Genomic DNA, 288,358 nt, shown 5'->3' with positions numbered 1-288,358 from the left:
TTGCTGGGTCGTATGGCAATTCTATATTCAGCTTTTTGAGGAACCGCCAAACTGCCTTCCACAGTGGTTGCACCCTTTGACATTCCCACCAACAGTGGATAAGTGTGCCTCTTTCTCCGCATCCTCTCCAGCACTTGTCATTATCTGTTTTGTTGATAATGGCCATTCTGGTGGGTGTGAGATGATATCTCATTGTGGTTTTGATTTGCATTTCTCTAATGGCCAGGGACATTGAGCATCTCTTCATGTGCCTCTTGGCCATCCGTATTTCCTCTTCTGAGAGGTGTCTGTTCAAGTCTTTTTCCCATTTTGTAATTGGGTTGGCTGTCTTTTTGTTGTTGAGATGAACAATCTCTTTATAAATTCTGGATACTAGACCTTTATCTGATATATCATTTCCAAATATTGTCTCCATTGTGAAGGCTGTCTTTCTACTTTCTTGATGAAGTTCTTTGATGCACAAAAGTGTTTAATTTTGAGGAGTTCCCATTTATTTATTTCCTTCTTCAGTGCTCTTGCTTTAGGTTTAAGGTCCATAAAACCACCTCCAGTTGTAAGATCCATAAGATATCTCCCAACATTTTCCTCTAACTGTTTTATGGTCTTAGACCTAATGTTTAGATCTTTGATCCATTTTGAGTTAACTTTTGTATAGGGTGTGAGAGATGGGTCTTCTTTCATTCTTTTGCATATGGATATCCAGTTCTCTAGGCACCATTTATTGAAGAGACTGCTCTGTCCCAGGTGAGTTGGCTTGACTGCCTTATCAAAGATCAAATGTCCATAGATGAGAGGGTCTATATCTGAGCACTCTATTCGATTCCATTGGTCGATATATCTATCTTTATGCAAATACCATGCTGTTTTGATCACTGTGGCTTCATAATATGCCTTAAAGTCAGGCAGCGCGAGACCTCCAGCTTCGTTTTTTTTCCTCAAGATGTTTTTAGCAATTTGGGGCACCCTGCCCTTCCAGATAAATTTGCTTATTGGTTTTTCTATTTCTGAAAAATAAGTTGTTGGGATTTTGATTGGTATTGCATTGAATCTGTAAATCAATTTAGGTAGGATTGACATCTTAACTATATTTAGTCTTCCAATCCATGAACACGGTATGCCCTTCCATCTATTTAGGTCTTCTGTGATTTCTTTTAGCAGTTTTTTGTAGTTTTCTTTATATAAGTTTTTGTCTCTTTAGTTAAATTTATTCCTAGGTATTTTATTCTTTTAGTTGCAATTGTAAATGGGATTCGTTTCTTGATTTCCCCCTCAGCTTGTTCATTACTAGTGTATAGAAATGCTACAGATTTTTGAATGTTGATCTTGTAACCTGCTACTTTGCTGTACTCATTTATTAGCTCTAGTAGTTTTGTTGTGGATTTTTCTGGGTTTTCGACGTATAGTATCATATCGTCTGCAAACAGTGATAGTTTTACTTCTTCCTTTCCAATTTTGATGCCTTGTATTTCTTTTTCTTGTCTAATTGCTCTGGCTAGAACCTCCAACACAATGTTGAATAATAGTGGTGATAGTGGACATCCTTGTCTTGTTCCTGATCTTAGGGGGAAAGTTTTCAATTTTTCCCCATTGAGGATGATATTAGCTGTGGGTTTTTCATATATTCCCTCTATCATTTTAGGGAAGTTCCCTTGTATTCCTATCTTTTGAAGTGTTTTCAACAGGAAAGGATGTTGAATCTTGTCGAATGCCTTCTCTGCATCAATTGAGATGATCATGTGATTTTTCTGCTTTGATTTGTTGATATGGTGTATTACATTAATTGATTTTCTTATGTTGAACCATCCTTGCATACCTGGGATGAATCCTACTTGGTCATGATGTATAATTCTTTTAATGTGTTGTTGGATACGATTTGCTAGAATTTTATTGAGGATTTTTGCATCTGTATTCATTAGAGAGATTGGTCTGTAGTTTTCTTTTTTTGTAATATCTTTGCCTGGTTTTGGTATGAGGGTGATGTTGGCTTCATAGAATGAATTAGGTAGTTTTCCCTCCACTTCGATTTTTTTGAAGAGTTTGAAGAGAATTGGTACTAATTCTTTCTGGAACGTTTGGTAGAATTCACATGTGAAGCCATCTGGTCCTGGACTTTTCTGTTTAGGAAGCTTTTGAATGACTAATTCAATTTCTTTACTTGTGATTGGTTTGTTGAGGTCATCTATGTCTTCTTGAGTCAAAGTTGGTTGTTCATGTCTTTCCAGGAACCCGTCCATTTCCTCTAAATTGTTGTATTTATTAGCGTAAAATTGTTCATAGTATCCTGTTATTACCTCCTTTATTTCTGTGAGGTCAGTAGTTATGTCTCCTCTTCCATTTCTGATCTTATTTATTTGCATCCTCTCTCTTCTTCTTTTTGTCAATCTTGCTAAGGGCCCATCAATCTTATTGATTTTCTCATAGAACCAACTTCTGGCCTTATTGATTTTCTCTATTGTTTTCATGTTTTCAATTTCATTTATTTGTGCTCTAATCTTTGTTATTTCTTTCCTTTTGCTTGCTTTGGGGTTAGCTTGCTGTTCTTTCTCCAGTTCTTCCAAATGGATTGTTAATTCCTGAATTTTTGCCTTTTCTTCTTTTCTGATATAGGCATTTAGAGCAATAAATTTCCCTCTTAGCACTGCCTTTGCTGCGTCCCATAAGTTTTGATATGTTGTGTTTTCATTTTCATTCGCCTCGAGGTATTTGCTAATTTCTCTAGCAATTTCTTCTTTGACCCAGTCGTTGTTTAGGAGTGTGTTGTTGAGCCTCCACGTATTTGTGAATTTTCTGGCACTCTGCCTATTATTGATTTCCAACATCATTCCTTTATGGTCCGAGAAAGTGTTGTGTAAGATTTCAATCTTTTTAAATTTGTTAAGACTTGCTTTGTGACCCAGCATATGGTCTATCTTTGAGAATGATCCATGAGCACTTGAGAAAAAGGTGTATCCTGCTGTTGTGGGATGTAATGTCCTATAAATGTCTATTAAGTCTAGTTCATTTATAGTAATATTCAGATTCTCTATTTCTTTGTTGATCCTCTGTCTAGATGTTCTGTCCCTTGATGAGAGTGGTGAGTTGAAGTCTCCAACTATTATGGTATATGAGTCTATTTCCCTTTTCAGTGTTTGCAGTATATTCCTCACGTATTTTGGGGCATTCTGATTCGGTGCGTAAATATTTATGATTGTTATGTCTTCTTGTTTAATTGTTCCTTTTATTAGTATATAGTGTCCTTCTTTGTCTCTTTTAACTGTTTTACATTTGAAGTCTAATTTGTTGGATATTAGTATAGCCACTCCTGCTCTTTTCTGGTTGTTATTTGCATGAAATATCTTTTCCCAACCTTTCACTTTCAACCTATGTTTATCTTTGGGTCTAAGATGTGTTTCCCGTAGACAGCATATAGAAGGATCCTGTTTTTTAATCCATTCTGCCAATCTATGTCTTTTGATTGGGGAATTCAGTCCATTGACATTTAGTGTTATTACTGTTTGGATAATATTTTCCTCTAACATTTTGCCTTTTGTATTATATATATCATATCTGATTTTCCTTCTTTCTACACTCTTTTCCATATCTCTCTCTTCTGTCTTTTTGTATCTGACTCTAGTGCTCCCTTTAGTATTTCTTGCAGAGCTGGTCTCTTGGTCACAAATTCTTTCAGTGACTTTTTGTCTGAGAATGTTTTAATTTCTCCCTCATTTTTGAAGGATAATTTTGCTGGATATAGGAGTCTTGGTTGGCAGTTTTTCTCTTTTAGTAATTTAAATATATCATCCCACTGTCTTCTAGCTTCCATGGTTTCTGCTGAGAAATCTACACGTAGTCTTATTGGGTTTCCCTTGTATGTGATGGATTGTTTTTCTCTTGCTGCTTTCAAGATCCTCTCTTTCTCTTTGACCTCTGACATTCTAACTAGTAAGTGTCTTGGAGAACGCCTATTTGGGTCTAATCTCTTTGGGGTGCGCTGCACTTCTTGGATCTGTAATTTTAGGTCTTTCATAAGAGTTGGGAAATTTTCAGTGATCATTTCTTCCATTAGTTTTTCTCCTCCTTTTCCCTTCTCTTCTCCTTCTGGGACACCCACAACACGTATATTTGTGCGGTTCATATTGTCCTTGAGTTCCCTGATACCCTGTTCAAATTTTTCCATTCTTTTCCCTATAGTTTCTGTTTCTTTTTGGAATTCAGATGTTCCATCCTCCAAATCACTAATTCTATCTTCTGTCTCTTTAAATCTATCATTGTAGCTATCCATTATTTTTTCTATGTTTGCTACTTTATCCTTCACTTCCATAAGTTCTGCGATTTGTTTTTTCAGTTTTTCTATTTCTTCTTTATGTTCAGCCCATGTCCTCTTCATGTCCTCCCTCAATTTATCGATTTCATTTTTGAAGAGGTTTTCCATTTCTGTTCGTATATTCAGCATTAGTTGTCTCAGCTCTTGTGTCTCATTTGAGCTATTGGTTTGTTCCTTTGACTGAGCCATATTCTCAATCTTTTGAGCGTGGACAGTTATCTTCTGCTGCTGGCGTCTGGGCATTTATTCAGATTTCTCTTGGTGTTGGACCCAGCAAGGTTGTAATATTTTTCTGTGAAATCTCTGGGTTCTGTTTTTCTTATCCTGCCCAGTAGGTGGCGCTCGTGGCACACGTTTGTCTGCGGGTCCCACCAGTAAAAGGTGCTGTGGGACCTTAAACTTTGGAAAACTCTTGCCGTCCTGGGGGTTCGCTAGCCGAAGCAGCTTGAGCCGGCCCGGGGTCCGAACGCAGGGAGGGTTGCTGGTCGCCGCAGCCAGGGAAAGAGCCCGTCCGAATTTCCTAGTCGGCCCTGGGCAACAAGCGTGGCGGGAGGGCACCAGCGGCAGCGGCCCACCCAAGAGAGTGCACGTTCCCCGGGAGTCACGGGGTCACCGTTCTCCGAGGGTTTTCTGAATAGTGAAAATGCTTATACTAATAAAATCCAACAGATCTCCCTTAAAGTAAATCTCATGGTTGATTAATTTCAAAAGAACTATGAAATTTTGCAGACATATATGCATATAATAAGACAACAGTTTGGTTGTGCAGAATTTGGCGATAACCTGTTCCATTAATAAAGTATTTAAATGGTAATTTAAATAATTTTGAGGCAGGTTAAATAAGGAAGGAAGGAAGGGGAAGCTACCCTAAATCCTATAATAAAAAGTTTCTTTTGGTGCACACACCCAGCACCCATACACCCAGCCCTCACACACCTAGCCCTCACTCAGGTCAGCACCTGTGAAGAAACAAAGAAAAAGTTCTGTTCATCAGTCCCTTATTAGCATAGCCAGAAGGGGAAGGGCCCCTCCAAGTCCTTATAATGCAAGGTTTCTGACCTCATAGTGCTTCTCCTCCTTTGCAGAATGTGCTCATCTCAAGTGTGTAACTTCGCTGAACTGTACTGGCTAGTCTTTGGATTCTTTGGCTCTACATACTGACTAAGTCCTCTAGTTCTTTCCTACTACTGAGTTTCCTGTGACTGAATCAAGAACCTTCACAGCATCAGTCCCTGGTCAGGGTCTATACTTCTTGGAGAATTTCTGTGGCTCTCTTGCATCAAACAAGGAATTTCCATGCTTCTCTGGCATCCCGCCAAGAATTCCTAGGGGTCTCCAGCATCCAGCAGAGAATTCCTGGAGCTCTACAGCATCACAGCCTAGACCTTCCAGGGCTTTCCTACATCCAGCAAAGAATTTCCACTTCTCATTGGTGTGCAGCCAAGAAATCCTGGGGTTCAAATGGCTCTCTCAGTTTCTTCTGTATCTCCAGATATCTGTGTGAGCTTTCTTCAAAGTGTTTCCTTCCTTGAAGGACTCCAGTAAGTGAATTAAGATCCACCTTGAATAGGCAGAGCCATATCTCCATGGAAGCAACTAATCAAAATATCCCACTCACAATAGGTCTTTACGACCAGATTGAATTAGAAGAACATGTCTTTTCTGAGGCTCATAGCAGTTCCAAAGCAGTGCAATCTTATATATAGAAAATCCTGAAAAGTCCACAACAAATTACTGTAGATAATAAATGAATTCAGCGAATTGAGTTCAGAAAAGTTCAGCAAGATCAATGTGCAAAATTCAGTAGTGTTTATATACACTTATAATGAACAATCTAAAGAAGAAATCAAGAAAATAATCCTTTTTAATAGCCATAAAAAAAGAATCAAACATCTACAAATATATCTAACCAAGGATGTAAGGGATATATATATATATGCTGGAAACGTTGATGTTCCAAATGAATGTGTTGTTAGTAAAGGAAAGGAGAATAATTTGGTGGGCAACTAACAGTATCAGTGCCTGCCAAATAGATTACTTTTTTTAATTATACAAATTATCTTGGTTAACCATTTGTTTCTTTTGTAAAAACATTCAGTTATCTGCAAAGAGCATCAGTTAATATTTGACAAGTTTATCAATGATGACATTTTTCTCTATATAATGTTCTTTGTTGCAATGAGAGGCAGTAAAGAGAGAGACAGAGTGTTGGATTTTTATTTCATTTTTTTAAATATACAATGAATTCTGGAACATGTTTGCCATCCCCTTAAGGCTAATGCTTCATCCTTCAGCTCTGATCTTATCAGTTCACTCATTGACAGTGACTGAAAAAACCAACTCAAAGAAACGCCATGCTTAAACACATCAATTCTTTATTAATTTTAAATGGAGAATACATATTTAGTGACCAAAATTACCATTATCCAAGGTACCCTTAAACATGGTAATTCATGCAAAGTACTTAGAATAGTATTTTAGTGTTAAATGCTCATTATATCAGTTTTCTTTTCCGTTCTTGCCAAGTCTTGTGATACCTGGGCAACCAAATTAGAAATAAAAAGGTTGTTTATTAAATATGAAAAAGCAGAGCAAAATAAATTAATTGTAGATGTGTGATATAGGTCATGTGGAGCCCAGAGAATGGTCATTGTTCCACAGTACACAGCTTTGATAAGCGAAATGCTTATTTTTCCATATAATCTCAATATCATTTCTCTCTCTCTCTCTCTCTCTCTCTCTCTCTCTCTCTCTCTCTCTCTCTCTCTCTCTCTCTCTCTCTCTCTCTCTCTCATTCTCTCTCTCTCTCTCTCTCTCTCTCTCTCCCTCTCTCTGCCTTCCTCCCACTTTTACTCTGTCTTCTTTTACTCTATGAGGAAAAACTCTAACAATTATGTGCTCTAGTTCCTGGTCTCTGATTTCTAAAAACCCATGTTAGTCAAAACTTACATCTTTTTACAAAATTTCATTGTTATAGGTGTTTTAAAGCTTTCAAAATTTGTTTATTTTTAAATGGATGCCTTTCTTTTTAGAGGCACTCACATGTCTTTTCTCTGTCAATCTGGAGAAAACATCCCAACCTATCAGCAGCATACTTACAATCATATATTATTTTCTGGGAAAATCTTATTCTACTTCCTGGGAGGAAGAATTTCATCTATTTTGGCTTCATCATATCAATTTACATTCAGAGAATGACGTTCTTCTAGCCTGTCTTTTAATTCCAGAATTATTTTCTTATTGGTGTCCTGCTATCCAATATGCTCTACCTAAAATCCTCTATTCTTTGGAAACCATTTAATGTATAATCATAGAAAAAACTCACAGTAATTGTTGTTCCAATGGGAAAAACATTTGGAGCTGAGGGATGTGAATTTCTCTTGCTTCATTTCAATAGTAGTAATCAAACTTCTAATTAAAATTTGGCACTCAATTGCTTTCTAAATGATTCTGGTGACTTCATTAATCTGCGATGATGGGCTAAGTCTGTAATATTTAATAGTCTAACAAGACAAGTCACATGTTTTAAAGCCTGAATCAAGTTTCAGTCAGCTTTCTGATGTATCTGGACACCAGGAATCCATTGCATCTCTTGTACAAGGGGCATTTTTCAGACACAATCCATGTCCTTAATAAACAGAATGCTTGTCCAACATTGTAAACTCCCAGAGGGAAGACACCAGTAGCAGCTATAATGCATTTTAGCTCACTTGGAGGAACACAAAGAGGAGGTGACAATGCTTCTCATCAATGCTCCCAATCACTCAACTGGAGCTTTTTGCTTTAAAGGGTGAAGAGGCTTAGTAGTGCCTCTTCCGTGAGGTGAGAATTGCTCTCTTACGGAGATAATGCCCCTAAAGAACAACTTTATTGCAACACGTTCAGAAGTTGATTTTCTTTCATAACCCCTGTGTAAACTTGTCCATGATCCCTACATTGTCTTAAACAATGTCTTCAGTCCTGTCCTCTTCCTTGTGCTCCAGACTCAATCAACCAACTAATTTCTGTACACCAGTTGAATAAGTAAGAGTCAAGACCAACTTGGCATGTTCAAAGGTAAACTCATTATCTTTACTTAGAAATATACCTCTTGTCATTTAGGCATCCACGTTTTCCATGTCAGAAAGTTGAGAACCCTTTCTCAGTTCCTTCCTTTCCTTCACCTTCCATATTCAATCAATGACCAAGTTTTGATCCTTCCATCTCTTTAACATTTCTCTGTCCTCTCATTTTCTTCAATCCTCATACTTCTTTTATTCAGTCTAATACCATCCAAGGTAGCTTTTGATGCCTGTCTCTCAAGTGCCCTTTCCCTTTCCTAAACATTGTTCATTAGAACACAGGGATAGGTCTGACTATCCAATGGCAATTCCATGCTCCTTATCCCAGTAAATGCTTCAGGAACTTAGGTTTCTGCATTCCCATGAACAAAAGACTGGATGAAGATGTTGTGATCCATTTTATCAATGAGACGTGCATTAGTTAGGGTTCTCTGGGGAAAAAGATCTAACAGTTCTTATAATATCTGTAAATATTATAAGATTTTATAAAATTGTCTCATATAAGTGTGGTGATACAAGAGTCTAATTTCCATAGGGCAGGCTGCAAGGTGGGAGCTCCAAAAAAGGATTTTGATAAATTTCCCAGGAGAAGCTGGCTGACTGAAGTACAGATGAAAATTCTCTCCTCACTGCTGAAGTCATCATTTCTCCTTTTAAAGTATTCAACTGACTGGATGAAACATTTCTTATTGCTGAAGGTAACCTTTTCAGTTCATTATAGATGCAATCAACCATAGATACAATCAACTTACTGATGAATTAAGTCCACAAAATGCCCCCACAGTAACAGGTTACTTTAGTTTGCTTGACCAAACAATTGGGAACAATATCTGGCCAAGTTGACATATGAGTCTAACCATCACAAGATGCAAAGGAATGTTTGCTGGGAGCATTTCTTCCTCAGAATACTGTAGTATATGATATAGAGCCTGAAAAAATTTCCATTTGCTGCCATCAGGGAATCCAGCATCCTATCACTTTTAGGATGTACCTAGTCAAGTGAAGAGAAGAGAAATGGAACTGGGGATACTGCATTAAGCCATCTTCAAAACTCACTTCACCTCACTACTTTTATTACATGAGCAGATAGGTTTCCTTACTGAGCTGAATTTGACTTGGAGCTTCTCTCATTTACAACACAGAAATCCCAACTGATACATTCTCTCTTGCCAGGGTTATCACAATGGTCTCACAGCTGGTCTTTCTATCTATGGTATGTGTGGTCTAAGCCACCCCAGTTATACACCCACTCTTCTTTCAGAGCAATCTTTCAAGAAATCCCACATGAAAAATGTGCTCTTGGCTTAATCCTCTTCCATAGTAACCTATTATCTTCAGAATAAATTAAATCTCATCAGCATGATACCCAAGACCCACACATCTCACTTCTTCCTAATATGAATTCTATGCCACAACCCTGCTAAGATCATTTTAGCTCTCTGTCTTTTTACATGCAGCTTCCTCATCCTAGAATTCAGTTCAGTTCCATTTCATTCAGCAACTATCTACTGCAGGCCTACAGTGTGCCCATATATGCAGAATTTGCTGTTAGCAGAGCTCTTTCTCTCCCTGTTTATCTTGTGAGGTCCTGCTGTAAAACCGATGTGCTCCTGAGAAGACTGGTTTCATGCCTCCTTTCCTAATAGCAATTACCACAATCTCTGTCAATGGTTTCTCATAATTACTACCTCTTTAATTCTTCCTGTGAAGGCAAAAAAAAAGGGGGGACATTAGTTATTTCTTATTTTCTTCTTAGAATTGAGCTTGGTAAATTGATTTATTCATGATATTAAGTAAGAAGAAAGAAATATTATTCAAATTGGGAGGGAAGTTGGCTAATACTAAGGGTCAATGTGGTAAGGTGCCCTTCTGCCTTATGAAAACATCATCTGAATGAGCATCAACATAAGGAAGCCTTAGCAATTGAATGGGACCTGGGGTGACTGGAAACTATACACATAAATCAAGGGATATCCACAAACTCAGCTCAGCAGATCATTGCCAGGAGAAAAAATGGGGTCAGCATTGCCAACATTTCAGGAAAAAACAGAAACCCACTGTACAGTCCAACATGGTAGACCTCCCATATGTGGAACAGACATGACCCATGGTGGGTAGCATCCTCTCATTTATTCCATCCTCTTCATTTCACAGGTGAGAAAACCAAAAGTAGAACCCAAAGTTTTCCCTAATAAATCTTTCACTCCAGGGTATGTACCTCTCCTGTGTACTTTCATGGCCACCTATTCAATTAACTCAATGGTTTATAGCGTCTTTATTTGTCTCTCTCCTCCATCACAATAAATGTTCCTCAAGTGCAGAGAATGTCCTTATTTGTCCGTAGCCTTTCATAGGGTGAAATATTGACTAAGTACTCAGTAGAAGCACCTTAAATGAACAATGAATGGAAAGCATCCTCCTGGCAGATAACATTTGACACTTGACGCCTCTGGCACTTTTAACCTGTGAATTTATAGATTTGCCCTGCAGGAAATTTAATAAAGCTTTCTGTGATGAACTCTTAGAAGTTGGGAGTAGGATGGATGGTGGCTCCTAAAATACTAGGGCAAAAATATATGTCACAATCTCTATAATGAGGCATAAATGTCAGGTACGTTAAGAACAGTGTGTTTTGTTTGGCAAAGAGGTAAGAACCTCTAGTTACAAAGGGAGAAGGGAAAACTCCCTAAAAGAGGTCGCTTTGAAATTTACCAACAGAGAATATGTAAGATTTTGACAGGTGGGGAGTTAGTTACTGGTCTGGTGGGTTGCTGGGCAGCTTCCAGTGAGCCCGGGTAATACTTTCACACATTCTTGCCATTTCAATTTTCTCTTCCATGAGCAACTCTGCAACTGTTAACCCAAATAGAAAGACCTTCCATAGGGCCTAAAACAAGGATATAAATCAAAAGTCCTCCAGATACAGTCATTTTATTTCCTACATAAAGTTGTGGGCTTGGGAGAATTAAGCTAAAAGAAACAAAACACACACAAAACAAGCAAACAAAAACAACAGTATCAAACTGAAAGCTCATAGAGATTACTTTCTTTTTTAATTAGGAAGTTGTGGGATTACAGAACAATTATACATAGAATACACCATATTAGTAGCACGTTTCATTGGTATGGTGCATTTGTTAAAATTGATGAAAGGACATTTTCATAATTCTACTATCAACTAGTATATGGCTTAACTTAGTGGTCCCTGTTTGTGTTGTGCAGTTCCACGGAATGTTTAAAAAATTTTATTCTAATAACATATATATATGGCATAACATTTTCTCCTTTTAGCTATTCAAATATCTAATTAAGTACTGTTAATTTCATTCACAATGTTGTGCTACCATCACCACTAGCCATTACCAAAACTGTTCCATCATCCCACATAAAAATTCTGTACATTTTAAACCTTAGCTCCCTATCCCCTATCCACCCTTACCCCTTATAACCTATATTCTAGGCTCTAGATCTATGAATTTGCTCATTCTAATTATTTCCTTTCAGTAGATCATGCAAAAACAAACATATTGTCTTTTTGTGTTTAGCTTATTTCATGCAGGATGTTTTTAAAGTTCACAGTCCCATGTATCAGAACTCCTTCCTTTTTATGTCTGAATAATACTTCATTGTGTGCGTATATCACATTTTGCTTATCCATTCATTGGTGGAATGACATGGGTTGCTCCCATAGTTTGGCAACTGTGAATAATGCCGCTATGAAATTGGTGTGAGAATATCTATTCAAGGCCTGCTTTCGATTACTTTGGTTATATACCTAGAATTGGGATTGTCAGGTCATACAGTGATTCTATACTTAGCTTTCCAGGAACAGCCAAACAGTATTCTACAGTACTGGCACCATTTTACATACCCACCAGCAATGAATGAGTGTTCCGTATAAAGGATCATTTCAAGTAGGGGGAGTTTTACTTCTTCCTTTCCAAATCATTTGGCATTTTTTTCTTTATGTGTTCTTCATATATATCCTTTATTATACTGAAAAAGTTTCCATCAATTCCTAGTTTTCTAAGAGTTTTTATCTATAGGGGATGCTGGATTTTGTAAAATGCCTTCCCTGTGTTAGCTGAGATGATCATGTTTTTTTCCTTCATTTTGTTAATGTGGTGTATTACATTAGTTGATTTCTTAAGTTGAACTACCCTTGCATACCTGGGATAAATTGCAGTTGATTGTGGTGTTAAATCACTTAGGGTGTTGCTGGATTTGGTTTGATAGTATTTGGTTAAAGATTTTTGCATCTATATTCATAAGGCATATTGGGCTGTAATTTTCTTTTCACTTGGTATCTTTACTTCGCTTTGGCATTACGGTAATGTTGGCCTCATGGAATCTGCTGGGGCATGATCCCTCTAATTTTTTTGAAGAGTTTGAGCATAAGGGTGTTAATTCTTAAGGGAAATTCACGAGTGATGCTGTCTAGTCCTGGGCTTTTCTTCATTGGGAGATTTTTTATTACTTATTCAATCTCTTTACTTGTTATTGGTCTGTTGAGATTTATTTTTTTTTTAAGAATCAGTTTAGGTACGTTATGTGTTTTGAGGAATTTTTTCATTTTATCTAGGTTATCTAATTTTTTGGCATACAGTTATTCATAGCATCCTCTTGCAGTCCTTTTGCTTCAGTAGGGTTGGTGATAATGTCTCTTTTTTCATTTCTGATTTTAGTCACTTGTGTCATTTCTCTTTTTTTTCTTTATCAATCTAGCCAAAGCTTTGTCAACGTTATTGATCTTTTCAAAGACCTAACTATTGGTTTGGCTGATTCTCTCTATGTTTTTTTTTCTTTCTTTCTTTCATTTATTTACAGTCTAATCTTTGTTTTTTTCTTTCTGTTTCTAGTTTACTAAAGCTGCCAAATTCAATATACCCAAAATGGATTGGCATTACAAAGGGGACTTATTAAGTTACAAGTTACAATTCTAAAGCCATGAAAATATCCAAGTTAAGTCACCAACAAGAGGATACCTCCTTAGAGGAAAGGCTGCCTGCATATAGGGTTCTTCTATCACATGGGAAGGCACATAGTAATGATTGCTGGTTCTTCTCTCCAAAATGTCCCTGTGGGCATTTATTTCTCTCTTATCTTTTCTTGGTTCTAAACTCTCTCCAAAATGAATCTCCCTTAAAGTACTTCAGCAAGTGGATTAAGACAGGCCTTGAATGGGTGGGGTCACATCTTCATGGAAACAACTTAATCACAAGTTCCCACCCCAAAATAGGTCTGCCCCACAAGACAAGATTAAAAGAATATGGCTGAGTGGACCACAATGACTCAGCAGGCAGAGTTCTCATCTGTGATGCCAGAGACCCGGGTTCAATTCCTGATGCCTGCCCATGCAAAAAATAAAAATAAAAGAATATGGCTTTTCTGGGGTACATCACAGATTCAAACTAGCACATCCCACCTTATGGACCCCAAACAGACATCTTCTTTCCACATGCAAAATACATTAATTCCATCACATTATCACAAAAGCTTTAAATCATTTCAGTACCAATATTAAGTACAAAACCTTATCAAAATCAATTACAAGCATGGCTTGTCCTGAGGTAAAATTCTCCTCTATCTGTGGACCTGCGGAACTTAGAACAAGTTATCTGTTTCCAATATACAAAGGAATTCATAGGATATACAGTCCCATTACCATACGAAGAGATTGAAAGGAAAACAGGGGTCACCAGACTCAAACAGTTCTGAAAAACTGCTGGGCAAACTCCACTAGATTTTAAGGTCTGAGAATCATTTATAGAATAATGTTTGATTTTCAGGATTTGAGAGAGCAGCAGTTCCACCTTCCCCTAGGACTTAGATAGAAACCTTGCTCTGTCAAAAACTGGGGTGAGGATTTTAACATTTCCAAACATGGGGGACACCACCTTCCTCTTGGCTCCACCCTCTCCAAGCATCGGGGTGGCACATGGACTCTCTGCCATCTCTTGAGCACATGCTCAACCCCTTGAGAACAATGGGTTGTTGGATAGGTTCTCCCCAATCCACAGAGAATGTACTCCACTATCTTTGAGGCATAGGGAAGCAACAGTCTTCCTGAACAATGGGGCAGCCAGGCTCTCCTCTGTGAACTCTGGGGCAAACTCACCCTTTTCACGAGAATAAGTGGGTCTGTTCTCTGGGCCCTAAGTATCAAGCTCCAGACCTTGGCTTCCATGGGTTTGCCTTCATTTTCCCTTCAATCTGTCCCTTCTCTGTCCCTTTTAGTCAAGACTGCAATGATTTCATTTATACAGATCCCACAACAAACTTGTTAGTTTTCCATGCAGCCTATAGGGGTTAACACTATTTAAGACAATAGGACTTTCCATAACTCCTTCCTTGATAACTGCATTTCCAATCCTGGCATTTTCTGAAAAGGCTGACCAGTTCCATGTTTGATTTTCTGAAAGCTCAGAATTTTTCAAACGATCAGTTTCTGGTTTCTTTGTACTCAAGAGTTCAGTTCTCAGATTATCCATTTCTTCTCACATTTGACTATAAGCTGCAAGGAGAAGCCAGGCTATATTTCCCACATTTAGTTTGGAAATCTCTTAAGCTAAGTAACCCAGCTCATTGCTTTTAAATTCTGCCCTCCACTCAAAACCAGGACTCAATTTTGCCAAATTCTCTGCTACTTTAAAACAAGGGTCACCTTCTTTCCTGCTTGCAATGACACATTCTCATATCTGAATAAGGCCTCATTGGGAGAATTTTTATTTATTTATTTATTTTTATTTGCTTTTGTTTTATTTTTCTTGGAAGTATCTTGAGAGTCCATATTTCTACCAATAGTCTTTTGAGAACAATCTAAGCCTTTTTAATCATGCTGCTCACAATTCTCCCATAATCTTCCCCTTATCCATTTATAAAACTGTTCCAGCATCTTTGGTATTTGCAAATCATAGCACCCCACTTCTCTAGTACAAAAATCTGTTTTCATTTGCTAAAGGTGCCAGAATGCAATATATCTAAAATGGATTGGCTTTTATAAAAGGGATTTAAGTTACAAGTTACAATTCCAAAGTCATGAAAATGTTGAAATTAGCAGGCCAAGAAGAGAATACCTTCTTGGAGGAAAGGCGGTTGGTATCCAGGGTTCTTCTGTCACATGGAAGTCACATGGCAATGACTGCTGACTCCTCTCTCCAAAATGTTTCTGTGGTAATTTTCTTTCTCTCTTAACTTCTCTTCATTCTAAGCTCTCACCAAAATGTCTCTCCCTTGAAGTACTCCAGCAAACATAGTAAAACCTATCTTGAATGGGTTGGGTTACATCTGCATGGAAATAAACTAATCAATAGGACCTACCCAACAATAGATCTGCCCCCACAAGATTGGATTTAAAAAGATGGCTTTTCTGGGGTACATAACAATTTCAAACCAACTCACATTCTTTATCACTTTGGGTTTAGCTTCTCTTCTTTTCTAGTTCTTCCAGTTTTGAGGCTAGGTCTCTGCTTTGATATCTTTCCTTGTTTTTATTTTAAGTATTTGAAGCTACAAATTTCTCTTTCAGCAATGTATTTGCTGCATCCCATAAGATTTGGTATGTTTGATTTCACTTTCATTTGCCTAAATATATTTCCCAATTTCCCATGTTAATTCCTCTTAATCCATTGGTTGTTTAGGAGTATGTTCTTTAACTTCACATATTTGTGAATTTCTCATTTCTCTCTCTGTTATTGATTTCTAGCCTCATTCCACTGTGGTTGGAGAGGATGCACTGCATGATTTCAATATATGTATTTTAAATTTATTGAGACCTGTGTTGTGATGTAAGCTATGACCGGTTTGGAGAATGATCCACATGCAATGGAGAAGAATGTGAATTCTGTTGCTGCATGGTGAAATATTCTATCTATGTTTTAGGATTACTTGGTTTAGTGTATCACTCAAGTCTTCTATTTCATTCTTGATTTTCTGTCTAGATGTTCCATCCATTATTGAAAGTAGTATCTTACAGTCTCCAGGTATTAATGCACAACGATCTATTTATCCCTTCAAATCTCTCTATTAGCTTCATATATTGGGGGATCTGCTGTTAGATGCTGTGCCAGTTTGAAATTATAACATACCCGCAGAAAAGCCATGTGTTAATCTTGATCCAATCTTGTGGGGCAGCCATTTCATTTAATCCTGTTTCAATATTGTAGGGTGGAAACTTTTGATTAGAGAGATGTGGCATGCCTAATTGTGGGTATGAACTTTTGATTAGATGAACATGTCATTTCACTCATTCAAGGTGTGTCTTGATTATTTTATTAGAGTCTTCTAAGAGGGGAAATATTTTGAAGAAACCTCAGAGCAGCTGAAGATGCCTGGAGAACAATTGCTTCAGAGCTGGCAGAGACAAAACAAGACCAAGATGTTTGTAGATGCAGGGCCCAGCAGATGTTGCCTTATACTTTCCCATGAGATGCTAAGCAAGCCAGAACCCATATTGTATCCTGGAGGAGTTAAGTAAAGGTCCACAAATGCCGAGTGATGATTCTCCCCAAGAAACAGAGGCTGAAAGCAACAAAGCCCAGGGCCAAGGGACCAGCAGATGACAGTTGACAGAGGTGTTCCAGATGGCATCAGCCTTTCTTGAGTGAAGGTAACCTCTTGTTGGTACCTTAGTTTGAACATTTTCTTGGCATTAGAATTATAAACTTGTAACTAATTAAATCCCCTTATTAAAAGATGTTCCATTTCTGATATATTGCATTGTGGCAGACTACCAAACCAATATAGGTGCGTGTATATTAATAATAGTTATGCCTTCTTGTTGAATTGACCTCTTTATTGGTATGTAATGACTATCTTTTCCCTCCATAACAATTTTTTATTCAAAGTCTTTTTTACCTGTTTTTAGTAGAGCTACCCCAGCTTTCTTTGGGTTACTATTGAATAATATATTTTTCTATTTTTTGACTTTCAACCTATTTATTTCTTTAAATTTAAGGTAAGTATTTTGTAAACCCCATATATTGGGTCTAGCATTTTCATTAATTTTGCCAATCTCTGCATTTTGACAGGAGAGTTGAATACATTTACATTTAAATTACTGCTAATAATGCAAGAGTTTCTTCTGTCATCTGCTTTTTGATATTTTTGATTTATACCTTTTTTCCCTCAATTTTTCTTAATGCCTGTTTTTCTTTGAAAGGATTATGTGCCATAGAAAATCCATGTTTTAATCCTAATCCATCATGTGGAGGCAGCCACTTCTTTTAATCCCTATTCAGCACTGTATGCTGGAAATTGATTAGATTATCTCCATGGATATGTGACTCACCCAATTCGAGGTATTAACTTTGATTAGAGGGAGATGTGATTCCACGCATTCCAGATGTTTTTTTTTTTCTTTTGCATGGGCAGGCCCCGGGAATCTCCAGCATGGCAGCTGAGAACTATGCCTACTGAGCCACCATGGCCCGCCCTCCAAATGGGTCTTCATTAGTTTACTGGAATCTTTTAAAAAGAGGAAGCATTTTGGAGAGAGCAAGAGAGCCGTGATAGACCCACAAGATGAGAGAGCCACAAGACCCACAAGAGCCCACGTAGCCAGAGACCTTTGGAGATGATGAAGGAAAATGCCCCTGGCATTTTCATGAAACAAGAGCCCTCAAGAGAAAGCTTGCAGATGTTGCCACATTTATGATGTACTTTTCCAGTGGAGAGAGAAACCCTGAACTTCATCGATCTTTCTTGAGTGAAGGTAACCTCTTGTTGGTGTCTTAAGTTGGACATTTTTATAGACTTGCTTTAATTTAGACATTTTCAAGGCCTTAGAACTGTAAATTTGCAACTTAATAAATTCCTCCTTATAAAAGCCATTCTATTTCTGGTATATTGCATTCCAGCAGCTAGCAAACTAGAACAACCTACTTTCATATTTATTTATCTTTTTGTATTGTACCATATTGAGTAACTTCTCATTTCTATCTGGATATATTTTTCATATTTTTTTTCCTTTCAGTTTTCATAAGGTTAAAACTAACCCCCCACTTTATATCCTACTTGTTACAAATTATATCTTTACATGTTGTATATCCAAAGCCATACATTTATCATTACTAAATTCATTTGCATTTTAGTACCTTTAGGAAGTAAGTAATGGAATTACATACTATGATGGTTAGGTTCATATGTCAACTTTGCCAGGTGATGGTTCCCAATTGTCTGGTCAAGCAAGCACTGGCCTATCTGTTGCTTTAAGGATATTTCATGAACTTAAATCATGAGCACACTGGTTGCATCCATGGCTGATCACAGCTTCAGGTGGCTAAAGGAAGTATCTTCAGCAATGAATGATGTTTAATCTAAGTACCCAAAGGCTTTTAAGGAGAATTCAGAAGAGAGAATCTCTCATTCAGCTTCAGCCAGCCAGCCTCTCTTGGGGAGTTCATTGAGGACCTTCATGGGAGCTGCCAGCTCATAGCCTGCCCTACAAATTTTGGACTTTTACATCCCCACGGTTGCATGAGTCACTTTTATAAATCTCATATTTACAGATATCTCCTGTTGTTTCTGTCTCTCTAGAGAACCATTAATAAAGCACATACCAACAAATACAACACAAGAGTACTGGCATTTAATCATCTAAATGATTGCCTTTACCATAGGTCTTTATTTTTTATGCCATTTTCTATGACTGTCTAGTGTCCTTTATTTTCAGTCTCAACAATTCCCTTTAGCATTGTTTGTAAAGCAGGTGAACACCCTCATGTTTTGTTTGTCTGGATTACCTTAATCTCTCTCTCATTTTTCAAAGGCAATTTCACCAGATGTAATATTTGTGGTTGGCAATTGTTCCTGGCAGCATTTCGAATATTTCAACTCTCTGCCTTGTTGCCTTCATGGTTTCTGAAGAGAAATTGGTGCTTAATCTAAACGGAAATCTCTTGTACACAATATGTTTCTTTTCTCTTGCAACTTTCAGAACATTCTCCTTTTTTTTCTTTGCATTCAACAGTTTGGTCAATAAGCTACTGTGTATATTTTTCTCTAAATTAATCATATTTGTTCTCTGGGCTTCTTGGATGTGCATATTCATGTACTTTGCTAAGTTTGGAAAGTTCTATCATTTTTTAAAAAATTCCTTCTGCCTCTTTCTTTTTTCTCTGCCTTGGACTCTTATAATTCGTATATTGGTACTCTTGATGGTGTCCTAAAGATGTGTTTTTTCCATTTTTTAAATTATTTTTTCTTTTTGTTACTCAGCCTTTCTACTTTTAATTGTCTTGTCATTGAGTTTGCAGATTCTTTCTTCTGCCATCTCTAATCTGCTGCTGAAACCCTCCTGGAATTTTTCATTTCAGTTATTGTTGCTTGAACTCCAGTAATTGTGTTTAATTTAGAAAATTTATTTCTTTAATGAGATTCTCATATCATTTGCTCATTATTTTCCTGCTATATTTTATTTCTATCTCTGTATTTTCTTTCATCTCCTTGAGCATGTTACTCAAACATGTTAAAAATTCTTTGTCAAGTATATCCTTCACAATCTGGTCTTCTTTGTTGATGCTTCTGCATTTTTATTCTCTTCCTTGGATGGTCCATCATGTTTTATTATTATTATTTTTTGGTTGTTGTAAACTTTTGCTGCACACCGTATATTAAAATGTTAACCTTTGGATTTACTCCTGCAATGTCTGTTTCTTGAATTTACTCCAGCTATTGGTATGATAGAGATTTTCTTGAGTGTCAAAAAACAAACCTAAGCAAAAAAATACCTTTCATTGTCTTTGCAGTGACAGTGGAGCACCAGAGGCTTTTAAGCCTCTTGCTGATTATCTGAAACACAATTAAATTCTCTCTCTAGTGCCCCTATAAGGAAGGTCAATCCAAGGTAACCATTAAGTACAGAATCTCAGTGTCCTTTCTATGCCTGTGTCTTGTCCTGGGCTCTTTCTTGCTAGTGGCCTTAGGAGTCCCCTTGTATAAAGGAGTTTAAATACCCTTTCTATGTCTGAGGGAATAGAATTTCTCTATTTCTGGGTGTTCCACTGCAGGACTCACTGCAGGTGAGCTTTTGTCCCACACCACCTACCTCATTTGTTTCTTCCACTGCTTTCTTTGTCTCAAACCACTTTGATCTTGAGGGCAATTTCTGGGAAAGGAGGAATGCCAGAGAGGAGTTTCCCAAGTCAGTCTTTCTGAGCCAGAACAAGCCTAGGGAGTCACAAGGGGAGCACCAGACAGCTTCAGTATATCCTGGGGAATATGAGGAAGGAGTCAAGAAGGGCGTCAGTAGTGTCTTCCATGGTTCCCCCAAGCTATGCTTACTTGACTCAGCTCCTTCCCAACAAATGCAGTCATTCAATTTGCCTGGGTAGCTCTGAGGAAATGTGTCTTTAAGTCTTCTCTGCTGCCTTTGGGCCCAGATTGTTTTGGAACAGTGACTGTCTTAGAACCAGGTGCTCTGTGATCCAAAATATCTAATCAAACGTAGTGAAATAGTGACCAGCTATTGGATCACACCCCTTCTCCATCTTGGAGGACTGGATTTTATGTCCCTCTCTGGCACAAGCAAGCTACGACAGGGGCTGAATCCCACTGCTGCCTGCTGTGAGAATAGCTGATGGGTGATGGTAGCTACCACATGGAGAGAGCAACTTACTGGTTTTAACGTAATTTACCAGCTTTTTCTTTCCACTTCTCGCTAGATGCTGTAACCTGATCTCCTGGACTCTAGAGTTTCAAAATAGTTCATTTAAAAATTCCTGCCTATTTAATATTTTTTCTGGTGGAGGGACTGATTCTTGGAGCTTCCTAATCTGTCTTCATCCCAGAATTTTCCACCTCAGTGAGCTTTTAAGCCTCTTGCTGATTATCTGAAACTCAGCTAAATTCTCTCTCCAGATGTCTTCCAGAAGGTCTTAAATAGAGGCTGCTCTTCTCCAAAGAAACAGATTCTTGACATTGAACGAGTATCCTTCTTGAACACTAGGCTAGATGGCACTAGCTGCACATTTATAAAAACTTTATCAGTAGTAATTTGATGTCATTCTTAGAGCAGTTGTGAAATCAATTGGAAATCCATGCTATGATAACTGCCCATAATTATGATGCCTCTATTGTTTGCCAGTTTTATATATATATACTGTTATTTATCCTAATAAGCTTACAGAGTAGGTGTTCTTGTCTTCCATTTACAGATAAAGAAACAAAGATTCACTCACATGCCACACATCCAGAACGTGGAGGATATACATATTGAGTACAGGTCTAAAAAGCTTTAAAACTAGTGTGCTTTCCATATTTTAGGGAGAAGTTTGCAGACACTCAGGATCAACACTTCAGAGTCTGAGTTGGCTCTCACTTACTAACGGAGAAACTCTATTCATGACACTTATTTTCTCTGATTTCAATCCCTAAAATCAGAATAATTATAACCTTTCTGCTGCCCACACTGTGCTGTTGTTATAATGCTCAAATAAGGTCATATAGTGTCAGCAGTTTGTGTACAGCATAAATGTTCATCATTGAGATTATTTGGGAAATTGGACCTAGTGGGAAAGCGTGAGAACAATTCTATCATTTCATTTTTAAAATTTTTTTTATTAATTTTTAAATTAAAACATATGTGACAATAAAGAAACACTATGATCATTACGTTCTACATATATAATCAGTAATTCACAATATCATCACATAGCTGCATATTCATCATCATGATCATTTCTTAGAACATTTGCATCAATTCAGAAAAAGAAATAAAAAGACAACAGAAAAAGAAATTAAATGGAAACAAAAAAAAAAGAAAAAGAAATTATACATACCATACCCCTTACCCCTCCCTTTCATTGATCATTCACATTTCAAACTAAATTTATTTTAACATTTGTTCCCCCTATTATTTATTTTTATTCGATATTTTGGTATCATATAGTGGCTAAGAACACTGTTTTCAGAATCAGATATGTCAGATATATTTGGGTTCCAATATTGACTTTGTCTACTTCTTATTAAGTATGGTATATCTTATTAAGTATGCAGAATAATGACCCCTAAAAAGAGTCATATCCTAATCTCCAGAACCTTTGAATATGTTAGGTAACATGACAAGGAAGTATTAAGGTCGAAGATGGACTTAAGGTTGTTAATATGCTGGTTTTGGGATGGAAAAGTATTCTGGATTATCCAGATGATCCCAACATAATGACAAGGGTATACATATAAGTGGAAGAGGGAGGCAGAAGAGTCAGAGACAGAAAAGGAGATGGGACAACAAAAGCAGAGGCTTGAGTTGTGAGTTTGCTGGCTTTGAAGATGGAAGAAAAGTCCATGAGCCAAACTAACCCCTAGAAGCTGGAAAAGGCAAGGAAACACATTCTGCCCTAGAGCCTCCAGGAGAAAATGCAGCACTGTGGACACCTCAGTTTGACCTCAATGAAACCCACATTAGACTTCTGACCTCTAGAAACATAAGAAAATAAATCTGTGTTGTTTTAAACCCCTAAATCTATGAAAATTTGTTTGAGCAACCATATAAAACTAATAAACTAGCTACATGACCTTGAGCAAATTACTTAGCTTGTCTGAGCCCTACTTATGTGACATGGTAAATAACTGAGTAAAGATTAGCTTCACTGTTGTGCTTAATATAATATAGGCAATATTACTAGAGTAATGCTTAATTTAATGGGGTGGAGAGCTCTGCTTTATCATGATTGGGGTGAACTTGTATGCATCATTTTCCTGTTTTCACTGTGTTGTCAATCCTGAGAAGCTCTGGGCAGAAAAATCTGGCTGACTCATTGTAAGCATAGCTAAGCTACCACTGCACGTTGCCACGTTAACTGATTGAGGTTTCTGTTGGAAATATTTGTTGCCTAGTTAAGGAAGTGTTCCCCACATTGGGAGCCTAGGCAACTGCATATATGAAAGTTTCTGATTTCCTGGAATTGCAAATTAAATGTCAGAGAAGATAAAAATGCTGTGAAACGATTCCAAGAAGCAGTGCAATGAATTAGACAAGGAGAAAGACCCCAGTCTGGCTCACGAAGCACTTTCACAAAACCTACTAATAGCTTTAGATGGTGGTGTTGGCCTAATCCACAGCACCTCATATATGAAGACAAAACTGTAGGTTGTCTAGATAGACATCATGCCCCTTTGCTCTTGTGCGAGATTGGGAGTGAGAATAGCCTGGATTTGTGCCATTCTTAAGTTACTTAACTTTCCTTTGAGGTTTTATTTCTTCCTATGTAACATAAGCACAATTAGAGTAATAAAACACACTTTGAAATTTAAATATAGTATTGATAACTGACATTTATTGGGTGCTTACTATAAACATGGGATTATTCTAAATCCTTTAGATGAAGTATCTTGTTCAGTCTTCACCACAATACTATAAAGTATTCTAATTTTATAGATTAGAAGACTGAAGCATAAGGAAATTTATTTCCCAATGTCACAAGGCTCTTGCTAAATTCTATTGCCTCCCTAAGTTTCAGTGCTTGGCATGGAATGGGCTTAATAAACATGAGCTGTTAATACATGTCTACCTTGCAGTATAGTTAGGATTAAATAGGAAATCTTTAGAAAATAAAAGAATAGTATTGAAATAGATTCTGTGAGTAAAATGCTGCCATTTCTTCCTCCTTAGTGTACTCCTAGTTTCTCTGGGTTTTGGAACAATCTCCTAACATTCTTCCTCCAATATGCTTCTTGACGTGTTGATGCTGTGAGAGTGGCCCTTTCAAAATACAAATCAGAATATGGCATTTCCTGATCGAAAGCAGAAGTGCCTTAAATTCAAAGTTCTAAAGTGGAATAATCTTCCTTTCTATTCCTGCCAGGTGCACTAAAGATGACTTTTCAAACTTAGTACCTAACCTGATGCAACATATTCACAGAAAGAAAGTCTTCCATCCATTGATCAGTTTCCTTATTTAGTGTCCTAGGTCATCCAACTTCCCTCACTGAATCCTTTGTTCCTTGCTTTATTCATGCAAGCCCCCCCACATCATTTCCTACCTTATCTTTATCTTTCTGCTCGGTTTGTAATCCAGGTTCATCCTGACTCCAGGATTCAGCTTCCTTTCTAGCTACATTATTGTTACTCTCCTTCCTGACAATCTCTTGGAGCTTTGCTTGGCTTCAAGACCTCCCCTTGACAAGTGCTAGATGCTGGGACCATTTCACAATAAGGGTTGCCTTCTCTTGAGAAGCTTCTCCTTACCTTTCCAGGAAGAGTTTTACTCTCTTCTCCCAGGTCATATACAGTCTTGCTCATTGTTGTATTATGGCATCTCTCTTGTTGGGGCAACTATTTATGCACTGATTTTGTATCCAGAGTAGGCTAGGCCATTGGAAAGAAAGGAGAGCTAGTTACTCCTGTTACAGACCAAGCCACTTAGCCTTGGATGGGCCCTTTAATCGTCTCTTAGCTTCATGTCCCTAAGCTAAAAAAAATGGGCATGATTATTATTCTTAAGAGTTGTGAGGATTAGAGATAGCATATAGAAAGGGCCCAGCACAATGTCTGGCACATAGATAAAGGTGATAATGGTTGCCAATATAATTATTTCAATCCATAGAGACAATGGGCAACTCGCTCAAGAGTGGAGATGAAGAGGAGAAAGAATGTTAGCTTTTCTGCCTCTAGCCCTCCCCAGGGACTATAATTTAGCCAACATTAACTACAGTTTCAGCTTGAACTGCTGGGGTGAAGGGCTGAGGCATATATATTTGTCTAATTGCCAAAGCAATCAGTATCTGGCCTGTCTGGAGTGGATCCTTGGCACCTATTAATCCACAGATGTTGAGACATCTCCAATCCATCTTTGTAGTGTTGGTTTTAACTCTTCTGTCTGATTGGCTTTCCAGACCTTCCCTGACTTATGTTCTTACCTGCACCCCAGCTGACACCTGATGTGAACTTTGCCAGGTCTCTCCTCAGAGGGCTTTGTAGGTCTTGGCTGAGGACTCTCCAAACCCTGTGTTTGCTCTACCCCCTGAGCACTGTCATTTGGACTGATGGCTCAAGGGGGCACAGTCCTACAACTGGGTCAGGCCCCTCACTCCTGGCTCCCTCCCAGTACTCATCTCTTGGTGAGTAGGTTTCAGAATTTCTTGCAATCCAGAATTCACCTAGCTTATTTAATGAAATGAGTCACGTCTTTGCAAGGATTAGAAAAATTGGTAACAAGTAGCTAGATTCTGATGTGCTATTCCTTTCCAAGCTGATTTATAAATTTTGGTGGCATACTATTATCAAATGTTCTCTTCACTTCAGTAAGCCCTATGTGCTTAGTGACCATCACCACATCTTGCAAGAAGGAAAGCTATTTGATTAAGATCCTGAAATTACTTGGTTTCTTCAAATGCCTTTAAAAAAAAATCAGAGAGAAAAATGTTTTTTCTCTGAGAGACATGGTTATTGATAGTTTGAATGTAACTGGTAGTAAGAACTGTTCATTAATACTAGATTAAAAGTCCACCTGGTATCCAGATTCCTGCTGTTCAATGAGCTTTTACATCAGGAAAATTGCCAAAAGGCTTTTTATGTAATGAAATGGGGTATAACTATTAAATTGAAAGCGTTCACCCAAGCCCACATTTCCCTTTCTTTCTAAAGATACTTTTCAATGCAGCAGTAAGTATTCATCATTTTGCAAATGTTTGAATACATAGATTGCCTCTTTCTTCTGTATCAAATAGAAAACCTCAAGTCAGGGGCCAGATATCAGCTGTACTAATTACATTTCTCATTCATTTGTAAATTATTTGAAAATTCAAAGAAAGCTTGCCCTTGACACACTGAGTTTCCAAAGATCTTAAAATGTAACACCTGGAAATTTTTTCCTAGTCAATTAACTTATGAACTGGACAGTGTAACTTATCATTGTTCCAAGAGTTTGGCCTGTGTGTCTATTGATAAGAACTGAGGGTAAACTATAAATCATCAAAAAGAAATGACTGCAGAATTAAGTAGCCAAATATAAGGATCGAGATGAGTTGTAATGCAGTCCTATAACAGATTTGTATGACTGTTATCAAGGAGCGCTCCTGAATATATTGGTCTTTTTCACACTTATTTTGGGCTTTAGATATTATTTGATGCTGACTTCTACCTGTTATTCTCTTATTCTTTAAATTTTGAATTCATATTCTTTTTCCTCACCTTTAAACTAGTTTATTTTCCTTGATTTCCTACCTTAGGTGACAGCAGGAAAATCAAAATTATCTGTACCTTTTCCTTCTCCCATGCTTTGTAGTCAATTAGTCAACAAGCCCTGCAAGATTTACATTTAAAATGCCTCTCTAAATCTAGTCTACTACCTGTTTCTGTAAATAAACTTTTTTTTTTTTTGTTAACTCAGCCACTTCCATTAGGTATGTATTGAATATGGCTGTTTTGATGCTAAAAGACAGTGTTGCATAGTTACAAAGCCAAAAAGTGCTTGTGGAACCTTATTCTAGTTCATATTTTCTTCCTCTCTCACCTGAATAATTATAAACATGTTTCCAGTTGGTTTTCTTGCCCTTAGACATTCCAACACCATGTTCCTGCCAATATCCCTTTTATCTCAAACCCTAGCAAACTTCTAATCCTTCGGGACAGAGATTGATTATAATTATTCTTTTACCTACGTATACTTTTAGACCCTAAAGATATGATGTGAACAAGATAGTTCAGATTCAGATTATTTCCCTGACAGCTTTTGTTTTCATTCTAAAAGAGTAGATAGATAATGAAGCACTCAATAACTGCAAGTGTAAGGGCCGCCCCTTTCAAGATGGTAGAGTAAGAAGCTTCAGGGCTCTCTCCTCTCACAGAAGTTTTGAAAACCAGCAGGAACTGAAGGAAACAGCTTTCTTAAAGCCCAGGATAAAGTATTACAGTAACAGGAAAAGCACTGATTTAAGAAAAGGCAACATAAATATGGTAGGATCATGTGGAGCCCTGCCTGGCCCCTTCCTTTTCCCCTCCCCTGCTCAGTATGGCACTGGCCCATGCCCCAGTGCAGGTCCTTGTCACTGTTCTGGGAAGACCAAAGTAACCTTCATGCACAGTCTTGAAGTCTTGTCCAAGTTGGTGGTAAACTGAAGGACTGAACCAGGATACTTTTCATGGGCTTACTGTCCTAGAACTTGCCCTGCTTGTTAAGGCAGCTCATATAACTTTCCTAAAGAGCATAATGGGAAAGCAATCAAGCCATGCCTGCCTGGGGCAAAGAATTGCTGGTTGTGGGACATAAAGTGCAATGGCCAGAACCAGGAGGAAACTGTTTCCTAAGGAAGAGGGGACATTAATGTCTGTACAGGGGCACACATGCATGCCCAACACCAAATACATGCACAGGATTCAGGAAGCCTCCTATGCTTTGACTTCCATTTATTCTATTCTCTAAACTTGTATGGACAAGCTTTGAAGGAAAACAAACACAAAGGTCATTCTGCAAAGACTTGTAAGATTTAATTGGTGAGCAGAGCTAAAATGCTCATTATGTCTGCACATAGCAGACATTTAATAAATGGGAGCTGTTATTGGTCACAATGTTTTGTTTCTAATTAATCTAACCAGAGTATTTCCACAAATGAACTGAACAGCTGAGAGGTACCAGCTGACTTCACAAAGTTTAGTTCAAACAAACCCAGGTTAGTGTCTACTTCTTTCTATTTCATTTAACAAATAATTACTGAGTAGCTACTTTACAGTAGATACTGGCCCAGGAGGCAGGACATTTGTATTGAACAAAATATAACCAGTACCTGCTTCTTGGAGCTTTCAGTCTAATATAATGTGATTGTCATGTATTTTGCCTCTAGACAGTTTTTTGGAGAAAGAATGGATTTTGATGAGTTCCCCATAAATATATATATATATATATAACTATCTCTGTCAATACTACACTGTCTTAATTAACCTACATTTATTGTAAGTCTTAAAATTGGATAGTTTGCAATACTAGTAGTCAATAAGAGGGAGAGGTGAGGGTATGGGATATATGGTTTTTTCCATTTGTCTTTTTATTTCTTTTTCTGCAGTAATGCAGATGTTCTAAAAATGATCATAGTGATACACAGCTATGCAATGATATTGATGAAACTTGACTTTATTTTGGATGGCTTGTATAGTGTGTGAAGATATCTCAATAAAAATACATAAAAATTATTTTTTTAAAATTAAATAAACTCTAAGAGTCTTTGATGGAGGAGGTATTCGTTGGAGCCAGATGTAGCATGTTTTATTGCTCAAATAAAGTAGACCCACAAATGTAAGGATTTGTCTTGTTATTTTGATTTCCTGACTTATCTTTCCAGGAAGTAGTCCATTTAAAAATAATGATTACTTACCTCTGGCACCAATTCCAAGACTGTATTGAAGGCATCTCCCATTCCCACTTTACTTTCCTTCCTATTTCTTTTATCTATATATGGTGATTTTATAAACAACTAATTAAATGTATTTGGTTAATATATGTCCTGGAAAAAAGTAAAGAGCAAAGAAAATTTTATATTATAATTTAAGAATGATAAGAGCTATTTTAGATTTTCTTTCTAACACGATCCAGGCATTTTTGTATTACTTCTAGTGCTCACAATGATCTTTCACATTAGGAATTTTTAATTGCATTTTACCAATGGAAACTAAGACTCAGAGAGGTTAGGTTATCTGTCCAACTCATTCCCTTGCTAAGAGGCGGCACTGTGATGCTAGTACAGACACACCAACTTTAAAGCTCATGTCCTTTCTCTGGTGCAGTGCCTCCTGCGGGAGGTAGAATAATCCCCTCTCCCCCCAGCCCAAAATATCCACATCCTAATCCTTGGATCTGTGAATATGGCACTTTACAGGACCTAACAAAAGGGAATTAAGGTTGCAAATAGAATTGTCCTGGATTATCTAGGTGGTCCCAATGTAATCACAAAGATCCTTAAAAGTGGAAGAGGTGAACAGAAGAATAGGTCAGAGTGAGAAGGACTTAATCTTCTCTGCTGGTTTGGAAGAGGGAGGAAGGACCTATGAGCCAAGAAACATAGAAAATCTTTAAATGCTGGAAAAGGCAAGGAAGATATTTTTTCTCATAGCCTCCAGAAAAGATTGCAACCTTGCTGACACCTTGATTTTTTTTAAGACCTGTGATAGACATCTGGCCAGTAGAATTTTAAGAGAATAAATTTACATTATTTAAGTCACAAGGTTTGAGGTAATGTGTTGCAGCAGCCATGGAAAACTAATACACCACCTCCCTGGGCACAGAATGATTTAAAAATATTTGCAAAGAAATGATTATTTGGTATACTTTATCATTGTATTAGAATAGACATTAGAAGATCAGAACTCAGAAAATAATACATTGTGTCATTTTTGACATATAAGTAAGACTTCATGTAGCAGTAGGAATTGTTCTAGGTGAATTTAAATCCAGGCTTATTAAAATAGAATGTGATTGCATGTTACAGCTGGGAGTTACTTATGATTGAGAGGGAAGAACAGGAGGGAGGGAAAAAAGGATAAAAGCAAAAGGAAGAAAAACCTTTAGACTGTGTACCATTAAAAAGAAAGAACAGATTTAAATACTGTATGTATTTTTTTAATTATTGAAAAGGGAGCCACATGAAAACAAAAATTATCAAGCAGGAAACATCTTTTATCATTCCTTTCAGTTCTCAACCATTGTATTAAATTAATCTAAATGGGAAAGTTTTCCTTTCTACATGCCTTATCTAAGCAATTATTGAAGCTTTTTAAAAAATAAACAATGCAAATAGACTTCATGGAAATCTTGTATTCATTCATGAAAATAATAGACAGAACTGAATTATTCATAGAGCCAATTATTTTTACAAAGACAGTGAGTGACAGGTATGGTGAAGGGAATGCTTTGCTGGTAATTTAATTTTTAAAGTGTGAAAAAAAATCTGTGCCAGGTTTTAAAACTTAACAGTAAATCTGCAGTGGGGAGTCGAGGCTCTTGAAACGAGGCCTGTCTGGTTGTGACTCCGATCAAAATCGGAAATCTGTTGGCAACTACCAAAATACAGCGTTACCGGTATGAGACCTTAGGTGTTTTGTAGTATCATTGGGAATTTGGTGCTAAATATCATAGCCTAGAAGGGTCAGGCATAGGTTGAAAAATTTTTTTTTTCTTGGAGAAGATACAGTTGTTGCCAAACACAAAGGGATAAGGTAGATAAGAGGTGAGTTTCTTGTAGTGCTTTAAAATTCTCTCCCAACAGGCAAAGGTAAAGGAAAGGCTCTTGGTGCTCTGGTTCTGGGCTCTGGCATCCACCTAACCCCAGCGTGTACGTATGGTCCACGTAACTAACAGATTTGTGGTTACTTCCTCTTGTTCTCCCTCTTCCTCCTCCATTTTAATGCAAAGGGGACAAAGCCCCCAAATTCTCAAAAGTTCTACTTAAGCCAAGCGGTCAATATGTAAATCTTACATATATGAAAATTCACAGTTTAAGGAGGTCCAAGGAAGGGTTTAAGGTAGTACAGCCTTTTCGTCTTCAGTGAACACTTTTTTTTTTTAAAACTAATAGTGTTTCCTTTTGGACTTTTGTCTGAGAATGGTGTAAAGATGTGGAACTATATTAACATTTTTCTGAATCATATTCTAGAGGAAAGGCTGAATCCCAAGGCTATGGCATATGGCCATAAACTCTTAAGGTTTACTCACTTTTCCCCACATTCTAAATTGAGATAGTTTCTTGTCATTTGAAGCTTTCTTTAGTCTCCTATCTATAATTTGTTAGGGTTGCCTCTTCTGGGTCAAAAAAAAAAAAAAAAATTACCAATGGTTACGTTTTTGCAATACAGCTTTTTACACCCTCCCATATCAATTGAAAACTTTGATTGGGTGCTAGATTTTGTTTACTCATAAAAGTAACACAAGCATGGAGAACAAAAATAACTACAACAAGATGTTCAGTGAAAGTAAATTTTTCCACCATTCCAGATCTCTAGTCCAGTTTCTGAATTATCCTCTTAGAAACCAGGTATGCATTCCTGAACCACACAGTTCTTATTTACACATCACTTTATAAGGTGCATTATCTTGCACCTTGATTTTTTCATTTAACAATACGACTCAGAGATATTTTGACATCAGCACTTATAGATTTTACCTCGTACTTGTCAACAAAGGCAAATTATTCCACCGTGTAGATGTATTATAATCCATGCAATTGATCTCCTACTGATGGACGTTTATATTATTTCAGGATTTTACTCTCACAAACAATCTTGCAGTGAATATACTTGAGCATATATTTCTTCACATGTATGAATACATCTGCAAGTTAAATTCCTAGAAGTAGACAGGCATGATGAAAGGGGTATGCATTTTAATCTTTTAGTCGAGATTTCTAAATTTTTCTTCAAAGATAATGTACCAATTTTCACTCCCGCCAATGGAGTTGAAGAGTCTTGTTTCGCCATGGCTTCTCTCCCATAGTATTATCCATCTTGCTGGTCCGGCTAAGGTGGCAGGAGGAGAATGGAGGTTCATTGCTTTAATTTGTACTTGTTCAATTAGACATTCATTCAACAAACACTTCTCAACAAATATATCTTTTAGAAAAAGCAACTATGAGGAGATTGTTCCAGTTATCTATTTCTGTAAATAAACTACCTCAAAACTTAGTGGCTTAAAATAATTTATTATTATCTTATCTCATAATTATGTGGGTTAAGGATTCAGAAGAACACAATGGGAACAGCTTGTCTCTGTTCCTTGATATCTGGGGCCTCAGCTGAGATGAATCTAATGGCTGGGGACTGTAGTAGTGGAGGGCTGGCAAGGGATTGCATTCTCTCTCTCTCTCCCCATAAGCTCTCCATGTGGCTAGGTTGGCTTTTCATACCAACACACACACGCACACACACACACACACACACACACACACACACACACACACAAGCATAGTGGGTATGGTAAAAACTTAGTTATGCTTCACAGACTTTCCTTATCTTTTTTGAAGCCATACAATAAAAACTACCTATAATTATGTTAATTACAAGGCTTGCAAGGAATTTTGTTTATTGCAAATAGGTCTTAAAATACGGCTAGCTCATATAGAAGATAATGTTGGTTCACAAATGAAATCTTTTATTTTCTTCTGAGGCTGATATGAACAAGAGAAACTAGATTTTTCCCTCAGCTTCTCCCAGGTTTTCCTTCCCCAAGCTCTATACAACAATTAGTAACAGAGAAAGTTGGTTTCTTTGTTGAAATGCAAGCCACAGTTTGTATCTACCTTTAATTAAAAGTGAAGCCTTGGCATGCCCTGGGCTGGACAGGCCTCTGAAGCTGGCAGGTGGAGGCTGGAGGGTGCGTGTGCTGAGAAGAAATGGTGTGAGGCAAACGGAAGGTAAGGGGGTAGCTTTGAAGAGAGCCTTGAGAGGAACCTATGAAGGAGATAAGGAAGCTGGGAGGAGTATGGGGCAGGTTGAATATTAGGATTTAGGGAATTTAAGGTAGAGAGGGGTGGCAGGCAAGAGCTGCTTCCTAACCTAGTTTTAGAGCTAGCACAGTATTTTAAAGAGCAGAATATTGATGACCAGAACCACCCCCAGAGTGGGGCAAGGAGGGAGCTCTGTCCCTCAAGGCATTGAGCTCAGGTCCCTTTTTAGCCTTCCAGAAGTCCAGCACAAGTTCTTGCAGTGCCCCACAGCTTGAGGGAAGGAATGAAGATATTTACTGCTTGATTTGCAATGGAAATGAGAGACAGGACAAACTCCAGGGGAAAAGATGGGAATTAGAGGAAGCTTTACTCCCCCAGCCCCCCTTGGTGTTTCTTGATTGAATCCCAGGACCCTATTCTGGAATGCTGGATGTATGTAACCTCTTCCTGATTCCTTATTAACTTCTTCAGGAAAATGAAGTGAGATACTCCAAAATTTTTCTTGTCCTAGAAGCAGGTTCCCCAAGCCTAGGCTGAATCCTTCAAGATACAGTTGAAGTATAAGGATCAGTAAAATTACCATAATATGCTCTAAAATGTAGAAAATGCTCTTCTTGCCTTTGAAACTTTTCCCCAAAACTCCAATTTTCCCTTGTGCATGATGGGAAAGTTCTTTCATTCTCAATAGACATCAGGGGATTTTTGCCTATTCTGGAGACAACTAGGTAAACAAGCTCAAAGGACCTGAGAAAAAATTGAGTTGGACTCCTACATGATTCTCCCACTGCGATAGGGTGATTGTGGGGTGGTGCACAGGGAATCAAATCCCAACACTCTAGTGGAGAATAGCTGTGGCATCTCGTGGCCCACATCACTGTTAAGACCATTGCATGTGGTTCTCCTCAGCATCCTGTTCTTCAGCCTTCCTGTTTTCTGGACCTTGACCAGCCATAACTTGGCTATGTCTTTCTGCATACGGTAAAAGGGACACCCATTGAGACCCCTGACCAAGGGCAGGCATGGCTCCTGACACATGGGGAGCAAATGGACTATGGGCTCCAGTTTACCTTTTCTTGCAAATTCTTTAGGATCTCCCTTATTGTACTCTACCTCCTGACCAGCTTCTACACCAGATATGACGCTGCTCACTTCCTCATCCACACAGCCCATTGCTCAGTGTTCTGATGCCGAAGTTGCCCCAATGCCTTGGGGGTTGTCTCTTTGGCATCAACAAGTACTGAGGAATGGGACTGGGGACAGCTCCACAGGCATGGAGAAAACATGGGAACAAAGGGCAGTAACATCCTTCATTCTGTTCTTCTTCATACTATCTTCAATATTTTTAAGGTCTGAGAACAGTACAATCTTTTCCAAACTGATTTTTTACTTAGGGAAGGCGGGGAGACGAGGTCCTAATCCTTCTTGCTCCCAGGAGGAAGCCATGTTTAGACATCTTGTTTGGTGATTTAGGTTTCTCCATATCTTCCATACACACTTCTTTTCCTGCTCTGTTTTGCTGTGCACTGTCCTTTTGCTGGGTTGAAAGGATGTATGGACCCTAGAAAAGCCATGTTTCAATCAAAATCCTATTTTGTAAAGGCAGAATGATCCCTATTCAATGCTGTATGTTTGAATCTGTAATTAGATCATCTCCCTGGAGATATAACCCAATGAAGAGTGGTTGCTAAGCTCTTAGGGAGATGCGTCTCCACCCATTTGGGTGGGTCTTGATTGGTTTACTGGAGTCCTATGAAAGAGGAAACATTTTGGAGAATGAGAAATTCGGAGCGAGCAGAGAATACTGCAGCACCACGAAGCAGAGAGTCCACAAGCCCGTGACTTTTGGAGATGAAGAAGGAAAATGCCTCCCAGGGAGCTTCATGAAACCAGAAGCCAGGAGAGAAAGCTAGCAGATGACGCCATGTTTGCCATGTGCCCTTTCTGCCAAGAGAGAAACCCTGACTGTGTTCGCTGTGTGCCTTTCCACTTGAAAGAGAAACCTTGAATTTTATCAGCCTTCTTGAATCAAGATATCTTTTCCTAGATGCCTTAGATAGGGCATTTCTATAGACTTGCTTTAACTGGGACATTTTCTCAGCCTTAGAACTGGAAACTAACAACTTATTAAATTCGCCTTTTTAAAAGCCATTTCGTTTCTGGTATATTGCATTTCAGCAGCTAGCAAACTAGAACAGTCCTTTTAATAAAGATAATTTTTTTTCAGAAAAAAATGAAGCCTTTTTAGCAGATATTAATAATTTATCTCCCAACAAATCTAATCCTGGTCTTCACTGGACCCATGTACTTGTGGAGTTGCAGACAATAGTTAAATAGTTATACAAAATACAATAAAAACCTGCAATAAGTTTCATGAAATATATAGCATGTAATCCTTAATTGTTTTCTGGGATCTGAAGAAAGTTTACTTGAAGTCTTTCAATTTGAAATGAGATCAGAAAAAAAGAGGAGGAATTAAGTAGGTCTAGACTAGAAGGGTGGGGGATGGCAGTGAAGGGAAGAGGTGGGGAGGTGAGGGAAGAGGAGAGCGATGGTTCAAGGATCTGAAACAAAGTCATAGAGCTAGAGAAGAGAAAGCTGGGAAAGAAGGTTGGTTCATAGCCTTTCTTAGAGGCTGAATGAATTAAGGATTTTGACCTTATTCCTAAAATCAGTAAGTAATAACTAGGAATTGCCTCCTAACTCCAGACTTCAATTTCCCTAATGAGTTCACCCCATCCAGCAAACTCAGTCCAGGCTCCGGGGACAAATGTCTTCTTCTCTCTCTTTCCAGTCTCCTGTTTTATTTATGGAAAGAAATCTGGCAAAAGATTTTAGTTGCTGGAAGGTTCCTGGAAGGTTCCATTTTCAAATATAGGAGGTAACACAGAAAAAAGAAAGAGTTCTGTTTCTTTAGAAGAAAGGATTTAATGCAAGAAATTAGGTGCTGTAATGGTATAAGGACACTATATTTGGTGCTTCATCATTTTGCCTAGCCTAGTCATAAATTTCCTTTCTGAGTGACCACTCCACTTAGCCCTGCCCTGGGGATAATGCAATTAGCAAGGCCTGAACCTCTATTTGGTTAGGGATGATAAAGACCCCTGCTGCTTCTTTTCCTGAAAGTCCCTGCCCCTTCTACCCTTTCACAGCCACATAATTTACTAGCTGGGCAGGTATCCCCACACGATTCGGATGATAAGAAACTTCCCTCAGTTTTCCAAATGACCTTTACAGCTTTAGCTTTTTGCAATCTATAGTTTGAAACTTCCAATCCCAAGTATCCACGTGTGCTCTTCCCCACCCCTCCTCCAGGAGCCTAGGTTAGGTAAGACAGGGCCCTCCTTCATCCCTCTCCTCCTCCAGGCTCTTTGATCTAATAAAACTGTCCTTTCATGTACTCCTGGCTCATTGTGTTTGTGTCTCATCCCCCGAGGAACCCTCCTGCACATAACATCAGAAACAGATGCTTACAAAATCACTGGGAGGCCTGCGGAGGAGTGGAAGTCAGGAGTTCTCCTGCTGCACTATTGATTTCAAGATCCGGTTTCTGTAGCTGCAAACCAGGTGTCAGGACACTGCTTCTGCTGCCGCTCTGACCATGAGCACAGCTATTTCACTTCCTGGAAGCTGATGACTAAACAGTGAAACAGGATGTTCAGCCACCTCAAATAGTGATGCCTCTTGGAACTTGAAGAGAAGGCCCCATCTCTTTTCCACCTCTGTTTTAGTTTGTAAGCTGCCAGAATGTGATACTCCAGAAACAGAATAGAATAAAAGGGGATTTATTAAGTTGCAAGTTTACAGTTCTAAGGCTGTGAAAATGTTCAAATTAAAGCAAGGCTATAAATATGTCCAATCTAAGGTATCCAGGGAAAGATATCTTGGTTCAAGAAGGCCGATGATGTTCAGGGTTTCTCTCTTAGCCAGAATGACACATGGCAAAGTCTGCTAGCTTTCTCTCCCGGCTTATTTCATGAAACTCCACACTAGGGCATTTTCCTTCTTCATCTCCAAAGGTCTCTAGCTGCGTGGGCTGTAAAGCTTTTTCCAAAATGGTTCCCTCTTAAAGGACTCCAGTAAGCAACCCCACCTTGAATGGGTAGAGACACATCTCCATGGAATCCATTCAATAAAAGTTACCACCCACAGTTGGGTGGGTCAAATCTCCCACTTTTCGAAACAATCAAGAAGAGTCCACCCAGCAATATTGAATAAGGATTAAAGAACATGGTTTTCCTGGAGTACTCAACAGATTCAAACTGACACAACCTCCAGGTTCTTGAATGTGTGCATCTTGTTGACAGACCCTAAATTGCATGCAGAGTCCTATTTGTGAAAGAGTCAGGATGAAGTTATTTTCAGTCTTTCAATTTGGGTAATATATAAAAAAGCAGTGGGAATGCATGCCAAGAGACAATAGATAACATCTAGTACCCTTGCCAAATCTTCCTTTCCTGAGAAATGCTGACAATAAGCCAGATGAGGAATGAGAGAGAAGTCCTAGGAAGTGCTCAATGATTTCCAGTCATAATTAATGGCTGTGATCTGAGGTCATAAAATTCAAAATATCTCATTCCATCTTGGCCATCATATATACTTCTGGGCTGGATGCCCCCAATAAACAGTACCTTGCTTCCCTGATCTGGTTATGAAAAAGTTAAGAAATATTACAAAGAGTAAAGATGGAAAGCAATATGTTTCATTCACAGTCCACAAAAGATGAACATTTATGCAATGGATTGTTTTGCAGGGAAAGATGTGTTATGTATAACAGTCATCTCAGTTATGATCAGAGATTTGACTCTTACCTCAGTTTTTATATTTATTATCCTTAAAACAGTGTTTCTAATTGTCTTATCTGATTTTAAGAAATAGCATAATTGCTTGCAACTAAATATGTCATAGTGAAGAAAATGGTAGGTTGCATTGGAAAATGTGTGTTCTAGTTTTTGCTACTTCCTTGGAAAAATCACAACCTCTGGCCACTTCCATTTACTTATATATAAAATCAATTTGAGATTAAGATATCTAAGGTGTCTTCTGCTCTGAAATTCTATTTTATTATAAATTTTGAGTATTTGTAGTGTTATAAATTGACTGGTTTGAGTTAGAGGTACGTAGAAATATACTAAAAAACATGATGTTCTTAATGGCGTAGATTCTCTTCCATTTAGTTTGAAGTCTTAAGCTTGCTTAGGAACTTTTATCTATTATTCTCTTGTTCCTTTAAATAAAACAAGCCTTTGTGGGGCTGCGGCTGCTTTTCTTTCCATGTCTCCCTTCACAGATCCCTTTCCAACCCCAAGGTAAAAAGCAATCAGTGCAATGTACCTATTTTTCAAGTAGAAAGTTTGCGGTCATGAAAACATCCACTTAAATCACCCTGTGTGACCTTTTGCAGTGAGCAGAATGTCCTGCAATTCGGCATCACTAGCACAGTCCATTTACAATCTGTCACTGATAGATTTGCAAATACCCTGGGAGCAGTTGAGGGCCAGGTTCTCATTCAAGACAATGTAACCATTTTGACCTGCCGGGGACTCCATCCACATGCCATCCATTCAGCCCTCTCAGAAGCCTCTTGTACTGCTGCCAAACAAGAGAAACTCCTTTCTGCAATGTAAGACTTCTTATTTGAAAAACCGATTTCATAAACAATAAAATTTCATGTTTTTGGTCCTTCCCGATTGAAATTGCTTGAGATTGATGCTCGATTTTCATGGGCTGCCTTTTTGAAATACAAAGAACAAAGGCCTCCTAAGCTTTGCCGGAGGTACCAGCTGTGGCCCTGCTATGAGGACTTGAATAATGCTGTCTTGTTCCATGAAAGATAGTGGAAATTTGAATTTGTATTGGGCATTTTTCCCTTCCAGCTGCAGAATTATCCTTTTTTATCCGAATGCAAAGATATGTTACTTATACTGGGGCTTTCATCCTTATTTGACCATTGAAAGCAATTTGCCGAATGCCATCCTTCTAGAAAGATCTCAATCTCTCCAGAATTCACATGCTAGTTGAGAAGCTGTCCCCTATATCCACTGATAAAAAGCATCAAAACTCCGGAATATGTTGAGCTTACCCCATAAAATGAAGAAATAGTTACAGAATGCCTGCCAATTGTTCTTCTTTCAGAGAAACTAATATAGTATTTTTCTGTTTGATGAGCAGATCTGTTTTCAAGCAGATCTTGAAACTCTGGTTCACCAAGTTGGATGTAGAGATGATAGACAACTTTTAGAGAAAGACAACATGTGTAATCGTTACAGGCTGTGAGGAGAGACGCCCTTGAGGGCCATTAAAAAAAAGTGGCTCAGAGGTGGCCAGAGTATGGAGAGTATAGAGGTATCCTGGAGTTGCCTGAAATGGAGAGAGGAACTAACAGGAAAAAAACCTGAAATTTCTTCCTCTGAATTCCATGGTGATATTCTGCAGGTGGAGTTGTAAAGAGAGAGTGGGAGAGGTATGTTAGGATTGAAAGCTGGTGGATTCATGGAATAAGAGAGGTCCACACCTTCATAGAATCAGGGACAGGGAGAAATGGGGGAGGATTTGGAACAGAGTGCTGGATAAGGCTTAAGGAAATATTGAGGCTCACAAAGGTAAAGGTGGGGTAAGAATCAAAGATGATTCAATGCTAAGAGATGGAGTGGGAGAATGGGATAATAATCAGAGATACCTGTTGTGTCATGTCTGAGTAATATGGTGGTTGTGTTGCTGCCTCCAAATGTTCTTCAGGCAGTAATTGAGGCAGGGGAAAGTGTGGGGATCAGAAAGGATTTTCTGCTTAGAGTCAATGTTCCTTCTACCTGGGAAAGGGACTTTACTAATTAATTCAGCAAAATATTCTCACTTGGAAATCTAGCAAAGGAAAGAATAATCATTTGCCCTGGAGCCCTAGGAAATTAAAGAAAGTTGTAGTGTATTGAATTGTTACCCCAGTTTGGACATGTTTTTGGTCTTGGTTTGCGTTCTGGTGGGTGTGGACCAATTATAAATAAGATCTTTTCAAGATGTCACTTGAGTTGAGGTGTGGCCCAACTGAATCAGGTTGGGCTTTAATTCACATTAGTGGAGTCCTTTAAAATCAGAGTGAAAACCAGCTAGAGAGAACAGCCATGGGGAGCAGCCTGAAGCCAGAAGTCAATGGAACCTGTAGGAGAAAGAAGAAAGCATCTTCACTGTACATGTGCATTGTCAGGTGATGGAAAAGCCAAGGAACCCCAAATACTGCCAGCCAGAAGAAACTATGAATCATAGTTTCAGCAAGCTTCTGAAACTATGAGCCAATAAATTCTTATCGCTAAACCAACCCATTGTACAGCATTTGGTTAGAAGCTAAGAAACTAAAACAGAAGTAGAACTCGAGATATCTAGCCAGGAAATGCAAAGTATTTGTGGATTGGATGATTAGTTTTATAGAAATTCTCAGCATCTTAATATAGTCAACATACTTAGTGTTGATAAATATTCTCTGTAATATTTCTGTTAATTATTTTCTTAATATAATTGTTCAAACATTTTTTCACTATGAAATGTAACATATATACAAACAAAGCAATGCATTTCAAAATGTATTGGAACAAGTAGTTATAGAGCAGATTTCAAGTTTTGTATGTGTTACAGTTCCACAATTTCAGGTTTTTTCTCTAGCTGCTTCAAAACATTGGAAACTAAAAGAAATAGCAACATAATGACTCAACAGTCATACTCATTTGTTAAATCTTATCTTCCTTGTTATAACTACTCCTCCTTTGATCCTTCTCTCAATCTTTAGGGGTATTTTGGTTATGCTCATTCTAACATTTTCATGTTGGAAAGGGGTGTTGACAGTATGGGACACAGAAATGGAACTAGTTAATGTTCTCGGAGAGGTTGACCCCTCTGGGTTTCAGGACTTAACTGGCCTAAGAACCATCTGGAGGTTGTAGGTTTCTGGAAAGCAATCTTAGTGCATGAAACTTTTGTAGAATTTCAGATAGAGTCCTAGGCATTCTTTAGGGTTAACAGAAATGGTGTTGGTTGTGGTTTGGAAAACATGGCAATTAGTAACAGCTAGCTGGAACTTGTATAAGAGTGGCCTCCAGAATAGCCTTTCAACTCTATTTGAACTCTCTTAGCCACTGATGCTTTATTTTATTACATTTCTTTTCTTCCTTTTGGTCAGGAAGGCATTGTTAATCCTACAGTCCCAGGGCCAGCTCACCCTGGGATGCCATCTCCCATGTAGGGAGGAGGGCAATGATTTTCTTCACAGAGTTGGGCTTAGAAGCCATGTCTGAGCAACAAAAGAAGTTTTCTGGAAGTAATCTTAGGCATAACTATAGGTAGACTTAGCTTCTCCACTGCAGAAATAAGTTTCATAAGAGCAAGCTTCAAGATCAAGGGCTTGGCCTATTGACTTGGGAGTCCCTACGGTTTGAGAGAGTATCAGTGATTTTTCCAGTGTGAAAATTTAACAGTTTCATATTTTTTTCTCTATTTGCTAAAAGGATTTTGCCAATACTTTTAATTATCTGCCCTACCTATTCTGGGATGTGTCTGGGTATTACCTTAAGCTATACAGAGTTATAAGCCCTCATTCCCGTTCTGGGCTTCATGTGTTCAGGTTGTTTAAAAGAGTTATCTGAACAGGCTGAGTTAGATTATATGCTACAGAAAACTTAGGTTTTGGACAAAATAACCTTTCTTTCCTTGGCCTCATACAGTAGGTGAAGTTCTAAAATACAGATAATATCATCCCTTAGCCTGTATTCTGATTTACCTTAGTCCTGAGCAGGTAAGGACTTTGTTCTTATCTCTAATTGAAGTTGATCTCTTTTTCAGTTTCTTTAACAGTTGTTGTACGTTGCAATGCTGACTAACTGAGCTGTAGAACTCTAACTCTCCAATTCATATAATACAAATTTATTATGTTAATAATGCTTGCCTAATATTTCAGATATTCCCAGGAAATGATAGGGTGGATGGCCAGCCTCATTTTTTTCACGAAAATAATTGCATAGAAAATTTATGAAGGGTTTCGTTGTTTAAAATGCTATATAATTTTAAGTTCACAGTGAGCAAATATACCATATTGACAATGTTGTGAGCAAATAAGCATTTTGCATGCACAAACAAGCATTTTGCATAAGCAGGAAATCATCAACAAGAAAATTTATGTTGTACTTCTAAGAGATTTGGCACGTGCAGTTTCAGGATGTCAGTGGGCCAGTAGTGGGAACTCGGAAGAGCAATTATCACAATGGGTTACAGGAGGGCAGCATGGAAACCAGAGTTCTGGAGAGGATCATTCATAACCTAACAGTTAAAAAGAATGTATGAAATTAGGGGAAGCAAAGCTGGCCAGAAATCTGAAGCATGGTTATAAGAAGATCTAATACACAAGGATAATAAAACTTGAAGCCATAAACCAATAGCCATCGTACAGAAGAACAATATAGGAGGAAGAATAAGCTCAGATGCACTCTTATAAGTGTGCTGCTATGACTCCAGCCTGGTTTTAATGCCAAGGACAATGGAGATATAGCACAGACCTCTGTACCTCAAATAATTTATTCCTTTGTGCAGTCTTCTTGAAAAGTTCATGCAACTGTATTTTCACCAAAGACAATCAACCTCAGGTAGGATGGATAACATGGAGGCAAGGCAAAAAGCCTCTTCATCATAAGGCTATGGATTGGATTGCCAGGGCAAGGTAGCCTGTGGCATGGAGTAAGGCTAGGGAGAATACCACCTCCTTTGATTTTTACTGCAATCTGTCAATGACAGATGGGTACGTATGAACCAAGAACTTCCATTTAAAATTTCATGGAGAACATAATGTGCAGCAATTCACATTTTATCTTTTTTTTGAAATGTTACCCCATCACATATTTATGAGGAGGAAAAATATTTTAAATGTAGTAAACAGTAAAAGTGTGACAGTCTCTTGAAGACATTAACCAGACTCAGACAGCAATAGCTCTTAAGCGTTAAACACTGAAAATGCCTGGCCAGAAAGTACTTCATCACCTGGAAGAGGATTTTAAACTCTACATCTCCACCAACACTTTGGTTTGATTAGGGCTCTTGCCAATAGATTTGATCAATGTCCTGCTTGCCTAGTGGAACCTCCTAAATTCTCATTTGCAGCTGTCAGTTTTCAGTGACTTGCAAACTCTCAGATCATTAAAGTGGCATGCCATGTGACTCAGATTTGACAGACAATCGCTTGCTAAAAATATCTGTCCTGATCAGTGCTGATGTTCCAAAGGGATATTTTCAGCTTCTTGTTCTCTCTTTCTCTGTGATGACATTGTACCCGATGAGTTAAAAGCAGCAGAAGGAAGAGCATTATTAAAGGCAGCAGGCTACTGCAGTAAGCCACCTGCCAATGGGGATTTGGGTCAGAAGCAGGAACCCATGTAGCCCTGTGAAAGCCTATCCTCTGATGATCCCCATGGACCTGTCACTGCACACTCCCACACTTTTCAGACATCCATAACTCTTCTCTCCAAATGGCCTTTAATTAGAACTGCTATTGCTGTTGCTTGGTTGGGTAGATTTGATCTGACTTTGTACGAGGCCGTTATAATCTCTCCTGGTTCATGTTCAATTGGGGTATTGGAGATTCGGGTCTTACACAATTTCTCAAAATGACGAGTAGTGATGGTTATGGGCTAGAAAGGCTAAATACTTTGTGGGAAATGGGTCTCAAAAGGCATCACAAGGTTAATCCGTGGTCTCCTCAACTCCTCTATGGTATATGTCCTAAGTTTTCTTAACAGAAATTCAGCAAGATAGAAACTGGTGCTTCAAGCTGACCTCCGCTTATATGGTCTACCCACTCTGGGCTTTGGAATTCTAACTGCAGCTGCCATTGGGATCTACCCTTCCCAGGATTTACCTTTAACTATTCCTGAAGAAAAGTTGCTTTATAGACATTCTTGACATTTCTGTTGAAAAATATCTACTTCCAAGTTGAAGTAACACAGAAATAAAAAATCCCCACCTGAATAAGATGCTATTCTTTCCTGTCATATTGTCAAAGATCCTTCCTTTACTCCAAATCTAGGAGCTCAAGGTTGTGCTGCTTAAATATTTCACCTTAATTATATAGGTGCTATATTTGCTGACATTTGATTGCAATGAAAACAATGAAGAAGTAATTCTCATTTTTTCCCCTTCAGTCTGTGATTTCTCCAGTATTCTAGAATTAGGCTGAATGATGATCCCCATCAGTAAATTGGGGCCCAAGGACAACCCAGATTCCTGAGCTAATTGAAGCAGGGGCAGAGAACATTGTAATCAGTAGTATTAGTCTCACGGGATGGTTGGTTGGGGTGGAAGACTTGTTTTTAATTGATCATGAGCAAATGGGTCACAGGTAAGGCCTGTGGCATGTACAGCCTCTGGAAGCATAAACTTCTTCTATTCTGGCCTTTTAACTTGGGTTCTTTGTCCAGTGCTCCACATGAACTGGAACATTTCCTGAAATCTTGGGATGAGAATTCTAACTTCTGTGTAGCTCCTGTTTATTCCCTCTCCTAAAGATCTATATTCTGCTCTCAGTAACTCAGTAAATAGCTGGAATGTTTCCATAAATGAATACGGAATTTATCCCCACATTAAACTACAATGAAACTAGGTTCCCCAGGCCCTCTCCTGTTATCAATGAGGGCCCAGATGCCTTTAGCTTTGCGAAGCTAAAGAGGTAAAAAAGGCATATAATAGAAACACAGTTCTCCTGTCCCAGCTCTCCTCTAACCTGAATCTCACTCACAGAGCACAGTTCCTTTAAATGCATATATTCAGCTGTTTCTTCTGGTATTTAACGCCATATTCTAAAATAATATGTGTATTGTCATTTCTTGATTTTTTTTCCAGTTCTAGACATAATTTTAAAACTTCAAACTTACAGATGATGAGGCTTACCATTCTCACTCCTGCCACAACCATACACCCATGTAGTTTTCTCTCTGTCCCCTAAATATATTTATATCACATTTAGTTTGGATAAAATATAATATTTATATTATTCTGACTATTGACTCTGTTCATAGCTCAGCCATGGGGTACACTATGATTGCATTTCCTCTTTTAAATTTGTACATTTTTCTTGGAGTTATTAATTGACCCATTTTTACTTGCCAAGCTTTCTGAATAACCCTCCAAAACAGCTATAAAACTCTTCTCAGTACTGTCAAAGTGGTTGGGTAATGTTATCTTATTTTTCTTCTTAGTGATAGCTCCTTAGAGAGGAGAAGCACTCTCTCCTCTCCTGTTTGAATCTAGACTATTTTCTCTCTGGGTTTCTGCACATCTGTCACTCTGGGATTTTTTTTCAACTTCCTTCTGAGAATTTTCCTAATTTACCTCCTGTTTTTTTTCCAGATTCTATATTTTCATCTTTCTTTGCTTGTTTCATTCATTTTGATAGAACATATATATGGTAGACAGATTCTAAAAATGCCACCATGACCCTTAAAACTTGGTATTCTTGCCTCTGTGTCTGGAGAAACTAGTGTCTTACTCTTAGTCAATAGGATATGGCAAGGTTGATAAGTTCTGACTTCCACAATTATATTCCATAAATTTATAACACAGGTCTTGCTAGAATACTCCCTCTTCTGACATTAAAAAAAGAGCTGCCATATTGTGAGCTGCCTTTTGGAGAGGGCCATTCAGCAAAGACCTTAGGGATGCCTCTGGCCCTCAGTCTGGCAAGCTGCAGGGAATTGAATGCTGCCAAGAAACACCTGAGCTTGGAACAAATTTTTCCTCAATCAAGTCTTCAAATGAGAATCCAGACCTGACTGTCATCTCGATTTTGACTTTGATGAGGTTACAGCTAAGTTTTGCCCAGACTCCTGACCCACAGAAACTATGAAATAGTTAGGTGTACATAGTTTTAGGTCCCTAAATTTGCTGTAATATTATTGCATAGCAATAAAAAACAAATATAGGTATTGGTATCTGGAAATGTGGTATTGTAATAACAAATATTTAAATTGTATAAGTGACTTTGGAACTTGGCAGAGAATGGAGGCTGAAAGAATTTTTAAAATAATGAAGAGAAAGCCAAAATTGCCTTGGCAGACTGTTAAAAATGTCTGAATTTTACTGGTAAGGGATCGATGTAGTGAGGAACATGTATTGGAAGCTGGATGAAGGGAGATCCCTGTTTTGTAGTGACAGAAAGCTTGGTAAAATCATCACCTGAAATTAAGTAGAAAACAGAACATGTAAGTGATAAACTTGGTTATTTAGCTAAGGAGATTGTTCTAGTTTGTAAGCTGCCAAATTGCAATATACCAGAACTGGAATGGCTTTTAAAAAGAAGAATTTATAAGGTTGCAAGTTTACAGTTCTAAGTCATGAAAATGTCCAAATTAAGGCAAGGCTATAAAAGTGTTCAAATTCAGGCATCCAGGAAAACATACCTTGACTCAAGAAGACCGAGTCCAGAATGCTTCTGTCAGCTGGAAAGGCACTTAACAACATCTGCTAGCTTTCTCTACTGGCTTCTTATTTCATGAAGCTCCCCCAGGGGTGTTTTCTTTCTTCATTTTCAAAGGTCTCTGGCTGTGTGGGCTGTCAGTTCTGGTGGCTCTAAAGCTATTTCCAAAATGTTTCCCTCTTAAAAGGTTCCAGTAAGCAGTCCCACCTTGAATGGATAGAGACGCATCTCCATGGAAACCGTCTAATCAAAAGTTACTAGCCACAGTTGGGTGGGTCATATCTCCATGGTAACAGTAAAAATGATTCCACTCATCAATACTGAGTGATGATTAAAGGGCATGGCTTTTCTGGGGAACATAATAGCTTCAAATCAGCACAAAGATTTCCAAACAATGGTATGGAGATGTGGCCTACATTTGTCTTGTTGCCTAGAGGGAAAAATTATTTAACAAAAAGGAACTATAACTTGATGATTTTTAAACATTTCAACTTCTCTAGATGGCAAAAGATACTAAAGGGATGGTTTCTGACTAGTGTCAGAAAAGTGTGATCTAGAGTAAAATCCAAGGATGTGACACTATGACATTTCGTTAAGATATCTGAAAAGTCGAAGAATCAGAGTAATATTCAGTTACATGAGAAACCCTTGCAGGAGATTAAGGGTACATCTCAAGGAATCCCTCAATGAAATTGTCAGGACTCTAGGAAGATTAAGGGTGCTATCCCTCAGATACCTTGATAGGAGCCCAAAATAGAGACAGACTAGTCTCAAAAAAATCTGTGGGTGTGTATTTTGTCTAATAGAGTGAACCATGAAGGATCCACAAGGTTTTTGTAAAAATTATCTCAGTAAGAGCATTGCCATCTTATACTGAAAGGTACAGACAGAATTTAGAGTCTATTAGTCCATCACAATTCCATTGGTAAGAAGCAAGCTTATATAACTACTCAGTAGCAAATACGTATAATGTTTTATGATAAAAAATGTGGAGCTGAAAGCTCAGAGAGAGTGTAGAGCACAGAGCCAAGAAGAAGTGTTATTCCTAAATCTTGAGAGCTAATCAAAGACCTACCAACATTTGCCCAGCTCGATTCTAGAATTACAATGCACCAGTCATTCCTTTGTGCCTTCCATTTCTCCCCCTTTTGAACAGGAATGTCTATAGCTGGTCTCTTTTGCTCTCCCACATTTATATATTGGATATTTGGGGACCCAAATTGCCTTTTCAGTCCTATAGATAAACAGATCAAAATGAACTATACAAGAGTGACCTCATCCATGCTTGAACTTATTTTAGATGATAAGATTCTGGACTTTGAACAGTTGCAATAATGGGATGAGAATTTGGTGACATTGAGAGGGGATGAATGTTTTTTGCACATGGGAGTAGCATGAATTGTTTAAGGCCAGAAGATGTACAGTGGCAGACTGTAAAGGGACTGCATGATCCTCACCTCCTGGTACTCACATCTTCTGTAATCTCCTCCTGTTATCTGATCTGATACAACAAAAATGACGGGATATCACTTCTGTGATTACATTAAATAAAATTGTAACACAGCTTTTCAGGAGGCTCGCTTTCTTGCTGCCTTCACAGAAAACACCTGTATCTTATGAACTTCCATTTATAGAGGGCCAAATGGCAATGAACTGAGAGTACCCTCAGTCACAGCCAAGCAAGAAACAGAGGCCGTCAGTCTGTCAGCCTTTAAGGAACTGAATGGTGCCAAAAACATGTGAGCTCAGAAGTGGGTCTCTCCCCAGTTAAGTCTCCAGATGAGAGCTCAGCTTTGGCTGCATTTGATATTTGCCTTCTAGGCTAAATCCAGCTATGTTGTGGCTCTACTCTCAACCCTCAGAAAATATAAGATAATAAAAGTTTGTGTTGTCTGAATATGTTAAGTTTGTGGTAATATTGCTATATAGTAAAATAAAATGAATATATTATCTTTCAGCACCTCCCTGCGAAAGGGACCCTTAGAGGTTTATATTTTGCCTATGTGGAAGTGCTTTTTTTTCTACCCTCATGCTTGGTAATTTCACTCTCTGAAATTGAAGACTGGAAATCATATTTTCCTAATCATTTTGAAGGCTGCAATGTATTTTAACCCATAAATTTGTTGAGGACTCTGATGTACCATATGCTTTGAACCCTTGTCTCTGAAGCCTGCCCCTACCCCCCACCAAAACCTTTAGGATCTTTGCTAAATTCCAGTTATTCCAAAAGATCCAACTGCTGTGCATTGACGTGGGTCTTTTGGGTGGGACAAGTCAATATGAAAACGTGTCTATCAGTTCTATGAAATTCATTGATAATTTTTTAATTTTAATTTCTTCCATTTGTTTTTCAGTTTTCTTTTTCTGGAACTCCTAATAATTACACTACTAAATTGATCCTATAATTTTCTTATATTTTTCTCTACTATGTCTCAAGGTTTTTATCATTAGCTAGGGTTCTCTAGAGAAACATAAACGGCAGAAGATATCTGTAAATATAAAATAGATAAAAGTGTCTCATGTAACCATGGGAATGTACAAGGTCTGTAGGGCAGGCCACGAGCTAGCAGCTCCAATGAAGGTCTTCAACGAACTCTCAGGAGAGATGGGCTGGGAAACTGTGGGTATGTAAGAGTCCAAGATCTGTAGGGCAGGCAGCAAGGTGGAAGCTCCAATGAAGGTCCTCAAGAAACTCTCAGGAGAGGCTAGCTGGACAACTGTGGGGATGTAAGAATCCAAGATCTGTAGGGCAGCCCACGAGCTGGCAGTTCCAGTGACTGTCCCTCAATGAACTCTCAGGAGAGGCTGGCTTGCTGAAGCAAACAGAATGATTGTCTCTTGAATCCTCCTTAAAATGCTTCTGGTGATTAGATTAAGAATAACTCATTGCAAAAGACTCTCTCCCTAGCTGATTGCAAATGCAACCAGCTGTGGATGCAGCCAAGGTGGTCAGGATTTAAGTCCATGAAATGTCTTCATAGCAACAGACAGGCCAGTGCTTGCCTGACCCGACAACCAGGCATCACCACCTGGCCAAGTTGACACATGAACCTGACCATGACAATCTACCCCTTGTCAACTTGGCAGCTATACACATCATCTTAAATTATACTTAATCTCTAAATATAAAACAACAACAAACACATTTTTTTCCTTGCCTAACAATATTCAACTGTCCTGCATATAACCGGAAATGAATTCAATCTCTCCAGAATAGAGTGCAAGTCCTTGGGAATTATTCACTCTTAAACTTAATATCTTACAACTTAAATACTATAACATGAACAAAACAGCTTATGTCACATGATAAAGGGGATGAAATGACGAGGAAAACAAAGATACTTGATTTATGTAAAAATACAGATACTAATTACAAAGCAAGGAAGAAATATTCATATCATTATAGTCCTCGTTTCTGTAGCAGATCACATGGTCATAGATCATATTTATTACTACGTTTTTCCACTACCCATTCCACATTCCCTTTACCCTCAATAAGCACTTCAGCTGGCTGTGGTTCTTTGCCTGGTGGGGTGACCCAAACCTCCATTCCTAAAGTTTCAGAGCCATTGCTAGTCTTGATTGGATTGGGTTCTTGTGGTTTTCCATTGATTTTAATCACAGGACATGGTAGTACTAAAAGACGCTGTAGGGGATCTCCTATATTCCAGGAAAACTCTTCTTTACCTCCATTGTGTAGTTGGAAGTCCTATTTCCCACTAGTAGTCAGGGTCAATCACCCCAGCTAGTAAAGTAATCACCTTCTTGGCTTGTTGATCCAGAGGTATGAGTAGCCCAAAGTGACCAAGTTGCAGGCTTAGATTCCAGTTTAACGGAATCATTGTTGTTTCTCTGGGTGGAAGCACTCCCCCTTCATCCTTGGTGAATACAAGTCCATGTTGCTGAGCCCATGCATATCCTCCATCCCTACCACCATGACCACTTGGTTCATGAGCTCATTGGGCAATGACAGGAGTTGCTGTGGAAAGAGGCTGACTGATATCCTCAGAATGGGTCATCTTATCCACTTGAGTATTAAAACCTTCCTCTGCTGAAGTCACCCTCTGGTGCACATTCATATGGGACACAAATATCTTTATGTTTTTAGCCACTCAGAAAGTTCTGCCCATATACCTCTTCCCAAGGCCTCTTTGTCAAACCAATTTTCCAATAACATTCTTTCCAAGTCCCTGACCAACCAGCCAAAGCATTAGCAACAGCCCATGTGTCAATACAAATGCACCTCTGACCAAATATCCTTCAAAGCAAAATGAACACCCAAGTGTACTGCTTGAAGTTCTGCCCACTGGGAGGATTTTCCCTTACTGCTGTCTTTCAGGGAAATCTCAGAAAGGGGTTGTAGTGCCACAGCTATCTGCTTTTTGGTGGTACCTGCATATCATGCAGAACTATTTGTAAACTAGGCCTGAGTTTTCTCTTACTCAATTCACTGCAAGGAACTCCCCAAGAAGCAATAGGTCTGATCTGGGAAATTGAAGGTAATGTGGTGTGAGTGCAGACTGTGGGCATTTGGGCCACTTCATCATGCAATTTACTTGTGCCTTCAGGACCTTCTCTGAGCCTATCTTGATTATACAGTTTCCATTTTATGATGGAGCGCTGCTGTGCATGCCCAACTTTATGACTTGGTAGGTCAGACAACATCCAACTCATGATAGATAACTTAGTTCTCATGGTAACTTTGTGTCCCATGGTTAAGCATTGAGCCTCCACTCAGGTCCAGTAGCAGATCAAAAGCTGTTTCTCAAAAGGAGAGTAGTTATCTGCAGCAGATGGTAAAGCTTTACTCCAAAATCCTGAGGATCTGTGTTGTGATTTTCTTATAGGGGCCTGCCAGAGGCTCCAGACAGCATCTCTATTTGCTACTAAGTCTTCCAGCACCATTGGATCTGCTGGTTCATATTGTCCAAGTGGCAGAGTACCTTGTACAGCAGCCTGGACCTGTTGTACAGCCTCCTCTTGTTCAGGTCCTCACTCAAAATTAGCTGTTTTTTTGGTCACAGTTGATCTGATAAATAGGTTGGATGAGAAATATGTTGTCACCAAAATCCAAAGACACCAACTAGGCATTGTGCCTCTTTTCTGGTTGTAGGAGGGGCCAGATACAGCACACCTTAGAAGGATATCTTGACATGTCCCACACCACTGGACATCTAGAAATTTCACTAGGTGATGCAGAGGTGGAAGTTCCCTGTATTTTTGTTGGATTTATCTCCCATCCTCTGACATGCAAATTTCTTACCAATAAGTCTAGAGTCATTGCTACTTCTTGCTTACTAGGTCCAATCACCATGATATCATCAATATAATGAACCAGCATGATGTCTTGTGGGAGGAAGGAACAATCAAGTTCCCTGCTGACCGGATTATAATATAGGGCTGGAGAGTTGATATACCCTGAGGTAGGACAGTGAAAGTATGTTGCTGACCTTGCCAGCTGAAAGCAAACTGTTTCTGGTGGTCTTTACTAATAACTATTGAGAAAAAAGCATTTGCCAGATCAATAGCTGCATAGCAGGGACCAGAGGATTTATTCATTTTCTCAACAATGATACAACATCCAGAACAGCAACTGCAATTGGAGTCACCATCTGGATGAGTTTACAATAATCCACTGTCATCCTCTAAGACCCATCTGTTTTCTGCACAGGCTAAACAGGAGAGTTGAATGGGATGTAGTGGGAATCACCACCCTAGAATCCTTCAAGTCCTTAAGAGTGGCACTAATCTCTGCAAACCATCCAGGAATCTGGTATTGCTTCTGTTTTACTATTTTGCTAGGTAGGGGCACTTCTAGTGGCTTCCACCTGGCCTTTCCTACCAAAATAGCCCTCATTCCATAGAGAGCTGATGTGGGGATTCTGCCAGTTTCTCAGTATGTCTATTCCAATTAAGCATTCTGGAACTGGGGAAATAATTACAGAATGGATCCAGGGACCCACCAGACCCACTGTGGTATGGATCTGAGCTAAAACTCCACCAATCACCTGACCTTCATCAGCCCCCTCATCTACATTATACCAGAGCAGTTCTGGCATTTCAACCTCAGGTAATGTTGGCCACCTTTTGATCCATATTTCAGCCAATCATCCAAATAAACTGTTAATGCCTTTTCTAACCCCTCAAGCTATAATACTGAATGTAGAATCTCTGCTTAGTGGGCCCATGTTGATAAATTCAGCCTGATCCAGTGATATATTCCTCCCACCGTGATCCCACACCCTTAAAATCCATTCCCACACATATTCCCCTGATTTCTATCTATAAAAATTGGTGAACTCATGCACTTCTTTTGGAGTATAGTGTACCTCCTCATGGGTGACACTTTTATGTCTCATGTTTCGAACCTGTTGGGTAGTCTAGTTTTAGGTCTGGAAGAAGAGAGGGGTTGTGGGGTGGGCCATGACTATGACACTTACTAACCCATCTATGATGATTTTTAAAATTTTGGTTATCATACTACTAATTCCTAAGTGTTCTTTCTTTTTATCTGAGTAGGTTTTTACGGAGTTGTTTATTGTCTTAAGTTACTGTATCTTTGTGGTTGAAGTTTTCTTATGTTCTCTGCATTGCCTCTATTACCTCCACATTTGTTTGGCTAATTTATTTTTCTTTGCTTATTTATTTGTTGAGTCTCTGTCCTTCATGTTATAGGTATTCCTAAGATGCATGGCAATATTTGTTTATCTGCTCATATTTTGCAAGGAGGCACCAAACGAAAGACTAAAAGTAGTCTAAAAGTCGATGTTTATATACTAGGGGTATCACTGTGGGGTGATATGTTTCTCCAAAATAATTATCTATGAAATATTTTTATCTTTTCTCTTGTGTTATCTGTTTTCCAAGATAGAAATTTTTGCCTCCTATTTGAGGTCATAAGCTTATCTGTTGGCATTCAGATGGATGATTGGGGGCAGGACTCTGGGAGTTCACCATCCATATCAGAAGGATTCTTCAACTCAGCCTCAGCTGTGCAAGTCCAGACCAAGCTGAGCCAATTTCCTAAGAAGGATACTTCTATTTTCTGACAAGATAGAAAAGAAGTAGTTGCCTAGTTACCCACAGTATATTTTCTACCTATGTTTGAGATACTTTCTCATAATATTTATTGGAAATAAGATTTGATAAACAAAAGGATTGTGATAGAATAACATACAATCATTCAAGTAGAACTCAAGGTATTCTTCAGGTGTGCAGTTGCACATGAGTGTGGTGTTCCTGGGTGACAGGTGTGCTGAGTTACCCAACCATCTCAGCCCTTGGGCACAATAGTCTATTTGCCCTTAAATAGCATATTTATATGATCATTCCCCATGTGCATTATGACATGAAAAATGTTAGGAAGAACTATCCAACACAATATCATTCAGTCTACATTTCTAGTCCTGCCTCTCTCAATTTCCTAGAATAAACTCTCTTTTCTAAGCAATATCTGGATTATCCTATTGCTATACTTATAGTTCTTCTCTCTCATTTTTTCTTTACTTACCTGGTCTGCCCTCCTGTGTATTACATTTACCTGAACTTTAAATCAAATCTCAAATTTTAACCCCTGTGAAGTTTTCCCTGCTCATTTTGGCTGCATGTGATTTTTTCCCTCTGAATTCTGACGGCATTCATGTACCATAATACTCATTATCCCTCATCTTTGTTTGCTTTGTATTATCCTTATTTACACACATATTATTCATGCCTGACTAAACTGTAAGTTTACCAGAGGCTCAAACCCTGCCATTCATTACTTGACCCTTTTATTGTATCATCTCATGCCCCCAATAATCTTTGAAATAAATGAACGAAAAAAAATATTAATGTAGCCAGTACACTATCAGGTCTCTGATAACTTTTATTGCTAAATTTTAAATCTCCTTACAAACCTAAGCGAACTTTCTGGGAACATGCTCAGTAGCGTTTTTTTGGGGTTTTTTTAATTTTTTTTTTATTAATTAACGGAAAAAAAGAAAAAAAAGAAATTAACCCAACATTTAGAGATCATACCATTCTACATATGCAATCAGTAATTCTTAACATCATCACATAGATGCATGATCATCATTTCTTAGTACATTTGCATCGGTTTAGAAGAACTAGCAACACAACAGAAAAAGATATAGAATGTTAATATAGAGGAAAAAAATAAAGGTAATAATAATAGTAAAAACAAAAAAACAAAAAAACAACCAGACAGACAAAAACAAACAAAAAACAAAACAACAACAACAACAAAAAACCTATAGCTCAGATGCAGCTTCATTCAGTGTTTTAACATGATTACTTTACAATTAGGTATTATTGTGTTGTCTATTTTTGAGTTTTTGTATCTAGTCCTGTTGCACAGTCTGTATCCCTTCAGCTCCAATTACCCATTATCTTACCCTGTTTCTAACTCCTGCTGGACTCTGTTACCAATGACATATTCCAAGTTTATTCCCGAATGTCGGTTCACATCAGTGGGACCATACAGTATTTGTCTTTTAGTTTTTGGCTAGACTCGCTCAGCATAATGTTCTCTAGGTCCATCCATGTTATTACATGCTTCATAAGTTTATCCTGTCTTAAAGCTGCATAATATTCCATTGTACGTATATACCACAGTTTGTTTAGCCACTCGTCTGTTGATGGACATTTTGGCTGTTTCCATCTCTTTGCAATTGTAAATAACGCTGCTATAAACATTGGTGTGCAAATGTCCGTTTGTGTCTTTGCCTTTAAGTCGTTTGAGTAGATTCCCAGCAATGGTATTGCTGGGTCGTATGGCAATTCTATATTCAGCTTTTTGAGGAAACGCCAAACTGCCTTCCACAGTGGTTGCACCATTTGACATTCCCACCAACAGTGGATAAGTGTGCCTTTTTCTCCGCATCCTCTCCAGCACTTGTCATTTTCTGTTTTGTTGATAATGGCCATTCTGGTGGGTGTGAGATGATATCTCATTGTGGTTTTGATTTGCATTTCTCTAATGGCCAGGGACATTGAGTATCTCTTCATGTGCCTTTTGGCCATTTGTATTTCCTCTTCTGATAGGTGTCTGTTCAAGTCTTTTTCCCATTTTGTAATTGGGTTGGCTGTCTTTTTGTTGTTGAGTTGAATAATCTCTTTATAAATTCTGGATACTAGACCTTTATCTGATATGTCATTTCCAAATATTGTCTCCCATTGTGTAGGCTGTCTTTCTACTTTCTTGATGAAGTTCTTTGATGCACAAAAGTGTTTAATTTTGAGGAGCTCCCATTTATTTATTTCCTTCTTCAGTGCTCTTGCTTTAGGTTTAAGGTCCATAAAACCGCCTCCAATTGTAAGTTTCATAAGATATCTCCCTACATTTTCCTCTAACTGTTTTATGGTCTTAGACCTAATGTTTAGATCTTTAATCCATTTTGAGTTAACTTTTGTATAGGGTGTGAGATATGGGTCCTCTTTCATTCTTTTGCATATGGATATACAGTTCTCTAGGCACCATTTATTGAAGAGACTGTTCTGTCCCAGGTGAGTTGGCTTGACTGCCTTATCAAAGATCAAATGTCCATAGATGAGAGGGTCTATATCTGAGCACTCTATTCAATTCCATTGGTCGATATATCTATCTTTATGCCAATACCATGCTGTTTTGACCACTGTGGCTTCATAATATGCCTTAAAGTCAGGCAGCGCGAGACCTCCAGCTTCGTTTTTTTTCCTCAAGATGTTTTTAGCAATTTGGGCACCCTGCTCTTCCAGATAAATTTGCTTATTGGTTTTTCTATTTCTGAAAAATAAGTTGTTGGGATTTTGATTGGTATTGCATTGAATCTGTAAATCAATTTAGGTAGGATTGACATCTTAACTATATTTAGTCTTCCAATCCATGAACACGGTATGCCCTTCCATCTATTTAGGTCTTCTGTGATTTCTTTTAACAGTTTTTTGTAGTTTTCTTTATATAGGTTTTTTGTCTCTTTAGTTAAATTTATTCCTAGGTATTTTATTCTTTTAGTTGCAATTGTAAATGGGATTCGTTTCTTGATTTCCCCCTCAGCTTGTTCATTACTAGTCTATAGAAATGCTACAGATTTTTGAATGTTGATCTTGTAACCTGCTACTTTGCTGTACTCATTTATTAGCTCTAGTAGTTTTGTTGTGGATTTTTCTGGGTTTTCGACGTATAGTATCATATCGTCTGCAAACAGTGATAGTTTTACTTCTTCCTTTCCAATTTTGATGCCTTGTATTTCTTTTTCTTGTCTAATTGCTCTGGCTAGAACCTCCAACACAATGTTGAATAATAGTGGTGATAGTGGACATCCTTGTCTTGTTCCTGATCTTAGGGGGAAAGTTTTCAATTTTTCCCCATTGAGGATGATATTAGCTGTGGGTTTTTCATATATTCCCTCTATCATTTTAAGGAAGTTCCCTTGTATTCCTATCTTTTGAAGTGTTTTCAATAGGAAAGGATGTTGAATCTTGTCAAATGCCTTCTCTGCATCAATTGAGATGATCATGTGATTTTTCTGCTTTGATTTGTTGATATGGTGTATTACATTAATTGATTTTCTTATGTTGAACAATCCTTGCATACCTGGGATGAATCCTACTTGGTCATGATGTATAATTCTTTTTAATGTGTTGTTGGATACGATTTGCTAGAATTTTATTGAGGATTTTTGCATCTATATTCATTAGAGAGATTGGTCTGTAGTTTTCTTTTTTTGTAATATCTTTGCCTGGTTTTGGTATGAGGGTGATGTTGGCTTCATAGAATGAATTAGGTAGTTTTCCCTCCACTTCAATTTTTTTGAAGAGTTTGTGGAGAGTTGGTACTAATTCGTTCTGGAATGTTTGGTAGAATTCACATGTGAAGCCATCTGGTCCTGGACTTTTCTTTTTAGGAAGCTTTTGGATGACTAATTCAATTTCTTTACTTGTGATTGGTTTGTTGAGGTCATCTATTTCTTCTTGAGTCAAAGTTGGTTGTTCATGTCTTTCCAGGAACCCGTCCATTTCATCTAAGTTGTTGTATTTATTAGCGTAAAGTTGTTCATAGTATCCTGTTATTACCTTCTTTATTTCTGTGAGGTCAGTAGTTATGTCTCCTCTTCCATTTCTGATCTTATTTATTTGCATCCTCTCTCTTCTTCTTTTTGTCAATCTTGCTAAGGGCCCATCAATCTTATTGATTTTCTCATAGAACCAACTTCTGGTCTTATTGATTTTCTCTATTGTTTTCATGTTTTCAATTTCATTTATTTCTGCTCTGATCTTTGTTATTTCTTTCCTTTTGCTTGCTTTGGGATTAGTTTGCTGTTCTTTCTCCAGTTCTTCCAAGTGGACAGTTAATTCCTGCAGTTTTGCCTTTTCTTCTTTTCTGATATAGGCATTTAGGGCAATATATTTCCCTCTTAGCACTGCCTTTGCTGCGTCCCATAAGTTTTGATATGTTGTGTTTTCATTTTCATTCACCTCGAGGTATTTACTAATTTCTCTTGCAATTTCTTCTTTGACCCACTCGTTGTTTAAGAGTGTGTTGTTGAGCCTCCACATATTTGTGGATTTTCTGGCACTCTGCCTATTATTGATTTCCAACTTCATTCCTTTATGATTCGAGAAAGTGTTGTGTATGATTTCAATCTTTTTAAATTTGTTAAGACTTGCTTTGTGACCCAGCATATGGTCTATCTTTGAGAATGATCCATGAGCTCTTGAGAAAAAGGTGTATCCTGCTGTTGTGGGATGTAATGTCCTATAAATGTCTGTTAAGTCTAGCTCCTTTATAGTAATATTCAGATTCTCTATTTCTTTATTGATCCTCTGTCTAGATGTTCTGTCCATTGATGAGAGTGGGGAATTGAAGTCTCCAACTATAATAGCGTTTTTTGTTTTTTGTTTTTGTTGTCTTACTTTAATGGAATGATTATGTGCTGTCTGGATGTAGGGTATAGTTTTGCCCTTTAGTAAAGCTTTCATCAGCAGCACTGGTTTCTTTTTCAGGTCATTAGAATATAAAAATCAATATGATTCTGTCCATTCTGCTTATAATTTAATAAGAAAATCACTTTCTTTCCTTTTAAAATGGTATGTGAAAAAGGGAAAACCATAGAAATGAGTAAAATATACATCTGTAGCATGCACTTTTTTCTTCTCCTTGTTCAGTTATATTTGCATGTTTAAGGCATAATGAGCGCACTAACCCATTTATATTTTCTTTTGAAACTAGCCAAAGGGGTTGTTTCTCATAGCAAGTACTCATATTAGCTCTTTCTCTAAATCTTGTCCATCTGAACCCATTTATTGCTTTGTTTCTTAATTCATAGTGTTGCATTTTCACAGTTTTCATTCTAGATTTCCTTGCTCAACTTCTCTTTGTTTTCTGCCTCCTAATGTTGGACCTCATCTGGCTCCAGCCTTTGAACAAAGCAGGGGTAAGGCAGAGGTACAAGTTTCATATTCCTTCTGTTGCCGCAAATCATTTTTAAAAGAAATGTGATGTTCTTGGGAAAATAGAACTCAGAATTAAAAGCTCTGAATTTTTATTTTAATTCTTTCAATAATACTCAGTAACCTTTGGAAAATTATGCCCTCTCTCCAAGCATTTTCTTTCTTCTATGAAGCAAATGGGTGAGACCAAAACAAAAGCTTTCAAGATGTTATCCTTGATGACTCCAAAGAGCAAGAAGGTAGATTCCAGGCCAGGGGAACAGAGAAGACCAAGGACACACACACAGGCACAGAGATACAGCTATAGCTGTGATGGGGGAGTTGGGCTGCACAGAGGGTGACATCACGTAACCACATTTCACACCCATCCCTACTGTACACGTGGTTTCAGAAAAGTAAAGTCATCGCTCACTGGAAAAGTCGCTTAAGCTTGTGTTGAGATATTGCTTTAGGTTTTGGCAATAGAAATCATCAAAGAGCATATAAAATACTATCAGCACCCAGTTTTATTTGTTTCATATGTCAGAAAAAATTGTAAAAGTTTGTTTAAAGCAAGGATTCCATTAATAAAAATTAAAAATAACAATTGTTTTATTATAAGTAAATAGATTTTTAATTTTAATATATACTGGACTAACAAATGTTATGATTTCTTTCAACCCTAGATGTCATGCCTAACTCACCAGACAATGCAACAGTGATTGTCACAATGAGGTATGTTTGTTTTCTTCTAGTTGAAAGTGTCACAAAAGGGCATAGGAAGTGCAAATTAAGGGTCCACACATGATAGCCTCTGCCTTACAACATTCTTTGATATGTCCTTATAGGTGTTCTCGTCTTTGGCCTCATTTGATCATAGCAAGTGCTCTGCCAGGTCACTAAGGATACAATCCCTGATGTGGAGCTTGCAGTCATTTGGATCTGGGCTTGAGTCCTGGCTCTGCTACCAACAGCTGTGATATCTTGGGAAAATCCTTTCTTCTCTCCAGTGCTCCACTTCCCTCATCTACAAAATGAGACCCATAATATCTTCTTCAACTAAGTTACCATTAGGCTGAAACCATATAATAAATGTAAATTTCTTAATATAATGCCTGGTAAATGATCCATAAATGTAGCTATTGGTGGTGGGTGGTGATGTTGTTTAACCCTTTCTTTAGAATCACCTGGGCAAATACCTCTTTTAGAAATCCCTTCTTGATTGCTATTGCACCTTTAGGTGTTTAATTTTCTGTCTTCTACTTCATGAATGCATGACCTTCCTGAACAGTTTTTCTTTATATTCTAGTTTCAAACGCAAAGATCCTTGAGGGAAGGCCTCCTATTGTTTCAGTCATGGATTTCAATACCTAATGCCGTGTCTATCACAAAAATGCTCAATAAATAGTTTTTGAATGAATGAATGAATCCTCAAATCAGTTTGGGAACTGAAATTTGATCACTGTCAATTTTTGCTCTGGGTCTCTGCATCCACACTTGTTTCTGAGGCTGTAGATTTAATAGCTTTTAATAACTTAATGTGCTATAAACCGCGCCTCTCAGGCAGAACACATAAAAGCACAAATTTCATTGGAAAATATGTTCAATTTAAGGACATAGTTTCTTTTCACTTTTTGGATATACAAAAATGTAGATGAATCACCTTCTCTCTCCCAAGGACTTTCTCAGCAAAGCTGAGCCAAACAGATTTCCTTTCTCCTCTCCTGTCCCTCCCTTGTTCACATCCTTTCTTTCACATGCATTTATTGTTCACCTGTCTACAGCATGCCAGACATTATAGCAGGTACTGGATATGAAGGCGTAAACTCCATTAGTTATGATCTCTGCCTTTGTGGAACTCATCTTCTAGTGAAGTCACCCAATTACCTTCAAGGATCAAATAAGTGTCTGCATGTTGGTCAGATAGGACTGTGATAGACAAGCAGGTAGAGTTATACCATCATGCCCACTAGAGGGCATCAGTTTGCTCTGGCAGCCCAGCTTCCCGTATGTCAGAGAAAGTCCGTGGACACTGAGAAAGATGCCCTTCCTTTGGTTTACATGGGGCCTAAGAGACAGGACATGAATCTGGTCATCAGTGAGGCTCAGGTATATATATACAAACATGTCAATGTAGGGAGTGATAATGATGAGGGAAATCATCATGAAGAAAAAGAACTCTGTTAAACAGGGCTGCCTCTGTCCTCACCACATCCTTTTTCCCTTACGGCCCCTGAGCAGCTCTGTGAGACTGACTTTCTTCTAAGCATCTCCTTTCCAGAGTGTTCAGGTGCTTTGAGAAGGTGAGGGCAGCGGTAAAGACAAATACCATATCACTTTGCTCTCAAAGGAGCAGGTCTCCAGAAGCAGAGAAGACATCCTGCTTGCCAGAGAGGAAGAAGAGTCCCAGGGGTAGGCAGTCCAGACAAGGTGCTGGGTGGGGCCAGCAGATGCCGTTGGCCAGCAGTAAGCAGTCAGATCATGGAGGCAAGCAGCTATTGGAGCTGAAGGACCACAGAACTGCAAGCAGTTACCCTGATCGTTTGTAAAGGGTTACAACCCTCCCTAGACCCAGGGATTCCGAGCAAGGACATTTAGGGAGAGACATTCTGGGAAAGACAAGAAGACTTCCTATTAATGAAGACAGTAGGTTCTCCGACAATTGCACTTTGGGAGTACTTCTGCAGCTTCAGCCATTTATGTTTGCTGGAGGTAAGACTAGGTGACATATGGGTTACATTATTAAATACACAACTGCAATTACATAATTGTCATAATACCTAACACTCACTGAAGGTTCACCATATGGAAGGTACTTTTCTAAGCATGTTCCATGAATAATCTCATTTAATAGTCATAACAAATTATGAAATAGATACTTTTATCTCCAATTTACAAAGGAGGAAATTGAGACTCAGGGAAATTAAATAACATGCCATAATCACATAGTTAGATTGTCGCAGAACTAGGATGGGAACTCACTTGGGCTGATGCCAGAGCCCGTGCTCATGTTTGCCCCCCACGGTTCACCACTTCGCTTATTGTGTGTGTGAAACCTATTTTTCTTAACTAGATATAAGCTCTTTTTTTTTTTTCATGGGCAGGCATTGGGAATCAAACCCAGGTTGCCGGTGTGGCAGGTAAGAACTCTGCCTGCTGAGCCATTGTGGCCCGCCCGAAATAAGCTCTTTAAGGGCTGGGACTGGCTTGTGCATTTTATATCATTAACAGTGTCCTGGACATGGGGTGGCCCTCTGGTCAAGATTTCAGATAGGGTAATGGGTGATTTATACTCAATTGCCCTAATATGTTAACTGCTGTTCTCCTCTCTCACCCCCAAGACACTTTCATTCTTTAATCTCAGACAACCCAGCCACCAAGGGTTACACTGTCCAGTATCTCTCCAAACTACCTATCCTGGGCAGATTTCCACCCAGTCCAGTTGTCTCATGTTCTAATATTCTTCTTCTCCCCATGGTAGGTTCCATTTCTTTAATGCAATGGATCTTGGAAGAAAGCAATGCAGTTAAGATAATTCAAGCAAGCCTAAAATCATTCATTTTATGCCAAGCACTATGATGGAGAATGTAAAAAGGCACAGTTTCTACCTCAATAACCTTTATATCTGGTCTAGGAGATGCAACATTTGTAGTAAGAAATATGAAATTAGGCAGAACGGATTAAGTGTCCAATTTCTGGTATAATAGGAAAATTCCAAAAAGGGATAAATCACTTTGAACTTGGGATGCTGAGACTTCAAGAAAATGAACCTCAGATGGTCCTTGTCAAGTGTCAAAATACGTAAAGAAAAGTGTAAGGTCATTCCAATAAGGGAGTCCTTTAGCCTCTCCCAGTATTATTTGAAATTTTAAATGGATGTCTTTTAATTCAAATGAATCTGAGTAGATGAAATTGCTGCTGGTTGGAAAAGGGCAACGGAAAACAACTATCAATTATGGGGTTTCTATTATGTATCTGGTGCTGTGGTAGGCACTTTACATAGGTCAACCAATTTAAGTTTCCTAGCTCTATGGACTGGTATTTATTACTTGAATTTATAGATGAGGATATTGAGACCTAGAAGTTAACTTACCATGTGTTAAAAGTTAGTAGGTGACTGAGCTGGGACGCAGATTCAGTTTTGCCTGAATCCTCTGCCAAGTAACTTGAAATGCAGACTATGAAACATTACTTAAAAATAAGGGGAAAGGCAGTCCAAATGTCCATCAATGATAGACTGGATAAACAAAATATATTCATGCAATGGAATCATATTCAGCTGTAAACATGCATGAACTTCTGATAAATGCGACAGTATGTATGAAACTTGAAGACCACCTTTTGAGTGGAGTAAGTCAGAAACAAAAGGACAAATATTGTATCGTTTCACTTATATGAATAATTTAGAATATGAAAATTCATACAAACAGAAATTAGATCAGATTACCAGGCACAGGAGTGGCAGAGGGAAATGGTAAATTAATGCACAAATGGTACAGAGCTTCTGTTTGGTGTGATGGAAAAGTTTTGTCAATGGATGGTGGTGGTGGTAGCCTGACATTGCAAATGTATGCAACACCACTGAATTGTAGACTTGAAAGTGGCTAAAATGAACAATTTTAAGTGTATATGTGACACAAAAATAGTACTATAGCATACAAAGGGTGAATCCTAATGTAAACTATGGATTATAATTAATAATATCAATATAGTAATGCTTAATTAATTATAATAAAAGTACCACACTAATGCAAAATGTTAATAATAGGGAAAACCAGCGGAACAGTGGCATATGGGGATTCTATACTTTCTGCATGCTCTTTCTGTAAACCTACAACTACCCTAAGGAAAAAAAAAAGAAAAAATTTGGGGGAAGCTACTATGAATAAAATAAAGTGGGCGGCAGAGTTCTATCATCAAATGGCACTGGAATTTAAGCAGATTCCATTACTGCAGGTGTTCTTAGAATCTTTATTAAGGTAATAAATATTAAGAATCTCCAAGAGGAGGCATTGACTGAATTATTTCCCCAACTTGGCCAAGGAACAGGACTTTGTGGAGCTGTCTCTGGGATAAGAAGTCATGAAATACATTTTGGAGAATGCTGCATTAAAGCCCATTAGAACAGAGTTTCAGGTGATATAGGGGATAAGAGGATGGGGGTGGCTATTGAGGACCCAGGAAACTTCTTTGCTCTCCTTGAAGCATACCAGGAAGTCAATCTTATTCTCTATTTTTGAGTCGGCTCAACCTTTGGAGCTCAATCAATACCTAGAGAATTGAATTGAATTTGAGAATGCAGCACATCTTCTCATTTCACCAGAGGTGCTGCCAATGGCAGAACAATTTAGAGAGGAGCTTTGCGAGGAGCTGCCCTAGCAACAGCTTAACCTGGTTGCTCTGCAGGAAACAGAAGGTCATGTCATGGGTGTTCTCTTTCTCCGCACAATCCAATAGTAAATTTCACAGTTTCTGTTCCCACTCTGGATCATCTCCCTGTTCCCTAATCCTAGCCCCAAATTGTGATTTAATGCCTTAGGGTTTGTTTTCTCAGTTTTTCCAAGGGAGACTAGCTTCCAGCTCTCTTTTCATCAAACATTTATAGGTAGTTCACTCTGGAAGAGAAAATATTACACTTATAGCTCACCAAGAGATAATTGCAACATTGCAGCCTTTATTTAAGCCTGCTAAACTTACAGCAATTTTGTGGAAAATAAAGCCACCAGGATTTTGAATCTACATATTTTAGTATATTATCAGGTGGACAGAAAATAGAATTTCAGTAACAATGAGGGAAGAAGTCTGGCCTCCGTTATTTCAAATTTTATCTTTTGCCTTTTCAATTTTAAAGGATTGGTGAATTTTATCTTTTTTTTTTTTTTCATTGAGTATGGTAGGGAAGAATAGTGATATCTCCATTCTTATGGCACTTTCAGTTTAGCAGGAAGTTATTTAATTTCCATTACCTCACTAGCCTTGATTGTTATTACAATCCTGTTAAGTAAATAGGTCAACTATTGACTGAGCTCTGAAACAAGAAGAGGAAACTGAGACCTGTAAAAAGAATGACTCTTTTGATGGCCATATAGTTGTTTAATGAATTGAAACATATCTATTGAATAATTAACATATGACAAGCACTATACCAGAACTGGGGAATATGAGAATGAAGATGAACAATGTACTTTCCTGATCCTCAAAGATCTAGTAATCCAAACAGAGAGGCCAACATACCAATGGCAGACTCAATCTGTGGGGATGAGTGCAGCGACAAGGTCAGCTCTCACAGTGCAAAGGGAAGCTTTGCTTTCTCAATGAGATGTGAACATGTGCTGAAATTAGTTCAGGAAAGTTATTTTTTTAACTTCAGGGTGCTCCAGAATCACCAGAGTGTGAGACTGTATCCCCTGATTCTCTGACACAGTAAGTCTAGTGTGGGGCCTGAGAATTTTTTTTTTTTGGTGCTTCGTCCGGGAATCGAACCCGCTTCTCCTGCATGACAGGCAAGCATCCTACCACTGACTCTGTTTTTTAACAGATGATACTGATGTTGTTGGTTGGGAAATTACACTCTGAGAGCTATTAATTTAGGGAATGGTTAATGCAGGACCTTAGAATTGTGAAAAAAATGGAATTATTACTGAAGAGGTTGGGAAAGGATGCCAATTAAGGAACAGGAGATTGTTGTGTTGTATGAAGAGCTCAGTGAGATGGTAGATAATTCATGTTTTAGCAGGATCAATTAACATCCCTACAGTTTCACTACCAGTGTTTAGGAGTACAAGGAGGAAAGTGTAGAATTTGAATGGATGAATCCTTGTTTAAGACTGACTCAGGAGTGGAAAAGCTATGGATGCTCATGACAATGTTTGTTGGACACGTGGCCTCATTTGGGTGGTAGGGACATGAAGACAGAGTGAATCTGATAAACCCACCACAGCTGTCTTCATACTGTGAAGCAATGTGAATAATTCTTAAAGCTGCAAGTCTATGGAGGTGTCTTGAGGAGAAGATGCAAACTTTGGACCCGCCATTCATTATTTCAAACAGGCAGCTATGCTTTTTTCTTTTATCTATTGGGATTCCTTGTAGGCATTCATTTCCAGAAAAGGTTCTGCAACCAAATGAATTTAGCCATAATTGACCTAGGTTCAAAGGAAAAGGCTAAAGATTGGGGGGGAGCTTTCTCAAAAAAGGAATTGTCTGTGTTCTGATCTGATCATAGTTCATGCTCCTTATAAGGAAGGGACTCTGGTTGCCAAGGTGAAATATCTTTTGTGTAGTGGTGATTATGGAACAATGTTTACACGGAGAAAATCCAAATGAGTTATGAACACAGCTCTCTGCTAGGGAAAAGGTTACACACAATTAGTCCCAAGGGCTTTGGGAAGGCATATATATGCATATATATATATATATATATATATATATGTATATTCCTTTTGGCTTGATATGTGTCCATGGGTCATTTAATTATTGGAAACATTCAGTAATTAGTATATTCACTGTCTCAGTTGGCATTTGTCTGATTGATTCCCAGATACTTTATAAATATTTTCATTGATATTCTGCTATGACCTTGGTCTTCTAACATTACTCCGATTGGCTGTTTCTGGAGAATGTGTTTGGGAGAAAGATGAGACAATTACATACAAAACTATTTATATATTAATGTACCCTTTAAAACGATGTTGGAATTTTACCTGGTATTTCCAAAATGTGTTTGGATAATAACTTGTATAAAATTCTAGTTAAAAATAAAATGTCTAGATTTGGGACTATTAAATGAAAATTTCCAGGGAGGGTGCACCTGGAATCTGTATTTTCAACAAGTTCCTAGGTGAATCCTATGCTGTCAACCCATTGTCGGTCATTTAAAAAATCAGAAATTTAGGTCACCTAAATTTACATGTGGCCCCCCTTGAGGCATCCAACCAGGACTGGTCTACAATGTAAATGGTGCCCCTTTAAGCTGTGTACAGTCTTACGGGAAAGCCTAACCTCAGTGCCCACCACTTATCAGCCACTGCCATTTTATTTGCCTTTGTGAGTCATGTCTCCTCAAATATTTGTTCAAAATAAATTTTTGCTAATAATCCTCTGCAGAACAGGCAGCAAAACTGGAAAAGAATATAGAACTACCCTCAGGAAGAAATGTAAACTGATCCCAAGTTGTCTGATCCTTAAGTATTTCTGGTGGGCTTCAGCATTTTGATGACACTGAGGAAATGCAATTGCTGCGCTAGATGAAGAGGGAAGAGGGAATTTAATTACATTATCTTTTTAGATTCTCAAAACAACTCTGCATTGTAGGCATTAGCCCTCATAGTGGGGTTCTGAGACTCAGCATAAATTACCACTCCAGTGTCATATAGCAGATGAGTATCAGAGTCAGAACTCAAGCCCAGAGCTTTCTGATTCCAAAGCCTATATTTTCTTACTTGTGTAGCTTATCATATTTCCTGCTACCATTAACACTGATGAATGCTATGGTGCATTCTGATAAGATATAGTACAGCTGGGATTGTTTGACTATGGCTTCTGATAGGAAGGTGATTGTGAGCATAGAAGCTATGGAGTACAGTAGATATGAGCATGTGTTCTGGATACAAGCTGTCTTTGTTTGCCAGGGCACTATGACAAATATGACACAGTGAGTAGGCATTAACAGCAGAAATTTATTGGCTTGCAGTTTTGAGGTTAAAAAGGATATCCAAAATCTAGATATCGTCAAGGCTTGCTGTATTAGTTTAAGCTGCCAGAATGCACTATACCAGAAAAAGAATGACTTTTATAAAAGGAATTTAATAAGTTAAAAGTTTACAGTTCTAAACCTATGAAAATGTCCAAACTTAGGCATCTGGGAAGGATACTTTAATTCAATAAAGACTGATGGGTCTGGAATACCTCTGTCAGCTGGAAAGGTATGTGGTTGGCATCTGCTGATACCTTGTTCCTGGGCTCTGTTGCTTTCTGCCTCTGTTCCTGTGGGGACTCCTTACTTTGCTTCTCTGGGGCTGACTTTCATCTGTTTACTTCCTTTGGCTCTCTCTAGGTTCTGGCTTGGTTAATGTCTCATGGGAAGGCAGATGGCAATGTCTGCTGGGCTCCACGTATCTCCAAACACCTATGTCTCTGTTCTCTAAAGCAATTGTTCTCCAAGCATCTATAACTGCTCTCTCTATCTGCTCTCCTCTAGCAGCCCTGAACTCTCTCCAGAATGTTTCCTCTTTTAAAGGACTTCAGTAAACTAATCAAGATCAACCTCCAAAGGATGGAGTCATATCTTTATCTAATCAAAAGGGCATACCCACAATTGGGTACCACATGTCCATGAAGACATTCTAATCAGAAGTTCCACCCTATGATATTGAAGCAGGATTTAAAAAAAAATTAATAATAAACCAGCTGCCCCCACAAGATTGAATCAGAATTAAAGCATGGCTTTTCTGAGGTACATAATAGATTCAAACCAGGATACTTGCTTGTTCCCTTAAGATTGTTATGTTCTTTTGCTGGCTGCTAGCAATCTTTGAGGTTCCTTGGCTTTCCTGTCACATGGTGATATCATCTCCTTTCTCTGCCAGGTTCCTGCTGACTTCCTGCCGCTCCCTGTGGCTTTCTGATACTGCTCCCAGTTTCTTCACTTTATAAGGCCTCTAGTAATCTATACTAAGGCCTGCCTTCTCCAGGTAGCCACACTTTAACCAAAATATCATCTCAAGAGGTTCATTTAAAATAGATTAAGATTGAGAATACGTCTAATTTGGAGTATATAATTCAATCTACCAATCCGTCTAAATTTAAATACTCCCAATTAACATTTGTGTGACTTTGGGCAACTTATTTTATGATAGCTAGACCTCAGTTTTTCTTCAGTAAAATGGAGCTAATTATAAAACCTGATCAGAGGGCTTTTATAAGAATTGTATGCCATAGAAAACATAAAGCACTCAGCTAGTAATCACTGAATGCATCAAGCAACGGGAGCTGTCATCATCCTCAGGTGGTCACACAGGCCCAAATGACCCAAGTTAATTGCAAGGGGTCCCTGTTTGCTTCATATACTGGATTCTTCTTACTAAATTATTTCCTTTTTCTGTGAAGCAAGAACTTTTCTTCCTTGTATTAATGGAGTCATGCATGTTTCAGTGTAATTCTGGTTTCATGTAATTTAGTGATTCTTCATAAATATGATTTGTTAACTACATAATTTAAAATAGTCTAACTTTCATATTGTTATCAATTGCAATTGGAAGGGCTGATGTATTGAATTCATACAGGACTAGGTTCAAATGTTTTCACCATCATTCTCTAGTTGTGGACTTGAGCAACTTTATTTTCTTTGAGACTTAGCACTCATCTGTAAAATGAAGATAATAATATCTATGTCAAATGGCTATCATGAAAATTAAGTGTTGAAAAGACCTGATGACATGTAAAATACCTGACAGTAGAAATGTAGGAGCATCATTTAAGAATGTTTTTAGCTGTAAGGAACAGAAACCTAAACTGCAAGTGGCTTAAGAAAATAGGGTTTCATTTTTATTCTAACAAAATTCCATAGAGAGCTGCTGGAATGAATTCAGGTCTCAGTAATGTTGACTGAGACTCTCTTTTCTCTCTACCAGCCATGGCATATTACCTTTCATCCTGATTCTGTTACTTCATGATCACAAGATGACTGCTGCAACTTCAGACTTCCAGTTTCAAGAAGGAAGAGGATAAAAGAGAATTAGAGTCTTCTCCTCATGAAACTTTGTCTTTGTATTCAGGAATAGAATCCTCCCCAGCAGAGTACCCTTTTATAGATCTCTGACCAGAACTGGGTCGTATGTCCACCTTTAGATCAATCAGCAGCCAGAGATAATAAAATTACCATGATTCATTACATTGTTGGGGCAGGAGTCTGATGTCTGTGAGATATGGGATTTGACCAGATCCCTGGAAAAATTAGGGTTCTGTCAGTCAGGAAGGAGGAAGGCAAGTAGAAGAAGGTGACATTGGATATGTCAGGGACCATATCTGCCACAGTAGTCATTTAACAAGGACTGCTTTATCCTTCCTGTTATCTAATACAAATAATACATTTATATATATATTTAAATCTGGTTAGCTTATGAGTCCTGATATTTTGCTCAGGAAAACATGATCTCTGAATCTGAAATCTACTATAGTATCTAGGAAAGTTGCCCTTAAAAATAGCCTGTCTTTCAAGAAACAACCTTATTAATTTGGATCAGATTTTTTTTAACATGGATGCCAAAGAATGGATTTCAATTTAATATTAGAGGAGATTAATAGCAACCGATTGGGCCTCTTTCAAAGAATGCTGATATTGGCTAATAACTTAAGTAATAGAACTATCTGGGAAGGTAAGATTTGCATTGGACCTTTTCCCAGAGTTGCATTAGTAGGCACTGTAATTGGAAAAGGGAAGACTTGGAGACATAGCGAAGTGTCAAGGACTGCCTCTTTTCCTGTGGGAAGATTTGACTTAGAAAGTATGGGCAGTGTGTTATCGAAGGTCTATCGGAAGCTAAGCTGTGACTCTTTCTTACATTTCCAGCCTCCTATCTCATGATTCCCCACTCCACCGCCTCTCACTCTGCACCTCAGCTTCTTGCCTCCATTGATGCCCACAGTTAGGCTAGGTCTCCTTGTTACAAACTGCCCAAGCATCTGGCACTTTCCTTTGCAACCCATGTAACGCCATGATTGATTGATCTGTTACTTTTATAATTTTGCTTTACTATCTCTCCCTCAATAAAATGAAACTTCTTGTGGTGTTTTATCCTCAGCACCCACAAATGCTTGGTTCTTGGTAGACGATCCATAAGCTTTTTTAAATATGCATATTTAGAATGCTCAGATAAAGAAACATATATGATAATCCAAATACACTGACAGCTTAGAAAAGACAGAGTAAATGTTCACTATATAGCTTAATTTTCCAGAGCAGACCTTTAAACATGGAGCTTCTTTCAGACTTTTAAAATAGGATTTAATGTACCAGAATTTGATTCACATTACTTTTCAGGGATGCATACACACCTAGGGCAAAGCCATATACTACACACATGTCTTCTACATTCTTCATTTCCAGGCATGATTCAATGCCAATTAGAAAAAAAAGAAAAAGGCAGGAAAGAGGAAAAACAAGCCAGTTCTAGAATACCACCCCAATGATCAACAGAATAAAATAATGACAAGAAAGATCAGATGTCTTCTGGGGAAATTAGTCCTTACTGTGTGTAGATGGTAGTGTGACCGTAACACAATCATCTTCCACACTTTCTCTTAAGAGCAGGATTGTTTTGAGTCAGTTCTGAAATACGAGTTTGCTCTTTGGAGGACTGGAATGGTCATTCCTCTCTGAAACAAGCCAGAGTGTATTGCTGGCCAAGTGCATTAGCTCAGCACTCGGTTGGGAGAAGATAGGGTAGGTAATGGAATGTCTAGATCTGGTTAACAGTGATTATGGCAGCTAACAGTTCTTGAGTGCTTACCATGCGCCACCCACTGTGCAATGCAATTGACTTAGAACATCTCTTTTAAATTTGAACTCCTGCTGCCACATACTCACTGAGGTAGATTGAATCATGTCTCCTACAAAGACATGTCCATGTCCTAAGACCTGGTCCTGTAGCTGGGAACTCATTTGTAAATGGGATTTTCGAAAAACGCCAAGCTGAAGCAGGGTGGGCTTTTGTTTTGTATGACTAGAGTTTTTATAAGCAAAGAACATTTGGACAGAGTAGTAGGAGGCAGATTGCCAAGTGATGGAGGATTGCCGCAAGCCACCTCTGGAACACTACAGACTTTGAAGAAAACAAGGACTCCTGACAGCTTGAATTTGAAATTCCAGCCTCCAAAACTGGTAGACAGTAAATTACTGTTGATGAAGCCAACTGCCTGTGGTACTTTGTCATAGCGTACTAAGAAACTCAATAAAGTTAGGAAAGTCATTTGATCTCATCACACAGGAAGTGAAAGAAAGGGCCTTGCTCTACCCACATGACAAAATGATCATGAGGTTCATTGGAGATAATGGATATGAAAGCACTATTGAAATATAAGAAATTTAATTATGACATATTTTTATTTACTTATATACATATATTATATACATATTTACTTGTATGTTAAGTATTGAATTATATCTATGCTCAGGATATAATAGTAGCTAAGAGACAGTCCATCTTATCAAGTCTTGAGGATAAGAAAAGTTTTCTAAGATAAAAATAGTCCAAATGTGCCTATTAAAGGATTTAAAGCAGTTGCCTAAATGAAGTGGGGCAGGTGAGACCAGGTTATGGCAGAGGCAATAGAATGAGCAAAACTACAAAGGCATCCAACACATGGCTTATATTGGGAAGTAGAAGCAGTTTAGTATTATTAGATACAGGTTATGAGTCAAGCAGTATCAAAAACTGAGGCTGAAGAACTAGACAAGGGCCAGGTTATATAGGGCATTTCATGCCCCACTACTGTGTTTGAGCCATATTTGTAGTTGATAGAGAACAAATCAACTGTTTTAAGCAGAATGATGGCATGGTCATATTTGTATCAGAAAGATCTATTTGGAGGCTCTATGTAGGCTAGATTTGCAGGGAATCAAATTAGAGGAGAGCTAAGCTGGGAGGCTAATACAGTAATTCCTGCCTGATTACAAGGCTTCAACTAGGAGAAGAGTATTTGGGATGGAGAAAAGGGAATGAATTCCTTAAATATATGTGTATCAAGGAAGCCACATTGACAGTATTTGGCTAGTGTTCGAATATGGCAATAAAAAAGTAAAAGAGAAAAGCAAAGTCCATAAAGAATCTAAGGCCAATAAAGCTTTTATCAGATGGTGGATAGAAGATAATTTAGTTATGTAAGTGCTCAAAGACTCTGGTTTGGTTCTGGGTCTCTTGAGGTACCAGAGATTTTATTTTATTTTTGCTCCTTTTACACTAATTACAGAGTCACTCACACACCAAAGTCCTGTGAATCCTGCCATGTACCAAACAGTAGGCTCTGTGGGAGGTACGAAAATGAATAATTCTGGCTACTCCCTTTATGAGGTTAGCATTCGTGTGTGTGTGTGTGTGTGAACAAACAAGACTTACACTAATAATCTAAGGTAACCTGGGGGCAAATGATGGGTACAGAAGATCAGTGGTTCAAAACTTCAACTGTGAAAGATGTGAGATAGGGTAGCTTGGGTGGTTTTATGGTGCATATTCAAATTTAACTGGACCTTAAAGGAGAAGGTCAATGCAGTCAGATGGAAGTAGCAGGGCAGCAATTCCTAAAAGAGAGAATGGAAGGAGCTAAGGCATTGAGGAATCAGTAGAGCTGGATTTGAAGATGTTCAGTAGACCGGTGTGTCTGGAGATACCCTCCCTTCTGCCTAGCCACATATGGGGTATGCGGGCTGATGCAGCTTTTGCATAGACCTTTTTATCATAGCAGATCCCTGCAGGGGCCTTTGGGGGCTTTCTAAATCTTTTGGCAGTCTAGCCAGTCCCTCTCCCTATTGAGCATTGAACATCAGTATATGAAATAATGTATAACATAGATAAAAGGAGAACTGAACTTCTTGAAGTGAAGGTGAGGAGCTGGCCCCTCATTCATTCAACCATCTCAGAGATAAACCCTAAGACAATTTTGAGGAAGCTCCAGATTCCTTGGGTTTCACAGTTCACAGACCATGGGTTTAGTCCAATCCTTCCATTTTACAGATGGGAAAATTAAGAGCCATAGAGGGGATGTGACTTGCTCAAAGCTACATACACTAATATCTTGGTGGAGTCAAGCCTAAATAAAACTCATATCTCCTGGGGAAAAGGCTGAGCTGGAACAATTTCTACTTCTTGGTTGGAGAGAGGCAGCTTGCTAAATCATACACTGTCCATATTTGGGTCCTTTGTTGGGCATTTGCCAGTTGCCATGGTGCAGGGGAGATCCAAAGAGCCAGCAAAGCCCTGCCTTGTTGCTAATGAGCATGGTCAGAAGCCACCTAGCAGGCCTTCTGTTTGGCAGTGGGCGCAGACATGATGTGCTTGTGCTGCTTGGAGCTCATTTTCCACACCCTGCGTTCTGAGGAAAATATCCCCACTTTTGACAGATGTTCTAATTCAACAATTAGCAGTGACTTTGATGTGCAAAAATTACCAGTTGCTAAAGTCCCACTTAACGAAATAAGAGACATAGTATTTTTATACTCAGCAGCCTTGGGCTGTGTAGCTTAAAGCACAGAGTTGCCCTGCATTTCTCTGGCTTATGTGTTTCACCACTGACTGTAATTTATTTTTAAATGTTCTAAAAATGTGACCATCGCAACAGCTTCTGGGTGGTGGGAGGAGAAAAGAGAAGCATGCAATGCTGATGAAATGGCACCCACTAAAAGGGCTTCCTTCTCAGCTTTTGGTACCATTATACCATGGGAAAGGCTGGCAGTCCTTTAGCTGAAGGGAGATTTATTAATCTCTCCCACAAATGAGTGCCCACTTCTTGGTCACTCTAATTTCCTGGATAAAATCAAGACAGGTGATTTAGTTAGTTTCAGTGCTCCCAGCTCTTCTTTATGCATTCTGTGCCAACTTCTTTAATAGTAATACATTTCTTTCATTTGTCCACTGTTTACCAGGTCTTTTCCACATCTCCTCTATTTCTTCCAACAAAAATTCTCTCTAAAATATTCAGAGTCTAAGTATTTTGAAATACAAGCCCTCAGGTTTAGGAAATCTTTAATAGCTGTGGTGATCAAACCTCTTTCATAATTAATGAGTGCATTTGGTGAAGGTTAGCTTGTTTAATAACAGACAATATAATCTGTAAACATACTTTGTGTAAATGATAATACGTGGCAATGTCCCAATAGAAACCCCACTAGCAATCACCTCTGCCAACATCTCCACCTTGTAGAAGTCCACTCTTACAAAAGGTAATTCCATTATCACCAACTCTAATGAAGAGGATAGTTTCAATCTATATAATAAACATTAGTAAACTTTTTTATTCAATTCTTTTTATAATAACAATATAAAATGTTTTTACTATTTTTTTTATATATATTTTTAATTTCTCATTCCTCAGGGGCTCATGTCAAACATTCCATTTTGGAGGCTGTGTATAGGCCTTAGAAGGTGACTCCCTCTGTCCTCTCTAGGGGAAGTCACCTGTGCATCTGGATCCAATGTGTGATCTGCATTGATTGTAATGTCTTGGCAAAAGTCTGTGCACAATAGGGACAGAAGCTCAGAGGTCATACTCTAAGAATTGAATTGAGAGCTGCACATCATCTAATTCCAGTTCTTCATATCCACATTTGCAGGTGACATGTGCAGCTCAAGATGCCTTGGTCAGCCTGACTATGAGCAGCCCAGATAGGATATTGCCTGACCTGACTTTCTAAGTGCTGAATCCTCAAGCTCAGTGAGGCTCTCTTTCTGCCTTGGTCCCCAATTCCCTCCTAAGAGTTTGTACTCCCTCTCTAATGATGTGCTTGTCTCACCATTTTGGGAAAATTAGGTTTCCTGCTGTTCTCTTCTGTTCACTGTTCAGAAACCCCATAGTACTTCAGACCAGGGCATACCTTGCTCCCCACCTCCACCACCTTACCAATTCCTGTGAGTTCTATCCTGATGTATCTCTCATATTTGTCTAGTTTTCTCTATCTTCACTGCATGCACCCTAATTCAGGCCTCATCATTTCCTGTCTGAACTGACAGAACAGCCCCTCACCAATATCTTTGTCTCCCATCTCCCCTCACTCAAGCTCTTCTGCACAGCAAATCCACTTCAGATATGCCTCTTCTTTGTTCAGAAATTCCCAGTGGCTCCTCCATTTCTTGTGGCATTAATTCATCACAACTCAGGTTGGTATTCACAGTTGACCTACTCTGTCTTCTCTCAATGCTACATTTCTCTCTTAAATTCTTTATGTTCCAGACAAATGAATGTTCCTGCTATTCCTTTAACAAATCTCAAATTCCCATTCCTTTGGGCCTTTGCTCCCTCTACCTGAGATGTGACTCCTCCACCTTCATGCTTTACTTCAACCATTATTTTTGAGCACCTCTAAAGATTTTCAGAATCTCCAGCTCGCAAAATATGTACCTGCTCATCCAGGCCTATATCAGACGTAATCTCCCCCATAAAGCCTTTCTTGTCTTCCCAAAGAAATGCTGTTTCTATGTCTTTTTGTTTTTCTGCATGGGCAGGCACTAGGAAATGAATGTTCCTATGTCTTTTAAACTTCCTCAGGTTGTTATTAGCAGTTTCCTTATGGCATTGTTTTTGTTTTCTTGTTGGTTTGTCTTCTACTTTGACTAAAGCTCTTTAGTGAATACCAAGTCTGTGCCAAGCACTGTGATAGGTCATCTATGATGATATTTCATACTCCTAATATCCTTGTTAGGTCAATAATCTTATCAAAGAGTTAGTAATTGGCCCAAGGCCAAACAGCTAATAGGTTTTGAGTCAGGAGTCAAACAAATCTGCTTTTTCCTGATTAAATATGCTACCCTGATTATAATAATCATTTTACTTGTTCTATACCCAATGGCATATCACAGACCCCTTGAGGACATGGGCCATGTCGTCTTTACCTCTCTGTTGGCCATGTCATATTAAATATATGTGGAACTGAATCAGTGGAGTTTCATTTAATTGGTCTGTAACTAGGGGACCTTGGGAAAGGGAGGTCAAAGGAGTTGGTGGTCTCAACATACCTTTAGATTAGCCAACTCCTCTAGTATGAGCCTTTTCATACACAGATTATAAAAGAACCTGAAGAAGTCAGTCTCAGTCCACATAGGTCTTAATTTTCTAGCCTTCTAGAAGTTAGTGCTGCTTAACTCTTGACTGCCACCCAATCTGTTGTAGCTTTAAATATTCACCGTTAATGCTGATTACTGAATAAAGTGGCAATTAAGTTTTCATGGCATAATTTCCATGTTTTGCTAGAACAGTGCTAATAGTACATCATGTCTGTCCCTTCTAAGAACCCAACTGTTTTGTTTTTAGAGGGGGTAGGGAAGACTGTAACAGGCCGGTGTTGTGAAGCTTTGGTGTGCCTGGTGAAGCATTGGTGTTAGTCAAGAGATTTGATCATTGATTCAAGGCCCACAGAAGACCTGGTCTATAGGAGAGGTGAAAGATGTGTGTGTTTCTTCAACTCTGCCTCTTCAGGAGCTGAAATTATCTTAGACATTCTTCTCTGGCCTTTGCCACTTTATTATTCTTGGTGCTTCAAAGGGCAGATGGAAATACAATTTACAGGTGAGACCACTATGAAATCATTCCTGTGTCTCGAGGATTTTTCTTACATCTTGCTATCTTTGCTTCATTTGGAGCCCTGGCTGCCCTGTTCCCACAGCAGTTTCTCAGCTTCTCAACCACTGTCTCCTCTGTGCTCCATTCCTTTAGATCAGAAAATTCCTTCAGACTGAATCTTAATTTCCTCAGCATGCTGTTACTCAGGACACTGATTTCAGTTCCTCTCTGCTCTGGCTTTAGGCTCCAGAGTCAAGGGCCAGTCCCAGCTCCAGCTTGGGTTAGAGTCCTGGGAACACCTCTGTAGCAAGCTTTGCTGTGAGATATGCTGCCTGCCACCAGGAATAGCCCTCCTTGGGTCCAATAGACACTATGGCTTGCAGGTGTCAGGGTCACAAACAAAGGCACAACTCAAACAGGCCCCTGGGTGGATCAATGCTTACTAGCATAAAGAAGAGAGGCACATCAGCTTCACTAGAGGGCATAGGTTCCTCAAGGTCAGCAAGTCTCCCACTACGGGCCTGGGAGAGAGATAGGATAGGATGCATGCACTCCTCTTGTGCTCCAAAATGAAGGACACTTCTCCCCCTCCTGCTGGGAACAGAAATAGCAGTTGGGTAGGCCAGGTGTCATCAAACATAGACTTCAGCCAAGAAGTCTCCAGTGAATGTTTGCAGATGCTTGGGACAAAAGGGATAGGAATATACCAGCAGACAGGCCACTATCTATCAGGGTATGTGTTTGACCTCAAGGTACTCCTGAGGAAGGAGTCAGCCCATGTTTACCATCCTGTCCTAGGAGCCAGGCTTGTCTGTGGGTCACAGGGAAGGGCAGTGGGCTGTGCTCCCACCACCCTCTACCACAGGGCTAAAATGGAAAAGCCATGGGCTTGGACTGGAGGAACTGGCCCAGCTGCAGAGCTGACCACTGAAGAGAAAGGGCATCAAAACCAAACTATTCTCCCACATGCGCCTGCGGGAGGGAGCCAGTGTCAAGGCCCTGCATGGTTCCATCTGGTGGGCAAAGCATGGATTAGAGTCCTTGTTAATAGTAACACTGAAAATCAGACTGGTGGCAGCTCTGTGTGGTTTATGAGTGGTTTGTATAATTTGGTGAAGTCCATCCTAGCCGAAGTCTGTCGACACTCAGTAAGTTAAGTGTAATGAAAAGGAGTTTGAGCTTTGGAGTTAAAAAAACAAACAGACATGGGTTCTAATCTCTGCTCCATCCCTAACAAACTCTGAAATTTTGAGCAACTTAATCTCTGTGAGCTATAGTTTCTTCATCTAGAAGTGGAGGAAATAATAATTACTTCTTAAGGTTTAAATATGGTATTATGTAGCAAGCACCTCACTCAGGACCTGTCACTCAATAAAAGGTAGTTATTCTTATTGGATGATTAGATTTAGGCCATAGGAAAGCTGAAAAGATGCAGCCAAATAAGAAGCAGTGATTTGAATATCTTAACAGGAGAAATGAAGTATAGATGAGGAAGCAAAGTCAGAAGACCAGGAATATATGGGGCACATAGAGCCAGAGTCAGGGAAAGACAGTGTCAGGGTTCCCTGGCACACTTTGACACTAAGACAAAACATCGTTCAACCTCATTTGCTGTTAAGTCAGAAGCTGCTTAAGTCTTCCCTACCTCGGTCAGATTCAGCCCAGGAATCAGGCAAGGGGCCCTTGAAACCTGTGCATGAACAGGCAAGGGCCTTGAGGACAGGACAGCCTCTCTGGTGAATGAAGAGGGCAACTATCTGAGAAGTAATGGGAAAGGCACTGCCAGCAGCCCCACCTGCCTGCAACCTCTGCCAGGAGCTGGCATAGCCACCTGGAATCCCAGCGCTAGGAGCCAGGGACACAGTTTGCAATGACACTGTATGTGGTTCCTGTGCTAGAAGACCCAAGTAAGGCAGGAAATTACTGATGTTCAGAAAACAACTTGAAACAGAGCAGCACCTCCTGAAACCCATCTTATCCAGGGTGGAGAGATGAGAACTCAGGTCCCCAGATGCTACTGTCATGCCTGGATGGTCCCTTCTTTGTTGTTTCCTTTTGTTAATTTTGCTGTTTCTTGGCTAATTTCTCCATGCCTGGTCCTCCAAGCTGTTGTCACAGTTATAGTGTGTGTGTTTATGTGTGTGTGTGCATGTGTGAGTGTGCATGTACATATGTGAAAAAATTAGACAAAAGTGAGTATCAGTAAATCAATGAGATAGTAATCACGTGGTCTAAATATTTTAAGGACCCCGTGATTTTAACCTTTATTCTCATATGAATCATAATTTCCACAAGTATTCTTTCCCCAGATAGTAAACTCCATAAGGCTGGGAAAGTCTGCCTAACACAAAGTAAGTGCTCAGAAATTGTACAAATCATCTGTATTCATGGCCCTTTGCGAGGCATTTTATGTATATTATTTCTATTCTTTGTCATGATACTGTGACATATCATTAGCCTAATTTTATACATGACAAAACTGAGATTCAGAGAAAGGCCATACAAAATGTATAAGTAGTAGGGCTGGGAAATAAACTGCTCTCTTGCTCAAGGATCACATGATGAGTCCTGATTCTAGATTTGAAAACATGGTTATCTATCTCCATAGTTCTAAAGTAGAAGAGCAAACACTCAGGAGTTCTGGGATCAAATCAGGAGAATCAAGTGTCAGAGAAGGAAAGAGGAAGAATCTGCCATTTCTAGAATGATATAATAATATTAGCACTGTTTGCACTAGTTTAATGTTGCCATGTTTAGCAAATAAAAAAGGAAAATACAGGAAAATTTGAATTTCAGATAAACAATTTTTTTAGTGTACTGCAAATATTTCCTGGGATCTACTTTCAAAAAAAAAAATGTATTTGTTGTTTATCTGAACAGCTACATTGAAGTAGGTGTTCTGTATTTTAGCTGGCAATACTACCTCGGTTGATGTATAGGCTAGTACCCAGAGACATTAGTTCAGAAGGTCAGGAATTGAGTTCAGGCTGAGCAGGTCATCTATAAATGAACAAAGTTTGTGTTGAATTTGAATCATTTCAGGTACTCAACTAATGTTTTTTGAGTACTTGTCCCTTGCAAGGTACTGTGAAAAGAGAGAAATACCTGGGTCTCAGTTAATTTGAATTCGGTGCTTGGCGTCTAGTAGAAGAGAGGAGGGATGTACATGACGTCACTGCGGTATGCAGCTGTGGGAGGCAGGTGACACCTGGCTGGGGGAGATTTCATCTGGCCTGGATACAGGGGTAGCTTCGTGGGAAAGCATTTAGTCCAGCTAGGCCTGACCAGACTCGCTTCCCTGCTTCCCCTCCACAACCTAAACTCCACACTGCTACTGGAATGATCTCTCATAATGCAAGTCTGTACATCCCTGCCCCTGTATTAAATTCCTTTAATGGCCCCTCAAACTTTATGAATTAAATACAAAGCTCTTCCAAATGAAATAAAAGTCCCTGTCTCTGCGTACTGCCTTGGCCTCGTCTCTGCACTATGCTGACTATGAAGAAACACATTGTAGGTTTCAGCCTTGTTCTCCTTGACCTCATGCCTTCCCTAAAGCTGGTACCTGCCCCTGATGTGGCTTCACCTTCTCTTCCTTTCCCTAACCTACTTTCTCATACACAGCTCCCAGTTATGAAGTACCTCCTCTATGCACAGTCCTCTACCAGATAGCTAATCCCCCAAGAGTCAGTTGAAGAGTTACATCTTGTAGAAGCACATGTCTCCATGTCCTCAAGCTTGTGGGCTCTTCCTATTAGCTTTCCTTTATCAGAGTGCCTGTAACTAGCACCTGCAACTAGGGTGGTCATTGCTATTTTCCTTTTCTGTCTTTGTGACAAAGTGAGCTCTATGAAACAAGAGAGAGCATATTACTTTTCTCTGTATCTTCAGGACCTGACACTGGAACAGGCGTAAAAAAACAAAAGCACTCAGACATTTGTTGCATAAATGAATTATTGCTTTAAGGAAATTAGAAACTCCCTGTAATCCTAACATTACTACAAATAACAATAGCTATCATTTACTGTGCTGGGCACTGCGTAAAATGCTTTGTAGACAAGGTTTTATTTACTACTCCCAATGACTACATGAGATAACATTTTTATAATCTCCATTTCACAGATGAAAAAACAGAGGCTAGAGATGTTAGGTAACTGGCCTAAGCTAGTGGTGACATTCACATCCAGGTGTGTCTCATGCAGAGCCCATGATCTTAACCACCAGATTGTCCTGCCTCTCAAAAGTTCCCGAAGACTGTTACCATTTCCCCTAAACTAGGCCTCTTACTCTTTCCCTAAAGAGTTAAAAGCACTTGTCTTGTCTGACTGCTCAGGAAAACCCAGCTGGGCCAAAGACTACATTGGGTGCTTCAGGGCTTATGCAAATATCCAGACTGTGAGGGAGGCCTGTGGTTTTCGTTCCTGCCCTATTTGTAATAAAAAAGCCATGGCAGCATGCTTAAGTTGTTAACAGAGATAGATGGAGCCAACCAAGCCATCACTCCACACTTGGCAAAATGGAATTACTGCTTTGCTCGCGGTGCTTCTCCATTTGTGGAGCAGAGTGGTGAAGGGATTGAACAGCCTTGTGTGCTTTAAGAAAAGGACAACTACACATGAGAAAGAAATAGGATATAGGGAATGTTTCCAAAGGGATTTATTGGGAAAGTCAGTACCATAGCAAGCAAGTGGGGGGCTGCCTAGCACCATACGTGAATGGTCAGGTCAAGTTTGGGAACTACATGCACTTCCCTGCACCGCCTAAATCTCAGCCTGCTCCTCTGTAAAATGGGTCGGCTGTCACCCTAGCTCAGGAGTTTTCATGTTGTGTTTGGATGTGCACAGTCTCTGTGATATGCTGGAAGACGTTACCTAGTGCAAAGTGCTTCATGCTTAAAATAAAATGGGAAATGTCAGTTTAAGCAAGGTTTCTGTTTTCGTTTATTTTTACTGCAGAATTTATGAGCGTCTTTATATGCTAATGTAAAATACTAATCTCCCACAGGTGATATTCCAAACTTGATTGATCACCAAACTACATCTTCAAATAACCTCAGAAGAGATAGAGCCTCCCATGACAGATCACAGCGGAATGCTATATCAGATGGTTTCTGAGGGTCATTTATTGAAGGAGACCTAGACTGTCACTTCTGTTTGTTGGGATGGGGTGGCAAAACTTTCTATCTTCTCCTGGGGGTGAAGGACACTCACAAATGCACTTTCTTGCTTAAAAAACTCTTTGCACATCTGTGTCCCCCAACCTCAACTTAACTTGATAGGGTGTAAAATCTTGTCAAAGACTGTGAGCTTTATGTTGCACTTTGAAAGGTGGTGTTTAAGCCTACTGAACACCTACCCTGAGCTGCATATTTCATATATTTTTATATAAATAATTTTATTAATTTTCACAAGACCCCCATGACAATGGATGTGCCTATTGGGTAGCAGATGACATGCCTGAGATATATGTATTATTGTTCCCATTTAACAGAAAGTTAAGCTGAGGTCCAGAGAGCATAAGTATCAGAATAACTAGTAAGTATCAGAACCAGGATGCAAACCTAATTCTCTTTCTACTGAAGAGCCAAGGACAATTTCAATTCTTTCCTGCTTGTTTCCTGTTTGTTTGGTTTTTAAATGAGGCTGATCCATTTCATATGAGTGAAATCCTTGATACCAATTCAGGATTTTAACCTTAAGTACCAGTTTGGCCAGATGAGGAACAAGGAGAGTAAATGAAATTTATGAAAGCTTGCATCAATTATCCATTCATGCACAAACAACCACCCCCAAAACTTAATGGCTTAAAACATAAGCCATTTTATTTGCTCACAGTACTTCTGTTGATCTCACTTGGATCACTCATGTGGCAGCAGTCATCTGGCAGCTCACCAGGGGCTGATAGGTCTAACATGACTTCGTAGCTGTTGCTGGCTCACAACAGGACTCCTTATACCTGACAGGTAAACATGGGATTCTTCACGTGGTGGTGACAGCATGCTCAGAACTCTTGAGCCTTAGGTTCAGGAACACTCACACCATCACATCCCTCACATTCTGATACTCAAGGTAAGTCATGACACCAGTCCAGATTCAAATGGCAGGGAAGTGTACCTCCCTTCTTGACAGCAAGAGCAAAGTGGCAAGTGGACAGGAACTTCTGTGGCCATCTTTGCAAGCCCTCTACTACTCTTTTAGCAGACAACTCTTAGAGCACCTACAGAGGCAATGCCTTCTTTTCTGAAAGCCTGTCTCCCTGCTACTGCTATGAGACCACTTCACCCTGCCCCCTGTCCCCTGCTCCCTGCTCCTCTGATAAGAGCTTATTAGACAAGAGAAAGATACTTTTCCCAGAAGGAGTCACTCCATTGTTGACTTGAGTCAATCGGATTAGTTTTCTAAGAATTTCGAATTGTGAAACAAAAAGGTAAGTTAGTCAGCCAGCAGTTGTGGAACCAAAATCTATTTTGTGCAGCCACCTTTGCCCCATATACAAGGAGAAGCAGAGATACAACATTGATTCATTCATCCCAAAATATTTATGCCACATCTACTGCATGCCTGGCACTGATGGGTGCAGGACCCACTTGACTATGAGAGAAGAATGAAAGCAAGTAAACCTACAGAGATGAAGGAACAAAAGTCCACAGGCTTCCAAAGAGGCAGATAATCCATTTCCAGATCTCAATGAGGCTGGGTTATACAACTGCGCTTGTTTGCTCTAAGTTATCTCTGGAATTGTGCAATAAAAAAATCCTTATTTTCCTTCAGCTGGTAGAAATGAGTTTCTGTTACTTGCATCTAAATGAGCCTGGATATAGTCTTCTATTGAGAGAAACTGCCAATTGCTTCTGTACTGGCAGAGAGAATATAACATTGAAACAAATTGTCTACCATTCTGGGACTTCTAAGAATTAACACCTGGGTGATACGGTCATTTGTTTTTTGGTGTCAGCAGAACCTCCAGGGGTCTGGCAGATTCTTTATTGTTATATAGCAAGATATTTTCCAAATATAGAATATCTCTGACTTATTTAAGAGGATGAAATGACTCAGGTGGAAATAAAAACCTGGTTCCCTGAGAATTGCTTATTCAACTTGCCACTGATTATTTTTCGAGCGGCTACTATGTGCCAGGCACCATTCTAGATACTTTGCATGCATCAACAAATAGGTGCTTGCCCTATAGAGTCTACAGGTCAGCCCATTGCTCCCCAGCTATAAGAATGAGAAATTATAGCAATCATTTAAAATTATATGGTAGGTTTAAGAATAGATATTTTCTTACTGAGAAAGCCAATTAGATTCCTTTTTGAAAGCATACAAATACAGTTAATAGAGTCAGGATAGAGCCTGTTCTTCAAGCACCGTGTTGCCTTTTATCCTGATGATACAAAAGTTTCCTCTTCTTGCAAAAGCAACATTTAAGAGGTGGTGTCTTATCTTTAAAAATATCATAGTAGAATGCACCAGTACAATACAAAATAAAAACAGCAAAGATATTAAAAATAATCTGATGTTACTGATATCATTGTTACTGTGAAATAATCCACTGATTTACTCTCCTGCAAGATTGGGTTTACACTTCTGGACTGGTGAAGTGCCAGGCTACCCTCTGCATTGGAATAAACTGGTGCTATGTGGGTGGAGCTGGGAGATAATGTAGACGTGGGCAGGATCTGGGGCCCTGTAATTTATCCGCTGTACGAACACTAAAAGTCTGATTCATTCTCATTAGTCCCAGGTAGCAGTCTTTGTTTTTCCTCTGGCAATTATCAGCTTTCAATTAATTAATCAATATACATTTCAAATAGTTGCTTCTTCTGTCTTGCCTGTAACCTAGTGAGGGAAAAAAAAAGCTATTTTGTTTTTTAAAAGTACTTTTTTAAAATAAAGAGTCTTAAACATTTACTGAATTGTTCTTACATGGAGGACACCTCAAGTTATAAATAAATGTGACAACTTTAGCACCGTGAAACTGTTTCTGCTCAGATGGTTAAATAGATTCACTATTCTATTCTAGGAGTTCAAACTTTCATATATTTCTAAGCATTCCACATACTTGGCTAATGGAATCAAATGAGAATATTCATTTAATCAATTGGTGTAACAAACTCTTAACCATCCAAGATATCACAGATACCTCTATAACAGGGAGAAATGGGATATATAAATTTCAAATATATGGCCTCCAATACTCTTGCTATATTTGCAGCCTATCATTTTCATTCTGGTGGATCCTTTGAAGGGTTGTTCAAGACAGTTGATGTGCCTGTGCTTGCCGCCTTGTCTTCACCCAACCTATAGGACATGTCTATACAGTTGACGTGGTTCATCAGAAGACATTATACATAAAACACAATATGTACTAACTACTTTATAAGAAGTATAGGAACTAAGAGCGTAGGTCTTGAAGATCAGCAGATGAGTTCAAATCCAAACTCGGCGACTTACTGGTCCTGTGACCTCAAATAGATTGCTTGACACCTGTAAACCTTGAGTTTTCTCTTCTGTTATGTTGTCATTCTAATAACATCTAGTTCATAAGTTTACTATAAAAAATAAGTGAAATAATTCAAGTAATGTGGCACTGAGTGTAGACTGTTATTGCTAGTGCAAGATAACAATAGAACAATAATGAGACAAAGAGATATAAGTGAGTAATGCATAGACTCGTGGAAATTTAGAGCAGGGAAGGATTTTACCAGTCAGACCTACCAAGTTCTTTACTTCATAGACTTAAGTTCAGAGATGCAGAGAGGTTAAATGACTCACCAAGCATCACCCCTAGAGTCACCAAGTCAGCTGGCAGAAGCAGGATTTATATATGGGTCTACAGTCAGTAAGATGCTTTTCAACTTATGTTATTTTTTTTCCCACCCTCTGATAATAAGGAGGAAATTTCTGTGATCATTATAGTCAGATTACTTGAGTGACTTTAGTAGCAACTTCCATCTGAGTAGCTACCTGAAACTGCTCCTCTTAAAGGTAGCTTTTACAAGAAGAAACTTTTGTATCATCAGGATAAAAGGCAGCACAGGGCTTGAAGAACCAACTCCATCCTGACTCTGTTAACTCTATTTGTGTGCTTTCAAAAGGAAATTCTCTTGGGTAGATAAGAGGTTGGCACACTAAAAGTAATAAATAAATTTCCATGCTCAATAGTCTGGTCTTGAGCAGGTTTGTGTTCAAGGCAACCCACAGTACCCAGAGTTTTACTCTAACTTTCCAGCCTCTGTGTTTTCTCATGACTCTGAGCAACAGAGAAGGGCAATGCTCTTCATTTCTGGTATAAATCCATCATCTGAGGGTGCTGTTCTGAATGCAAATCAAACTTTGCCATGCCATCCTCCCGTATACTCTCTCCTTCAGTATGGTCATGGGATTTGACGGGGGGGGGGGGGGGGGGGGGGCAGCGGAGCAAGGACAGCTGGCATTGTACTGTGTGGGCACTGAGGCTTCCTGCTGGACCAGGTTGCCAGGCTCTGCATGCAGAGTATCTGCAACTTATAAATAGATCTTTAAAAAAAAAAAGTGCTTCTGTAACTTCCCCAAGTAATGCTGTCCTGCACACCTGGAGAGAGAAAGAGGTATGAAAAAGCCATCTTTATTCTGAGTAAGAAATGATATAGTGATCAGCTACTTAGTTGCAGGTCCTTTCATGGGGAAATGTTTGTTTTATCTCTTCTAGGTTGCTAGCCTAGGCTTTTTCAGAGAGAAAGGCAAGCAAAGAAAATGATAATTTTTATTATTAGGTAGCAGCTAATTGTGTATAATTATGTTCCATAAAGACATCATATGTCATTTATCAGAATTGATTTCTCAATTAAAAGCCTTTAATGTTTTATATATGCCTTTTGAATTAAACAACAGAAGGCTATTTTAATAACTGTGATTCAAATAGCTGGGGAATAATTTTAGCATTCTAGGCCCCAAGTTTCCAGTACAGGTTCTTGGAGGAGGAAGAGAACCCACCTCCTTTGCCTCTGATGTTACGGAAAGTACACATACTTTTTTTTGTCTTAATTCTTACAGTCCTTGACTGGTGCTACTTCATATTAATCATAATATTCTAACTGAATTGAAATAAGAAAGGACAGAAAATGTCTTAACTTGAAATCTGATCCCACTTGCAGTGGCTAACATCTCCTAAAGCAGAATATCTATAGGTGGCCATATGTTCTAGTTTGCTAGCTGCCAGAATGCAACACACCAGAGATGGATTGGCTTTTAATAGAAGGGGATTTTTTTGTTGTTGTTGTTAGTTCTTCAGAGGAAATACAGCTAACTTTCAACTGAGGTTCCTTCTTACCTGAGAAGGCTCAGGGTAATCTCTGCTGGCCTTCTCTCCAGGCCTCTGTGTTCCAGCAACTCTCCCCGGGGTGATTCCTTTCTGCATCTCCAAAGGCCTGGGCTGAGCTGCGAGTGCTGAGATGAGGTATGCTGAGCTGCTTGGGCTGTGCTGCATTGAGCTCTCTCATTTAAGCACCAGCCAATTAAATCAAACATCATTCATTGCAGCGGGCATACCTCCTAGCTGACTGCAGATGTAGTAATCAGCAACAGATGAGGTTCACATACCATTGGCTCATGTCCACAGCAGGAGAACTAGGTACGTTCACCTCGCCAAGTTGACAACTGAATTTAACTACCACACCATACATAGCTTTCTTGTTTGCTTTTCTTTTTCTTTGTTACTCAGTTTCCCTAGTCACTTAGAATATCTTAGTGAGGCGTCTTTGTTTGGAACCAGTTACAGTTTTTGTGAACAAGATTGCAGTCTGGAAAACACATTTTTCCCAATGATGTTTAAAAGTAAGGTAACTTGATTTCTTTAAATCTTAAGGCTGAAATTCTAGTTGGCATTTGTAGATCATGGAGTATCTAAAGAGGCAAAGCATTCCCACTCTTCTGGATAAGCATCAGCAACCTTTTCTTAAATGCATTTTGTTATATGTGTTGCCATGGCACTGGAAGGGGGTGGCCTAGATAAAGCACTGCAATACTGAGACTTGTGGAAAAGCTTTGTGAAATATTCCGTCTCTTAGTCAGGCTTAGACTAGCCAGGGATTGCCAATCTAGTTCCCATGACCTGTTGGATGCAATGTCAATGACATCAATAAAATCTTCTAAAGTCTCCTGAAAGATCTCTGTGGTCTTTTACTGTTCAAAGTTCCCCAAATGCCCTGGTTACTGTCTTTATTTCTCTCCCTCTCTTTGCTCTCCATCTCTCTCCCCACCCCATCTCCTGCCTTTTATAACACACAGTATTGTGCCACAAAAGGATGGTTCCTTTTAACATAATCTTGCATCCAATGAATTATTTGACTTTTCTTACATTAATATTTCACCTGAAGCTCAGGGAGTTGAGTACCTTGATCAATGTCACACTGCTGGAATGTTTGGCTCAGCCAAGTTTCCAGCCAAGTTCTCTCTGACTTTAGAGCTCCTGCAGGTTCCCATGCTCCACACTGCCTCAGGGTCTAAAATGATCTGGCCATTATGATGTTCCCAAAGGCTGGACCAACAGTTGAGTTATTAAAATTTGTAGATCCCATGTCCTTATCAATAGGAAAATTTATAGAAAAATATAAAGAGAGCAAATACCTGAGATGGTTGATGGGATCTAATAAGGGTCATAAAAGAACAAATATTAAAAGACCTCATTAAATACACACATATGTATATGTCCATATATATATAGACATAATTTTATTTAATATAATTTAGGAGTATAGTGTCTTGGTTATGCATCATCATTTAAATCTGAATCCTGAAGGAATGATTCAAGAAGCCATGTCCATTTATTTTTTGAAGACAATTCAGAAAGCACACACACATAGTTATATTGCGAAATATTAAAAATAATAAAAATACGTTGTTCTCACCTTTTCATTGGGTAGGAGTAATGATGACTCTGGCAGACCATCTTCTCTCTAACATATGGTTTAAGAGGGTTTCACATTACTTGTGAATGCTTTCTTGATCCTGAAGAAGAAGGAGAGAATAGAACCAGCATTTGCTGATCTCCCATTAAGGGTTCTAGGTTTCTATTACACTTATACATACATGATCTCATTCAATGCTTACATTTTACAGATAAGCAAACTAGGGAGACAGAACACGTATTCTTAGGTGAATAATTGACAAATTTTTGAATATAGCTTATGAAGATTCCAACCTGATCTCTATCTTCCCAGATTAGCCCAGCCCCCACTGATATTTCTCTGCAATTCCTGCAGGATTACTTTTGAGAATAACAAATGTAGTTAATCCCCTATTGCCTTAAATTTGCCTCTGTTTCATTATAGTATGTCTTACCTCTCTGTTTAAACTTGTTTTTTCTGACAAATTTCCTAGAGGGACAGACCTACACCTTGTTCCATTTTTATACCCTACTACAACTAGAGATGGTCTGTCACAGACATGTTCCTCAAATGTCTTTGAACATAGATGAATCAAAGTTCCAAGAATATTGAAGAACAATCAGACTTTGTCATGACATAAGTAAGTATCTTTGAGAAAGCCACAAGATTTTATCTGGGTCTCCAGTGCTCACTTCTAAGAGCAAACTATTGAATTAATTCAAATTTATAGCAAAGTGTCTCAAATTTCTAAGGTTCACCCAGAGGATGTTTGTTAAAAATTCAGATTCCTGTGCTATAGCCTTTCTCTGTGATTTACTAGGTGTTCTAGTTTGCTAGCTGCTGGAATGCAACACACCAGAGATGGATTGGCTTTTAATAAAAGGGGATTTATTTCTTTAGTTCGTCAGAGGAAAGGCAGCTAACTTTCAACTGAGGTTCTTTCTTACATGGGAAGTCACAGGGTGATCTCTGCTGGCCTTCTCTCCAGGCTTCTGCGTTCCAACAACTTTCCCCAGGATGATTTCTTTCTGCATCTCCAAAGGCCTGGGCTGAGCTTCCAGTGCTGAGATGAGATATGCTGAGCTGCTTGGGTTGTGCTACATTGAACTCTCTCATTTAAGCACCAGCCAATTAAATCAAACATCATTCATACAGCAGGCACGCCTCCTAGCGTGTAGATGTAATGAGCAACAAGATGAGGTTCACATACCATTGGCTCATGTCCACAGCAACAGAACTAGGTGCCTTCACCTGGCCAAATTGACAGCTCAACCTGACCACAACACTAGGATAGGAAGGGGACCCAAGAATCTGGATTATTAGCAGTTTTCCTGAGTGATCCTGTGCAGGTGATTTGGGAACCATTCTTCGGTATACACTGCTAGAAGGCAGTGGTTCCCAAAGTGGACAAGACTGAAATCACCTGGGAAGCTTTAAAAATTATAGCTTTACAAGCCTCACACCAGGCCTACTGACTCAGAATCTCTAGAGTGGGTAGGAGATGGGGTATAGAAATCTGTATTTTTAATGAGACCTCTAGATGATTTTTATGTAATCAACCTGATAGCCATTACTTGGGAAATGATTTCAACTAGTTCCCTACTATATTCCATTAGAATCAAACTCTTGGTTCTGTATCTGCAATTTTGACACCTTCTGCCAGGTCTGTGACTATATCCAATCATTCCTCTCTCTAAGGGGTAAGGATATGCTAAAGCCAGAATGCCATTTTGAAGTAAATATCCCCTAGGAGGCAAGTACACTGCAAATACCATTGTGAATTAAACCCTTGATTTCAACAATAATTCTTTTAAAATCCTGAAGCAACATGGCTTAGTGAAACTATTGGAAATTCCTTAAAATTTATCCTACATGACTAAGCTATTTCAGCTTTTTGAATCCAGTTTAACCCACATGGAAAAATGTTAATCACCATATTAACAACATAATCCAGCAGCCTAAATAGCATGACAGTTGCCATGGAAATGTGCCAAAGCCAGGTGGGCTGGCAGTATGTGTAGGGGATGGCTGAAGGGGGAATGTATTATAGGAATACATAGAAGAGAACTGCTATGGACCATTTTTGTACTTAAATTATTCATACATTCAACTGATTTTAAAGGGATGCAGCTGGGTTTTTTAAAATTCAGTCTCCCAACCCTCTACCTTGTCAAGGAGTTGGAGAGAATTATTTAATTGCTGTAAATGCAACCTTCCTTCTTTGGTGGAGACATGGTTATGCCTTCCTTCAGCCAGGAACCCCGAGTTTTCATATACTATCTTCTGGATGCAATAATAAAAATAATGACCAAAAATGTAAAATGCTAATGCATTCCATGTCCTGCAAGGCCCTAGATGAATGAAACTCTGCCTACCTCTCTGAAGTCAACTTACACTGCCATTTCCCCTTTCCATTCTGTTTAAGCCACACTGTCTGTCTGTCTATTCCTCAAACATGCCAAGTTCATTTTTGCACATCAGGGGTTTTTGTACTCATTTCTCTTTCTCCACGATAAGTCCTTCCCCCAGATCTTCAAAGGGATAGACCTTTCTTTGACATTCAAGACATTCCAATTTTTATTTCTTTAGAGGCTCTATGATTATCCTAAATTTTGCGCTGCCAAATTATTCACTAAAGTCGAAACTGCAGAGGAAGTTGCAACTAAATTGTCAATCAGTACAATTTCATCCCTTGAAACAGTGATTCATTCAAGTCCGAGGCAAATTAATCTGCGGTATTGTCTTAGCCACAGAGATTAGTTCATGGACATTCTAATCAGTGCAAAGTGTAGGACTTTTGTTCAGAGACTATAAGAAATGATTGTTCTTTATTGCAACGGTGCCCCTGGCAGCCACTTTGTGACCATAAGAACCAGTCCAAGGATGAAACAGATGCACAAAGGAAGACAGCCAGAGAGACTCATGGGGAGACAAGGCCAAGTCCCTGAATAACCTTGCTTAAATCCAGATTTTCAAGTTATCAATAAAGCCCTTTTACTAAATTAAGTCAACTTTATTCGGGCTTCTTGTTACTTAGACTGGAAAGCTTCCTAACAGATATACTTGCTGGCATATCATTATATATATTTTTAACTTCCTTATAGAACATATTATCAAAAATTATCCTATGCAATTGTTACTTATTTGTTAGCACCTGTTCAAAAATACTTGCAGAATGAATAATATTATAAAAAGGATATATTTTGTGTCAGATACTATGCTAAGTGCTTGATTTGGATTTTGATTTCCCCCGCATCACTAGAAGCGAGCTTCATGAGAATGGAGACTTGTTTTATTTATCATGTATCCTCTGGACCTAAAACAGTATCTGACTTGGAAGAGGCACTAAGTAAATACTTGTTTTGAATAATCAACTCTTATTTGATCTCTATTACAATGACATCCCATACAAGTATTCCCATTACACAGATGAAGTGTGAGGGTTAAAAGTTTTACGTATCCACTTGGCTAGGCTATAGTACCCAGGTATTTAATCTAAGTATTGCTGTGAAGGTATATTGTACATGTGGTTAACATCTAAAATTAGTGGACTTGAAGTAAAGGAGATTATCCTCGATAATGTGGGTTGGCCCCATCCCATCAGTTGAAAGCCTAAGGAGCAAAAACTGAGGTTTCCTGCAGAAGAAGGAATGCTCCCTTAGGAGTGCAGCATTAACTCCTGCCAGAGTTTCTAGCTTGCCTGCCAGCTGGTGCTATAGATTTCAGACTCACCAGCCCCACAATCATATAAGCAATTCCTCGAAATAAATCTCTTTCTATCTATCATCAGTCTCTGCTCACCTATCTATCCATGCTATAAATTCTGTTCCTCTGGAGCAGGTATCAGAGCAGGAAAACAAACCTATTCTTTTGGACTCCAGAGGCCACAACACCGTAATACCTCCTGACCAAAGGGCTTACAGATGAAACAATAACAACATTAGATGTCAAATCTGTTAAAGAAGATTTTTACCCAAACACAGTTGGATTCATTACTAGGGCTGGTTTGGTCAGCTCCTGGGAGCACCTTTGTGGATTTGCCCACAATCACCCATGGGGATTTTTAAAGATGGCAATGCCTGGATACATTCCAGAGCTACCAAATCAGAACACCAGAGGTAAGGAGCAGAGAGGAAACACCGAGTTCAGGCAAAGGTAGTTTTAAAATCACTGTAGGTTCTACTGTTGCCCAACAAGGATTTAAAATCACAGTTGAACTACAGAGATAGTTTAATCTGCCAGTGAGAAAACTGTGCTGTCTGAGAGCTACTAGAGAGGGAATTAGAAAGGTTACTTCCATGTCTTACTTATGTACAGTGTCAGCTCAGTTATAGCAATACTATGAATACTATTAATATTTGAATTAATGATAATAAACTTATTTAAATTGATGACGAATACTAACATGATAGCTCTGTAAAAGGCACTGTACTGAGTTATTTATACATAGACTCTTGTTTATTTCCTCAAACAGCCTGTGGAAGTAGGAACTTAAATTATCTTCTGCATTTTATAGATAGGGAAACTGAGAGTCAGACAGGCTACATTGCTTGCTCAGGTCCCACATTAAATTTTGACTCCGGTTTTCTTTTGATTCTCACTGCAGTCCTACCACTATACCTTATTCCTTCTTAGATGGACTCAGCTAATGTTTGTAGAAGGAAGAGAGGGGTGTTTTAGTTGCTTAAACTGCACAAGCAAATATCAATGCAATGGTTTGGCTTAAGCAATGGCAATTCATTTGTTTAAGGTCTTGAGACTTAAAGAATGTCCAAATCAAACCTTCACCAAGGTGATGCTTTCTGCCCAAGGACTATGGTGGCAGTGACCCTGGGGTGCCTAGCTTGTAAGGCACATGGTGACCTCGCCCCCTCTTCCAGGTTCAGCTTCTTGCCTTCTGTAGCGTTTTCTCTCTGTGCATCTGAATTGCATTCTCCTATAAAGGACTCCAGTAACAGGATTAAAACCCATACTAATTGAGGTGGGCCACACCTTTACTGAAGTAATCTCAACAAAAGTCCTACTTGCAATGGGTTCACACCCACAGGAATCAATTAAATACAAGAACATGTTTTTCTGAGGTATATACGGCTTCAAACCACCACAAAGGGGAAAGAAAGAAAGGGAAAGAGAAAGAGAGAGAGAAAGAAAGAAATGGGGGATAAAGGAAGAAAAAGAAAGAAAGAAAAAAGAGAGAAAGAGAGAAAGGAAAAGAAAAAACACTAGGAAGAACAGAAGGGAGAAAGAGAGGAAACAAAAAAAGAGAGAGTAGGAGTGGAATAGGAAAAGAGGGAGGAGGAGGCAGAAACAGAAGTAAGACAGTACTGATACTATGAAAGCAGAAATCCAAGCCCACCCTGAAGACAACTCAGACCTACCTTCTCTTCAAATGGTGAGTATTGTCTATTTCAGGCCACTTACCAATGATATGCCCTACGTCTCTGACACCTGTGAGTTTGCTGGTTTCTAACTCTCCCTCAAACACCACCCCTGCCTCCTTCTCCAAGGAGAAATACCAATATGGAGAGTCAAGTTCAAGTACATTATTAGGTCATGGTGCTTGGAGTTTGAACTTTTGGTTTGATGTGCAAAGGTATCAAAAACTTGGTTTTCTATGGGGAGTCTCATTTTGGGGAACTTCTCTCTATGGATTACTTCTTTCCCTTGGCTTCCCTGAGTTTCACATGGAACTATGAAATACTGCCTTCCTACAGTACACATAACAGGAAAAAAAATGAACTGTGCCTGAGTTGTACCATTATGGTAAGATTTGGGGGATTGGAGAAGGATTTAGCCAAATGCCCAAGTTTTAGGAGAAAATCTTTTTCCTTGGGTTTTTCTTTCATGGCTTCTTCTTACCCCTGGAGGGTAATATTTCGAGGGCAAAGATTAGGATGTAGGTTGGTGGAAAGCACTGAAGAGGCCATAGGCTTGCTTTTGATCTGAGCCACTCAGATCTACCCACTGTAAACCACATTCTTCTTTCCTCTCCAGCTCAACAATGCTAGTTTCCATACCGAGTGAGGGACCCATGTTCCACAGGTTAATACAAAGCCTCTTTCCTGGAGTGTCCCTTTTATACATCTTATTTTGGAATCTGACCTAGCAACATATGGCTGATCAAAAAATCCACAGATCTTGTATCCTTGCCAAATATCTCCCAGAGCCTGAAGTGAGGAGAGTCCAACTGAATCTCATGAGCCCTAAGCATCTGCAAAATATCAAAGTCCCTTGTGGCTAAACAACAATTTCTTTTGTAAGGGAGATAGCAACTTTCCATAAAGGATTATTACCTGCTTGAATCAGGAAAGCTTTTCTAACCCTTAAGTCTCTTAGCTTGTGAAAAATGCTTGCATTTTCCTTTAATGAAAATCTAGAGCAGAAAACTGTGGCAGAAGGAAGCAGACTTCAGCTTCGGACCCATCCAGGTTTCATTCATGTCATAAGGTGGTAGGAAGCCTTGGATAAAAAAGTTACGTAACTTCCATAAATCCCCATGTCCTCATCTCTGTATTGGGAATACTAACTATAAACTCACAGGGGTCTGTGATACTAAAACACACAATTTGTGGCACATGTCAAGTGGCAATAAATGTTAGCTTCATCAATAATAAGAAAAATCTATTAAATCACTAGACCCAAGAATTGGATTGGAGGGATTTAACTGCATTTTCTTCCTTCTCAAACCTGGCGACCTTGACCTCAAAGGGTTAGAAACCCCAGATATCATCAGTTAGTTTCTCCGGGAGGCCAACTCTGAGATGGACTTCAGTGTATAAGATGTTTATTAGGGGTGGAGGTAGGGGGTTCCTGGGTCCAACACCTGTGAAAATGGAGGAAGGATGCAGCGTTGGACAGAGAGAGGAATCAAGCTGTAGTGGATGCAGAGCGACCTCAGACTTCAGCTGGCACTGTGGGAAACTCTGGACTAAAGTGGCCTATCAGATTGTCCTGAACCAGCTCCATATCACAGGATCTTTATAACTTGAAAGTCATTAGATGAGGCCACCACTGGGAGTACCTGACCTTGGGGAAAGTGGATCTCTAAAGCTGAAAGGACTGGGAGCTTAGAGTCTGTCTACTGGCAGCAATCTCCACAGCTGTGGCAACAAGAACTCCTTGAGAAGAGATTCTGGTTTCCTGTTACTGTCTCTATCACTCCAAGCTCCTGCTATACAGATGGATGATAATATCTCTCAATTTTAGTGCCAGACACGAAAGCACAAATAAGTTAAATCACTTGTCAAACACCAACCACCTAATAAGTGACAGAGTTGTTTTTGAAACAAGACAGTCTAGCTTCAGAATTCACACTCTTAAACACTCGTGCTATACTCTATCTCTTGGTGACTTAGATCTATAAGTCATGTCAGATGAAATTGTGTGTGAGAATGGTGGTTCTCAAAATGTGGTCCCCAGGTCAGCAACATCAGCATCATTTGGAATTTACTAGTAATGTACATTCATGGTCCTATAGGACCCAGAATCAGAAAACTGTAGGAGAGGGGCTAGAATCTGCATTTTAACAAGTCCTCTAGGGGATTCTGAGGCACCCTCAAGTTTAGGAACCATCTTCTAGTATCAAGGGTCAATAGATGCCGTCTGCTATAAACTTTTCCTTTCAATTTTCCCTTCAGCTACTTTAGTGGTCTATCCCTCATGGAACTCTGCTCCCTCCAGGCCATTGGCTCCCAGCCGGTATTATCGTCCCTATTCTCACCTGTTAGCTTTTGCTTTTGGAAAGAAGAGTTCCCCACTGCATGGTGTTTCTATTATCCCCTTTTAGCCTCAAGGGTAGTGATAGATTGGTTTTATTATTTAAAAATCAATTTTGCTCCAATGCAAAGCTTGGCAACTCAAACCAAGTATGATGGTTTAATTGGCAGGTCAAAGAGCACTGAGCCCAAATCCAGCCCTGGGAGTTACTAACAGTGAGCCCTTAAGCAAGTTAAAATTCATCTTTAAACTTGAATGTTTTCATTTGCAAAATGGAAGTAAAAATGCCTGCCTTACAGGCATTTGTCTGCATATTTAATTAGCTAATTAATTTAAATAAGAACCTAATTTCTGACACATAGCATATGCCCAATATATAGTACTTTCGTGCTAGATAGAGCATCTTGATGATAAATCATATATCTATCTTACCCTCCATTTGTTGAAATATTTGACTTTATTTTCTAAAAATATTCTCAGTAAAGTGCCAGAAATGTACTAGGTGCTCAAATGGATTGGTTATGTATATCTTGTCATAAGCATGCTGAGTCTAATATCAACCCTATGAGATAAATGATAAATATAGAACTCTCTATTTTAATGACAAACTACCAATTAAAATGATTAAACATCTTGCAAGATGTTGATAAGGGGAAGTATCAAAATTGTTCAGATACCCAGTACATGCTTCCTTTCACTATACATCGCTGTCTCAAGGAATTCTGACTAGTGATTGAATTATTATTATTTTTTAACCTGAGAAAGATGTTTAGGTGTTGCTGATAAGTACAGTACCCAGACAATTACATTCACCACCTCTAATCAGATCATTACTGAAGTTCTTTCTTTGAATTGCAATTGAAAGCCCAGCAGAGAAAAAGTTCATGTGATCAGTATGATCTGGGAACGCTATAATGTGGAAGAAGGGAAGTTATTAAAATACCAAGAGATTATTATTTGAACCTAAACTAAGGAGAGTGAATGGAGAGAAGAATGAATGAATCCCTCCTGAAACGAAGCCCGTTAACATCCTGGGAAGAGCTAATTGTGGAATAGGGCACAATTAGGAACTAAGCTTTCTAGAGGTTGACCTTGAGGATGTAAACAATCTCCATAGAATCCTTAATCCACGGTAGTCCTGGCTGAGCTATAACTGGGTGGAAGTCAACTCACACAGGCATGACCCTGGCAGTGGCTCATAAGCTAGGCTTCATGTTAGGATCTTATGGGTAGTTAAAAAAATCCTAATGCCCAGATTGCAATTAGACCAATTAAATCATAATCCCTGAAAGTAGGACATAGGCATCAGTACTTTTTAAAGCTCCACATAAAATGTTAGTGTAGCTAAATTTGAGAACCACTGCTATGGAGGTTAAATTGCTTCCCTCTCTTTCTTCCTTTTTGTTCCTTTACATTTCTTACCTTCATCCCTCCCTCCTCTCCTCCTTCCCTCTCATCTTTTAATTCTTTCTTTAAAAAAAAAACGATTGAGAACTTACTACAAAACAAGCCACATGCTAAGGATAAATAAGATGTTATTTCTGTCCTTGCATTTGTTTTCTGTAATTGCAGAACAAATGTACACAGACTTAGAGGCTTAAAACAATACTCATTTATTGGCTAACAGTAGGTCAGAAGTCTGATTTTCAAGCTAGTAATGAGGCATTGAATCATTCTTATGCTTCAGATCTATGACTTCTCCTTCTGAGACCATTGGAACAAACATTTTGCTTTTCATTGTCTCATGTGATTAGATAAGGATATCATTACCTTAAGCTCAACTGATTTGGAAATTTAATTACATCTCCAAAAATCCCTCACAACAACACCTAGATTTGCATTTGATTGAATAACTTCATCACAAATGGGCCTGCAAGTGGTAGGCCATTTTCCTCCTCCTTGGAACCCACTGGAATTAATTTAAATCTGTATACTTTTAAGTGAAGTAGAAGATTTGTACACATATGGGATAAAAATTTGGCAGGTAACGTTAGAATTCTGTTTACCACAGTCCAAGGTAGGAAAACAGGAACTCCTCGTAAAAAAATAAAGGATAGTATATTTAACAGTATATGCACATATTAAGGAATATAGGTGGTGCAAAAGGCTGATTGAAAAAGTGAGTAACTCCAGGGCTTTGTGCAAGGATAAGCATAGGCTTCCTAGAGGGGGTGACACCTGAGCTCCTTCGTTCATTGAACACATGTTTATTGAGCATTTACAGAATGGTGCTGAGTTTTGAAAGAAAAATAGTTATTTTCCAGGTGTACAGGTGAACAGAAGTATTCATGAGCTTTCCAAACAGAGGAGACATTATATGAAGAAGCATGCTTTCAGCAAGTGACAAAGAACAAAAAGTGCATAAGAAATGGGAGGCAGTTAAGTCCTACTAGAACATAAAATGTGAGGGCAAGGTGGTAGGGGATGAGGCTAAAGTGAGGAGGGAGCCTGATTTACAGATTCCCTGTGATGCAGATTTTAGTTTAATTTTTGGAGATAGAGAACCATAGAGGATTTTATCCCCCAATTTTATTGGGGTATAGTTGAGGTACAATGAATTCAGATTTCTATGACTGCTGTAATAAACTAATACCAAATTGGTGGCTTAAAATTACATATATTTATTCTCTTACAGTTCTGGAAGTCAGAAGTCTGAAATCAGTTTACTTGGAAAAAATCAAGGAGTTGGCAAGGCCAACTCTAGGGGAGAAACTGTTCTCTTGCTTTTTGCAGCTTCTAAAGTCACATTCTTTGTGTTTCTCTATCTTCAGGGCCAGCAACATAGTATCTTCAAATTTCTCTTCACATTGCCCCTTTGTCAAAACTTCCCATAAGGACACTTGTGATTGCATTTATGACCCACTCAGGTAATCCTGATTGATCTCCATATTTCTACTTTAACCACATTTGTACAGTACTCTTAGCCATATAAAGTAGTGTTTACAGGTTCCAGGGATTAGGATCTGGACATATTTGGAGTTCATTATTCAGCCTACCACATATTATAAACAAAACGTATTTGATGTGCACACTTTAAAGAATTTTGGCCTATTTATACACTCATGGAACCATCATCACAGACAAAAAAGGAAGCATTTTCCATCTCTCCAAAAGTTTTCTCATGTCTTTTTGTAATCCATCCCTCTCTCCTCTCTGCCCCAGGCAACTACTAATTTTTAAACTGCCATAGATTAGTTTCCATTTTCTGCAGTTTTATATAAATGAAATAATACAGCATGTATGTTTTGTGCCTTGCCACTTTCACTCAGCATAAAAATTTTGAAATTCATCCATGTTGTTTCAAGTATCAATAGGTCATTACTTTTCATTGCTTAATAGTACCGTTGTACTGTATGAATATGCCACAATGTTTTACGTTGTTTCAGTTTGCTAATACTTCTGGAATGCAATATACCAGAAATGGATTGGCTTTTACAAAGGAGATTTATTAGATTACAAGTTTATAGTTCTAAGGCTATGAAAATGTCTAAGGAATCCAGAGAAAGATACTTAGACTTTGAAGAAAGGTAGCCAGAATTTGTAACACCTCTGTAACATGGGAAGACACATAGCTATCATCTGCTGGTCTTTGCCCCCAGTTCATTGCTTTCAGCTTCTGATTCTAGTGACTTTCTCGCTAAGGGTCTGTGAGTCCTCGTTTAGCTTCTCTGGGACAAATTCTGGATTTCATCTCTTAGCTTACATCTCCAAATTTCTGTCTTGGTTTAATCTCTCTATTCTCTGTGCCAGCTTTGATGTCTCTCCCTATAAGATCTTTTAAGGACTCCACTAAACTAATTAACACCCACTTTGAATAGGCAGGGTCACATTTCATGGAAACAATCTAATCAAAAGATCCTACCTTCAGTATGTCTGCACTCACAAGGTTGGATTAAAAGAGCATGGCTTTTCTGGGGGTACATACAGTTTCAAACCAGCACATATGCATTCAACCAATTGCTGGACATTTGGGCTATTCCAAATAAAGCTGCCATGAATATTCAACAGGTTAGCAAGACATAGTCCTTATCTCCAAGAAATTCATTTTTTACTGATTCAAACAACTCAACAACTCAATAAATAATTATAAAGAGGTTAAAACATGCAACAAGAACATATATAATGCACCAGGAGACATAGATTAAAGGAATAACTCCATATGTGAAAATCAAGAAATCTTCACTCAGTAGAGTCTTATCAAGCAAGCTGAGATTTCTGGAGGGCATCTTAAAGAAGGTATTACAAAAGTGAAAGTTTGGAAGTGAGTATACTCAGGTGCCATCAGATCTCTCTTATTTCTTTCTTGCTCCTAACTAGAAGAAATACAATCTGGACATCTGGAATTGGTCTTAAAGTGGAAATGGAGACACTGTTCAAGTTTCCAGCTTAAACTGTGTCAGTTTAACTTCTAATACCAGAGAGTCCTTATTGAGGTGTCAGGTGCTGACCAAGCTTTAATGATGAAATGATACTTTATTTCGCATTTTGGTATTGATCCCTGTGTAACTCTGCCTCAGAAATCTAATGTGAGGAAGTGATGATTACAAGGCAAGATTCAGGTTTTCCTGCATTCCCACAAAACCTTACCAACTCCTAATAATTTTAAGTTCAGGACTTAGCTCTTCTCCAAGCAGACAAGGCTTTGATTAGAAATGTTAAATTTCCAGAGGCTTTTATAATATTATTATTATTATTTGGCTCACTGCACTCCCCTTATATCCTATCTCAGAGCACTGCAGTGTCTTGCATTCTGATGGGAAGAAGCCTTACAGGGAACAATACAGGCATTTGAAATTTCAAGTGATTCAGCAATACTGGGGACATGATGTTCTGGAAAGGACAATCTCTCCATTTCCGCCTGCCAGAAATTTGGGGACCAGTGGCAACATCTCCCCAAGTCATTAATATGATGAATAGCTTTGTGTATGCCCAAGCAGTTATCTTGGAATAATTCAGGCTGAGAAGATGCTTTCCAGAAAGATAGAGTTTCAACTCAAAAAAAACTTAAACATGTTGGAATTTTTATGTATGTGATTTATTTGTTTCAATGGGTTGTATCAATTTCATTTTCATCCAAGGAATTGTTCTGATTACATAGAAAGGGATGTTTCAAAGGGTTATGTTGCAGATTGGATTCCCTTGGAAGCAGGCACTGAGTCGGATTATCATACAGGAGGTTTCTCAGGGAGTACTCAGGTTCATCATTTCTAGAAGGGAAGAGAAGAAAGCAGGACTGAACAGAGAGAGTTGTTGGACTACAAAGCAACCTCAGTGAAGACCCCAGTTGAGGCTATATGGGTATCTGAAGCTGGGGAAAGTCTTTCAGAATTTTCGCAAGTTGAGACCTTTTTATTACCATCTCAACCAGTCACTGGATGTATGTTACCACCAGAGAGAGTTTTATTATTCTCTCTCTGATGATCTGTATGTATTTTAAGGATGTGCAAATAGATTTCTAGGCAGAAGCCATTATATGAGAATATATACAGCTTTTTTCAGATTTTTGCTGTAGATTATGGCTTTGATGACTCACTCCTGAGGGAAAAAATCAAAATGGTAGTGCTTCTGAAGCCAACTGAGAGACAAGATACTCAAAATCTCCTAATTTTGCTTGAAAACACATATCATTAACAAAAGTATATACACTGGATATTCAACTTTGTAATTTACCCACCTTATATTTTCTAGAAATTTAGGCTTGTTGTCTGAGTTGGCTAAGTTAACCTTTTCAGTTCATTACCTCTCATGCTTCTTTGTACATGCTAGTCTTCCTTCTTAGAAAATATTTCGTATCTCTCCACCTTCATATGTTTAGCTACTGCAAACCTATGGGTTTTAGCTTTTCCTGATGTCACAGAATTGAATTAGGCTCCCTATTATGATTTTCTATCCATGTGGTGCTATGTCCTTTGTACTACTCCCCAACTGGGGAATTATCTGGATGGTGCTTGTTTATCTGTTAGAGCATAATTCCACGAAGCTCAGGAATCAAACTTGTCTCATCCACCACTGTATCTCCATTCTCTAGTACAGTGCTTGCACATAGTCATTCTTCAAATATTATTTGTTATATACATGAATGGATGATTGTATGGATGCATGCTTGAAAATTAACAAGGCAAATGTCTCATTTACTATTTATGAATTGGAATCCAAATTAATTCTGTCTACATACTGTAATCTCATGGTAGCCCATGTTAGCTAATTTTAAGAGCTAATTGGTTAAACTGTACATTGTTGAAAACCATCTCAGTATCTGTATTCCTGATATACATCAGCAACAATTTGTAACTATGAAAAAGGTAGTGATTTTATTTGTCCTTTCGTGGTCCCTGAAAACATCAGGAGGCTCACACGCAGAAATGCACACATCTATCCTTACTGAAGAAGAGCCTTTAACATGGGAGGTCGTCCTGTTTGGGTGAAGGGAAATAGGGAATATCTACTTTGCTGGTCAGAACTTCTGCATTCCCTGTTTGTTTCAACTGGTTGACATCTACCGCTTTAGCATCCAATATTCCTTTTCTATTTCAAAATTAAAGACAAAAGGACCTCAATAGTGTATTAAGATCACATAAAGCAGCTGCACTATAAATTACCTTTGAAGAAACCATGTCACATTTGTCGTGGCCAGGTGGGAGAGACTGATGCTAAGTAATGCAAAACTCTTATGCTCCTGAGTTAATGTTGGCCCTCCAGTTGGCAAATCATATCTAATTCATTGGAATCATTGTCTTGAACTTTAAGGAAGTTATTGCAAATATGTGGCATGGATGCTTGTTTTCCCATTCTGGTCTCCATGGGTGGCGTTACTCATTATTAAAAATACTTATTCTTGTAAGACATACAACTTTTTCAGATTCCTTCTCAACACAGTGTTTTAAGCAGCCATCATCAATTATCATGTTGATAAGTAGGATGAAATCTCTTTTTCATTCTGTTTTAAGAGAAAGCATGATATGATTGGGCAAAACTCTAACTTAGGGACACATAAAAAAATGAATGATGTACTCAGGGGAGAGTATAAATACATGGGTGCATAGATTTAGCACATTTATACTTACTCCCCTTACCAGGACTTCCATGTACATTTCTCATTTGATATTCACACCAATTGTGTGGAATAGGCAAAGCCGACATTTTCTTTCCATTTTATGGATAAAAAAACAAAAACAAGACTGAGAGAAGTGAAGGGATCGAGAATCAAAAGATAATAAATAGAAAGGGATTGGTCTTCTGATTCTAAATGATATCTTTTTTCTATAGAATCAGGGTACTTTTAGTAGTTTCTTTCTAATGGCCTAATAGATTGATATGCAAAGAGTATGTGCAAAATTCCTAAGGTTAAAAAGTATAAAGTGGCAAGCTTGCTTTTCCCTGATAAGAAACCAATGAAAACAATCGGGATTAAAATATGACTTTAGTATGGACTTTATTCAAGACAACTGAAAGGTTTCCTGACTCACAAAACTGGTTGTTTTCAAGAGCTATTGTCAAAATATTGGCTGATTATTGTATTTCTGTCAAACAAACTGCTGAAAATCATCTTGGGGTTCTTGTGTTAAACCCTAGCACTGAACAAGAAAAGAGAAGGCATCATGTTTATGTTGCTTCCTTAGCACAAACACACTCACTCTGGGAAAGAAATGAACATTGAGGCTCCCACTGTGGATGGCAGTCTTTTTGGATTTTCCACAGATAATAATACTTCCCTTCTCTCCTGATTGCCAAGACCTCCTAGCCAGGTTTTATACCAGTCAATCTGTTTGTTTGATTTGTTTTTGAAGCTACATGAACAGCCTGAATTTTGCTAGTGTAAAAATATATATTGTATGTGAAGCCAGATGCTGAGAACTGTGGGTCATGCTATATGGGATTCTAAAATAAACTCGTGCATAAGTGTTAAAATTTGGAAACAAGTTCCCTCAAAACAGTCCATGAAATTTACTAAATTCAAGGAGTCTTCTAAATTTGTATGCAATATATTCAAGTAATCAGTCTGGAAAAATGTAAAAATGAAATCATTGGGTTTGAAAGTAAAATTTCTTTAATAAGAGAAAACACTATGTATCTAAAATTCAAACCAACTATGAGAAGTAATTAATTAAGGACAAAGGCATTATTTTAAGAACAGTGACCAATCAAACAAATGCAGACCAGAGGATATGGACAGCACATAATAAAAGAAGTGTCTAAGCCAATGCCTATTGCAGAGACTCATTTTTGGTGACTGATGTTATTGAGTGCAGATCGATAGCCCATCATAAAATAGCCAACATCAATACCTTATACTCCAAGAAAAATCCACTATTTTTAACTTGATGTTCTCTGTTATTAATACTTTGCAAGAATATGACATGTTTTTTTCCTATTATATTTACATGTTACACAGAGATTTTGATTTTCTAGAATCTTTATCATATAGTACCATCATTATTGAACAATAGTGTTTCAAAATTCAAATTAAAACTCTCTAATATGGCTAAATAATTCATGTGGTAAAATGAGATGAATTCTGAACTTTGATTTATTAATTCTGCTTTGCAGTATGAGCATGTAACAGGCAGATTCAGGCATTATTGCAGTAATGCATGTAGTTTAAAATCAGAATCAGGCATTGTCATGGTTAGGGACACATGTCAACTTGGCCAAGTTGTGGTACCTGTTTATCTGATTGGGCAAGCGCTGGCCTGTCTGTTGCAATGAGGACATTTCATAGGATTCGGTCATGATCACGCCAGCTCCATCCACAGCTGATTCCATTTGTAATCAGCCAAAGGGGAGTGTCTTCTGCAATTAGTGATGCTAAATCCAATCATGGGAAGCCTTTTAAGGAGGACTCAGAGGAGACAGGTACCATTCCTGCTTTGGCTGATGAGCCTCTCTTGTGGAGTTCATCCAGGCCATCCATCAGAGTCGTCGGCTTCGCAGCCTGCCCTGTGGATTTTGGACTCTGCGTTCCTGCAGTCACATGAGACACTTTTATATTATAAATTTTATATTTGCAAGTGTTCCCTGTTGAATCTGTTTCTCTAGAGAACCCTAACTAATACATCTTGGTACTGGGAGTGGTTCTTAAGAAACAGAATCTTAAAAACGGGTTTTTATGAATGGTTTTCTACTCTGACTGGACTCAGAGACACTAAGGACTCTGATTCCCGTAATCAGAATGACACTCCCAATCCATGGAGTGAGTTGGCAAAGGAGATAGTAAAAATATCATCATTCGATTCTCCTAATGCTTCCCTTGTATGAAGCCAGACTCTGGCGGATAATGTTTTTGACACCTTTACAGAGTTTTGTAGAGATAAGAGTTATAGAGATGTTGGTTGGTTGTTGTTAGATACACTGTCTACATTAAGGGGTGAAAGGGATGGGCTTAAGGCTTCAAATGAGAAGCTTAAGCGCCCTCTGAAAGATGTAGATGTTTCTATGAGTATCCTGAAGGAAAATCTTATTTCCTGTAGCTGTAGACTTGAGATCTCTGAAAATCAGACTCAGAATCTTATTGTTAGAGTAGCAACTTTACAACATAAACTGAAATCTCAGTCTTGCATGGTGTCTGCCGTTAAAGTGAGGGCATTGATTGGAAAGGAGTGGGACCCTGAAAAATGGGATGGTGACATATGGATTGATAATGATATTGGGGGCGAGGTTGAAACCCTAGGCCATGCTGAGTCTTTTCTAGATAATCCTGTAATAGTCTGCCCTGAGGACATAGCTGCCCCACCTCCAGCCTGCCTTGAGGAATTGGCCACCCAGCCTCCTTCTGAAGGGATTAGCCCTAGAGTTAATAATCCTGTTTCATCAGATGAAACTGCAAATGAAGGCCCTGAAGCAAATGGTTTAGAAGATATTTGTAATTCTTTTCATGACCCACCCCCACCACCCCTTCATTTCTTCTAGACCTATAACTAGACTAAAGTCCCAACAGGCCCCTAAAGGTGAGGTACAAAGTATCACACATGAGGAGGTATGTTATACTCCAAAAGAACTGTGTGAGTTTTCTAATTTATATAGACAGAAATCAGGGGGATATGTGTGGCAATGAATTTTAAGAGTGTGGGATAATGGTGGGAGGAATATAAGGCTGGATCAGGCTGAATTTATTGATATGGGCCCACTAAGCAGAGATTCTGCATTCAATGTTATAGCTCAAGCAGTTAGAAAAGGTGTTAACAGCTTGTTTGGGTGGTTGGTTGAAACATGGATCAAAAGGTGGCCAACATTACCTGAGGTTGAATAGCCAGAACTGCCCTGGTATAATGTAGATGAGGGGATCCAGAGGCTTAGAGAGATTGGAATGTTAGAGTGGATCTATCATTCAAAGCCTGCTCTTACACCCCAGGAATGTCCAGAGGATACACCTTTTACCAGAACAGTGAAAAATAAATTTGTGAGACTAGCACCATCATCCCTAAAGAGCTCTGTGGTTGCACTTCTCTGTAGGTCAGATATTACTGTAGGAACTGCTGTCACTGAGCTGGAATCCTTAAACACAATGGGGATGACAGGATCCCGAGTTGGCAGAAGCCAGGTGGCAGCACTTAATCACCAAAGACAGGGTAGACGTGGCTATTATAATAGACAACAAACTCAAAGGAGGCATCAAAATTATATGACACGCAGAGATTTGTGGCATTGGCTAGTAAATCATGGGGTGCCTAGAAATACAATAGAAGGGCAGTCTACTAAATTCTTGTTGGAGCTGTATAAACAAAAGAGTTCTAGGTCAAGGGAACAGAAGTCTAACCTGAATTACAAAAACACAGAGTCACAGCCCCTTAACCAATTTCCAGACTTGAAACAGTTTACAGACCCTGAGCCCCATGAATGAAGGGGAGGCCAGGTCCCTATGGGGAAGAAACCTGTTACACTGCCACAAATTTATACTGTTAACCTTCCTCTAAGTCTTCCCCAAGGAGACCGACGGCCTTTTACCAGGGTAACTGTGCATTGGGGAAAAGGAAATGATCAGATAATTCAGGGATAATTAGACACTGGTTCAGAAGTGACATTAATTCCAGGGGACCCAAAACGTCACTCTGGACCACCAGTCAGAGTGGGGGCTTATGGAGGCCAGGTGATCAATGGAGTTTTAGCTCAGGTCCGTCTCACAGTGGGTCCAGTGGGCCCCCGGACCCATCCTGTAGTTATTTCCCCAGTTCCGGAATGTATAATTGGCATAGACATACTGAGCAACTGGCAGAATCCCCACGTTGGTTCTCTAACTCGTGCAGTAAGGGCTATTATGGTGGGAAAGGCCAAGTGGAAGCCACTAGAACTGCCCCTACCAAGCAAAATAGTAAATCAGAAGCAATACTATATTCTTGGAGGGATTGCAGAGATTACTGCCACTCTTAAGGACTTGAAAGATGCAGGGGTGGTGATTCCCAACACATCCCTGTTCAACTCTCCTATTTGGCCTGTGCAGAAAACAGATGGGTCTTGGAGAATGACAGTGGATTATCGTAAACTCAACCAGGTGGTAACTCCAATTGCAGCTGCTGTTCCAGATGTACTATCATTGCTTGAGCAAATCAATACATCCCCTGGTACCTGGTATGCAGCTATTGATCTGGCAAATGCTTTTTTCTCAATAGCTATTAGTAAGGACCACCAGAAACAGTTTGCTTTCAGCTGGCAAGGTCAGCAATATACTTTCACTGTCCTATCTCAGGGGTATATCAACTCTCCAGCCCTATGTCATAATCTTGTTCACAGAGAAATTGATCGTTTCTCCCTCCCACAAGACATCACACTGGCCCATTATATTGATGATATCATGTTGATTGGACCTAGTGAGCAAGAAGTAGCAACTACTCTAGATTTACTGGTAAGGCATTTGCGTGTCAGAGGATGGGAGATAAATCCAACAAAAATACAGGGGCCTTCCACCTCAGTAAGATTTCTAGGTGTCCAGTGGTGTGGGGCATGTCTAGATATCCCTTCCAAGGTGAAGGATAACTTGCTGCATCTGGCCCCTCCCACAACCAAAAAAGAGGCACAACACCTAGTAGGTCTTTTTGGATTTTGGCAACAACATATTCCTCATTTGGGTCTGTTACTCTGGCCCATTTATCGAGTGACCAGAAAAACTGCTAATTTTGAGTGGGGACCTGAACAACAGGAGGCTCTGCAACAGGTCCAGGCTGCTGTACAAGCTGCTCTGCCACTTGGGCCGTATGATCCAGCAGATCCAATGGTGCTGGAGGTGTCAATGGCAAATAGAGATGCTGTCTCGAGACTTTGGCAGGCCCCTATAGGAGAATCATAACACAGACCCTTAGGATTTTGGAGCAAAGCCTTACCATCTGCTACAGATAACTACTCTCCTTTTGAGAAACAGCTTTTGGCCTACTACTGGGCCTTAGTAGAGACTGAACGCTTAACCATGGGCTACCAAGTTACCATGAGACCTGAGTTGCCTATCCTGAGTTGGGTGTTGTTTGACCCACCAAGCCATAAAGTTGGGCATGCACAGCAGCACTCTATGGTAAAGTGGAAATGGTATATACGAGATAGAGCCAGAGCAGGTCCTGAAGGCACAAGTAAGTTACATGAAGAAGTGGCACAAATGCCCATGGTTTCCACTCCTGCTGCCACATTACCTTCTCTTTCCCAGACCAGAGCTATGGCCTCTTGGGGAGTTCCTTACAGTGAATTGACTGAGGAAGAGAAAACTCGGGCCTGGTTTACCGATGGTTCAGCACGATATGCAGGTACCACCCGAAAGTGGACAGCTGCACATTACAACTCCTTTCTGGGGTGTCCTTGAAGGACAGCGGTGAGGGGAAATCCTCCCAGTGGGCAGAACTTCGAGCAGTGCACCTGGTTGTTCATTTTGCTTGGAAGGAAAACTGGCCAGAGGTGCATTTGTATACTGACTCATGGGCTGTTGCTAATGGTTTGGCTGGATGGTCAGGGACTTGGAAAGACCATAATTAGAAAATTGATGACAAAGAGGTCTAGGGAAGAAGTATGTGGATAGACCTTTCTGAGTGGGCTAAAAACATGAAGATATTTGTGTCCCATGTGAATGCACACCAGAGGGTGACTTCAGCAGAGGAAGATTTTAATAATCAAGTGGATAAAATGACCCGTTGTGTGGATACAAGTCAGCCTCTTTCCCCAGCAACTCCTGTCATTGCCCAATGGGCTCATGAACCAAGTGGTCATGGTGGGTAGGGATGGAGGTTATGCATGGGCTCAGCAACATGGACTTCCACTCACCAAGGCTGACCTGGCTACAGCCACTGCTGAGTGCTCAATCTGCCAGCAGCAGAGACCCACACTCAGCCCCCAATATGGCACCATTCCCCGAGGTGACCCGCCAGCTACATGGTGGCAGGTTGATTACATTGGACCACTCCCTTCATGGAAGGGGCAGTGATTTGTTCTAACTGGAATAGACACATACTCTGGATATGGGTTTGCTTTCCCTGCACACAATGCTTTTGCCAAAACTACCATCTGTGGGCTTACAGAATGCCTTATCCATCATCATGGTATTCTGCATAGCATTGCTTCGGATCAAGGAATACACTTCACAGCAAATGAAGTGCGGGAATGGGTGCATGCTGATGGAATTCTCTGGTCTTACCATGTTCCCCATCATCCAGAAGCAGCTGGATTGATAGAATGGTGGAATGGCCTTTTGAAAACTCAATTACGGTGCCAACTACGTGGCAAAAACTTGAAAGGCTGGGGTAATGTTCTCCAGGAAGCTGTGTATGCTCTGAATCAGCATCCGCTGTATGGTGCTGTTTCTCCCATAACCAGGATCCATGGGTCCAGGAACCAAGGGGTGGAAATGGGCGTAGTACCACTCACTATTACCCCTAGTCATCCACTAGGAAAATTTTTGCTTCCTGTCCCTGCTACCCTGAGTTCTGCTAGTCTACCGGTTTTAGTTCCAAAACGGGGGCTGCTTCCTCCAGGAGAAACAACAGTGATACCACTGAACTGGAAGTTAAGATTGCCACCTGGTCTTTGGGTTATTTATGCCTCTGGATCAACAAGCCAAGAAGGGGATTACATTATTGTCTGGGGTAATTGACTCTGACTATCAGAAGGAAGTAGGACTGCAACTACATAATGGAGGTAAAGAAGAGTTTTCTTGGAATATAGGAGATCCCCTAGGGCATCTATTAGTACTACCATGCCCTATGATTAAAATCAATGGAAAACTGCAACAACACAATCCAGGAAGGACTACCAATGGCTCTGAAACTTCAGGAATGAAGGTTTGGGTCACCCCACCAGGCAAAGAACCACGGCCAGCTGAAGTGCTTGCTGAGGGTAAAGGGAACATGGAATGGGTAGTGGAAGAAGGAAGTGATAAATATGAACTTTGACCACATGATCAGTTACAGAAACGAGGACTGTAATTCTGTTTTGTTCATGTTATACTATTTAAGTTGTAAGATATCAAGTTTAAGAATGAATGCTGCCCAAGGATTTGCACCCTATTCTGGAGAGATGTAATGTGTTTCCCATTATATGCAGGACAGTTGAGTATTGTCAGGTAAAAGAAAAAATGTGTGCTTATTTGTTTCCATTTGGAAATTAAGCATGGTTTAAGGTGATATATATATATATATAGGTGCCAAGTTGACAAGGGGTGGACTGTCATGGGACACGTGTCAACTTGGCCAAGTTGTGGTACCTGTTTATCTGATTGGGCAAGCGCTGGCCTGTCTGTTGCAATGAGGACATTTCATAGGATTCGGTCATGATCACGTCAGCTCCATCCACAGCTGATTCCATTTGTAATCAGCCAAAGGGGAGTGTCTTCTGCAATTAGTGATGCTAAATCCAATCATGGGAAGCCTTTTAAGGAGGACTCAGAGGAGACAGGTTCCATTCCTGCTTTGGCTGATGAGCCTCTCTTGTGGAGTTCATCCAGGCCATCCATCAGAGTCGTCGGCTTCGCAGCCTGCCCTGTGGATTTTGGACTCTGCGTTCCTGCAGTCACATGAGACACTTTTATATTATAAATTTTATATTTGCAAGTGTTCCCTGTTGATTCTGTTTCTCTAGAGAACCCTAACTAATACAGGCATTTATTAAGATGAGAAAGAAATAATTTGGACTGTTGATTTTTAGTCATGGGTTTCAGATATCTTACAGAGTACTGAACTTTGCTAGTAATTCAAAGGAGATTGGTGAAAGAAAAGCAAGGACAATGTACTGTTTTCCTTTTGGAGAAGTTTGGGATCATCAACACAGCTCCATAGGTCATTTCTGACAGCATAACGTCATATTCTGGCTCAAAATTAACATGTGATGTTAATAAGTCAATGTACACACAACAAATGCATTGCTTGTTATAGAAAGAAGCTATTTTGGAAGTAGAACAGCTCCTCTTTAGACTTTTTTAATTACATAGTGTATGTGACATTTTCCAGCGGACCCTGCCCCATATATCTGTGAATTCTCAGGGCATGTACAATAAACAATCTAGAGAGACCAGATACATTCTGCTACACGTACAGGAACTTTCCATTATCTTTCTGTCAGTAAACACCACTTATATGTTTGCCAAAAGGCTTGGTTACTGAAAAGTTTGCAAGAAACTTTGACCAGATCACCTGGTTCTTTCTCAGATATCCCTGGTAAAAAGAGAAAATAATTGGTCTTGCTGCTAACTCTGCCCTTACTTTATTAATGTTAGTGGGGTGTGATAATTCTGGAAGACCTTGTTCAATTTTCTCTATACAGGTCTCAAAGCTCATGGCAATCACTACGCAGATTATTATTTTTCCTTCTTTCCTAAGTAAACAATGAGAGAAACAAAATGTAACTGTCAAATATTGTTCTCAAGGATCTCACACCTAGATCTGTGTGCGCTTTTCCAAGAAAGATACATTTCACATCATTGCAACAAAGAGAACATGAAATATTTTACAGTTTCTGTAAAAATATCATGTTAGAAAAATAAAAGAACCAGTTCACAGTTTTAATGCTATTGCTAATGAACACCAAAACCATCTTAAATAAAGTAATACAACCACTGCCAATTATTTCTAACCCAGCAGAAGTTAGTTTTTAAAAGCCTGAATAGGCTTCAATCTATGATATAGAAAGCTGGAAAGAGCATCATTTCCATACCAGTACCAAGAAAAAACAATATGAGCATCAAAATCATAACTTTTCTTGAACCCTTATGAGCTTAATTAGCAAGTCAAACAATAGCCTGAATTGCAAGGAGGGACAGGCTCTGCATGGAGAGATGGGACACTGGGCCTGGATCACCAGTGCAAGATGTGATGACGATGCAAGTAGAGAGGAAGAAATCAGCTAAAATTTTAATGGATTTCTAAAAGTGAAGTGTGGGCTGGCATTAAAGTATAGTACTATTGGAAGCCCATATAAGAAGGGAGTTTGCATTTATCACAGGCTCTTTTCCATCGGCCTCTATTAAGCTCATGATAGAGATTGGGTGTAATATAGGATCCTAGATGGAGACTTCCTCAGTGGCATAAGTGGGATCTGTCACCACTACAGAGAAGGCATTAACCCCCATCCCCTACTCAGAATCTCTCAAATGGGAAAAGAACCTTACACTTCTTGGGAGAAGAGCAACAAACCTTGTCACCATCAAGACTCAAGTAAAGATCCGTTGTTGCTGAAGGCAATGTAAAAAGAACACCTTCTATCCATGGGGAAGTAGTTGAAAAGAGTCCTTGGACCAAGATCCTATAAAAACCATTAAAACTCTCTTATCACACCTGCACAAGATCCACTGGGGATTCCAGGCAGATTCTGGCTGGCAAGTGGAGGAGGGATAGGGATACTGAGAAAGTTCTATCTCTACGCCCAGATGCTCAGAGCCTATCAACACTAAGGCTGAATCAGGCAACTTAGAACCCCTCCTGTTCCCTAACCCCAGCATAGCAAAAGCCAAGTAATGATTAAAGCACTCTGATACAGAGAAGGAGCAAAAATATGAAGGGAAGCTCTTTCTCTGGTTTAGGCATATTATGATGGCAGATAGCTGAGAATGGAGTACAAATACTAAAATAAAATCTCATAGGAAATTGAAATCTGTGGTGCTCTGAAAAAGAGGTGTGCCCATTTTTAAGCATAAATGCTAATTATCTCCGTTACTACTGTTCTACACAATATATCTGATAATCATTTTTTTATTGCAACACATGCACTCAAAACCCAAAAATATTGTCAGAAAAAAGCAATCAATGGAACTAGACTCAGAAGTGACCCAGATATTGGAACCACAGACAATGACTTTAAATAGCCATATTTATCATGTTCAAAAATCATAGAAAAGGTGGCCAAACATGCATAAGATGAAGGATTTCAAAAGAGAGATGGAAACTATAAGAAAGTAAAACTGAAATGCTGAAATAAAATATATTTTATTTCTATTTTATTTCTGTTTTCTATAAAAAATGAAGAATTAATTTTCTACTTCATCAATAGATGAAACACAGGTGAAGAATCCCTGAGCTTGAAGACAGATCAAGAAAAATTACCAAAACTGAATCACAAAGAGAAAAAAATGAGAAAACCAAGCAAAATGATATCCATCAGCTATGGGACAATATCAAATGAGTTAATACACATTTGGCTGGAGTTCTGGAAGATGCAAAATGATAGAAGAGGGCAGAAGAAGTCTTTAAAGAGAAAATGGTCAAGAATTTCCCCCAAATAATTAAAGATATAGAACCAAGAAGCACAGAGAAGCACAAGAAGGATGAAACAAAGCTCACCTAACAGCATATTTAAATTTCTGGTGACTAAATAAGAAGAGAAAATCATGAAGGTAAGTACAGAAACAGATAATACAAGATATGGATTATAGGAGACTTCTCATCAGAAACTATGCAAGAAAGAAGCCTAGGGAGTGACATTTTTAAAGAACTGAATTTTCTTCCAACTCTGAGTTTTATACCAAGTGAAAATATCTTTCAGAAATGAAGGTGAAATCAAGTGCTTTCAGATTAAAAAAGGAAAGTTAATTCATTGCCAAGATCTATGCTGCAAAAAATATTAAAGGAGGTTTCCCAAGAAAAAGGAATATACCAGACTAAAATTTGTATCTATGTGAAGAAATAAAGAGTTTCCCAAATGGTACAAAAGAAGGTAATATAGACAATATCATTTCCATTTTTTCAATTACTGTAAAAGATAATTGACCATTGAAAGCAAACATTTTAACATTATATTGTTGAATTGTGACGCATGTAAAAGTAAAATGTATGTTCACAATAGCAGAAAAAGAAGAGGGAGCAAATGGAAGTATATTGAAGTGGTAAAATATTATTTGACTGAGATAAATTAAAGTTGTATGTAATAAACCCTACAGCAGCCTCTAAAAAAATAAAAATATACCTAATAAGCCAATAGTGAATATGAAATGGAATCATAGAAAATAACAAAATACAAAAGCAGGCAGTAAAAATAGGAGGAAACAAAAAGCAATAACAGATGAAGCAAAGAGAAAACAACCAGCAAAATGGTGAGTTTAAATCTAATTCTACAAATATTTACAGAACTATAAAAGATCCTATCAGCCCAACTAAAAGATAGCAGCTATTAGATGAAATAAAAAGTAGACCTTCTGTATGTTATCTACAGAAGAATAACCCACCACAAACATACAGATATTTATAAGTTAAAAGTGATAAGATGAGAAAAAGTTACCATGCAAACACCAACCAAAAGAAAAATGTAGTAGTTGTATTAATATCAAAGTAGATTTTGATACAAGAAATACAGGAGGGACATTGGATAATGACAAAGGAGTCAGTTCACCGAAAAGTTATAATAATTCTAAATCTCTACAGACCCAACAGCAGAGTTTCAAAATATAGAATCCCAAAACTGATGAGCTGAAAGAATAAATAGGCAAACCCACAATTATAGTTAGAGATTTGAACACTTGCCTTTTAGTAATCTATAGAACAAGTAGGCAGAAAATTAGTGAGACTATGGAAAGCCTGAACAGACTGCAAACCAACTTGATCTAATTGACATTTACAAACACTCCACCCCAAATAGCAAAATATAAATTTACATTATTTCATTACCTTCCACGGACAAATCCCAAGATGGGATCAGACATGCAAGAGAGTTATTAGGTAGAATACCTGTGGGGGAAAGGAGGAAGGAGTGAAAGGAGATAGGGAAAGATATCAAACTGAGATGAACATTTGGCTTCTGCAAAAGAAAGTATTAAAGACATTTGGAAAGTAGTTTCAGATTAAAAAGCAATTCTAAGAAAATTTCAGCCAGGCCAATCGGGATTTTCAAGCCAAAAGCCCTTGCCAAAGTTGTCCCTCATGGGAAGGGTCCTGTCTACCTTAGCATCCCTGCTATGGTCAGTCATTGGACGAGAGCAGCCCACAGGTTGTGTAGCCTTAGCATGAGTGGTCATCTGAGCAAGCAGCAGCTGGGGCACTCATCCATGATGCTTCCCCAAGCAGGAAATCTGACTGGTATGGTTTCATATCCACAAAGTACACCACTTATGCTGCACAAATCTACTTCCCTACACAGTTTGGGGAATAGCTACTCTGCAGTTTCTATGAAACTATCTTCCTGAGGAGAAATTTAGAAGAGGAAAATTAATGGAGTAAACTACAGTCGTTGTTCTTGTGAACTAACAAAGGTCATAGTTAGAATTGAACTAGCGTTAAATTCTTAGTTTTGATAAATGTACCACGGTCATGTAAGATGTTAGCCTTTGGGAAGATGGGTGAAATACAGAGAGGCTCTATCTTAGCTGTACAACTTTTCTGTAAATCTAAAATGAATTCAAAATGAAGATTTGTTGTTTTTTTTTTTTAACCCAACCCTTGCAACTCTATCTTCTCCTACTGATCATAAATTCCCCTGCCAGTATGAGGAATCCTTTTCCTGTTTGCTGTTCCTTGGGCACAAAGAATCTTAAGTGCTCTAGTAGTAGTTTGATTCTTGTTGAATCTCATTGGTGAATATTTAGTCAGAATGACCAAGAAAAAAAGGAAATGGAAAGAGAAAGTTCCAAATCACAAATATCACAAGTGAAAGAGAGGCATTACTATAGAGTCCTCAAACTTTAAAATGATAATAGGAAAATATTATGATAATAGGAAAATATTATGAATAATTTATGTTGAGGATTTTACAATGTACATGTAATGGACAAATTCCTTAAAAGATGCAAACTATCAAAACTCATTCAAGAAGAAATAGATAGTTAATTATTAATATCATATTGTTATTATATTGAGAAAGTTCCATTTAATTCCTAGTTTGCTGAAAGGTTTTAATATGAATGTATGTTGAATTTTTCGAAGGTTTTTTTTTCTGCATCTGAGATGATTCTATGGTTTATCTAGTTATTTTTATAAATTTAGTTATTTTTATAAATCTAGTTATTATTCTCATTGATATAACTCCATATTCCAAAGTTCCACATTTAGATTTGGATACTTTATTCACAATATGCGCTCCAAATTTAAACACCTATTATTGCTAATTTGTCATCAATATTAGGATTTGGTTACTTATTTCTTACCCGTATGAATCTGCCTGTTGGTTCTGAAAAAAATGCAATATAGCGATAAATTAGTCTAATATAATGTTTGTTGTTTCCAATCAGTTCTATTTTGCCATATTCCTGATATTTTTTTCTGAGTGAGCTTGAGACAAACATCCATAAAGAAACACCAAGTTTAATTCTACACATTTCCCTTAGGGCCTACAGTTACCTATTTAGCAAACAACTTTACTTTTCCTTTCTCCTAGATCCCATCAGGCCTCCTATCAAAGCTGGACATACTTCCCAACTGGAAAGGCACCACTAGTATTAAAATGAAGTAAAAAGGAGTGTTTAAAAACCTAGCCATTTTTATCAACAATTTTCTGTTTGAACTTTGGCTTCCTTAGCTAGAGTGAAAGCTCATGACGGCAAGACTATGTTTTTCACTTTTTTGCTTTTGGCCCTAATGCAGGATTGGAATATAGCTATTTCCTATTAAATATTGAACGAACAAATGAATAAATAAATATTCTACCCTATGACATTGTGTTGTGGTAACCTCTTTGCACGTTTTTGGTAGGAGTCATTTTTCTTTTGCAGAGACTAGAGTATATTTGAACATTTGGATCACAAACAATAGCCAATGAGAAAAAAAACACAAAAAAAATTCCTGATGTAATTTATGATAAATAGGAAGAAGGGGAGATTTATTTAAAATGCACATATGCTTGTTTTGGAGAAAAAGCATAGAACTTTAAGCTTTATGCTGAAATTAACATTTTGAAATTGATGTGGACATACTAAGAGTCAGTTAGTTGTGTAATAACTCTTATCCTAATGCAAGTTTAGAAAAAAAGATTCCCAAGTTTCTTGTTACCTTGGAAACTACAGGGAGGGCACAACAATGATGCAGTTGGCTCACTAATCTCCTCCTAAATCCTCTCAAATATTTAATGTTATTAGCTTATCCTGTCTACCTCTGGAACTCTTGCTCTTCTAGAAGATTTAAAAAAACCCTTTGATTGGAGTCTAAAATGATTTCTCTGTATGTCTGATGAACTTTTATTAAACCTGATATTTTAAAAGCTATGAAACTAAAGTTGAGCTTTTTTGTACAATGGCAAAACACAGCTTTCAAACCATGATCTTCCTGGGGAAAATGTGTGGGGAGGTTTTTGATATTTACGGTTAATAAATGTGATACACAGAAGTAGAAAATTCCCCAAGGAAAATTCAGCTAAAGAGATCACCTAGCCTTAGTGCTTTTATTAGTTTGAAACTGTTATGTATCCCAGAAAAGGTTGTTTCTTTTAATCCATTCCTGTGCTTGCAGACCTATTGTGATAGTACATTTTGGTTAGGTTATTTCACCTGAAACGTGACCCAGCACATTCAAAGTGGGTCTTAATCCTTTACCTGGAGTCCTTTCTGAAGGATAAAAGATAGACAAAGCCTGAGGGCTCTGAGAAGCTGAGAGATGAAATAAGAGACACTCAGCCCCCTAGAAGCTAAGAGAGGACCCATGGGTTCTCACAGAGGAAGCTACTGAAATCAAAAGCTGAAGCGATGAAACCCAGGAGTGAAGGTCCAGCAGACACTGACCTTGAAGATTTCCCATGTGACAGAGGAGTCCCAGATGCCAGCAGCCTTTCTTCAGAGTCCAGGTATCATCCTGCTGATGTCTTGGATTGGACATTTCCGTGGACCGAAGAACTCTAATTTGTAAGTTCATAATCTCCCATCATAAAAGCCAAACCATTCTTGGTATAATGCATTCCAGTAACTTCTGCAAGCCTAAACAGTGCTCATATTTGATGAGTATTTTATTGTTTTTTTTCATTTTTTTAAATTATTTCATTCCTTCTACTTTTGTTGGGTTTAATTTTCTCTTCTTTTCCCAGTTTCTTAAGGGTAATTTAAATGACTGATTTGGGCCTTTATTTTTTTCTGATATAAGCATTTAGTGGTATAAATTTCTTTATAAGCACTGTTTTAGTTGAGTCCCACAATTTTGATATTATTTATTATTCTCATTTAATTCAAAATATTTTCTAATTTAATTTGAAATTTATCTTTTGATCCATGGAGAAGTTTTAAATATCATTTTAACTTTGATTTCTAATCTAATCATATTGTGGTTAGGAAAAAATACTTTGTATGATTTAGATCTTTTAAAATTTAATGAAATATTTTAAGTGTAGTGTATATAACATGATATTCTTGATGAATGTTTCTTGTGTACTTGAAAAGAATGTGAACTCTACAGTCGTTCATAAAGCATTCTGTAAATGCTAGTTATTGCAACTTGGTCAGTTATGTTCAATATTTCTAGACATTTACTGAACTGTGATCTACTTTTCTCTATCACCTGAGAAAATGGTGATAAAATTGTCAACTATAATTTTGTAGTCATCCTTTTCTCCCTTTCATTGTCAGTATTTTCTATGTATATTTCGTAATTTTATTCTTAGGTGTGTAAACATTTATGATTTGTTCATGTCTTCTTAGTGAATTTATCCTTTTATCATAGCTAAATATTCTCCTTAATATCTGTTAATATTCTTTATCTTGTAGTCTGTTATTTTCTTGTATTAATAGGGTTACTTAGCTTTTGTTAATCTTTATTTTTGCATGGTATTAGTTATTTTTTATTTTTATCCTTATATTTTAACTACTTATTTTTAAAGCTTACTTTTTAAAAACAGTATTCAATTGAGTCTTGCTTTTTTTTTTACCCATCTGGCAATCTGTACCTTCTATTTGGAGTGTTTAGACCATTATATTTAATATAATTATTTATATGATTGAGTTTAAAGTCTCTATTTATTTTTCTATTGAACCATTTGGTTTTTGTTCTTTTTTCCTCTTTTTCTGATGTCATTTGTTCAATCAAATTTTTTTTTCAGTATTCAATTTTTTCTCCTCTTTTAGCTTTTTAACTATATCTACTTATTATTTTCTATTATTTCCCCTGGCTGTTTTAAGGATTGCAAATATATTCTTAACTATTCACAGCACATCATTAATATTATAACATATTATAACTCTCCATATATTATGCAAAAACTTCCAACATTTATCTTGTTCCCATCTTTGTAGTATTGTTTTCATAAATTCAGTTATCCATATTTTAAGTCCCACATTGCTTTAATATTATTGTTTTGTTTTAAACAGTTATCTTTCAAGAAAACTAAAATATGAAGTAAAAAATGTTTTTTCTATTCACCCACGTATTTACCATGTTCAATTTTTGTATTCCTTTATATATATCTGAGTTTCCATCTGGTGTCATTTTCTTCATACTAAAAACCTCTTTTGACATTTCATATAGTACAGGCCTGGTTGAGAAATATTCTACCAGCATTTTTTTTATGTGAAACTTTATTTTGCCTTCATTTTAAAGTACATTTTACAAGGTCTTTTATTCTAGATCATGAGTTATTTTTTTTCCCTTAGCTATTTAAAAGTGCAATTCCACTGTCTTCTGCCCTTAATTTTTTCTGACCAGAAAGCAGCAGAGATTCTTATCTTTTTCTCCTATATGTAATATGTATTTTTTTTCTGCTGCTTTCAAAAAATTTTTTTCCTCTTATGTTTTCAACAATTTTGTTGTAATGTGCATAATTGTGGTGTTCTTTCTGTTTATCTAGTGCGGGCTTCAGTGAGCTGCTCATACCAATGCTTTAAGTGTTAAGGTCATTATTTCTTCAAATTTCTTATGCTACAATTTATGTCTCTTCTTATTCCAATTACATTATGTTAGAATCCTTAATATTGCTAAGTCAACTTTTTCTCAGCTTTTTTCTTTCTGTGCTTCATTTTATATAGTTCTTTATATAATTAAAGAAGTTCCTGTCTTCAAATTTATTGATATCTCCTTCTGCACTGCCTGTAAAGTAAATCTATTGAATTTCTTAATTCAAATATTGTATTGTTCGATTCTAGAATCTCCCTTTTTTAATTATGTAAATTACTATAGTGAGATTCCATAGTTCTTCACTTAACTTTTTTATCCTTTCTTTTAAGTCTTTAAAATATGTATAAATACTCTCTAAAGTCGTTGTCTGTCAATTCCAATTCTGTTAACTCTATTTCCATTGATTCTTAGTTTTATTTTCTCTCTTGGTTATAGGAAATATATTCCTGTTACTTTGCATATGTACTTTTTCCTGTTTTCTAGATTTTATTATCCTTGTTTAAAGAATGCTTTGTTTTTGTTCTGGCAGGCAGTTAATTTACTGGATAATCAGCTTGGTCCCTTCTTGGCATGTTTTTAAGTTTTTTAGCATCAGTGTAGAGTAACACTTCATCTAGGGCTACAGTTGCACTATTGTATTTCCACAGCATCCATTGAACCATTTCAGGTGTTCACAAGGTCTCTTTGCCTTTTTAGACTCCTATTTTTTATCAGCACTGTAGGATTTTCAGGGTCTCCATTCAGTTTGAAACTTAGTATTTGAATGAAGACATTAAGGTACCACTATGGTACCCTATGGTACCAAGAGATGCTCCTCTTCTGCACGTATACTGTCTTCAGTATCAGGCTGTGCAGATTCTGGCTACCTTGGCAGCTCCAAACTTGCTCTCAGTCTCATCAGCTTAGTCAAGGAAATATGCTTTCCTTGGGGTCTGTCTCCCTGTGCTGCCATACAGACAGTACTGCCAGACAAAAAGCCAAGGTGACTGTGGGCCTTACTTCATGCTTTTCCCTGCTTCACAGATCAAAGTCTTATGCTTTTACTGTGGGATATCTGAAAACTGATGTTTTATATATTTTCTCCAGTTTTATAGTTGTTTAAAATAGAAGAGCCAGTTCAATAGTTATTCAATCATGTTCAGAAGCAGAAGTCTCTGAAATAAAATTTTATTATAGCTATACCAATCTTTCAGACTAATAACAAAAGTTTATTCCTAGCCTCTAGAGTCAGAATAATATTCTTAGCTCCTCAAGCAGAGACTCGAAGTTATTGCAAGTTAAGAGTGAAGATCTTGGTTTTGGCCACTTCATGATGACAGGCAGTTTAAGGTGGGTTGTCCTGAAAGCACGAGCTGTGAACAAAAATTCAGCTGGAGGAAATCTCTCATGAGGAGAGTAATTTTAAGATGATGCAAATTACCACACTGGGGAAAAATCTTACCCATGCATCTTGTTCCTGCTGGTAGATGCTATGTTTGAGACATTGTTGCATTCTTTTGCACAGGTTAATAATTACGATGACTACAGTTCCAATCATTTGGTCTTATTTTAAGATGTCTCTCTTTTAAATTTTATGTGTCCCAAACTTCTTTTGAATTTTGCTTTTGTACCCTGTGCTACTGGCACCAGAGCTGAAATGATCATAGAGTCTGTTTAATGTCAGCTTCCTTCTTATTTATGAACCAGCATTTTCCTCTTCTATGCTTTGTAGCTGTGGACAATTAATCTTGCAATGGAAATGCTTATACACCTGGGAAACCTGCTTCCTTAGAAAGGGTTCCCTTATCTTCACATTTGTTCCATCTGGGTCATAATCATAGATAGAAGAGAAACTATTGTTGATGTTTCTGAAGCCTAGTTTTGGCAAAGAATGTTGGCTTGTGCTCACCGTTATTTTTTTCTTGTTTTCAAAGTTATAGAACTTTCTACCATGTTTCTTTCTTTAATAATGAGATTTGCTTCTGGTGTTTTATTTTTTCTCTCTATTGCCCTACTATACACATTTTAGGAAGGCTTAGTTATGTTTATAATATCTTCACTTTCACTTTGGATTGGTCTTTTAATTTCTCTAACATATGCAGTGCAAGCACTTTTAGATGGAACCAAAGTCTTACTTTCATTTTACTTCCTCTTTTCCGTCTACCAAGACATTTGGTTTTCCACATAGTACTCCTAAAGATGACAGTCTTCTGGATCTTCCTATAGTGAGAAGTAGAAAGTCAATGAATTCTGGGCATACCAAAAGCAATCACTGATAAAACATATCTCAGCATTACTGCTCTGGACTGGAAAATTTTGCCCAGGGATTATTTTAGTCCATTATACCAAATTTTATCCAGGCCTAAACTCAATTTATCATCTTTCCCATATCTGTGTCTACCCTCAGAGTCATATTTCTATTATTTGGGGTGGGAGGGTGTTCTAGTTTGCTAGCTTCTTCTCCTGGCTTCCCGTTTCATGAAGCTCCCCGGGAGGCGTTTTCCTTCTTCATCTCCAAAGGTCACTGGCTGGTGGACTCTCTGCTTCGTAGTGCTGCAGCATTCTCTGCTCTCTCTGAATCTCCCATTCTCCAAAATATTTCCTCTTTTATAGGACTCCAATAAACCAATCAAGACCCACCCAAATGGGTGGAGACATGTTGTCCCTTAATACAGATTAACAACCACTCTTGACTAAATCATATCATCCAGGGAGATGATCTGATTACAGTTTCAAACATACAGTATTGAATAGGGATTATTCTACCTTTATAAATGGGATTTATATTAAAACACGGCTTTTCTTAGGGGGCATACTTCCTTTCAAACCAGCACAGAGGGTATCTCATCAGTTGATGAGACTGCATGCCACCCCAGTAATATTGTCACGTTGAAGCTCACTCAGCAATTCTCAAAGCTTAAAGTATTATGGGGCTTTATAATATTTTCTTCTCAAACCTGTATAATTTATAACTTCCTAGGTTTACTGTTGGGTGGGGGCTAGTATTCCTAAATTCTCTAACCATGAGCTCCCCCACTTTAAGAGAGTTCTCTTCAATTGCCTTTTGGACTGTGATTCCTTCTGGGGAGCCAGTCTGCTCTCTTGAGAATTTTTTTTTTTCTTTTGTTGGCTTCTTTGGGCCATAGTCCCTTTCCTTGCTTATAACGATTAATACAGCTCCTTGTTTTCTAATACCCTCTTTAAAAGAAACTAGAACTGAGTGATTTTCCTTTACTCCTTCACATATTTGTCTCTCTTAGTCTTTAAGATCTTATTTTGTTTTTCATTATGAATAATCTGTCCTCTAAGATCTTCATAATTTCTCTCAAAAATATGTTTATTCCTCCTGCTTAATTAGCTTGCCATTTACCCCTGCCCCCCATTTCACTTATCCATTTATTGTCCTTTGCTTCAGTACTAATAAAAAGTCTGGCGGGTGTTGCAATGGTGGCTCAGTTGCAGAATTCTTGTCTGCATGCCAGAGACAGGGCTCAATTCCTGGAGTCTGCCCATGCAAAAAAAAAAAAAGTTTAGAGAGCATCTTTGAATACTACAGTCATGCCCTTATTTTCTAGGCGAATTTGAGTTTTTTGAAACAAAACACACAAATATTTGTTGGCCATTGGGTTTGCCATCATTTCTTTAAATTGCTTCTCTATGGTAAACAAATACAAAAATATATTCTCTTTAAAATTAGGGACTCTATTTATTTTCATTTGCTTATAAGCAAAATCTTTCGATTTTTTAGGGGATGAGCCATTTTGTTTGATTGAAAGCAAATTCAGACTCCCTGTTAATGGGCAAAAATCCATTGTGAGTTCTTGAACTTAGAGAAGCTGTTATAGCTCTACTTACCGAGGCTTGGCACTAGAACCTCAATAGGGCTCTGCAGGGCCGGTGATTCAGATGCTTTAGGTACAGAGCTTGTAGCTAGAGATTTGTGTGCGAAAGAGTAAAATAGCAACCTCCCTCCCCCCACAATCCTGATTGTTTCAAAATGTCTTTCTGAGGAAAAAAAATGCTTTTTAAAATTCTTTTTATTTCAAAGGAATTAAACCTAGAAACATTTGCAAAAATGAATGTTGCAAAGAACATACACGTAGATGCATGTAGGATGTGTATATATGTGTGTGTGTGTATATATATATCCCACATATATGTAAATATTATGTTTATATTCTTCACCTTGATTCACCCATTAGTAACATTGTGTCACATTTGCTCCATCTCTCTCTTTTGTCGTGCACATATAAACACATATTTGCATAAATATGAATATATTATATACAATATATTCGTATAAAATATTATAGGCTGCAAAGACCATGACCTTTCACTCTGAAAAAATAAAGCACAGACCTTGTATCTTCTAAGAATAGGACACTTTCTTCCATGAGTGTGCAACTATCAAATTCAGGAAATTTAGCATTCAATACTACTATCTAATATACAGTCCATACTCAGTTTTTTTTTTTCTGATTGTACAAATATTGTTCTTTAGGAGTATTTTCCACCAACACAAGATTCAATCTAAGATCAAACCCTGTGTTTAGTTGTCATATATCCTTTAATCTGGTATAGATGTCCAGCCTTCTTTACTATTTTATAACATTGACAGTTTTGAAGAGTTGAGGCCCAGTGTTTTGTAGAATGTCCCTTAATTTTGGCTTTTCTGATGTTTAGCTCTGATTTAAAAGATCCTTTTATTTCAATCCTATCTTAGCCTTGCCTCCAATATGCACTAAACAGTACTAATAGTTCAAGGTTAACACCCATTGGCATATTCGTTCAAGTCCTCACAGCTGACATTGCTGAGCTCCGCACCTGCATCCTACCCTGTACAACAGTGACACATATCTGAACTATGTAACAAATGCACAGTGATCTGCCAGCATGAAAACCCTACATGCCACTGGAGCATGAGACTTACAGCCACTCTCCCAGGCCACATAAGTTAAAGGGCATCTACGTAACTGTAAAAGATCATCTGCTTAGAACAATATAAGCTGCCACAATCCAATAGGATTTAAAAAGACCTAAATGGACTTTGTGGACGAACATGCCACAAAGCTCAAAGTCACCACCCTCAGCAGTCAGGAGTCCTAATCTTTCCATAGTACTGGTATCTCCAAATGCAATCCTGTGCTTATTTCCCAAGAATCCCAGCCCAGTTTATTCATGGTACTTATCGATATATGGTTGCTGTGTTGGATTTCAGGGGATTAGACTGATGTTTGGGTGTTTGAGTCTAAAAACAAAGTATCTTCTAGCATAGTAAAATCCTAAGGTTATCCTAGTGTGATGAAAACTTGCCTTTATTTTTGATTGGATTATCCACTTCTCATTAAATCAGATTATAGATTTCAGTGAGTTTTAACCATAAGTTGAATTAGCAAAAAAACTGGACATCTAAACAGGGCTGACACTTAAGGGCACTCATCAAACCCCAGATTTTGACATCCATGGAAAAGAACAGCAGGCACAAAGAATAAAGATGTGCTGCTCCTGTGTTGTTGTTACTGTTGAGAGAAAAGATGTTGCACTATTGGAAAAGAGAAATGGTAGTGATGAACAAATCAACCCAGAGAACAGGTGCTGACATGTGGCTTCATATCAGATAGAAAGCTTCCTTCACTGTCGACAAGGAAATTGAGGACAAAATTCCCAGCAATATTACACAAAAACAGCATCTCAAAAAAGAACACAGAGAGGCCTGAAAGTGATAGATGAAGGGGCTGTAAGAGGTAGCCTGATCAAACTACTTGAAACTGTGGTGATTGAAGATTGCGTGGTGCTTTACTCCTGACTGCTGTTGCTGGCCTCTGGCGACTTCACCTTAGCTGGCTTCTGCCCTGAATGAACATTATCATGTAGAGCTCTTTTTGGTGAACTAAAAAGAATCTTTCAGTTCAGTTTAAATGTGGATTTAAAGAGACCCTGGATTTCTGACCAGGAATAAAGGGGAAAACTAGGACCGAGAAACTTATTTTAGCACATCAAAGGGTAATACTTCCTAATACAGAGAATTGTCCAGAAAGGATATTTGCCAGGACTTCTCAAAGTTTGACCTGGTGGCCTCTGGAAGTCCCTGAGACCTTTAACTGGGTTTGTGCAATCAAAATTATTTTCATTATGTCACTAAGATATTATTTCTCTCTTTTACTCTTATTCTCAAGTGAGTGTGTGGTGGTATACTTTTTCAAGAATTAACTATTTATTCTTAATGCTATAATTTGTGATCACTGGCTATCTGCAGTTATTCCTTCCATCATCTCTGTAATCTTCTTTTCATCTAAGAAATCATCATTTTGGAAACCCAAAACTTGCCTTTTGCCATCATAATAGAAAGCATGGTTTACTGTAGAATTTAAAAATAAAGAGCAGCTTGTTAGATGGCAAAAGGTTAAGAGATTAGGAGAGTTAAAACTGCTGGTACAGAGTGGCACCAAGTTGTATTTGTAATCATGATTTTCATTCCCCACTTACAGTCTAAAATAAAAGTGCCAGTTATATTTAAGAATGTCCTCCATGAAATAGTGAAAATTGCTAACTTCAGTAAATATTGACCCTTGAGTATAAAGATATTCTTTTTAATTTCTGTAAGACAAAATGGAAAGTATACATTAAGTAATTTTTCATGCCCAAGTACGATTGTCTCTAGGAAAAAAATTGTGCAACTGAATTGTGAGGTGAACTAGCTGCTTTTTACATAGAGCAATGGATAGACCAATTATGGTTATTCAGACTTGAGTAGGCAACAGGCATTTCCTCAAAAATGAACAAAGTGAATCTATAACATTAAGGAAAATAACCAAGAGTATTTTTTTTTGCCAATGATCAAATTCGAATTTTTCAACAAATTTTAAGATTTTGGAAAATTTGCATTCACCAGCATGAGCTTAACAACTTCACAATACTAAAACCTTTCAGAATTCACATTGTACCTGTATTAGTTAGGGTTCTCTAGAGAAACAGAAATAACAGGGAACAGGTGCAAATATAAAATTTATAAAAGTGTCTCATGTGACCACGGGAACGTAGAGTCCAAAATCTGCAGGGCAGGCTGTGAAGCCAACAATTCCAATGGAGGATGTGGACGAACTCCACAGGAGACTTGCTAGATGAAGCAGGAAGAGAGCCTGTCTCTTCTGAATCCTCCTTAAAAGGCTTCCAGTGATTAGATTAAGCATCACTCATTGCAGAAGACATTCCCCTTTGGTTGATTACAAATGGAATCAGCTGTGGATGCAGCTGACATGATCATGATTTAATTCCATGAAATGTCCTCATCACAATAGACAGGTCAGCACTTGCCCAACCAGACAAACAGGTATCACCACTTGGCCAAGTTGACATGAATCTGACCATGAAAGTCCACCCCTTGTCAACTTGGCAGCTACACGTACCACCTTAAACCATACCCAATTTCTAAATAAAAAACAATAAAACAAACTTTTTTTTCTTTCACCTAGCAATACTCAACTGTCCTGCATATAACTGGAAACACATTAAATCTCTCCAGAATAGGGTGCAAATCCTTGGGTATATTCATTCTTAAACTTGATATCTTACAACTTAAATAGCATAACATGAACAAAACAGCATTACAGTCCTTGTTTCTGTAACTGATCACGTAGTCAAAGTTCATCTTTACCACTACCTTCTCCCATTACCCATTCCATGTTCCCTTTACCCTCAGCAAGCAATTCAGCTGGCTGTGGTTCTTTTCCTGGTGGGGTGACCCAAACCTTCATTCCTGAAGTTTCAGAGCCATTGGTAGTCCTGCCTGAATTGGGTTGTTGCAGTTTTCCATTGATTTTAATCACAGGGCATGGTAGTACTAAAAGACACCCTAGGGGATCTCCTGTATTCCAAGAAAACTCTTCTTTACCTCCATTATGTAGTTGCAGTCCTACTTCCCCTGATAGTCAGGGTCAATCACCCCAGACAATAATGTAATTCCCTTCTTGGCTTGTTGATCCATTGGCTTAAGTAGCCCAAAGTGACCAGGTGGCAGTCTTAGATTCCAGTTCAATGGAATCATTGTTGTTTCTCCTGGTGGAGGCACACACCCCATTTTGGAACTAAAACCTGTAGAACAGCAGAGCTCAGAGTCACAGGGACAGGAAGCAAACATTTTCCTAGTGGATCACTAGGGGTAATAATGAGTGGTACCACTCCCATTTCCACACCTTGGTTCCTGGACCCATGGATCCTGGCTGTGGGAGAAACAGCACCAGACAGCGGACTTTGATTCAGAGCATACACAGCTTCCTGGAGAACATTACCTCAGGCTTTCAAGGTATTGCCAACTAGTTGGCACAGTAATCGAATTTTCAAAAGGCCATTCCACCATTCTATCAATCCAGCTGCTTCTGGATGTTGGGGAACATGGTAAGACCAGAGAATTCCATGAGCATGTACCCATTCCCGCACTTCATTTGCTGTGAAGTGTGTTCCTTGATCAGAAGCAATGCTATGTGGAATACCATGATGATAGATAAGGCATTCTGTAAGCCCATTGATGGTAGTTTTGGCAGAAACTCTGCTGATCTACAGGTTTTAGTTCCAAAATGGGGTGTTGTTAATGAATATATCCAGGTTCACTACATATCAATTTTATTGGTTTTGTTAGTTTTGCTTCATATTTGCTGAAACTTCAAGTGAATATATATATTTGATTGCTATTTTTTATTGATCAATCAGCTTTCTTTCCGTTTTGAAATTCTTTCTCTTTATCTCATGGTACTCCTTGTCTTGAAGTCTAAGATCTGATATTACTCACCGCTCTGACTAGGCTTACCACCAATAGTTGGTAGAACTACCCATTATCCAGTGATTCTATTTGCCTCTTTCATCACTTCTTCAATTAATTTTCACTTTTGTCAAAAATTAATTGTCCATATTTGTATAGATTTATTTCTGTATTAACTAATCTATTCCATTGATTCATTTCTCTATTTTTCACCAATGCCATCTTATTTACTATAGCTTAAAATTTAGTATGCATTTCCTCCAAATCTATTCTTTTTAAAACTCTTTTGACTATTGTAGTTCCTTGACCTTCCCATACAAAATTGTAGAATCAACTTGCTTGCATCTGTAAACATCTTTTTGAAATTTAATTGGCATTTCATTAAATCTATAGGTCTATTAAGGGAGAATTGACATTTTAACTATGTTGAACATTCAATCCATGAGTATGATATCTTTATCCATTTATTTAGGTCTTCTTAATTCTTTCATCAATGTTTTGTATTTTTCAACATACGGTTTCTGTGCATTTTGTTAGATTTTACCTATTTCATTTTTGGAGCTAATAAAAATGGTGTTACTTCCTTAATTTTGTTTCCAAATTTTAATTGTTTGTATATAGAAATATGTTTAATTTTGTGTGACCTTTGTGTGGTACAAACTTGGTAAAACTCAAAAGCTCTAGTAGGCTTTGGTAGATTCTCTGGGATTTTTCTACAGAGACAGTCATGCTGTCTTCAAACAGCACTGTTTCATTTCTTTGCTTTCAATTTGCATATCTTTAATTATCTTTAATTCCTTTTCTTGCCTTATTGTAGTCTAAGACTTTCAGTATGTTGAAAAATTGGAATGGTGAAAGTGGAAATTCTTGTCCTGTTCCCAAACTGAGGTAGTAAATATTCAGTCTTTCACCAGTTAGTATGATGTTGGTCGTCATTTTTTATAGTTTTACTTTATCAGGGAAAGGAAATTCCCTTCTATTCCTAGTTTTATGAGAGTTCTTATCATGAGTGGATGTTGAGTTTCATCAATAGTGTTTTCTGCATCAATAATAAGTTCCCGTGATTTTTTTTTCTTTTTTAGTCTTTAAATATGGGGGATTACATTGACTGATTCTCAAATGTTCTGCCAGCTTTGTATTTCCAGAATAAATCTCACTTAGTTATGATATATTATTCTTTGCTGCATATTATTTGTAATATTTATAGGGAAATTTTGCATTAATGTTCATGAGAGATATTCATCTGTAGTTTTCCTTCTTTTCTTTTCTTTTTTAATACTGTTTTTGTCCAGTTCATGTTTTTAGTTAATGCTGGATTCATCAAATGAGTTGGGAAGTTTCTCCCCTCCTATTTTCTGGAACAGATACTACAGGACTTTTTCTTCTTTAAAAGTTTTGTAGATTTCACCAGTAAGATCATTTAGGTATGGAGTTTTCTTTTGCATCAAAAAAGTTTTGAGTATGGATTTCTTTTCTATAGTAGATACAGGACCATTCAAGTTATCACGCTCTTCCTGAGTGATTTCGAGAGTTTGTGGCTTTAAGGAATTTGTCTATTTCATCTAGATTGTTGAATTTACTTGCATATATTCATACATAGCATTCTATTTTTGTTTTAATGTCTATGTAGTTTGTAACGATAGCATATCAGTCCTGATATTGGTGATTTGTGTTCTCTTTCTCTCTCAGTATCTCTTTTTCTCCCTGTGTCTCTCTATCTCTTTCATTCTGACTAGATGTTTATCAGCTTTATTGACCTTGTTCAAAGAATTTTGTTTTTGTTTTGTAGATTTTCTCTATACTTTTTAGTGCTTTCAACTTCATTGATATCTGCTCTTTTTCTTCTAATTTTTCCTTTTGCTTGCTATGAGTTTGCTTTGCTCATCTTTTCTGGTTTCTTAAGGTGATTTGAGACCTTCCTTCTTTTGAAACAAATGTTTAATACTATGTATTTCTTTCTAAGAACTTCTTTAGCTGGATCCCATAAATTTTGGAAGGTTGTAGTCTCCTTCTCCTTCAATTTATGTTCTTAATTCTATCAAAAATTCCTTTTTGATCCCTGTTAAATTTCCAAATGTTTAAAAACTGTATTGGCATCTTTCCACTATTAAGTCTTAGTTCAATTCTGCTATGGACAGAAAATAAACTTTGTATGATTTCTGTAAATTATTTAACATATGTTTTATGATCCAAGATAAAATCTATCTTGATGAACGTCCTGTGTGTACATGGATAAAATGTACTGTGTGTACTTGGAAGGAAGGTGAATTCTGCTCTTGTTGCTTCTAATGTTCTGTAAATGCCAATCAGATCTAGTTGATTGATCGGGTTTTTCAGGTCATCTGTACCTGTAGGCTGATTTTCTAACTACATGTTCTATTGATTACTGAGAGGACTGTTGAAGTCTCCAGCTATAATTATCATTTGGCCCATTTCTCCTTTCAGTTCTATCAGCCATGCTAGATGTATTTTAAGTCTCTGTTGTCAGGTGGATACACATATAGGGTTATTATATCTTCTTTGTGAGTTGGCCCTTTTATCATTATGTGATATCCCTTGTTATTCTTGATTATCCTCCATGGTGAGATATTAATACAGCTCTTGAGCTTTCTTTGAAAAGTTTTTGTATGAGATATTTCATCTTATTACTTTTAATCTACTCCGTAATTATATTTAAAGTGTTTTTTAATATACGACTTATAATTGAGCTTTATTTTTTATCTAATTTAACAATATTCATCTTTTAATTAGAATGTTTTATTATTTATGTTTAATAATTCTTAATATGCCTGACTTTGTCTATTATTTTATTATTTTTTATTGTCCCCTGTTTTTTAGTTCTTTTGTTTCCTCTTCCATACCTTATTTTGAATTATGTGAATATTTTTAGCATTGCATTTTAATTTATCTATTGGGTTTTTGGCTTTATTTCTTTGTTCCATATTTTTAGTGGTTTCCCTGGAGATCATAATATACATATTAAGTTTCACAGTCTAGTTAGAATTAATATTTTAATTCTCAGTGGAATGTAGAAACCTTCCCACCATCTGCCCTTCTCCCTTTATGTTACAGTGGTGATGTGCATGACATCTACATACATCGAAACACACAGACATAGTTTTAATTTTCACTTTCAACAGTCATACATACTTTACAGAACAAAAGAAGAGAAATATTCTTTAATATATTTGCCCAGATATTTACCATTTCTATTGTTCTTCACTCCCGAAATTCCTTTCACCTGAAATTTCCTTTTATCTGATGAACTTCTTTGAGATTTCTTTCAGGATAGGTCTACTGACAACAGACTCTTTTTGTTTTCTTTATCTGAGAATAAATCTTCATGAGTACATAATTCCTGAAGGATATTTTCCTTTGACACAGAATTGTGGGTTGACAGTTATTTTCTTCCAGCACTTGACAAATATTTCACTGCCTTTTGGCATCCATGATTTCAGATGAGAAGTCTTCCACTGTCCTATGAATCATTGCTCCCATATAGGTAATGTGTTGGGTTTTTGGGGGCTCCTTTCGGATTTTTTCTTTGTCTTTGATTTTCACTAGTTTGATTCTATGTCATGTAATCATAGCCATTGCTTTCCAGATTCTAATTTGTATTGAGGTTAGGCAGTACTATAAAGAAATCATTTTTTTTCTTTTTCACTGATTTGCAGCTAAACATAGACCAATTATCCAAAATACCTTTCAAAGGACTGCAGTCAGATGTACTATTAACATTTCCCATGGTTACAATTATCTGGTGCCAGCAGATTTCCTGGGATTAGATCTGTCCAGCAAGACTGAAATCTGACTTCTAACCCTTGAAAGTTTACCCAGAACCAGAACCAGAAACTGAGTATTTTCCATGACTAAATTCTCATAAATCTTGGGGCTTATTCTCAGGTTCTAGGGAATTAATTCTAGGGTGGGGCTTTAACTCATAATCCTAGCAAATAGCTTTGAAAAGAGAATAGGTGCATACACGACACTACAGAACTAATTCTCTTGAAATGAAACCACGCCTTCCGGCTGACAAAGCCTGCGGGAAAGGGAATGAGTCCCGATCAATGAGCCCCTTGACTATTTGGTCTAATTGGCCACACAAGGTCAGTGACTGAAAATTTGCATCCTATCAGGCCATGGGTCTTCAGCCAGGGGCTCTAAGACCAGGGTCCATCTGGACTCATTGCCAGAGGCACTGGGAAGGCAATATTGTGGTACCAGGATTTCAAGAAAAGAGTTTACTAAGTATAGCCCAGTAGGAGACAGGAATTTAAAGGGAGCTCAGATCTGTCTCCCTGAGCTACAGAGTTCCGGGATTCTTCTCTGGTTGGGTGGGGGTTGGTCTAGGCAGTGTCACAGGATGGAGTGAGATGATATGGGTCGAGGGGCATTGCAAAGTGGAGCATGTGCCATTATAAATCATGCTAGTTCATGAATCACATGTTCAAAAATGGCAGCTTAGCATGGTGAGTGGATGTAATTTTTTAAATTATTATAATTATACGCAAAGACAACTTTAGGTCAAAGCTGCTTTAATCTGTGCATGCATTGTTGCTAAAACTGGTCAGAACTGGCCTTACCAGGTGTTGCAGAGGAAGGGGAAAAGCAGGAGCTTATCTCTAGGTGGACAAGCATCTTAATAAACATGAGGAGATGAGAGTTCTAAGAAAAGGGAAAGGGAAACTTTTATATGCCTGTAAGAGGCCATCTACCTTGATAAATGGGTTAGTAGATGGCAGTTTCAGAGGCACGACCAGATAAGACTTTATGGTTCTATACTTGAACTGATCCTAGATTGATAAAAAAGATGGAATAGACAGGAATGGAAAAAATATTCTTGGTTGTTAGAAAGTTCTGAAACCACAGTGGGAGGGTAAAAGTGAAGTTTCCCATATCTTCTCTATAAACCCAACTTCTATTTAAATAAGACATCATTTGGATAAAAATAACATACTAAATCACAAGGTTCAATCATGGCAAGGCAGACTCAAGACAGGCAAGGTTGAAAATCTTTGCCAGTCAAATTGAGACATAAGCAAATATTTCCTTGGCATCTCCTGAAGACCTTCTCTCTTTCTTGACCCTTGACTATCCTCCTTCTCTGCTTTTCTGCCTCCCAGAAATTTAAGACTTTTCTTTACCTGAAGCTGCTCATGAATTTTGGGTAACAGGCTGAGAAGTTCAAATAGAATTGCTTGTGAAGGATTCAATGTGAAACTGTTTTCAAGAAGATTGACTCTAAAAAGAGGACAATAATTAACAAATAAACATAAATTATTAGTGGTGGAATGTTATGACTCACAAATGTGTCATAATTTAGTAGGCCTTGCATGTGTTTAATTTATACTATATGAGTGATAGCAACTTTGATTTTATACATTGAGTTCCTTTAATTTTTGAAAAACTGTGTTAGTAATCAATACCTCCACAAAAATGCAAGATTTTTTATGCACTTGGAAGATAAAATAGAGTTTGATATATCATATTTTATTGAGGAATATTTGACTCCTCAATGGATCAAGATTTATCTATATGAACAAAGGCAGAAGAGTGAGGTGGAATAAGTTTACTTCATGATAGGGTATTTTCTTCAATTTCATTGCACCCTTGAAATTGAGGGTTGATTGAAGAGAGTGGTTCTTTGAGTCCAACTCATAGAGAATACATCTGGATGTACATGAATGCTCCAAACTCAAAGAAATATAAAGTTTAGTTGCTGCTTGAAATAACCTGCTTCAGTCTTTCTTTCCATTTTTCTGGTAATGAATTTTTCTTTTCCAAAGGAGTTTATTTTTTTAAGATGGCAGAATAGAAAAGAGAACGTTCACCTTCAGAGATATCCACACAGTGCTATCAAGTTAAAATTTGGCATTTTGTGCTTGAAAATCCCAAATGAAGTTTTATACGCATTAAAGTGCATCCTTAAAAATCCTACCAAATACCTTTCTGTTTCAATCATTCTACGTGGTGCTTACCATCTGTTATATTATTTAATCCTCATAACCATTCTGCAATATATCAGAATGTTATTTTTTTAAAGAGGGAAACTGGTATTCATGGAAGTTAAATGGTTTGCCCAAGGTAACACACCTAGTAAAAAGCAGGGGAATGGCTTAAACCCTGATCCTCTGACTTTGAATCATGCATTCCTTCCATTTTACCCTTTCTCATTTCTTTACTATAGACCAAGATAAATATGAAGAGACCACGTTACTGCTTTAACATTTTATCACGAAATATGATATATTCATTCCTAAGGAAATTTTCCATATATGCATGCATGGGGGTCTGTGTGTGTGTGTGTGTGTGTGTGTGTGTGTGTGTATAGAGAGAGAGAGAGCATGTACCCACCTATATGGAAAGAGAGAATGAAGGGGAAAATAAAATAAAACAAACTGACCATGAAAATGTGCAGTGAACTGAGACGTAGGATTAACACAACTCGGTATTTTATACTTTTAATTTTCCATGACTTTAAGATTTTTTGAGAATATATCTTCTAATGCCACACAGGTGTCCAACACACATATAGGTTGTAATTTATTTGGTTTTTCTAAAATGCCATTTGGAAATTTAGCTTGATTACAACTTTTGATGCTACAAATAATGATATGATGGCTGAATTTGTGCATTTGTTTTTATCAGCATTTCTAATTATTTCAATAGTTTATGTTCTGAGAAGTATATTAAGAGGTCAAAGGGTTTGAATATAAGAGTTCTTGGAAAATTACTTCCTGGAAAAATGTTGTCTTTTTGTACTAACATTTAATATATGAGAATGCTTGTCAACACCCTCTCTAAAACTGATTATTTTCATTCTTTAATAATTTTACAAGTGAAATACAGTATTTCTGGTATTTTTATTTGCTTAACATAATTACTGGTAAATTTGAAATATATTTTCAGATAATTATAGGCCATATAGAGAGAAAATGTATTTTTAAATTTCCCATAGCAAGGCTAATTTCACCTAAATAATAATAACATTACGTACATTTAATTAGGCATCATTCTGTGTGTGTGGATATGTGTCTGCATGTAACTAATAGAATACATATTAATGTAAATGAACATGTGAGTATGCATGTAATGAAGTATAATAATCATCCCCATTTTACAGATTGGACAGAGGGATGCTGCGGTGATTCACCAAGGTTACACAGCTGTTGGATGGCAGAATTACTGGCTGAACCCAGGTGATCAGCTCTGGAGCCTTTACCTTTAACAACTATAAACTATTGCCTCTTTAAATATATTCATTCCTGAGTTATCTAATAATTATACTAGGCTGTAACAAAATTTCATTTTCAAGATGAAATGCTTCTTCTCACAGGGACAGAAAATATATTTTGATCAGAAAATGATGTCCATGCATGTGATGAGCCCTTTTATGTGATTTATATTGATTCAGCCTGTATAAAAATAAGATTATCTAGGTTAAACACAGCATATATAGGACAGAAGCCAGTTCATTTGATCATCTGAGTCATTTTATAATGGAGCTATTTTACTGGAGAGACATATCTAATTCTGTGCTTCCTTCCTTTAGAAAAAGCAGAATGTTACCAGTAAAAAAAATGGTATTAAATATGATTAAAAAATAAAAACAGAGTGGTGAAAGAAGCAGGAATAATTTATCTAGAGAAAAGAAAACATTAGGAGGCCTCACTGTTGTCTAGAAATATATGTAAAATAAAATAAAGCTATTATTTTGTTAAATTTGTTGTAAATGTGTCTCTGAGCTTCCGTTAAATTTTATAACATATTTGATATTCAAAAGATCCAAATTATCCATTAAAAACCTTTTCAAGTATAGTTTCTCTTAATTGTATTTATGCTAAGAAAGTCATCCCATAACCTAAGCTCACTTAAATATTTACCTGCTCATATTAATTTTTGTAACTTTGCAATTTATATTTTATTCTTTAAGCCATCAATGATTTATTTTGGTCTGAGATGCAAGCTCATAATATAACCTGTATTTTCTAATACTTTGGCAATTTTTCTGTCAGTGCTTGTTTTTTTACAATTATGTTGTTAATATTATAATTTTATTGCACTTGGGTAAAAAACAATGGCTGTACATTTTTACCACTGAAGATTGATTAAAGTCTTCTTTTTCATCTGTTTAAAAACATTCCACAAGAAATTTGTCAGTTAATACGCGTATCCATTGTTCAAAATATATTCAGATTATTCAAATATTCTATATGCTACTTAATTAGTTTTAGTTACCCATAACAATTGCACATATGAGAAACTGCATCAGGGCTTCTAATTAAATGGAATTCTATATATGATCTCTTGGGGTGGTTGTTGTGTGGCAGTTAGTTATGACAGAAGAGTTGAAGGAATAGAGAAAATGGTCTTGAAATTATAGAAAAAACAGGTAAACTCATTCATAAATATCAGAATAAAAATAAAGATATGTAAGGCTAGATAGCATATGGTATTGTATGCAATGACAAGGAGTTGAGACTTTATTCGTTAGGCCAGTGGTTCTTTTCTTTTTTTTTTTTCCATTTTTAACCAAATTTATTTACATGGCATACAATCCAACCTAAATAAATAGACATGCCTTCCCCACCATAATCTAATATGAAGACTTTACCTTTTCTTCTGCATAGAATCCATACTCTTCCCCTATGTCCACCCCCTCCCCCAAACTGTCAACATTTAGTTTTGGCATAATGTCTTTGTTACATTCGGTGAAGCATATTACAATGTTACTGTTAACTATAGACCCTAGTTTGCATTGACTGTACGTTTTTCTGCATACCATCAATTTTCAACTCCTTGCAATGTTGGTGTTCATTTGTTCTCCCCCAAGCAAAAACGTTTTTATATTTATACATTTAATCCCCGTTATTGTCCATTCTAGGCATTCCTAAATTATATCATCTCAGTCTTTATCCTCTATCTTTCCTTCTGGTTTCATAAGTGCCCCCAGTCCTTCTCCCTCAAATATACTCACAATCAGCTTAATTCAGTGTACTTATTGTGATACCATCAGGTAGTATTGTGCTATCCATTTCTGAATTTTTGCAATCAGTCCTGTTGCACAGTCTGTATTCCTTTAGCACCAAATGCCCAATCTCTACCCTATTTCTATCTTCTGATAACCTGTGTTCTTATCACTAACTTTCAAAGTTCATTAATAAATATTAGTTCATAATAGCGAGACTATATAGTATTTGTCTTTTTGTTTCTGGCTAATTTCACGCAACATAATGTCCTCAAAGTTCATCCATGTTGTTACATGCTTTATGACTTTATACTGTTTTACAGTTGCCTACTATTCCATCATGTGCATATACCATAGCTTGTTTAGCCACTCATATGTTCAGGGACATTTGGGCAGTTTCCATCTCTTGGCAATTATAAATAATGCTGCTATAAACATCAAGGTGCAAATGTCCATTTGGTCCTTACCTTTAGTTTCTCTGGTTATATATCTAAGAATGGAGTTGCTGGGTCATATGGCAATACTATACTTAGCTTCCTGAGGAAGCTCCCTTACAGAGTGGTTGTGCCATTTTACACTCCCACCAAAAGTGGATAAGTGTGCCTCTTTCTCCATATCCTGTCTAGCACTTGTCATTTTCTGTTTCTTGGGTAGTGGTCATTCTACTGGGTGTGAGATAACTCATGTGGTTTTGATTTGCATTTCCCTAATAGCCATTGAAGTTGAGCATCTTTTCATGTGCTTTTTAGCCTTTTGTACTTCCTTTTCTGAAAAGTGTCTGTTCTTGTTTTTTGCCCCCTTTTTAGGTGGGTCGTTAGTCTTTTTATTATTGAGCTGTAGAATCTCTTTATATATTCTGGATACTAATCCCTCATCTGATAAGTGGTTTCCAAATATTGTCTCCTATTGTGTAGGCTGTCTTTTTACTTTCCTGACAAAGTTCTTTGATGTGCAAAAGTGTTTAATTTTGAGGAGATCCCATTTTTCCATTTCTTTCTTTCAATGCTCATGTTTTGGGTGTAAGGTCTAAGAAACAACCTCATATTACAAGATTTCTCAAGATTTTATAAGATATTTCCTTTCATTTTTTCCTAACAATTTTATGATCTTAACTTTAATATTTAGGCCTTTGAACCATTTTGAGTTTTTTGTTTGGATAAGGTGTGAGATATGGATCCTCTTTCATTCTTTTGCATATAGCTATCCAGTTCTCCAAACACCATTTATTGAAGAGGCTGCTCTGTCTCAGTTGGGTTGGCTTGAATGCCTTATCAAAGATCATTTGTTCATAGGGTCTGATTCTGAACACTTTATTTGATTCCATCGGTCAGTATATCTCATTTTGACCACTGTAACTTCATAATATGCTTTAAAGTCAAGTAGTGTGGGATCTCCCAATTCATCGTTCTTTATCAAGATATTCTTAGTTATTCACAGCACACTGCCCTTCTAAATAAATTTGGTTATTGGTTTTCCTATTTCTGCAAAGTAGGATTTTGTGACTTTTAATTGGTATTGCATTGAATCTATAAATCAATTTTGTTAGTATTGACATCTTAACTATATTTAGCCTATCAATCCACAAACACGGTATGCCCTTCCATTTATTTAGGTCTCCCATGATTTCTTTTAGCACTTTCTTGTACTTTCTTTTTTATCCTTAGTTAAATATATTCCTAAATATTTTATTCTTTTGGCTGCTATTGTAAGTGGGAAATTTTCCTTGATTTCCTCCTCAGATTGCTCATCATTAGTGTATAGAAACACTACTGAATTTTGTATGTCGATCTTGTATCCTGCTACTTTGCTGTACTCATTTAGTAGCTCTTATATAGCTTCGCTGCAGATATTTTTTTGGATTTTCAACATGTAGCTCTAGTTTGCTAGCTGCCGGAATGCAATATACCAGAAATAGTCTAGCTTCTAAAAAAGGAAATTTAGTATGCTGCTAGTTTACAGTTCTAAGGCCAAGAAAATATCCCAGTTAAAACAAGTTTATAGAAATGTCTTGTCAAAGGCATCCAGGGCAAGATACCTTGGTTCAAGAAGGCCAATGAAGTTCAGGGTTTCTCTCTAAAGTGAGAAGGCACATGGTGAACATGGTCAGGATTTCTCTCTCTCATCTGGGAAGGTATGTGGCATCATCTGCTAGCTTTCTCCTGGTTTTCTGTTTCATGAAGCTCCCCGGGAGGCATTTTCTCTGTTCATCTCCAAAGCTCATTGGTTGGTGGACTCTGCTTCTCGTGTCTGTGTTGTTCTGTTCTGCTGTCTCTGAATCTCCCTCATTCTACAAAATTTCCTCTTTTATAGGATTCCAGTAAACTGATCAAGCCGACCCAAATGGATGGAGACACATATCCACCTAATCCAGTTTAGCAATCACTTTTGATTGAGTTACATCTCCAGGGGGATGATCTAATTACAGTTTCAAACATACAGTGCTGAATAGGGATTAGAAGAAACAGCTGCCTTTACAAAATGGGATTAGGATTAAAACATGGCTTTTCTAAGATACTTACATCCTTTCAAGCCAGCACATAATACCATGTCATCTGCAGACAGAGAGAGTTTAACTTCTTCCTTTATAATATGGACGCCTTTTATTTCTTTCTCTTATCTAATTGCTCTGGCTAGAACTTCCAGTCCAATGTTGAATAACATTGGTGACAGTGGGCATCCTTGTCTTGCTCCTGATCTTATAGGGAAAGCTTTCAGTCTTTCCCCATTGAGGATGATGCTAGCTATGGTTTTTTCATATATTCCTTTTATCATTTTGAGGAAGTTCCATTCTATTCCTATCCTTGAAGTGTTTTCATCAAGAAAGTATATTGAATTTTGTGAAATGCCTTTTCTGCATCAATTGAGATGATCACATGGTTTTTCTACTTTCATTTCTTGATATGGTGTATGACATTAATTAATTTTCTTGAGTTGAACAAGTCCATACCTGGGATAATCCCACTTGGTCATAGTGTATATTCTTTTAATGTGCTACTGGATTCAATTTGCAAGTGTTTTGTTGAGGATTTTTACATCTATATTCATTAAAGAGATTGGTCTCTAATTTTCTTTTCTTGTAGTATCTTTGTGTGGCTTTGGCATTAGGGTGATGTTGGCTTCATAGAATGAGCTAGGTAGTTTTCCCACCCTTTCAATTTTTTTGAGTAGTTTGAGCAAGATTGATACTAATTTTTTCTTGAGTGCTTGGTGGAATTCACATGTGAAGCCATCTAGTCCTGGAATTTTCTTTTCAGGGAGCTTCTTGGTGACTGAAACAATCTCTTTACTTGTGATTGATTTGCTGAGGTTGTCTGTTTCTTCTCAAGTCAATTTAAATTGTTTATGCCTTTCTAGGAAGTTTCCATTGTTCTAGTTTGCTAGCTGCCAGAATGCAAAATACCAGAAGTGGAATGGTTCTTAAAAAGGAGAATTTAATAACTTGCAAATTATGGTTCTAAGGCCATGAAAATGTCTCAATTAAAGCAAATCTATAAAAATGTCCAAATTAAGGCATGAATAAGAGGTTACATTCACTTGAGAAAGTTTGATGAAGTTCGAGGATTCTCTGTCAATTGGAAAGGCACATGGTGAACATGGCAATGTCTGCTACCTTCCTCTCCAGCCTCTTGCTTCATGGAGCTTTCTGAGGGCATTTTCCTTCTTCACCTCCAAAGGTCTCTGTCAGGTGTACTCTCGGCCTTGTGGCTCTGCCATGGTTCTGTGGCCCTCCTCATTCTCAAAAGGAACTCTCTCCAAAATGTCTCCTCTTTCATAGATTCCAGTAAACTAATCAAGACCCAGATAGAATGGGTGGAGACACATCTCCATCTAATCAAGTATAATACCCACAACTGATCAAGTCACGTCTCCATGGAGATAACCTAATCAAGTTTCCAATCTAGAGTACCGAATAGGGATAAGAAGAAGCAGTTGCACTCACAAGATTGATAGGGGTTAAAACATGGCTTTTCTAGGGTACATAAATCTTTTCAAACCAGCATATGTTGTCTAGTTTATTAGCCTATAGTTGCTCTTAGTATCCTTTCATTACCTCCTTTATTTCTGTGGGATTAGTGGTCTTCTATTTCTGATTTTATTCATTTGCATCCTCTCGTTTTTTTTCTTTGTCAGCCTAGCTAATGATCCATCAATTTTATTGATTTTCTCAAAGGACAAACTTCTGGTTTTGTGATTTTCTCTATTGTTTTCATATTCTCAATTTCATTTATTTCACCCCTGCTCTTCTTAATTTCTTTTCTTTTTTTGTTTTTTTGTTTGCTTTAGGGTTAGTTTTCTTTTCTTTCTCTGGTTCTTCCAAGTGAACAGTTAATTCCTAGGCTTTTGCTCATTCCTCTGTTTTAATATAAGTTTTGAATGCAGTAAATTTCCCTCTTAGCATTTCTTTCACTGTATCCCATAAATTTTGATATGTTGTGTTTTCATTTTCATTTGCCTCAACATATTTACCAATTTCTCCTGTAATTTCTTCCTTGACCCACTTGTTTAAGAGTATGTTGTTTAGCTTCCATATATCATGAAATTTCTGGCCCTCAGTGTGCAATTGATTTCCAACTTCAGTCATTATGATCCAAGAAAGTGTTTTATATAATTTCAATCTCTTTAAATTTATGAAGACTTGCTTTATAACCCAGCATATGGTCTATCCTTGAGAATGATCCATAAGCACTTGAGAAAAATGTATATCCTGCTGTTGTAAGGTATAATGTTCTGTAATGTTTGTTAAGTTTATTTCATTTATTGTATTATTCAAAATCTCTGTTTCCTTATTGATCCTCTGTCTAGATGTTATATTCTTTGATGAGAGTGGGGAATTGAAGTCACCAACTATTATGGTAGAGGTGTCTTCACTGTTGTCAGTGTTTGTCTCATGTATTTTTGAGCACTATAGCTTGGTTCATAATATTTATGATTGTTTTGTCTTCTTATTGAATTCTTCCTTTTATTAGTGCATGTAGTCCTTCTTTGTCTCTTTTAATCATTTTTCATTTGAAATTTAATTTGTCCAATATTAGTATAGCTACCCCTGTTCTTTTCTGAGTGTTGTTTGTATGAAATATCTTTTTCCAACCTTTCACTTTCAACATATTATTGTCCTTAGGTCTAAAGTGAGTCTCCTGTAGACAGCATAGAGATAGATGCTTTTTTTTTTTTTTTTTTTTTTTTTTTATATTTTTTTTTGAGAGGGAGAAAGGGAAGGAAAGACAGAGAAGGAAGGAAGGATGGAAGGAAGGAAGGGAGGAAGAAAGGGAAACATTTTTAAACATTTTCTTGTTTTATTATATTTTGTTTGTTTGTTTGTTTTTTTACATGGGCTGGGGCCGGGAATCGAACCGGGGTCCTCCGGCACGGCAGGCAAGCACTCTTGCCCGCTGAGCCACCGCGGCCCGCCCTGATAGATGCTATTTTTAAATCCATTCTGCAGTCTATATCTTTGGATTGGGGAAAACTGATGCTGGCTACTCTCTCCTCCTGAGACATAGGCCTGTCTTGTCTGGTAAAATCTGTCTATAATATCTAAGGAGACCCTTTTCAAAACAAAAAGCTTCATATAAATGGGGCAAGAAATGAAAAAAACAAGAACTGAAAAATTCTGATCAATTAAACTGAACCTTTAGTAGAGGTCTAGAATAAGTTGAACTGAATGTCAAAGAACAAATAGAGAATAAAGCCATCCAGCAAGAGAATCCTAGGTAAAAGAATGAAAACAATCTCCAGAATAAACTAATTAAGGAAATTAAATGTATAGACACCAGCCAAAAATAATGAGTCATACTAGGAAAATAGAAGAAATTGTCCAGTCAAAGGAGCAAATAAAAACTTCAAATGAAATGCAAGAGTAGAAACAACTAGTACAAGATGTTTGGACAGACATGTAAAAATGATCAAAAATCAAATCAGTGAGTTGAAGGAGGCTTTAAAGAAGACACTGGGGAAATAAAAAGAAGAATTTGAAAGTTTGCATAACATATGGGAATGAAAGGCACAATAGAAGAGATGAAAAAACAATGAAAACCTATAATAATAAATTTAAAGGGGTAGACAAAAGGATTAGTGAACTGAGGACTGGACATCTGAAATCTAACACACAAAAGAAAATATAGGGAAAAAAATGGAAAAATATGAGCAGGGTCCCAGGGAATTGAATTACAACATGGAGTATGCAAGTATACATGTTGTAGGTGTCACAGAAGAAGAAAAGAAGAGAAAAAGAGGAGAAAGAGTAATGGAGGAAATAATCTCTGAAAAACTTCCCATCTGTTAAGAAAGACATAAAATTACAGATCCAAGAAGTGCAGTGTATAGCAAAAAGAGTAGATCCAGATAGACATATTCCAAGGCACTTACTAATCAGATTGTCAAATGTCAAAAGCAAAGAGAGAACTTTGAAAGCAGCAAGAGAAAAGCAATCCACCACATACAAGGGAAGCTCGATAGGACTATGTGTGGATTTCTCAGCAGAAACTATGGAGGCAATAAGGCAGTGGTATGATATATTTAAGATTCTGAAAGACAAAACCTACCAACCAAGAATTCTATACCTAACAAAAACGTCCTTCAAAAATGAGGGGGAGATTAAAATATTTTCGGACAATCAATCACTGAGAGAATTTGTGGTGTGGTGCTTTTAATTTCAGAAGGCTCTCCCTGCCAGTGGTATAGCTGAGACAGAGGTGAGGCAGTAAGTGGGCTTTGATTATGTCTGTTTTCCAGTCCCTGGAGCTTGAATTTCTCCAAGGAGGGATTCCACTTGACCTGGGCCCTGGCCACCTTTTCTTGGGGAAGATATGCACTTTAGGGAATTAACCCCCTTTCACCTGATTAGTTACTTTGTCTTTCAAGCATCCTTTAGTTCCATCCTTGCCAGGGACAGTGCTGGAGCCTCAGAGTGCTTGCAGTTCTATCTATGGAACTGTTTAAAAAATAAAAACAAAAGAAGCAAAAGCAAAAAAATTCTTTTCAGGACTGGACCCCTGCTCTTCAGGTTTTCCAATCAAGAATTTGAGCTGGTATGTGGCTCTTTATATCTTTAGGCTCTGTGTGTCCCCTTTTCTTGGGGTTCAGCCCTGTTCCAGTATTTTATGTTGTCCAACTTCAAAAGCCTCTGGGTTTGCTTTTTTCTGTCAGCCCTGTCCCCTCTCTGTCAGGGCAAAAACACCTAGTTCCTTTAGTGCTTAGTCCAGGTTTATCTGTGTTGGGGCCTGTTTTCAGTAGTCAGAATTGGTTAATTAATTCTGCAATTGGAGCTTGGTTGGGCTAAGCCCTTAATGCTAGAAAAGTCTGTATCTGAAATATCCTACAGTTCTATGTAGGATCTCAGCCATGCCACCTGGTCCAGACTGGTGCATGCTGTGTGCCCAGTCACTCACGTTCTCTCAGCAGTTTTTTTTGTATCATTTATGGCTATTTACTAGTTGCTCTGGAGGATGAACTAAATTCCACACCTCACAATTACCATCTTGCCATGGTTTCTCAGGCCAACAGTTTCTTAAATGCTGGTTTTATGTAAGCTGAATAAAAATAACCCAGGTTTTGAAACCATACTTAACTGAGATTAGGTTCTCAAGATACTCTAAGCAATTCTGATAAGGCAAAAAGCATGCTTCTTTTTTTATCGAACTACTGTTTTTTCAAAATACTGTAAGAAATTTCTTATGCTGCATATGATTTAATAGCACACATAGTTTTGTATGTACCTTATTACATAGAAATCTAATTAGTTATTATAGTAATCTCTATGCATGTTAAAGTTTGAGCCTGAGCAAAGAGGGAACAAAGGAGTTTTATATGCAGATGGCTAGACTTCAAAATATTGTTAAGAAAATTATTAGCAAATGAAGACAGTGTTCAAATATCAGTTCTAGCCCTGTCTCTCTTTCCTTTCTTTCTGGGACTCCAATTACTTGTAGGATAGTCTTTATTTACATATTCCATACTTCTCGAATGCTCTTTATTTTCCATCCTCTTATCTCCCAATGTTTTTGTCTGGATATGTCTTTCTGAATCACCTTCCATTTTACTAATTTTCTCTTTATATTATGTCTATTTTTTTAAAGCCATTTGTCACGTTCTTACTTTCAGTCATCACATTTTTTCAATATCAGGATTTCAATTTGATATAGCATCCAGTCCTCTCCCTAAATTTTTCATCTTGTATTTTAATTATTCAAACAAATTGTTCACAGTTATTTTAAAGACAAGTTTTGAAAATTCAAGCATTTATATCTCCATTAGGCCTGATATTATTTTTGCTCTTTTACTTTAGTTGTGTTCAGATATTTTCTACTCATATGTTTATTTTTATTGAATGCCAAACATTAAATATAAATGTTGTAGAAATAATTTGAGACTCTAGATCATGTTTTCTTTCTCCAGAGAGGATTGAATTTTGCTTCTGGAATGCATCTAAGTTAGGAACAGTAGCAATGCCAGACCGTCTTAATCCAATAAAGGATTAATCCAATAAAGGATTAAGATAATTTGAATCTGAGTTTTAGTCATTCTCAAAGTTCTTCACCTTTACTCCTAGTTTTATTCCCAGTTAAAAGCTTTCATATGTATCAGAGCTCTTCCTCTTTGGTGGATGAGTCCTGAACTCCAGTTTTGGTTCTCCCAGCATCTTGAGTCTTCCAAAAAATCTGCTTAGCTTCCCAAAGTCTCCAACAGTATTTTGGAATTAGCAAATTCCTTATATGGGAAATGTGATGCTGATTGCCAAGTTCGCTTCTTTGGTTTTCTTTCCTATGCCAATTTTACCCAAATTCTTGTTGTCTGGTAGCTTATGAACCCCTTCAGGGATTTTTTTAAAAACTATTTCATCCAACTTTTCTAGTTGTTATCAGTAAGGAGGTTTGTCTGAAATAACCCAGTTTACCTCTCTTGGATTTTATATATTTATTCTGATGAATGAAGGTTCTAAAGAAGTAGGGAGTGAGGAATGAGGGGATAAGCTTAGGGGATAATGAAAAAATATACAGGTTCAGGGAAGAGATAATGAGGACCTAAAGTATGGCCGTAGGGTTAGAGATAAAGAAGATCTGAGGGATTCCATAAGCATTCAGGAAGTAGCAATGGCATTTCAAGTGAAAGTCTGGGCTGCTCTTAGAGTCCCTCCTCATTGTTAGATTTTGAACTATTGTTTGGATGATACCATAAGGGATGTTGACAGTCACTTTCTGATTTAGGTGATATGATACTGGGTGGTGGTACTGTTAACTGAGATAGAAAATATAAGAACAAAATATAATTCTGGGTCAGAAGTAGATAGAAAATAAATTCAGCTTTGAACATACTACGTCTGGGGTATCTATGATATATTAAAAGTTATACCTGAAATTACACAGTTAGATCAGTGGCATGTTCTCTAACACTTAGTGTTTTCTTTTGCTACTCTCTGTCAAGTGCCCTCCAATCCTTCTTTCAATAGCCATCTTTATGCATCTTTCAAGGGTCAGCTCAAGCATTATCATCTCCAAGGAAGCACCTCCATGTAGCCTTTCTGTATTTCTATAATACCTTTCATGTATATGCACCATATCCCTTATCCCACCAAACTAAATAGTAATTGTTTTACTTGTGAGTATCTCTCTCTAGATTCCCTGTTTATTTATCATTGTATTTCTTATAAGTAGCCCTTTACATGGATCATGATGGGTACTGAATAAATTTTTGTTAAATGAAAGGCTTAAATTCCACTAAAGTATACATAACCATAGATATGTTTAGCTCTTCCATCCAGTCATTTTTCACTTGAAAGTGATTAAAAGGAGGTTTTGATTGGGGTTAGGAATCTCAGGAACTGACGATTGATGTTGGGAAGGTGAGAGGGTAGGGGGAGGGGGGATGAGATAGGAAAGGTGAAGACACTGGATACTGAAGGTTAAAAAGAGGTCAACCTTAAGATCAGAGAAAGTGCTCAGAATTGGAAACCTGAGACTAAGTCACTTACTCAAAATCAACTTGACAATTTTTCAGAAAGCTTGCCCTGAGATAGGCTCATTTTAATTTCAGTGTCTGTTACCTAAGTCCAAGTGAATTGGTTTTATAAACTAAGTTTTTCAACCATTAGTAAAGGCAAATGGCATTCACATTTCTTCTGGAGAAAAAAAATATATTTTGTTGGTTTCTTACAGATGTGCACACATGAACGGCATGTTAGTTAAATCCAGGAGCAAAGAAATCAATATCAAATGTTAAGTGGCATTTGAAGGTTTATTTCATTGGCAGTGTTTCTTTTAGAATCAGCTTGATTTCTTTCAGGAACAGAGCCTCTGGGACCCGACTGATTTGCATAGTTGTCTTAGTCATTCCTCCCCTGAGAACACTAGTGACCTTTTGAGAATATTCACAGCTCTTCTTGCTTGGATAGTCCCTGTCTCTAGGACTCTGGATTGAAGGAGAACTAGACTAAGAAATGATATAGCTTTGTATTATACAACATTGCACAGCCACTGACATAATTATCCTGTTTTAAAAATTAATAGCGGGAATTATAGCATACTTTAGATTCTGTAAATAAGCTTATTCTGAATTATATTTGTGAATATACTCTTTTTTCTTACAATGAGTATATGATACCGCACTTTGGAAACCTGGCATAAGAGGGAAAAAATAAAACTTTCCTTTTATCTTCATGGATTTTTAGAGAAATATTAAGTAGCTTAGTTTGCCAGGGCTGCTATAATAAATACTACATTGTGGCTATCTTAAACAGTGAGAATTTATTATTTTGCAGTTTTAAAATCCAAAAGCCCTAAATAGAGACATCGGTAAAGCTGTGCTTTCTCTTGGACTCTGTTGCATTGTGCTGGTAGCTTCTCGCAATGCTTAGGGTTTCTCGGCTTGCCTCTCTGACTCCATCATGGGGCAAGTGGTTTTCTCTGACTTCTGACTTCTACATCTTCTGGCTTCTCTGACTGTGTCTGACTTTTCTCCTTTCATTAGGCTTCCAGTAATATAGATTAAGACTCACCCTAATTCAGTTAGGCCTCATCTAAATAAGCTCTTCAGAGATCTTATTCACAAATGAGTCTACAACTTAACTAATAGTAACATCTTCAAATGTTCACAACCATAGGTACGTGGCTCAAGGGTAAGAACATACATTTTGTGGGGTACATAATTTAATCCCAATATTAATGTCATCCTCCATATAAAACCTCCCAAAGGTTTTTCACTGCAAACAAAAGAAACTGCAAATGTGTTCATGGTCTAGAAGGCCTTTTGTGATCTCAACTTCTTTTCTGAGTGTTCTTCCCTAGTTCCTTATCCCTACCAGACTTCCTTTTAATACTCAGGTTCTTCCTGCCTTAGGAACTCTATATAATGCTCCATATTTTGCCTTGTTTTTCATGTACCTATTTGTTTCTCACACAGATGTCAGGTCCAATATCATCTCACCTTCTCACAAAGGCCTACGCTGATCATCATAGATTAAAGTTGGTCCCTCCCCACCGCATCTCTTTTATTATCCTGTGTAATTTGCTTTAAGTACTCCAGTGCTACCTTTCATGTGTTGACTCTAGGGCTTTGTCTGTTTGGTCACTATGTAAGAAATAAGTTACAAATATCAACAGGCTTTTTATAAGTTCCTTTCTCCATCAAGTCCAATTCTGTGAAAGTTTCAAGTTTAGATCTGATTGAACTGATTTGGACCATGTGCTCAGTCCTAAAGAAATTATTGAAGCCAAGGAGTAGAATGCTAATTAGCCAAGCTTGGATTATGTGCTCCCTGCATGTAAAGGGTAGGGCAGATGAGCCAAGTTAGGAAAGACAGGGTGTGGACAAGGGTGGTTTCCCAAAGAAATGAATGTAATTTTCCTGAAGAAAGGGAACAGTGTGCAGACCAGTGAAAGCAGAAACCTCCTACTACAAAATTAGAAATTAATATGGTCACTTTAAAGGGCCACAAGGTATTCCTCAGTATGGGTGTGTCCTAACTTAGTCAAACAACTCCCTGTGAATGGATATTTTAGGCTGTTTGCAAAATGTTGCTTTGATGAATATCCTTGTACATGCATTTTGATTATATCAGGGTATTTATTAAAACTGAAATTGCAGGATCATGGTGTACTGTATTAAACCTTTGATTAATAGAAGTCCAATTATGCATCTTATGGACATTCATTCCCCTTGGTTAGAGTCCTGTCCAATAGAATTACAATGTGAACCACATAAGTAACCCAGTATATAAAACATATTATTATTTCAACATGTCATAGATTTAGTCTCTCTTTTGAGATAGTCTCTCTTTTGAGAGACTGATCATCTCTCAAAAGATTTCACTTTAAATGATGATTTACAAATAAATGGTGGCGAGAACTTGGCAGCATCTCAAACCAGTCATGAAGACACAATTATAGTCACCGGGAAGAAGTCTGATGCAAAAGCTGAAACCTAGAATGATAAAAAAATTCAGTACTGGTGTAGGTAAAAAAGAACAAGTATTCAGAGGGACTTAGCTTAAGCTGCCTAAATGCTGAATCTGTTGAACTGTAGTTGTCTGGCATCAGCCTTCTAAAGAAGCAAATTTCATCCAGGCTGTAATCAGGGAGAATTAGTTCATCAGGCTTTGGAAAGCCTGGGTGGAATATACTTTAAGGCTATGAAAATCTTTTCACTCTGACATCAGAAAAATATCTAATGAATATTGACTGCTTAATGTGAGCTGGGTTCTGCATTCATTTGTTGTTCACAACATGTGAATTAGGTACAATTACCATTTTGCAGATACACAAACTGAGGCACAATACAATTAGCTTCTCAGATTGCAAATGGTAGAGTTGGGATTTAAATCTGAATTCTAACTCCAGTATCCATGTCCATTGCTGCCTTGTTTTTTTCCTCATTATGCCATATATGCTTCATGCTTATGACTTTTAGTAATTGAACTTCCTGCACACATTGACGTTAGTAAGTAGATGCCTTAAAATCTTAGAAATAAATACCTTAGTCAGCAAAAGTCACATTTTGAGAATTAGTATGTAGAAATACAATTTGTATGTTGGTATCTTATGATATGACTAACATAAGTCAGTCTTGACACTAATCAAATCTGAGTATGCAATAACATTTTTATTTAAATTTGAAGATCTAATCCTGAATTCTGGGGACTCCCTCAGACCCTACCTGAATAGCCAGACTTTTCCTTATTTTTTATGGCCTTTCCATCTTATCTTTCAGCCAATTCTATGTAGCTGTTTAGGAAAAAATTGCCTTGGGTTAAATAAGAAAGTTCCCATCATCTTAATGTGACAGGTAGAAAAGTAGCACAGCACCAGAACAATAATCATTTGATTGTTCCTGATTGCTTGGGAGATGGCACCGAGCTTCAGAAAAAGTACCCACAGGAATATGTGATAAAAATGATGGGATTGGAGTGTGCATTATCTCATTCCAATTCCCAAATCTGGCTGGAGACAAAATATTCTAGAGAACAAAAAGTCAATAGACTGAAAATGGAAAGATGTTTAAGCTTCTTTGCTACCAGTGACCTTCAGTCTTCATTTAGAAGTCTGTCCATTAACAGGCTTTTGTTCTTGAGAAACTCACTTAACTTTCTCACTGGTCAAAAGAGCAAATCACCTATATTCCAAAACAGGCCAAGGTATCACTTAATTGTCCACTTACAGAATTTTGAAATTCCTCTTTGTTACAGAATGGTAAAGGAATGAGCAATGACATCGGGGCATTTTCATCGTCTTCAGCAAATGTATTTATGTGTCTGTGTGCTTGTGGTACTGTTCTTGGGGCAATGGAAAGAAAAAGTAAATAAGTATTTGTGCCAGTTTGAAACTGTTGTTACCCCAGAAAAGTGATGTTCTTTAATCCTCATTCAACATTGCTGGGTGGGATATTTTTGATTAAGTTGTTTCCATAGAGATGTGCCCCACCCAATTTTGGGTGGGACATTTTGATTAAGTGGTTTCCATGGAGATGTGTCTCTATCCCTTCAAGGTGAGGTCACTTACTGGAGTCTTTTAAGGGGAATCGTTTTGGAAAAAGGTTCAGAATCCATACAACGAGAGACCTTTGCAGATGAAGAAGGAAAATGTCCTTGAGAAGTCCTTTGGAAAAGAAGACAGAAAAGAAAGGTAGCAGATTTCATCATGTGCTTTCCCAGCTGACAGAAGTGTTCTGGACCCATCACCCTTTCTTGAGTCAAGGTATCTTTTCTGGATGCCTTAGTTTGGACATTTTAACAGCCTTAGAACTGTAAATTGTAACATAATAAATTATTTTTTTTAAAGTCATTCCATTTCTGGTATATTGCAGTCTAGTAACTTTAGCAAACGAAACAGAGAGGATCACTGCCTTATATGGTATTTGCAAACAAAGTCAAAGAATGATTACTGAATTCAAAGACAGTTTATTGGAGGCAAGCACAAGGTTGAGCAGGGAGTATCTTAGAATCTAAAAATTAAAATTGTAGAGAAAACAACTCTTTATTCCAAGGAAATGTTTTGTTGAAATGCTGGAACTATGTTTACAAGAAGTAAAAAGATGGTCCAATAGACTTTTTTTTTTTTTTTTTCCCAGCATGGGCAGGCACCGGGAATTGAACCTGGGTCTCCAGCATAGCAGGCAAGAACTGTGCCTAGTGAGCCACCATGGCCCACCCATGTCCAATAGACTTTTATAGCATCTCAGGGGTGGTAGATTTCATTCTTCCTCAACCTGCTTCTAAATCCTACCTGCAGAGTAGGAAATGGGTATAATAAGCTGATTGAGCACAAGGACTTTCAGTACTAGGAGCACAGCCCCTCTGATGGAACTGGAGATCTACTGATGAAGATTAACATTTATAAGAAAGGATTGAGTTTCCCTTTCAGATACAAACCAGAACACATGGCTTGTCCAGCACAAATTTAAAATCGGAGCCTTCAAACAATTTTGGAAAATAATTTTCCATCATATAGGGCCAGAAATAACCTCGTCAAAGTGTTGGAGAACTTCTCCCAAGGTCCTTAAGCTCCATGGGAATGATTTGGGTCTGGGGGAAGCAGATTGGTGCCTTGAGTAAACTGATTCCTCTCTTAGCTCTTCTGAGACCCTTGCTGTATCACCACATCCTGGAGATAATGACACTTGCTACCTTGCATTCATTAGTATAATAGCTTTAATTATTTTATTTGCTCCTATAAAAGGTGCTATATAAATGCAAATGATTACCAAGAATGATAATTAACCATCTTCAGCTGCAAACCACTCATGCTTAATGTCCATATGTCAGAGAATGAGAAATGTAAAAAAGCATTATTTAAGAAACTATTCCCTTTTTGCTAAATATGGTGGCAGGCATTCAAATCTGTGCCTTCCTCTGGTTCCATAGCCTAAGTATTTTTTGCTGACTAGGGAGATACTGATATAATTCATCTCTCAGAAGTGTTAAATGCGAGAGTGGCAAGATGCTGCATTAAAGATGGGGGCAAGAGAGGGGGCAGCAAGAGAGGAAAGCAGGGAGTTACTTCTAGGTGGGAAAATGCAGTCTTCAACTGCTGATTGTATTTAATAGAAAGAGATTTATCATGATTTGTACACTGCCAGTAATATACACAAACAGCTTTAGAAGATGAAAAAAAGTGCCAATAGCAGGCCTTGAGCATCTCAGGCTAAATGCAGTTCAGTCTCATATACTGTTTTCTCTCCCCCGACCAGATATTAGGTACTGCTTATTGTCAACACTGATGATCTCAATGAAACCAATAATCGAATCAAATGACAAATGCTTCAGGTCTCTTGATTTAAACCTTGAAGGAAGAGAGAATTTTTGTTGTTAGAGATTTGCTATATTTGCTTAAGTTCATCTTTTCATTCTGTTGTTACATTACAGAAAACAAGATAAATTAAATGAAGGATACAGGTGGCCAGTCTTTATTCCCTTAACAAGTTGATTCCCTTTCATATTCACGGTTGAATTTCATGAGGATTTGATTTTTTACAACGTGAGCTGGAGCTGAGTTTTTGTTTTTCCTGTTAATTGATACATTCCTTTTAGAATCTTAATATTGACGAACATGTGGTGAAGCCCTCTCTTCAGCATATTATTTAAATAGGGCATGATTTATGAATAAGGAATCTTTACCACCAGCCTAGTCCTTACCTTCCTCGTTTTCTTCCTGCTGTTTTTACATTCTTTTGAGCGTTTCTCTTGGACTTGTAAGTGTCACAATGTTATCTGACCTTAAATGCTTGCCGTCTCTCTGTAGCCCATTTCAGCTTTGCAGCTTGACTCTTTCATCTACTTTTTGATCCAAAATCAGGTCTTTCATTTGTTTACAGATAATTTGCTCCTACTGGCTATTTGGGATTTTCAAACGCAAAATGCCAATTGAAGTGAGAAGTTCAGAAGAACTTTGGAATATGAATCATTTAATGTTCTATCCCAGGAGGACACTCTCCAATTCAAGGTGAGAAGGTATAAAAAGGTAGAAAGGCTCTTAAGTTCATAAACTGACTTCTAAATTCTCATGATGTCATTTGCTTTTTAAAAACAAGCAAACATTCTGGTAATCTGAGTTCAAACCAGATCACCCACAACAGAATTAGTACTGAGTTTTTTTATTTATTTATTTATTTTCGCTATTTTTCCAAGCAGACAGGGTACTCGGTATGGAAAACAGGCAAATTGAACCTGCGGCAAGCTAATGTTAACAGTCTTCATATATGCGGGGTAATGTTTCTTTCAAAGCATATATTAAAACAGTCCAGTGAAATCTCAGGAATGGAGTAATTTGGATCCTCAGCAAGTTTTCAGAGTTTGAAATTTTCTTTTTTTTTCCCTTCTCTTTTTCACGCTGGCGCTCCCTTACTTCAACCCCATGGTAGGTGTAAAAGCCTGACTGGCCACTTAACCATCATGCTGGCCGATTTACTACCCTATTTGATTTTTCCTTCCCCAGATCTTTCAAAACTCTTATCCTTGCAAGGACATCTCAACTAAGTGTTAGGAGGAAAGTAATCTGAATAAACTGTCCTTTACCATACTGTTTGTGAAAAATGTACACACAGAGAAAAAAATATCGTTAAAACGAAATTCTATGAGCAATTTGATGGCTACTTAACTGTTTTCTGCCCATGCTGTGCAACAGAATCACAACTTTAATTGTTGTGTAGCATCTTTCCTATAAAAGTTTCATCCACAACAGAAATGACTAATGGATCATCTTATTAAGCTAATTAACATTAGCAATGGAGCGGTGGCTACATGAAACTGTGTTAAGGTTTGTAAAACAAAGTTAAGTGTAGTAGGAAAGAGCACTTTCAATGATATCAATTAGCGATTTCATCTATAGTCAGGGATATAGGGATGACTAACCGAAGGCCAAACATTTGCTATCCCTAATATACTGAACTATGATAAGGAGACCTTTGCTTTAAAGCAGTTTAGCCTATTAAATGAAATAATGCTACAAAAGTACTGTGCATGATGGTTCTGCACTATAGTCGTTCACCAGAATCATCCGATTGTGATTCAGTTTGCTTGTAATGAATACAACCACAAAGCAATAACAATTGCAACAACTTTTCAGAAGATAATGAATTTTCACTGTAGTTAAGACCCCTGGCTTTCCTCATAGTAGGCAATAAATATGTATTTGTTGTTATCACTAATATGGATCATCAACATTTCTTAAATGATGTCCCAGGAATACCAGAAACTTTAAGTGATCTTTTCAAATGCAAATTATGATAAAATGTGTGGGAAATGTGGCATGACCCATTCCCCTCCTAGAAGCGAAAAACCGTATTTTTTATTGAATTTGAGAAGTCCTTTAGTAGGGACATAAACAAATCTATTTCTCAAACTTTTGTGAATCCAGAACTCTACCCCTGAACATTCACTGATGTTCTTTGAAGTAGAATTTGGAGAATACTATTCCTAAAGTGTCAACTTAAGCAAGAAAACATAAAACAAACTATGGAAACTATATAATGGTGTTCTGTACAATTTCCTACTTTGGGAAGTAACTGTACCATTTTACCAGATAAATTCAACTTCAAGTAGTCATTTCCTCCATTACAAAAAAAATAGACAACCAGGAATTTCTTTTATGACCCACCCAATTACCATTCCAGTTCTCTGCACCCTAGCATAACATATTTCTCCACTGTTGTCTTCACGTGCTACCCCAATTCATCTCACATTCTCTCTTTTTTTTTTTCTGAGTGTCTTGCTTACTTATTGTTTTGCAGCAGAATGCCCAACATAGAACATAATTGTAAATATCCAGCTGTGTAAAAGGAGATAATGCTTAAGTACAAATATGTGACATGAATTTTTAAAAAAAGAATAAATACTTCAACACAACTGAAGATCCTACAAGGATTTGGACTCAAGGGTTTCTCCATCTGCATAGCTGAGCTGCCTCTCCCATGGGTCCCCAATCATGGTCATGGTTCCCCACCTCCATTCCCAATAAGCAGTACATGGATGCCTATGGTTCTATGTGATCACAATAAGCCCCTTTTCTAGAGCTTTCCCTGGCCCTCTACAGGTTTGATCTGTCTGGGTGAAAACAATAGGCATTTCTTGAAGGTCAATGGCCGGTAAGGGTTAAGGAAGGATTCTACATATTCTCTTGGTTCTGTTTCCAGTAAGACAGACACACTTTGATGATTTCCTTCAATTCCTCGTTCGGGACCAGCACAGCCATCCACCTGTGCCTCTAAGAACACTGGACCATGCGCCCTTGAAGAAGGTTTTGCCACCTTCATCTCTGAAACCCTTCCCCCAGCCATCGGCAGTCACGGTACACACGCCACCCGCGCCTTGTGCCGGGACTGAATCATCCTAGGCGCCTGCTGGCCTGGAAGCTGTGGGAGAGCGCAGGAGCCACAGCCACCACGGTCCCGGAGGTATCCAGCTCGCCGCGATGTGTATGTTCTTGGGGTCGGGGAGCCTAGCTGTGGCCGTAACGTACACGCCAAAATAGGCTGCCCGGGAGAGACTGAGGCCATGCCCACCGACACTGAAGCCCTGGGACAGGCCTCGGACGCAGTAAGACCTGGTGATTTCACCAGTCTCCCAGGCTTTTGAGTTCTCTTTCTCTTTTTTGAATTCCCAACCTCGGCCGCCAGACTGGGTCCAGGAAAACCCAGTGGGCAGACAAGGCAGAGAGAAGTGGCTCCACCTCCCCATGTGAAGCCAGGTTGCCAGCAAAATATCTCCAGAACTGTGCCAGCTTGTCCACACCGCCCAGAGGCGTCTGCCTGTGCTCAGCCTTGCAGGCCAAACTGAGGGCTTGGGTGGGAAGTAGCGGATGACTTGGCCAAGCTCCCCGCACCCCCCCCCCCCCCCCCCCCCAGAAGGCGAGGATGCCCGGCTCTTGGGAATGCGGACTGCGCGGTCCACCCGGCCCGTGTGCCGCTTGTCGGCGGCGATCTGTTTGCTGGCGTGTTGCATTTGCAGCAGCAGCTTGACCCGCTCGACTGGGCCGCAGCCGTCTTGGGGATGACGGAGGCGATGCAGCCCGAGGGGAAATCCTCGGGAAAGGAGGTGCCTGCTGCGTCCTGGCTGCAGGGCGGGCTGCGGGGCGGCGCGTGGCCCGGAGGAAGCGGAGGGCGGAAGGGTCCAGCCGCTGGCTCAGCGCAGCCGCCTCCCCCACTGACAGGTGCCTGGCCCGTACTAAGTAATCTCAACAAACGCTTTATGAATACATTAGGTAAAACCTATCAATGTGCTTAGGAAAATGGTCTTTTAGAGTCTGCCTTCCTTTGCTATGTCCGTTTGTGATGAACTCTTCTTGAGTTTCATCCTGCTGGAGGCAGTAGAGGTTTCAGTAATCCCTTCGTTGGTGCTGGTGTTGTCTAGCAATCGAAAGCATGGACTGCAGACCTGATGAAAAGTATCACAGCTTCACTGATGTGATACTATGGACATATTACTTAACCTTTCTGTACTTGTTTCCTCGAATTTGAACAAAAGCTAATAATTAGTTCTTCCATAGAGTGATTGTGAAGATTAAATCAGAACAAATGTTATATACTTGGCGCAGTGACTGACACATTGCAAACAATAAATATTAATTCCATCAATAACAGAATTGGAACTTGTAGAGCAGAGCTACACAAATTCTTCAATGTAAGAAGCTTGGTTTCTATTCTTTTCTCTGTGATCTGCATAACAAATCTCTCAGAAATGCCCTCACTAACCTAGAAGCACAATCCTACATGTCAGAGGAAGGAGAGAGCAGAGCCCCACGAGTGGAACAGCTCCAGACACTCAATTATTTCTTTGCTCAAAGTAGCTCTTGTCATTCTCTGCAAAAAATATTTTAGAGCATCTGGAATCTTCTTCAAATTCAAGAGTTATTTGTCAATAAATGCATTTTTAAATATGGAAATACAGCATAAAATAGTTTTTAAAACCAGGGCATATACAATGGGAATTGTGATAGTGTCTGCATTTCTATTTAATTGAAGAAAGGGATGGTATGAGTAAGGAAGGGGCTGTTTTAAGTACACATGATGAAAAGAAGTTTAAAGAATCTTCTCTTTGTTGCACTCTCTCCTGTTTGCAGCCCAAAGCAAAGGGGTTAGTTTATAAGGTTACAGACCAGAAACATTGGGAGTATCCTAAGGGAACAGGCTTCAGTATTAAACGCACAGACATCAGAGCACAAACAGAAGGTATTAACACATGCAGGAAACCCACATTTTGAAGAGGGCATTGGAGGGAGAAAACCTTCTTAGCACCACTGATAATAAATATGACGTTGAAAATGAATATAAAATACTAGAATAAGGAAAGGCTTGGCATTTTGCAAACGATAAGAAGGAAGTTGTAGGCAGACACAAAAGCAAGTAGGGTAAAACAGGGTGCAGTTGGCATAACAAGTGGTTTAGTATGGTTAAAACATTACGTCAGGGAGATGATTTCAATGGATTTTTTTATAAGGTGATTTTTAGATTGTTGCAGAGTCACTGGTTTTCTCCATCCCCTTAAACTTAAAGTTTATTCCAGTTTTCCTTGCTTGATATTTGCTTAAGGGACTATGATGAAAGCTCTGAACAAAAAAATATCATGAAATGTAAAAACTCCATATTAGAAACTGGTGTAGCACGATACCTATGAGCTGAGCTATGAGTTCAGGCAAAAGTAGGTTCAAATTCCAGCTCCATAACTTATTAACTAGATGATCTTGGGTAAGTTAATTAACCACTTTGAACCTAATTTTTCTTTTACATAAAATGGGATTACCTCCTTCAATGTGAGGATTTGACCAAATCAGGTAAGAAAGCATTTAGCTCAACATCTGCCATATAGCTACTGTTTGGTAAGGGTGAGTGATGATGCTGGCAATAGCAATGACTGAAAAGGGACCACAGGTAGATCTTAGGAAAAAAGATTTTGGTTTCAGAAAATGGACAGACTAGACCCAAATTCAGGTAAATAAATACCATTTAGTCCGTAGATTATATTAGGGGGAGAGGAGAAAATCACTACTTCACAGAAGAGAATGTGTTAGGATACTGGGCCTTTTTGCATAACAGAAGGGAGAATTGAAACTTAGAGGAGTGTGTTAACAGCATTCTCCAAAGAAATAGAACTGCCAGAAGACACACGTACACACACAATTTAAGAACTTTATTATATGCCCACACAACCACGGGGTCAGGCAAATTAAAATTCTATAGGACAGACCACAACTTGGAAATACTGAAGAAGATGAAGTTGAATTCCCCAGCAGAAGTGGGGGTTGATAGAGAGGCAAAAATATCTGTGACTTCTGAATGCCTCAGTTTTGCTTTAAAACCTCCTAATGATTGGATGAGGACACTCCCTTCATTGCTAAAGGGAATCTCCTTTGTTGATTGTAGATGCAATCAGCTGTGAATGCAATCAACTGACTCTAGAGGCAAATCCATCTACAAAATACCTTCATATTAATAATCTGTGCCAGTACTTCCTGTACCAAACAAAATAACCTAGTCAAGTTGACACATGAAATTAATCACCAAAAAGAGTAAGATAAGTTAATCTACTTTCAGCCTCTGTACTTTCTGCCTAGTTCACTTGAGTATGCATTGCTCCCATCAGTGGATCAGCTAATGTCAGATCAATGAAATCTATACAAGCTTCATTATGAAACTTTGGAATACCTCAATGCTCTTTTACTTGGGTAAGCTCAATCACAGGGAAATAACCTTATTGGGATGCCAGTGCTAAAAATACATACAGCTAATGGTAGAAATGTATGCATACATGCACACATATCCACTTATGTATCTATATATATATAGATAAAGTTATCTACACATGTAGAATATAGATACATATATGTAATGTTGAACATTACCTGAACCTTAAGCTTCTAGAAAACAAGGGGTTAAGAAATTCCTCCACCCTTTTCTGTTCTGAAAAATGGTTTACTGCAGAAAACATCCTTCCCCATATGACTTAGATAAGGCTCATAAATCCCTCCTTGTTGATCTATGACAAGGCCAGATACAGACCCTCCAAATTCCCATTCGTGTTCTCATAAATGATAAACTGAACTGCTTTGCCCCACCCCGACCAACCAGAACAAAAATTTTGTTAACCTAATTTTGGTTAAGATTCTCTCCGTCCCCCGGCTCACTGAAACTTGGCCTATTCTTTTGAGAATAGACTATCTCTCAGTAAAATATTCTCTGATCTACTATCCAATCAAGCTACCCTCTCATCTCACCTCCCACAGCCAGTTTTTTTTTTTAGCCTTGTTTACTCCTCCCTATAGAATATATCTTTTCTTTTCCTTTTCTATTTTTTTGCCTAGCCTTTGAGCTTGCAGATCTTAAGGTCAAAGCATTCTCTCTATTGCAATAGTCCCTTTTCCCCCTTAAAAAAATATTTTCAAATAAAGTCTCTCCATACTGAGTCTGTATTTGTTCCGTGTTGGACAAAATCAATCTAAGAAGGCTTGCATGTGTCTGTATATTTTTAAAAAATTCTTTTGCGCTTTAATTAAGGTGTTTCTTTTGCAGGAATGTTCCGAACTCCTGGTATTCCATAGTTCAATTGGGCTATCCAGGTCTTATGATGTGTAAAATGGTGTCCAGAACATTTCTGTTCCTCTTTTTTTTCTATAAATTTCCATGCTTCCCTGTGAGACTATGCTTCCCAGGATGCCTTCCCTTGGAAATGTTACGTAAGGCCATCCCTTTTCCTGAATTGTTTATTAAAATCCCTTTTGAAATAGTTGGAAGACTTTTATCTATGCTACTGTCATCCTCCTGGATAAAATATTTTCCTGCTGATCCTCTCAAGCTCCAGAGCAAGACATCTTGCTATTAGATAATATGCCCTGACTCCTAAAATGATTACCTTTTATGCTGGCTCATGGCATAAACTTTGAAAACCGCCAGCTGAGTTGTCATTGTTGTACAGCTGATTCATTGGTTGGTATATAGTGTCTGAGAAGTCTTTGTTCTCCTGGCTTCCCACTGGTTATCAGATTACAGATAAGAATAAAATAAAAGAGTGTAACAACCAGAGCAACACCGGGGTCTCTAATAGTATTAGAGGTTACCTTGTCTTTAAGAGACCATTTGTTATTTTAAATGATTGTATCATCTAAATGTGTCATGCTGGGCAAGTAAACATGTCTATAGACCTGGGCTTTGGAAAGCTTTCTTTCTTATTATGGAGTTCATCTAATTTTTGGCTGTAAGAGATAAAGGTCCTGAGAAATTAAATGTCTGGAATGATCTTTAATCTCAGCAGATAGCTTTTTCTTGGTATGTGTGCTGCCCAATTATAAGGGAAAATATAACTTTCCTTACAGTGCTGTTAAGTGTTGTTTTATTTTTTTTTTTTTTTTTTTTTTTTTTTTTAAAGGAAAGACAGAGAGAAGGAAGGAAGGATAGAAGGAAGGAAGGAAGGAAGAAAGGGAAACATTTTTAAACATTTTCTTGTTTTATTGTATTCTGTTTCTCCGTTTTTTGTTACATGGGCTGGGGCCGGGAATCGAACCGAGGTCCTCCGGCATAGCCGGCAAGCACTTTGCCCGCTGAGCCACCGCGGCCCGCCCCAAGTGTTGTTTTATTTTTAAGGAAAATATTTAATGCTAGCATATTACTTTCTAAAAAAGAGATAATGCTTTCTACTTGCTTAGAGAAAACTTCAGCTATTTTGTCTTTATTTGCTTCCAAAAGGAAGAAAATTGACAGATTGAGACATTCTTTGGAAAACATATAGGGCATTTAGAATCGGTTTTCAGTCCAAGGTACTCAGTCTATCAAAAGATTTGGAAATTAACCTTGATTTATCAACACATTTTCCTGTTTTGAAAACTTCTGAATCCATTATTATTATAATACAAATAAAATTGGCATTTCTTATCAAAGATAATTTCCAGTATCCACACTGCTTCAGTATTAGTCAGAGCTGAGACTTCCTATATGCATACAGTGTTCTATTTAGAGAAATGGTTATATAACTCCTACTTAGCTTCTTCTCTTCTTCACAGTGCAATGGCCAGGCAAGCGGAACAGAGTTAAATACTTTGGAGTTAAAATATCTTTACCGATCCCAGCCATGGGCTACAAATCCTAATGGTTAAGATACAAGGTGTTGGGCAGGCCATGGTGGCTCAGCAGGCAAGAACGCTTGCCTGCCATGCCAGAGGACCCGGCTTCATTTCCCGGTGCCTGCCCATGTTAAAAAAAAAAAGAAAGAAAAAAAGATACAAGGTGTTTGGGTTTGTAAGCTGCCAGAATGCAATATACCAGAAATGAATAGCTTTTATAAAGGGAATTTAGTGAAAGATGCAAGTTTACAATTTAGAGCCTATAAAAATGTCCAAACTAAGGCACCTGGAAAAGATACTTTAATTCAAGGAAGGCCGATGGGTGTGGAACACTTCTGTCAGCTGGGAAGGCATGTGGCTGGCATCTGCTGGCCCCTTGTTCCTGGGCTCCATTGCCTTGCCTTGAGCCTCTGTTCCTGTGGGGGTCCCTCACTTTGCTTCTCTGGGGCTGGCCTCATCTCTTGGCTTCCCTTGGCTCTCTCCAGGTTCTGAGTTGCTTAACATCTCATGGTGCTCTCTGCTGGGCTCCAGTCATCTCCAAACATCTGTGTTTCTGTTCTCCAAGTGTTGGCATCTGTGTCAGCTCTACTCTGAAGTTTCTGTCAGCTCTCTCTCTGTCGGTTCTTCCTTCAAAATGTTTTCTCTTTTAAAGGGTTCCAGTAAACTTAATCAAGACCCACTTTGAATGGGTAGTCACATCTCCATCTAATCAAAAGAGATACCCACAAAGCATATCATATTTCCGTGGTGATGATCTAATAAAAAGTTTCTGTCCTACAATATTGAATTTGGATTAAAAGAAACCACTGCCTCCACAAGATTAAAACATGCTTTTTCTAGGGTATATAATATTTTCAAACTGGTACACAAGGACAGATCATACACACTTGTTTCATGCAACTGCTACTTGGTGAAGGAAGTTGGCCTGCAGATGCAGACTCTAACAAGGAAAACTGAGACAAACCATAAGAAATTATATTCAAATAGGGGTAGGCTAAGATCACCACAGAGAAAATTAGAGTCTGTAATTTCAACTGCCAAGTCAGATCATTTAAGACAAAAATTATTAGCATTAGGCTGAAACACATTCTGATTGGCAGTAAATTTTGAATTGCACTGGGTTTAGGGCCTCCAGCCACGGCTTGTACCTACTCCATTCAGCCCGTGTCACTAGCAGGTAAGATTGTTTGTGCAGGAGTGGTGGAAAAGCACACTTCTTTCTTAAAGGCAGACCAGGAGAGCCCTGCTACCATCAGTTATCTTAGGGCAAAGGTCTGGTCTGATGAGTCACAGGGGAGACGTGCCGGCTGACCCTTCTGATCCATCTTACCGACAGTGTGAAGACCCCATGGCTGGAAGTGTCATAGCTCCTATCTTGTAACCAAAAGTTGTCCAGAGCTCTGACAGCTAACTGTGAGTAGAACAGTAGGGAGCCAGCATGTGAATATTTCAGAAAAGCAGTTTGCACTGAGTAGAGAGAAGGGCAAAACATAAGATAAAGCGAGCTTGGAGGAAAGCATCTCCAGTAAGAAGAGCCCTCCCTTGGGTTTCCTGGTTCCTTTGGGATCAGATTACAGTGCTAAACCATATGTTCTGCTGTTACTATTTTTGCCTTCCGTCTCTCATGTAGATCACTCTTGTTTACTGAATGCCTGACTGTGTACCCAGCATTACATATAATTATTCAAAGACTGTTCTATCAGGTATTATTATTGTCTTATCCCTATTCTACAGAAAGAAATGAGGCACAGGAGATTAAGTAACTTGCCCCAAATCACACAGCTAGTACATATGTATTAGGATTCAAGCCCTATGTACCCAATTCCTGTGTTTTTAACTATGCTGCACAGCTGCCTCATTTTCTCTCTGTTTCTTGTTTTTTTTGTTTGTTTGTTGTTGTTTTTGCTAATCGCATTCATATCCTGAACATTCTCAGATTTGGCTGTCAAGTTGCTGTCCCAGAGTAGTTTTGTCTGGAGCATCCTCACCAAAGGACTTGTCTGGACTGGTGAGTCATTAAGACAAGGGCACCCTTTGGTGACTGGTGCTAATTTATTGAACACAGGGTTCCAGTACAAAGGGGAAATGTTGGAGGATCTTGGCAGAACTAGGGTTTTACAAGCCAACAGCATCAATTGTATGGCCTTGACTGAGTTCCGATTACTCCCAAGCATAAAGCCAGAAGCTTAGAGATGTTTTCTCTCTTGGGTAATTTTTTCCCCCTTTTTGAGGTGGCCCTGTTGCTAGATCTATATTAGGTCTAGGTACATTTTTTTTTGTTTGTTTTTTTGTTTTGCGCATGGGCAGGCTCCAGAAATCGAACCCAGGTCTTTGGCATGGCAGACGAGAATTCTGCCACTGAGCTATTGTTGCCACCCTGTTTGTTTTTATAATATACTTTGAACCTTATTCCAAACAGTAATCTATTAGCAATTAATATGTTTAATAATGATATATTTCCCAGTTTTGGAGGACTTAAGCTAAGATTTTTTTTTTTTTTTTTTTTTTGCATGGGCAGGCACCAGGAATCGAACCCAGGTCTCCGGCATGGCAGGCAAGAATTCTGCCACTGAACCACCGTCACACTGCCCTAGGCTAAGATTTTCATTACATCTATTCCTACATTGCTGTTCCTGACTGGAAGTACATAATTTTCTGATTTTCAACCCTTAAATGATCAATGAGAAGAACCCAATGAGAAGGTAAGAGAGAAGGGTTGAGAGAAGATGGCATCTGTGAAGTGAGTCTCCAGTCATGAATCTAAGCCTATGGTCCCTACTTCTTCTAGTATCACCACCTTAAGGATGCTAAGGGGATACATCCTATACCTAAGGAAGCAGGACTTTGGGTCTTATTGATTTAAAAAAAATATATTCTGGTTGCATTTCATTGATTATCATTGGTTTTCTGAGAACAATGCACTGTACAAAATGGAGAGGTGGACCTAAAAGAATTTTAAGATATAACCCTTGACCCAAGCATTATATAGCACAATTGAGGAAAACAGTGGTAATAGAAAGGGGAAGTTATGAGGTAGGCATAATGTTTAACATGGGTACTTGCAAAAAGCTGCATGCCAGAATTGTGGGGTGGGAGCTCAGAAGAAGGAGAAAATATGTCTTCTCACAAACTATATTCCAAGCACAAGAAGAACTTGTAGTTATGGGTTCCTTTTGAAAGGTGCCATGAATACTTCTTTCCCTACTCAATGTCTTGTAGTCAAGCTGTCTGACTTTCAATTGTACCTTTACATCCTAGTAACCATGTAATACCGTGCAAGTTACTCTTGCTGTGCATCTATCTCCTTTTCCATAAAATAACTATCACTAATAATAAATACCTCATATATTAAGTGTGAGGAATAAATTCAACAGTTCATATAAAGCATTCACCACAGAACTTGACACATGGGAGGGTCACCAAGTAATGCTATGGCAGACAGAACCCCAGCTGAGTTGCGTGGTACTGTATCCAGATAAATGCTCTCTTTACAGCCTTCCTTGAACCACGGGTAGCCACATGGCCCAGCTCTAACCAATTTGTGAGAAGTGGAAGTCTTCTGGGTTTTTCTGGGACAGTTTTCCTTTTTTTATTAAAAGATGCATCTCCATAGCAACACCCCTTTTCCCATGTTTCCTAATGGCAGGAGCTGAGGTCACCATTCGTGACCAAAAGCAGCAAGTGAAGAGTAAGAAAAGAATTGCAATGAGACTAGCACTAGCACCCAACATGATCACCCTACTAAACCAAAACCAGCAGCCACCTAGCTCTAGATTTCTTTTTCTGTAAGAAAATACTCCCTATTTTTGATTGTTGTTATATTGCCTTTGCAGGAGGGTATTCTGTTATTTGCAGCTGCGATCATTCCTCATAGAATTATATAACATGAATACTTTTATCTAGAGCTAGATATTTTTTGTTTAACCTTTATTAAAATCCAGAGGTGAGGTATTATTATCTGTAGCTTTTTCAGTAAGACTTAAAATAAATGAGGGCATGCCAATAAAAATTAACATTTCAAATATTAAAATAATAGTAATGACAGTAATATAATTATTGAATTATAATAAAATAAAAATAGTAATGTAAAAATAGATGATGGCTATTGAGTGTTTCTAAAGGGCCATTTGTATTATATTTGTTAAGTGTTCAAAACAACACTATGCATTTCCCAGTGCCTGCACATGTGAAGAAAAAAACAAAGCAAAAAAATACAACACTATGCAAGAGATATTGTAACCATCTCCATTTCATGGATGAAGAAATGGAGGCACAGAAAAGTGAATAACTTGCCCAAAGTCATGGAATTGAGAGTCAAATGCAGATCTATCTGAACATGACATTTATAAGCTTAATTACTTAACTCACCTTGCCTGCCTTCCAGCACTTCTAAAATGATTTTTCTCTCTTCCAGGTCTTTGCACATACTGTTCTTTATGGCAGGAACAATTTTCTTCCCTCTATCTTTTCTTGGCTAAATCTTATTCATGGCTCATGCCTCAGTTTAAATGCATCTTCTTCTTGGAAGCTTTCTCTGACACTCCCTCCCCTCTCTATCATTCCATCACCTCTTGCATTTAATCCTATCATGGCACTTAGTCCACTCTCCTGCATTTTGAATTTATTTTTCTAGCTAACCGAGCAGAATACTGTCTTACTGATCACTTGTTCTGTGCTTTGTTCACCAAATTGTTCATAAGATTTGGCTTATAAGTAGACTTTCATTTACAAGGTATCAGAGGTGACTGAACGTCAGTTTTGGTTTGGATGCTGGAGGATACTTTAGTTTGTATGGAGCCCGGGAAAGAAGAAGCCAGCTGGTTTGAGGAGAGAATGTTAAGCTCAATTCTAGGCTACCTAACAGGACCTGCATGCTGGTCAGTTCGTGGCGTGCCGGTGAAATCATGTTCACTGTTGGGCATTTACTGCAATTGTCTCTAAGAGAGCTACTTAGTCCATAGCCGAAAAAAAACTGAAAAGGAAAATGCTGTGATGAAAAGGTGGCAATGTGTGTCTCTGGAAGGCAAGCCTAGACATGTGGTGGGAGTTAAAGAAATGTAGAATTACAAAAAAGAAACCCTCCCACGGATGTCTAAAAATGATGTTCCTAGCAGCTTTAGGTATCACAGTTGTGCAGGCAGAAAAGTATTTGATTAACTCACTGGCATTATCTCCGAGGTGTGGGTGACTTGGAAATCTGCATGCAAAATATTCCTTTCAGATAAGCTACTGGGCATTGTTCTACATATGCTGCTTCGAGGCTCTTCAGCTCACACTGTACATGACTGAAGTTATACATTTTAAAAATTGTCCCTCTCAAGGTTAAAATAGCTGTGCTGTGGCCACTTTGTGCCTTGCATTTATGAGCAAGATAATGAGATTTAAAGTTGAATTGAAATAGAGTTTCTAAATGTACCAGAATGGGCGGCATATTCTACCTCACCCTATTCATTCTCTCTGCCCTGCTTTCTCTGGAATGTTTTCAGATCGTGCTTTCTCATCTGCATTTTTCCTCCTGTATTCAGGTACACAGTGAATCAGAGTTGGATGATTTAGTGGCAGGGTTAGTCAGGGTATGTTATGGAAGTTTTCAGGGGCCACATAAGGAAGATTTCCAGAAGTAACAGGTGAGGAACTGGTTCACCCAATATCCTCTCCACTGTACCTATCATCCTGTCCCTGAGGCAACGCTATAAACAGCAAGTTTGAGAAGCAGAAACTTCAGCAGCAGGAAACCTTAGTTTCCAAAAGCAGCCAAGTATTACTGTGTCTTTATATGAGTCCATTGACATAACATTGATTTAGTTTCTCTATCTGGTTTAGTAGTAACAATAAATGACATTTTTAGAGCACAGGAATACACAATACTTTTTATTTCTTTGTCAAATTTCAGCTAAATGGTAATGGGTGCCAGGATTAATTTGCTGGTAATAAATTTGAAGCTGCGCAATGGTTAGTAGAAAATTATACTCTAATCCAGGATGGGTAAACTTTTCTGCATCGGACTAGATGGTAAATATTTTGGGTCATATGGTCTCTGTAGCAACTGCTCAACTCTATACTGAAAGCAGCCAAGACAATATGTAAATGGATGAACATGGATATGCTCCAATAAAACTAGTTTTTATGAAACAGGCTTTGGGCAGCCATAGGTTGTTGGCCTCTACAGAGGGGACAGAGGAGAATCAGTGACATGGACATCAGCCATTTCCTGTTCCTGATGCAGTGATTTATAGCATCCAAACATTTTCACTTTTACAGCCTCTTTATAGTTCTTACCAAAAAATGTGTAAAGAAGCTCAGCAGAAGGTATCTTTGGATGATGGTGTCTTCTGGTTGACAACACAAGTTTTAGGAGAGTTCTGGCTTAGAATCCAACTCTGTCACTTACAAGCTACATGCACTCAGGCAGGCTACTACTTTCTTAGTGCTTCAGTCACCTAATCTGTTAAATGGGGGTAATGATAATATCTACCTCAAATACAAAGGGTTCTTTAACGGATGTTCTCAATAAATGTCAAGTATTATTATTTTCTTCCCTAATTCTAACTGTAAAGTAAAGCTAACCTAATATGGCATTTGTGAGTATAAAAGTGAGATAGCGTATGTAAAGCTCATAGCCCATGCTTAGGGCATAGTAATGTTTAACATTAACGATTACTCACATTTCCATTTTACCAATGAAGGAAGTTTGAAATGACCAAATAATTGTGCTAATGCTTTACAGTGAAATACTACTCAAACCTAGGCCTTGGTACTCCAAAGATCACATGATGCCCACTAAAAATGAACAAATGTGAATTAAAATCCCCTGAAAAGGTACAAAGTGACACTCATGTAGAAACATTCATTAGCAGTGATAGTGTATAGACAAACCCTAATCTCTTATTTGTTTTATTTGTTGATTATTTGATCTATTTATTTTTAGTCACATATTTCTGTGAAATACTCCTTGATTTGAGAGTTATTTTTTTTATAGTCTAGTTAGGGGACAGCTTGATAACATTTAGGATTAAGAGATTTTACGTTGCCTTTTCCACTGGGTATATTTCATTTTCAACCTCAGCTAAGTAGAGAAAACTGTAGAAAGATAAACCAAAGTGGGGGAGGTTGGAGTTCTGTGACTTGTATGACTCAGAAAGGTGAGCTGTACCAATTAGATCACCCGATCCCTTCTCTCTCTCTGTCTCTCTCTTTTCTGTCTTTTTCTTCCTTTCTTTGGAATTTGAACTAGGATACTCAGAAGGAAATCAAGTTGGGCTATGGGAGAGGGCCATTTATCCTTATGAAATATTGGTAAACAGAAAAATATCCAGTAGAGAGAAACAGGATGATTTAGATGGGCAGATAGAAGGAGCACCATTCCTAGTCAATCTACTCCACTGGTTCAACTCTACTCCAATTTCTAGCTCCTGGATCTGTAGGAGAATCTATTAAGAAACTTTATACTACCAGGAGCTCCAGTTTAATTAAACTATCTTTGTGAGCTTCTGATCCTTGCATTTACGAGCAAATTGAACTGTGGCTGATATAGTGATATCCCAGAGGCATCGTCACTGGGACAGACATTTGAATTCTTTTGTATCTTTGCTACTTCACTTGCAGCGGGGAAGAAGAAAATAAAAACTCATACCTTCAAGTCTTGTTATACAGATTAGCTTAAAGCTTATATGAAAAGGCCTCAGTAATATAACTACATATTGAGTGCTGACTCACTGCCAGCAAAAGTTCCTGAAAACAGGTACATATGTGACTGCTTTTATTCCCCCTCAAGTTGTAGTTTAGATGATTTTCTGCCTCATTTCACTTTTATAATTATACTAAATATTACTGCATATTGTGTGTAACTAAATAATAATTAAGTGTAAGGGTATTTCAAGTACTGTTTTAGTTCTCATTGAGTTTCAAGTGAGCCTACTTGAAGGGTTGACTCAATCAATCAGGAGACCTTGAAGTCTTGCCTGCTTAATAATTCAAGTCATTTAGAGTTACCTCATCCATCTGTCAGCATCTCTTGGATTTTTATAAGGCAATTGATCCCCTGTCTTTACCTAGTCCTTAATTTACTTTCAGCCCGCCCCTTCTTAACATGTTCATATTCAAAGCTTTCACTGTTAGTTTTCCCACTTCCAACCTTTCCTTCTCCTGAATGATGTCATAATTCTAGGGAAGCAACAAGTAGTTGCTCTCCACTTACTGCATATGGAACTTGGTGCTGTTAGTCTATGGATGCTGCTCATTTGATGGAAAAAAAAGTCTCGTCTCCCAAATACAGGTTGATGCTTTACTAAGTGATATGGTCACCATTTTACAATTTGAGAAAGAAATGGTTAGACACAATGTATTTGTTGACATTTTGCTCAAAGACGTAATGGATTGGAAGGATGGTCAGGTAGCAAGTTCCAGGGGTGGCACAGTTGGAGGGCAGCAGCAAAGACTCAAGTGATGGTATTAGGAGGCAGGTTGTAAAGCATTGAATTCCTTTTTTTCATAGGTTCTTTTGTTTCAGTTACAATATGGCCATTACCAGAAGAATAAAGAGAAACCTCAAAAAGCAGTTCAAACTCAATATTTATGTAGCACTTATATGCCAGAGATTATACAGGTTATTAGTGATACATCAAATGAATAAGGAAATAAGTATCCCTAAGTATCCTGATCTCAATTCTAAAGAGACTGCCAGACAAGTAAGCCACCAATTATTGTGCAGTGTGCTAAGTGCTATAAAAGCAGATATGTACAGAAGGCTGTGTGATTTCAGGGGCAGAAACAATTATTTCTCCTGTGAAAGGTGACAGGGTAGAGAAAGCTTCAGAAAAATGACACATGGAGAGTTTTGAAGAGGAAATAGAAATTTGTCAAGAGCAGAAGGGAAAAAGTATTTCAGGCAGAAAGCATAGGCTGAGCAAAGGAGGGCTGATGGGGAAAGAGAGAGAGATGCCTAAGAGAACTACTGGGAAGCTTCTGAGCCAGTTGCTTGGTAACCAGTCTGGAGGCTGTAACTGAATCACTCAAATATTCTTGCCTGCCCTTCTTCTTTCCCCACCCGCATAAGGGTGAGCATTTTGCATGGAGTCCAGTTCTAAATCAGCACCTGATATGGGTATCAGTGATTGCAGAGCAAGTTATCTCAAAGGCATCTCTTCCGAAACTCAGGAGCAAGTTCTTATCACCCCTCCTTGGGGCACTTACACAGCTCCCTGACGCATTCAAGCTGGCTCCAGGACAAGCAAGCTGCCATTGACTCAACTGAAATTCACTTTTGCAAATTATAACCTAGTACCAGAAGGAGAAGTCAAACTTAACAGAGAAGAGGAATGAGGGGGAATAGGCCCAGGAAAAGACAGGGATGAGCATTTTTCATATATTAAAAAAAAAAAAAAGTTAAATGCTTTCAAACAAAGGTCCTTTTCTGCACTTTCAACACTAAAAGGCAATAGAATAAGAAATTTGTTAAGATCCCATGTGTTTGCTCGATGAAGCTTCTCTTCCCTCGATTTGAGAACAAATCAATAAAATATGGAGAGATGTACTTGAGATAACAGGAACAAAAGAACTTACAGTAGGTGCTGTACCCTATAGCATGACTGTGTCTGTCTGATTCTAGCCAAAACAATCTCCTACTCTCTTTCAGAGTAGGGTGGAGATTCTGGTCATGACTCACACAGGGGAATGACTGGGAGAAGGGGGTAGACCAGCATGGCATTTCGGGCTTGGTGGTACCTGGTATGCCCTTGAAAGCCCAGGCAATTGTGGGGGCTGTCTTCCCCCATCTGCCTCCATTTGTTTTCACTTTTCTCCACCACTTTTTCTCTCCACCCCCACAAGCACATGCACACATTGGAGAGAAGAGGCTATTTCTGGCTTGCTAGCAAAGACAGAAATCACACCCAGATGCAGAAAAGCTAGGAGATGATACTGCTGCGAGACCAGATCACAGTTCTGAACAGCTGAGTTGAGAGGAGGACCCTTCAGAGAGAATGAGAACTGTGGGTTACATTTGGTTCTTCCCTTTTGATGGAGTTCTTTTGCTTCAATGGTTAAAATTCTTCTGCATTTCTTCCATTAGCACATTTGGCGACACTTTCTGAAAGCACAAATGACAGGGTGGGCTCCATCAAACCAAATTCCTTCCTTACAATCCATTTGAATGTTTCATGTGTATTTCCTTAACTTCCAGGAAGCATGGCATTACCCAGCTAACGTATGGGGGCCTGGTTGTGTTCTATTCTTTTTTGATTCATATAGTGGGGAGGAAATGAATCACACTTGATTAAGGGGTTGATGCCACCTACTCATGCAAATTATGTGTGTGGCTGGGAGCAGGATAAAGTAGAATGCCATAGGGTGGGCAAAGTTCCTTGAGTGTTGACTTTGTAGACCATCTCGATCCATGAGTTACTGGGTCTGCAGCCAACTCTCCAGAAAAGTGGGGTTTTTGTGTGTGTCTCAGCTTCTAAACTCCAGTTCATCATAGAATATCAAACTGTAATATCTATGTGATTCTTTTTGCCTCTGTGTGCAAAGAAAAAGACTGTTTGGATGCCAAATCAGACTGCCAGGACCAATTATGATAATAACAAATAGTTTATTATTTGTTTTGTGCTTGGCACTGTTGTTAGGTGCATCTCCTCATTTAGTCATCCCAATATCTCCTAAGTGGTAATTTATAATCTCTACTATAATACTCTCAGGAGGTTAAATTAGTAAATTTGGGTACTGCAATTCAACCACAGGTCTGCTTACCTCCAAAAACTTGTGCTATTTTATTGCCTCCCTAAACTGATTTTAGAATTGCACTATGAAACCCACGATGTTTTTAAAGCACTCCTATAAAATATAAAATGTTGAGAGAGAATATGTTATTCATAATGTATGACAAGCCAGAAATTTAAAATGCTTCAATATATGCACTCAATTTAGCACATAATTTTATATTCTCAGAAATTGTTCTGTTTCTTTGATGTAAATCAATCTTTGAGGGCATATTCCTTCTTATACTTTCCTTTATCTCCCCTCCGGTGCCTAACATAGTGTAAGAAATCCAAATACAGCAAACGAAAAGAAGAAAAGACAACACAGTATTTGTATGCCCAACACAGGGTTAGGTATTTTTACCTGGTTCCTATGGAATCACCTTTCGTGTGAGGATTTGATTCTAAGTCAGCACACATGGTGATTATTTATTACTCTTTTCCCAAGCATCAAGCTACCTTTCTAACACACTCCCTAATTTCTCAGCAATGTAGAATTTTGACGGGATTGTTCTGGCTTTGCTAGCAAGCCAGAAATAGCCTCTTCTCTCCAATGTGTGCATGTGCTTGTGGGGGTGGAGAGAAAAAGTGGTGGAGAAAAGTGAAAACAAATGAAGGCAGATAGGGGAAGCAGCCCCCACAATTGCCTGGGCTTTCAAGGGCATACCAGGTACCACCAATAAAGCTCCAGGATAGGCCCTGATTGACTTCAATGTGTCAGTGAGTCCCATCTCCTTGGCTGTAGTTATTGATTCAGGGATGTCATATGATCCAAGCAAAACTAATCAAGATGCAAGTTCTGGTCTTTGGTCTGGGCTATAAGAAAAGTAGATTTTCTGTTTCCTGAGGAGTTTGAAAGGAAAAATTTATAGGCCCCTATATCTACAAAAGCCTTTTGTGAACCAAGAAACAAGAATCTTTGTATAAAATCACCCAACACTCTGCAATCACCAGTGCAGAGTTGTGAAATGGTGAGAAGACCTGTGTCCTACTGGGGCCCAGGGCTAGGAACCAATAAATTTACTTCATTATTTAAACCAGTTTGAGTAGGATTTTCTATTCCTTACAACATAATGCGTCCTACCTGATTCTCCAGGGAATGAAATCTCCTGTGTCATCATTTTAGAAATAGTCATAATATCTCACAGTAAATCTGGTGCAATCAGTTGGGTTTTTTTCCTTCATCCTTGAAACAGGTTGCTGCTTCTTGGGCTGGACAACAAGTGAAGTGATTGACTTTCATTTCAGGTCCATATTAGGAAAATATTCTTTAAATTCTAGAATTTCACCCAGTGTTGTGAGATGCTCAAAATATTTGAGGCAAGTGGGAACAAAGACCTTTCCAGGAGATAACATACATTCTTATGTTTGCTCTAGGACATTTGGTCATTGAGTGGAAATCAGGTAATACCACTCACACTATCTAAAATGCTCTCCCCCTCTCTCCCCATCTCCCTTTCTCTCTTCCGAAGTACGTGTATTTGACATTGCACAGGTAAAATAAATACACATAGGATATGACTCCATGGTATTATCTCATTTTGTATTTACAACATCATCTTAAAGAAGGAGTCAGTATTTCAACATTTTGCAAATGAGGGCTTGACACCGAGGAAAATTTAGCACCTCCTTCAACGTCATAAAAACCACAACTAAAGCCAGGATTTATAGCCAGGCCTGTCATACACAGGCAACATGACAGGGGATCAATAAATCCTTTTTTGATTGATAGAGAACCTTATTGGACTTCAATTTAATGAAAGTTTTAAATATGGCAACAAATTGCTCAGGAATCAATAAAGCCTTATTCAATAATGTGATATTCAAGTCTTGGCCTATTTTCCTGACTGTTATAGTTTTGACTGGATGTTTAGTTTTAGATTTTTGGAAATCTCTAAATTACAGAGTGCTTGGAGGGGGTCATATAAGTAGCATGTTTCCTAAGTAGTTCTATAGACTGACAATTTCCTATGAAGCAAGGAAGTCACATAATGTAATATGGCAAAAAAGAGTTATTGGAATTAGAGAATACTATTATAATTACCTACTGACAGAAAAGTACTAGAAATAGAGTACATCACCCTTAACCTCAAAGATCAAACTACTGTTTTCCTCAATCCAGAAATGTTATAGATGTGGAGTAGAGAGATACTATTTTAGTTTGCTAATCATGCCAGAATGTAATATACTAGAAATGGAATGGCTTGTACAAAGGGAATTTATTAAGTTACAAACTTACAGTTCTAAGGCTTTAAAAATGTCAAACTAAGCCTTCCACATAAAGGTATCTTGACTCTGAAGAAAGTCCAAATGGCGTCTGGGATTTCTTTGTCAGCTGGAAAGGCACATGGCTGGGGTCTGAGGTCCTGGCTCCTGGTTTGTTTCTTTATGCTTCTGATTTCAGTGGCTTCCCCTCTAAGTGCCTGTGGGCCATTTAATTAGATTCTCCTGGGCAAAACTTTGGGGTCTCGCTTGCTTAGCATCTCGTAGGAAGGCACATGATAACATGGGCTGGGCTTCCTTCCCTGCTTCTGGTTTTAAATGGCTCTTGCAGATCCTGTTGTTCCTTCTGGCATTTTCCTCTACATCTCCAAACGTCTGCATCTGCATTTGCTTCAGTTCTCCAAGCATCTCTAAATGTCTGAGCTTCCCCTGTGCTTTTCCAAAATGTCTCTCTTTTAAAGGACTCCAGTAAACTAATCAAGACTCACCTTGAACGGGCAGGGCCAAATAGCCATCTAATCAAAAGGTCATACCCACAATTAGGTGGTTCTTCTCTCCATGGAAACAACCTAATCAAGAGGTTCCAACGTAAACAATAGGTCTGGCCCCACGAGATTGAAAGAATATGGCTTTTCTGGGGGTACATAACAATTTCAAACTAGAACAGATACATTCAAAGTTTGTGAGGCCAAGTGTTTTTACCTACCTCCATCCCCAAAGATTGTGTATTCTCTTTTGTATACAGGAGAGCAATAGCAGGGAGGAAAGGAGCCGGGTTTTGTTTCTGTATCTTATAGCCACACCTATAGGTCATGCACCTCATGTTTTCCTTACTGGCAGAGGGCAAACTATCATTTATTGAGGGCCTGTATTATATAGTTCTCTTTCCTAAGGTAACATCATTTAGCTTAATCCTGTCAACATCTTTCAAAGATAGATTTCCATTTTGCAGAGAAAAACATTTGGAAAAGCTAAACAGGATTGCCCTAATTAATAGAACATTTCAGGAAATCTAAGTCTCCAGATGACCAAATCCAAAACCACACGAGGCCACATATTTTTGAACCCTCCTGGTATCAAAAGTGATCCTCAAACAGATGTCTAAAATTTCCTTTGAATCTATACTTTGAAGTTTAGAGGAGATTTTCAATTTGTTTGCTTGTTAAAGAAGTTAGTTCTCAGGCTCTGATAGAACTGGGACTTTACACTTCACCCCCTGTCCTCAACATTGAATATAATTTATAGCCTAAATATTGGGTGCCAAAATAAATTGAGAATGAGTCCAAAATGACTGAAATTAAACATTTTGAGATAGTTTGGTATCAGACAGTTCTGGGTCTTTTTACTAGGTCGTATTTATTTCTCACTGTATGATCTTTGGAAGGTTACCTAACCACGCTGAGTCTCAATTTTTTTCCCATCTATAAAGTGGAGAGAAAATCTTTTACAAGATGGTTATATAATTAGTGCATGTATAACACCTGTTACATAGCTTTCTTTCAATCCTCTGTGCCCAGGCTCCTTTCATGATTATGACTGGTGGTCTAGTTTGTTAGCTGCCAGAATGCAGCACACCAGAGATGGATTGGCTTTTAATAAGAGGGGATTTATTTCATTAGTGCTTCAGAGGAAAGGCAGATAACTTTCAACTGAGATTCTTTCTTACGTGGGAAGGCACAGGATGGTCTCTGCTGGCCTTCTCTCCAGGCTTCTGGGTTCCAACAACTTTCCCCAGGGTGATTTCTTTCTGCATCCCCAAAGGCCTCGGCTAAGCTGAGAATGCTGAGATGAGGTATGCTGAGCTGCTTGGGCTGTGCTACATTGAGTCTCTCATTTAAGCACCAGCCAATTAACTCAAACATTATTCAGTGCAGCAGGCATGCCTCCTGGCCAACTGCGGATGTAATCAACAACAGATGAGGTTCACATGCCATCGGCTCATGCCCACAGCAATAGAACTAAGCACCCTCACTTAACCAAGTTGACAACTGAATCTAACTAACACAACTGGTAAAATAAATAGGGATTAAGTCATCATTAGGCAAGTACTCTTTGCACATCTGAAACGTTTCAGTTTCTGCACTTTATCTTGAATCACCATCTGTCTTAGTTTCCCAGCTACTATGACAAATAATACACAGTGACTTGCCTTAAACAGCAGAAATTTATTGGCTCATGGTTTTGAGGCTAGATGAAATCGAAAAATCAAGGTGTCACCAAGATGATGCTTTCTCCCCAAAGTCTGTAACATTCTCATGCTGGCTACCAGCGATTATTGGGGTTCGTTGGCTTGTAGCCTGCCTCATGTCACATGACAATGTTTTCTCTTTTTTTCTTCAGCTTTTGGCTCCTCCCTGTGGTTTTCTTTCTCCCTAAATTCTAGTTTCTTTCTCCTTATAAACTTCCCGAAATCTGGATTAAGATACAACCTCATTCAGTTGGGCCACATCTTAAATGAAAAAATTTTTAAAATATATCTTCAAGAGATCTCATTTATAATGAGTTCATACTCACAAGAATGTGGATTAAGAAAATACCTAAGTTGGGGTACATAACTCAACTCACCACACCATTCTAGTCGAGAGCCAATATCCGGTTGCCTTTTAATACATTCAACAGCTTGTTGGCTTCAATTTCTCCTAGTGGTTCTCAATCCTGACTGCACATCAGAATAGCTGATGGAATAGTTTTATAAAATCCACATCGTCTAGACAGGATTCTGACCCTGATTCATGGAGGTTCTGGTTCAGTAAGCTGGGGATCGGTGGAGAAGTCCATTAATAGGTACAGTTTAAAAGCCCCACAGGAGAGTGTGCTGCATGTGTCAGTTTGAGAATTTCTACAGTTTCGATCACATGTTCTAGCATATCAGTGCTAACTACTCTTGGAAACAGGTGGAACAGTAGCATTCCCAGAAGGTCAACTAGACTGAGCTCTCCATCTGCATCAGTAATACCTGAATGCTTGTTTGCAAATGCAGCTTCCTGGGCCCAACCACCCTGGATCAGAATCTTTGTGGATGTGGTCCCAGTAATTTGTATTTAACAAGTTTCCCCAGTGACACGCATGTACACTGAAGTTTGAAAAATATTGCCAGAGAGATTTTAGGCCACAGAGACGCTGAAGACAGACCTGATAGTAAGGCACAGACATGCATATGCTTCTGTGAGAAATAACTGTGAGGCAAAACAACTTTAAAAAAGTATTACGGTAACATTTATATAACATAAAATTGCCACTTTAATCATATTTAAGTGTACAGTTCAGTGGCATTAATTATACTTACAATGTTACACCACCATCACTACCGTCCATTGCCAAAACGTTCCCATCAGCCCAAACAGAAACTTTGTACCCAGCAAGCAATCACTCCTCTGCCTCCCCTTCCTCTAGCCACTTGTAATTTCTAATCTACTTTCTCTGTCTGTGAATTTGTTTATTCTAGGTATGTAACAAAATTAGACTCATATAATATTTGTCCTTTGGTGTTTTACTTATTTGCCTTAAGAAAATGTTTTTAAGGTTCATCCACATTGTAGCATGTATCAGAATTTCATTCTTTTTCCTGGCTGAATATTTCATTGTATGTGGCTGCAAATATGGATACATCATATGCGCTGGTTTGAAAGGATGTAAGTCCTCTAGAAAAGCCATGTTTTAATCTAAATCCCATTTCATAAAGGCAGAATAATCCCTACTCAATACTATATGTTTGAATCTGTAATTAGATCATCTCCCTGGAGATGTGATTTAATAAAGAGTGGTTGTTAAACTGGATTAGGTGACAACATGCCTTCACCCATTTGGATGGGTCTTGATAAGTTTCTGGAGTCCTATAAAAGAGGAAACATTTTGGAGAATGAAAGAGATTCAGAGAGAGCAGAGAATGTTGCAGCACCATGAAGCAGAGAGTCTATGAGTCCAGGTTACTACCTTTGGAGATGAAGGAGGAAAATGCCTCCCAGGGAGCTTCATGAAACCAGAATCCAGGAGAGAAAGCTAGCAGATGACACTGTGTTCTCCATGTGCCTTTCTAGCTGAGAGAGAGAGAGAAGCCCTGACTGTGTTTGCCATGTGCCTTTTCACTAGAGAGAAACCCTGAACTTCATCGGCCTTCTTGAACAAAGGTATCTTTCCCTGGATGCCTTAGATTGGACATTTCTATAACTTGTTTTAACTGGGACATTTTCTCGGCCTTAGAACTGTAAACTAGTGGCTTTTTAAAAGCCATTCTGTTTCTGGTATATTGCATTCCGGCAGCTAGCAAATGAGAACACCATATTTTGTTCATCCATTCATCTGATGTTAGACACTTGGTTGTTTCCATCATTGGTTATTGTGAGTATTGATGCTATGAACACTGGTATACAAATATCTGTTTGAGTCCTTGTTTTTTAATTATTTGGGGTACATATTAGGAGTGAATTAGACAAAGTGGCATTTGACTCAATGAGAATTGAACCTATGCTTGTTTCTCCAGCAGACTGACTTTCTAAGCAGTTTAGCTTGCCCCAACCTCTTCTTTTTTCACCCTGCCCTAACTCCACTACTTCCTTTCCAACATGACAAGGTCATAGAATGAACCAAGCTTGCTCACTGACCCACTTCAAAATAGAAATAGAAATGTTTGCTTCCTTTTTAGAACAAAAATCTGACTTAATAGGTAGACTCTATTTAAAATAGAGACAAAATAGCAGGTATCCTTTGAGTTCCTCCATTTTGTATCTTGATGATAGAGTTCAATTTATGCTGCATTTGAGTGATTCCAGCAAAGAGGGATGAAATAACACTTGTTTTTATAAATCAGAAAGGAAACTACTTGACAAAGCACACAATTCAATGCCCTAGTTTTTGGCAGCCTATCTGAGAAAATGTCATACTGCAATGCCAGGGAAATTGCCAATCTCCTACAAAGGAAAGGACTTTTTTTTTGATAACTAAGGAGGTTTAGTGTGCACTAGGATGTGAAGACTTGAAAGCACTTGGATCTTCTATAGAAATGCCCAAGTACAGTTTACCCCCCTCTATGCATACCCACATCAATCAAAATGGAGTTTTTGTCAAAGTTGTTTTAATTTAGCCTCGAACTAATCTTAACTTCTGGTGAGACTTGGCCATGTGGACAAGGCATGGTAATGAAATAACAATTGTGGTTTACAGTTTTTATTTTATTCTTAATATACCTTGATTAAAAACAATTAAGCTTTAGCTATATTAACAACTCGTGAAATAGATTCATCAGACCTCTGCAAACGTGGGGAAAAGTAAAGTTGCTGCTATGTGCATGCAATAAACTTTTGCTCTTTAGTATTCTGTGGTTAATCAGTTTAGATTTTTGGCAACCATTTTGTGGAGTGCCTTCCATTTTAGTGGTTAGGAGATAGGGCCAGGAGAAAAAAACAATTACATTGTAATGTACTCAATTGCTTTAATACAATCAGTCTTTATGCAATCTTTGGTCACAAACTTTAGATTATGTTTTCATTGAACAGATAGGAAGTAGTAATCCATTTAGGACAGAATATCTTGCCCCATATATGCTGTAATTTGGCCTACAGCTTTTTGCTAAAATATCAAGAGTCAAGAAACATTTTCTGGGAGGCTGATTATCTGAATGCTGAAACAATCTCCAGTGGTTTTTGTTCTTATCCTTTCGATTTGCTTGCTTCTATATCCACAGCTCTAAAGTTGAGAACTAGGTTCTAGAATTTACATATTCACATCCGCTGTTGCCAGTCCGATGTCTGTGTCGTTCTATGTGTTATCATCCCCTTACATATTCCCTTGCTTGTTGTCTGCAAAGATTCCATATGAATCATGTGCCCTAGGTATTCTTTGAATTGCTTAAAAGAGATATACAGATGATTCTACTAAAAGACACGGAAAAGCTATCTTGTAATTTGGAGATAAGAATTCAGATAGTGTTGCATAACTCAACACTAAGATGGGTTTTCTGAAAGAAAAAGATAATAAAGGACAGTACTTGAATTCAAGAAGTTGTATTCATCAGAATAAATGCTTCCTACTTGTATAGCTCATTTCCTGTCACTCACCATCTTACATTTAAATTCCAACAATACTGAACTATGTAGATTTTCTAGGTAGGAGGAGGAGGTGGTTAATCAGTGTCTAGAAGCTGGAATTGTCCTGAAAGAGCCAGAACCAGGGTACGCGCTACCTGAGACAGGGAAGGAAAGGGCTGACCCTTGCAAGCTGAATCAGAAAAAGCACAGTTGTTACTGAAATTGCCACCATACAAAGTTAAAGTAAGATAAATATCCTGCCTCCCCCTTCTTCCTGCCCTTCATCTCCCGCCAGAGACTTCCACTGTCTAAGCCAATGGACATGTGTTAACAAGAGAGCCTGGGAAATACAGTTCCCTGAATACCAAACAGAAGAGAGAAAGAAAGCAGAGAATGGATCTTAGAGCAAACAGGCAAAGGACAGACTGCCTTAAATTGAGCTCACCCAGAAGCACTCTGAAACAAGGATATGACTTCAAGGAGTGTATTTGGGAGGGGATTCCAAGATGCACAGGTACAGGAATAGGGAAAATGATACATGGAAGGGATGGAAGTCAGTGTAGGGATCATGAGTACGTAGGTTCTCCTTGTGAGCAACTGCAGTTCATTCACCCTGGCTACCTCTGGGGGACTGCACAGAAAATGCTTCAAACCCCACCTGAGGGGTAAGGAAGCTGGGATACCTGTGCACCAGCTCTCTTCCATCATCCTTTGAGAGTTGTTCTCAGGAGGAAATGGGTCATAAATTTGGTGGCTTTTCCAGCCTTCCCTGATCATGGGCTGAGGTGTGCTCCTTTTCTCAGAGAAAATATCAGACAGGGAGTGCAGGTACTGACAAGTAAGAAAATGTCATTTTGTGTAGGAACAGGGAGCATGGAGGGGCAAGGAAAGCATCTGCTACATTCCCAAGACTAAATTAGGTGCTTCTCTTCTGTGTGCCTTTTGTATTTCCAGCATATGTCTGTCTTTGAATTTGTTGCATATTGTTTCTAATCCAGACTTTAGCTTCTTAAGGCAGAAGCTATTTTTCATTCTTTGTCTAATTCCTACCAATCAGCCAGAGAAGTATATATATATATATACATATATATATATATAATGTTAAATCCGTGGTTTTCAGCTCTGTCAGGCCCAACTCATAACTTCTCTAAAAAATAATTTGAGATTCCTATCCTGAAATTAAGATAATGTAATCTACCTACACACATTTTAAAAAAATCATTATGCCCTAACTCTTAAAGAAAAGAGAAAAAAATAAGAAGAAACCACCGTATAAGAAAGTAATATGCATTTCATTATGTAAATGTTCAGGCACAGCTACTTTGGAAAGCATAATTTGATTGTTAAATACTTGCATCTACTTAAAATAAATAAATATAGCTTTAAGAGAAAAAGAAAAACATTCATCTGATTATTGTTGACATTTTTATATATTTTTGTTATTTTGAAATATGGACCAAGTTTATCCTTGTATAGATATATAGACTCATTGTGAATACAATAATCATAAACAGAAAGACCCAGGATTATTGTATTGGTGATAATTCCATAAGATCGCTGCAATTTATGACATGCTTTTTCAAAAAGATAAAGAAATTTCAGTAAGTTTTCAAAGAAAATACTGTTTTTTATTAGTTACCATGATGGAATACCTGAAAAGTTCAGAAAGTTCAATCTTCTTATTGTTACTGGCCTTTTTTCTTTTTTTTTTTTTTTGCCTTAGAATCTCAGCTACTTCTGACTTTTATTGAATTGAGAGTTATATCTCTTTTCTAGACAAATTCTTCTGTTAGTTCCCCTGAGGCATGCCACTGATCATCTTTGTGCTGGGAGTGTTTAAACACACGCATGCACACTCCTACATGCACACACAAAAGCCCCTTCCTTCTCTGACCCATACAAACTCACATTGTTTTCCTTTGGGGGATTAAACTGCTCCAGGCCCCACCTCTCTGTTATTTAAATTAAGTCTTCGAAAAATACTGAAGTCATCTATTTCCAGGCTTTGCACAGTTTCCTTAGCAACCTTCCTAGCAACAGACTTCTTTGAAAAGGGATCTCAAAAAAGTTCCACAGGATCACATTTCTTCCAGTTATACCAAAAATTGAGGGAATAAGAAGCAACTTTCATCATAATTTAGACCAACTTCCTTTCAGGTCCTTCACCAATCTCCTGACCTGTGGACATATTTCTGTTCCTGCCAGGTTAGTTACTGTCCATTCTCCACACTGTAGTCAAAATGATGCAAACATAAAGCAGCTTAATATTATTATTTTTTCTATTAGAAACCTTCTTGCGAATGGCTTGCCCATCCTGATACAATCCAAACTTTTGCACAGGACCTACAAAGCCACATAAAATCCTTCCTGCGTCTTGGCCTTCAGTATCTTCCGTCTCTCCTTTGCTCCTGCTCTCCTGTCTTGCTTTTACATCAATCTGCCAAGCTCAATATGCCTTTACAATTGCTGTGTCCTCTGCTGGGCTGATCTTCCTCCAGATTTTTGCATGATTTGTACCTTCTCACTCTAGGTAAGGGTTTCACTGACACCCTCATCTATCTACAGTATGTTTTAACAGCTTCTGATGCTATCTGAAAAGAAAGTCTGTTTTTGCATGTTTTATACATGCAGTTTCCAAGAGGGAAGGGGCTCTGTCTCTTTTGCTACTTTGTTTTACTCTATATTAGTTTCCTAAGTCTGCCTGACAAATTACCACACGCTTTGTGGCTTCAAACAACAGAAATGTATGCTTTCACAATTCTAGAAGTTAGAAGTCTGAGATGGAGTGTCGGTGGGGCTTAGATCCTTCTAGAGAAGACTTCTTCGTTGCCTCTTCCCTGCTTCTGGTGGTGGCAAGCAATCCTTGGATTTCCATGGTTTGTGGTTGCAAAACTCCAATCTCTGGCCCTCACATGCCTTCTCTCCTGTCTTTGTGTCTCCTTCTTCTTTTCTTTTGACACCAGTCATATTGGATTAAGGGCCCACCCTACTCCAACATGAATTACATGAATGAATTAATGAATTACATCTGCGACAACTCTACTTCCAAGTAAGGTCCCATTATGGTTACTGCATGTCAGGACCTCAACCTATCTATTTTGGGGAAACAATTCAATCCATAACACAATCACTGAGCACAGTGCTGGCACCAAGTAGTCACCCAGGGTTGAACAATTCAAACTTAACAACGTTTACTGCCTCCCACGTATCAGTCTTCCCTGAGTAAGCCTGTTTAACGATGTTGATAAAATGAGTGGCATTTATGAAGAACAGGGAGTGGTGCCCACATCCATCTTAGAAACAAAAGCTTATCCATCAGGGACATCCCACTCCAGATTCACAGCAGAATTGAAATTCTGTCAGGCAGTGGAAGCTGACCATAATTAGTCTGCAGAAGTGGGAAAGGCACTGTCTATGTGATTTTTCTCCCCACATTCATCTTGAGCGCAAGATCATGCATAAAACATGTTTGCTTTAACTTTGGGGAAAGTTCAGCATACTAGAATTGAAGGGAAATTTGTCTTTCAGACAGTTAGTATCCAAGATGAAAAAACTGAAGAAAGGCAACAAAAGAGGTTTGCCTAAGAAAGGAGAAGGATTCTTTAGAATTTTTAATGCCCACCCCTCTTTCCCAGAAATGATGCTCAATAAAGACATTGGTTAAGTGGATCCTTTATGGATGATGCAGATTATTCCAGAAAAATAAATGTAATGCATAAGTCAATCGAAAGAATTGCCCCCACATTGACTTTTCCTCCTAGCTCTCTAATTAGCTATTCAAGAGCAGCATTCCCCACACATGTCTAAAAATAGTCTGAAGCTTGGTCAGGAAAAAAGTGAGACAACCTGCTTTCCCTGTATTTCAATAGTGCCTCAGATTTGCACATTAGTTGCATGAGGTCAATTTGGCGGTATGTTTTCTCTTTTAAAATTTTGTGTTCGGATAGTATCTATATAGAAAAGACAAAAAAAAGAGGTTTTACTCATTTTTAAATAGTAAAATGACATGGCTTTTGCATAGAACTGTGTAGTATGCAAAGCACTCTAATATAAATAATCCAAGTTATTTCTCCTGAGTACAAATGTGTGATCGTAACATTAGTAGCCACTTTTGGTGATCTCATGCCGCCATTTGCACATAAACCAGCAGCCCTTCCCACCTAGGTGAATCTCAGAATCCCAAGGAGATGCTTGATCTTCTCTCATTATATTATGTATCAGCTTCCCTTACCATAAGGCTTTGATTATTTTCCTTCTCATCTGCTCTGGCTCTGGTTTCTTTTGTTGATATTCTGTTTTCCAAAACACTATGAGTATGCCTCACTCATGTCTTTGTGCACCATGAGAATGCTGATCTTCATGCTAGCATCTGAGGTGCTGAAACGATGTTGAGTTCCCTAATGAAGTAGAGAAGATGCTCCTCTCTAACCCATTTTATGCTATATTTTCTTCCCTTCTTCCTCCAGCTAGTGGGACACTTATGCCAAGTAAATAGATTCTTTGAGCGGGCTCCCATCAACTCATCAGAAATGCTTGCATTAACCCTAGCAGTAGGCTGGATTTAGGCTCAGAAGAAGCCTGCTGTATTTCATGTGGTTTCCATGACAGCCCTATGAGTCAGTGCAAGGTAAAGTATTATTGACCTCATTTATATATTAGAAAACCAAAATACAAGGAAGTTCATTCATTTTAAAATTTTAAAAATAATTAAGAATTCCCTGATTAAACTAAGGAGTCAGATGCTTTTCTGCTTGTCTTAATGGGGATGTTTTCTGTTATTTCTGTGTCTAAGGCCAAAGCCTCCTTTTAAAGATTCTCTGTGTAAGGTCCTCTGTGTTCTCCCTAATTGCCCCTACACAAGAAAAGCTGCCCAGGAACAGGTGAATTTCATGTGAGTGCAGGTTTTGAAACAGAAACTGGAAAGTAAACTGGCTTGATCTCATCCCAACTGGGGGACATGGACAAGATAATCTTCAAAATCTCTTTCCTGTCCTCTTGTGGTTGGCAATCTCAAAGCGAATCCAAAAGCCAAGCAAATAAAATGTGACTCTACCAAAGGGAAGGGAGGACGTGTGGGCTTTTAGTAAAAGAGGAGTGTGGGGGTGGAGATGCTGGGAGGAACGCACAAAGCAAGGAGGTTGATGAAATTCCAGAGAAAATGAGAGGAAAGGCAGAGGAAGCAGCTTTTCGGCTGAGGTGAAAGCAGGATACGGTGAAGACGCCTGTGGCTCACTGTCTCCTTAGCCCGGGGCAGTGCCAACCTGACCTCAGGTCCCATCTTCAGGGACTGCAGCAATGTGAAGAGGGAGAGAATGAAACACGGGGAGGAAGAGGGCAGAGTGTGGTTCACTGACCGTCTCAGGGCCTGGGAGGTATTGAGTGAGAGCAAAGGTGGTACAGTCAGAAGCAGCTCAGCGCCACAGAGGTGTTTCAGGATGCTTTTCTATCTGGTTTCCAGTGTCTAGCCCATCACTGGGAGGAGCACAGCCACAACAGAAGCCAGTGCAATCGTGCTGTGAGCCGTGGAACAGAACTTTCTTGTCCACAGTAGCCAAGGGGGAACCCCAGCCCCCAGGGAAGAAGAAAGACTAATGACAATTGTGAGGAACCCCAGAAGTCATCCCTCTGCTCTGCCCTCTTTTTGAGGAAATGTGGCTCAAAAAGTTCTGCGACAAAGAAAACCTGTGGTAATAAATTGTGACCTGGCACAGGTGGTCTCGGAGAAATATCCGTTACTCTGTTACTCTCTATATATCTTAGCAGCATTTTCACAGTTTGCTTGTTCATCCATCTTCCTAACAGTTTCCAGCATTTAGGTTTTCTGGATGCTTGATTCCCCCAGAGTACTGAGGCTCATCACTGTAAGATGAGAGTTGGTGGGGAAGGGGGGACTTGTCTTGGTCTCACGTTATCTTTACCCTGTGACTTGACCTCCATAGCTTAGCTTTGACCCATAGACTATTTACAGTAAAACTGCTAAGTCTTTGAACCCTTGAGACTCAATGCTGTGTCTGACAACCCACACAGATGGTTTTATTTCATTATTCTTGAGCTTGGAAACTGAGCATTCCAACAAAAAGCAGCCTTCATGAGTGATGTGATTTTTATTTTTAAATTGTACATATTTTATTGAAATGAACAAAAAAATGAGTTCCAATGGTTTTTTAAAAAAAGCTAGTTATGGCCACATTAGAAAAGGAAAGCAGTTTTCTTTCCAGATGGGCAAATTGAAACAGGTTAAACTATTTCTCTGGACAACAGAAGGGAACAGAGTTGAGAATATAACTCTGCAACCCTGATTCCCAGTTGTCTGTTCTCATCAATAAAACACAGTCAACCCCCAGCTCTCTTGCTCTGATTGCTGTATTTACATGCCCCAATTCTCCCAATAAATTTAAATAGTATTTGTATTTAAATTTGGATTGTATTTAGCATTTCCAGCAGGAAGCTGTAATTTTTAAATTATTTCTAAGAGGTCTGAGGGGAGGCTATTGGAATTCTGTTTTTAGAACACAGGTGAAAAGGGAGTGCAAAGATTAAATGATTAAACACAGGTCACACACAGACTATAGGTGAAAAGGGAGTGCAAAGATTAAATGATTAAACGCAGGTCACACACAGACTATAGCAGTGAAGACAAGAATTCATAGCATATTATTCCCTTTACTTTGGTGTTTGTTTCAAAATCTTCATACTAAAGCATGTAACATGACACAAAAAAATATGACAAAGTGGGGAAATAAAAGCAACCAGTCCATTTGCCTACCAAGTCTTCGCTTTAATATAATATCTCTACTAGCTAATTATCTTTATCGAATTCCTATGTTTTCCAATCCATATATGTTCCTTGGCAGGAGGTTTGCAAGCTTATATTGGCAACGATGGGATGGAGAGCTCCAGGAAAAATAGTAAAGTTTTGGAGTTACAATTTGTATTGCTATATATGTGCCAACTATTGACATGGATATACTCTAGATTCCTAAATACACACATGAGATCAGTATTTAAGGTGAAAGACACAAGATGTAGGCTTGAAAGGAAATGAACGTGATGAAAATAATAACATGTGACAAGGAAATTGAGAACACCACCAATATGTTCCAATGCAGATGTGGGTACAGAATAATGTGAAGTTTAGATTTTAATGCAAAGAAGTAAATAAGATTTTACAGATTCCCCTAAGTGGAAGTTTCAATTGGAATAGAGCAATGGAGTAAAATTTTATAAAACGTAGAAGGAAAGTTGGGATAAAAATTTCATATGACCACATATCCTATGCAAGATATAGTATTGTAAGGACTATACTCAGAGAAATTACATAACTAATCTGCTCATTCTTAGAGCAACATGGAATGTGATTAGAGGGAGAACAACAGAAGTTCACGAAACCGATTTGGAGGCTTTTTCTGTTATGTAGATAAGAAATAATAGTTCTAGTCTATTACAGTGATATGGTCAAAAGGAGGGGTCATATTTGAGAGAAAATGAGGAGGTAGGATTAAATAGAAAGGCAATTTAAGGGCTAGGGAGACGATGTATGCCTTCAAGGAGTCAGTCCTAGAACACTGGCTGCGTTATCAATCCACTTACCAGGAAAAGGGATGTGCAAACCTATTGAGAAAACATTACAATTTGCACATTTTGCATTGAAGTGGTTTTGGGACATTTAATTTGAGATGACCAGCAGTCAGTAGGAAAATAATCCCTGGAACTCAATCAGGAAATCTAAGGAAGAGGTCCTTAGAGTGCCAAGGTTGAGATATATGCTAACCTGGAGAGGCTGTGGCAAGTGGCAAGATATGGCTCATGGATGAAACACTGGAAATTCCACATAAAATCAATTAATCGCATCTTTGTGACACATACTTTAATATAAGCATATACCAAGCACTCTGAAGCACAGGAAAAGAAAGACTGGGTTTTGAATTCTTTACTGGTAAATTTTAGAAGTTGTCCTGAATTTTGAAAGATTTCTTGTGAAAATTTTTGGAATTTCATCTGGAAAGTAGACGTAGTCCACATGGCTTTAAAGGGCATGTTTAGGAAAACTAGAGTAATAAGATGAACTGTGCCAAAGAAGATAGCCCAGTTAGACAGAAGCAAATTTCCAGATACCAAAGGTGAGCCCGACATAGAGGAGGCATGCAGTAAACATTTAAATAAATAAAATGGATCAGTTTTCTGAGAGTTGTAAACGATGATGAAATATTGATTAGGAGGTCTTCAACTTAATACCTACAATTTATTTCTGTCTAATCTTATAACTCTAAGATTTTACATTGAATAGCTCTTTGGTCCATTTTTCAAGATCTTTAAATATAAGGGATCATCCGACAACATTTCCCTGTGGAGACAGTTCCATAAAGTTAGTTTGCCATCTGTCTCCAAGAAAATGGTGCATTTAAGTATATTGGAGCCCATTAAATCAAGCATAACCTGAAAATACAATAAGAGATTTGTACAGAAATATCACTTTTCCAGTGCTGTTACTTTGAACATGCTTGGTTTCTTCAATATTTTAAGATACAATTTTTTTCTTCTTTCATTCTAGTTTCTTCTTTACCATTGTTGTATCCATGTAGAATCCATAGAGCAGAAAATGGTGAGAAAGGTTATTGGTTAGTTCATCTCCCTGGATTCAAGCAAAATAATAGTTAGAATAGGGATCTCCAGAGAAATGGCACTACTAGGCACTAATAGTATATGTATATATGTGTGTGCATGTGTGTGTGTGCGTGTATATATATATATATATATTGGCTTATGCTACTATGGGGTTTGGCAAGTGCAAATTCTTTAAGGCAAACCACATGTTAGAAATTTGATAGTAATGTTGAGTTTCCCAGGAGAGCCTTCATGTTGGGAATGCCAGTGAAGGTGATGAGTAATAGTCCAGGAGAGGCTGACTGGCTGAAATAGAGATGGCGAGTCTTCCTTCTGACTGCTTCAAATGATTGCATGAGGAGATTTGTCTCATTGTTGAAGGCAAACTCCTTTGTTGATGGCAGATGTAATCAGTCATAGGTGTGATCAACTGATTTATAATTTAAATCCACAAAATATCCTCACAGTAGCAATCAGGCAAGTGGTTGCTTGACCAAGCAATCTGGTTAAATGGACATATGACAACCATCATAAAAATTCTCAGCACGACAATTTCATGCCTTCTTAGTTTCATAATTTGTCTTAATCAGGTTTCAAAGTGTGAGGTACATAAAAACATGTATTTGCCTTGTTTTGAAACCCCTCCCCCAAACCTGGCTGGCTTAATTTTCTAAAAAAGGAACTAGATTACATTTACCTAGTACTTAGAAACATATTAAACATCTCTTAATGTTAAACTGTATGTATTATTCTAAAGTTTATTTCCTTTTATCTTACTTTTTTCTTACGGGTGACCCAATGTATTTTTTCATTTTATTTTGTATGAACAGTGCATTCACATTTTATATTCCATATATTTTTCTTTATTAAGTTTTTGATGACACAATATTGCTTCTGAAATAGAATAATGTTTATCATTCTCAAAAAGCATTTCCCTGTATTCCCCCTCTTTAGGCTTTTGATACCCAGTATTAATGTAAAAACACATTCTTTTGATTGCTGAACAGAACCCTCTTTATCCTTAAAATATGACACACTCTTTTTTGCTTCCTGAATGCAATTAGGACAGAATATATGAAAAAATGCCAACAAGAATAACAGTTCAGTGTTGGATGCAGAACATGTGCTATAGTCATTTTAGAGACAGAACTAAATCGGAAATTCTAGTTAAATAAAAGTCAGCTTTCCTAAATAGATGAGTTGATACAGAAGCAATACCTCTTCCGTAATATTGGTTCTAGGGCCAACATATATATGTTATTTTTCTTCGAGTTCTATGTGAAGCTTTACAGTTTAATACAATACCCTCACATCTAAATACTGATAAAAACATGGAAATAACATATATTTCATTTGACTCTGCACAGTACCCAGTATATAGGAGTCCTTATCCCTAATCATGTGTTTTATCGGTGGGGAGACATATCTTGCTAGTTTTGTCCATAGATATCCAAATATCAATCAATGAGTTGACGTGAGTACTTACTTTGTGCTTGGAACTTTCAATTTTGTATTGTGAGTCTGATGCCATTAAATGGAATTATGAAGTTAATCTGGGACAAAGACACTGAAGAAATAATCAGTCCAGGTTTAATTTACCCATATGTATTAAATATTTGCTACGTATTGTATAACAATGAAGAAGGAGAATTACTAATTCAGGGCTTACTAAAATGTTAGCTGTTGTTTAGAAATGGATTTAGTTAGTAATTTGAGATGATATTAAATAACAAAGAATCATACAATAGGCAAGTGCCTTTCACTTCTCTTTCAAATCATCAAATAGAAAATTTCATGTGATGCCCCTATAGCTTTGGTTCCCCTCTAATACTCACAATATGTTATGAAAAGGAGTGGCAGCCATCTAAGTCTTTGTAGTAGGCAATGATATAACTACAATATAACAATACAATTTTATTTTTGTCATTTTTATTTTGAGAGTTCCCTCTGATTAGAGCAAAAGATATATTTTCCTTTACGAGTCATTTATTTAAGTTAAAAGGCAAAATATTTAAGCTAAAGGACTATTAACAATCCTGGATGCACAGATGCTGGAACTGTGTTAAGCCCCAAATAATTGCAATATTGTTTACGAGGACCACCATTTGGATTATTTTGCATGGGGCAAATTTCTGATCCTAAATGTGACTTTGATTATGCTGCTAATTTATTGTATACTCTGTTCTACATTTCTGGTTATAAGGGGCCTAAGATCATCACCACCTTGGAAGCCTCTGCTATCTTAAAAATAAGATTTAAGTGGTAGGGATAAGGTTATATGAAAAGACAAAATTACAAAATAATTGGGAGCCACATTCTGCCTCTGATGTATTTTTCATCAAGCATCAAACATAGTGGTACTATCATGTGCTAGACTGCGGTGTGTGTGTGTTTATTTTTTTGTATGCTGTATGGCGAGGTCACATTTCATTATTCTTCCATGTAAGTATCCCGTTATTGCAGCTATAGTGTATGTTTTTAAACTGTTGATTTTACTCCTTTTTTACTCCAAATGACTGCCCAAAAATCACCATTCTTTGGGCACTCCCAGAGTGTGAATCAGGTAACTTTGGATGGTACAGGCATTAGTTCTGTCTATGATTGTGCTTTTGAACAACAAACTAGAAATAAAAATCAAGTACTTTATAAATCAGGCCTCCAGAGATATTTACTGATTGTAGTTTTCTGCTTTCTTATGTTGAGAAGGAATATGTCATGAAAAACATGTCATTCTCTTGCCATAAAGAGAATGAATGACAGAAATGAGAATCAAACTCAAACCTTGCTTTAATGGGCCACTATTCTCTCACTCATATAATAGCATGCATGCTCCCAGACAAACACTACAGTCAGACTGCAAAGAGCAGAAGAGAAATCCTTGGACTGGTAGTTAGGAGACTAAGCTGGGACCTTTGACAAGCCATGTAACATGTTGGGGTCTCAGTTTCCTCAACTGTCAAATAGAAAACATAATATTTTCCTTATTTATCTCATTGGCTTGTTTTGAGGCTTAAAGAAAACGCTGCACACAAAAAGGATTTGAAATTCTGAACTGCTATGAAAATGTAAGACATTGTTATAATTGTATGGTACTAGCCTCCCTCTGTCATGTCCACCATTGTTCTCTGCCCTGCTTGCTGACCCACAAGCTCTCACATTTGTTCTCCCGTATCTATGTTTCCTGTTTCCTGGTGGATCCAGAACCTAGACCAGCCACCATTGAGGATGTTGGTGTTGGACAGAAAGCTCTGTTCTGTCCTTCCCTCTACTGGGATTATATCCTAGGGTTCCTCTATTGGACCCCCCGTCTTAAACAGAGCCCTCTCAATACATCTGCTCTAATGAAATATGAAAAGTTAAAGTTTGAGAAGGAGAACAGTCAAGATCCTGGGGGCATTTGGTGAGTATTTTTTCCTCACTCTAGATTGTAGACGCAGATGGATGAAGCCATGGGGTAAAGGAAAAGTTGGAAAAATCTCTCTGAAGTTTCATGATCCAACTCAGATAGCATGTTCTCCCTAAAGTTTTTTCTGATAGTCCCAGGGAGATTAATAAGTCCCTAGATCTCATGTTCTCATTGTACTTTGATTAAACGCTTCTGTTAAGCAACATACCACTTTCTATCAATTACATATGTTTAGGTTTGTCTTTTGCAACTAATCTCCTCAGAGAAATAATCTGTCTTATTTATTTCTACCACCTCAGTTCCCTGTTCAGTGTTATATGATAAGCATTCATAATTTTTTTGGAAAAAAGGAAGGAAGGAAGGAGGGGAGGCCAGAGGGTGGGAAGCATGGAAGGAGGGAGGGAAATGAATGAGTGAATTTTCTTTATTCTGTGAAGTGGTTAACTTTGCTTTTATCATCCCTGAATATAGAGCTGTAATTTAAATCCAGCTGTTAGTCCAAGAATATTTAACAAGGATATATTATTTTCCTAGATGGTAAGGTAACTGTGATAACAGTTATGCAAAAAAGTTGTTTCTTTCTTAGTGTCAATTTTGTATATAGATTTTTCTTTTGGTTTTAATAACAAAAAACATTTTTTAAGTAAGTGAAATGTGTATGATGTGTCAGACATATACAAATGGCCATCTCAAAATGCTTTAATCAGTTTTTCTTTTGCTTATGGGATTATTTTTGTTTCTAACTCTAAACTGTCAAAAAAAAAGTAATGCATTTTTAAAATATCTAGACAATTTTGCCTTTTGATTTGAGATCTGGGCACTCATCTTATTTTTGTACTGCAATTAAAATCAAGTAAATCGTTTAGCTTTTGTAAGAGGACATCCTATGTGAATTTAAATAGCTTATATTTTTAGGTTATTTTTTCCAATTTTCAACCACCACACAAAGCATAAAAAGGCATTTCTAGGTCACATATTTACCTAACAAATTTCTCGATGTATTTTATAATGAAGTAAAATTTTATATTTATCTTCTCTCCTCAGGTAGCTGCTTTCTAAACTCAATGATTATGAAAGAAACAAGAAAAAAGGAGGAAAAAGAGGGATGCAGGGAGAGAGGAAAGGAGGAAAAAATGAGAGGAGGAATCTTCTACTTAAAGTCTTAAAGTAGCATGCAAGGAATATTTTAGAGGCAAGACTTCAATGCTGGAAGAAAAATAATCAGAATGGTGAAAATATTTCACAATTATAAAAAAATCTAAGTAGAATTTATACCTTCCTGCCAAGATTCAGGCACATTTAAGGAATGGTCTCAGTTACTATTTTATTTTTATTATACAACATTAAACAGCCACCTACCTCCTTTGCAGTCGACATTTAAAAGTTGCTTACTTTCCTCTTAAAATTTTAGTAGTCTCATTAAAACTGTTCTTATCAACACAGAATGGTGGTTTTCACAAGAGTTATCATTCTATAGATATTGATATTTCATTGAGATCAGAGACCACTCTTTTTCGTCTTTTTTTTTTTTTTAAAAAATCTCAGTGCTTAATAGAATGGTTGTACAAAGTAGGTACAAAATAAAGTAATGAAAAATTGCGTAAGTGATGTATGAGTGAGAAAGGTATTTCTCTCTATGTAGCCTCATCATTGTTTACTTTCCTTAATTTGACTAGTTATATTCTAGCTAAGCCATGTGTTTTATTCACTTATTGTGGAGGGAGGATTCCTGTCCTATGATCTAGGGAATGACCAAAAACATGGCATCTGGTACTGAACAGATGAGATCCACAGCAGCTTATTAGTAACTCATAGCCAGAGGAGGCCACTGCATGCCTTTGGGGACCACGTGGAGATTTCACTCAGGAAGAGAGCAGACAAATACGGGTTGTAGGAGGCAGGCATTGTCATAACAAGAGGATGGGTGTGGTCCCTGCTTCCCACAGGAGGATGTGATTGGCTCGTCTGAATAATTTGATAGGCTGGCTGGGAACCGAAACCAATTACTCAGAAATAAGTGCCTGATCCCCATTATAAGGAGAGTAGTTTGACTAGGGGAACTTATCCACAGGAGTAAAGGGAGAAGAGAACTTTTAATGATGCCATTTGAGGCCCTCCTGACTTCAGCACATGCCAAGGGAGGATTCTTGCAGGCAGCCCCTGTTTGTTAAAGCCACTTCCAGTTGCAGCAGGCAGGTCCCTGTTTACTCAGGCCATTCCCTATTTGAAAAATCTTCCAGGCCCCAAGGCCGGTCAACAGGCAGAATAAAAGAAGCCCCTGTGAAACCAGCTCCCCGCCAACTGCTCATCTGCTTCTGTAACCCAGCTTCACGTCCTTCTTACCTTAAACCAGCCAATCGTTTATCTTGTCTTTCACATGTCATCCTGTCCATAAAAACTGATGTTAACCTCTTTTGTTCAGGGCTCAGACTTTCAGAGGCTAGTCGGCTGAGCCTTATGGCCATAGATAATAAAAAAACCTATTTCCTGAAACTTTGGAGCCTCTCCCGGTTTGTTCTATTTCTGGGTCACATTCCAGGAGGCTTAAAGCCTTTGTCCCTTTTTCATGCAGCAGGCTATAATATCGATTTTAGGACTTATCCCATACCATGAAGTAAAAGTTTATCTTTGAAAGAATTCTGTCTTTATAAGAAATAATATATGAACTTTCTGAAAGAGAGTAAAGAGGCCTTATAGAAATCTTCTGACTTACTTGGATTGATTCAGATGCTACTGTGAGGACCAGTGTCAATAAAGATTAATTTTAAAACAAATCAAAATAAGGCAGTACACTAACTTGGATACTTAATTTTAGTTGAAAACCACAAATGCTTACTATGTGCCTGCTATGATTGATAAACTAAATTCTACACTGTAAATTGTCTGAAATTAGTAAGTTTTTGATCTTCAAAGAAGTATTTTAATTTCAGATCTGCATTCCATACTTATCTTTAAGTAACCAGCATCAGTTTCTGCATAATTGATATAATAGTAATGTTAGGCATTGATTGCTAAAAATGTCATGGCTAATCTCACTAACCAGTTTTCTGGGCTTTTGGCCATTCTTATCATTTTTAGTTCAATACTGAGCTTGAAGCAATTTTAGTTTAGTTTGAAGATGGTTATTTTTCATCCCCTGACTGTTGTACAACCAGATGTCAAGGACGTCAATTAGGACCATGAGCCAAACTGAAAGTAACAGTCATGACTTGATTCACTTACAGCAGCAGTGTAAGCATGAGGCAAAAAGTGGCACTGGCTCCCCAGTGTTCCATTTTTCCTCACAAAATGGTACTGGACAAGGATCTAGTGGGTCAGCACAGATGGGGGTAATCAACTTACTGCTGAATTGCCCTGAAGGCTGGGAAGAGGGGGAAAAGGGAAGTACTTGGAGGAGAAAAATATTGACTCTAAGTGAAGAAAGGTTCTCAGCCCAGGACCCCAATAAGGAAGTCCCAATGGAGGCAGCAGGGAAGCACTTCAGAGAACCTCCAAATATGAGCTTGGGCTAGAAATACAGATATGCATATGGATATATCTGGCCTGGTGGGATCTGAATTCTTGACTGTAACTTTCTCCAGAAAACTAGTGCATTGGTTGTGCATCATGTGTAGTGTGGAGAGAGCAGTTTTCCCTCATGAGACCTCAAGCAAAGCCTTGTAATTGTCAATGGTTGGGCTGAAGAATCACACATAAAATTTTGGCTTGAAGCCAGACTCCTCATTGACCACCATCTTTCCTCAGTTCTTCAGCACTGGGGATCCTATCATGAATCTACACCCTTCTTTTAACTTCACTTTGTCTGGAATTCTCCAGTATCTGTCTTAAAAATATCATTCTTCTCAAGGCATTCACCATCTTTCAGACACTGGCATTGCAATTCATTACCCCTGTGCCTCTGTTTACCATCATTTACCTTCATATTGGCCATGTGCCACAAATAAAATAAAATATCTCTGCATTCCCTATCTCAATACTATCCAAAATCAAAATGTCCTCACCTATCATCCCTTTTCTTCCTTCTTGTCATGCACAAATATTGTATCCATCCAGAATATTCAGAATATTGCTCTCTTAAATTACTAAATGATTCTCCTCATGACTATATGGTGTTTTTTTTCCAAAATAGGATATCTGGGTCCTGTTACTTCCCTTACCTCAATGTCACTCCTCTTTTGGCATCCCAGTACCAAGCCCTGGGTGATCCTCATATTTATTTTTCTCTCCTCTGTTTTTGCTCTTTGGCTAGTCAAGCTTGGCTTACTAGAGGTTTGTGTTAGCCAATCACAACTTGGCTGTGGTTACTTGCTTGGCAACCCTCTTGTTTATCACTCATTGGACTCTGGCTTCCCCTCTTCAATGGCAGATTTAGGCTTCATCCTACTATCACTATCTTTTCCCACCTCTCCTTATTGCTGACAACTTTCTCTATTCCTTCAGGCAGGTGTGAATTCTCCATCTACCTCCTCAGTAACTCAACATGCTCTTATATATCCTTTATCAAGAAGAAAGATAAGAAAGAAGAAGTAAGAAGAAAGTGATACCTCTCTTTCTAAAAGTAAGACAGCAGCATCTGCAATACTGTAGTGTGGCATAATGGTTAAGAGCTTGGACTTCTTAGGAAAAATTCTGGATGTAGATACTATATTTACATCTCAAAATCTAACATTTACATACCTATGCTGTCTATTCTCCAAATTATTTTTTTTTAGATTTTAAGATACTCATCTAAAAAATGGGGATGTCACCCCCTCTCTCTATATTCTGTGGAATGAATGGCCTGGCATGTAATAAGTACTTGGTAGACATAGGTATCTTCATATGCTCATCATCATCAATATCCTTCAACAATTTTTGAGATGCTAAAATCATTAAATTTGTATTAGGGGAATCTTTATTTTCAGCCAACTTTGGAGTAAGAGAGTCTGGATTTACATCCATATCAGAAAGAATTTAAAAAAGACAAACAAGAGAACAGACCATATTTTTTAAATGATTGTTTTCAAAACAGTGGACATCAGGTTACAAAAGACAGTGATCCATGAAACACAGTCAAAAAATGAATTCAGCCCTGCAATTGCCCAAACTTAGGGCCTTGAGAGAGTATCCAGGGAGAAGGAACCCAGGTAGAAACTAACGGTCTCCCTATGTTGATGAGCAGAGGGTTCAGGAACCCAAGGTGGCCAGATGGAGTATCAGAGATCTGCATAAACAAAGAACCTCTGAGATTTGCAGTGACCCCCTCTAGTATTCATTCTATAGTGATCGATGCTTGCATTTGAGGAAACAAGTTAGGGCTGAGAGGCAGGAGGAGGGTACCTTTTCTGGCACTCGTACAGGGCAGGTAGTAATACCTCTTCTACCAGCCTAACTAAAAATCATTATTTGTAGGCAATTCAGTAGAGTAATCAAGAAGCTTTTTCCCGAATAGTGGAGAATAACCAGTTTTAGACAGAGCATTGCTGAACCTGGGTCTCCAGCATGGCAGGTGAGAACTCTGCCTGCTGAGCCACTGTGGCCCACCTAAAATAGTTTAACTATATCCCAGAACAAAGCCCAACATTTATAGGAGTAAAAAAAAAAAATCCAGCACCCAAAAAGGTAATGTTCACAATATTGGACATTCAATAAAATATTATCAGGCATGCAAAAAAGCAGGAAAACATGAACTATAGTGACATAGATCCAGAATAGATTCAGATATTACATGTTAGAATTAGTAGACAAGTACATTAAAACAGTTATTATGACTTCATTCCATGTGTTCAAAAAGTTAAATAGAGACATGCAGATATAAAAAATCCAAAATTGAAACTATGAAGATGAAATCTACAATGAGTGTGATGAAAATATACAAGATGACATTAACCAATTATAACATAACAGAAAGAAACTATTAATAAATTTGAAGATGTAGAGTTTAGAAACTATCTAAAGCAGATCACAGAGAGAGAAAAAAGAAACCAAAATAAATGAAAAAAGCATTAATGACGTGTGGTAAAATTTCAAATGATCTAGTATACATATAAGGTCTAAACATGAGGTGGGAAGAAAGAACAAGAAAACTTACTTGAAGAAATATTTCTTAAAAATTTCCAAGTTTGATAAAACACACAAAGCTTCAGGTCTGAAAAGCTCAATGAACCCCAAATAGAAAAACAAGAAGGAAAATCAAACCAAAACATATCATGATCAAATAACTAAAAGCCAGAAAAGAAAGAGAAAATTTTCAGTGGGGGGAAAAAGATATTTTCATGCAGAGGAACAAATTTAAGATTAACAGCAAATTTCTCCTTGAAAACAATGCAATCAAAAGAAAATACAGCAATATCTTGAAAGTATGGGGGGGGGAACTGTCAACTTAGAATTCTATACCCTGCGAATATGTATTTCAAAAGTGGAGGTGGAACAAAAATATTTTCAGACATACAAGAGCTAAAACAACCTTTCACTAGCTATATTGGTTTGCTAATGCTGCTGCTGGAATGAAATACACCAGAGATGGAACAGCACCTTTTTTTTTTTTTAGGTGCATGGTCCGGGAATTGTACCTGGGTCTCCCACGTGGAAGGTGAGCATTCTACCCATGCACCTGGAACAGCTTTTAAAAAGGGAACTTATTAATTTATAAGTTAACAGTTCTAAGTCCATAAAACTGTCCAAACCAAGGTAGCCAGGGAAAGACAACTTGACTCAACAAAGGCTGATGGGTCCAGAACACCTCTATCAGGTGGGAAGGCACATGGCTGGCACCTGCTGGTCTTTTGGCTTCTGGTTTCAAATAGCTGCCCCAGGGGCATTTTCTTTCTGCATCTCCAAACATCTGGGTCTCTTGTTGGCTCTGTCACTTCTGAACTCTCTCCAAAATATTTCCTCTTTTAAATGACTCCAGTAAACTAATCAAGACACAGCTGAAATGGACAAAGTCACAGCCACATCTAATCAAAAGGCCACACCCACAATTGAGTGGGTCAGTCTCTATGGAAACAATCTAATCAAAGGTTTCCACCCTACGATATTGAATCAAGATTAAAGGAAGCATAGCTGCCCCCCAAAGACTGTATAAGGAATGAAACATGGCTTTTCTGTGGTACATAATAGTTTTAAACTGGCACACCAGCTGAATCAAACTATAAGAAATACCAAATTGAAATTTGAATCAACCCAAATGAATTGAGAACATTAGAAATGGTAACTATGTGGGCAAATATATGATTGTTTTCTAATTATTTAAATCTCTTTCTTTAAATAAAAATAATAGCAATGTATTATGGGTTTTATTACATAGCTAAATATAAAATGTAAGGCAACAATAGCCTTAAGGCCAGGAAAAGAGAAATGAAAGTATAGTATTCTAATGTTCTTTTACTGTGGATGAACTGATATAATATCACTTGAAGATGACTGTAATAAGTTAAAGATGTATGCTATAAACGCTAATAATTAAAAACAAAGAGTTAAATGTAATAAGGCTGTAAGAGATGAAATAATTTCAAAATGCTTAATTAATCCAAATTAAGGCATAAAAGAGAAACAAGGGAAGAAGGAATAGATAAGGCAGAAAAAATAGCAAGATGATAGATGGGAACTTAACTGGGCTAATAATAACATTAAACGTAAATAATCATATACTCCAATTTAAAGATAGAGATTGTCATATTGGTTAAAAAAACAAGACAACTATATGCAATTTATAAAAAACTCACTCTAAATAACATGCTAACTCAGCAGAAGAGCACTATTATGATTACATTAATTTCAGATGAAATAGATTTTGCAGCAAAGAATATTACTAGAGATAAAGAAAGTCATTCACAATGATCAAGGGGTCGACTCATCAAGAAATCATTACAAACCTAAGTATTTATGCCTCTAGTAAGAGGTCTTCAAAATACACGAAACAGAAGTAAATAAAACTTTAGCAATAATAATGAAGAAAAGGAGAGAATTCAAATAACTAAAATTGGTAACAAAAAGAGGGACATTATCACTGATTTCACTGAAATAAAGTGACTATCAGAAGATATTATGATCAATTGTTTGTCAACAAATTAGGTAACCTATATGAAATGAACAAATTTTCAGAAATGCACAAACTATCTATATTGATTCAAGAGGACTAGTTAATAGATTGAATCAGTATTCACAAAACTCCCAACAAAGAAAAACCCAGACCAGAGGGCTTTACAGGAGAATTTTATAAAAAATTCCAAGAAGACTTAATTCCAATTCTGTTTAAATTCATCCAGATATTTGAAGAGGTGGGAATACTCCCTAATTCATTCTCGGAGGCCAACATCACCCTCACACCAAATTCAGATAATGAATATATATACAAAAATCCTCAACAAAATACTAGCAAACCAAATCCTGCAGTACAACAAACCATACCTCTCACCTTATAAAAAATCAACTCAAATGTATCAAAGACTTTAATATAAGAGTTAGAATTATCAAATTCCTCAAAATAATGTAGGAAAGCATCTTCAGGATAGTGTTTTAGGCAATGGTTTCTTAGATTTTACATCCCAAACACAAACAATAAAAAAAGAAATAAAAAAATAGATAATTAGAACCTCATCAAAATTAAAATCTTTTGAGCCTCAAAAGACTTTATGATAAAAAGTAAAGTGGCAACTACACATGGGAATAAATATTTGGAAACCACATATCTGGTAAGTATTTAATATCCAGAATATACAAGAAAATCCTTCAATTTAACAATGAAAAGACAGACAACCTAATTACAAAATGAGAAAAAGTCTGGAATAGACATTTCTGAAAGAAGATATACAAATGGTCTGAAAACTCATAAAAAGATGCTCAACCTTATTAGCTATTAGGAAAATGCAAATTAAGAGCACAATGAGATACCATTTCATATTCATTAGAATGGTAAGTTTTTTTTTTTAATGGAAAATTTAAATGTTGAAGAGGCTATGGAGAAATAGAAACACTCATCCTTTCTGGTGACAATGCAAACTGTTGCAGCCATTGTGGGTGACAATTTGGTTGCTCCTCAGAAAGTTAAGTAAAGAGTTACCATATGGCCCAGTAATCTCACTACTAGGTATATAGCCACAAGAACTCAGATATTTGCACACTTGATGTTCATAGGACTTTATTCACAATTTCAAAAAGATAGAAGCAACCCAAGGGTCATCAACTGATGAGTGGAATTAAATTCTGATACATGTGACATCATGGCATGAACCTTGAAGACACTGATATGGAGTAAAATAAGCTAATATGATCTCACTGGTATGAAACAATTAGAATAAGTAAACTCAGAGTCAGGATCTATTCAAAATGCACCATCTGTACCCCAAGGGATGGGGTACAAATAAGAAAAAGAAATATAAGGCTGAAAATGTACAGAATTCCTATTTGGAATGATGGAAATATTTTGGTAATGTATGATGGTGATGGTAACACAATATTGTAAACGTAATTAACAGCAATGAAATATGTGCTAAAACATGAGTATATCTTAAAAACAGTATGCTGAATGAAAAAAGCCAGATCTTAGCCCTCACCCCTGCCAACAAAATACTATGTACTGCTTGATTCCATTTGTATACAATTCTAGGAAGTGAATGAATGGAGATAGAAAGCAGATGAGTGGTTGCCTGGGGGTGGGGAAATGGAATTCAGCAGGAGGGAGGGATTACCAATTATCAAAGGGCACAAGGAAACTTTTAGGGCAATGAATGCATTCATTACCTTGGTTGCGCTGGTAGTTCCGCAAATGTGTGTGTAGGTGCATGTGCATACATGTGTCTCAGGAGTTACCAAATATATGCTTTATGTGCAATTTTGTATGCCAACTACATCTCAATAAAGTTGTCCAAAATTTTGTATTGGTATCTTTAATGTGCAGGGTGTTAGAGTTCATGAAGATAAAAGATGGAAGGTGTTCATTCTTTCATTCAAAAAGCATTTTACTCAGCGTCTATGCCTGGCACCAAGCCAAGCTTTGGCAATATTAAGTCAGATCAAATATGGCCTCTAAACATCAGTGTATTTCAAGGAGTTGGCTTTTCTTTAGTTTTCCATGTAATTTCTACCTGATATCATTATCCTGCCCAAATTCCATATTGTTCTATTGTCTTTTCTGACCACGAAACCTGATAAGTGGTTTCTTCTTTCTAAACCACTCTAGCAACTACACGTGCAATTGATTTGGTGATTGTGATTATTTACTTGGCATTATTCTTAGTGCTTATAGTTCCCTAACTTGGAATTCTCACCTCTATCCTCTTGTCAATCTAAATCCCATTATTTCTTTTTTACCTCTTCATGAACCTTCTCCAATTTGGAATTGATACTTCTCTCAGAGATCTAATAGACTCTAGCATACAAAAATGTACTTTCAACTATCAATGTCTATTTCTTGTCTGTAGTAGTGATGCTCAGAAAGATTATGAACAGGATTAGATGACTACTGCTCCAGTTGAGGCTTTTTTGCAGATCAGCGAACTGTCCTGGGATTAGTTGCCTCCACTATGAAGGAGGACTTAAGAGTGTGTGATCTGCAACTACTCATCCTTGGACTAATAAGACAGTACAGTGACTAGAAATACAGTCTTTCATATCAGACACTTGCTAATTGTGTGACTTTTGATAAAATGCTTAAATACCCTTGGTCTCAGAGACTTCATCTATCAAATAAAGATGTCATCTACCTCACAGGATTTTAGTACATATTTAATGAAATAAAGTATGTGAGATCTTAACAAAGAAAGTCCCCATAATGAGCATTCATAAAGGAATAACTAAAGTTACTACCCCCTCTTTCCAACTACCTTCCCCTTAAAAGTTTCTTTTGGGATAAAGCCAGGGGTTCTCAAACCATGGTCTGGAAAAGCCAAAACTATTTCCATAATGATACTAAGGGACTGCCTGCCCATTTCATGCTCATTCTCTCACAATTGAACTGAGACCATATGACATATAATCAGGTCATTTTTTGGAGGGCTAATGAAAAACATGCTTGTGTATTTTTGCGTTTAAAGCGATTCCTGTTCTTAATTTCTAATATGGCAAAGATTTGATTGATGGAGCCACAAAAATGACATTTCTTTGGAATCCTCAATATTTTATAAGAGTTGTAAAGGTGTTCTGAGACTAAAAAAAGTAAGAATTGCTGAAATTAACAATTGTGGATCACCTGTTTTTGTTTTGATTGTTGCTGTTTCTTCCCCATTCTTCAAATATAATATAGAAAATTTAGATATTTTTCCTTTTCATTCACTGCATCATTTTTGATGGAAAATGCTAGACTAAAAGCCCTCTTAGGTACGTTCCATTTCTAATATTCTTGGCATTTATACATGTACAGATAGTTTCCCTTCCATCACAATAAAATCACTGAGAAAAGTGAGTACATTGAGAGCTACACAGTGCTCGCCCCTGGAGATAAAAGATGGAAAGAAAACCATCTCTTTCAAACAGAGACAGACAGGAAAATAAATGAAAGTAAAAGCATGATAGGTGAGATTAAGGCAGTAATATAAGAAATTTATCAAATATACCTGAGGAGATTAGGAAAGATTTGATTTTTCTTTTAGTAGAAATTGTTGATTGTACATGTCTATAGTTGACAATACAATGCTGTTCCTTCAACGAATACCCACTATTTCCCTATTAGGACTATGAGCAGTATTTATTACCAAAGAAAATGACCAGGAAAGGAAAAATACATAAAAATGTACCATGAACAGAATGTCAGCTGTGAATCCTTCAAATATCTTTTAAACATTTCTAAAATCCTGATTTAGCTATCATTCACAAAGAAGTCTTTTAAAGGTTATTGTAAAAATGACGTGATTTTTCTTGATAGAAATTTTGTATATCATTTCTTTAATGCATGTTACTCCAATTACCATTTAGCTAATGAACCCTTCAAATGTTATTTGCATAATTGGTGCCAATTTTGACAAGAGGAATTTATCCTGCTGTGATAAAAGCATCTTCGGACTCACCAATAGAGATGATTATTTAGTCTGAAATCAGCGTGGACACACCACAGACAGGCAGAAACACTGGTTTGTCATTCAGAGTTTCTAGTACATTTACTTAGTTTCTAGTTATAAGGCCTGGTACTTAAAACACAACTGGTTTCACTCAACTTTAAGGTTATAAAGTAGAGATGAAACTTTCATATGAATGACATTTTCAGATAAAGTAAGTATACTGGTCTTCAAAATGAACTACCCCTCTTTTGAATTTCCGGATACTTTCATATGTTACTATTTATATAGTGGTGACTCTCAAATCTCTATCTATAAATCTCCCACTTTCTACTGAGCTCCAGAGCCCTGTATTTAATTGCCTACTGGACAATTTCACCTAATATCTCCTACTATGTTAAGCACATCAATTCATTAACTCACCCTCACAACAGGCTTATAAAAGAGGTATTATCATCTTTATTTACAGATGAGAAAAGCCAAGGTTATAAGTACATTCTTGTGCTGGTTTGAAAGGATGGATGAACCCTAGAAAAGCCATGTTTTAATCAAAATCCCATTTCATAATGGCAGAATAATCCCTATTCAATACTGAATGTTTGAGTCTGTAATTAGATCATCTCCTTGGAGATGTGATTTAATCAAGAGTGGTTGCTAAACTGGATTAGATGATGGCAGGTCTCCACCCATTTGGGTGGGGCTTGATAAGTTTCTGGAGTCCTATAAAAGAGGAAACATTTTGGAGAATGAGAGATTTAGAGATTGCAGAGCAGAACAACATAGCCACAAGAAGCAGAGTCCACCAGGCAGTGACCTTTGGAGATGAAGAAAAAAAATGTCTCCTAGGGAGCTTCATGAAACAGGAAACCAGAAGAAAAAGCTAGCAGATGACACCTTGCTCGCCATGTGCCTTTCCCACCAAGAAAGAAACTCTGACTGTGTTCGCCATTTGCCCTTCCACTTGAGAGAGAAACCGTGAACTTCATCGGCCTTCTTGAACCAAGGTATCTTTCCCTGGATGGATGCCTTTGATTGGACATTTCTATAGACTTGTTTTAACTTGGACATTTTCTTGGCCTTAGAACTGTAAACTAGCAACTTATTAAATTCCCACTTTAAAAAGCCATTCTGTTTCTGGTATATCGCATTCCAGCAGTTAGCAAACTAGAACAATTCTCAATGTCATATAGCGAGTAAGGGATGGATATGGGATTCAAACTGAGTTACTCTTAGTCCAAAGCTATTTTATACTGCCTCCTACTTTATATTACTTCTTCAAATGAAAATGGCTTGCAATTTCACTTCCAGATCTGACAGTCTTAAATTTGAAGTCATGTCTTTCAAAAAAAAAACATACTCCATTCTCCTATGGTCTTTGTATTGATTAATACCACAACATCCTTTTGGTCAAGTAAAAATGTAAGGTTACCATCTACTTACTCCCAACCCAATAGTGTATGCCATATGAACCAGTTTGCAAAGGTTATGTTTGAGGCTTTTCCTTGAGTAGAAGATAGATGGAATCCTTGGAAAATAAAGCAATGTTTAGATGAAATTAGACAAAATTATTCTAAAACTAATCACTCTCTCAAATCTGTAGTGTTATTAACAATTAGTGCAGACCTCAACATTACAACTATTATGATTCAGAATGATCACATGGGTAATAAAAATTGATTAAGACCAACCATTCTTCTGTATCTTGATCTGTCTTGCGTAGATACAGCTAAATCCAAGTATTTTTATAAACTCACAGGTCTGTGAAATATCACTGAGTTTGATGATTATGAAGATGAATCAGATATAAATCTACTCTAATATTTCTTGTCTCGTATTAACCTCCATGAAACCCAGTTTACTCCTGGAAGCACTGTGTGGGTTAAATATACTATGACAAAATCAGTTTGCCATATAACACAATTAATCATGTGTTTCAGTAGAGCAGAAATTCGTTATTTTTCACTGATTTGAATAAATTAAAGAGTCTTATCATTATTGGAAGGATAATTCCTTTTATTAGACACCAGAGGAATATATAAAATAAAGAAAAATATACATTTGAAAAAGAAACAGGAACTTACCTAAAAAAATCAAAGTTCCTAGTAGCGAGGGAAGTTTCAGGAAGCTGACATATATTAAGCCCTGACAATGTGCTGGGAAGAGTGTGCACAGTGCTTAATATGCTTTATTACATTTATTCCACAAGGATTTGCTGAGTGCCTAGTGGGCTTTAAGCATTATGTCCTAGGCTTGATGCTAGTTAAGAAGCCTGTGAGATCCACCTTTATTTTGTTTGTTTTCTGCTTATAAGAAACTAAACATTAGAACTTTAAATAACTTGCCTAGGATTACGCAGACTGTGTCGGCCAAAAATCAAACTTGGGTTTGATTCCAAAGTACATTTTCTCAAACTCCATGTAATCATGTCCTCGACAATCCTAGAAGACAGTGAAATTAGGATAAAGTGCCTGGTTTCTGGAGAAAAAAAAATCTGGGTAAATTGTAACATCATGAATCATTAATTTCATAACCATGGGCAAGCCCAAACTCATGAGCCTCAGTTTCCTAACCTGCAAAACGATAAACTTAAACCTTTCATTTACCTGGCTCACAGTGAAGATTACATGAAGCAATGCATGTAAAAGAAAAGCATATTTTCTTATATTCAGAAATAAAAATTATATTTTTTATTTTATTTTGGAGGATTGGTATCTTTTTCATTCTGCGTTCTCAGCGTCTAGCTCCATGTCTAGTATATTGTGACCACTTGAGGAATTCTTGCTGAATATACAATGAATGGATGGATGGATGGATGGATGGATGGATGGATGGATGGATGGATGGATATGAGGCACCTGAAAGGCAACGAAACTCTCACAATAGTTTCCTTGTCCAAATAGCACAGATAAAGTCTCACATTCTCAATGTTCTTGCTTATCTGTTTGCTTCTGAATGATCTCTATTGTCAGGTAATATTAATAATGTTTCACCATGCATTTTTGAAAGAATGTCATGCCAGAGCACATCGCAGGAACTGACTAAGCACAAATCACATCCAAAGTAGGATTTGAGAAAAAATTATCTGTTAATCCAGAGTGAAGCCACCCTCTTATTGGATCAAAATTACTGGCAATGTTTGAATGGGTTCTGGTTTTATACAATTATTTTATTTAAAAAAAAGGGGTTTTATATTTTATAAAAACCTTTAAGATATGAAGATGGTGAGAGCCATTCTTGGGATGAATCCTCTAATCCAGAGATGAAAACTTTTGTGCTGCAACCAGGTATTTGACAAGAGAGGAATTTAGGTGAACACAGAATTATTTTAATACAAATAGGCATAACATTATGCATGGAAGAATTGAGATAGAGAAATGCTATTATTTTATGAAATGGTGTTTACATTTAACTGATTTATATTATTAGAAAATATTCATATGTCACATTTCCTGTAAAATAGATGAACAAAGATACTGAGACTGATTTTACTTTATGAAGTGTGGAATCTATGATATTACTTTATGCCGTACAATACTATGGGTTGAATTGAATTCCCCCAGGAATCATGCTGAAATCCTAACTCCCCAAACTGGTATATGTGACCTTACTTGTAAACAAGGCCTTTATAGATGTAATCAAGTTAAAAAGAGGTTATGTGGAACTAAGGTGAGCCCTAATTCTATGCCTGGTGTTCTTACAGGAAGGAGAGACAAGACACAAAGAGGAGAACAGCATGTAAAGATGGAGACACACAGGGAGAAGACAGAGACAAAGGTTAGAATTATGATGTCACAAGCCAAGGGATGCCTGGGGCCACCACAAACTTGGAAGAGGTAAGAAAGGACTCATCCCTAGAACCTTTAGAGGGAGCATGTCACTGCCAGAACATTTTTCAGACTTCCAATCTCCAAACTGTAAAACAATAAATTTCAATTGTTTAAATAAAGGCACCCAGTTTTGTACTACTTTGCTACACTAATCCAAGGAAAACAAAACACATGCATTTTCAAAAGGAAGTAAAATAAAGTGACATTTTCGGGAGAAAAGCTTAAAATATCTGAATATACATTAATCTTGAAAAATTGTGGTAGACTAGGTTGTTGTACAAAATATTTGTTCCCTCTTCTCCATCTCCATGGCATATATGCACCTGACCTTTTATGTTGGGCTCTGCCACGTGGCTTTCTTTGACCAATGCAATTTGGATAGAACTGACAGAGGTACAGTTTCAAGCCTAAGCTTTAAGAGTAGGGTTGTCAGATCTAGTAAATAAAAATACAAGACACCCAATTAAATCTGAAATTCAAATGAACAAATTCTTAGCATAAGTATGCCCCATGGAATATTTAGGGCATACTTATACTAAGATATATTTATTATTTATCTGGATTCCAAATTTAACAGGACATTCTGTATTTTACTGGGAAATGCTACTCGAGCCATTTCATGGTTTGGTTGCCCTTTGCCATTGTCATGAGGGAAAAAAGCCTCAGCTAACCTGTTGGTCCCAGGAAGAAGATGAGTGGTACATGGATCAATTTTGGAGCCAACCTGGAGATAAGAACCACACAGTTTAACTTTGTCTATATTGACTGACCCACCCATTCAATTCATAGATATGAAATAAAATAAATTTCTATTTCGCTTGCCACTGAGATTTTTGTGGTTTGTTACATAGCAGTAGCTGACTGATACACCAGCTTTCAGAAAATTAAAGGATAAAGAACATATTTGCATCATCAAAAAACACTGATTCAATAACTTCAGTGACTTTATCTGCTAAGTTCATTGAATACTGCTTGTAGATATGCTTTAGAATAGATATTTTACTTTTAAAATACATCCAAGTAAAATATCCTCAATCAATAACAAAGAACAGGGCACCATCTCTGTTAGAATCGCAAATTATCATTGATTGATATTGGACCTGAATCTATTCCAAATCATACATTTCTCTTGCTCTTACCTGCTTTCTACTGTACATGGATCAACTAGTCATGCTAATGTCTTATTCATTTGTCATTCTGTAAAACAAACTTTTACTTAGTGCTTAAGTTATTACTTAATTATTGCAGCATAAAAATTCAACAAAACTTAGTGGCTTGAAACACTTATCTTCTCACAGTTTCTGTGGCTCAGGAATCTGTGAGTGGCTCATCTGAGTCCTCTGCTTACTGGTCTCTCACAGGTCAGTCAGGTGTTGGCTAGGGCTGCATATTCCATTATGGAAGGAGATGCAGCCAAGCTCACCCACATGGCTGTTAGCAGGGTCCATTTCTTCAAGGACTGTTAGATTGAGGGCCTCAGATCCTCACCGGCTATTGGCCAGAAACTACCATAATTTTCTTGCTACATGAGCCTCTTCAATATAGTAACTTGCTTCATCAAAGAACATAAACAAAGAGACAATAGAAAAAGAGAGAGCCAGCAAGAAGGAAGTCAGTCTTTTATAATTAATCACAGAAGTGACATCACATGGCTTTTGCCATATTCTACTCAATAGAAGCAATTAATTATGCCCAGCTCACACTATAAGGTAGGGTACGAGGCAATAGTGTGACTACCAGGAAGAGGGAGTTATTACGAATTGTGATAGTCTATCAAATGTACTCCCTGCAAAAATTCCACATTCTGTTTCCATGAAATGTTACCTTATATGGAAAAATAAGGATCACTGCAGATTTGATTAAATTAAAGATCTTGAGATGGGGAGATTATCTTGGATTATCCAGGTGATCCATGCAATCCCTTGTATGCTTATAAAGTGGAAGCAGAGGGAGATAGCACGCAAACACAGAGGAGAAGATGATTGAAGACAGCAGAGGAAAATTTGAAGATGATCATCTTGAAGATGGGAATGATTCAGCCACAAGCCAAGGAATGCTGGCAGCTACCAGAAGTCAAAAAAGGCAAGGTAGAGTCCTTGGGGGAAAGCAGTGATGCTGACATGTTAATTTCAATATAATGATACTGATTACAAACTTTTGAGTTCCACAGCAATGAGAGAACAAATTTCTGTTGTTTTAAGCTACTAGGTTTGTGCTAATTTGTTGTAGCAGTCATAGGAAACTAATAGAGGTGCCATGCCCAAAGCTGACTAATAGTTTTTTCAGGCTCTTCTTTTCTTTTTTCTTTTTTTTTTTTTTAATTTTTAGGTAATGGAAAGCTTTCCTTAAATGGGTCCAAACAAGAAACTTTTCTACTAGCCCAGATAATTGAAAATTCCCAGGTAAAGTTAGTTTCAGTTACTGTTTGCACTTGGGACTCAAATAATGTCAGCTTCTTCCCTCTTTGTTGCTGCATTTATTAGGCAGGATAAAAAAATTGTTGCCAGAATGTTTTGGAAAAATGAGAGACAACAATTTCTGCTGTACATACTATTCACTCATAACTCTGAGCAGAAAGCATGATTCCCTCTTCTCACTATATCATCGTAGGTCCAAGGAAAGATTCTCATTTGCTGTGTGCCTCCTATATAACCAATCTGCAGTGAGAGGCATGTGATGCTCTGATTTTCTAGGCTGGTTCTTATGTCTCCATTGGGGTAGTTCTACCCAAGTCTCATGTATTTACAGGAAAATAGGTTTGATTTCATAACAAAAACAAGTAACCATTATTTGAAAAAGGATGAACGGATGACAGGTAGGTAAAACAAGAAATGTATACCCCATTCAGTCTTGGGGAGGATGAGAAACCTTGAAATCTCTGTGTTTCAAGGAATTCACAGTTTCATGTGGTTGCAAAACAATATAGCCACACATATCTCAAGTCGTTATTTTCTCAGAAACTGTGACTATAGCAACATCACAGATACAGATACAGACAGACTACATACATACACACGCCTTCTATTTAAACAAGCACCTCATTAACCCTCTGACAACCCTGGAAACAGCATGCTCTTTCACATCTTGAAATCCGTGGGATACAGTATAGTATATGTTGGAGAATGCAGGTTCTGGAGTTACATCATAGCACTGCTATTTTCTTCTTCTGTCATGTTTTTTTAAATTACTTAAACTAACTGGTATTAATTTTCCTTGATATTAAAATTGAGATAAAATTACCAATTGTGTAAGATTTTTTCTAAATCAAAGTTTAATGAATTAGTTGATGCTTAAGATTTAGTAAAATGTCTATCAGTTGCTCCACGATTATTATCTGTTACTATTTCTTAACTTTGCTGGGCCTGGAATATCCTTTCCCCTGTTTGCTGCCCTGCCAATAAATGCCTCCTTTATTTTATTTATTTATTTATTTATTTTTTACATGGGCAGGCACCGGGAATCAAACCTGGGTCCTCTGGCATGGCAGGCAAGTATTCTTGCCTGCTGAGCCACCGTGGCCCACCGTCCTCCTTTATTTTAAAGAAGTAAATTCAATCTGCTTTTCTTTGAAGACTTTCCTTACACAGTTTTCCTTGCCCATTACCCTTAGGCAGCAGTAGTAACTTCTTCCTCTAATCTTATATTCCTCTGATCATATGCGTTTGTATTTTTTCCTCTTGCTAAACATTCAGAGTTCTGCTTGACACATAACAGGTCCTCAGTAGGTATGCATTGAAATTTTCATGAAATATTACCTTAAGGAGGAGCTGTGAAACCTTTGCTCACATTGCAAATCACTGGAAATCAGAACATCTGTATTCTTTTAATGACTGCATTTCACATGATGATCTCCACAGTCTAATTAATCCATATATTTCTGTATTTGAAGCTATGACAGAGCATTGTCAACATGTGAGAATATTAATAATAGCTAATATTATTTATAAAGTACAAGTGTTTGGCATATAAATATAGTTGATATTTTTACTTTTGTTCAATGATATAATTTTTCTCAAGAGGCATTTTGTCTTTGAAGAATATATCAAAGGACTTGATTATTTAGTCATATAAGCAACATTTGATTGCTCTTTGTCAACAAGATTACAGACTGATAGCTAGATGGGAAAGAGACTGAGAGAGAAAGAGAGAGAGAAGGAAATAAAGAGAATGAGAATCTTAAAAACGTCCTGGAAACTTGCCTGATGTTTTGTTCTCCCCAGAGATTTGTTTGAAAGATCACATCCAGGGTTATTAAATCTGTGACTGTGCCTAACAATATACTATTACTGAAGAAAAATATTGCATTTGGATTTACTCCCAGTGGGAGGGATGAATCAATGTTTGTTGATTTAAACTGAACTGAGTTGAAAACTCACCTCCTGTAACTCTTTTATCTAAAGCTTCTGAGTTATTCTGAGAGGAATCATAGAGGTCAACATTTGAAGAGCCTAACAAATAATAACAATTATATTTCCAAATGAATTCTTTATCTTCCCTTTTCACACCCCACTATCCACTTTCCTTATAAAAGTCTTCTAACTTTACTTATGAATCTCCCATGCACCAGCAAATGGGCTCAGTTCACAGATGCAAAGTTAGAACTTGGGCCAGCCAGAAAATGGATTCATCCACTGCTTTCCAGAGTTAGTGAGCTGTGTTCATCTGGGTTAGCATAATAGGAAATTTCTTATTACAACACAGTACATAAATCAGGAATTGAGACTAAATTTTCTTTCATCAGAAATTACATAGGCACAAATAGTATAGAATAGAATCTGTGCAGAAAAGTGCAACCAGTTTAAACTTAGTATTCATTAGTATCTAATAGAAGGATTTTCAGCATGGTAAAAAGAACGTGTATCTCCCTTGTAGTGATCTCACATCCCATTATCTTTGAAGTTCTTTCAAAGAATAACTAATGGTAGCTACTTGAGATAGAAGTTTAGGGCAGTGTGAAACAGACAACTGACAGCATTCAAATACATCAGTTATTAATTTTTTTGTAACAAACTTGAATACCAGAATATCAATAGATAGAAAGCTTAGGCAGTAAAGTTCACAGGTACATTTAAAAGAAAAAAGATTTTAAATAAGAGCTTGCCAGTCTGCTGTATACAGTGAATATCTTAGTCGCTATTATTGTCTTATTTTGAAAAGAACTCTCCTCACATTGTCCCTACTAGCAGAATGCTCACTGAAGTGGAAAAGTGAGACAATTCCATGACTAAATTGAAAGCATAAACAAACCACTTATGCTTAAAAATATAAAAAAGTTCAGAACTTTAGTAATATAGGTTGTTTTTTTTTCAAATTTAAAACTGATCCTCTTACTAAAGGAGTAGGCTTCCAGTTGACCAAGATGGCAGTGTCAGATGCTCTAGGGTGCTGTTTCCAACAGAATCGTTGAACAACTAGCAAAAGCTGGTAGAACTATCTTGCTTAAAACTCCAGAAAACATAGAAAGTTGCAGTAACTGAGCAAGGGTCGAATCAAGAAAACACAGCTGTAAGAATGGTAGGAGAAAGTCACAGTGCCCTTGGTGACTCTCCTCCAGCCCATCCCCAGAGTGGTGAGAGCCAGGCTGCACTATTACTGTGGATACCTGATCCTGTGCACACTAGCCCCTATGCACACACTAGCCTCTATGCTCATACTCAGATGCCAATCTACCACGTGGCTGCCTGAAGTAGTAACAAAAATACTTATCTCTGATTCCCTTAACTAGACCTTGCTTAACTAGCAGAAGCATATTACAGATAGCTAAAATAGTACAATAAATAATGAAATCAAAGCAGCCCAAGGCAAGGAATTATCAGCTTTAAGTCATACATATAGCACCAGGAAGGAAAAGTCTATTTTATGGGGAGTAAAAAGGACATTCAAATTCCTATAAATAGGGAAAATCTTAAGGTTAGGAGCAAGCACAATCCTAGGACAAAAAGTAAGCTTGAAAAATATGGAGAGGACTCTGGAATTTGATTTGCTGGGGCTGGTCTTCTATTTAGGAGGGCAAATGCAGCACGAATTTGAAAAGACTGTGAAAGGTGTTTCTGCTTAGGTTTGTTTGTATGTGTTAGCTCCTGGCATTGCTATTCTATGACTAGCTGGACACCAACTTAAGGAAAAGAGAGCTCAGGGAATAAATCCTACACAGTAAAATATTAAAATATACACTGTGTGAGAAAGGATTGAAAGAAATATAAAGAAACAGGAAATGAAGGACTATCCAAAGGAGCAAGATGAAAACCAGAAACAATCAACAAAAAAGATCAGACTTTAGACAGACCAGACAGAGACTTTACAAAAAAAAGATCCTCAGTATGCTCAAGGAAATAAAGGAAAACACAAAGAAAGAACTAAGTATATCAGGAAACAACAAAAGGATAATATGAGAAACTTAACAAACAGATAGACTTATAAGAAAGGAACCAAACGGAAATATTGGAGTTGTAGACCACAATCACTTAAATGAAAATTTTCCTAAAAGGTTTCAATAGTAGATTAGGGTGGGCAGAAGAAAGAAACAGTGAAATTAAAGATAAGACAATTGAAATGATTCAAGTTGAAGAAAACAAAAAGAAAAAGGATTGTAAAACATGAGGAGGGCTTACGATGCCTGTAGGACACCATCAAGTGTACCAATATATACATTATAGGAGTCCCAGAAAGGGAAAAGAGAAAGGGGCAGAAAGAATTTTCATAGAAAGAACGGCTTTCCCAAATTTAAGGAAAGACATGATTATTGGCATTCAAGAACACAACAAACCTTAAACAGGATAAAGTCAAACTGGCAAATGCCAAGTACAAGGAAAGAGTTTTGAGAGCTACAAGAAAAAATTTCATGTTACATATAAGTAAGTCCCAATAAGATTGGTTGCAAATTACTCATCACAAACCATGGAGGCAAGAAGACAGTGTGACAAAAAATATAAAGTGCTGAAGGAAAATAATTGTCATCCAAGCATTTATGTCTGATAAGACTATCTTTCATAAATGAAAGTGATATTAAGACATTCCCAGATGTGCTTGTTTGAAATTGTTATGTACCCCAGAAAAGGCCATGTTCTTTTAGCCCATTCCTGGGGGTGGGACCTTTTGGTTAGATTATTACAATTCAGATGTGACCTCACCCCATTCAAACTGGGTCTTAGTCCTTTAAAACGGAGTCCTTTATTAGAAAATATAGGGCAGAAAAATCCAAGAAATCTTAGAGAGAAAAGCCCCCAGAATAGCAAAGAGAGGACTCACAGAAACTCAAAGAGGAGGCTACTGGAACCAGGAGCTGACAGCAACAAAATCTAGGAGTGAAGAAACAATAGACACTGGCCATATGCCTTGCTATCTGACATTGGAACCCTGGATACCAGCAGCCTTTCTTCAGAGAAGGCATCTACCTCTTAATGACTCAATGTGGTCATTTTCATGGACTTAGAACTGCACATTTGTATACTAATAAATCCCCATTGTAAATGCCAACCTGTTTCTTGTATATTGTATTCCAGCAGCTTTAGCAAGATAAACTAGTTTATACACCAGCTGAGAGAGTTTGTCACTATTAGAACTGCCCTGCAAGCAATTCTAAAGAGAGTTCATCATACTAAAAGGAAAAGAACAGACTGGATCAAAATGGCATAAAGAAATAAAAAGCTCTGGTAAAAGTAACCATAGAGATCATTATAAATACAAGTACTATTATACTGTATTTATTGTTATATAGCACCACATTTTACTTCTTACAGGTTCCAAAATGGAAAGGCACAAAAAGTAATAGTAAGTCTATGGTTTTGAACAGACAATATATAAAGACTCAAAATGGTACAATACAAATAATCAAATAAATATGAAAGGAGGCATGAACAGAAGAATTGAGGGAAAAAATAGATAAGACTACCAAACACCAAATTGAAAAAGAGAAACAAATTTGGAAGACTCACACTTTTTAATTTTAAAACTTATTACAAAGCCACAGAAATCAAAAGAGCATGATACTGACACAAAGCAAGTTATACACACCAATGGAATCAAATCAACAGTTCAGAAAAAGCCCTCACACCTATGGCCGAGTTTTGACAAGGGTGCCAAGTCCACTCGATGAGAAAAGAATAACCTTCTCAACAAATGGTGTTGGGAAAACTGAATGTCCATATACAAGGGAATGAAGGTGGACCCCTACCTCACACAATTTGCAAAATCTAACTCAAAATTGTTGGCACAACTAAATATAAGGATGCAAACTATCAAACTTCTAAAAGAAAACATAGTAAATTATCTTCAGGACCTTGTGTTATACAATAGTTTCTTAGATTTTACACCAACAGTATGAGAAACAAGATAAAATATAAATGGACTCATCAAGAAAATAAAAAGAATCTACAGAATGGTAGAAAATATTTGGAAACCACATATCCAATAAAGGTGGTGTAACATACAAAATAAAGAAATTCTATAATTCTACAACAAAAGACCATCAGACCAATTCTTAAAAATCAGCAAATGCATTGAATAGACATTTCTCAAAAAATATACAAATGGTCAGTAAGCACATGAAAAAATGTCTAATATCATTAGCCATTAGAGAAATGTAAATCAAAACCACAATAAAAGACTATTTCACATTCACTAGAATGCCTACTTTAAAAAAAAAAACAGAACATTGAAAATTTTGGAGAGTATGCAGAGAAATACAAGCACTTGTTTATTGTTGGTGGAAATATAAGAAAGAGCAGGTGCTATGGGAATAGTTTGGCAGTTCCTCAGAAGATTAAGTGTAGAATTGCCAATAATTTCACTTTTGGGTAGATAATCAATGAATTAAATGGGAGACCTAAACAAATATTCGCATGTAGAATTACTCACAATTGCCAAAAGATGGAAGCAACCCATGTCCAGATGAATGGACAACAAAATGTGGTATATGGATATGGTGGGATATTATTTAGTCATAAAATTATCCTACTGGATAAGTAGGGATGATCATGAGTGGTGCCACTCCCATTTTCACCCTCTTGATTCCTGGGTCTCTGAATCCTGGCTATGGGAGAAACAGAACCATAAAGTGGACACTGATTGAGAATATACACAGCCTCCTGGAGAACATTGACCCTGCCCTGCCTCCTACTTGGCACTGTAAAAGGGTCTTCAAAAGGCCATTCCACCATTCTACCAACCCAGTTATCTCTGGATGATGGAGAGCGTGGTAAGAACAGAGAATTCCATGAGCATGTGCCCATTCCCACACTTCATTTGCTGTGATGTAGATTCCTTGATCAGAAGAAGTGCTGTGTGGAATACCATAATGGTAGATAAGGCATTCTGTAAGTCTATGTATGGTAGTTTTTGCAGAAGCATTGCCTTCAGGGAATGCAAACCCATATCCAGAGTATATGTCTTTCCAGTTAGAACAAATTGCTGCCCTTCATGATGGAATTGGTCCAATGTAATCAACCTGCCACCAGGTAGCAGGTTGATCACCTCAGGTAATGGTGTCAAATTGAGGAATAAGTGTGGGTCTTTGCTGGTGGCAAATTGGGCACTCAGCAGTGGTCACAGCCAGGTCAGCCTTGGTGAGTGGAAGTTCATGTGGCTGAGCCTGTGCATAACTTCCATCCTTACCATGATGCCCACATTGTTCATGAGTTAATTGGAAAATGGCAGGAATGGCTGAGGAAAGAGGATGACTTTTATCCATAGGACAGGTCATCTTACCCATTTGATTATTAAAATCTTCCTCTGATGAAGTCACCCTCTGGTGAGCATTCACATAGGGCACAAATATTGTCAAGTTCTTTGCCTACTCAGAAAATTCTGTCCACATACCTCTAGCCCAGACCTCTTTGTCACCAATTTTCTAGTCATGCTCCTTCCAAGTCCCTAACCATCCAACCAAACCATTACCAACAGTCCATTAGTCAGTATACAAATGCACTTCTGGGTAGATCTCCTTCCAAGCAAAATGAACAACCAGCTGCACTGCTTGAAGCTCCACCAACTGGATTTGCCCTCAACACTGTCCTTTAAAGACATCCCAGAAAAGAGTTGTAGTGCTACAGCTGTCCGCTTCTGGGTGGTCCCTGCATATCATGCAGAATCATTTGTAAACCAGACCCAGTCTTTCTCCTCCTCAGTCAACTAACTGCAAGGAACTCCCCAAGAGGTCATAGCTCTGGTATGGGAAAATGAAGGCAATGTGGCAGAAATGGGGGTCATGGGCATTTGGGTCACTTCCTCATGTAACCTACTTGTGCCTTCAGGACTGCTCGAGCCCTATCTCTAATATACTGTTTCCATTTTCTGATGGAGTGCTGCTATGCATGCTCAACTTTATGGCTTGGTGGGTCAGACAATACCCAGCTCATGATAAGGTACTGAGGTCTCATGGTTACTTGGTGGCCCATGGTTAAGCATTCAATCTCTATTTAGGCTCAGTAGCAGGTCAATAGCTTTTCTCAAAAGGAGCATAGGTATCTACAGTGGATGGTAAGGCTTTGCTCCAAAATCCTAAGGGTCTGCATTGTGATTCTCTTAAAGGGGCCACCTTTAGAGTCTCAAAGGCTTGAGATTGCAACCCTATTTGCCACTGACGTTTCCAGTCCATTTTGGATTTGCTGGATCATACGGCCCAAGTGGCCAAGTAGTCTGAACGGCAGCCTGGGCCTGTCACAGAGCCTCCTCTTGTCTCAATCCTCACTCAAAACTAGCAGCTTTACTGGTCACTTGGTATATGAGCCAGAGTAGAAGAACCTAATGAAGAATAAGTTGTCTCCAGAATCCAAAGAGGCCAACTAGCTTCTGTGCTTCTTTTTTTGGTCAAAGGAGGGGCCAGATGCAATAGCTTATCCTTCACCTTAGAAGGGATATCTTGACAGGCCCCATACCACTGGACTCCTAGAAACTTCACTGAGGTGCAGGGCCCTTTTTTATTTTTATGCTTTTTTTATTTACCTCCCATGCCCTGACATGCAGAAGCCTTACCTTTAGCTTTAGAGTAATTGCTACTTCTTACTCACTAGGTCCATTCAACCTGATATCATCAATATAATGGACCAGTGTGATATCTTGTGGGAAGAAGTGATTAAGGACCCTGTGGACAAGATTGTGACATAGGGCTGGAGAGTTGATATACCACTGAGGCAGGACAGTGAAGATATACTACTGACTTTACCAGCTGAATGCAAACTGCTTCTGGAGGTCCTATGGACAGCTATTGAGAAAAAAGCATTTGCAGATCAATAGCCGCATACTAGGTACCAGACGATGTGTTGATTTGCTCAAGCAATCATACCACAACTGGAGAGACAGCTGCAATTAGAGTCACCACTTGGTTAAGTTTACAATAATCCACTGTCATCCTCCAAGACCCATCCGTTTTCTGCACAGGCCAAATAGGAGAGTTGAATGAGGATATAGTAGAAATCACCACTCCGGTATTCTTCAATTCCTTAAGAGTGGTACTAATCTCTGCAATCCCTTCAGGAATTCAGTGCTGCTCCTGATTCACTATTTTGCTAAGTGGTGGCAGTTCTAGTGGTTTCCACTTGGCCTTTCCTACTATAATAGCCCTCACTTCATGAGTCAGAGAACCCATGTGGGGATTCTGCCAGCTGCTGAGTATGTCGATTCCAATTATGCCTTCTGGAACTGGAGAAATGACTACAGAATGGATCTGGGACCCACTGAACCCACTGTGAGATGGCCTTGAGCTGAAACTCCATTGATCACCTGACCTCCATAAGCCCCTGCTCTGACTGGTAGATCAGAGTGACATCTTAGGTCTCCTGGAATTAGTGTTATTTCTGAACCAGTGTCTAATAATGCCTGAAATATCTGATCATTTCCTTTTTCCCAGTGAACAGTCATCTGGTAAAAGGCTGTAGGTCTCCTTGGGGAAGGTTGGGAGGAAGGTTAAGAGTGTACATTCTGGGTAATGTTAAAGGGTCTTTTCCCAAGGGTACCTGGCCTTCCCCTCATTCAAGAGGCTCTGGGTCTGTAAACTGTCTCAAATCTGGGAATTGATTAAAGGGCCGTGACTCTCTGTTTTTGTAATTCAAGTTAGGCTTCTGTTCACTTGACCTAGAATTCTTCTGCTTAAACAGCTTACACAAGAGTTTAGTAGACTGCCCATTTTTTACTTCTAGGTACCCCATGATCTACTAGCCAATGCCACAAGTCTTTGTGAGTCAGATTATTTTGACAGCTGCTTTGAGTTTGCTGTCCATTATGGTGGCCATGCCCACCTCATCTATGGTGATTAACTGTCACCACATGGCATCTGCCAACTCAGGATTTGATCATCCCCATTCTGTTTAAGGATTCTAGCTCACTGATAGCAGTTCTCACAGCAATCTGATCTACCAGGAATGGTAACTACAGAGCTCTTCAGGGATGATGGAGTTAGTCTCACAAATTTATTTCTCAAAGTTCTGGTGAAAGATATGTTCTCTGGAAATTCCTGGGGTGTGTAAGCAGGTTTTCCATGATGAATTCACTCTAAAATTCCCATCTCTCTAAGCCTCTGGATCCCCTCATCTACATTATACCAGGGCATTTCTAGCATTTCAACCTCAGGTGATGCTGGCTACCTTTGGATCCATGTTTCAGCCAACCATCCAAACAAATTGTTAATGCCCTTTTTAACCCCTCAACCTACCACATTGAATGCAGAATCTCTGCTTAGTGGGCCCATAACAATAAATTCAGCTTGATCCAACTTTATATTCCTTCCACCATTATCCCACACCCTTAATATCCATTCCCACACATATTCCCCTGATTTCTAACTATATGGCTTGGAAAACTCATGCAGTTCTTTTGGAGTATAGTGTGCCTCCACATGGTTCACACATTGTGCCTTACATTTCATGGCCTGTTGGGGCTTTAGTTTAGATATAGGACTTGACAAAACAAAAACAAACAAACAAAAAAAAATGGTGGCAGTGGTGGGTCATGAAAAGTAATAGAACTGTCTTTGAAGACAATTACCTCAGGGTATTCCATTGAGGAGTGAGGGCTGTTTCCCCAGGGGAGGTGGTTACAGGGTTAATAGGCACTGTAGAGTTAATTAGGTGGAGATCTGAATGGTAGACTCCTCTGAGGAGAGTGGAGAGTGATTCCTCAAGGCAGGCTGGAGGTCAGAAAACTCTTTCCTCAGGGCCGTCCATTACAGGTCTATCTAGCAAAGGCTCAGCAGATTCCAGGGCATTCATTTCCCCAGCACCATCATTATCAAGCCATATATTCGCATCCCAGGTTTCTGGATCCCATTCTTTTCCAATCAGAGTCCTTGTTTTAACAGCAGACACCATGCAAGATTGAGATTTTAGTTTACATTGTAAATCTGCTATTCACATAATAAGGTTCTGTGTCTGATTTTCAGAGATTTCAAGTCCATGACCACAGGAAATAAGAATTTCTTCCAAGGCAAACATGGAAACTTTTACATCATTCATATGGCACTAAAGTTGCAAATTTGAAGCCTTCTGCTCATCTCTTTCTCTCATAACTGTATCCAGCATATCTAACAACAATGAGCCAACATCATTATACTTCTTCATTCCACAAAACTCCATAAAGTTGTGTCAGGTTCTACCTTAAGGAGTGGTTGCTCTGTTCCAGTAGCAAATTGAAAGAAAGCACTAGAGCCACTGGTAGAGTGGTCATCTTTAATCATTCCCCTCCCCTCTGCTCTGATACTTACAGAGCAGTAGTCCCTTATATACTAAATCACACAAAAGTGGCATTTTTTCAATAAGTGACTTCACTTGTGGGATACATGAATAGATACATGCATCTTGCATCAAAGGGACTTCACTCACTGGATACATGATTAGATACATGCATATTACATCATTGGTTACATAAACTATGCTGTATTATGCTGCCCCGGAAATTATGAAAGCCATCTTAGCAATTTTTCTGGGCCCCACCCTCTACCCCTTAAATAGCCTGCATTCTAGGGGATGCCCTATCCCACAGGGTGCTCCTTGGGCCCATAGGCCACAATAACAATAAAGTAAGCAACAAAATATTACTAGAAATCCAGATAAGCATGCTAAGGTAACTATTATCCATTTGCCAAGTCCCTGTCATGGAGTTCTACCAGGATCATAAAGGATCCTGTGAGAGGAAGTGAATGGCCTGTACTTCCTCATCCATTTCACACAAGGCACCTTCAACAGAATTTTGATTGTCAGGAACATACACACAACATTCTACATTTAACATTTCACAAGTTTCTCTTTGAGGAGTTATTAAGAGATATAAAGGCATTCTGTTTTGCAAAACAACCTTTCTCATCTGGGTAGTTTCATCCATCCTTATGTATGGGCGGCCACCCCACCACCTTTTGGGAACTGTAGACATTTTAGTCTTATTAGAAAAAGAATTATGAGTCTACCCTGTTACCCACTGGGATACTCCCTGATGTTGTTCGATGCACCATGGTGCTTTTGCTCTTAAACCCACATGTTTAGCCATAAGGCATTCCCAACCATTTCTGATGGCATACCCAAAAAGGGGGGGAGGCAAGTGTCCATATCCTTGATGACTAAACCATCAACTGCTTGCTGTACTTCTTCCTGAGTTGGAGAACTACAATTATCTTATACTAGCCATGTCCAGTTTTGTTCAGTGGCAGGTACTATCTGCTATGGGAACCCTTCAGCTTCATCTGCTGGAAGCTCCGTACATACCCAGCAATGAATAATGTTGTGGACTTTAGCGTAGGCGTGTGCCCAAACCACCAGGATGTTAGCCACAATCAGCCTTATCAGAGAGATAATAAAGTTTCAGAAACCATTAGAGGCAAATCCTTTACCTCAGGGAGAATGCAAACTACTTGCTCATCTTGTGAGACAAGAGTGGCAGCCAGGAGTTTCTGCCCCAAGTAAGAATACCAAACTAGGTCTCATAGCACTATACTGGCATGATCAGAATGAAGTTCCACAAACATAAAAGGTACAGACCAAAAATATAGGACATACATTCCCTGTAGCAGAGAACCTTTCCTGTCATCACATAAGGACACATGCACAGAAGCCAGCTACAACAGTATCCAGGTTTGTGCCTGCAAACCTTGGGTAACACCATCTCCCCAGGGCAAAAGATATTCCATCTAGGAAGAAGTTTTGGTCAATATTTTCCATGGCCAGGTCCATTCATTTGTTGCCCCTGGTTGCAAAACGTGGGGGGCTGGTAATTGTAACCATCCTTCCCGCACGTGGGGTCTTTATAACACATCACTTCCTTCCACTTGCATGTGTAAGGGCAAGGCTCATTCCCTTATTTACCAAGCCTAAAGGGGTATGTGCTATGAGCCGAGGCTATTCATTTAATAAGCAAACACTAGTAGCCAATTGGGGTGGCCCATCCTTTCAACGTTGGCTCCTCTGGGGCTAAAAACCGGAGCTTCTTTGTCAGGAGGCCAGTGTACCTTTCAATCATTCCAGCAGCTTGTGAACTATATGGAACATGCTGTGTCCACTGAATATCCAGACCTTTGGTTCAATCCTGGCCAGACATGTGGCCCAATCCTGGACCTCAAACCGACTGCCATTCAGTGGGGGGCTGTCTTTATCACTTGCAATTCCTGCTGGTCTTCCATCACAGACCTATAATGGACTCAATTGCTTGCAGTGAAATATGGATAGCAGCTACCTGATGCTCAATGGAGGAGCATCTTACCTCTGTTCCCTTCCATAACTGGGACCAAAATCCTATGGAGAGCTTCCGTCTGCCTTGGTACTACCAGAGTCCTCAACCAAAGCCTGCTTTATGGGCTGTCATGTCCAGGTGGAAAGGAACTGCCTTATCCACTACCTGTGGTATGTGGGCCTGCGCTATTCCTTTTCTGTTACCAGAAAAGTGTGTTCTTAGTTATCGTCCCAGTCCTAGGGGGTACCTTTCTTAACCAGGGTCACATCCAGGTGGAAAAAAACTGCCCCAATCCCATGGGGCAGCTTTTTAAATTAAGGCTTACAGAGGATGCAAGACCTGAGCCAAATAGGGGACAAACACTGTCCAGTACCCCCAAAAGGCCTACAAAAGCTTGTAGCTGCTTTACAATGGTTGGTTTTGAAAATGTTTGGACCTTATCTATTACAGCTTCTGGGATTACCCAGCCAGACAACTCCCAAGAATTTAGCAGACAATCCAGGGCCTTGGACCTTGGTCTTATTGATTGCTCATTCCCAGGTAGCTAATGCACTGCACAGGCTTTCCATGGCTTCTTCTAGATCTGTAAGAGAATCAGAGGTTAGCATGATATTATCTAAACTATGGACTTATATTGCCAAGTGGCTAAGTGTTGAGCCACCAATTCATGGCACACAATAGGACTATGTATATAGCCCTGTGGCAGCACCACAAATGTCCATTGCTACTCTTTCTATGTGAATGCATACTGATTCCGGCACTCTGCAGCCAGGTCAATGTATAAAAATGCATTTGCCAAGTCCACCACATAGTGGCACTATCCTAAGGAAAGAGCCAGTTCATCCATCATATCAGTTATTGATGAAAATGCAGCATGCATGGGAGGAGAGACTTTATTGAGCTCACAGTAATTAAAGGTCATTTTCCATGTGCTATCTGGCTTTCAGGCAGGCCAAACTGGGGAGTTGTAAGGACCATGGGCCTTCCTCATTATCGCAGCCTTTTCCAATTGCAGGATTGTTTGCCCAATTTCCTCATGTCCTCCAGGCAACCGCTATTGCCTCACCTTAACAATTCTTTGGGGCTCAGGCAGGCAAACCAGGGAATGGTGAGGATGATTTCTAAACACAGTCTGTACTACTCACACCAGTAACTGAAATTCTCCTTTGGTGGTTTTTAAAGTCAGTCCTTGCAAAATATCCAAGCCCAATATTATTCAGGAATAGCAGAGATATATACTGTATAGGCTTGGGGCAGCAAGTGACCAATGCCAGGCACTACCATGGACCATGCACCCTCCCTATCCATCAATCTGAGTCAGAGGGCCATCAAAGTGGTCTGCATTTCTATACAATAATGTGCATTTTGCCCTCGTGGCCACTAGGGCCAAGACACACTGTACATTGTGGGGGAACCAATATATTGAAAGTTCCTTTGGTCCGCCATTTCCCCAACCACCTTGGCTTCTCAGCCAGCACATCAGTCAGTCAAGTCCAATTCACCCCGGCTGTACCACTGTAAAACATCATGTAAGCACAAGGGGTGGGGCTCAGCCTGCCTTTTCCCCTTTAGCTTAGTGAATCGCTGTTCTTGGGAGAACTCTTTCCACAAAGCCAGTAATATTTCATTAGGCTGTTTATCAATTGTCTCTGGACTCACCCCTGCAGCTATTAAATTGCCCACATTTGCAACCACAATACCCAGGTGGGATCATCAGCTTTGCCAGCCTCTTTCTGCTTACAGGGCAGCTACTATTCAAAGGGCAGTGCCACCCCTTGCTTTATTGGTGCACTCTCTTTTCCCATTCACCCGCTTTCACATCCCTTAACTGCCACTCATCATAATCCTGCCGAATATAACCATTGTCAGGTTCTAGCTTAAGGAGCGGTCACTTAGCAAAGTGAAAGAAAGCAGGAGTAGCTGCTAGTAGAGTGGTCATCTTTAATCATTCCCCTTCACTCTGCTCTGATGCTTACAGAGCAGTAGTCCCTTATATACTAATCACACAAAAGTGGCATTTTTCCAACAAGTGACTTCACTTATGGGATACATGATTAAATACATGCATATTACATCAAAGTGAGTTCACTCATGGGATACATGATTGGATACATGCATATTACATCATTGGTGACATAAGCTATGCTGTGTCATGCTCCCCAAGAATTCATGAAGGACATCTTAGTAGGTTTTTTCATAATGAGTAATTTTTCTGGGCCCCACAGGTATTAAAAACACTCTCACCCAGAGCCTTGCCTTGCATAAGTGTACAATTAACAGAATCTAATGGTGATATTTTGAGCATCTCTATCGCCAACCCATCCCATGGACTATCAGTGTTATCTTGATTATTGGAAGCAGAATCATTAGTGCCTCCGAGTCTAATCAGAGTAGAAAACCAATTGCAAATATCCATTTTCATGATTCTGTTTCTCAAGAACCACTCCCAGCACCAAGCTGTATTAGTCAGGTTCTCTAGAGAAATAGAACCAAAAGGAACGATTTGTAAACATGAGATTTATAAAGGTGTCTCACACAAGTAAGGGAATGGAAGAGTCCAAAATCTGCAGGGCAGACTGTGTAGCTGGCAGCTCTGGTGAAGGGTCTGGATGAATTCCACTGGAGAGGCTTACTTGCTGAAGAAGCAGTCTCTCTTCTTCCTTAAAAATATGGAACTGTTTGGATATCTCATTGTTGGGAGACATGCCTTAGTTGATGGCAGATGTAATCAGCCACAGATGCAATCAACTGACTGATGATTTAATACACCAGCCTTCTGGTTTATCAACCAGCCATGAAATATCCTTGTAGTAATTGTTAGGCCAGTGCTTGCCTGACCAGATAACTGGGCATCATCACTTGGCAAAGTTGACACCAGAATCTAACCATTACATCAAGTAATCAATTTCTATGCATATGTAGAACACAGATACATTTCCTATTGAGTCCTTTTGCTTTCTGACTGATCCTAACCAAAAATGGTTGATAAAATTACTAAATGATTAAAGAAACTATTCTAGTTTGCTAGCTGCCAGAACACAATATACCAGAAACAGAACGGCTTTTAAAAAGGAGAATTTAACAAGTTACTAGTTTATAGTTCTAAGGCCAGGAAAAGGTCCCAATTAAAGCAAGTCTATAGAAATGTCCAATCTAAGGCATCCAGGGAAACATACCTTGGTTCAAGAATGTTGATGAAGTTCAGGGTTTCTCTCTCAAGTGAGAAGGCACATAGCAAACACAGTCACAGTTTCTCTCTTGGCTGAAAGGACATATGGTGAGCAAGGCATCATCTGCTAGTTTTCTCTCCTGGCTTCCTGTTTCATGAAGCTCCCTGGGAGGTGTTTTCTTTTTTCATCTCCAAAGGTCACTGACTCATGGGCTCTCTGCTTCTCATGGCTATGTTGTTCTTCTCTGGCTCTCTCTGAATCTCTTTCATTCTCCAAAATGTTTCCTCTTTTACAGGACTCCAGAAACTTATCAAGACCTACCCAAATGGGTGGAGACATGTCGTCACCTAATCCAGTTTAACAACCACTCTTGATTTAATCACATCTCCAGGGAGATGATCTGATTACAGTTTCAAACAAACAGTATTGGATAGGGATTATTCTGCCTTCATGAAGTGGGATTTAGACTAAAACATGGTTTTTCTAGGGGACATACATCCTTTCAAACCAACACAGAAACTAGTATGAAGCTCACATTATTCAGGTACTTTTTTATGCATGCAAGCAACAGTCTAGAAGTGACATGACTAATACATCTAATATTTGTCAGAATTATGTATAAGGGAACTATAGTTTTAACTCACATGTAATATAATTGTGTTATATATGATTTCATGATCAGGTTTTCTGTTTTGGTTATCTGTTTCTACCTTTAAAATGATGCCACAAAACTTTATGGCTTAAAACAATGACTTACTAAATCTTGTAGTTCTGCTCATTTGTTGGTCTCAGCAGGGTGGTTTCCCTACAGGGCAGAGGGAGGACTATGAGTCATATGAGTGAGGCTACATTCAATGTGGAAGTCAGCTAGAACTGAAGTAACTAAAATGGCACCTTAACCTCTATGGTTTATCTTCACATGGCTCTTGACAAACAGTAGTTCCATGGCTGGCTTCTAAGAGGTAGAAAGCAGAAGACTACAGCTTTCCTAACACTTGGTCCCAGAATGTCATTAAGGTTGCCTTAAAATTAAGTCACCAGACCAGACTAGTTTCTAAGGGAGGAGAAATCAACTGCACTTCTTGATGGGAAGAGTGGCTTAATGCACTTCTTGATGGGAAGAATGGCTTAAATGTAAAGGAAGGAAGCGTTGATGGTCACCTTTGGAGACCATCAGTCTCTGTCCTCTGCCACAACAATTCGCATCCTCCTCCCCTGGAAAATATATTCATCCTTCCTCAAGATTTTCATTTAATTATGGCTTCAGCTTCAAGACCAGGGTCCTGTCATCTGAACCAATCCCAGATGTGGATAAATCTCCTCAGAGGCAGCTGCTCAAGCAGCAACTTGGATACGATTTTCAACATAGAATATATGGCATTGGAATTGTGACCAGGCAGTTAATAGTGGCCTGAATGGTGGTTAGGAGAATGTTAGTGGGACTTGAATGGACAGTGGACTAGATAAAACTTTTCTCATATTATTTATGTATTGGCAGTAAAATTGGAGAGATTTTTGTAAACTTATCTGGAGTTACTTGGAAGACATAAAGGTAAATAATGAACTTTGGATTTGGCTGGGGAGATTACTAGGTAAAATTTTGAAAATGGCCTTCTAAGCTACCTATGATAAAGTATTACAAGAGGAAATAAAGAAGGAACTTTTCAGTTTTAAAGCAGAATTTAGAGGAAATATATTCAACCCAGGATTGGAAAATAACACTATTATTCATTCCCAATTTCTCATACCAACCAAACTTCCTTGAGTAAGAAATAGCCTCACAGCAAAGATAAAATTAAGGCACTGACAATAGAATGTGATCTCAGGGCTAAGCTCAAATCAAAGGTACAGCTTGAGTAACAGCTTCTTAAGAACTATGAAAGGTATGACACAGTACCTTGGAGACACTTACAACCAGACAAAAGGCTCCAAAAAATTTTAAAGGTATTATTCCATAGCATACTGAATCTCAACTCAAAATAAAAAGGGACCGCCCTTAAAGATAACTGTGAATGTTATGTTTGCCTAAATTAATAGATTACAATCACATACCTAGGAAACCCACAGTATTTTTAAGGTAATTGGATTGGATGAAAAGGAACAAAGAAAATTCAAAATGAAAAGAAGCCATTTAGTCTACAAATTTCCATAGTTGAACACACAAGTCAGCTATAAATATAGGAAACTTCTTACAGAAAAGAAATGATGATTCAGTGGCTAGGGAAAGAGTCTAAAGGATAGAATCAGAGGTATGAAAAACCACTCTGAGGGAACAGAACTGAACCCCAATTAAGGAATATTCTTTGTCTCAAAGTGGGGTACTTTAAGAACACATGCTTTGCCATTGTTTGCTAAGTTTGTCATTTTGGGTTACTAGTCTCTAGAATGACAGGATCCACACTGGAGGAGTTTTATCTGGACATGAATGCAGATCACAAGTTATTGGCCTTTGAGTCTGATACTGTAATTGGATAAGACATCTTGGTTTTGAATGGAGGTGAGAGCCTTTTATAAATGGGATGGCTGTGAATTGTTTGGCTGATAAGGTAGATTGTAATATGTTGCCTGAAAACATTGTGATAAACAATTCCTCCCACTCTAGTATGTTCACGAGGCACCTACATTAAGAGATAGAGTCTATTTCTTCTATCCTTGGATCTGGACTACCTTGTGATTTGCTCTGACCAACAAGGTGTGGCAGAGTGAGATTCTGGGAGATCTGAATCAAGGCTTAAGAGATCTGGCAAATTTCAGTTTCTATTTCTTGGGGCTCTGAGTCAACATGCAAGAAGCCCAACTTTGTTGTTGTACAGGCATAGGGGTGGGAAGTTAACAGACCCTTTCAAACCACCAGCTGAAACAACTCCATGAATTACCTCAGAACACCCCACACGAACCTGAGTCAATCTAGAAAAGAATAAGAAATAACAAATCGTTTTTGTTTTAAGCCAGTGTGCTACTTTTCTAATGCTTTGTAACAAATTACCACAAGTTTATCTTCATAAAACAACACACATTTATTATCTCACAGTTTCCATGGGTCAGAGGCAAGATCATGTCCTTGCTGAGTCCTCTGCTCAAGAGCCCACAAGGCTGAAATTAAGATGTGGGACAGACTTCAAGTTCATCTGAGCTTCAACTAGTGAAGGATATGCTTCCAAACTCATTCAGGTTTTTGGAAAAATCAATTTTCTTGAAGCTGTGTGGTTGAGAACATTGGCTTCAAACTACCTGTTGGCTGGAGACAGCTGTCAGTTCCTAGAGGCTTCCTGCAATTCTCTTCTACATAGCCTTCTCTTTAGGCAGTCTGCAGCTACCTGATTACTCATCAACTTTGCCATATCTGTTAGTTAGAAGTAAGTCATAGGTTCCCCCTGCACTCAAGAGGAGGGGAATGCACAAGATCATGTCTCGCTTGTGACCTCCTGAGGGTGTGTCTGCTACAACCACTGAGTTTTGAATGGTTTGTTACACAGTAATAGATCACTAAAACACCTTTCTTCCAACCTTCAACTCTTCAGCTAAGTACAATTTGTAATTATTAACTGTGCCAGTTTAAATCTGTTATGTACCCCAGGAAAGCTATGTCCTTTAAAATCCTCATTCAATGTTGCTGGGTGCATCCTTTCAGATTGTTTCCATGGAGATGTTACCTACCCGATTGTAGGTGGTAACTTTTTGTTTGATGATTTCCTGGAGGTGTGTCTCCACCCTTTCAAGATGGGGTTGCTTATTGGAGCCCTTTAAGAGGGAACCATTTTGGAAAAAGCTTGAGAGCCCATGCTGCCAGAGACCTTTGGAAATGAAGAGGGAAAATGTCCCTGGGGGAACTTCATGAAACTAGAAGCCATAGAAGAGAAAGCTAGTAGATCTTGCCATGTGCCTTTCAAGCTGAGAGAGAAACCCTGAATATTACCAGCCTTCTTGAACCAACGTGTCTTTCCCTGGATGTCTTAGATTGGGTATTTCTATAACCTTACTTTACTTTGGACATTTTCATGGCTTTAGAACACTGTAAGCATGCAACTTACTAAATTCCCCTTTTTAAAAGCCATTCTGTTTCTGGTATATCACATTCTGGCAACTTGCAAACTAGAGCATTAACCATTCAAATAATGGACCTAATCATGAAAAACACATCTTTGAATATCTCCAAAATTAAAGAAGCATCTTTTCAATATTAATCTTGGGCACAATAATTAAGTAGAGAGTGTTTCCCATCTAAGTCAACAAATGAGAAGAAGTGGCAACTCTAGGAAATCTTCAGGGCATTTCTAACACAGAGCTCATGCTGAGGAGTATTCTATCTATGCTCTATCTTCAGCTTCAAGATTCAAGCAAATTCCTTAAGAGAAAGGGCCACACTGCTGCATAAGCTATTTCAGATTTGAAGAATGAATAATCCATTTCATCTGGCATCAGATGAATGCTGATTTCAGGTTTTGAAAGCTGAAAGCCAAGGGCTGTAAATGCCCAGTAGCTGGGGTTTTTGAATGTTATACTTTTTTGCTAATACTTAAAATACTCTAAATGAAGATGGGAAAATTTTGGCTCATGCTGAGTCCCTGGTGTATGTTCCAGTGTATGCTCCCAGTACACATTCCCAATGTATGCTTTCATCAAAGGGATGTTTACAAAGATTTCAAGGATCCAAGATGCATCATTCTGGTTCAGATTAAATAAAAGAATACTGTTGGTATAAACTCTGCTGCAGATGTTGCTTCAACATAAACAGTAACTTTAGCTCATGCACTTAAACTATGTATACTAATACAGTTATATTATATTTAAGGCACTTTATGTGCACTATTCAATCAACCATCAAAGTAGCCATATTGTAGGTAGTATTGTAAACCTTTTATAGAAATAATGAGGGAAAATGAACCTTGGAGAGTTTATTAAAATGCCAAAGTTCACACAGTACATGGACCCATGGCTCCAACTTAATTCATTTCCATTTAACACCAAAACCATATGTTTTATCCATTGTGATAAACTGCACCTTTATTTGTCCTCACAGTGGATGGTGCCAGAACTTTGTGAGAAGAATTCTATTTGCACCACTGAAAACCCAAGTATTCCTCTTAATGGCAGCTGGTCATAGAAATTAGGTAGGGGTTTCCCAGGTATTTATTCAAAGAACTGAGATCTTGCATGACAAAGGTAGTGTCATTCCGTATGCATAAGATCATCGATATCTTGATTTTTTTTTCTTTTTAAATCAAGAAGAAAAGATGAGCATCTTAACAAAATAAGACCTTGACCCAGTCATAATAGCTGGCTGGTTTTACCAACTGTAATGGCAATAAAACCCAGTGGCATTCTAAACACAGAAGGCTGAAACAATGAAATCAATTAAATAGAGTTTTAGAAAAGTAATTCTAAGTTTATGAAAAAATAAAATCAATCAGCCAAAGAAAAAACTTGCAGTGAAAGAATCAGCAGTTTCAGTCTCATAAATAAAGCATGAACAAGTCTCTTACTGATGAGGAGAGGAGAGTTGTTATACTTCACACCACAGAACTTCACAGAACTGCTGCACTTCAAACAGACTAGCTATAGGCAGTTATGAAAACTCGGAAACAGGGTGATTCTTCTAGGGTCATCATAGAGGCTGGAACAGAGAAGAAAAGATTTCTACACCCACTGGTTTGACCCACATATGGCTTCAAAATCCACCTCATTTGCTTATTCACTTGCTGATTTAATCACACATAGTTACTGCAATTTCTACTATATGCAGGAGATGCTGAGATAACCAACAAAGATACAATGGTGGGCAAGATACACCTGGTTTTTGTCTTATAGATATTACAATATAATATAGTAAAAAAAAGAAAAAGAGGTTAAGTGAACAAGTATTACCAATACAGAGAAATAGCTCATGTGCTGTATTAGGTGACCCATAAAAGGCACTCTCAGCTTAGTTGGGGGTTTTTGGGGGTTGGGTGGGGACGTATGTCAGGAAACATTTCCAGGACAAAAACATACCTATGGGGAGACCTGAATAATGAGTAGTTAGTAGCCAGGTTAAGACAACTTTAGGGAGACTATTTTAGACAGAGAAAATGCCTTGTGTGAAAAAGATCAAGATAGGTTGATGGAATGGAATGAAATATCTGGTGGATCTCAAAGTATAAGGGCAGGAGTGGTGAGACTTGACGGTAGAATATTGCATCAGGGTAGCCTCATGAGTTTTGTTTGGGTAATGAGTAGTAGCTGTATAATATAGGAAGTCACTGAGGGGAAAAGAAATGGTCATATTACTTGTGGTTGCTATTTATAAAATCAAGATGAGATATCATGAGAGCAAGATGGAAGCTGAAGCATTATAGAATCAACAAGTTTTGATGATTGAATGTGGCAGCTGAGGGTAAGGAGGAACTGAGAAGGACTCCCAAATTATAGGTTTGGACAGGAGTATTGATGAAAGTAGCATTAATTATATAGGAAATCCAAGAAGCGGAGTAAGATTATGGGTTGGAGATGGGGTGTGGAGATGTGTATTTATTGAGACAATTATAGTAAAAGTTCACTGTGCTCTCCTAGTCCTTTTGAATTACAATCTAGCATTGTTTTAAAAGTGTTACAGGTATTACTTCCATTTTTACTATACTATTACCATGACTATCATCCAACATTTTCTGGACAGCTTCAATGTGCTAGGCACTGCATTAATTACGTCATTCAAATATTCACAGCCATCCTGTGGGATAGGTGCTATGAGAAAATTGAGGCTTAGTGGGATTAAGTTACTTGCCTAAAGTCACACAGCTAGTATGTGGCAGAGGAATGATTTGAAACCTGTCTGTCTGAGGCCAAACTGTGTTCTCAACCACTATGTTATTTTGAAGGTAGTAGATAATTTGGTAGTTAGACCAAGAAAAATTTATTCATAAAACAAGTCTCTATAAAGTTCCAAATGCCATTGCTACAGAAATAAACAAGACATCAAGTTCACCCTTTAAAACCACACACTCTAGTGCAAAAGACAAGAGCAAACATACCTATTTTAATGTAATGCATAATAATTGCTATGAGGAGGGCAGGTCCATGGAGCTACAGAAACAACGAAGAAGGGACTTAACTCAAAGTGGAGAAGCCAGGGAAGGCTTCAAAAAAGGCATAGAAGCAATACAGAGCACAGGACATTAAACTCACTAACAGAATTTCAAAATAACTGGAAAACAGAATGCCATATGAGAATGGTAAAAAAATATGGTTGAAAACTATCAGAAACCAGATCATTAAAGCCACTGTGTGCCAGGCTAAGGATTTTATCTTTATCCTAGAGTTAAATCATTAAAAAACTTCTGAGTACTGGAATGATGTCATAATATTCATGTTTTGGATAGATAGTTCCAGCAGTAAAATAGGAGGAGATTCACAGAAGGGGCAGGAAAGGAGTCTAGGAGACCATATATACAGAGATTGCAAACCAGGACAACATTGGCCACAAATGTGTTTAGTCACTGCAATGGAAACAAAGCAAAACATCCAAAGAGCAAACAAAGCTTTGAATGCAAATGCTTTTACAGTCTCCAGTAACTTAGAGTCCTCACTATTCCTGATGTTCCTATAGCTGCCTGCTTCAAATATTAAATTGCTACCATCCTGGTCTTTTAATTAAAAACTTCTGTGGTAAGAAATGAAATGAAGGAGATCTAAACCAAGAATGCCTGTAGGGTTTGTGCAGAATAAGGAGCTTACAGAGAGACTAAGTAAAGAGGTAGAACCGCACAGACCTCTGAGAAATTGTGGGCTTGGTTCCAAACCGTTGGGATAAAGCAAACATCACAATAAAGCAAGTCACACAAATGTTTTGGTTTCCAAGTGCATATAAAAGTTATCTCTATACTATACTACAGTCTATTAAGTGTACAATAGCATAATTTCTTGAAAAAAAAATAACACACAAACTGTCATGGTCAGGTTCATGTGTCAATTTGGCCAGGTGGTGGTGCCCGGCATCTAGTCAGGCAAGCACTGGACTGTCTGTTGCTATGAGGACATTTCATGATTGCATTTGTAATCAGCTAAGAGGAGTGTCTTTGGAAATGAGAGATGCTTGATCTAATCACCAAAAAGTTTTTAAGGAGGATTCAGAAAAGAGAGTCACTCTTCCTTCTTTGCCAGTGAGCCTCTTCTGTGGAGTTCATCCAGACCCTTCATTGTAGTCACCAGCTTCACAGCCTGCTCTATGGATTTTGGACTCTTCTATTCCCACAGTTGTCCAGCCAGCCTCTCCTGAGAGTTTGTTCAGGAAATTCATCAGAATTACCAGCTTGCAGCATGCCCTACGGACCTCAGACCCTTACATTCCCACGGTTGCACAGCCAGCCTCTCTTGAGAGTTCACTGAGGACCTTCTTAGGAGTTACCAGCTTGTGGCCTAACCTACAGACCTTGGAGTCTACATTCCCATGGTTATGTGAGACACTTTTATAAATTCTATATCTACAGATATCTCCTGCTGATTCTGTTTCTCTAGAGAACCCTAGCTAATACAGCTTGAAGTAGGAGTGGTTCTTAAGAAACAGAATCTGAAAAGTGGGTTTTTAGAAAAATGGGTTTTTAGGATTGGTTTTCAACTCTGACCAGACTCAAAGGCACTAAGGAGTCTATTTCCCATAATCAGAATGATATTGCCAATCCATGGGATGAGCTGGCAAAAGAGATTGTCAAAATATCACAACTGGATTCTTCTAATGCTTCACTTGTACGAAGCCAGGCTCTGGGGGATAATGTTTGTCATGGTCAGGTTCATGTGTCAACTTGGCCAAGTGGTGGTACCTGTTTGTCTGGTTGGGCAAGTGCTGGTCTGTCTGTTGCAATGAGGACATTTCATAGAATTAAATCATGATCACGTCAGCTGTATCCACAGCTGATTTCATTTGTAATCAGCCAAGGGGATTGTCTCCTGCAATGAGTGATGCCTAATCTAATCACTGGAAGCCTTTTAAGGAGGATTCAGAAGAGACAGGCTCTTTTCCTGCTTCAGTTGGCAAGTCTCCTGTGGAGTTCGTCCAGACCCTCCATCGGAATTGTCGGCTTCATAGCCTGCCCTTGCTGATTTTGGACTCTGCATTCCCACAGTTACATGAGACACTTTTATAAATTTTACATTTGTGAGTGTCTCCTGTTGATTCTGTTTCTCTAGAGAACCCTAACTGATACAATGTTTTTCACACCTTTACAGAGTTTTGAGGAAATAGGAGGTATAGAGATGTTGCCTGGTTGTTGTTTGATATGCTGTATACATTAATGAGAGAAAAAGATGAGCTGAAGTCTTCAAATGAGAAGCTTACATGCCATGTGATAGATGTAAATGTTTCTATGAGTGCCCTAAAGGAAAATCCTGTAGCCACAGACTTGAGATCTCTGAAAATCAGACTCAGAATCTTATTGGTAGAGTAGTAAGTTTACAACATAAATGGAAATCTCAATCTTGCATGGTGTCTTCCATTAAAATGAGGGCATTGATTGGAAAGGAGTGGGACCCTGAAAAATGGGATGGTGACATATAGATTGATAATGAAGTCGGTGGGGAGATTGAAACCATAGATCATGCTGAGCCTTTCCTAGATAATCCTGTACTAGTCTGCCCTGAGGACATAACTGCCCCACCTCCAGCCTACCCTGAGGAGTTGGCCACCAACCTCTACCTGAAGGGATTAACCCTAGATTGATTAATCATGTTTCACCAGATGGAACAGCAAACGAATGCCATGAAGCAGTTGGCTTGGAAGGTACTTCTGATTCTTTTCATGACCAATCTGTACCATGCCTCATTTCTTTCAGACCTATAACTAGACTAAAGTCCCAAAAGCCCCCAAAGGTGAGGTACAAAGTGTCACCCATGAGGAGGTATGTTATGCTCCAAAAGAACTGCATGGGTTTTCCAATTTATATAGACAGAAATCAGGGGAATATGTGTGGCAATGGATTTTAAGGATGTTGGATAATGATGGGAGGAATATAAAGCTGGATCAGGCTGAATTTATTGATATGGGCCGACTAAGCAGAGATTCTGCATTCAATGTTGTAGCTCAAGGGATTCAAAAAGGCATTAACTGTTTGGATGATTGGCTGAAACATGGATCAAAAGGTAGCCAGCGTTACCTGAGATTGAAATGCGATCACTGCCCTGGTATATTGTGGATGAAGGGATCCAACGGCTTAAAAACATTGGAAAGTTAGAGTGGATTTATCATCGAAAGCCTGCTCATACATGCCAGGAACGTCAGAGGATGCACCTTTATCCAGAACTGTGAGAAATAAATTTGAGAGGCTAGCGCCATCATCCCTGAAGAGCTCTGCATTTGCCCTTCTCTGTAGGTCAGATATTACTGTGAGAACTGTTGTCACTGAGCTGGAATCCTTAACACAATGGGGATGATCAGATCCCAAGTTGCCCAAAGCCAGGTGACAGCACTTAATTGCCAAAGACAAAGTGGACATGGTTATCATAATAGACAGCAGACTCAAAGTAGGAGTGAAAATAATCTGACTTGCAGAGACTTGTAGTACTGGCTAGTAGATGATGGGGTACCTAGAAGTACAGTAGATGGGCAGTTTACTAAATTCTTGTTTGAGCTGTTTAAGTAGAAGAATCCTAGGTCAAGTCAACAGTGTGTAACTTGAATTACAAAACAGAGAGTCATAGCCCCTTAATCAATTCCCAGACTTGAGACAGTTTACAGACCCAGAGCCTCTTGAATGAGGGGAAGACCAGGTCTCTTTGGTGGAGGACCCTGTTACACTGCCACAGATCTATACTGTTACTCTTCCTCCAAGTTTTCCTCAAAGAGACTGATGAACTTTTACCAGGGTAACTGTGTACTGGGGAAAAGGAAATGATCAGATGTTTCAGGCATTATTAGACACTGGTTCAGAAGTGGTATTAATTCTATGGGACCCAAAATGTCACTCTGGTTCACTAGTCAGAGTGGGAGCTTATTGAGGTCAGGTGATCAATGGAGTTTTAGCTCAGTTCTGTCTCACAGTAGGTCCATTGGGCCCCAGTACCCAATCTGCAGTTATTTCCCAAGTTCCTGAATGCATAATTGTAATAGACATACAGAGCAACTCACAGAATTCCCACATTGGCTCTCTAACTCATGGAGTGAGGTCTATTATGGCAGGAAAGGCTAAGTGGAAGCCACTAGAACTGTGCTACCTAGGAAAATAGTAAATCAGAAGCCATACCAGATTTCTGGAGGGATTGCAGAGATTAGTGCCACTCTTAAGGACTTGAAGGATGCAGGGGTGGTGATTCCCACCACATCCCCATTCAACTCTCCTATTTGGCCTGTGCAGAAAACAGATGGGTCTTGGAGGATGACAGTGGATTATCATAAGCTCAACCAGATAGTAACTCCAATTGCAGTTGCTGTTCTGGAACTGGTATCATTGCCAAAGAAATTAATACATCCCCTGGTACCTGATATGCAGCTATTGATCTGGCAAATGCTTTTTTCCAATAGCTGTTAGTAAGGACCACCAGAAACAGTTTGCTTTCAGCTGGCAAGGTCAGCAATATACTTTCACTGTCTTACCTTAGGGGTATATCAACTCTCCAGCCCTATGTCTTGTCCACAGGGTCCTTGATTGTTTCTCCCTCCCCACAAGACATCACACTCATCCATTATATCGGTGATATCATGTTGATTGGGCCCAGTGAGGAAGAAGTAGCAACTACTCTAGACTTATTGCTAAGGCATTTGCATGTCAGAGGATGGGAGATAAATCCAACAAAAATATAGAGACTTTACATCTCAGTGAAATTTCTAGGTGTCCAGTGGTGTGGGGCATGTTAAGATATCCCTTCTAAAAGTTGCTGCATCTGGCCCCTCCTGTGACCAAAATGGAGGCACAATGCCTAGTTGGTCTCTTTGGATTGTGGTGATAACATATTCTTCATTTGGGTGTGCTACTCTGGCCCATTTATTGAGTAATCAGAAAAGCAGCTAATTTTGAGTGAGGACCTGAACAAGAGGAGGCTCTGTGACAGGTCCAGGCTGCTGTACAAGGTGCTCTGCCACTTGGATCATATGACCCAGCAGATCCAATGGTGCTGAAAGTGTCAGTGGCAAATAGAGTTGCTTTCTGGAGCCTTTGGAAGGCCTCTATGGCAGAATCATAGTGCAGACCCTTAGGATTTTGGAGCAAAGCCTTAAGATAACTACTCTCTTTTTGAGAAACAATTATGACCTGCATACTGTGCCTTAGAAACCGAATGCTTAACCATGGGCCACCAAGTTACCATGAGACCTGAGCTGCCTATCATGAGCTGGGTGTTGTCTGACCCACCAAGCCATAAATTTGGGCATGCACAGCAGAACTTCATCATAAAATGGAAATGGTATATAAGAGATAGGGCCAGAACAGGTCCTAAAGGCACAAGTAAGTTACATGAGGAAGTGGACCAAATGCTCATGGTCTGCACTGCTGCCACATTACCCTCTTTCCCAGACCAGAGCTTTGGCCTTACAGTGAATTGACTGAGGAAGAGGAAACTTGGGACTTGTTTACAGATGGTACTCCTGATATATAGGTACCACCCAAAAGTGAACAGTTGCAGCACTGCAACCCCTTTCCAGGATGTCTCTGAAGGATAGTGGTGAGAGGAATTCCTCCCAGTGGGCATAACTTCAAGCAGCATACCTGGTTGTTCATTTTGCTTGGAAGGAGAACTGGCCAGAGGTGTGTTTGTATACTGACTCATAGGCTATTGGTAATGGTTTGGTGGATGGTCAGAGACTTGGAAAGAGCATGATTGGAAAATTGGTGACAAAGAGGTCTGGGGATGAGGTATGTGGATAGAACTTTCTGAGTGGTCTAAAAACATGAAGATAATTTTGTTCCAGATGAATCCACACTAGACGGTGACTTCAGCAGAGGAAGGTTTTAATACTCAAGTGGATAAAATGACTCAGTCTGTGGATATTAGTCAGCCTCTTTCCCTAGCAACTCCTGTCATTGCCCAATGAGCTCATGGACAAAGTGGTCATGGTGATAGGGATGGAGGTTATGCATGGGCTCAGCAGCATGGAATTCCACTCTCCAAGGATGAGCTGGCCACAGCCACTGCTAAATGCCTAATCTGTCAGCAGCAGAAGCCCCCGATATGACACCATTTCCCAAGTGATCAGCGGGCTACATGGTGGCAGGTTCATTACACTGGACCACTCCCATCATGGAAGGGGCAGCGATTTGTTCTAACTGGAATAGATTTGTCCTAAGTGGAATAGACACATATTCTGGAAATGGATTTATTTTCCATGCATGCAGTGTACACAATGCTCCTGCCAAAAGTACCATCCCAGCTAATATATATACCTTGATTAAAATGTGACACAAAGAGAGAACATGTTTTTGCAGAAATGCCACCAATAGACAACTCAATGCAGTGTTGCCCCAAGCTTCAATTTATAAAAAGCACAATAGCAGCAGAACTCAAACTGAAGCACAGTGAAACCAGGTATGCCCGTAAGAAATTAAGATAAGCAGAATTTGAGACAGGGAATATGATTCATTAGTCATCATGAATGGTCAGAGACAACTTAACGGTAAATCAGTTAGCTCTCTGAGGCTTTGCAGTCTGCAAAGGCATGAGAAATGCTGACTTTAAGGGATGAATTTAGGAAGCATAGTTCATAAAGGAGACCTTGAGAGTGTACTGGTGTGCAATCTTTGCCTGAATCTGCCTTGTTGAAGGCTGAGTGTGAACAATGATTAAAAGAAAGAGACAGGAAACAAAAAAAAGGCTCTGTCTATAATGATAATGCTATTAGATTTGTAACTTTCACTCATCCAATTTCAACCTCAACTTTCTAATGGCAGAAAGGGCAGCCAGTCAGGTTCAGATCAATACATGTTTGTACCCCCAGTAGGCTAATAATTTGGTTCTCCTTAAGACTGATATTGTTTGAATATTTGTTCACATTTAGTGAATTTGGGAGAGAACTCATTTCATCAAATATTTATTTAAATCATATACAATATGTATTCATTGATTCTTACTGTTGAAAAATAATCTAAATACTTTAGAAGTACAGAGAGCAAGAAGTGAGTCTCCCATTGTTTTTCTTACCCCCCAAATTACTCTCTTTCTTCATTGTAACTACTGTTTACTATTTGGTATCTATTTTCCCACGTATTTTTCTATGCTTCTGTATAGACATGTCCAGATGACTAATTTTTATTTGAATGAAATCCTATAAACTACATTTCCATAGAAATATAAATTTGCTTGATACTAGGAAGTTTAAGTACCCTTTTATTTTTCCTCTTTTCCCAAAATTTCTTCACTATATCTATGCATTTTATTTTCATTCTGAATTATAGAATTAGCTTGTCAGAGTTGTCTAAATAATTCAATTAGTACTGTTTTGGGAACAACACTGAATTTACAGATGAACTTGGGATGATTTATGTATTTGTAATGTTTGGTTTTCCTGTTCAGAAATTTTGCATGTCTTTCTATTTAGCTCTTCTTTTATGTCCATTAGTAAAGAACTATCTCTGTTCAACAGGTAAGTTTTTAAACATTTTATAGTTTTGCTGCTAATTCAAGTAATATTTTTCTTTTACTTTTTCTTACTGTCATGTCTGTTGAATAATTTACTGTTTTTTGTCGTTGTTGTTGTTAATCTTGATTTTTTGTCTGCAGCAATGTTACTAAAGCCAGTGATTAGTTCTAAGAAATTTTCAAATCAATTCTTTTTGGTTTTCTTTGTAGAGATTCATCATCTGTAAATTTTGACAGGTTTGTCTTTTTTAAAATATGTATGCTTTATTTTTCTTGTCTTACTGCATTGTCTGGAATCTATAGTAAGACATTGATTAATGATAGCCCACAACTATTATTTTTTTCTAAATTCAATGTAATTTCTTCAAACTACTTATTTTTAAGTTAAAACATTTGTTGGGAGATTATTGTATATGGATATTGTCAAATAAAAGAAGAATATTTCTATTCCTAACCTGCTAAGATTTTTTAATAAAAAATGTTATCATCTATCCATTAACGTAGTGAAAAAATATATATGATTTTCCTAATGCTGAACCATCCCTGTGTCTCTTGGATAGAAAACCTTGTTGATCAGAATATATTGTTCCTTTTCCAGCTTTGTTATTAGGATTTATGCTAATTTAGTAGAATTAACTGGGAAACTTTCCATCTGTTTATAAACTCTGGAACAGTTCATATCATTGGCACATATTGGTGTTCTCCCTCCTCTTTTAAATGTAACAGTCTAGAACATATAGAAATGCATTTCTTTGTAGCAAATGTCTGCATATGAAGTATAAATATATGTTGCCCTCTCTCACTCTCTGCCTAGTAGAAAAACGTGGACAAAGACAATTGAGGGTAACCTAGACCAGAAATGACGAATGCTCCATGCCTATACAAAATTTTCATGTAATAAATAACTCTGGCAATGACTTGCAGAAGCTAGGGCTAGTCAAAATGTAAAGTTAGTCAATATCATGGTAATGTGTTTCTGCTGAACTGTAGCTCCTTATGTACTCCTTCCAGGGACCAGAGATCAAGAGTAAGAATAAATGAGAGTCATTGCTGTTACATTGACTCGGACTTCTCACTGAGGAAGGCTGTGCATTGGTCAGGGAGGGGGAGTCAATGCACCAGTGGCTCAGTGGCAGAATTCTAATGGAGGGTGGCGCACTGGTGGTTCAGTGACAAGAATTCTTGCCTGCAGAGCTGGAGACCTGGGTTCGATTCCCAAAGCCTAACCACACCAAAAAAAAAAAAAAAAAAGAATTGGAAGTAGACCTGGTAGAATGAGATTTGTGACTAATAATTTGAGGCCATCAAGTGTCATACTTCTTTTTTTTTTTTTTTTTTTGTATAGAATTTTTTTTTTATTAATTAAAAAAAGAATTAACAAAACAATTAGAAATCATTCCAATCTACATGTACAATCAGTAATTCTTAATAACATCACATAGTTGCATATTCATCATTTCTTAGTACATTTGCATCGATTTAGAAAAAGAAATAAAAAGACAACAGAATAAGAATTAAAACAATAATAGAAAGAAAAAAAAACAAAAAAAACAAAAACAAAAAACCTATACCTCACATGCAGCTTCATTCAGTGTTTTAACATAATTGCATTACAATTGGGTAGTATTGTGCTATCCATTTCTGAGTTTTTATATCCAGTCCCGTTGTACAGTCTGTATCCCTTCAGCTCCAATTATCCCTTCTCTTTTTTTTTTTAATTAATAGAAAAAAAGAAATTAACCCAACATTTAGAGATCATACCATTCTACATATGCAATCATTAATTCTTAACATCATCACATAGATGCATGATCATCATTTCTTAGTACATTTGCATTGGTTTAGAAGAACTAGCAACATAACCGAAAAAGATATAGAATGTTAATATAGAGAAAAAAATAAAAGTAATAATAGTAAAATCAAAACAAAACAAAACAAAACAAAACAAAAACCTATAGCTCAGGTGCAGCTTCATTCAGTGTTTTAACATGATTACTTTACAATTAGGTATTATTGTGCTGTCCATTTTTGAGTTTTTGTATCTAGTCCTGTTGCACAGTCTGTATCCCTTCAGCTTCAATTACCCATTGTCTGACCCTGTTTCTAACTCCTGCTGAACTCTGTTACCAATGACATATTTCAAGTTTATTCTCGAATGTCCGTTCACATCAGTGGGACCATACAGTATTTGTCCTTTAGTTTTTGGCTGGATTCACTCAGCATAATATTCTCTAGGTCCATCCATGTTATTACATGGTTCATAAGTTTATCTTGTCTTAAAGCTGCATAATATTCCATCGTATGTACATACCACAGTTTGTTTAGCCACTCTTCTGTTGATGGAGATTTTGGCTGTTTCCATCTCTTTGCAATTGTAAATAATGCTGCTATAAACATTGGTGTGCAAATGTCCGTTTGTGTCTTTGCCCTTAAGTCCTTTGAGTAGATACCTAGCAATGGTATTGCTGGGTCGTATGGCAATTCTATATTCAGCTTTTTGAGGAGCCAAACTGCCTTCCACAGTGGTTGCACCATTTGACATTCCCACCAACAGTGGATAAGTGTGCCTCTTTCTCCGCATCCTCTCCAGCACTTGTCATTTTCTGTTTTGTTGATAATGGCCATTCTGGTGGGTGTGAGATGATATCTCATTGTGGTTTTGATTTGCATTTCTCTAAGGGCCAGGGACATTGAGCATCTCTTCATGTGCCTTTTGGCCATTTGTATTTCCTCTTCTGAGAGGTGTCTGTTCAAGTCTTTTTCCCATTTTGTAATTGGGTTGGCTGTCTTTTTGTTGTTGAGATGAACAATCTCTTTATAAATTCTGGATACTAGACCTTTATCTGATATATCATTTCCAAATATTGTCTCCCATTGTGAAGGCTGTCTTTCTACTTTCTTGATGAAGTTCTTTGATGCACAAAAGTGTTTAATTTTGAGGAGTTCCCATTTATTTATTTCCTTCTTCAGTGCTCTTGCTTTAGGTTTAAGGTCCATAAAACCACCTCCAGTTGTAAGATCCATAAGATATCTCCCAACATTTTCCTCTAACTGTTTTATGGTCTTAGACCTAATGTTTAGATCTTTGATCCATTTTGAGTTAACTTTTGTATAGGGTGTGAGAGATGGGTCTTATTTCATTCTTTTGCATATGGATATCCAGTTCTCTAGGCACCATTTATTGAAGAGACTGCTCTGTCCCAGGTGAGTTGGCTTGACTGCCTTATCAAAGATCAAATGTCCATAGATGAGAGGGTCTATATCTGAGCACTCTATTCGATTCCATTGGTCGATATATCTATCTTTATGCCAATACCATGCTGTTTTGACCACTGTGCCTTCATAATATGCCTTAAAGTCAGGCAGCGCGAGACCTCCAGCTTCGTTTTTTAACTCAAGATGTTTTTAGCAATTCGGGGCACCCTGCCCTTCCAGATAAATTTGCTTATTGGTTTTTCTATTTCTGAAAAATAAGTTGTTGGGATTTTGATTGGTATTGCATTGAATCTGTAAATCAATTTAGGTAGGATTGACATCTTAACTATATTTAGTCTTCCAATCCATGAACACGGTATGTCCTTCCATCTATTTAGGTCTTCTGTGATTTCTTTTAGCAGTTTTTTTAGTTTTCTTTATATAGGTTTTTTGTCTCTTTAGTTAAATTTATTCCTAGGTATTTTATTCTGTTAGTTGCAATTGTAAATGGGATTCGTTTCTTGATTTCCCCCTCAGCTTGTTCATTACTAGTGTATAGAAATGCTACAGATTTTTTAATGTTGATCTTGTAACCTGCTACTTTGCTGTACTCATTTATTAGCTCTAGTAGTTTTGTTGTGGATTTTTCTGGGTTTTCGACGTATAGTATCATATCGTCTGCAAACAGTGATAGTTTTACTTCTTCCTTTCCAATTTTGATGCCTTGTATTTCTTTTTCTTGTCTAATTGCTCTGGCTAGAACCTCCAACACAATGTTGAATAATAGTGGTGATAGTGGACATCCTTGTCTTGTTCCTGATCTTAGGGGGAAAGTTTTCAATTTTTCCCCATTGAGGATGATATTAGCTGTGGGTTTTTCATATATTCCCTCTATCATTTTGAGGAAGTTCCCTTGTATTCCTATCTTTTGAAGTGTTTTCAACAGGAAAGGATGTTGAATCTTGTCGAATGCCTTCTCTGCATCAATTGAGATGATCATGTGATTTTTCTGCTTTGATTTGTTGATATGGTGTATTACATTAATTGATTTTCTTATGTTGAACCATCCTTGCATACCTGGGATGAATCCTACTTGGTCATGATGTATAATTCTTTTAATGTGTTGTTGGATACGATTTGCTAGAATTTTATTGAGGATTTTTGCATCTGTATTCATTAGAGAGATTGGTCTGTAGTTTTCTTTTTTTGTAATATTTTTGCCTGGTTTTGGTATGAGGGTGATGTTGGCTTCATAGAATGAATTAGGTAGTTTTCCCTCCACTTCGATTTTTTTGAAGAGTTTGAAGAGAATTGGTACTAATTCTTTCTGGAACGTTTGGTAGAATTCACATGTGAAGCTATCTGGTCCTGGACTTTTCTTTTTAGGAAGCTTTTGAATGACTAATTCAATTTCTTTACTTGTGATTGGTTTGTTGAGGTCATCTATGTCTTCTTGAGTCAAAGTTGGTTGTTCATGTTTTTCCAGGAACCCGTCCATTTCCTCTAAATTGTTGTATTTATTAGCGTAAAGTTGTTCATAGTATCCTGTTATTACCTCCTTTATTTCTGTGAGGTCAGTAGTTATGTCTCCTCTTCCATTTCTGATCTTATTTATTTGCCTCCTCTCTCTTCTTTTTGTCAATCTTGATAGGGGCCCATCAATCTTATTGATTTTCTCATAGAACCAACTTCTGGTCTTATTGATTTTCTCTACTGTTTTCATGTTTTCAATTTCATTTATTTCTGCTCTGATCTTTGTTATTTCTTTCCTTTTGCTTGCTTTGGGATTAGTTTGCTGTTCTTTCTCCAGTTCTTCCAATTGAACAGTTAATTCCTGCATTTTTGCCTTTTCTTCTTTTCTGATATAGGCATTTAGGGCAATAAATTTCCCTCTTAGCACTGCCTTTGCTGCATCCCATAAGTTTTGATATGTTGTGTTTTCATTTTCATTTGCCTCGAGGTATTTACTAATTTCTCTTGCAATTTCTTCTTTGACCCACTCGTTGTTTAAGAGTGTGTTGTTGAGCCTCCAGGTATTTGTGAATTTTCTGGCATTCTGCCTATTATTGATTTCCAACTTCATTCCTTTATGATCCGAGAAAGTGTTGTGTATGATTTCAATCTTTTTAAATTTGTTAAGACTTGTTTTGTGACCCAGCATATGGTCTATCTTTGAGAATGATCCATGAGCACTTGAGAAAAAGTGTATCCTGCTGTTGTGGGATGTAATGTCCTATAAATGTCTGTTAAGTCTAGCTCATTTATAGTAATATTCAGATTCTCTATTTCTTTATTGATCCTCTGTCTAGATGTTCTGTCCATTGATGAGAGTGGGGAATTGAAGTCTCCAACTATTATGGTATTTGTGTCTATTTCCCTTTTCAGTGTTTGCAGTGTATTCCTCACGTATTTTGGGGCATTCTGGTTCGGTGCATAAATATTTATGATTGTTATGTCTTCTTGTTTAATTGTTCCTTTTATTAGTATATAGTGTCCTTCTTTGTCTCTTTTAACTGTTTTACATTTGAAGTCTAACTTGTTGGATATTAGTATAGCCACTCCTACTATTTTCTGGTTGTTATTTGCATGAAATATCTTTTCCCAACCTTTCACTTTCAACCTATGTTTATCTTTGGGTCTAAGATGTGTTTCCTGTAGACAGCATATAGAAGGATCCTGTTTTTTAATCCATTCTGCCAGTCTATGTCTTTTGATTGGGGAATTCAGTCCATTAACATTTGGTGTTATTACTGTTTGGATAATATTTTCCTCTGCCATTTTGCCTTTTGTATTATATATATATCATATCTGACTTTCCTTCTTTCTACACTCTTCTCCATACCTCTCTCTTCTGTCTTTTTGTATCTGACTCTAGTGCTCCCTTTAGTATTTCTTGCAGAGCTGGTCTCTTGGTCACAAATTCTCTCAGTGACTTTTTGTCTGAGAATGTTTTAATTTCTCCCTCATTTTTGAAGGACAATTTTGCTGGATATAGGAGTCTTGGTTGGCAGTTTTTCTCTTTTAGTAATTTAAATATATCATCCCACTGTCTTCTAGCCTCCATGGTTTCTGCTGAGAAATCTACACATAGTCTTATTGGGTTTCCCTTGTATGTGATGGATTGTTTTTCTCTTGCTGCTTTCAAGATCCTCTCTTTCTCTTTGACCTCTGACATTCTAACTAGTAAGTGTCTTGGAGAACGCCTATTTGGGTCTAATCTCTTTGGGGTGCGCTGCACTTCTTGGATCTGTTTTTAGGTCTTTCATAAGAGTTGGGAAATTTTCAGTGAAAATTTCTTCCATTAGTTTTTCTCCTCCTTTTCCCTTCTCTTCTCCTTCTGGGACACCCACAACACGTATATTTGTGCGGTTCATATTGTCCTTGAGTTCCCTGATACCCTGTTTAAATTTTTCCATTCCTTTACCGATAGTTTCTGTTTCTTTTTGGAATTCAGATGTTCCATCCTCCAAATCACTAATTCTATCTTCTGTCTCTTTGAATCTATCATTGTAGGTATCCATTGTTTTTTCTATCTTTTCTACTTTGTCCTTCACTTCCATAAGTTCTGTGATTTGCTTTTTCAGTTTTTCTATTTCTTCTTTATGTTCAGCCCATGTCTTCTTCATGTCCTCCCTCAATTTATCGATTTCGTTTTTGAAGAGGTTTTCCATTTCTGTTCGTATATTTAGCATTAGTTGTCTCAGCTCCTGTATCTCATTTGAACTATTGGTTTGTTCCTTTGACTGGGCCATATTTTCAATTATTTGAGCGTGATCCGTTATCTTTTGTTGGCGTCTGCGCATTTAGACAGATTTCCCTGGGTATTGGATCCAAAAGTTTGGAAGATTTTTCCGTGAAATCTCTGGGTTCTGTTTTTCTTATCCTGCCCAGTAGGTGGCGCTCGTGGCACACGTTTGTCTGCGGGTCCCACCAGTAAAAGGTGCTGTGGGACCTTAAACTTTGGAAAACTCTCGCCGTCCTGGGGGTTCGCTAGCCGAAGCGGCTTGAGCCGGCCCGGGGTCCGAATGCAGGGAGGGTTGCTGGTCGCCGCAGCCAGGGAAAGAGCCCGTCCGAATTTCCTAGTCGGCCCTGGGCAACAAGCGTGGCGGGAGGGCACCAGCGGCAGCGGCCCGCCGGAGAGAGTGCACGTTCCCCGGGAGTCACGGGTTTGGAAGTGGCCTCCCCCACCCGTCACCGTTCTCCGCGGCCTGGGGGTTTCCGATCCAATTCTCTCAGTTGGTCCGGGGGCTGCGTGTGGTGTGGGGACCAGCTGCCTTGGTTTCAGGGGACCGCCTCTCCAATTCTCCCAGCCGACCCGGGGAGGGGGAAGGGAGTAACTCCGGCCGCTTGCCACCCCGCCCGGTAAGGCCCGCGCGCTTCGGCGATCTCACCCGAGCTGCTTCTCTCAGCCAGCCAGCCGTTCCAGGATGGGGTACGCTGTCTTTTTTATCTCTGTTGTGGCTTTGGGCGCTTTCTGTATCGTTTCTACTCCCCTAGTAGGTGTCCTGGAGAAGAAACTAAGATCCGCGCGTCTTACTAAGCCGCCATCTTCCAGGAAGTCCAAGTGTCATACTTCTTACCACCAACTCCTACCATACTTTGCCTAGAATTTAACATGTCTTCTTTCTCCCAAACCCATTCCTTTGCTGTGCTTTTTAAGTGAACAGCATTCAACAAGTTACCACCTACCCTGGGAATCACCCTGGTCCCAATCTCTGTAATTCTATCTCTTTAATGCCTTGGTAACACCTTACTTTACATTGCTATTACAGTTATTCTTGGTTTAGGTCTTCATCACTTTATTTCTTACCGTTATAGGTTGTTTATTAAGAGGCCAGACAGAAAGAAGTCATAGAATGAGCTCACAGCTATAACACAGAAACTAGTTGATCTTAGTTTGCTATAAATTATCTGTAAAATTTTGTGAGCCTAATGGATTTTTGCTATCTTTTCACCTTTTTTTCTGGAGTTCTTATTCAATTCAGCTTTTTGAAGTCTCCTTGAGTCAGTTTCTACAAGTTTTCCGTATATTTCTAGCACTGCAATTATTACCTTTGATTTTGAAGCTGATATTTAAACTGATAAAGTTTTCTAACAATGTCTGGAATGAATCAAAATTTATATTCTCATTCTGATCAGTATCAGAGAGTCTCACTACAGATTCACTAAGCCCATCTCTCATCTAGCCCCTCCCAATTTTCCATCTGATAATTATCTTGGAATTTAGATTCATGTTATTATTTTTGATATTGCATATTAGGATTTATTGACTTTACTGTTTTTACCTGTTTATTTATACTGTTACATACTATTTTTCTGCATTTTTTATTTCATTTTTTGCAGAATATCCTTTAAAATTATGTCTGAAAATAACAATCTGCTGTTCTAGTTGAAGAAAATATTGGCTGCTCATAGACTTCTGATTTTAAACCCATTTTACAATTTTTTTTCTATGGAAATTGAAGACATTATTCTATTCATTTTAGGATCTAAGCACCACCCAGAATTCTGAAGCAAATCTTTTACTTGCTCCTTTGTGAATAATTTTAATATTGGGGGGCAGGGAGGGTAGTTGGGATTTACTTTTTTCTTTATTCTTAGAATTCTTAGGCAAAGCAGAATGTCTTTTCTAAAATTGTTAATTCGTGCTTTTGGCACTTGGAGGACATTTTAATCCAAGATCTAATGTCTCTTCAGCTCAGGGAAAAAGGCCCTCTTCTATCTTTCTCTTTCTTCAAGTGACTCTGTTCTCTGAATTGGAACTCCTTTTAGTTGGACAGTGGATATCCTAGATTGATCTCTATGATCAATAGAGATCATATGATTTCTATTAATTTTTTGTATGTCTAATTTGTTTGTCTTCTTGCTTTTTATTCTTTGTGATCTTCTCGACTTTCTTTTCCAGACCATTAATGTGCTCTTCCCTTTCTCTACTTAGCCCTTCTTTTGATGCTTTATAATTTTAGCTACCTTTGTCATTTTAACAAGTCCTTTTCAGTATACATGCGGCATAACTGCCTCTGTAACAGCTATTCATTTTTCTTCTTGAGGATGTTAATTAGATTATTTAGAAAATTCCTCTTGTTCCCTGAATTTTCTTATTTTTCTCCAAAATCAGTCATTCTGCTTGTTTACCTTGTCCATTCTCTTCCAGGTAATCAATTTTTTAAAAGTGGCTAGTGATACTTGGTTTGTCAATCTGATTGGGCAATGAAGGGCAAGTTAGTTTAGTATGGATAAGGAGAAGCAATTTATTTCCAGGTACCTAGGTTAGTATCACCTATACCCCTCTCTTCCAACTGGCTGGGCTGCCTGTAGTGTCTGTAGTTGGGGGAGAAATTAAATAAGCAAACTTCAATTTAGTGTATATAGAGGACAGTGTGGAGAGAGAGACTGAGGAATTTTCTCTCCACCAATTGCAGGAATAAAAAATGTTTATGTTGGCTCTGAAACAGTTTAGATCATTTTTGTACTGGCAAGGGCTATCTTTGCTTTTCCCCTCCCACCTTCATCTTGTAAAGTGGAAATAACTCAAAGTTTGCTCTGCTTTTCTCTCAGACCCCCATGATCACACAAGTAGCCACAAAAAAATGCCCCTGCTGCTTGTTGCTCAGTGAGAGCAAAGGAAGGAAGAGAGCTCAGTTGTCCCAGATATAATCCTTTTTAGTTAATTTCTCTAGGGATCTTTGTGGCTTTTGTACAATCTGTCTCTGAGTCTTGGGAATCATTGGAATTACTTGCACTTGAGTTGCAGCTTTTCCTGATATTTGGGGTTTTCTTTACTTTTTTTTCTGGTGAGTCTAAGATATTGCATCTTATGTTTCAGGTGGTCTTCAACATTTCTGTTCTGAGGGTGACATCCTGTTTTGTTTCCATTAATAGTCTGTATTTATTAATTAAAAAATATCTTGTGTAATTTTAAAGGATTTGGGATAGAAAATAAAACTGATGATTATGTTGTATCTACCATCCTCATCTAACCTCTGATTGGTGTTAAGCAAAAAGTGGATAATATTTACTTTATGCTTAAATTGAGAGATATTTTACAAGCATTAAATATTCTGTAACTTTATGACTTATTTGTAATTGTATTTCATTTCATATGTTTTATGTAACTCATAATGTTTGGCATATTCACTAATGCATGAATTATAGTTACATATGTATTATGACAAAGACTTGTTCAAAATATGTTTAAAAAGCTTCCAAGGATTTCTGGAGTTTAAAATTCATTATTTTAAAAGATTATTCATTCCTGGCAGAGACTTTCATGCCATGCATTATTCAATTTCGACTCTTGACTTTAGGCAATTCTCAGTTGACTAGTCTCAAAGTTTATGGCTTAGTTTGTAGTGGTACCAGTCAATTGTAAGAATCATAAAATTTTCAACAGAGGTAAGTAGCATTGTGGAGAAGGGGATCTTGCTGTTTTTACTGCTTATTATCATGTTATTGCTTTTAAGTTTCCATTTAAGAGTATTATATTTTGTGGGTGAGTTGGACAATATTTTTGTCTCAATTCTTTACTCCCTTCTTGCATCAAAACTTTGTGTCCATATACTTGCCATGTGCTATCATTTAGAGTAAGTAGAGAATATACCCACCCCTCATTTACGTTGACCTTGGCTATGTGCCTTACTTTGGCTAATGCATGTGCACAGATATGATGTAAATAAAGGCAACAATTGCGTGGTTTGGCTGAGCTTCTTGTGCTGCTATTGTTTGACATGAGAAGAGAAATCACTGGGTAGCCATGTTCTCAAAATAAAAGATACTTTGAGCAGATCTAAACTACCTGTTGCTTGAGTACAGCCATGACAACTGACCCACAGAGCTCTGAGTGAGAAAATTTATTGTATTCATAAGCCACTGAAATTTGGGGGGTTGTTTCTTCTGCAGCATTTTCACAGTGAGAGCTAATATAGAAAGATCAATTTATATTTGAATACATTGATATCACATTTAATTAATTCATTTTACAAATATATACTGAGTGACTGCTATATACCTGGGATGATATTAGGACTTTTCTAGTACCAGTGATGTTTCTTTTCCTTATTTATATAGGTGCCCAGGAAATCTGCCTTGCTCCCTGTTTATTTAATTTGGATCCAAAACTTAATCAGTTCCAGGCATATCTTGCCTGAAAGAAGAAAGTCTGACATAGAATCATGGTGTTTTAGGATTTGAAAAATGACAAAGGAATTTTAGACTTCATATGCAGATGAATTTACAGATTGTGGGTTGAACATGGAGTGAGAATAAGCCAGGATGGGCTGCAATAACAAATGACTCTAAAATCTCAATAGCTTTCCACAGCAAAGATTTATTTTTCATTAATAGGTTCCATCATAGGTTGGTCCATAGCTCTTTATCCATGTTGTCTTCTGAGATCCAGACTGATAGACTATCCAATACATAAAAAATAGAAAATCTCATAATGGAGGGACAAGTATGTGCTGGCTTTTTAGCCTTTTGCCTGAAATGGAATCAAATCCTATCTTTTCCCATTTCATTAATCAACCTTGTCATCAATAGGTCATGGAATTATAATCCACTCCAAGAAAGGACTGTAAATATTATAAATCTTAATCCAATTTTTTCATGACAGCAACCAGTATGAATAAACTCAGAATTGATGGTTCCTTTCCTTAGGAAGGGAATTTAAACTTTGAAGTCCAAATTATTAAAGGGAACTTCTTCACAAGCAGTGAAGACATTTTGTGAGGGAGGAACATAGAACAGGTATAAATCTGTTACAGATCTTACTCTAAAAGGAACCGTGTTTATATTCTTAATATTTGTAGGTCAAATGCCTTGCAAACTTCCAAATTTTATCTTTGTCAATGAGTAATAATGGCTGGAGAGGTCTGAATTTTGTTTCCTGTAATGTACCTGAGTTCACAATCTTTCATTCTTCCAAATTTTTCATTAACATTTTCTAATAAAGTCCCTTATACTCTCTGATAGCAGCATGATTTTTGTTAGATAGGACTGGAAAAGAAAATAGAGCTTATAGGTTTTCCACTTTGACATTAAAGATTAGAGAGCATTATTTTTCTATTTTCTCAATAAAGCAAGTAGCCAAATCCCTGGCATAAATAGGACTAAGAAAATCCTCCTACAAATATATTTTCAGTTGTGCTTGGGTATCATTTAGCCTTTTTAAAACCAAAATGTAATGCTTTACCATTTATAAACCACCTTTCAAAAATTCAATGAATTCTCACCACAATACCATAAAATATGTACTACCACTTTCTGTATGGATGAGTATATTGAGACTACAGGAAGGTAAGCAACTTTTGAAGCGTCAAATACTATGGAAAGTGGCATGAATCTTAGTTCAAAATCTGATACTGTTTCCCACATACCTGTTATGGTATCTATAATTTACTCAAAAAAATCAGTATAGCTAATACAATGGTACACGTGTGCCAGTCACTTAAATTTTAGCTCTTGATGTGATTAGCTGCCATGGTATCAGAACTAGATTCTAGCGGTAGTCAGCTGTCAATATGAAAAAGTGCCACATTCCAGAGATGGCTTTTACAAGTCATTTTGCTATTTATATCTTGACCAACCATTGATATACTTTACTCTGTGGCCAATAGGTATAAAATGAGTTTTTGTATATGACATTAATGCTTTATTAATTATTGTAATTTACTTTTTACAAAAATCGTTTGGTGAAGATAAAGATATTTAATATACTGGTTGTCGTTGCTGTTGTTTTTAAAATATTTTTATTGACAAATCACACACATACATGGTGTACAATGTCCACACATGGTGTACAATCAATGGCTCACAATATCATCACATATTTGTGTATTCATCACATGATCATTTTTAGATGATTTGCATCATTCCAGAAAAAGAAATAAAAAGAAAAAAAAAGAAACTCATACTGCCCATACACTTTACCCCTCCCTCTCACTGACCACTAGTATTTCAATCTACCCAAATTTTTACCCTTTTCTCCCCTATTATTTATTTGTTATACAAACATCACCTTTGCTAGTTCCCTACAACTTCAAAGATAGCACTCGTGTTCTTGAGTCTTTAAAGGGTCCTGTGTCCAGCTATTGGTTTTATGATAGATCGAGTTAAGTACTACAGAACAAATATGTCCTTAATCTTAATCCCATTCCTGTGGGTATAAACCCTTTGTAAACAGGACATTATTTTCAAGATGCTATTTTGATTAAGGTTTGGCTTACTGAATCAGGCTGGGTCATAATTTCATTACTGGAAACCTTATAAAGAGAAAGCCATGGTGGAGAGAGGGGGAGTGAGGTAGCCAGAAGCCAGAAGTCAGCTGATATTGGATAGAGAAAGGAGAGGACATCATTAAATGATGGGAAAGCCAAGGAACTCCAGGGTTCGCCAGCCCATCATAAAGCTACCACCCTGGGAGGAAATAAGCTGTCAGTCTCCAAAACTGTGAGACCACAAATTCCCATTGTTTAAGCTGACCCATTGTGTGGTATTTGTCATAGCAGCCAGGAAACTAAGACAGTTTGGGGCAGGATTTCTGGATCACAGGATTTCAACTACAGGGATTCCCTATGTTGGGAATTTTGCCTGGCCTTCATTGGAACTACATTAATTGCTTGGAACAACTAAAGGATATGGAGTAGGGACTTCTTTGAGTATAGCAAACAGGCAGCATGAACTTATTCTGTGCCAGCTTTGCTAATAACTATTGCTCTAGTAAATGTCTGGGTTTAGGGTAGAACTTAAGAAACATTCTGTGATTTGCTTTCTCTGCAGGTTATGGAAAGTAGCATCAACCAGCTCAGACTGAACTGGCAGCTACTATTATGTATGACCAAACTGGCATAGATGAGTTTTCAATAACACCACACAGCCTCTCGACAACACCATGTGGCAGTCTTCCTGAAATGTTGTTCTTTACAGCCTCTTATCTGTGTGTTATTGTTGAGGACAGTGGCTAAAAGCATGACGTTTCAGGTCCTTGAAATGCTCTGGATATGTATCTAAGTTCTGTAAATAATTGTATAGACAAGAAATTAACTCCTTAAGAATGTTTCCCCAGACAGCTTCTAGGAGTCCCCCTGAGTCTTTCTATACAGTTATACAGAATGACAGATTCTTCTGCAATTTTGAAAATTAATGTTATTTAATTGCAGCAAGGCGCACAGAGAAAATACTGATACTTAGTAAGAAGTGCTTAGCAAGTATGCAAAACCCTTCTTTAGATAGCTTTATAAAGACCATCTAATTAAATTTTTCTAAAGGGTATTTTTAATATAATAAGCTTATGGTGGAAATAATGAAAATAAAGCATAGCCATAGCAAACTACACCCAAATCAAATGCTAATTGATTGAAACTATTTTTTTCATCATAGAGTACATATCCCTAAAGTCTTCAATACTTTTATTTATTGTTGCAAGAAAGGTGGGTACAATTGTGCTGAACATTACAGAATTAAAAGCCACAATACCACACTTTTGAGATTGCTTTTGATTTCATAGCCCTCAATTCAAAGGAAAAGGATTCTTTAACTGTTATTGCCAAATCCAATTTTGAATAAAAAATCAAGTTGCATTGTTATTGAAATCAGGCATAAAAAGTAATTTTCCTTTGGCTTTTAACTTTAGATTCTTTAAGGCTCTGATTGCCACCAACTCCAAACTGGTACATTTCATGTACCATTGATGCAGTATTTTGACGTTGAGCTTTTGTTGATAGTAGAGAATAATTAGCCAATTTTGCAGCTTCAATCAGGTTTTTTTTTTTCGATGTACACTGCTTTATTCGTTTGGAATTGAGACTGTAAGAAAAGATTTACAAATTTTGATTTGGCCTCATAACTTTAGAACTAATTACTGCTTCAGTAAGTCCTGGTAATTTTTAATAGATGGGAACAGATGGTGTTATCATAATTTTGGCATTTTATGATACATTTTAATCCAGTTTCCTTGTTTTTCTCCCACTTTCAAGACTTTCTGAGTTCCTAAAATTATTGTCATATCTTAAAGTGTTTCGGAGTGGACCACATCACATAAATAAGAAGAGGAAAACTTGCCATTGACTCACCGTCACCTGTAGAACAAAATAGTTATCATGATATAGAAGACTTTTAACCTTCACTTTCTGAGTTTTGTTGCTTTTCTAGCTGAATCTCTCAATGCTGTCCCTCCTGGATCCAGAACTCTAGTTACGAAAGGAATTTTTATGCTATTTCATATCCTGATTTTGTCTGTGCACATTTTGCTCCTCTGCATGAGATAAACATTCTTGTACCTGGTAAACTCACAATCATTCAAGTATCTTTGAGATGTTGCTTTAACATCACCACTTATGGGAAATCTTTATTAAACCTAGAGTTAATAATTCTCTCCTCCGTGTCCCATATCATCCTGTCCAGACTTTCATTATGATACGTCTGTTTGCTTTACAATATCTGGATTACCTGCATGATTTCTCTAATAGTTATGAGCTCTTTGATGACAAAGACTATGTTTTAGTTCTTTATTTTAACTGCTTCATCACTTCTAGTACTTGGAGCTCATCTTTAGAGGGAGAGGAAGCTGGTTATTTTCCCAATACCAGGCACAGGGTCACTGCTCTGCCTCCTTTTTCACTGTTCTTGAAGGAAGACTATTATTAACCTGATTGGATGGATACAGCATGGTAACCAGCCTTGTCAGCTAATGGGCAGGACCCAGTGTGTTCTCTTTTCAGTTTCTTCCTATCATGTAACTTGAGCAAGAAGATGGCTAAATTCTTCCTTTCAAGGTAAGCTTGTTTGACCCTCTCTCTTTCTGGTCATTCCTTCACAGTGTCCATGAGCTGAATGACAGTGGGGTCCCAAAATGTGCATTTTGAATTAGAGAATAAAGAGATTCGTTAAGCTAATAATTTAGAAGAATCGGGTAGGGTTCCTTCTGCTCACCAAGCTGCACACTGTCGGCCCAGGCTATAAACGCCAGTCCACAAGGGTGAAAATGCTTTGTTTACCATTGCTTGCACATCTGTTGCTACTTAGGGAATTTCAAAAGCTGAACCTCAACTCTAGCGAGCTGACAAAGAAGAATCATAACAGGTCAAAGGGGGCCATTTCCCACAGCAACAAGAGAAAAAGATCAAATGACCAATGCCTGATGAAAAATATCAACTTCAATTTGGAAAAAAGTAACATAAGATGCACATAAAATAGAGAAATGAGTTTCTGGAAACAAGAAATTTCATCTACAATACATGATTTCCAATTAAACAATTTAATAGGTAAGCTGAAGAAATGCAACCATTAGTGGCCTATAGGATCAAATAGAAGAAATAAAGAAAAGGAATAGCAAAAGTGAAAAAAAATGGAAAAAATAAGACATTCTAAGGACAGATCCAGGACATAACATGCCAATATAGAATTTCCAGGTAAAGAAAAATGGATGTAGGGGTTATACTAATTTAACAGTTATTCAATGAAAATATTACTGGGCCAAAAGAAAACTTGATTTTATGAATTTAAAGAAGGCACTGAGTTCCTGGCAGGGTGTTGAAATAAGAACATGTACCTAGGCACAAAAATTTCTAAATTTAAAGAGAAAGAGAAAAATCTCTTAAGTTTTCAGACATAAAGATCAAGGTGCCTACAAAATTAAAATAAAGTACAAGATGATATAATAATATATACAATTGAGTGAGAGGTAAAAATTAAGACCACAGAAATATAAGCTCCGTCAAGGTCTTCACAGGTTCACATGTAAGGGCAAAAAATAAATATATATGGATAATCTCATGTATCAGGGTATGTGTCCCTTTAATGGGATAATATATAATTTATCATTTCGACTGAGAGTGAAAGGTGGCATTATTGATAATTTTACCAGAACAACAGGTATGAACTAGGACTGCCTAGGAAAACTGGAACTATCGTATAATTTATCATCCTAACTAAGATGAAAGGTGGCACTCTCAATACTTACACCAAAGCAACAGGTCTAAACTAGGATTTCTTAGGAAAACAGGAATGAATGGTTGGTATATACCACATTCGAGGAAAACAATAACTTGACCAATAAGAAAAATAAAAGAATCAGGAGAGCACTACAAACTCAGAATAGGAAAAACTGAATAGGAGAAGAAACAAGAAGTGAAAAATAAAACGTACAATTAAATGTAAATGAATAGTGATAGATCATTGGGATGTATTTCAATTAGCTAAAGCTGCCAGAATGCGATAAACCAGAAATGAATTGACTTACAAAGGGGATTTATTACTAAGTTACAAGTTACAATGCTAAGCCATGAAAATGTCCAAATTAAGGTAACAAAAAGAGGATACCTTCTTGGAGGAAAGGCTGCTGGCATCCAGAGTTCCTCTGTCACATGGGAAGGCACATGGTGACATCTGCTGGCTCTTTTTTCCAAAATGTCTATGTAGGCATTTTATTTTTCTCTTACCTTCTCTTGGCTCTGAACTCTCTACAAAATGTCTCTCCCTTAAAGGACTCCAGTAAGCAGATTAAGACCCACCTTGAACGAATGAGGTCACATCTCCATGGAAACAACCAAATTAAAAGTTCCCACCAAACAATAGGTCTGCCCCCCACAAGACTGGATTAAAAGAACATGGATTTTCTGGGGTGTGTAAATTTCAAACCAGCACAGGATAGCAATGTAAAGCTAAACCAGGATTCCCAAAATATAAGAAATATATTGATGATAAATTCTAATAATAACCCAGAAATAAGAGTGGTAAACTGTCTCAGCATAAGTTGGGGTGAAGGTAGGAAAAGGAGGGGATGTAAAAGCATTTTAGCCACGTTAACTGGTAGAAATTGTTAAAGTTTTAGTTTATTATGGTGGACGGAGAGCCAGAGCAATAGAGTATCTTTTTGGAGTGAGTTATTTGTTATCTGTTTTCATATATTACATGAATATGTATTTGTCAAAGTATGGAAATATATAGCATAACTTATAAACTAAGGAGGAAATGAATGAATTGCTGAGCTAAATCAGCAAAAATAAGGAAAAGTTGGAAGATGTACTATTAGTGTAAAATCTGTAATAAATATAAAGTAAAATAGAAGAAATATAATTAAGTATAGTGATTACTATTCTAAGAGTGAGAGTACATAATTTATTCATTATAGACAGAGATTACCAAATTAGGTAAAGCAAATAAACCTGAGAGTTGTGCTACAGATAAGAAATGCATTTAAAGCAAATCAATAAAGAAGGATTAAAAATAAAGGACTATTATCTTAGAGAGTGCTGGTTATCTGCCTGAATCTTTTCTCTCTTAATTCTATAGCAGCAGAATTTTTATCTGGGCACATAATTACCCAATCAAAAAAGAACATTTTTATTTTCAAAATCTCTTGCCATTAGTTCTGGCTATTCAATTAGGTAGTGGTCTATGGATATGAGTGGAAATGATGGGGACAGCTTAGAAGTCATTCCCATGGAATGCCCTTTTGACCACTCATTTGCCATGTTCCTCCTCTAGTATTTAGAATGTGGTTGTGATAGAAGGAGATAGAAAGTCACCTTGGAACAAAATGATAGAAGCCTTAGACCTAAGCACCATTAGGCCACCAACTCAACTGTCAATCAACTTCCTTGATGTTTGTGAGAATGAAATGAATATGTATATTTTTGGAGATGCCTAACCTATATTCTAACCAGTAGATATAGGCAAAGAAATATTAGGAAATTGCTATAAAAAGATGCACATAGTAGAAAAAAATATCAGACAAGATGGCATTTAAGGCCAAAGGCACACAAAAAAAGGGCTAAAATAGGTCATTTTGTAATGATGAAATGCAAACATTAATATGGTGATGTAATAGTCAAAAACTTATGCATGCCAGTGGTTAAAAGGGGAAGTTTAAAGTAGTATATGTGTTACTAGAATAAAAACTGAAAAAAAAAAAAAACAACCCACAAATAGGACTTGACATTATTTTAGGTAATGTATGGACTACAGTGAATATTTTAATTACAATAATATTATTTCATCAACTGTAATAAAGATGCCACACTAAGGCAAAGTGATAATAATAGGAAAAACAGTATGTATGAGGCCAGTATTTGGGAACTCTGTATTTTCTGCATGATTTTTTGTAATCCTACAACCTCTTTAAAACAATTTTTAAAATTCAAACAAAAAATTAGCACAGATTTCGATTTCACACTAAAGAAAAAATAAAACAACTTATGTATTCTAAATAATACAATGCCTAGTTATATAAAGCAAAACTTTAAAAATGCAAGAAAAAAGGAGTCATAAATTTTTAATACTAGAAAAAAATCAAGTAAGAGCACTTTAATGATGCAAAGCTTGATTTAATAACATAAAATTTTTACAACCTTCAAATACAGACTATCAAGAAGTTTATTCAATATGTGTGCCCATATACAGGTCATACAACTGTCTAAAATTTAAGATTTCTCAGGGCATATTTTCAGATTATAGTTTAATCAAATTAGAAATAAATAATCTAGGTGTGTCAAAATCTCAGAACTTTCAAAGACACAAATATACAACTCAGATAATAAAGAAAAATAAAAATGAAATGAAAAATTATCTAGAAAGCAAAGAAAATAATATTTGATATCAAAACTTATATAGGACAAAGCAAAAACAATATACATGGGAAAATGCATAGCCTTAGTTGCCTTGATTTTCAAAAAAGATGAAAAATGAAGGAACTTGCTATTTCTTTTAATGAATTAGACAAATACAATAAACAAAATAATTTGGAAGGATGTAATTAAGGAGAAAAGTTTATATTGCTGAAAAGGAAAAAATAATAGAATAGACTTCTTTAAATCTAAAAGTTGGTAGTGTGAAAAAAACTAAGTTTTGTAGTATATTTATAAATATTATATGAGCTTGGAAACTTTATAGTAGAATAAATACTAGTTCGTTAACATGTATCACCAGTGGTTTATTATTTCCATGATGGAGTGTTTTCAATTTTATTTGAAATCTCCCAAGTTTCATTATGGTAATTAGTCAAACAAATAACAATGCAGATGAACTTGTAATAGGTAAAAGCCACCCAAAAGCTGAACTTAGCCTGTAGGTTACCAGTTTGTGACTTCTAGTATAGGTTTGTTTGTTGTATCTATCTAGTTTGTCAGGTGAAATAAAAACATTTTCATAAAGACAATAACCAGCTTCTCTTTAGTCTGTTCTTTTTTTTATTCTCAGTATATCTCTGTTTATATTATTTGGACCCTAGTTTTCCTAATTTACTTCAAGGAGTGCAGGATTGCATTTCACGTTAAAAGAAGGGGAAACAAAATTATTCTTAAAAAAATGGTAGTTTCATAGTGGTGAAAGTGATGAAGCAAGGACACTTTCACTTGATGATTGACAGATGTACGTACCTTAATTATATATTTCAACCATTTTTGTGGGATTAAGAAGTCGTGAGCTACCTTGTACATGTCAAAATGTGCAGCAGGTTAATTCAATAACCCTTTCCCTCTTCAACCAAAAACAATCACAGAAAACCAGAAAAGAGTATTCTGATTTATTTCAGACAAGTAAGATGAAAGCAGGGTTGTCTTCTAATGGTTTTCAAGCAAACAATGTTTGTCTTCCTCATGAATTCCAGATAAAATATATAATTTTCAAGGACTACAACATAGCAGATTATTTAGAGATGTGGATTAGTCACACAAATCTTGAATCAGTTCAGTAGAGATGATAAATGGCTAAAACAATAGTGCCAGAAGGACAACGTGCAATCTGTGAGCAAAAATGCAAGCCATTTGGCTTTATTGTAACAGTGTCCAAATGCTTTGCCAGAAGAGAGGAAGGGCTTGGAAGGTAAACATGAGACCAAAGGGGCAAGCCCCATCTGTTCAGACAGGCTGAAGCTCGCTGGGATGACAACGGTTATGAGAGCATTGATTGATATTATCTCAACAGGCTCTTGACAGGAGAGATAGCTGAGGATGTCTGAATTAGAAATTTGACCCAGGATTCTAACTGCAAGCCAACAGCAGAGGCTAAGAAAATTCTATAGCAATTGTCTTCTTTCCACTGATAAGCTCCCCCCTTCCCCCCCAAAAAAGAAATGCAGACTGGGACTCAAGGCTAGGACATGACAAAAATCCAGTACCTATTTACATTGAATAATTACTGCCATATATTGGACCTATATATTCATTTCTGCCATATCTCTACTTTTAATTTTCTTAAATGTTAACTAATTTTATTATACATTAAAAATTAATATAGACTCAACATTGGCAGCTTCTGATCACAGGGAATTTTCTTTCTATTTCTATGCTTTTTAGAAAATCATATTTATGATCATACTAAAATTGCACTTTTCTGTTCAAATTTTTCCACTTATTTTCACATTAAAAACACTTTGAAAACATAATTTTGACAATTGTACAATACTCACTATATCCAGGTGCAGTAATAACTATTTTTGGTTGTATGAATGGTTTTCAATCTTAGTATTTTCATTATTTATTTTTTGCATAGGCAGGCTCTGGGAATTGAACCCAAATCTCCAGCATGGCAGGCAAGAACTCTGCCACTGAGCCACAATTGCATGCCCTCAATCTTAGTATTTTAAATAAAACATGTTTCTCTCAATTAGTTTACCAGTTAAATGGAGATAATATTGGTATGATATTTACCTCGATTCATAAATTCATATTTCTTTTCTGAGTTCTAGATCATCACACTCAATTATCTCTTAGATGTCTTCTTTGCTGTGTCTGAATGGTGTCTCACATCCAATATATCCATGAACTGATATTTTCAACCCTCAAACTCTCCAACATTTTCCCTCTATTGTTGAAGAGCATATCCATTCAACCATTTGCCCAAACCATAAACTTAAGTTATCATTCTCCTTTATTTTCCATAATCTTTGTCAATTTAATCTCCTAACACCTTCTTGCCATATTTCAATTAACCTGAAATCCTATCATTTGTAGCACATTCCATTATTTTAAGTACCGCTAAGAAAGAAAAATAAATGCTGCCTATTAAAGCTTGATGCATTCATTGATTCAAGGGTCCTAGAGGACCTGATTTTTTCACAATGTATTCTCTTCTCGTCCCATCAGAGCTTTGGCGATGTACTATTTCATGAGATCACTGCTCTATTTTCTTTTGGATTTTGCAAATTTCCACACCCTTACACAGGCATTAGCAATTGAATAACTAATGCTGCACAGAAACTTTAAGAAGCATTCTGATTTCAGAAATGTTAATTTTTAAAAAAGCACATCTTAAAATTTTGTAATAAGTATTACACTTTATCAGTATCATTGCCACACTAGCCTAAGCTATAATCCTCTCTTGCTTAGACTGCTGCAGTAGTTACCTAAGTGGTCTGTCTGCATTCACTCTGCCCAACTTCTGTCCGGGTCTATCTCCATACTGCAGCCAGGCTGTTTGAAAATCTGCTAATGTCACACACCATTTCTTCCTCCCCTTGCTCCCTTCCATGGCTTCCTATTGTATTTACCATAAAAAACAGAATTCCTTACTCAGGTGACTGTGTCGTACATGGTCTGGTCCCCACCTCTTCTCCAGCCTCATCCTTCTCTGTGCTTTTCCTCACTCTGCATTTCAGCACCACAGACCCACCCGCTCCTCTGGAAAGTTCGCCTCTCTGTGCTGCTCCCCCTGTCCAAATGCTCTTCTCTCTCATGATTAAATCATCTTTGTGTTTCAGATCTCAATGCTTAGGTAAGCATTCTCTGGCCTCTACAACCAGGTAAAATTGTCTATTAATTTCATATCTATAGCACTGGACACAGTTGCAATGTTGTAATTATTTCTGGAATCATTTGATTGGACCATAATCTCTTTAAGGCTAGAGGCTCTACTTTTATTCACAATTATATTGCTAGCATCTAGCAATAGTTATCTGGTAAAGAACAAATGTGTTGTTTTGAATTTTTTTGTAGAATGATGCAATGAAGGGTTTTTATTAGAGTAAGATATAATCATGTACATTGTAATAGTGGAGTGTTAAGTATTTCCTAGAAGTGCTTTATAAATGTTAGCTCCTAATGTGTGGTTGTTGACTCACACTCTTCATATGCCATTGTTGGTCTTCTCAACTAATTTTAAAAGATTAACATTTTTATACATTTCCACTAATTTCTCTTCATTGTAGATGAATGGTACCTGCCCTACATTTGTTTTATTGGCCTCAATTATATTGATCATTGTTGAGTTAAAAGCAAATCAGTTTAACACTGGGCTGGCATGAGCTTCAGATTCATATCACTAGAAGGGGGAGAAACCAAGAGTCATATTTGCCTCTAAATAGAGGAAGGTCAAGTTTGTAAAATTCATCTGCTTTGTTTTGTTCCCCCTACTGAAAACTGAGGAGGATAACAGGTGTATTTAAATTACTTGTTATAATAGTTCTACATGTGGAATACTGACATTTCATTTTCATTTTAAACATGTCTATCCCTTAAAAATATGCATTTCCTAAAAATATACATATATTCATTTCCTCGCTCAAAGGCCAGCTCTACTTTTGCTTTGCTCATTACAGTTCCTGTTATACAAACACCTATAAAAAGGTTCCATTCAACACTACCGTTTCTGTGCATTTGCCTTTTATTTAATTGGAACACATGATGGCTGTTTCATGATTATCATACATTTAATGAACAGGCACTGTGGATAGGGAACAAGAGCAGGTCTTGCAAAGGATACAGAGAAAGGTTCTCATAGCATATACCATAAGCCCTCTTGAGCCGTTTCTTTTTTTCCTTCTTTAACATCTCCCAATACTGGAAATTTCTTTTTCTTTGGGAACAGGCAGACAAAAACTTGGGGTTTCTGTTAAGAGCTAACTAATCATAGCAGGTATCTTAAGCAACCTAAATCTCAAGTTCCTTACCTATAATAATGAAGATTTCTGTGGTACTTTGCATTGTCAACAAATTTTCTTCTTTCCTGCATCCATGCCTTTTGCCATGGGCCTTTGCAGCTGCAGGGACTAGAGGCCAAGTGTATTTCCCCACTCCGCTGATGCTGGACCTGGCCATCAGGCTTACATTGGGCAAAGGAATTTTATCAGGCCTGATGAAAACAAAGGCTTGCTATTTGCTTGCATGGTTGGACTTGTACTTGTGTGATTCTACCATCGTCCTGAGAAGCAGGTACCCCAGATAGTCCAAAAGTCAAAAAAGGATGAAAGTTCAAGCCCAATTGAGCCCAAACTAGATTAGCTGAATCCAAACCTGCCTCCCAAACCCATGAGGTAGAAATATATGCTTATTATTATTTGAAACCAACACATTTCTCTTTTCATTTTTAGATAATTAAAGGAGACATTATTTGTAAGGAGCCTAATACACTGGTATGATGAAAAAAATATTTCCTATGGGCAATGAAAGAGAAGCTCACAATTCAGTAAGAAGAGAGGAATTTCTAAACTCAATAGAACAGTATTTGACACTCATCTCTACTGATGATGTATCCTTGAGGAAAACACTTTTGCAAGGCTTTGTTTCTCACCTATAAATGGAGATTTATAATTCACATAACTGATAGCGTTTTAAGAATTCAGTGAGAGAATGCTTGTGAAGGGCAGAAATGTGATACAGAGTAAGCTTTCAATAAACATTTGTGATTTTATTGCCATTATCTTATTATGGTTGTTATCATTAATGTGAATGTTATTTCAGTCAATAGCCCAAAGGATGTTCAATTTCTGAAACATTTGGTCAATTATACTTTCTTTCACTCACCCTACCTCAAAAAAATGATCAAATGTAGAACGAACGAACTTATTTTTAGAGACCCAATTTACCTATTGTTCAGTGTGCTTCTTTTGACAAAGATTTCAACCTTGGCAATATTTGAAATGCCAAGTGGTTGTACTACCATTGTGATCTTCAATTTACAAACTTTCTGTGCTTGTGTCTGGTTGGTTAATGTGGCAAGATAATGAGTGAGTTTATTAGGAGCATTCTCTTCTGCCTTCTAATCCTGGTAATTCCCCCCAGTATAAACAATTTTCAAACATATTTATTTATTCACTTTTAACAGCTCTCTCTATCACTAGTAATAAAGGCCCCTGAGAGAATGAACCTTGTCTCTTGCTCACTGCTCCAAAGCCTAGAACACCTTTTAGGTAGGGTGCTTTTAACAAAGACTTGTTGAATTAATGAATGAACAAATATCAATTAAAATGGTTAGAGCCTCAAGCACTTTACATGAATTGTTTCCTTTAATCCTCACAACAGCCCTAAGAGACAGGTACTGCTATCCCCATTCTACAGTTAAGAAATGTGCTAGTTAATTTTCTAATGTCACACAGCTACTACTGGAAATGAAACCAAGCAGACTCCAAAATCCAACTCTTAATGGCCACCTCCTAGTTACAGTGTTGGAGCATCCATGGTTTTTTTTGAGTAATCTAGTTATCTCTTAAAGAAATTACCTGGATTAGACCAATTAGAAAGAATCAAAAGGTGGCAGGAAGACCGAAATTAGCATACAGGGAGAAAAACCTTTACACTTAACTCTCAATCATAAAAGATTTTTACCGCAGAAAGGATTTTAGAGACAGCAATAGGAAAAACTATTTCATGAATCATTCATCTTTGGCAGACGTCAGCGGATGGCTTTCTACTTTAATCAGTCAAAGATTTTTTTTCTTGTTTTCATACATTTATCTTTTAGGGGTCATAGAATCATCGCTCTTAGAGATGAAAACAGCTTCAAGTGTCTGGTTCTTGAAGTCATGTTTGTTTTTTCTTTTGAGGCTTCTCAATATGGAAGGGAAATTGGTTTTCCCTGGATCACTTAACAGGGCTCATGGCTTTTACTTGCCTGGTAGCATCACCTGAAACTCAGGGGCTCTGAACCTTCTCCAAATCTGATTCATTCAGTGACGATAAACAAGTAGAATAACAATTAAAATACATAGTTTATTGATTTATATCAGGGGAAAATGTAGACTCAAAATATAAATTTTCTAAGGAAGGGTACCTGCCCTCTTTGGTTCCTTTACCAGATCGTACAGCAGGCCATATACAATCACATTTAAAATGAATTGAATTGAATGAATTAATAATAACTAGCATCTGAGACAAATTACTGACCCTTTTGTTCAAGGCACTTGATTATATAGCTTGAGAATTTGATGAAATCCACATAAGTCCAGTGGAATGTATTGAATTAGTTTTGAGAAGTGATGTTTCATTGTCAAATTGGCCAGTTGTGGGAATGCAACCTTGCACCGCTAAAAAGGCTTCTTGGTCTAGCCTGCTTAGAGCACTCAGGTAGGAAGCACTCAGCAGCCCTAGAGATAGTCAAACGAATTTTCTGGAGAAGCTGAACTCTTAGTTTTAGCACAAGTATACCATTTTATCATTTCACCTCTCTCCTAGAGCTGGAAGTATAGCTTTTCCCAAAAGATTCAGTCTCTGAGCCGGTTACTCTAGTTTTGTATTAGTTAAAACTCTTTGGTTTCAAATAAACTAAATCCACTTGAACTAGCTTAAGCAAGACAGGAGAATCTGTTAATGGATTCTAGGGTAACTCACAGAAACTGAAAGCATGCAGTACAGTGGGTATGAGAGTGATGGAGGGTAGAATGCAGATGGTATTCTAACCTGATTAAAACGAGCATGCATTGCTAAACTTCATGAGTACCAACAAGTCTCTCAGAGTGCCTCTATGCACAGTAGTTCCTAGTCTCATGCTGCAGTTGTTTTTCTAGCAGTCTAACACCTTTGTTTTCCCACAGCGCAAAGTGTTTTAAGCTTCCTTGAAAGAGAGGTGGCAAAGGAAGCTTGCCTTCTTTCAGTTCTACAGGTTAATAGAACATTTCCCTCTCTTTTGCAAAAGGTCTGAAAAGCATGATATTTGCTTTCTTTCATTTATGGACAATTGCACTTGCGTATAATTAATCTAATTAACCCTCTCATTGCTGCTTTTCTGATGGAGAGGGGAGAGCAGGTTCAGCCTCCAAGCAGGTTTCCTAAGAGCAGAAAAGTAATTCGACAGAGAAGGCTTATGACATGACCTGATCCCAGAATCTGTTAGTCCTGTCAGTTAGACTGACTTGTTATTTGATTTATCTATAATTATTCCAGATTGGCATTTTACATTTTATGTATGTTGAGAAAGACTGAAAAAAATATATATGCCAATCCTGTGAAAGACTGATGTACCTAAGCAATTAGTTAATGCCAATAAAACTAAAATGCTTTTGAAAATTTTGTGGAACTTTGAAGTAATACCCACCTTAATAGTCAATACCAGTTGCTGTCTTTTAATCATGAAGCTTTGGAAAAATAAAGGGTGTCAGAGTTTCTTACCATTGACACAGCTGAAAATATTAAGTATTGGCTTAAATCAGTGACTATTTGAAGTAAAAAAATAAATGCTCATGTATATTTAATTCCAATTAAGTCTCAAATGTGGGAGGTAACTGGCAAAATGTTTCCCAAATTTTATATGGAAGAAATAATGCTATTAACTTTAGGCTAAACGTTTGAATTCACTTGGATATTGTAGCTTTATTTCTGATATTCTAAATGGAAGGAGCATGGGCTTTGGAGGTAGGTACTCAAAAGTTTGAATCTTTACTCAACTGTGTGCTACTGAGGTGTCCTTTGACAAATTATTTAATCTCTCTGAATCTCATCCATAAAGGAAGGAAATAACACCCACTTCATAGAATTATTATGAGAATGTATCAAATGGAATATTCTATGTGCTTCAATGAGTATAGTGACACATACCAGATTTAATAATGGGAGTTCATATTAGTAATATTATTACATTAGGGAATAATGCAAAGATAACAGCTCTTTACAATAAATAAAATAAAATGTTGCATTTTATAAAATGTAGAGCCTGGAGGAAATATTTAAATTTGTAAAAATAAGGACCTATATATTTACTGAAATATTGTCAGAGATTCAGAAGTTAAAGAAACAAAAAATCTTATAAATCATTGAGTCAAGAATTGCCATGGATTATTATGTTTAATATGAGCCATACAAAATAATTATGCAAAGAAAGAAAGCTCCAACTGTACCTAAATCAAATCAAAGCATACAACTATGCCGACTACAATTCCACAACACACACTAATGCTTTCTCAGCTCTGAAAAATCACTCCGTGAAGAAACGTGGTTAAATCTGTCTAATCCTGACTTTCTCAATGTTTATGACCATATAATTTCTCATTTCACAAAACGGTTCTCAACATTTCTTAAATATTCTTCAGAGTTCTTGAACACAAACTACAGAATCCACTTAGGTAATTTAATCCAAAAGATGGTTATTAGGTAGCTTACAGGATTTCCCTGAGTGTAAAGTACAAACTCAGGGACAATCCATCCAGGAGAAGCACCAAAGCATGCATCATTTCTCTGCCGTGGTACACGTGATGCTGCCACTACCACACAAACACTCTGAACTTGTGTGCTGTCTGCTCTCCCCATGTTGATGATGTCTATTCTCCCCATAAGTGCATATGAATGGCAAAACTTGGATTGTTAGCTAAAGGAGTCTTGGAAATATAGATTTCACCTTTTCAGTTTCTACAGTAGAGGAAGCAGTGTTAGGGACTTCGGAGTATGACTGAATGAGCCATTTAGCAGGATCTGCCAGACCATGAGACCCTAATTTAGGGAAACACATTTTGGGTGATGTTAATTCAATTAATTAATTAGTTTATCTCTTTGCAGTTAAAAATACCTACACATCCTACCAAACCCACCCCAAAGGTTTCCTGCTTTATTAAGCCTTCCATAATCACATCAGGGCATGGAATTTGTTTATGCTTTCATGCTCCCATTTTTGTTTACATGTCTATTTCCTCATTTCCTCTACACTGTGAACTCCACAAGCACAGAGAAAATTACCTCTGATTCGACATTATCTTGGTAGATAAATCAGGTTACAATTAATGGACCATTCCAGAGCCACACTGCTCTATCTCCCGCCCCCTTCCGAGGTCCCAGCCTGCTTCTCTGCCAAAGCAGCCTTAGCAATGCCCCCCACAGTTCACTTGGTCCTGAGCCAACTCTCTGGGGTGCTACAGTGCCTACCACTTTGGATCAGCAGGCTCCACGTGCAGCACCAACTGACAAACACAGACTGACGGCCACACCTGCACGCTGACCCACGGAAGCTTTGGCTTCCCTTCTGGCAGCTTTGAGAGAACCCACAAGTGTGAGGCAATCAATGCCACGTGGGATAGATTTTGACAGATGCAAGCAAAGGTTGACAGGAGCACACAAGATTGGCAAAATATTCCAAGATGCAGCACTTTAAAAGTCACTGAGCATTTATCTGCTCTTACTAGGAAGCTGCAGTGAGCTTAATAATGTACACTTTTTAATTTGCTCTCCCTTCTTCTTACCACACTTTCTTTCTCTCCCTTCTGCTTTCCTATGATTTTACTTCCAAATAAAGTGTTAGCACATAGTCTTTGCCTTGGTTCTGTTTTCTAGGGAACCATGACCAAAGCAATACTTACTGAATGCATACATTAAAGAATACAGCAAGTCCAGTTAAGAATATTATGCGACTTGCTTAAAATTCAAAGAAAGTTAAGGCAAATCCAGAACATTGTCTCCCCACAAACATAAGACTGCTGAGGAAAGAGATATTTGTCATCTTTGTATGTCCAAAACCTTACACTGGTCCTGGCAGATAATAAGAACTTGAAAATAGTTGGAGGGAAGGAAAGAAGGAAGGAAAGGAAAGAGAAGGGAAGGGAAAGGAAGGGAAGAGAAGGGAAGGGAAAGCTAAGGGAAGCAAAGGGAAGGAAAGGGAAGGGAAGGAAAGAAAAGGAAAAAAATAGGAAACAAAAGGAAAGGAAAGAGGGTGGGCAGGAGGGAGGGAGAGAGGGGAAAGAATCAAAGAATCAAGCCAGGTTATGGTAAAGACTGGCACCACCACAGAACATTTCTGTGCTCTTTGACATTTCCCAACTTCCCCTGAAGCTGTTTCTGGACCAAGTGATTGGTTCAGCCTGATGAGATGTAGACAAAAAATATATCAGCTACTTCCACAAGGACTTTCCAAATTCACAAAATCCTCACATCCTCTTCCACAATGTTTTGGGTGACCACAGCTTCTATCCAGAACTGGACACATTTCTGAATATGATATGATTGAGAAGTAAAATTTAGTGTGATAAGCCACTGAAGTTACAAGGCTGAACTGTTTCAGATGCCAGCATTTATCATTTTAGCTAATATAGAAATTGTTTTCTATAAATTAGTGCCAATGTAAAACAACCTAAAATATTTGGCAATGGCCTAGCTTTTATGGAGCAGGTGTCAATGAAACTAATTTTGGAACCAGAAAGGTAGAGGCAAAATATTTAGTAAAGCCATCAGCTTGGATAACATGACAATAGTCTCTATGTCTGATGAATTTGTATTTCTGGAAGGCTAGGATAGAAAACAAAATGTTAAGAGTGTGTTCTGTTTGCTAATGGTTTTATTTGAAAAGGTTTGACAAGAAAGATATGAGCTCAGGAAAGAATTAGCTGGTTTGCAAATATAATGAAAGGAAATAAGCCCCAAACATCCAATAAAATCTCTCAGTGGGTGAAATAACCCAAGGAAATATCAAAGTAAAGGGTACCCATTATTCCAGATTTCTCAAAATAGCTACCACTGAGAAAGAAAAACCTGTAGATAGAAACCAAATATAATTAATAAACTCCTCAATACATAAAATAAGGTAGATTTGAGAAATATTTCTCAAAAATCAGTTTGATTCTGGTAACTAGCATATAGATAACAATGAATTAAATATCACATATTTAATTTTTTTCTTTTCATATGGAACTCTTCAAATATATGGAAAAAATAAAAGCATAGTCTAATAAGCATTTATTTATATACATTACCTAGATTCACTTTTAGTATTTCCCACATTTACTTTGTCTCTCTCTCTCTCCCTCCCTCTCAATTTGCTTCTTCACTGAGTATCGCTATGGACTCTCGGTCTCATAAACAGTTTTTAAAGGTATAATCCTTTACCATTTTGTCACTATTATTATCAATGCTTAAATCACTCCAAATTAAGCCAATAAGAGACCGTTTTGAACTGCCCTTGTGAAATTTTATGTTATCTCGGTTTTCTGCATGCACACATACATGCACACACACAAAGATTTACAACGTAGAGATTTAACTGTACATTCTCTGAATTTGTATTTATCCAGACCTGGGGGCAAACTATTCCTACACAGAGCTCTGAGTCACTTTGGTGAACAGTAGTGTTGAGCAGGTTGCCATACGATGTGTCTCAGGCACAGCAGAAACTTTCAGCATATGATTGCTTTAATACTTACATAGCACAAAGGGTCCAAAAAAGCAGGGGAATATATCCCAGCATGATCAGTCTAATAGGGAAGCCAAATGGCTCAGGTCCAGGGTTAGTGGAAGACAGCTGCACATGCCCCACTTTACACTGAAGAAGAGAGACAAATCTGTGTCGTTTGAGTATTGAGTATATGTTGACCCTGGGGAGAAGGGGCCCTGCCACTTAGAATTTCACTGAAGCTGCTTATTCCCAGTTTCAGGTGCAAGGTATGGCTGGGCCATTTCATTTGACCTAAGGTGTCCCCCAAATGGAAACAGACTGAAACATCTGCACACAATAGAAAAAGATGTGGTAGTGGCGGGGGGACATTTAAGGGGGCAGGCAAGCGCTGGAAGATGAATGCTGAGTGTGTGAGTCCATGACTTCCCCAGCAAAAAATACTGAGAGATGACTCTTTTGGATGCTGTGTGTGCTCATAGCTAATGGGATTGTCTTGATTCTAGGCCCTTTCGATGTATAGACTTAGGAACTATATGTAAAAATGCATATCGATATCTCCAATTCAAATCCAATACCATAGGTTCTCTCTCACATTCCCCCAATCCATGTTTGTGCTGTTCTTCACAAATAAAACCTGATTTCCAATCATATCAATTTATTTACTTATTTTGCTTTATCCTACATTACACATAAACTATTTTCAAAATTATAGCACTGGCATCACTATTGGAAAAAAATCATTAAGTAGAAACCCCAGGAAAATAAAAAAAATTTATATTTAACAACTAAGAAAGAAATAATAGGATTGATGGTTGGAAAATACATACATGAAAGTCATTTGTTTCATTTGATATTAATCAGACAGGAAATATGAGTTTTCACCCACACATTTCTTATGAATAAACTCAATCAAGAAGTTTGCTGAACTAACTAGACCCAGATTTCTCAGCCTTGGAACTACTGATATTTTGGACTGGATAATTCTTTGTTTAGGGGATTGTCCTATACATTGTGGGGTGTTTAGTAGGATTCCTTGCTCTTACCCATTAAATGCAAGTAGAGCCACACAACGCAGTGGAAAAAAAATGTCTCCACACATTGCCAAATATTCCCTGGGGGGTAAAATTGTCATGAATTGAGAACCACTGGTATAGAATGTGTCATAAAAAAATGGAGAGAATTCTGTCTTAAATGGAGGAATGATCAAATTATTTCACATAAAGCTAACTACTATAAGATTTTCAATTTTCTTCAGAGCATTATAAATAAATCATTAACAATTTAATAGAAGAATAAGAAAAGCACGAAAACAGATCATTCATAAGAGAAGACATACAAATGGCTAATGAATACATGAATGAATTGAATGAATTCTTTAGCTCACTAATAAAGAAAAATTAAGACATTGGAAAATATGTTATTTGATATCTATGTTATTTAAAATCTCAGTGAGCAAGCGTGCTTTGAAATAGATTTTCACATACCTAGCTGGTGGGGGTGTGTATTGGCATAATATTTTTCAGAAGGCCATTAGACAGTAATATAAAAAACTTTTTTAACAATATGCATTTCCTTTAACCCAGGAATTTCACTCCTTGAAATTTACCCTTTGCAAATAATCCAAAGATGTGCAAAAATATTTGTAAGCAAGCACTTGTTTGTTTACAGGGGGTTTGTAATGTGATCTTTATACAATGGCAGGAATTAGAAACAACTTAAATATCCAGCAACAGGAGTTAAATAAAATAATTGTGGGATTGCAATTGAATGCAAAATTGCTCCTCCATTCTTTGATACGCCTCTTTAATATATGATTATTTTAACGAGTAGCCTTTAATTGTGTGTGTGTGTGCATATGTGCACCGCAGGTTAGCTTCCTCAGTAAGCAGATTCTGAGATGGAATTTAGTGTGCTGGATGCTTTCTAAGAATAGCTTCTGGAAATAATACATGTAGAAGAGAGAGAAAGAAAGAAATCCACATGTGGACAGAGGGAGAAGTCAAGCTGTGATGCATGCCCAAAGATGGCCTTTGTTGACCCTCAGGAACCTCTAAAGCTAGACTGTCCTTTCAGGATGTCCTAAGAGATGGAATATGCCATTAGACTCCTGCATCAATCGGTCATTGGATGTGAGTTGCCCGGGAAGATGCAGGCCTTGAATAATGCCACTCTTCATTCCCTGAAAGGAGTGACAGCTCTGGACTCTGTACTGGTGATATTCCCAGTAGGTGGAGTAACAAGGCCATCACTGAAGGGGCATCACAGCATCAACCTCAGAGTCTGTATGTGTTTGGTCTTCAAGGGAGGAATAAAGTAACATCCTTTCCTGATCAGGTTCTGAACAAATTAAAAAATAAAATAAATTTTTTCACAGATGAGAGCAAAATAAATTCACCTTCTTTGCTAATAATGATGCTTTTGAAGAAAACGGCAAGTGAGCTTTTTAACACTTACTCCAGAATTAGAAAGAATTGCCTATCCAATCTTCAGCAGAGCTGGGCTGGGGAAGTCTTCCCCATTGGGTAACTGTCTTGGTAAGACATAGCACATAGAAGAAAAGAACATAAAGTGTGCTCCTTGCAGGCAAGTAGATCCCTAGAGAATGAAAAGAGGAAGGGGCTGGACAACTCATACCCAGTTTCCACTTCCAACCTCATCAATCTGATTTATCCTCCTTTGGGGACAAGTGAGAATGAATGACCAAGGAGATAAAGGACCAGAGTGCTACACTAATTGATATACAATGAAGAAAATTCTGCAATATGGAAAAATCATTTATCTGCTAGTAACATATACACAGGAAAAAGAGTTTCAGCAAATAGAGTTATGCCAAACACAGTTATATCTGGGTTGTGTTATTGGGCTGAAATTTAGGTTCCTTAGTACACTAAAAAATTTGTTTTTATGAATATTTCATATTTAACATGTATTTTTACATTAATGATAAAAAACTAAGGAAGATTTGTCATGACAAAATAGGTAATATATAGCTTGGAGTGCTCTGTGGTGGCTTCCGGAATGGCGCAGTAGGCACAGGGGCATAGCTGAGATTCAATGAAAGAAAAGGATAATTCTAAATTGTTCAGAGATCTGGAGGATGCTATAGACTGGAGGAGGACTCTACAAATGCCAAATTGAGGAAAGAGAAAGATCAGATAGGAAACTTCTAGCCCAGGCTGGCCAATTCTCTCCCTTCCCCTCACTCAGTCTCAAAGTACGGGAACAACACAGAAATAGCTGCTGGAATCCTTCCCACCAGGGACATAGGACATAAATTCTCTCACATAAGTGAGACAGATCCCCACCATTTGGACACAGAATATAAGTTCTCTCACAGCTGTGAGACAAATTCCCACTGTTTGGAGATCTAGAGGATGGGAGACTCAAGGGCCAGATCAGGGAGGGACAGAGAGTGTGAGATAATGTGGACAGAGACTGTGCTTCCAGCCAGGAGTCCTAAAGACTTTCCCCAACCTTGAGAGAAATAGCAGCCAGTCAGCCTGATCCTTGCCTGGGGGACACCTGTAACCTAGGATATCTGGGGGAGTCCTCTGCCACAAATAAAGTAGAAGACACAGCTCATACTAAACCAGATTTTGGCTGGCAAAGTTAAGGTACAGGAAATACACAGTTACATCCCACCCAGTCAGATACAGCCTAGACTCTGAGGCAAACAGTTTCTGAGGGTGGCTAAGTTATTAAACACCACCATCTGCTGGGAAGACTGGAAAGTGCAAGGAAATTGAAGGTTTTTTTTTTTCCAGAAGCTCTCCAGACCTTATCTCAGGCCCACTGGAGCTGGTCTAAACACCCTGCATGGGAACCTGCACCCATTTTGGCTGAGAAATACGGATGACTCAACTGTTAAAGCTGTGCACTAAAACAAACCCAAGTCTTGTGGGCTGATGAAAACCGAGTACCCCTGGGAACCAACAGACTCATTTTATCCACAAACAGAGACCTTGCTATGGTGCTCAGTGCCTACCCTCATCCCTGAGGCAGCCCACTGTAGGCGACTGGTTATGGGGGGAGACTAACAACAGGCTGGCAAGAGAGATGAACAGTTAGAGAACAAGGCCAGCCAACTAGAAAACCCTAGACAAAAGAGAGAAAATGATGTCAGAATTAGCTAAGTAAGAAAACCAGATGACTAGACACCCACAAAAAAACTCATGACTCATACCAGGAAGCACAAGCCTATGGCCCAAACAAACAAGCAAACTAACACCTTAACTGAGATACAGGAATTGAAACAACAAATTAAAGATTTAGAAGAAAAAATCTTCTAAATCAAATCAAGGAGTTGAAGGAAAATGTGGCAAAAGAGATAAAGGATATAAAGAAGGCACAGTTGTCCATACAGAAGAATTTAAAAGCTTGAAAAAACAAATGGCAGAACTTACGGGAATGAAAGGCACAATTCAAGAGATGAAAAACACAATGGAGACACAAGAGCAGATTTGAAGAGGCAGAATAAAGGATTAGAACTAGAAGATAGAGCAGCTGAAATCCTACACACACACAAAAAGAGTAGATAGGGAAAACAATGGAAAAATCTGAACAGGGTCTCTGGGAACTAAATAACATAATATGCACAAATATGTGTGTTATGGATGTTGAAGAAGGAGAAGAGAAGGGAAAGGGGGCAGAAAGAGTAATGGAGGAAATAATTCCTCCATTACTGAAAATTTCCCAGCTCTTATGAAAAATAGAAAATTACAGATCCAACAAGTGCAGCATGCCCCAAACAGAATAGATCAAAATGAACCTCTAAGACAATTACTAATCAGATTGTCAAATGTCAAAGACAAAGAGAGGATTCTGAAAGGAGCAAGAGAAAGTAATTCATCACATATAAGAGAAGCTCAATAATACTAAGTGCAGATTTTTCAGCAGAAACCACACAGGCAGTGTGGCAGTGACAGGATATATTTAAGATACTGAAAGAAAAAAAACTGCCAACCAAGGATCCTTTATCTGGCAAACTGTCCTTCAAAAATGAGGGGGAGTTTAAGGTATTTACAGATAAACAGACACTGGGGGAGTTTGTAAGCAAGAGACCTGCTCTACTAGAAATACTAAAGAGAGTGCTCGAGGAAGATAGGAGAAGACAGGAGAGGGTGGGCTGGAGAAGAATGAAGAAATGAAGATTAGCAGTAAGAGTCATTAATAAGGTGTCATGGTCAGGTTCATGTGTCAACTTGGCCAAGTTGTGGTACCTGTCTATCTGTTTGGGCAAGTGCTGGCCTGTCTATTACAATGAGGACATTTCATAGACTTAGATCATGATCATGTCAGCTGCATCCACAGCCAATTCCATTTGTAATCAGCCAAAGAGGAGTGTCTTCTGCGATGAGTGATGCTTAATCTAATCATGGGAAGCCTTTTAAGGAGGATTCAGAAGAGACAGGCTCTATTCTTGCTTCGTCTGGTGAGCCTCTCCTGTGGAGTTCGCCCAGACCCTCCATCGGAATCACCGGCTTCATTGGCTTCAAAGCCTGCCCTGCGGATTTTGGAGTCTGCATTCCTATGGTCACGTGAGACACTTTTACAAATTTTATATTTGCGAGTGTTTCCTGTTGATTCTGTTTCTCTAGAGAATCCTAGCTAATACATAGGGTAAAAAAAAAAAAAACAAAAAGATATAACAGATAAAATCCAAAAGGAAAACTGGTTGAGGAAAGCACTGCCATTATAGTAATAACATTAAATGTTAATAAATTTAACTCCCCAACCAAAAGACATAGACTGACAGAATGGGTAAAAATTGAGGATCTGTCTATATGCTACCTACAAGAGACTTACTTAAGACCCAAAGACAAAAACAAGTTGAAAGCAAAAGACGTGAAAAAGATATTTCATGCAAACAACGACAAGAAAAGAGCAGGGGTAACTATACCAATAACGGGCAAATTAGGTTTCAAATGTAAACAATTAAAAGAGACAGAGAAGGACATATGTATTAATAAAAGAGATAATCCATCAAGATGACATAAAAATAATAAACATCTATGCACCAAGCCAGAGTACCATAAAATATATGAGTAAAACACTGAAGTAGACACTTCTACAATAATGGTTGGAGACTTCAATACACCACTCTCATCATTAGATAGAACATCTAGACAGAGGATCAGTAAGAAAACTGAGATTTTGAATAATATGATGAATGAACTAGAATTAACAGACATTTATAGAACATTGCACCTAACAACAGCACCTACATTTTTCTCACTTTTTCATGACTCGTTCTCCAGGATAGGCCACATGTTGGGTCACAAAGCAGGTCTCAAATTTTTAAAAGATCAAAATCATGCAAAGCACTTTCTCAGATCATAATGGAATGGAATTGGAAATCAATAACAGGCAAAAATTCACAAACACATGGAGGCTAAAAAGCACACTCTTAAACAACCAGTGTGTCAGGGAAGAAATTACAAGAAAAATCAGTCAATATAGTGAGGCAAATGAAAATGAGAACACAACATATCAAAGCTCATGAGATGTGTCAAAGCAGTGCTGAGACATCCTACAAACCTATATTAGAAAAGAAGGAACAGCAAAAAATGAGGAATGAATTGCTCACCTTCAGGAACTTGAGAAAGAACAGCAAATTAACCCCAAAGCAAACAGAAGCAAAGAAATAACAAAGACAAGAGCAGAAATAAATGAAATTGAGGACATGAAAACAATAGAGGCAATCAATAGAACCTGAAATTTTATCTTTAAAAATTAATAAAATCAATGGACCCTTAGGTAGGCTGACAAAGAAAAAAGGAGAGAAGATGCAAATAAATAAAATCAGAAATGGGAGGGGGGCATAACTACTGACCCCACAGAACTAAAGGAGATAATGAGAGGATCCTCTGAACAACTATATGCTAACAAACTAGACAACTTGGACAAAATGAACAACTTCCTAGAAAAGCATAAACAACTAACACTGACTCAAGAAGAAATAGAAGACTTCAACAAAACAATCACAAGAGATTTAAACCAGTCATCAAAATACTGCCCCAAAAGAAAATCCAGGACCAGATGGCTTCACATGTGAATTCTACCAAGCATTCAAGAAAGAATTAATACCAAACCTTCTCAAAATCTTCAAAAAATTCTGAAGAGGAGGGAAAGCTACCCAACTCATTCTATGACACCAACTTCTCCCTAATATCAAAGCCAGACAAAGATACTACAAGAAAAGAAAATTGCAGAATCTTTTTATGAATATAGATCCAAAAATCCTCAACAAAATAATTGCAAATCAAATTCAGCAGCACATTAAAAGAATTTAACACCATGATCAAATGGTTTTCATTTCAGGTATGCAAGGGTGGCTCAGTACAAGAAAATCAATTAATGTAACACATCACATCAATAAGTTAAAGAGGAAAAGCCACATGATCATCTTGATTGATGCAGAAAAGGCATTTGATGAAATTCTACATCCTTTCTTGATGAAAACTCTATAAAGGACAGGAATCAAAGGAAATTTCTTTAGCATGATTAAAGGAATATATGAAAAACCTACAGCTAACACCATACCCAATGGAGAAAGACTGACAGCTTTCCCTCTAAGATCAGGAACAAGATAAGGATGCCCACTTGTCACCATTGTTATTAAAAATTGTGCTGGAACTTCTAGCTAGAGCAATTAATTAAGAAAAAGAGATAAAAGGCATCTAAATTGGAAAGGAAGAAGTAAAATTTCACTGTTTGCCAATGACATAATCCTATATGTAGAAAATCCAGAAAACTCTACAGTAAAGCTTATATAGCTAATAAACAAGTACAGCAAAGTCGCAGCATAGAAAATCACCATGTAAAAATCAGTTATGTTTCTATACACCAGCAATGAGCAGTCTGAGGAGGAAATGAAAAAATTCAATTTACAATGACAACCAAAGGAATCAAATATTTAGGAATAAATTTAATGAAGGACATAGAAGACCTATACACAGAAAACTACAAAACATTGCTAAAAGAAATCAAGAGCTAAATAAGTGGAAAAACATATCATGTTTATGGATTGGAAGACTAAATATAGAAAAGATGTCAATTCTACCCAGACTGATTTATAGAGTCAATACAATACTGATCAAAATCCTAAGAACTTACTTTTCAGAAATACAAAAACCAATGATCAAATTTATTTGGAAGGGTATGGTACCCTGAATGGCTAAAAATATCTTGAGAAAGAAAAATTAAGTGGAACATTTCACACTTCCTGACTTTAAAGCATATTACAAAGCTACATGTGATCAAAACAGCATGATACTGGCATAAAGATGGATATACTGACGAAAGAATTGTTCAGATCTAGACCCTCTCAACTATGGCCAATTGATCTCTGATAAGGCATTTCAATAAACTCAACTGGGAAATAGCAGCCTCTTCAACAGACAGGGTTTAAAGAACTGGATATCCATATACAAGAGAATTAAAGAGGACTTCTATTTCACACCTTAAGCAAAAATTAACTTAAACAGGTCAAAGACCTAGACATTAGAACTAAGACCATAAAGTGTTAGAAGAAAATGTGGGAAAATATCTTAAGGATCTTGTAATAAGAGATGGTTTCCTAAATCTTTCATCCAAAGCATTAGCAATCAAAGAAGAAATAGATAAATGAAATTTCCTCAAAGTTGAATACTTCACTGCACCAAAGGACTTTGTCAGAAAAATAAAAAGGCAACCTATGCAATGGGAGATGATATTTGGAAACCACTTAACAGATAAGGGTTTAATACCAAGAATATATGAAGAGATACTGCAACTGAACACAAAAACACAAATGACCCAATTAATAAATGGACAAAAGACATGGATAGACACTTTCCCAAAGAGGAAATACAGATCACTCAAAAACATATGAAAAGATGTTCAATTTCGCTAGCAATTAGGAAAATGCAAATCAAAACTACAATGAGATATCATTTAACACCTACTGGAATGACTATTACCAAAAAAAAAAAAAAAAAATGCAAGTGCTGGAGATGTTGTGGGGAAAGAGAAACACTTACTCATTGTTGGTAGGAATGTAACACTTATTCACTGTGGGTGGGAATGTAGAACAGTGCAACCTCTTTGGAAGGCAGTTTGGTAGTGCTTCAGGAAATTAAGTACAGAATTGCATATGATTCAACATTATTAGTTACAGTAGTTAGGTGTAGGTGTCAACTTGGCCAGATGATGGTGCCCAGTTGTTCTATTGCTGTAGACCTAAATCATTGGCATGTGAAATTCATCTATGGCTGATTACATCTGCAGTTGGCTAAGGGGATTGCCTTCTGCAATGAGTGACTGTAATTGAACTAGCTGGAGGCTTAAAAGAGAAAGGTCATAAGAGAGCCAAACAGTTCAAGCCCAGACATTTGGAGATGCAAAAAGGACATGCCCCAGGGAAAGACATCTGAACTCAGAAGCCAGGAGAGAGGGCTGGCAGATGTCACTGTGTACCTTCCCATGTGACAGGGAAACCCAGATGAAAGTTACCTGCCTTTACACCAAGGAACTGTTAATTTGTAACTAAATATATCTCCTTTATAAAAGCCAGGGTACTGCCTTAGCAAACTAAAACACTAGGTATATACTCGGAAGAACTGAAAAGAGGTACACAAATGGACATTTGCACACCAATGTTTGTAGCAGCATTATTCATGATTGTGTTGAGATGGAGGTGGCCTGGAAGTCCACCAAAGGATAAGGGGGTGAACAAACTATGGTATATACATATGATGGAATATCATGCAGCTATATGACAGAATGAAGTCATGACGCATGCAACAACATTGATGAAACTTGAGGACATTATGTTCAGTGAAAGAAGCCAGAAATAAAAGGACAAATACGTATGGTCTCACTAAAATGAACTGATTATGTTGAGCAAACTTTGAGAGTTAAAGCTGAGAACACAATTTATCAGGAGATAGAAAGAGGGTAGAGTTTGGGCACTTAATGCTGAAGGACTACAGACCATTGAACAAGAATGATTGCAAAGATCCAGAGGTGGATGGCATGATGCTGCATCATGGTTGCACAACACTGTAAGTATAATGAACACAGCTGAGTTTGGGTATAATCGAGGGAGGAGGGCTGGGGGCATGTATGACAACAAAGGGAAAAACAGGATGAAGGCTGGGGCTATTTAGCATAGTGAGGCCTGGAGTAGACAATGATGGTGATTAAATGTGCATACTTCTGCTTATTTTTCTACTTGAGGGAGAAAGTTAATTCTTGCCATTGCAGGGTATTGGAGGTGGGATGGTATATGGAAAAGTACAATTGGTGCAGACTGTGGTCTTTGGTTAATAGAGGCATTGTGGTGTTCTTTTATTGATTGTGATGGGGCAGTATGCCAAGGTGAGGTGTTGGTGATGTGGAATATAGGGGAGGAGTGTGGGATTGTTGTTTTTGTTTCTCTCCTTTTTTTTTTGTTTTTACTTTTCTCCTTTTCTTCTCTCTTTGCAGAAGAAATAGAAGTGTTCTCATGTAGACTATGGTTGTGAACGTGGACTGTGTAATTGCATTTGGAATGGATTGTATGGAATGTGAAAAAGCTTTTAAAAAAATAAGCAGAAGGATACCAGTGTGGGAACAGATGTGAAGAGATATACCTATTCACTATTGGTAGTGAAGTAGAATGGTGCAATCCCTTGAGGCAGTATGGTGGTTCCACAAGAGGCTAAGTTTAGGATTTCCACATGATCCTACAGCCCTGCTATTAGACAAAGACTTGGAGGAACTGAAAGCAGGGACTTGAATAGGCATTTGCATGTTGGTGTTTGTGGTGGCATTGTTCATAATTTGCAGTGGATGGAGGTGGCCTAAGGGTGCATCTGCTGATGAGTTTGAGGGGCAACCTATGGTATATACGTGCAATGGAGTATTGAGTGGCTGCAGAAGGGAGTGAGGTCATGTGGCATGTGACTGGGTGGGTGACACTTGAGGACGTTGTGTTGGTTGGGGTAGGCCCAAGAGGAAGGGAAGGGTAGTGTGTGGTCTTACTGGTGTGGGGCTGGCTATGGTGGACAGACTCTGGGAGTTGAATTCAGGTGCATGGTCTTTTGGGGATTAAAGGGTAAGTAGAGATTGGGCAGTCAGTGATAAGGGACTACAGAGTGTTTGGTGAAGCCCATTGTGAAAATTCCTAGATTATAAGCTCTTACAGCAGTCACATCTATTCCTGAGTTTTAGCATTGTTATTTCTAAATTTTGAAATGGTGTGCTCTTTGTATATAACCTGGTAGTTTTCTGGAACTTTGGGTATGTATGTGATACCTTCTGCACCTCTGAAATTTGGCATTACTCCATACAGCAACTGTTAAAGAAGCCAAAAATAGAGATCCAACTCCAATTAGAGATATGAATGTAATGGACCTGGCTAGGACAAAGATAAATCAAAATACAAGGTAAAGGATGATATTGTCTGCATTTTAAAACTTAAACTTCTGTGTGCGACCAAGGGAAGAAATGCTTATTTGCTCCAAAATTTAAATTTTTGGTAGCATACTATCTAATTTAACCTGTCCAGGCAGTTTACTTAAACAACCTAATTACATAGAATCTAAAATAGGGAATGAAATCTTATTATTCCATATTGAGTAATGTAATACCCAGATACATTCCAGAGTATTTGGGGCAGAAAATAAAAAAGTATTTTCCAATTCCCCTTGAGGGACAGGGAAAAAATGTAGAACTATTAAACTTCCCCACTTGGGGAATTCCTGATATTCTCTCAGGCCTTAGGGACTCCCAATTTATAAGCCAGGCCTTCAATCTTGAGACTTGCGCTTATGAGACTTATTTTTGCAATGATGAAGCTGGGCCTGCATGTAATTACGCCTAAGAACCACCCCCAGAGAGCTTCTTTTTGTTGCTCAGATGTGGCTTCTCTCTTTAAGACAACTCTGCAAATAAATTCACTACTCTCCCCCCCTTAAGACACGACTCTCAGGGGTATGAGTCTCCCTGGCAATGTAGGACATAACTCCCAGGGATGGCCTTGACCCTGATATCATGGGGCTGAGTATGCCTTCTTGGCCAAAATTGGGAAAAAATGGAGTAAGATAAAGTTTCAGTGGCTAGGAGATTTCAAATAGAGTCGAGAGGTCATTCTGGAGGTTACTCTTATGCAAGCTTCAGCCGGATATTTCAAGCTATCACTGTATGCCAAGCCCCAACCATCAATATTCCTGAAAACCCTAGGGGGGAAAAAAACCCTAGGGAGTGCCCTGGCTCTGTCTAAGTTTCTATACAAGTTTTTTCTTATTAAGTCTATTTTTCCAGAAACTCAAGTCCTCCAAATTGATCTAATTCCAAATAAGCCCTGAGACCCAGAGGTACCAATGTCTATAAGAATATCAGCCAGTTTTATTCCTCTGCTTGATAATGTTGACACTCTCTTTCAACAAGAAGATTTTAAAATGGTCATTGCCTAGATATATAGGCACAGTATATAGAATAGAGAGCACAGTGTTGGTGAGGTGGGAATAAAATGAAAGCAAATAAGGTGGAGAAAAGAATCAAGCATCACAGGTGCAGATCATTGAGAGATGAGCTGGAAAAATGGTGGTCAGGACACTTGTTACTAGAATTGAAGTACACAGAGCTAACTGGTATCAGCTTCAATAACTGGTGAGCTATATTAGAATCTGGGCTTTCAGCTTACCTTTCGAAAGCAGACTGCCTGACAGCATGGTCGTTACTCTAGTGGCAGCTCAATACAGAGGTCAAACTTCAAGAATGGCCCACATTCCCATCAGACACAGATGAGTCCAAGTTGGATGCAGGATGCTGAAGCCCTGGCAGTGACCCAGCAGGAAACAGATGGCACACTCAAGCCCAGGGCAGGGACTTCCACTGTCTCTTGTAAGAAGAAGTACAAAGTCACCTGGTGAAGACTATGTAAGAAAAGAAGGATGAAGAATGGAAGAACATAATACAGTCAACCACTTGAGTTTATTTTTGTCTCTGTCCCCAATACTAGAATGTAAACACCATCAACAAGATTTGGTTTGCTGTAAATACTGCCATTTACTAAACATCTAAACCAGAACTTGTAATAGAGCATCAATTGATAAATTTTAAATGCATAATAGGAGCTGGTGGTGTGAATATTTATCAACCTGTAAAAAAGAATTCAAGTTTAATCTGTACTTCTTGAGTATTAACAATTCAAAGAACTTCAGTTTTTGGAGATGCTTTGAAAAATACAGGTCTAGGGAAAAATGCCCACTTCACACCAGAATGTTTTCATTAACATAGAAGATAACATAAAAATGGAAGTTTTTGATATTGAACATATAAGCTGGTTTCTATGACAATGAAGCAGCCTCAGTGAAAGGTTTTGTAATTTAATGTTTTGTGATCTCAAACAACTAAGGGCAAGCACACTGTAATTTTTCTGTGTGAGTGCTCAGCACCAAATAAACACATAAGCAAACACACCCACTACTCATAAGCATTTACAACATATTAACCAGACGAAGCAGCTTTCTGCACATGCCCTTGCTATTAATCATTATGGTCATTGTCTTTTATTTTATTGCTTACATTTTATAGTCTTATGAGGGAAACATTATGGTTTTCATTGCTCTTTGAATAATGCAGTTTATGTTCATAGTGACAAGACCAACATAAATCTACTGGTTATTTCGCTGTGGTTTGAAGAAGTGGTCTTAAAGAATCTGCATAACTTTAATTTAGCACACCCTTCAAGACAGTCTCTGTGCAGCACAGAAAATATAGAAAAGTATTTTTTTGTTGTTTTGTTGTATGCATGGATTCTTATGTGTCCTTCTATTATAAAAATAAATCACATTTCATTTATTAAGTGTTTACTATCTACTGGACATTCTTTAAGCA

The 288,358-nt window shown here is 37.9% G+C and overlaps 2 pseudogenes; one reads left to right on the top strand and one right to left on the bottom strand.

The window, feature by feature from the left end:
- Positions 1 to 31,221: 31,221 nt before the first annotated feature.
- On the top strand, positions 31,222 to 33,971 carry LOC143649132 (ORM1-like protein 2 pseudogene; annotated as a pseudogene).
- A 122,934-nt stretch (positions 33,972 to 156,905) lies between these two features.
- On the bottom strand, positions 156,906 to 287,190 carry LOC143649131 (ADP/ATP translocase 3 pseudogene; annotated as a pseudogene).
- Positions 287,191 to 288,358: the final 1,168 nt, after the last annotated feature.

Source organism: Tamandua tetradactyla, chromosome 11 (genome assembly GCF_023851605.1).
Source record: "Tamandua tetradactyla isolate mTamTet1 chromosome 11, mTamTet1.pri, whole genome shotgun sequence".
Classification (NCBI taxonomy): Eukaryota; Metazoa; Chordata; class Mammalia; order Pilosa; family Myrmecophagidae; genus Tamandua; species Tamandua tetradactyla.
The sequence above is the reverse complement of the archived record's forward strand: the minus strand, read 5'-3'. Positions and strand labels throughout refer to the sequence as shown.